Source organism: Nycticebus coucang, chromosome X, assembly GCF_027406575.1.
Source record: "Nycticebus coucang isolate mNycCou1 chromosome X, mNycCou1.pri, whole genome shotgun sequence".
NCBI lineage: Eukaryota > Metazoa > Chordata > Mammalia > Primates > Lorisidae > Nycticebus > Nycticebus coucang.
In genome coordinates this window covers 17,275,864-17,564,221 of record NC_069804.1, presented here as the reverse complement: position 1 = coordinate 17,564,221, position 288,358 = coordinate 17,275,864, and the positions used below count along the sequence as shown (strand labels likewise).

The 288,358-nt window shown below is 41.9% G+C and overlaps 2 protein-coding genes and 2 pseudogenes across 4 annotated transcripts in view; 2 read left to right on the top strand and 2 right to left on the bottom strand.

The window, feature by feature from the left end:
• The window catches only part of PHKA2 (phosphorylase kinase regulatory subunit alpha 2), an 85,828-nt gene extending 651 nt beyond the window's left edge, over positions 1–85,177 (top strand). The window contains exons 1-32 of one of the 3 annotated variants that reach the window (XM_053579800.1): positions 1–155; positions 27,611–27,769; positions 31,240–31,287; positions 32,661–32,829; positions 35,274–35,356; positions 36,993–37,073; positions 38,433–38,531; positions 40,597–40,743; positions 42,670–42,723; positions 43,325–43,447; positions 47,255–47,350; positions 51,690–51,797; positions 54,503–54,581; positions 56,891–57,025; positions 57,675–57,784; positions 59,735–59,879; positions 60,128–60,206; positions 63,547–63,722; positions 64,487–64,660; positions 69,708–69,796; positions 71,042–71,175; positions 72,221–72,377; positions 73,052–73,131; positions 73,330–73,408; positions 73,524–73,653; positions 74,253–74,354; positions 77,003–77,121; positions 78,462–78,491; positions 81,492–81,665; positions 83,640–83,693; positions 84,280–84,480; positions 84,970–85,177. The exon at positions 1–155 is cut by the window's left edge and continues 651 nt beyond it. In XM_053579800.1, the coding sequence (XP_053435775.1) occupies positions 27,707–27,769; positions 31,240–31,287; positions 32,661–32,829; positions 35,274–35,356; positions 36,993–37,073; positions 38,433–38,531; positions 40,597–40,743; positions 42,670–42,723; positions 43,325–43,447; positions 47,255–47,350; positions 51,690–51,797; positions 54,503–54,581; positions 56,891–57,025; positions 57,675–57,784; positions 59,735–59,879; positions 60,128–60,206; positions 63,547–63,722; positions 64,487–64,660; positions 69,708–69,796; positions 71,042–71,175; positions 72,221–72,377; positions 73,052–73,131; positions 73,330–73,408; positions 73,524–73,653; positions 74,253–74,354; positions 77,003–77,121; positions 78,462–78,491; positions 81,492–81,665; positions 83,640–83,693; positions 84,280–84,480; positions 84,970–85,140 (3,489 nt within the window). In that variant the 5' untranslated portion in view covers positions 1–155; positions 27,611–27,706 and the 3' untranslated portion in view covers positions 85,141–85,177. Of the gene's footprint in view, positions 196–27,610; positions 27,770–31,239; positions 31,288–32,660; positions 32,830–35,273; positions 35,357–36,992; positions 37,074–38,432; positions 38,532–40,596; positions 40,744–42,669; positions 42,724–43,324; positions 43,448–47,254; positions 47,351–51,689; positions 51,798–54,502; positions 54,582–56,890; positions 57,026–57,674; positions 57,785–59,734; positions 59,880–60,127; positions 60,207–63,546; positions 63,723–64,486; positions 64,661–69,707; positions 69,797–71,041; positions 71,176–72,220; positions 72,378–73,051; positions 73,132–73,329; positions 73,409–73,523; positions 73,654–74,252; positions 74,355–77,002; positions 77,122–78,461; positions 78,492–81,491; positions 81,666–83,639; positions 83,694–84,279; positions 84,481–84,969 lie in introns of all 3 variants that reach the window. The other 2 variants (XM_053579798.1, XM_053579799.1) reach the window with 2 other exon arrangements.
• Positions 23,067–23,628, top strand: LOC128577562 (transcription initiation factor TFIID subunit 12-like; annotated as a pseudogene).
• Positions 38,711–38,776, bottom strand: LOC128578606 (uncharacterized; annotated as a pseudogene).
• Positions 85,178–152,223: 67,046 nt separating the features above from the next.
• Positions 152,224–268,829, bottom strand: PPEF1 (protein phosphatase with EF-hand domain 1). The gene is made up of 17 exons (XM_053579777.1): positions 268,773–268,829; positions 261,195–261,351; positions 242,451–242,578; positions 238,891–238,951; positions 226,103–226,263; positions 214,496–214,610; positions 211,722–211,768; positions 195,679–195,845; positions 192,044–192,080; positions 190,588–190,737; positions 184,310–184,462; positions 173,134–173,319; positions 171,492–171,634; positions 167,939–168,045; positions 155,752–155,915; positions 154,249–154,333; positions 152,224–152,803 (listed from the first exon to the last, which is right to left on the bottom strand). Exons 2-17 carry the CDS (start codon positions 261,238–261,240, stop codon positions 152,592–152,594), a joined length of 1,962 nt encoding a protein of 653 aa, XP_053435752.1. The 5' UTR covers positions 261,241–261,351; positions 268,773–268,829; the 3' UTR covers positions 152,224–152,591.
• Between the last annotated feature and the right edge of the window lie 19,529 nt (positions 268,830–288,358).

Sequence of the window (288,358 nt, the reverse complement as noted above, 5' to 3'; positions counted from 1 at the left end):
TCTATCATTTTGAAAAATCTCGACTTCTTACCCGGCCCCATCCCGACAACTGACTGAGGCTGAGCGTCCCGCCTCCACGCAGCAAGTCCCGCTCCCGGGCTTGGTGGCATCGGAGAAATGCGGAGCAGGAGCAACTCTGGGGTCCGTCTGGACGGGTACGCGCGGCTAGTGCAGCAAACCATCCTGTGTTACCAGGTAGGGAGGACTCACCCCCCAGGGAAAGCTTACAACTGCCCTCTCGTATCACTCATTCTCCTCCCCGGGCCATTGTCCCCTCTTGTGACCTGAAACTTTAAAGTTAGGAGGTTTCCTATTTGGATATAGTCTTTACTAGCCGGTGATTACCTCCCCATTACCACCCTGTTCTCCGTAAGAGTTCAGCTAACGGTTGCTGCGCTACACTTCACAGAATTCTTCAGCCGTTGTTCAGGATCAAGGCAGAATGGAGCCTTCTCGGTGCCCTGAGTACAAAATGCGTCTTTTTGCATTGACTGTGTTTTTTGTTTGTTTGTTTGTTTTGTGCGAGAGAGGAAGTGTATGTAGGTTAGACAGAGCCCATTGAATGAGGACAACGAACTCTGGGCCACAAGGACAGGAGACAGGAGTGAAGAAGTTCTTGAGGTTTGGAAGGGCTGTCTTACCTGTGTCTTACCTTACCTTACCACACCAGAGTGTGGCCGACTGCTGCTGTCTCTCCCATGAGTTGTTAGAGACCCATCTGTGAAAGCCATAGGGCCTCCTCTGGTTGCTGTTTTACAGATAAGAAAACTGCAAGGCCAGAAAGGTACTGCATGTAGCAGGGTCAGACCCAAAGGCAGGTCTTCTGCTCCCAAGTTCAAGAGATCCTATGAAGCTACCCATGTGTTCTGAGGTATGAATATTCCTGCTGTGCTTTGTATAACTAGTCTAAAGTTATGCGTGGGTCCATCATGTAAGACCACTGAACTATTTTTATTCCTAGTGAAGACAGCAGCTATGTTATTTGTCCTCAATCAACAGCAACTATTTATAGGGCCTTCAGAGTTAAAGAAGGAAGTGGCATTCGGGGGTTTAGAGGCCTGGCCTGCAAAGTGGAAGACATGGTCACTCCCAACCCACTGACTATTTTCCCTTAGCTAATTTCTTAGCCTTGTTTTCTCATTCAGGAAATATATATTGTTCATCTGTTACATGCAAGGCACTCTACAAAGTGCTGGGCTTACAAAGAAGAATAAATGATCATAGTGCATTGACTTCTATGCTTACGGTATAGGTCCATAGTCCCTAACCTGAAAAAGCCTTTGGGGCCAGACACTGCTTGCTAGTCAGAACTCTTTGCTTTTTAGAAAGGTAATATGCACATAATGTACTATATTTACTAGAATAACCGCAGCGCAGTCTGAGCAGCACCTCTTAATCAAACACATTCTTTCCACATCCAAGTATGAGTATTCACACCAAGTGGAGTAAGTTAAAACTACAAAGAGTTTCCCATTAGTTTAAGTTATCCTTTGGCTCCAAAAAAGCTTAAGAAAACACTTTAAATGTTCAGAGTGTACTGGTTTTTGAGATTGCACATGAAGGGTTGCGGTCTGTATTTGGGGAGCTTTGAGGAAGGACCCCCTACCTAGTTTCTACAGGCAGGAGTCCTGAAAAAGGTGATGTTCAAGTGGAGAGCTGAGGAAGGAGTAGGCAGGCAAATGGAGATTTTTGCCTTCTTCTTTGGAATACATTATAATTACATCTTTAAGGTGTTTTAAAATCAGAGTTGAAAAGCCTTTCTCTTTGTTACTGTTATGGAAGGGGCTTTAAGGAGAACTGATGAAGCTTGGTTCTTTTGTCAGAGCTGGGTTTAAATCCCTAGTTCTGTCTTGAAAGAAAGACATGTATAACCTTTATTCATCCTTTCTGAGTCCATGTCCTCATGTGTAAAATGAGGGTAATAACAAGCTTTCACTGAGTATTTGTAAAGAAAAAATGAGTGCCTAGTACATTGCCTGGCACCTAGGATGTAATCAGTAAATAACGGGTGCTCTTGGCAGTATTATGACTTTGATTTAGGCCACATGTTAGTACCCAGGCCTAGTAGTCCTTCCTGACCATTCTGGCCCATAGTGCTACCTTTCCCAAAGGCCCTGATACAGCTACTACCCTGTTTCCCCGAAAATAAACAGTGTCTTTTTTTAAGGTGTACTCCCAAAGATGCGCTAGTTCTTATTTTCGGGGGACGTCTTATCTTTCCTGTAAGTAGGTCTTATTTTCGGGGAAACGGGGTATGTGCTTTTTGGTCCTTGAAGATAATTGTGTTTCTCCATTGATGCCGTGAGATCTTAAATACAGAGACCTCATCAGTTCTGTTCCTTTCATCAAGCAGTGCCTCAGGTGCACGAAAGATACCCTTTAGTCCTTGTTGATAAAATACTTCCTGCAGGGTCTGAGCCAACTATTGATCCAAGCTTGCCGTCCCTCAGGAGCAAAAGAACTGTCTTCTCATTCAAGCAATTCTGCTGGGTTGGACTTTCCTCTCCAACATTTTAATGATTAAAAAAAATGTTTTCTGAGCCTTTAGTTGTGTTTATTTTGGGGGTAGTGGTGAGAATCCCTTGTGTTTGCCCATTTTTCACTTCCTGGGTGCACTGTCAAGTTCTCTGCCTCACCAGAACACTCCAAGCACAGTTCTGGGAAGTCCCGTGAGTCTACAAGTGCAGAATTACACCCATTTTCCCCAACAACCAGTCTTCACAGCTGTAGAGCCTTAATCCATTCCTGGCTCCCTCATCTTCTCTGAATGATCTTAAGCAGTGTTTAACTCTAAAAACAAATGAGCAGGCTCGGCCCCTGTCGCTCAAGGATTAGGGCACCAACCACATACACCAAGGCGGGTTCAAACCCAGCCCAGGCCTGCTAAACAACCATGACAACTGCAACAACAACAACAAAAATATCTGGGCATTGTGGCGGGCACCTGTAGTCCCAGCTACTCAGGAGGCTGAGGCAAGAGAATCGCTTAAGCCCAAGAGTTTGAGTTTGCTGTGAGCTGTGACTCCACAGCCCCCAACCGAGGGCAACATGGTGAGAGCTATCTCAAAAAAAGAGAGCAATTTTATGTTATGTAAATTTTACCACTATGAAAAAATGAATGAGCAAGATTAATGGTTTCTAAAGTTTATGATGTATCTATCACCCCATCTTTTCCTGTAGACACGTGCAGATGTTTATGAGTATTTTCCCGTGCAAGCTCTGAACCGGTACAAGCTCTGAACTTTGTTTCTGATTTGCTTTCTAAATTGAGATCAACTTACATCGGTTTCATTTGTTAGAAATCATTCCATCTTAAATATGTCAAGCTAATCATCACTCTTCTGTTAGAAGAGTTTGTTCATATCAGCTAACATCTTCACTAATTCCTTTTCCTGTGTCTGTGAAAGAAAACTTTTCCTGTTTGTCATTCACCAATTTTATACCTACTGATAAATATCATTTGAATCTTTAAGGCAAAGAAGGAAAGAACTATGTTTATAAAAGGGTCCTTTTATAGGTGTGATTTTGTAAATGTATACCTCAGTGAATAACTTTAAAAATTTGTTGGCATGAAAAAAGAAATTTTTAGGTTGTTTTGGCTCAGATAAAAAAATACTAATTTCATATACTTGTTCACTAACAGCTCTGCTTGAGGACTCATTAATAGTAAAAGTGTTTATTATAGAGTCACGACAAGAGAATGTGAATCAGAAAGAAAAATAGTGATCAAGGCAGTGTTATAGCTGCAGATTATTTGGTATGATAAAGCAAATAATTAAGAGCCCGGGACAGTAACTAAATATTGCTATTTAATAGCAATGGAGTTTATAATGAGAAGAATGGAGTAAATATAATAAAACATGGAGTATGGAACAGATGGTAACAGTAATAAAGAGGAATTTGGGAGAGGATGAAAAAACATATAATTAAGTACTGAAAAATAATAATATGGCAGAAGAATAGGAAGAGACTGAAATTAAAGCATTCTGAGGCCTTTACCACATTAAGGAGGAGGAGAAAGGTATTGTATCTTCTAAGTCAAGAGTTCATGTTGAAGCATTCCATTAATATAAATGAATATGTAACTTGAAAAATGATAGAGGAATAAAGAAAATGTAATTTTCCAGGAGAAGGAAGGAAAAGGGTGTTTGGGAGGGTGGAAAGAGGGAGGAAAAAAGCATAGTAAATATAAAGAACAAAATAAGATGCAAGTAAGTCTAATTATTAGTGATCAGAATAAACGTCAATCCTTAAATTAGCCAGGTAATGGAAATTATTTTTAACTAAGTATAGAACATAAATGTCTTAACACACAATAACTAAGAAAATGCGGTGAAGGCTATGTTAGTCAGTTTGATATAAGTATTTTAAATTGTATACAAAACCAACACATTGTACCCCATAATTGCATTAATGTACACAGCTTTGATTTAATAAAAAAAATTTTTAAGTATATGTAGTTTATAAGAGACAAAACCTACAACATAGGATACTGAAAGATTGAAAGTAGTTTAGTGGGACAAGATACGTAAGGCAAATACTAACCCAAAAAGCTGATGTAATTATATGAATATCAGACAGAAGAAACTTTGAAATTTTTAAAAATTATATTATTAGGGACATAGAATGTTATTACTACATGACAAAAGGATAATTCACCTAGGAAATACACCAATTTTCAATCCACAGAATACCAACAACATAGCTTCAATGTTTAGAAAGCAAAACTTGACCTAATTATGGAAATAGACAAATCCATAATCATAGTGGATTTTTTTTCATAGTGGATATTTTTAACCCCCCTCCCTCACATACCAATAGATCAGCAGAGGAATAATTAGGACATAGGAAATGTGAGCACCATAAGAAACAGATTTGATTAAGGGTACATACATAGAACTGTGCACCCAACCAATAGAAAATACTTCTTTCAATCTCACGAGGTATATTTTTCAAAAATTTGGTGATGAAGTGTAAAAGAAATCTCAATAAATACTGAAGAATCAAAATTTGTGTACCCCACATTCAGACAAAATGCAAGAAAATTAGTAGTAGCAAACAACTGCTAAAGCTCCCCCAGATTTATTTGGAAACTTAGCAAGCCCACTTCTAAATATGTCTTGGACCTAAAAAGAAATTATAATGGAAATTATGAGATAATTAGAACTGAATGCCAACAAGGGCATTCCAAATAAAAATTGATGGGATCCATCTAAAGTGGGATTTGAAATGACGTTTATGTCCTTAGATGTATATATTAGGAAAGAAGAAAGATTTAAAAATTGATGAATTCATGATTGAGAAAAAGACAACAGAGTGTACCCAAGCAAATAGAAAAAAGGAAACAATGATAGGAGTAGGAATTAACACGATAAAAAAGATAATAAAGATTGTCAAAGCCAAAAGCTTATTTTTTGAGATTAGTAAGTGGGAAGACTTTTGGCAGGGTTGATGAGAGGTAGCCATCCCCTCCTTATTCGTGGGGGATATGCTCTAAGACCTTCACTAATGCCTAAAAACTACAGATAGTACCAAACCCTACATGTACTATGTTTTTTCCTATACGTACGTACCTATGATGAAGTTTAATTTATAAATTAGGCACAGTAAGACCAGGAAGAAGGTAATAACAACAATAATAAAATAGAACAATTATAATACTGTAATAAAAGTCATGTGTGGTCTCTCTCTCTCAAGATATCTTACTGTATATGATATTTTCACACCATGGCCACAGTTGACCGTGGGTAACTGAAACCCCAGAAAGTGAAGCTGCAGATAAGATTCTCCTATGTTAGGAGAATGGAAAAATACTATGAATAATATTTGCCAGTAAATTTGAAAACATACATGGACAGTTTTCTAGATAAATGTTACCAATGTTAAATGAGCCAGACACAGTGGCTCACGCCTGTAATCCTCGCACTCTGGGAGGCCAACGCAGGTGGATTCCTTGAGCTCAGGAGTTCAAGACCAGCCTGAACAAGAGTGAGACCCCATCTCTATTAAAAATAGAAAAACTAGCTGGATGTTGTGGCAGGTGCCTGTAGTGCCAGCTACTTGGGAGTCTGCGATAAGAGGATTGCTTGAGCCTAAGAGTTTGAGGTTGCTGTGAGCTATGATGCCATAGCACTCTACTCAGGACCACAGAGTGAGACTCTTGTCTCAAAAAAAAAAAAAGCCCCAGAAATGAAATGGGTCAAAAAGTCTTAAGTACAAGATGGTTTTACAGACCAGGACCAAGGAACATTTACAGGCATATTTATTCATTCATCTTTGAAGCTAAGGAATTTGACTTTTATTCTGAGTGAGAAGGGAAGTCCTGAGAGGGTTTTGAACAGAGGAGTGACGTCATCTGAGTAGTGTTTAAAAAGAATCATTCCATCAGCTATATGGAATAATGACCGTAATGGGTCAGGGAGCAAAGCAGGACCAGTTAGGAAGCTTCTGCTGTTGGAGCGTGATTACTCAGACAGGGGTGGATGAAGTGGAGATACTGTAGAATGGTGAGATTTGGCAAATTTTGAAGGTAGACAACAGGATTTGCTGGTAGAATGGGTATCAGGTGTGTGACAAAAGAAAAGTCAAGAATGATTGCCAAGATTTTAGGCTTGAGGTAGGGTGAAATTGCCATTTACTGAGAGGGGGAAGATTGTAGAGGAGCACATTTGTGGTAGAAGATGCAGAGTTTTGTTAAATTTGAGGCATCCATTAGGCATCCGAGTAGAAATGGTAAATAGGCATTTGAATATGTGAATCTAGAAGTTAGGGAGAGGTCTGGACTGGAGATAAGAATGTGAGAGGCATTGGTATATGTGTGGTGTTTCAAAGGCCGTGAGACTAGATGAGATCACATAAGTAAGTAGAGACAGAGAAGAGGAAAAGTTCAAAGAGGAGACCTCCAGAAGTGGAAAGATTCAAATGATAAGGGGGAGGAACCACCATAGGAGGCTAAGAAGAAGCATTTGGGGCAATAGGAGGAAAACCAGCTGACCATAGTGTCCTAGAAATTGCTATGGACTGAGTGTTTGTGTCCCTGAAAATTCATGTGTTGAAGCCCTAATTGTAGTGGGATGGTATTAGGTGGCAGGGCCCTCGGCAGGTAATTAAGTCATGAAAGTAGAGTTGTCATGAATAGGTTAGTGCCTTTATAAGAAGAGTCAGGATAGGGATGATCTCTCTCCACTGCCACCACGTGAGCCCAAAGCAAGGTGACTGTCTGCAAGCCAGGAAGAGGGCCCTCACTCGGACCTGGCCCTGAAACCCTACTTTCTAGCCTCTAGAATTGTGATAAATATATTTCTGTTGTTCAAGCTACCCAGTCTGTGGTATTTTGTTTAAAGCAACCCAAGCTGAGCAAGATAGAGGCCAAGTCAGGATAATGATTCAGGGAGGAGGAGTAATAAGATGGATAAAAATCTAATAATAGATCAAGGTCAAATAGAATCAGAACTAAGTAATCATTAGATTTAGAAATGTGGACATCAGTGGTGACCTTGTCAAGCATTTAATGTGGGGTGTTAGAGGCAAAAATTGGCCAAATTGAACTCAGAAGAGAAGGAAAGAGCGTAAATTGAAGATTTTGAGTTTAAACCATCCTTTTGAAGACTTCTGCAATAAATGAGAGCAGTAGTTGGGTAGAGATGTGGGGTTGAGAGGGTTTTATTGTTTATTTAATGGGAGAAATTATATGTTTGGTGGGAATGATCTACTAGGCAGGGAAAAACTGATAATGTAAGAGTGGTAATTGCTAGAGCAAAGTCTTGCATGAGTGAGGGAGATGGATTGTGGCATACATGTGGTGGGGGACCTGAGAGGCGAGCACAGGTAGTTTATCCATTGACACAAGAGGGAAGGCAGGGCATATCAGCACCATGTGCCCTTTCTGTTATGGTTTAGATGTGGTGTCTTTGGCCCCGCCAAGTCTCATGTTAACATTCGATTCCCAGTAATGGGAGGTGTTTGGATTATGAGAGCAGATCCTTCATGAATGGTTTGGTGCTGTATTCTCAGTCCTGAGTGAATTCTCACTCTATTAGTTCCCTCAAGAGTTGCCCTGGGGTGGTGCCTGTGGCTCAAAGGAGTAGGGCGCCGGCCCCATATGCCAGAGGTGGCAGGTACAAAGCCAGCCCCGGCCAGAAACTGCAAAAAAAAAGAAAAAGAGTTGCCCTGATAACTGATTATTACAAACAGCCTGGCACTTCCCCATTCTCTCGCTCTCTTGTGTCCTCTCTTACCATGTGATCTCTGTACACAGCAGCTCCCCTTCACCTTCTGCCATGAGTGGAAGCTTCTTGAGGCCCTCACTAGGTGCAGATGCTGGTGCCATGCACCTTGTCCAGCCTGCAGAATTGTGAGCCAAATAAACCTCTTCTCTTTATAAATTACGCAGTGCCAGGTACAGGTAATCTCCAGGTTACAAACCTCTGACTGGTGTACAACTTATGAATGGAGGCTATTACAGCTAATAGGTGAGTTTACCTGTTCCAACTTACATATAAATTCAACTTAAGAACAATCCTACAGAACCTATCTTGTTCATAACCCAGGGATTGCTTATATTCCTTTATAGCAAGGGATGTCTATCCTGCGGCCTGTGGGCCTCATGCTGATACTTTGAGGACTGCTTTACTTATCTGTGGTATCAGATATTCAAAAAGTATGCATGGCCTTTTTGTTTATTCATCAGCTATCCTTACTGTTTGTGTATTTAATGTGTGACCAAGGCAACTCTAATCAGATGGATAACTCTTAGTCTGGGAGAGTGCTTATCTGTGGTATCAGATATTCAAAAAGTATGCATGGCCTTTTTGTTTATTCATCAGCTATCATTACTGTTTGTGTATTTAATGTGTGGCCAAGGCAACTCTTACTCTAATCAGATGGATAACTCTCACTCTGGTAGAGTGCTGTGGCATCATAGCTCACAGCAACCTCAAAGTCTTGGGCTGAAGCGATCCTGTTGCCTCAGCCTCCCGAATAGCTGGGACTACAGGAAGCGATCCACTTGCCTCAGCCTCCCGAGTAGCTGGGACTACAGGTGCCTGTCACAACATACAGCTAGTTTTTCTTGATTTATTTATTTATTTGTTTGTTTGTTTGGAAACAGTCTCACTTTGTCACCCTTGGTAGAGTGCCATGGTGTCATAGCTCACAGCAACCTCAAACTCTTGGGCTCAAGTGATTCTGTTGCCTCAGCCTCCCAAGTAGCTGGGACTACAGGCACCTGCCACGATGCCCGGTCATTTTTAGAGACAGGGTCTCACTCTGGCTTAGGCTGGTCTTGAACCGGTGAGCTCAGACAAGCCACCTGCCTCAGCCTCCCAGAGTGCTAGGATTACAGGCATGAGCCACCATGCCCTGCTTAGATTTAGACACTTTTGATGGTTTCTGCTTCCTCAACAAAACACAAGGTACCATCATTAGCTAAAAGTAGTTGGGATAGGGAGGAGTTATTAGAGCTTCGAGGAGGGGGGAGAAGGTATGAAAGAGTCCTTTAGGAGAATGAGATACATAGATGGGCAAAAGATTCCTAGTATAGTTGTTGGACAGTACTAAGGTTCATTCATTTAAGGGAGTTCAGTCAGCATGGCCGTGTTTTTTTCTAGCCACGTTCAGCTGCACAGGTGCACCTCAGAGTAAGTAAAGAGTCCATATAACCAGAGCTGGGGTTTTGCTCAGTGAGTGGAGAGGGGCAAAGGATTACCAGATCATCCCTATCTTAAATAAACTTTCAGATAAAAGGTAAAGATGGATAGCTCCCAACTCCTTTTATATGGCCAATATCCTGATACCATAGTCAAACAAGGCACGATGAGAAATGAGACTTGTGGAGGAAATTCACTTATTAATATTGATGCAAAAATACAAAGCAAAAGATTAAGAAAGTGAATCAGTCCATGTGCACTATATAAAAATATCTTGACCGGGTATGGTTTATCCCAGAAATACAAGGAAATTTAATATGAAATTTCTTCATGTAATTTAACACATTAATAAATTAAAAAAAGAAAAACAATGTGATCGTCTCAATAGATGTAGAAAAGCACTTGATAAAATTCAGCACCCATTAATAATTTTAAAAGCACCTCTTAAAAAACTAGGAAAGGAAATTTTATTATCTTGATAAAGGGTAAGGTAAAAAAAAAACTACAAACCTTATAAAGACTATATTGGGGAAGAGTAGAAACAATATCTTAAAAGTCAGAACCATCAAGGATCCCTAATGTCACACTTTCTATTTGGCATTTTAAAATCGTGACCCATGTAGCACTCATGAAAAGGAAATAAGAAGCAAGGGTATTATTATTTGCAGATATAAGTGCCATAGAAAGACCCAAACTACTGGAGCTAGAGTTTTCCATTTTTCAAGCATATTTTCCATGTATAAGATCCATATGCAATAATCAAGGTACCCTTTACATCAGGCACAATCAATTCATAAATGTTATAATTTCTTATAAAAGCGTTCAGAGGCTGGGCCTGGTGGGTCACCCCTATAATCTCAACACTTTGGGAAGCTAAGGCAGGAGGATCACTTGAGGCCAGGGGTTTCAGACCAGCCTGGTCAATATAGCGAGACCTCATTTCTACAAAAAAATTTTAAAATTAGATTTAAATGGGGCACATGCCTATAGTCCCAGCTTGGCTGGAGGCTGAAGTGGGAGCATCTCTGGGGCCCAGGAGTTTGAGGCTACAGTGAGCTATCATCCCACCACTGCCCTCTAGCCTGGGTGAAAGAATGAGACCCTGTCTCTTAGAAACCAAAACTATAAGGTATCCTTGTACACATTTAATAGAGGGGCTAGACATACATGGAGAAAGTTGTAAAAGCCCTATTAAAGAACATAAAAGAAGGCTGAAATAAGAGGAGAGACCCACAGTTTTGGAATGGAAAGATTCGAGATAAAGATAGATTCTCCCCACATGAAAGTATATATTCAGCGGACTGCTGATCAAAACCCAAAAAGAACTTTTCCTGGAAATTGATCCCAAAATTCACTTGCTGTAGTAAGAGGCCAAGAATTACCAAGACATATTTGAAGTATTAAATAGAAAAAGGGAAGGGATGCCTTACCAGATTTCAACACATAAACCTGTGGTCCTTAAAATAGTGTGTGGCACTGCCTCAGCAACAAAGAGGCCAGGAGAAAAGAAAGACCCAGAAACCGAAAGGGTAGATCATCCAATAAAAAGTACTAGCACAATTGGCTGTCCATATGGGCAAAAAGAAATTTATCTCTCTCTTAAACCATACACAAGAATAAATTCCAGGCATAAAGACCTAAATATGAAAAACAAAGCTATAAAACTTAGAGTATTTGTATGATCTTGAGATGAGGAATGACTGCTCAAAGTAATCGTAAAAGTCATATATCGTAAAATAACAGATTGGTAAATTCAACTATATGCAAAAATAAACCTCCGATATATGACAAGAAGTTTATTTAAATAAGGGTAAAAGATAAGCTACAGAACAGAAAAGATTTTTGACTCACATCTTGGAAGCAGATCTGCTCTAGTCAAGCTCTCATGTGACTGCGGCCCCAGCCAACATCTTGACTGAAGTCTCATGAGAGGTCCTGAGCCAGCAAAAGCTGCTTCTGAATTCCTAACCCACAGAAACTGAGCTAATAGAGGTGTATTGCTTTCAAATTACCAAGTTTGGGGATTATTTGTTATTTAGCGATAAATAATCCTAAAAGAAGTTTAATCCTAAAAGAGCCTGTGGGGGAATCAACCACTTCTATAATCGATTGGATTCACGTTTCAGTCTTGGTTGAGAGCTGGCTTTAATTTGATTAGAATAGCAGGGACCATCCATTGTTCAGCTTCTGGGTTTATAAATATTCTATTACTTCTCTTTTTTTTTTGCAGTTTTTGGCTGGGGCTGGGTTTGAACCCACCACCTCCGGCATATGGGGCCGGCGCCCTACTCCTTTGAGCCACAGGCACTGCCCCTCTATTACTTCTCTTAATAGCAATGAGAAGTGATTTGCACCATAGTGCCAGAATAACCAAAAATTATTTTAAATCTAAGGGACTTAACTTCACTTTCACTCTAATTAAGATGATTCCCTTCATCATTTATAGTAATTAATTTGATTAATTAATTAATTACTTTTGGGAAGACAAGGTCTCACTCGTGCCCAGGCTGGAGTGCAGTGGCATCATCACAGCTCACTGCAGCCTCATATTCCTGGGCTCAAGTGATCCTTGGGCCTCTGCCTCCTTAGTACCTGGGACTACAGGCCTGCACTACCACAGTCTGCTAATTTTTGTTCTTTCTGTAGAGACTGGGTATAGTAATTTTATATAATACATTTCTATTATTGTGTTCTACATTATAAACAAGCAGTTTGCAGAGGAGGAAACTAATAGGTGAAAAGATGGCTCAGCCTCACTAGTGATGGGAGAAAATAAAGCAAATTCAAACAACACATTCAGACTGGAAGGTGGCAACAGTTTTAAAGCATAATTCTAAGTATTGGCAGGGTAGCGGAGGAGTGACTCTCATGAGAAGCTGTGTTAATTAAGGTAGGCTAACTGCTATAACAAACAAAACCCAAACCAGACCAGTGTGGGTTCAGGTCAGTAGGGTATTACCCAGAAACCCCAGGCTCTGCCATCTTCAGTGTATAACTTCCGAGGTCATCCTGGATGTTGTTGTACAGGTGTATCCTGGTGTATCAGGAGAGACTACAAAAGATTATTCATGGAAAAGTTTTATGGGCAAGGCATGGAAGTTGTGTACTTCACTTCCATTCATGTTCCTTTGTCTAAAACTCAAGCACATAGCCACGTGGGACTGCAAGGGATGATGGGAAATGTAGTATAGCTGAGTGCCTGGAGAGAGGAGGAAATGGGATTGGTGATTAGTACCGTAGGCTGCAAAATGTAAACTATAGACTGTTAATTGGTATGATCACCTTGGAAAGTAATTTGAGAAGGTGAAATTGAAGCTGTGTGTACTCAGTGACCCAGGGGGTCCATATCTAGATATAGACACTTGCACACTGCCCAAGGAGACATGTACAAGGACATTTGTTGGAGCATTGTTTATAAAAGGAAAAAATCAGAAATAATCCAAATTTTTATCAATTTGGAAATGAACAAATTGAGATGTAGCCCCACAATGGAATACTAGACAGCAGTTAAAAGGAATGACCCAGGTATCAACTTGGATAACCCTCAAAAATTTAAACTTGAATGATGACTATAGTTAATAACAATATATTGTATTCTTGAAAATTGCTGAGAGAGGGCTCGGCGCCTGTGGCTCAGTGGGTAAGGCGCCGGTCCCATATACCGAGGGTGGCGGGTTCAAACCCGGCCCCGGCCGAACTGCAACCAAAAAATAGCCGGGCGTTGTGGCGGGCACCTGTAGTCCCAGCTACTCGGGAGGCTGAGGCAAGAGAATTGCTTAAGCCCAGGAGTTGGAGGTTACTGTGAGCTGTGTGAGGCCATGGCACTCTACCGAGGGCCATAAAGTGAGACTCTGTCTCTACAAAAAAAAAAAAAAAGAAAGAAAATTGCTGAGAGAGTAGATTTTAAGTGTTCTTACCACAAAATATAAGTATAGGAGGCAATGCATATGTTAATTATTTTGATGTAGCCATTTTACAATGTACACATATTTCAAAACATGTTGTATATGACAAATATGTACAATTTTATTTTTCAAAAGAAAATTTTTTTTCGAGGCAGAGTCTCACTTTGTCACCCCAGTAGAGTGCTGTGGCGTCATAACTCACAGAAACCTCAAACTCTTTATTACATCTCTTAATAGCAATGAGAAGTGATTTGCAACACAGTGCCAGAATAACCAAAAATTATTTTAAATCTCAGTGACTTACTTCACTGTTTCACTCCAAATAAGATGATTCCCTTCATCATTTATAGTCATTAATTTGATTAATTAATTAATTTGGGGGAGACAAGGTCTTACTCTTGCCCAGACTGGAATGCAGCATCATCCCAGCTCACAGCAACCTCAAACTCTTGGGCTCAAGTGATCCCCTTGCCTCAGTCTCCCGAGTAGCTGGGACTACAGGCACCCACCACAATGCCTGGCTTTTTTTTTTTTTTTTTTTTTGCAGTTTTTGGCCGGGGCTGGGCTTGAACCCGCCACCTCTGGCATATGGGACCAGTGCCCTACTCCTTTGAGCCCCAGGCACCGCCCACACCTGGCTATTTTTAGAGACTGGATCTTGCTCTTTCTCAGTCTGTCTTGAACTCCTGAGCTCAAGCAATCCGTCCACCTCAGCCTCCCAGAGTGCTAGGATTACTGGCGTGAGCCAGCATGTTTGGCAAGAAATTTTTTTTAAATTTACAATGGAGTGAAAAAAAGCAAGTCATAGAAGAATAAGTACAGAGTGCTACGAGGTATGTAGAACTTTTAAAACATCCAATATATATATATTGCTAATGGACACACATATTTGTTGTAAAAAATTTTAAAACATGGACAAGAAAAATACCCTCCAGCTCTGGAGTATAGCAGTTCCCAGAGTGTGTTCCCCAGATCCCTGAGGGTCCCTGAGACCCTTTTATAGTATGAACTATTTTCATACTAATACTAAGATGTTATTTGCCTTTTTCTCTGTTTTTTTTGTTTTTTTTTTTAATTGTTTCAGGTTAATTGAGGGTACAAAGAATTAGGTTACAGTGTTTGCATCTGTTCAGTAGGGTCCTTCTTATAACTGTGTCCGCCTCCAAGAGGTGTGCCATACCCCCTAACTTGGGCCCATTCAGTGGGAGCACACCCATCCCCCACCACCTCCCCATTCCTCCGCCCTCCACCTTGAATTGATTTGACTTTTTCTCTCATGTGGGTGTGTATTAGATCGTCTCCTGCAGTGGTTCTCAACCTTCCTAATGCTGCGACCCTTCAATACAGTTCCTATGGGTTGCGACCCACAGGTTGAGAACCGCTGGTCTACTGGCTTCATATTAGATTCAAGTACATTGGATTCTTGCTTCTCCATTTTTGTGATGCTTTACTAAGAAGAATATGTTCCACCTCCATCTAGGTTAACACAAAAGATGTAAAGTCTCCATCTTTTATTTGCCTTTTTCAGTGTTGGCATTTGCAGTGATCATAGGAAGCTGTTGTCTTAGCACAAATCAAGGCAGTGACTCCAAACTATGCTAAGAGCCATATATTCACAGTTTTAAAAAATGCCAATTGCAGTTAGGAATGCCCTTATTGAAGCAATAAAATGTTTTATTTTAAAACTATGATGCTGTCTTTAAGATATACTGTGTGTTGAAGTGGGAAGTAGTTTACAGAGCACTTCTGCTACACGCCGAAGTAGAACAGCTATCCTTTGGAAAATCACTTGCACAGTTGCCTGAGTTGTGAGCGGACTAGCAGGGCTTTTTTCCCCCTTGGAACGCCATTTTTACTGGAAAGACTAACAAACAATGGTTATTCAGGGCATTTGGCAGGCATTTTCTCAGAAATGAACAAAGTGAGCCTGTTGCTTCAAGGAAAACAACTGACAATATTTGTTGCCAATGATAAAATTTGAACTTCTATTTGAAATGACATTTTGGGGAAACTTGTATCTGCTTCTGTGAGCTCAATAGCTTCCTGTTGCTTAAAAACTTTTCTGATGGGATTGGCAGTGATATTAACAAATGTGATTTTTTTTTTTTGTATTGTATAAGAAAATGTGTGCATAACTCAGTGAACTGATATTTTCTAAATGGCCAATGCTTGATTGTTGTGGAATCACATATGGGCAAATGATCCATTCAAAGGACAAGGTAGACCAATGAATTTTAAAATATCAGACTACATAAAGTTCTTTTTTTTATAGTTTGAGACTCTACATTTCAACCTTAAAAAAGCTAGCACTTGTTGAGTTTTAGTTGTATTAAAGAATGTTCTTAATCATCCAAAAAGACTTTTAGAATATTCCTCCCAAGGACAAGCACCCAAATTCTGGGCACCTCTGGGGGGTGGGGGCTGGTTAAGGGCAGAGCTCACATTTTCAGTCCTTGGTAGAGAGGGACTGTGACAAATGGTTGTCAGTTTGTGTGTGGAGTCAAGGAAAGGAGTGCTCCATGGATGGCGCGTTCTCCTTCCTAATATAATCTGCCTCTGTCCATCCTACCTCAAGTCTTTTTGAGTGCCACAAGGAGGGAAGTTTTTATTGTGCCCTTTTCAGGACAGCCTTTAAATATTTTGGTCTCAGATAAAAACATTTGAGTCATTCAAAGAAAAAAGTCCTTGAATCTGCCATTTTCAAATCAAGAACCGCAATAATCCACACAAGGAGAGATTTAGAATGGTTTCAAGCTTTACAGGGATTCACAAGAACATCTTAGATCACATAATCGCCTTTTCCAGTTAAAGAACCACAAGCAAAAGAGGGAAGGGGACTTTTTTTCAAAGTCATCCTTCTCGTGAGATGATAGCCCCTGTGGTCAACACTCTGTCTTGTTCAGGCCAGATCAAAAGAGTGGAGATAGATACTTTAGATACTACAGATTGCTGTGAATATCAAATAAAGTTGCTTTCTCTTTGCTTTGTGTGTGAAACTTTAATGGGCTATTTCTTTAAATGTTCTACTAAATTTAGTTCTGCCATATTGTTCTTTGTCACTTAGGTATCACACTATTAGTCCAATAAATATCATACCTGTCTCACAATGGGTAGGAGAAACATAATTAATCCTCGTAAAATATATCTAGAGAAATGGTTCTTAATCAACATGGATTACAGATCCATTTGAGATTTTTTTTTTATTAAATCATAGCTGTGTACATTGATATGATCATGGGGCATCATACACTCGATTCATAGACCATTTGACACATTTTCATCACAATGGTTAACATAGCCTTCCTGGCATTTTCTTAGTTATTTTGATGAAGGCTGCATATCCTGTCCTCTCTCAAGAAGAGTGCTCGCACAAAAATTTCAGGAGTCTCTTGCCCCCCACTCCCCACTTCTACCCATCCCAAGCCCATCCATGGACTTTTAGCAGATCCTCTGGAGACATACAGAGCCCAGATGTGGAGTGATATGTGATGTCTCCATTCTCCAAACCTGAACCGGAAACTTCCAAAGTAGAAATCAGTCTTACAATTGAGCACAGCAAACAGTGACATCTGCAATACCCCCGTTCAGGTGAAAGCTTACTAATGCAGCACCCAGCCATCCATTGACACCTAAAATTTCAGGTATTGACCGGAAGGGAACTGACAGCCCCTCTCCACCGAGTTGAATATGTTCTGTAAGTTTGCACATCACCAGGCAGAGGCCTAACAGCTCAGTAATCCCCCCCTCCTTACCACGGGAATTGCAAGAGAGGCAAAGAATTAAAGTCTCCTAGGAGAGTGGTAAAGTCATTTGCACATTTGATTGTAGCTAAGGAGCCCAGAGCAGTTTCTGCCAGGAAAGTTTTAAGAAGAGCATTGGGATTTGGAGGGAAGAGAATGCAGCCTGCAATGTTTGGCTCCCGCCCAGTTGATTTCCCTGTTAGCCATCGTTCAGTCCTATCAGATGGTGCAAATACCTAGGCCCAGGACAGCTTGCAGCTTGTGTGTTATTTGTAAACCCAGAGGGGTAAATCTAATAAGCAGCAATTTAGAGAATGACATCATTTGAAAGTGAGAATCACACACCTGTGATCCCCTCAGGTAAAACATGAGGCATATTAGAACTCGAAGTTTCAAGATTATTTTCTGAACCACCTGAGGTTTACTTACCAAACTGTACAAAATCTATCATTTAAACTAATGTAAAAAGGAAGTGCTATCTGCGCAACTATAGAGGCAGTCATTTAAAAATAAATGCTGTTATAATTCTCCCTTCAAAACATGTCTCAAGTCTAAAACATTGACCTTCCCCACATCCTGTAATATTTTACAAGGTAGTTGCTAGAACAAAATTCTGGTACAACAAGTGAACCCATTTTTGGAGTTTTTATAATAGGGTATTTTACTTCCTATTCTTTGCCTTACCATCATGGGGGGGAGTAGTGAGTAATCATGTATTTTCAGCATTTATCCTGATCTCTTCTGTGTATTTCATTTGAATAATTGAACTGTAATTTCCTTCTTTGGAACAGAGCAAGACAGGGACATATACTTAGTGATTCTTACTCCCAAGGAAAAAAGACTGAGCATAGGAGTTGGCCTGAGGCTTCTGACCTCTGACCCTGGGGTGTTTGGGAACTGAAGGCCCAGGGCTGGGGAGGGCTTCCCAGAGGAGGGGGTGTGTAAAGGAGAATAAGTGGTGGGAGGGAGGAGGAGTGAGTGTGCGCAGGCCGGGAACTGTGAGCGTAGAATGTGCGCAGGAAACACTCTTGGGGTCTAAGGAGAGAGTGTCAGGTGATTAGGCTGGATGTGAGAAGAGCTGGCACGGGACTCTCAGATGGCAATCTAGAGGATTTAGGGTCTTTTAGGAGCTGGAGAATTCTGAGCAGGGCCGCGGAGTCTTCTGTGACCACCCTTTATGGAAGATGGATTAGAAGGAACCAGTTCTAGAGGGAAGGAGATCCATAAGGAGCAATTGCAATTTTCTTGTGGGACAAATCAGGGAATTTGTACTCTGTGCCATTTCTGGTTGGTAGATGACAACATTCGCCTGTGTGCCCTCCAGCTAGAAATTGAACTGCAAACTGTTAAACATAAGTAGTTTGGTGCTACCATCAAGTCTGTGGTTGGCCTTAGGATGGCCTCAATCTTGCCAGTCTTTAGTATAGCACCAAATAAATGTTTTCAGCGTCTAGTCCACCATGGCCATATCAGCATTCGCGGTTGTATTTGTCAGGATTCTTTCAGTTGTAAATGGTGGTCACTTCCAATAGCCCTTAAGCACAAAAGAGAATTTATTACATAAATAACTGAAAAGTCCAGGGAATTGTTCCAGATTCAGCCATGGCTGGATTCAGGAGCTCAAATCATCAAATACTGTGCATCTCTTTGTATTGTTTGGCCTGTTTGACCTGAGTGGCTTTACTGGCTGACAGGCTCATCCCTTGTGGCGGGGACTTTTTCTAAGTGGCTCCAGTGCAAGTCCTGACTGGCCAGATTGGCCAGGCCTGGATCACATATCCTTCCCTGTACCCGGGGCCAGGGCCAGAGCCAAGAGGCAGGCAGCAATGAGGTCAGTCTCACCTGAACCACACTTGAGTCAGAACAGGAGGAATTATAGGCCATCACCAGACAAAGAGGGGACAGGTGCTGGACAGGCAGAGGCAACAGTATTTCCATCAGGGCAGGGGAGGAAGTGAAGGGCCCAAGGGAATACTTGGTCTTCTGATTTGAACTCTCTTTTTTATAGAAAGGGAGATTGAAGCCCAAAGCATTTAAGTAAGTTGCCCAAGATAACATGGCGAGTAAGTAGCAGAGCAGAGATTTGAACCCACAGGTGTCTTAGACAAAGCAGGGTCCACGCTCTTAATCACGATGCCTCCTGGGTGACATGGATCTCAGGGTCCTTCTGCCCACATAATGCAGAGAGTAAGCCTGCATTACTTCTGATCCTCTCCATTCTGTTTGGATGGTTCTAAATGTTAGAAAGTTCTTACACTAAGTTGAAATCTGAAGAGTTTAGTGGAAAAAAAATCCCTCTTTGAGAGGACAACCTTTTAGCTTTTTGTTTGTTTGTTTGTTTTTGAGGTTTTTGGCTGGGGCTGGGTTTGAACCCACCACCTCTGGCATATGGGGCCAGCGCCCTACTCCTTTGAGCCACAGGCACCACCCCAACCTTTTAGCTTTTGGAAGCAGCTGCCTTGCTCTCCCTGCCTTCCTCTCCCTTAAGACTCCTAGAAATACCTCCTTTCTTCTCTTGTTCCCATGAGACATGGCTTTTAGCTTTTTCATCACTCTGATCACCCTCCTCTGGGCACCCACTAGGTAGTGAATGTCCCTTTTAAAACATGGTGATTAGGGGCCGGGTGCGGTGGCTCATGCCTATAATCCTAGCACTCTGGGAAGCCGAGGCAGGTGGATTACCTGAGCTCCCAGGTTCAAGACCAGCCTGAGCCACAGCGACACCTCGTCTCTAAAATCAGCCTGGCATTGTGGCGGGCACCTGTAGTCCCAGCTACTTGGGAGGCTAAGGCAAAAGAATCGCTTGAGCCCAAGAGTTTGAGGTTGCTGTGAGCTATGACATTATGGTACTCTACTGAGGGTGACAAAGTGAGACCTCTGTCTCAAAAATAAAATAAAATAAAAAACATGGTGATAGCGAGGGAGGATATCTGGGAAAAGTAAAGTCTAAAAAAAAAAAAAAAGAAAGGCTTCTCAGAGAAGCCCAAGGACACTCCTGCAAGGTCCTCCCCACGGTAACCCAGCCCTTAAGAATTTGTAAAACTAGGGCAGTGCCTGTGGCTCAGTGGGTAGGGCACCAGCCTCATATACCGAGGGTGGCGAGTTCGAACCTGGCCTCAGCTAAACTCCAACAAAAAAAATAGCCAGGCCTTATGGCAGGCGCCTGTAGTCCCAGCTACTCGGGAGGCTGAAGCAATAGAATCGCCTAAGCCCAGGAGTTGGAGGTTACTGTGAGCTGTGACGCCACAGCACTCTACTGAGGGCCATAAAGTAAGACTCTTGTTTCTACCAAAAAAAAAAAAGAAGAAAGAAAGAAAACAAACAAACAAACAAGAATTTGTAAAACTTAGCTTCCTGGGTCCTTGAAACTACCGCTGCTTACTTCTGCTTCTGTAAACCCTACACATGATTTGACAACTCCAATGAGAAAGAATATGGCAATTCCTTTGTCTGTCTACTTGTGAGTCCAATAAAAGGACAGGGACAGAGCTCATCAGGGGGCTCATTACTTGAAGATTGATGGCCTGCTGAGTTCCCCACTGGCAAATAAAATTCCTTCCCCTATAATGTTTGGTGAGAGTCTGTTGGTTTCAGTTCGCCAGTCCTGCAACAACAGAATATACCAGATGTGCTCTGCCAGGCTGGCGGTTCAGTAGGACTCTCCTTTCTCCTGTTCTGGAAATTCTACTTCTGTTAACACAGCATCAGCTTACTGGTAAACGGTACTCACACGCAGTTGGTAGGTTGTGTTGAAACTTTGAGTCGTATAGTTGAATCTTCTTGTACCTAAGTGTTGGGCAGGCTATAGCTGGGTCACAGGGTGGCTGCTGGGGTGGGGACGACTTAGCAAAGAGAGGAGAGGCTCTGTTTAAAGATTTGTCGGGGTCCCAGGGGTGGGGTGTATGGGTAAAGGGAGCCAACTCAGCTCAGTGTGGGAGATGGCTAATAAAATTAGTTCAGCAAACATTTATGAAACACGTAGGTCTAATAAATGAATCCTTGTTGAATTCCATCTAGTTTGTTTTGACCTAAGTATTGGCTCAGCATTCACTGCGCATCCCTCACCCGGCCCTCCCCTCACATGGACGCCTTCACTAACGAGCAGCGCGTACCATCATTTCAACATCTCTGCTCTCTTCTGCTGTTAAAATTCTACTCTGTCCCCTGATTGCTTTGGGAATCATCTCTGTATCACCACCAGTTCAGGAACATTGTGTAAGTGCTGTTTCCTCAAGCTTGTATGCTGGAGGCTTTAGCTTTTTGTTTTCACTTTAGAAATAGAAAATTATAATGGTGAAGATATGTTTTTAAACTACACGCGCACACCACCCTAGGAAGTCGTGTACCCTATCTTCCCTGGTCACCCACCACCACTGTACCCCCACGCCCAACTTCTGCCTCCTTAAACTTCATCTCTGCCCTGTGAGGTTACTGTTCTCAATTTCACCCATCTCATCTCTGAATTTAGCAATAAACTATTTCCTGTGCTTGAAGCAGCTCTCTTGGTTTGTCCACTCTTCTACTTTTAAAGTAAAAACGAGGCTTTATTTCTGTCCTTGAACCATTTGCAAGGTTCACGCTATGCGGGTCTGATTTGCTTCTTTAGGGCTTCTGAAAGACTGAACAGGAGAATGTGCATAATAATAAAGTGAGCATTCTTAAATGTCAAATTACTTGCATTAGCTATGCATAATGCAAATAGATAGATTGATAGATGATGTCTATACTTTTAGGTGTCTTTGAAAAGATATTTCCAACTATATAAATTAGTAAAAACATAACCTTTATTATACATTTGCTTATTTATTTATTCAGCACCTAACTAGGTCAGGACTTTGGGTGAGAGGGGTAAACAAAAAAGACAAACTTTGCCTTTAGGAAGCTTATAGCATAGGGACAATGCTTCAGATTATTTCAGAAAGATAACCCATGTTCATGGATCAGAAGACTCATCATGGTTGAGATGGCAGTATTCTCCATACTGGTCTAAGGTGTAGAGGATTAAAAATCATACTTCCTACAACAGCCACCAATCTCATAACTCATCTGAGGACTCGCCGAGAACAAGACAATTTCCTGGCAAGCCTGGAAATCTAGGTGTAGAGTTTAAATTGGTTTGTTTCCCTGCGTGTGTATGTCTAGCTGTCCCAACACTATTTGTTTGAAAGGCTGTTCTTTCTCCCTTGGCTTGTCTTTAAGTCTTCATCAGAAAGTGGTTTGTCCTTTTTGTGTGGCTCTATTTTTGTACTCTCTATTCTGTTCTGTTCACGTGTGTCTGTTCCTTTACCTCTTGTTAGGTTGATACACATTTTGGATTGTTCCATCTTGATGGTGAACAGACTTTTGTGGTTTGCTGTGTCTTTCTTCCCTGGACAAGATGACAGTGTTTTACATATAAGTTGCCCCAGTAGCCGGGTTCCTAGAGGGAAGATAACAGAGAGCAGAACCACAGCCAACCAGGGACAGACAGAAGGCATGGATGAAAAACAAATATTTGTTGTAATAAGCCACTGAAATTTTAGGGATATTTGTTAGCAGAGCAGAGCATAGGGATCAAGCCCTGGGCCTTCGGGGCTTGCCTTTTTTCCTCATCAACAGAAGCTAACAAGGGCACTTTCCCTAGATTAGCAACTAGAAGAGGTGGAGAAGGAAAGAGGGGCAAGTAAATGGCTGACGTGAGGGAGGGCTGTGCAGTGCGACCAGCTGCTGAGACAAAGTCTTCACTGGGGCAGTCTCCACATATCATGGGGAGACAGACGCTATGGCCTTTGATTGGCCTTGGTGCTCACAGCTCCAAAAAGAAGCAGGATCTGGAAAAGCTCTATGAGCTGAAGTCCAAAGCTTGGCAGATTATGAACCAGTTTGGTCCCTCTGCCCTAATCAACCTCTCCAACTTCTCATCCATAAAACCGAACCAGCCAGCACCCCTCCACAAGGCTCCACAGCCAACAGCACTACAGTAGTAAAGATATCAGGCACGCCAGAGACAGGAGTACGTCTTAGCTCTGAAAACAATCAGGTATTGACCAAGAAGAAATTACAGGACTCAGTAAGGGAAGTGGATCCTGAGAGCAGTTGGATGAAGTTGTGGAGGAGATGCTGCTGCAGATTGCTGATGATTTTATCAAGAGCGTGGTGACAGCAGCCTGCCAGCTTGCTCCACATCACAAGTCCAGCACCTTGGAGGTAAAAGATGTCTAGCTGCATTTAGAGTGCCAGAGGAACATGTGGGTTCCAGGATTTGGCTCTGAAGAAATCTGACCCTACAAAAAAGCTTGCATCACAGAAGCTCATAAACAGAAAATGGCATTGATCTGAAAAACAACAAAGAAATAACAGAGGGAAAGGTCAGGGGATGGACAACAGTGTCTTTGGAGATACTTGAACTGAGACCTCAGCCATCTCCTTGGAATTTTTTTTTTAATGCTTTACAGAGAAGCATATTTTTTTTTTATTAACAGTGTAGCACTGTCTATAATGACTGAGAGGATCTGCCAAAAGAATAAAGCCTCCAATAAATAAACAAACAAATAAATAAATAGCTAAAGAACAATCTGGGCAGCTGCTGGCCCCTTGCCCTCGATGAAATACAGTTTGTATCAGGCTCATCTGTCTTGGGCCTCTTCGTGTGGAGTTGAAGGATATCAATGTCAAGTTTGCCTGAAGCACAGGTGCTCAGTATCAGTGTGGGTTCATGCTGTCTCCACTAAGCCTGTCTCGTGATGCCTACTGCTCATTATAAATGGCCCTGTCCTTCGTGACCCCACATCTGGTCACTGCAGGAAATAGCTGTTGAGTGGAAGAGTGGATATCATTACAGAATTTTCCAATGATAGTAATTTAGTCATTATTTTTTTCGGGCACAGCACACAGAAAGCTTGGTAAAGTAAAACAGAAGGAGAGATTTACATGAATGAACAAAATTCAGGGCTAAACGTGAAGGGGAAAGGCAAGACCTGAGTGTGGAGAGGGTGCAGAGTTGCCAGGGGAATGTAAAATATCTCCACTAGCAATATTTACAGTAAAGATAAAAAGGCACACCTTCTTTTTTCTTTGCTTTTTTCCCTAACAAAAATGATGGTTATATCAAGCTCACCTGCAGATTCCTCCCCTAGCCATGTATCTTTATCTGATTTCCTGAAATTATTATAATTATATGAAAAAGAAAGAATGTGAATGAAAGCTGTTCAAATAGGTCAATAATATTAAACATAGCAGTTGTTGGGCCCTTGTGTGTGCCAGACACAGTCCAAAAATCTTGATAAAAATTAATTGATTTAATCTTCACTAATAACCCTATGAGGTATAGGCACTGTTAGCCCCATTTTACAGGTGGAGATGCCAGAGTTATTTGCTCACAGTCACACAGCTGGATTGTGGTGGAGCTTTGAACTTAACCACAGTCTGATTCCAGAGCCTGTGCTCTTAAACATGGTACATGGAAACTTGTCTTTCTTTGTAGGTAGACATAGTGAGATAGTACCTGGTTAAAAAGAAACCCAAAACTAGCTCACAGAAGAGCAAATTCAATGCCACACTCACACGAAAAAAGAATGGCTAGATTCTTAAATTCACTGTTAGTCAGGGAAATAAAAATTACAAACATAAAACTAGTGTTGAGATACCATTTTGCACAACTTAAACTGACAAAAAATTGAAAACATTGATAAGTTGGCTGGCAGGGATGAGGAATACTTATTCAAATGAAAAGTGTATGTGCATATAACTTGTCAACCCAGCAATCTCATTTTGGGGATGATTTTTTATAGAAATAAAAGCACTATTGACAAGAAGAGATGTTATAAGGATATTTATTGCAGTATTTTGTAGTGGCAAATTAAAATAAAAACCTTGGAAAACAAATGAATACCCATCAAAAGGGTAAATGGACACATCATGAACAGGAGTTTGTGCATATCCTATATACATATGTAAAATCTGATTTTAGAAGCATAGAGAAAAATCTGATTTTAGAAGCATAGAGAAAAAACATGGAAAAATATTTACAAGGTTGTTACATGGGCTGTGTTTATGGGATGGCTCACGTGAGAGGAGGAGGGATCCAAGCAAAAGAGAAACGAAAAAAGACAACTGACAAAGGGATACGTAAATGATTATGGTTGTCCATTTCTACTGAGTTATTTGTGGGCATGGATATGACTAAAAACCATATTTATAAAAGATCGGAAAGCAGCATATGGTTAAAATGATCACATCTGAAACCACAGACTTAGCCTGGACAAATCCCCCTACTTACCTCCTATGGTTTGCGTTTGCCCATGTGTAGCTTGCAAGATGGCATCAGGTAAGGTAGCCTTTTGTTATTATTATTTTTTATAGACTTAAAGAGAGAAGCAAGTCATAAATATTCCTTGTGCCAAATGAAGTAACATCCTAATTTTACATGACGTGTGTATGTGTAGTGTCGAATGTGGGGAGCCCCCGAAACAGACTGCATCCCTGTCATTGAATGAAGGGGACAGACTGTCTAGCTTTGGGTGGGCACAAACTGTCCACTCCAACAGTTAAGCCCAAACTAAAGAATAAAAGAGATGACTTTCGGTTAACAGGATGGTGATATTTTGTAATCCAAACTACACTTGGCGCTATGAGAAAGAGCTACTTCTGTATCATTGGAAGGTTGTTTATCTCGGTGGACTCATGCTTGGTGGGGATGTCAGGAAGAGGCTGAGTTCTTACTCTGGATCTCCTGAGATTTCCTGTCCCGGGCTTACCCAACAGGCCTCAGAACAGATAAAGATGCTTATGTTGTGCATTGTTGGTGAAGGGTGATTTTTTTAAAGAAACATCAGTAGTCCACTATTGAATAAAGACTTGTACTTTGCTTAAGCCGTTCCTACACTTCAGTTCTGGCTGACTTTAATATTCATAGTTGCTGGCTGTAGAACTATGTCAGTACATTGGATGCTGTTGTCCCTGAGGGTAATATCAGTGGAGTTTGAGATGTTTTGTGGAGGGCGTAAAGGTGAAAGGTGAAAGTCACACATTTAATTCCCTAGGTGGGAACGGGTGAAATGATGCCAATATTTTTTACCTAATAACCTTGGCATTATCACTGAAAGTATACAGTGAAGTTTTTTCATGAGCCCTCTTGTAAATAATATGGTACCCTTTTGAGTAATGTTTTTTGTTTTATTTTGTTAGAGACAAGGTGTCACTCTGTCACCTAGTCTGAGTAATATACTTTTATACGCTGCCAAGGTTCTTATTTTATGATGCATTTTATTAGATAAATATTTCTTTGTATATTTTTAGGAAAAGTCAACAGAGGCTTTATCTTTCTGTGATTCTTTTTCTCTTATCCATTTTATTTCTAGGCACAGAGTTTATTAGGACTGGCTTTATTAAAAACTTAATAGCTGTGTTGGGGTATAATTTATTTACCACACAATTCACCTTCTTTTTTTTTTTTTTTTTTTTCATTTCTGGCCTGGGCTGGGCTTGAACCCGCCGCCTCCAGCATATGGGGCCAGCGCCCTACTCCTTTGAGTCACAGGTGCCGCCCACAATTCACTTTATTGATATGTACAATTGAATGGATTTTAGTATATTCACAGAGCTGTGCCTTCATCACCATGATCAATTTTAGACCATTCTCATCACCTCCAGAAGAAAGAAAAGCCTACTGGCAGCCAGTCCCACCCCACTCTGCCTCGGCTGCCAGCCCAGGCAGCCACTAATCTGCTTTCTGTCTCCATGGATTTGCCCATTCTGGCCATTTCATGCAAATAGAATCACATAATCTGGGGCCTTTTGCAATTGGCTTCTTAAACTTAGCAGAATGTTCTCAAGGTTCACCATGTTGTCATGTAGGAATGCTTCCTTTTTCTGCCAAATAATGTGGCATTGTTTGTGTAGACCACATTTTGTTTATCCCTTCATCAGCTGATGGACATCTGGCTTGTTTCCACTTTTTGGCTGTTATGAATAATGCTGCTATGAACATGTGTGACAGTTTTGTTTTCTGTTTTTCCCCCCCCGCCCCATGGGAAGGTCTGACTTTTGAGTGACTCAGGGGACCTTTTAAACACCAGTGACACTGTAGCTAAATCGGCTCCCAGATGTGCTCTTGCTGGGTGCCTTCTGTTCAGACACATAAAATATCTGGATGACCCAGATCAGGGATGTGGCTTCCCTGGGCACACAGATCTAGAAAGTAGGGTGGGACGCTGCATCCAGGTTTCTTGCTCCCAGGTTCAATGCTTTACCAACTGACACACCCCTTTAGGGCGAGTCTCTGTGCCCAGGCGCTATGTGAAGAGTGGTGCCAAGCCATTTTGTGTCTCTTCTCTGATAGAATCCGGTCACGGGACTGCTGTCAGCCAGCCATGAGCAGAAGGACGCCTGGGTGCGGGACAACATCTACAGCATCCTGGCCGTGTGGGGCCTGGGCATGGCCTACCGCAAGAATGCTGATCGCGATGAAGACAAGGCCAAGGCCTACGAACTGGAACAGGTGATGGCCACCGCCGGCCGTGTCTTGGCTGCTTAGCTCCTTTTCCTCAAACTAAAAAACCCATGAGGAAGTCGCTGTGTGTGCAGAACAGTCTGGGGCAGCCCCCTCTTCCATTTCTGTTGTAGAGTATTTGGGGGAGGCACTTAGATGTTCTCAATATCACACTTGTCTTTCTGAGCTTTTTCCCTTCATAAAACAATAATTAAAAAGTCACACCAAATAAAGGCCAGCTGCGGTGGCTCACGCCTGCAATCCTAGCACGCTGGGAGGCCGAGGCAGGTGGATTGTTTGACCTCATGAGTTCAAGACCAGCTGAGCAAGAGTAAGACCCCATCTCTAAAAAACTAACTGGGCATTATGGCAGGTTCCTGTATCTCAGCTACTCAGGAGGGTGAGGCAAGAGGATCACTTGAGCCCAAGAGTTTGAGGTTGCTGTGAGCTATGATAACACAGCACTCTACCCAGGGAAACAGAGTAAGACTCTGTTTCAAAAAAAAAAACACATCAAATAAGAAATGAAAGAACCCAAATTCCTAACCCCTAAGTATCAATTTGCCTGACTAGACTACATTACACTCACACATGCTCTGTCTTTTTTTTTTTTTTGAGACAAGAGTCTCAGGCTAGAGTGCTATGGCATCAGCCTACCTCACAGCAACCTCAAACTCCTGGGTTTGAGCCATCTCTTTGCCTTTGCCTCCTGAGTAGCTGGGACTACAGGTACCTTGTCTTATGTACAAGACATCATTATACACTACTATGATTGTTTTTCAAAAATCACCTCACCAGGGCGGCGCCTGTGGCTCAGTGAGTAGGGCGCCGGCCCCATATGCCGAGGGTGGCGGGTTCAAACCCAGCCCCGGCCAAACTGCAACAAAAAAATAGCCGGGTGTTGTGGTGGGCGCCTGTAGTCCCAGCTGCTCGGGAGGCTGAGGCAAGAGAATTGCATAAGCCCAAGAGTTAGAGGTTGCTGTGAGCTGTGACGCCACAGCACTCTACCCGAGGGCGATACAGTGAGACTCTGTCTCTACAAAAAAAAAAAAAAATCACCTCACCAAAGCTACACATTCCAAATTCAGAGTAGTCACATCGAAAGAATATTTATCCAAACATTAGTGCCACTGCTTAAAATATTTTTGAAACTTCCCTTACAAATAACCTTTTTATTTGAGCCATTCCAGGAAAGAAGTCTTATTAATTTTACGCTCACCCTTTAATTTTGAACCAAATTTGTGCTGTCTAGTTTTTGTGCCCATGTTATTCATCCTACTGCATAACAAAGTCCTTTTATTTTTTTCCAAAAATCAGAAACCAAGATACCCACCAAAGCAAAGATTTGTCATGATTGAGTTTATAAGAAAATAATCTATCCCTGAACACAGGAGGCATTTTCTGAGTATTCTGAATGATGACATCGAAATATACAAGTATAATTCTGTTGGTATGGGAGACCTTGGGATCCATCTGTGATTCAGACATTTCCCATTCACTGGGTCGCTGAGTCCCGGAAGAGTTTTTACAGCCCAGTCGGCGCTTGTCTATAGGGAACAAAGTGAGCCTGAGTGATGGGCAGCGTGAGGGAAGCTTGACAGCCGGGGGGAGGCTATGAAAAGGAGCTTGACAGTGGAAAGAGGGTTTGGATTTGACCAGATGTGCTGAGTGTAAGGTGACAAAATCACCCGGACTTGAGGGGAAGAAGGCAAGTAGAGGTAATTTTTAAAATTAGCAAAGCAAGCATCATATGCAAGCATCAAATGCTCCTCCAAGAAGTTGTATGACTTTTAAGTAAGTGAATCATTTATGTAATAGTATAATTTGACACTAATGTCCTACCAATCTCCCATCCTCATTAAGACAAAATCAAAATAAAGCAGTGCCCATTTACACACCACACATACACACGCACACACACACACACACACACACACTCCTATGTGGCTTGGGTTAAGGTTGACTCAGTTTGCTGCCCCTTGACTAACAATAGTGATAACGAGCCGCCCACATTGTCGGCTAATGCCTTTTGCTGTATAGTGAGTGGAAAATAACACAGGAACCATCCAGTGATCCTCAGCAAGGATGCTATTGCATTTTAAAAGGGCTTGGGAGGTTCAGTCCTTCATTGTGTGAGACTGTCTCATACACTACAGGACATTTAGGGTCCCTGGCCCCTACTCACTAAAAGACAGCAGCTCCCGCCTCCATCATCATCATCGATGAAAATGTCTCCACCCCTGGGGAGGTAATATCATCCCCAGTTGGGAATCTCTGTACTACTTCTAATGGAAAACAACTTTATTTCAGGGAACGTTTATTAACAAGTGTTTTTGCTGTGCAGTGTAAGAAATGTTAATTATAACATCTAACACTGTTAATTTTGCCCTGTAATTATGAGGGAACATTTTCTGCCCCAGCAGAGTTTATGACATAAGGTGAGATTATGTCCTAGAATCCTGGGATTTTAGAGTTAGAAGGATCTGAAGGACAATCCCTTTCAGGCTTTTCACCAGCAATCAATTTTCAGGGCCCATCACTTTGCCGTCCCCTGCCCACCGTGTGCATCATGTGAGAGAGATGTTCGTGCCCTGGGGTGGGAACTTCTTTCAGCCAGACTTCTTGGACCTACAAAATATCCCATGCTTTAGCCACTCATGAAGTCGTGTTTTATAGTATTAAGACCAGTCTTTAAGCGGGCCTGAATTGTGGAAGAAGTGGCAGGCAACATAACATATTGGTTAAGAGCTCGAACTCTGGTGTCTTCCTGCCTGGCTCTGTTCTTGCTGCGCCCCTTGCCAACTGGGAGACTTTAGCAACCCTACTTCATCTCTCTCGGCTTCAGCTTCCTCTTCTAGAAAGTGGGGTAATAATACAACCCCCCTCATCAGGCTGGTGCAAGAATTAGAGATAATCCAAGCAATTAAAATGTTTTGTACAATGCCTGGATATAGTGTCTGATTGATTCATATAACATTATTGTTGTTGTTATTGATAATGATGACAATAATAATAGTACTTGTTTGGACTACATCATATTATTAAGAAACCTTGGCAGCCATTTGTGTTTTGTAAGAATTTTACTCAACAGCCCAGTAATGTTGTCACAAATGGCTATTTTGGCAAAACATCATTACTTTTGGGCAAGCATGGTGGACTTAATTCATCCTTGGTGTAACAAAAATAAATGACTAAGAAATGTGACAAAAAGCACTAGAGTACTAGGCTTCAAAAAATTGTGTTGTTAAAATGTCAGCAAGGAATCACTGAATTTCAGAGCCAGAAGATGCCATTTGAGCCAGCCCCTTAAGAATTTTCTTTCTTTGTCATCGAGTGGAGAGGTAGAGGTAACGTGCACTGTCAGAACTCTCGTGTGTGCTTGGGACCTGCCATCTAGGGAAGTCGCCAGGCAAGGAAGGAGGTGGTTTTCCTAGAGCAAGGACCCTGGGCTTATTTTGGATTCTGCTTTATTTCCACAGAACGTGGTGAAGCTGATGCGAGGCCTTCTCCAATGCATGATGAGACAGGTAGGCAGAGCATCTGAGTGTGCATGTCATGTCATTTTCATTATGACAATTAACTTGCTCAACACGTTTTGAACTTTTCTTTTCAAGAAGAGAAATTGAAAATATTGTTACTTACTTTTTAAAGACATTATCTTCAAGAATTGTATTATGCTATAGAACCACTGTCAGAGGACACTTTCTGAGAAGCTTTTGAAGAATTAACATGTGTAAAAGGAGAACATGCCTTTTTTTTTTTTTAATGGTAAAGAAAACATCCTTTTTAGAAAGCCACGTACAGGGCAGTGCCTGTGGCTCAAAGGAGTAGGGTGCCGGCTCCATATGCCAGAGGTGGTGGGTTCAAGCCCAGCCCTGGCCAAAAAAAAAAAACATTGCCTTTAAAAAAAAAAAGAAAGAAAGAAAGCCACATACAATTGTTTATTCTGTCAATTTTATCAAAGGGTATATTTTCTTTTTCTTTTCTTTTTTTTTTTTCTTTGAGACAGAGTCTCAAACTGTTGCCCTGGGTAAAGTGCTGTGGCATCACAGCTCACAGCAACCTCAAACTCTTGGGCTTAAGCGATTCTCTTGCCTCAGCCTCCCAAGGAGCTGGGAACAAAGGCGCCCACCACAACACCTGGCTATTTTCTTGTTGTAGTTGTCATTGTTGCTTAGCTGGCCAGGGCTGGGCTCAAACCCACCAGCCTTGGTGCATGTGGCTGGCACCATAACCACTGTGCTACGGGCACCGAGCCACAAAGTATATTTTCATTTGAGACGAAATGCTTGCGGTTTTAAAACTTGACATTACCATTTACTGGCATATTCAGTGAGGGGTACAGAAAACAATGCATTGAGCACGTACTGTATACAGAACATTATGCTGGGATCTGCACAAATCCAAAAATGAATACAATATAGTCCTGCAAAGACATAGTTGCTCTTTTCCTTTCAACAATTAGGAAATAAAAAGTTGAAATTTAAACAGGTCCTTTTCCTCCCCGCTTTCTTCTCCCTCTCCCCTCCCTTTCTCCTTGAGTACCTGCCATGTGTCACAGCTGGGGATATGCAGACAAGGACACCTTTTGGCATGAACTATCACTCCTACAGAGTGGGACATTGTAAAATCCTAGAGTGGGACATCTCTGGGGATGGGTGAGCTGAGTCCCCTGCCCAGCCCCTCTGTGCTGTGCTCACTAGCAGCTGCCTTCTGGCCCTCTGGCTCCCAGAAGTAGTCGATATGAGTCTAGATCAGTGGTTCTCAACCTTCCTAATGCTGCGGCCCCTTAATACAGTTCCAGGGGGTCATGACCCACAGGTTGAGAACCGCTGGTCTAGATCCTCTGGCAGCCATGAACCCCTGTAACTATGTGAAGCTTGCTCACCTTCCCCCTCAGGTGGACAAAGTGGAGAAGTTCAAGCACACTCAGAGTACCAAGGACAGCCTGCATGCCAAGTACAACAGCGCCACCTGCAGCACGGTGGTGGGAGATGACCAGTGGGGTCACCTCCAGGTGGATGCCACCTCTCTCTTCCTACTGTTCCTGGCCCAGATGACTGCCTCGGGTGAGCTAGGGCTGCTTGAGCGTGTTGTACAGGGAGTGACAATCCAGAAAATGGGTGGAGAGGAGGGCAGACAGCAGCCAGTGTCTTAGTCTGTTTGTGTTGCTATGAGAAAATACCCAAGACTGGGCAGGCTATGAAGAATAGAAATGCATTTTCTCACCATTCTAGAGGCTGGGAAGTCCAAGATCAAGGCAGCAACAGGTTTGGTTGGTCTGATGGGGGTTGCATCTTCCAGAGTAGAGGAACATTGTGTCTTCATGGCAGAAGACAAAAGGCAAGGAGCCAAACGCTCTGTGGAGCCTTAATCCTACTCATGAGGGTAGGAATCATCATGGCCTAATCATTTCTTAAGCCTCCACCCCTTAATACCAGCACATCGGCAGCACCTGGATTTTGGAGGGGACACATTCAAGGTGTGATAGTCAGTATTCTGAGTGAGCAGTTTCTGCAAAGGAAAAGCACACTTCTCTACCATATGACACATTTGGCTCCGTGACAGGGCAGGGACCAAGCCCAGGGACCCTATCTGTGACCTACAGACAGGACAGTCAGCCCCCACCTGGCACTTGCAGCATGAGGGCTGTTGAGCTGGCTGTTAGCTTCTTTCTGTTGAGCACAGAGCTTCTTCACTGTCACTCTCACCTAGTTCCTGGAGCAACGTAGGTCAAGTCCAACATCAGGTCCAATTCAGCTATCTGCAGGCAGTCTCATCTCTGCTTTTAGAGGGATTAGCAGCCTTGTCCCTTTGGCTCTCCCACCACTACCCTTGTAACCGTCTTCTAGACACACCCTCATTTATCCAAATTACATTCAAACAGCATCATTTCCACCACTCAGCATCACCCACAGCTCACAGATGGCGTGCCTTGTTCTGTTGAAGCCAGAGCTGCCGGCTTCTACAGCAGCCTGGACTCCAAGTCTCCTGAGCTCTGCACTGTGGCCATCTGTGCACACCAAGTGGTCTCACTGTCCCATGATGGCTCTGGACACTTCCCCGGGTTAGGGCACTTAGCAACTGTGTCTCAGAGTCCTCATCACTCAGCAACTCAGTCAACTGACTTGCCTGAGGCCGGCCATTTATTTCAGACTGCAAATGTGAAACTCTAAAAGTGATATCATTATGACTTAGTGAACAAACCACACATTTATCAAAATACTTTGGGGTTATGAAAGTTAATATGAGCTCATTGTAGACATTTTGGAAAATATGCCAAAATAGAAAGAAAAAATTCCACTGCTGATTTTCATTTGGATGTGTCTCCTCTAAGTCTTTCTTCTATACTTTTCTTACATATTTAAGGACACATTATACATGCAAACGTAGTCTTCTTACGACATAGCATTGTAACTTAAGCATTTTCCCAGTGATCTTGCAAGTTCTTCATAAACATCATTTTAATGACTCTAGCAGTGGCTACATCATAATCAACTATTCCTTTATTTTTTTTATTTTTTGATGTTATAAGTAATGTTGCAATGCCAACTTTAACCCTATCTCTGTTTACCTCTTTCTGATGGTTACATGTCATTCAAAGGCTATTCATACATATTGCCAAATTGTTTTCCGTTTCTAGTTAAACTTCTAATCTAGCTTACTAAAACTTCCCTCATTGATGTAAGCGTGCATATCCTATCATACTCATACCAGCATCAACAATTCATATTTTTAAAAATACATATACTGTTGCCATCCCTGATTGTCATTTCAAGGGCCCAAGCAACAAATCAGTTTTCTTGGACTCACCTACCTCAGTGAGTTGATGCAACCCCCTCCCCCGAGGCAAGTTCTGGGATCTGGGGTTTCTACAGGGGTGGGGTGGGGGTTGGAGGGCCAGCTTCTGAATCTGGGGGCTCTATTTCCCTATATATCCTTGGGGGATCCCTTCTTGGCTTTTTGGCTAAGGTCAAGTATAGTACCTATATATCCCTGGGGAAAAGTACCCACCCTTCCCTTGGGCTCATTCAAGGATCAGGACAATGTCTCTGGTTCTTCTGGGCTTAAATCCTTGCTTTGTTGGAACTCTCTCTGCGCCAATCCAACATGTAGAAGAGACCCCATACCTTCTGTTTCAACCCTTTCTACTCTCAGGGACACACAGGGAAGCAGAGCCCGCCCTCTCTTCTTCCCTTCCTTTCCTCCTTCCTTCCTGCTGTCCCTCCTCCTTTCCTTCCTTCCCTCTTCTCCTTTCCTCTCTTTTCTTTTCCACTACCTCCCCCATCCATCTCTCCCTCCCTCCCTCATTCCCTCCTTCTCTCCCTTCCTTACTTCCTTAGATTAGATGTTAACTGTTATGACTTCCTTTAAACTTAATTTTTGATGCCTTATGGAGAAAAACAAAAATAAGGGGAAAAGGACTTATTTCTTAGTGTGGTATTTAGAATTTATAATTGGCAGCTCTCTCTTCACAACCTGACTTAATAACCTCAGTGTTTTTCTTTACTAGGCTTACGTATTGTTTTTACCCTCGACGAGGTGGCCTTCATCCAGAATCTCGTCTTTTACATCGAAGCTGCATATAAAGTTGCCGTAAGTATCCACCCTGGTAGTCTGTCCAGACATGCTAGTCACCAAAAAGAACAAAAATCATACAGTTCCTTGAGGCCCAGGCTCTTTGGGGCTAACTTGAGGAGTCCTTGTGGAAAGGGTGGGCCTTTAGTTGTTCTTTGGAGGTTGAGCAAGGTCTAGGGAAGCCGAGGGGCATTTGGGGTTGTGAATAGCTTGAGCATTCTGGGAGCTTGAGCTATTGAGCTTGAGCCTCTGTGTGTGTGTGCAGCGGGGAGCTTGGGGAGAAGGGTGCAGATTAAAGCAGTAGATTTAAGTGAAAGTTGACATTGGAAAATAACAGAAAATAAAGTCAGCTTGTAGGCACGCAGTGGGGAGGCCAGGTCACAGAGGGTGTGCCATTCAGAGAGAGCCGTGAATGTGTTCCACTAGGGAATAAACCCTTTGTCATTTTAGACTCTGAAGCAGGAAGTGAAGTGATGAAAGCAGAGTTTGAGGATGAGTCTCCTGGCACTGGGGTGTGAGTAAGGATGGGCTGGCATGCAGGAGAGCAGGACTCAGGAGTACTGGAGGAGGGAGTCCCGAGCTCACCTGCTAGGCTCACTCGGCAGGAAAGCGTCTAAAGTGGCCCCAGGATGTCCCAGTCTTAATTTTCACATCTTGAAAATGTTCATCTTTGGAGATAAACATCAGTCCTGTTTTTGTTGGGTTGTAAGCTTTCACTAGCGCACATAGCATTAGTTCAAACCAGCATCCAATACGTGTTTAAATGAAAATAGGAACTATCAAAATTAGGTAGACATATCTCAGTCTTCTGTGTGACAGCGTTCTGAGCCAATTCATATTAATTGGTTTACAAATGCCACACAGATTCAGCGCTCTGTGCCTCAGTGCGGACTTCGGCTCCTCTTACTTCCTTAAGCATTCTTTTGTCCCCGTGAAGTAATGCTAAAAATAGATATTAAATTCTTTTAGATGGCTTTCTTGGCTTTAAGTAGATACAAGCCACGTGTTAACGTTTCTGTATTCCACCTAACAATTTCATATAAGGTCAAAGGCACTGGTTAAATAGAAGGGCAGCATATTATTTGATTTTGAGATAAATATAATATTTTTGTTCTCATATATCAAGAGCTTCTTACAAATTAATACCTTTTAGAAAAGGAAATTGGAGAGTACTTTTGCATGCGCTTTTGTTCCACTTGAGTATTTTCTTCTACAAGTCTTCACAGAGGTCACATGAACCGCAGCTGAGCGGAACGCAGTGGGAGTGCACGGGGTCCTGGAGACGAGGCCCTCACCTTCCATTACGCCTGCGGCACTGTAAACATTTAGCCTTAGCGCTTCTCATGAGCCTCTTTCTCCTCTGGCAGAGTGCCGTGGCATCACAGCTCACAGCAACCTCAAACTCCTGGGCTTAAGCTATTCTCTTGCCTCAGCCTCCCAAGTAGCTGGGACTACAGGCACCCGCCACAACGCCTGGCCCTTTTTTGGTTGCAGTTGTCATTGTTGTTCAGCAGACCCGGGCTGGGCTCAAACCTGCCAGCCTTGGTGTATGTGGCCGACACCCTAACCACTGAGGGACGGGTGCCGAGCCTTAGCCTTAGCACTTCTCATGCGCCTCTTTCTCCCCTTCCGATCGCTACCTCTCTCCCCCCAGGATTACGGAATGTGGGAGCGTGGCGATAAGACCAACCAGGGCATCCCGGAACTGAATGCGAGCTCTGTGGGAATGGCGAAGGTGACAGTCCTCCTGTTTGTTCTTCCTCTGTGTGTTTTTGCTGCTTTAATTTGGTTCATGAGGAATTTGGATTTAATCTGATTATCACATTTTTCAAAAATCAACAGCAAGAATGTGAAGTTCAAGTGGCATATGTACACACTCCCGTCACCCCCGCCAACTAAAATGATAAGTAAAGAAAGGAGGTTTCCCATGCCAAGGTCTGCATGTGGCGCAAACACAGAGCACTCTGTCCTTGTTAGCCAGTATTGTCACCCATGGGTCCAAGCCAGTGATTTTCAACTGGTGTGCCATGAGAGGATCTAAGTGTGCTGTGAAACATTTTTAAAGATCATTAATTAAACTATTTTCAAAAGAAGTTCAAAGCACAAGTATATTCTTTTTTTAACTCTTTTTTTTTTTTTTTGATCAGCATACTTTAAGTGTGCCGTGGAAGTTTAAATATAGATCCAAGTGTTCCCTGAAATAAAAAAAAAAAAAAAGGATAAAAAACACTGGTCTGAGCTCTGGTTGTTGAAGGAGTTGCATGTGTGACGTCCCAACCTCTTTTCTGGGTCATAGACAGGGCTGAAGAATATGACCACTTTTTGGGTCGGGCTGACGAGTTCAAAAGTCTGCAAGGTCAGGTGAGTAACAATAGGAATGAAGTTGGCCAGATAGCAAGCTATCCAGGGGCGAGTATCTGGGCTCTAGGAGCTTGTCCTCAGGGCATTCCAGTGCAGACTCATTTCAGAAATGCTCTGCCAGACAAACAAAGCACAGCTGCAGGGGCAGATTCCATATACAGCCCGAGGTCCTGCTGTTGCCACAGACATTCACCCTGCCTTCTTCCCTCCCTCTTGCTCAAGACTGACGTGTATTTTTTGGACAGAGTACAGGCTCCAGTGCCAGAATTTTTAAACCAACAATATATATGCTCTGTTAAGGTAAATGGGCAGAAAATGTGCTTATTACTAAAAGAATGAACTTTCTGAAGTCCCAGATACACCACGTTCAAAGTTAACTGCTAAAACAGGTGAGGGGAAAGTCGACCGTGAATGTAGCGCCGTACATACACACCCATGATACTGTGGCCTTGTTACTGTTTCAGTTTTTTGGTTGAATGCTAACTTCATTTTGGGCAATGTCTTTCTGTTTTCTCTTTCTTGTTCCTGTATTGAGAAGCAGCATACAGGAAAGCTCTGACCCACTGCAAATAGGGATAGAACGTGACTCTAGGACTCGGTGGCTGGATTTGAAGGATATGATTCATCGCCTTTGGGAGAACGTGTATGCTGGGTTGCTTAGTGAAAAAGGAGTGCCGGATGTTGGAGTGGATGTGTATTAGAAAGAAAAAGTAATTCCTGCCTGTGTTTGTAGGCTGCTCTTGAGGCAATTGATGAACTGGATCTGTTCGGAGCCCACGGAGGACGCAAGTCAGTGATCCACGTCCTGCCCGATGAAGTTGAGCATTGCCAGGTAACAGCCAGTCTCTTGCATTGAGAGTAGGGAAGGAGAGAGAGTCCCAGAGTGGAACCTGGACCCCACTTCTCCACCTTCTAGCTGGGCGGTACTTGGTTTCTTTGAGCTAGTTTCCTCATGTGTAAAATGAGGGGCATCCTGGGACCCCCTTCCTGTTTCACAGGGTGGTTGTAAGGATCAATTAGCAATAATTGTGCCTCGGATAAACCTCATTGGCTCTGATACTGCCACTGCGCAAAGCTTAGGATCAAAGTACATCAACTGAGTTTGTCCAAGCACTTTGTAAGGTACTGCGTAAATGGAAGACACGATGATGCCATGTGTATGGAGTCAGCAGTCGAAGCAGCCTGCGATAGAGGCAAAATCTGTTTTATGTTTTTTGAGCACATAGGTGGTTTTCTCTCAGGTTTATTTTCACAGAGCCCCCAAATTGAATGGCCAGCAAGCACTAGTGAACTTGGTGATGGTGGCAAGGTTGAGGATGCACGAGATGGGTAGTAGAGAAGAGATGAGATGAGAGAGATGGGAAATCAGTAGAACCTCCATGAAATACAGATCAGAAAAAGGAATGTTTGGGGGTTTGTTTTTTTTTTTTGAGACAGAGTCTCACTTTGTCATTCTCGGTAGAGTGCCATGGTGTCACAGCTCACAGCAACCTCAAACTCTTGGGCTCAAGTGATTCTCTTGCCTCAGCTTCCCATGTAACTGGGAAGGTGCCAGTACAGGCGTCCACCACAACGCCCAGCTATTTTTAGAGACGAGGTCTCGCTCTGGCTCAGGCTGGTCTCGAACTTGTGAGCTCAGCCAATCCACCTGCCTCAGTCTCCCAGAGTGCTAGGATTATAGGCGTGAGCCACCTCAGAGAAAGGACTGATTTGATACAGGTTGGGGGACTTAGTAAGCAGACAGAAAATCATCAATTGCTGGCCAGTCAGCAAAGTCTTACTTAGTGAGGGCCCACTGTGTACCAGCCACTGTGCCAGGGCTAAAGTGAGTCAGATACATGAAAACTTGTGAATGGAGAGTTTCCAGTGGGAGTTAGTATTTCAGGCAGAGAAAGCCTAGGGCAGAGTGACTAGTTACAGAGCAGGGCCCAGGGTCATTTGGCTCTGGAAAATAAAACTTTATTCTGAAGCTGACATGTACTATATACATCTCATGACCCCACCTTCCAGCTTACTCCATTTCACCCCATTAAGTAATCCTTAAGGGGAAATCTGATCTTTCTTGGGGTAACAGAGTCAGGCTGGTGTGCATCTTAATGGACAAATAGTCTAGCAGAAGTGTGTGAGCTTTACAGCCAGCTGGGCTTGTCACTTACTAGCTGCGTGCCCTTATGCACAAGTCTCTGTATCTCAGAGTCTCAGAGTCCTCATATGTGAATTGGACATAATACTCTAAGTCCATCCTATATGGAAGATTTAATGAGCTTGTATTTGCAGAGGTCCGGCTCCATGTCTGTTCATGTGAGACCCTTCCCCAATTTTTCCTTATAATTTGAACTTCTTTCCAAGTTTACAGTGTCTAATACACCTTACAATTGAAACCATATTATGATGCTTCTAAGCATCATAAGTGGTCTAGGACCACTTAGCCTGTGCATTCACGAGATCTTCTGGATTTGACTCCTTCTTTAAGGGGTTTCTGGGTCACCTAATCCAACTGGTCATATTCCACTGAAGCCAGACATTTCTCCATGCTGGCCCCATATATGTGTTTTTTGGTCTGTCGTCCTTAGCCTGCTGACACTGGTATCCCTGTAGTTCCTACATGACCTAAAGGTGCAGCGGAGTCAACAGAGGGCACAGAAGGATGGGACACAGGAAGCTCCCAGCACAGGCTCCAGGCAGACCATGCTTTCTCTGCTCTCAGAGCCTCCACAAAGAACAGGAATTATTAGCTAGGTGGGCAAGATGGCCAGCAGGAACTATGCTGATAGGACAGAGTTCTATCAAAATTGGCCACCTCATTTGAATGTCCCCTTAGAAGTAAGGTCATAGCCTTTAGATACTCCATCTAACTCTCAGTGCTTCTCTAAACTGCCTCTTTGTTTCCCATTCAGTCCATTCTGTTCTCCATGCTGCCCAGAGCATCGACATCTAAAGAAATTGATGCCGGACTTCTTTCCATCATTTCCTTCCCAGCCTTTGCAGTGGAAGATGGAAACCTGGTGAATGTGACCAAAAATGAAATTATTTCCAAGCTCCAGGTAAGCACTCGTCAGGCTGCTGTGTTAAGTGCTCCTTTCACATGAGCAGCGCACTCACACCTCGCTTCTCCACGAGGTAATGACTTGGTTTGGCTAAGTGGTCTCCTAAAGTACCAAAGCCAAGTTGACAGGTGTGAAAACCAAGCCTCAGAGTGATGAAGTGGCTTGGCTCTTCTCCTGAACCTGCCCTCCAGCAGGCACCTCTGAATTCACACTGCTGCGGAATTCTGTGAGCTACTTAACCCTGTAGAGGTCACGGTCTCCTTGGAGAGTCTCTTGAAAGCTAGAAACAAAAATGCATATGGCCCAATATCCCCAAACTTCATGCACAATTTCAGGGAACTTGGTGATCCCAAAGTTATAGTAAGTTTTTAAAAATCCCTGTTCTGGCTGGGCGTAGTAACTCACACCTCTAATCGTAGCACTTCAGGAGGCTGAGGCAGATGGATTGCTTGAGCTGGGGAGTTCAAGACCAGTGTGAGCAAGAGCGAGACCCTGTCTCTACTAAAAATAGAAAAACTAGCGAGGTGTTGTGGTGGGCACCTGTAGTCCTAGCTACTTGGGAGGCTGAGGCAGGAGGGTCGCTTGAGTCCAGGAGTTTGAGGTTGCTGTGAGCTGTGACACTATGGCACTCTATCAAGGGCCACAAAGTGAGACTGTCTCAAAAAAAGAAAATAAAAAAAAAATCCCTGTTCTGAGGTGAAATGTAGTAAGTATGACACAGTACTCTAAACTGAGAATGTTATTAAGTACTCCAGCCAATGGCAGTTATCAAGGAAATTATCAAAGAATGTAAGTTTCCTAGGCTGAACTCTGCATGAGCATTGTTCTACTTAGATTTGGTGGCAAATTGTTTTTTGTCCTTGGAGCCCCTTGGTCTCCAATCATATTTCCAAAAGAAGGCAGCTGTATCAGTCCAGGTTCAGTGGAGAGAAAGGAACCTTTTCGGGTAGTTGAAGTGGGAAGGGAGTTAGTGCAGGGAATGTTTAGAACCAGAGCAGGTTCTGGGCTGAGCCTCTGGGGAGGACCCTCAGGACAGCACGGAGCTGCCTCCAGGCCAAGGTAGAGCAGCGTCTGCGGCAGCAGCCTCCCCCCGCACGCAAGAAATTGGAGAACGGACACCCAGAGCTGCGATCCAAGGGTTAGGTGGTCAGATTAGGAGATTGCTGCCCATTCCCTCCTCTCTTGGCACGCAAGAAGCTGGAGAGGAACACAAGTGCCTGCAGCAGGAAAGCTAGCAGTGATGGGCCTAAGCCCAGGAAGGTCCCTCCCTAACGCCTTGCTGAGCCTTGTGCGTGTGTGTGGGTGCACCGAGAGCCTCACTGCGCCTAGTCTGGGGAATATCCTTTTAGCTTCTCAGTCTTTCCAGTAGGAGTAAACCAGGCTAAGCATCTGCCCTGGAGGCTTCCCTAAATAGTGAGGGTCCCTTTGTGTCTTTGTGTGATATACAGTAAATCAAAACGAAAGAGGCATCCTTCATTGAAGTATTAGGAATTATTCTTTTTTTTTTTTTTTTGGAAAGTTTTCATCTTTTCTTTCTTTTTTATTTTCACTTATTTTTATTTTATTTTTCTTATTGTTGTTGCAGTTTGGCCGGGGCTGGGGCTTGAACCTGCCACCCTCAGTATATGGGGCCGGTGCCCTACTCCCTGAGCCACAGGCACCGCCCATTAGGAATTATTCTTGCAGCCCCACTACTTCAATGGACTTTTTGGCATTCCCTTCCGAGTACTCATCAAACCTGAATTTACTTTGCTTATTACTTAAAAAATAACCGTACTGATAAGCAAAGAACACTTGATTGAACACAAAATTCATCACTAAGAGATTATGGGAAAGAGGGTAAAGGGCTGACATGAATTAACAACGAGGCAAGAGAAATTCCTCTGATCTCATCAAATGTCCTTTCTTTCTTTATCTTATTAGGGCCGTTACGGATGCTGTCGCTTTCTCCGAGATGGTTACAAAACCCCGAGAGAGGTTGTATTTATGCGCTGTTTCTTACGATTCCATAACTGCTTCATATCTGAGTTGCCACTGTGTTATTCTCCCTCTATTGATTATAATTATATGTTGGAATATTGGAAAAAGAAGTATTAATTTTGGAGTCAGCAAGCCTGCAGTTAGGCAGTAGAATAGTAAGAGCCTCAGGGAGACGGTAAGCCTAGTAGTCGCAAACCAGCTTGCAGACAAGGACAAACAGTTTTGTGGCCCACACATTTTTCATAAAGACGGTGGCTTCTCCTTGGCTTTCTTTGCCACAGTGACTAATATAATGATATAAATAAAACAGATCGTCTGCAAAGCACTGTGACGAGCAAATTGCTATTTATTTGTTAGAGATATAGGACGTTTTAGTGTAATAAACTATCAAGGAGTCTTGTATGTGTTTTTACTTTCTGAAAATTTATCATGGAAGGCTGCCCAAAATAGCATCTCCCCATTATAGCAAAATTGTAGTCCTCCCACCTCAGAGCTGCATTAAACCAGGCGAGCAAGGAAAACCCAGGGAGGCACAGGGGTGTTCTGTATGTAATGTGACATCACCCTTAGTTTAAAAGATTGACATATGTGATTCCAGGACCCAAGCAGATTGCATTATGACCCAGCTGAACTCAAGCTCTTTGAAAACATCGAATGTGAGTGGCCTGTGTTCTGGACATATTTTATAATAGATGGAGTCTTCAACGGTGACGCTGTTCAGGTGAGAAAATGCTGGGCATTATGTTGGTAGTAAGCATTTTCATCCCACTGGTGTGCTGACTATTAGAATGCAGGTCATGCGAGACTTTAGGTCACTGTTTTGGATATCTGTTGCCATTTAACAAATTTCCCCCAAATTCAGTGAAATTGAGGCAATAGCTCTTTTACTTATTTGCTCCTGATTCTTCAATTTGGGCAGGACCCAGCAGGGACAGGTTGTCTCACTTGGTGTCAGCTGGGATGGTTCTATAGAGCTAGAGGATCTACTTCCAAGATGGCCGCCACTCACTGGTATATGCCTGCTGGAGGCTGATGCTGAGAGCTCGGCTGTGCTGGTGGCTGGGGCCTTGGCTCTCCTCTAAGTGACTAGCTTGGGCGACCCACAGCATTGTAGTCTCTGGGCCATTAGACCATTTTATGTGGTAGTTGTCTTCCTCTCATCTCCCAGAAGGCAAAAGCAGAACTGCCAACCTTTCTTAAGATTTAGGTCAGAAACTGGCAAAGTGTTACTTTCATCACATTCTTTTGGGTAAAGAGCCATCCCACGTTCAAGGGGGAGGGGACTAGACAAGGGCATGAGTACTAGGAGGCATGGGTTATTGGGGACCACCCATGAACAGTCTGTCATGGACAGTTCTATTGTTGCTGTTGTTCTTTCGGGATCAGCCAGTGGTTTTGCTGTCTTCAGCTATAGTTTAATGCACTCTCGGATAACTTTGTATTTAATAGAACAGCCTCCTAATTGGTCTCCCAGCCTTGCCCCAGCTCCCTGCTGTTTCTGTTCTCACCCAGGGAAGAATTACATTATGCTACTGCAGCGGCTTTCTTATTGCTTTTGGGGTGAAGTCCAAGTGCTTCATGTGTTTGTAGGGTTCCATAGCATCTGGTCTGCGTTTTCACCACTTTAGCCTAACTTCTTACTGCTTATTCCCTCTCTTGAGTTCTGTGATCCAAGCACACTGAACTCCTTTCAATCCTTTGAACAGGTCATACTCTCCTCTCATCTCAAAGGCCTAGAACATTCTTTTCTTGCTCAGTTCCCCTCCCTCCTTCACTTGGTTCCTTCTGAAAGCCTTCTCTGACCCTAGAATCTGGGTCAGGTACCCCTATGCCCCACAGTACCTGTAACAGATGGGTCACACAGAGGGAGTATTTCATCTCCCACTTACGTGTCAAAGGGCTCTGGTAGAGGTCACCTCTATCCAGTTCACAGATATATTCCCTGTGCCTAGTACATGGTAACACTCATTTGTTCAAGACAAATTTCCTTAGCTTCTACTTGGTACCGTGCCCTGCGCTGAGCCCTGAGCATACCTTGTGGAGTAGAGCCGGGAAGCTTATGTGAATGACTGGCACTCAAATGCTTTGCCATCTTTTCAGCAGGTTGCGTCTCATGTTTAGGGGAAGGGCTGATGAGCAATCAGAGATTCTTTTTAGCTTTTGAAAGCTCCCAGCTTAGGACTGCCCAGGAGCTTCAGAACTGGCAGTAAGCTTGAAATGTCAGTATTCCTTGTTGATTCTTACTCTTAAGGTTTACTGAGTATCTTGGGTTTTCTGTCTTTTTTATCTCAGAATTAAAAGATCTTAAAAGGATTGATTTTGAATTCCAATTGTGAACAGCCTTAACAATGATTAGGGGGGAAAAGAAAAAGCTGAGGAGAGGAAAATGCTGAGCATCTTGTTTTCAAGTCTCTGGGAATCAACTACCCTACACCAGTGTGGGCCCTCTCACTTGTCGCTCAGTGACATTTAAAAAATGATACACTTGTGGTTGTGCTTTGCCATGCATAAATTGAAAATGAAAAGAAAATGAGATCTGGAAGGCACTTGACTGGGCTCCCTAAAGAAGAAATACGTTAAATAGTTGGGTGACTGGTTAAGGGTTCCTCTCCTTCTTTCTTTTCTCTTTTCATAGATTAGTTTTTATTACTGCTTTTTTAATTTAATGGAAATGTTTGCTTCAACAACTTTTATTATATTGGGTGATGCATCCTAAGAATCAGTGTACATGAATCATAGTATGTACATTTCATTTTTCTCACATCAGGGAATACTACCTGAGCAATAAATGTTTCAATGGGGGCCTTTAAAGTTTTTTTTATTGATACATATTATTTATACCTATTTATGAGGTATATGTGATATTCTGATACATGCATATAATGTGTAATGATCAAATCAGGGTATTTAAGATATCCATCACCTCAAACATGCATCATTTCTTTGCATTGGGAACTGAGAAGGAACACAGAGAAAGGGTCTTCAAGAGGAGTGGGAGGAAAACCTAGCCTGCTGAACCAGGAAGTCTCAGAGGCCAATAAGAATGTGGGTATGAGGTAACCTAGGTAACCAATGACCAATAGAAAGAGACAATCAGTGACCAATAGGAAAGGGCAATACTGCCTGGAGGCAAAGAGAGGCCAATGAAAGACTTGCGCCCAATTTCAAAAGGATAGAGTATTTATACCCCTACAGGCTTTTTTTTTTCTCTCTCTCATCTCTTTCATGAGAGGGACCCACTTCCAGCTTCTTTGAAAGTACTCTAAACTTTCTCTTTGTTCTTCCTAAATAAAATCTTTCTTTGTTACCCTGAAAACTTGTGCAGGTTACTTTGCTCTGTATTCACACTGCCTGTGCCACTCCATTTCCAGTTTCCACTCACTTTTGCTTTCAGTTACCACCATGCCTCAGTTGAACTTTGTACCTCAGCCCAGTAATCAAACCAGGTCAACTGGGTTCAGGGAGCTGGGCTCCCTTGGCCCCCAACAGGAACATTTCAGATCTTCTAGCTGTTTTGAAATATATGAAGTTGGACAGTTAAGTTTGGCAACTCATCCTAGAAAAAGTGCTACATACCGTATTGTTCACTATAGTCACCTTCAAAGTACTCCCCTGGGCCATCTGGTGACTGTAGTGATATTCAGTGATGAAGTATGTAGCACTTTTTCTAGGATGAGTTTGTGAACATAATTGCCCAACCTTGTATAATACAGTTGTTAAATATAGTCACGCTACTCTGCCAGCAAATATTGGAACTTATTCCTTCTGTCTAACTGTATGCTTGTACCCATAAACCCACCTCTCTTCATCCCCCACCTCACCCCCTACCTTTTCCAGCCTCTGGTAACCACCATTCCACTCTCTACTTCCATGAAATCAACGTTTTTAGCTCCAACATATGAGTGAGAACATACAATATTTGTCTTTCTGTGCCTGGCTTATTTCACTTAACAATGTCTCCCAGTTCCATCCGTCTTGCTGCAAATAACAGGCTTTCATTCTTTTTTGTGGTTGAATAGTAATAAGTGCCTCTTAAGCAGAAAATTACCAACAGGTGGAAATTGGAGACACTATTTACGATTTGGCTCACTCCACCCCAAATTTTATAATCTGGTTGGTAAGACAAAATTTAAATATATCAGAAGTTAAGAGTGAAATATTTAAATTACGAGTTCAAGACAGCGTAGGAGAGATGTGTGACCCCCACTGTGGACATGAGTGCTGTAAGAATGCCGAGGAAGAAGCAATTACTGCATGATGGGGTACTTTGTCCCTTTGCCCTGAAGTTTGACAGGCAGGGCTGAGCATATACACAGCGAGGGAGGAACAACTGTGTTTAGCACCGCTAACATTTGCTGTCAGCAGGTGGCTCTCCCGCACTACAGGAGATGAGGTGTTTGAAGGTTTCTTTGCCTTGTGTCCAACTTCTAATCTGTTGCCAAGAGAGCTGTTTTTCTATGATGTGCTAGTGGTACCGCATTCACGACTAGCCCTTTTTCTGACCGTGGGTGATGGGGCTATTTTCCAGGTCCAAGAGTACCGAGAGGCCCTAGAGGGAATATTAATCAGAGGCAAGAACGGAATCCACCTGGTGCCAGAACTCTATGCCATCCCACCGCATGAGGTAACCATGTGGCTGGACCCTTTGTGCCACTTTTCTAGAACAAAGTGAATTGGTGCTTAGCCTGTTGATAGTCTTTATCCCCTTTTTAGACCTAACGAACACTTCTCTTTTTCTTTTCTTTTTGATTTTTAGACATAGTCTTGCTTTATCACCCAGGCTAGAGTGCAGTGTTGTGATCACAGCTCACTGCAAACCTCAAACTCTTGGGCTCAAGGGATCCTCCTGCCTCAGCCTCCCATGTAGCTGGGACTACAGCCACACCACCACATGTGGCCAATTTTTCTATCTTTTGTCTCACTAGCTTGCCCAGGCTGGTCTCAAATTCTTGGCCTCAGGTGATCATCCCACCTTGACCTCCCAAAGTGTTAGGAATATAGGGGCCCAGCCTTAAGGAACATTTTTCTCCTTAAGTGGTTTCTAAGGGCTTTGGTCGTGCTTCTGTCTATAACAAGGAGTTATGGCTTTGGAAAAACATGTGGGACATGCTTGACTGTGAGTGTCCTAGGTAGGTGGCAGTTGAAGACCTTCATGGGACACCTGTTCCTTCCCCAACCCCAGGCAGAAGGAATTCTAAAAAAGCACAGAACACCGTTGTGCTCCATGTTCTTACACATTTCCACAGACAAACCATTCCTGACCTAGATTGTGGGCTATCACTTGGAAGCCTTTCTATGTCAGGGACAGAAAAATGTCCATTTCCAATAAGATGCCCAAAGATAGTTTGGTTCTATCCAGTTTCCTAAATCTGGTCGTGATGGGCCAATGTATCTTGGTGGGAAGAGTTCCCTGTCAGCGTCTCATGGTTGAAGGAAAGAATTCCCAATTCTAGTCTATTTGTCCCTTAGATGCTTCTGATGCTTTGAAGCGTCCTTATTGTGGTTGTGGGATGAAAAGGCCTTTGGACAACCACGTCTTCCCTGAACCAACAGGGCCCGGGGCAGATTGTAACCCAGCAGAAGCCTGCCATGCCGTGACCTGGGTGTGGATGTTCTATGGTTGAATCAGGCCTCTGTGGACATGACCAAATGACTGGCAGAGGCCTTTGAAAGCATCTGCCTCAGCTCTGAGGCTATAGCCCCATCAGAGCTCAGACAGCACCCCTCCCCCAGCCCCAGGCCGCCTCCTAATGGGAGGTACATTTCCGGGTCATAGAAATATCTACTCAGTAGATGCCCTCGCTGGGCTTCCTTCTGAAAGCAGTGATACAGTAGACTTCCCTTTACTTTTGCATGGAAAATACATTTGAAAGGAGCCTGATACTTGATTCTTAAGAAAAAAAGAGGCCTGGCACAGTGGATCACACCTGGAATCCTAGCATTCTGGGAGACCAAGGTGGAAAGATTGCCTGACCTCAGAACTTAGGGACCAGCCTGAGTAAGAGTCCCATCTCTACTAAAAATAGAAAAACTAGCCAGGCATTGTGGCGGGCACCTATAGTCCCAGCTACTTAGGAGGCTGAGGCAGGAGGATCGCTTGAACCCAGGAGTTTGAGGTTGCTCTGAGCTATGATAATGCTATGGCACTTAATTCCAGGGCCACAGAGTGATACTCTCTCTCTCTCTCAAAAAAAAAGCCAGGCATGGTGGCTGTCACCTGTAATCCTAGCACTCTGGGAGGCCCAAGGTGGGTGGATTGCTTGAGCTCAGGAGTTCAAGACCAGCCTGAGCAAGAGTAAGACCCCCGTCTCTAAAAAATAGCCAGGCCTTGTGGCAGGTGCCTGTAGTCCCAGCTACTTGGGAAGCTGAGGCAGAAGAATAGCTTTGAGCCCAAGAGTTTGAGATTTCTGTGAGCCCTGATGCCAGGGCATTCTACCGAGGGCGAAAAAGTGAGACCATCTCAAAAAAAAAGATACCACTGTGTACTGCTTTGGGCCTCAAATTAATTACATGTTAGATCATTGAACTGTTAAACCAACCAGAAAATCAAAGAAAGGAGTCGAGTTGCTATGAGAACGGAAATTTTCCATTGCTAGGAGTTCTGCATTCTTTCTCATCCCCCCCAGCTGGCTCCCTGGCAGATTCACCGCGTAGCCCCTGGAGGTGGCTGTCTCTTTCTGGGCCCTGAGCCCCACCAGCCTGGACCCTTATCCCTGAGCTCCAAATATTGGTGGCCGCTCATCCCAGCATGGAGAGACAGCTCACATTATCTTAGCTCACTCAGGACTCACTTTGTTTCAGAGTTAAGAGCCAGACTTCAGACAAGAATTATTTTTCCCTCATCACACAAGTCAGGCTCTGGCACCTGCCAGGGCTGTCTTCTAAGTGTCCTAAACCCGAATCTCCTGTAAATGTATTCATTTTACTCAATGTCATGTGGGGGTGTGCACAGGGGCCATGGCAGGGGCTGGGTGACTTTCCAGCAACTACATATTCATGTCCCTTATGCCACTTGCTCCTTTTCCGGGGCTGAGGCAAAACAAAATTAGTAACGAGAGGTAATTTGGAACCTGGAAGCAGAGCAAGGGAAAATAAATGACTTCAGGGGCATTTTATGTATTTAATGGCAGGGAACAACCATCCCTATTCTACCGGGCACATTTTGCTGACTGCAGTAAATGCCGGTGTTACAGGCTACGCTTTCCTTTCCCGTGAACAATCCTAGCTACGCAACTTTCTCTCTTCCAAAGTCCACACTGACCTTGGGTCTCTACTTGCCATTATAACGCCCTCCTTTCTTCAGTCTGTCTGTACTTGTTTGCTACGCACCAATTTTGGTCACTATTTTACTATGACTGTATTTTGTGTGGGCAGCTGGGAAGGTTCATTAGTCACATCAATAGCATGTAGAGACCCCCGGGAAGGATTCCTGCGGACAGGGCCACCACCGGCCCATGTGGCTCCTATGTGCAAGGTAGAAAAGGGGCCTCATCCACTGAGTGGCTGCAGCCCCAGGCCAGAGGGTGGCATGTAGCTTGGATGTCGGCCTTTCTCATTTCCTCAGCCCGATGGGCTCCGCCATCCATGAGACCCTCCACAGACAGCTGGAGGCTAATGAAAGTGTGCCTGGCAAACGTGGATTGAGCAGCCACTCCTTTGCCAGGCATCAGACTGGGTCCTGGGAAGCAAAGGTGGTTACAGTCCCAGCCCTGTCTCTGTGAGCTCACGGGCTAGTGGGGGTCAGGGGAGCTAGTCCAGGAGCTGGACCACAGGAGTGGCAGCGGCAGCGGCAAAAGCATGGTGCCTTTGAGGACCTGCAAGCAGTTTGGAAGGACCCCAGTGCAGGGGAGGGTGACACCTCCACACTGAGGCAGGAGCTGACCTGTGGGTGGGAGGAGCGCAGAGCCAGGCTGTCCTGTGACATGGACATCTCATCTGCTTTCTATTCTTTGCATTAAAAAGTTCTCATTCTAGATCATTGTGGTCTTTCTTAACACTACTTATATTTTAAACAGCTTTAATGAACTGATTATTGGAAAAGTAATCTTGCGCATTACAAAACAGCCAGATTCTGTAGAAAGAAGAAAATACTTATCACTAATCCTACTACACAAAGCTCCTTTCACACTATTATCCTATTTAATTATTTTGATTACTAACAACATTTAATCCTGTTCATTTCATGCACGTAAGGTTTTCTTAATGTTTACTACTACTGAAAAAATTAAAATCTTACTAAATATATTAATAATACTGCTGATTAATCCACAAGCAGGGAATGGCTTGCTCAAGGTGTGATTGTGCTCCTTGGAGGAGGATAAGTGTCATATATTTCTTTTGATTGACTTATATTTCCTGGAGGAAAAAAGTGGTTGCTGACACTACCGGCAACCAATGTTGTGATGAGTGAAAACTCAAAGGCCAGCACGGAGTTTAAAAGAGAGATAGTTGCAGACTAACTCACAGTGTGCAGCCAGCACTGCCCAGCACAAAGGGCACTGGAGCTTATTTTGATGAGACAGAAGCCCCCACTGGATTCAGCTTTTTGAGGCCCTGAAGGGAGGCGGAGCAGGCTAGGAGAGCCCTTGGCTTTCCTAGTGGAGAGCGCCACCTACTGGTCATTCTCTTGCACAGACACACACTTTGTAAATGGGATGGAAGAAACCCGACGGGGTGGTAGGCCATTTGGGTTCAGTACTGTAAGCATGAGCTGTGACACTGCTGGTCACCTAGAGCTGTGCACAAAGAAGGCAGGTCAGGCCTCCAGCACCTGTCGCCTTGAGTGTGCTTGCAGGAAGAGCACTGCCCTGGAGCCAGGCCAGTCCCACCTCTGCCACTCGCAGCCATGTATCCCTGTGGAGGACGAGCACCATTTTGCAAATCTGCACACACTCCCCAGGGGAAGGTGCCATTGGCCTTCGGTCGTCTGACATTCTGACTTTGGGTTTTTCTTTCTTTGCCAGGTGGATGAAGAGTACAAGAACCCTCACACAGTGGACAGAGTTCCTCTGGGCAAGCTGCCCCATCTATGGGGCCAGTCCTTATACATCCTCAGCTCGCTTTTGGCAGAGGTAGGGTCTTATGACTTCACAGGCTGGAAATTGTCTGAATGGAGGTGTAAGGGGCCCCTGGAAGAGCACAGGGCTCTCTGCCAGGTGTGAGTGTGGATGTCTTCTGCAGCTTCATGCCTTTAAGGTCAACTGCACTGCGTTGGCTCTCAGGCTTGACTCCTGGCCTTGTGTGTCCACATTTATATTAAACTGCTTCCGGGTCAGCTGCATGCCAAGCCCCCCAGTCCCCTCCTACCAGCGTTCCTGGTCTTTGGCTAGAACCTGTGTGAGTTGATGGTCAGCAGCAGCTGGAGGCTGCTCAGCCAGGATTAGCACAGCTGATGCTGGAAGATACCAGATTGGCTTCTAGCCACCCCGCCTCAGTGCTAGGCACAGCAAGCAGGATTATGGGGCTCTCTTCAGGAAGAGGCAACAGGCTGCATTTTGTTTGTTTGTTGTTTTGTTTTTTTGAGACAGTCTTGCTCTTGGCCCTGGGTAGAGTGCTGTGGCATCATCATAGCTCACAGCAACCTCAAACTCTTGGGCTCCAGTGATCTTCCTGCCTCAGCACCCTGAGTAGCTGGGACTACAGGTGCCCACCACAATGCCTGGCTAGTTTCTCTATTTTTAGTAGAGACAGGGTCTTGCTCTTGCTCAGGCTGGTCTCCAACTCCTGAGCTCAAGCAATCCACCTGCCTCAGCCTCCCAGAGTAGTTTTGTTTTGTTTTGTTTTGTTTTCTGAGATAGGGTTTTTCTCTGTTACCAGCGCTAGAGTGCAGTGGCGTCATAGCTCACAACAACCCTCAAACTCCTGGGCTCAAGTGATTCTCACACCTCAGCCTCCCAAGTAGCTGGGACTACAGGCATGCAATACCATGCTTAGTTAATTTTTCTGTTTTTTGTAGAGGCAGGGTTTTGCTATGTTGCTCATGCTGGTCTCAAACTCCCACCTCAAAAGATCCTCCCCTCTTGGCCTCCCAGAGTGCTGGGATTACTTCCTGGCTGAGCTACCTTGTCTGCCAGACATTGCCCCAGGGAAGATTTTCTGTGGTGGATTTTGCAGCAGGTGTTATTTGTTCCCAGCCTTTATTTTTAAAATGCAAATGCTTTTGAGCTGCCTCAAAATGAATCCCCCAGTCCTAAGTGTGAGTAACTATCAGATGGAGTCATCCTTCCTCCTGGGGAGAGGCAGGGCTGCCCACCTCTAAGGCCAGCCCTCTCTGTGTGCTCTGCCAGGCTCTAGAAATGGGAGAGGGAGCAGCAGGTAGGGGATACCAGGTTGAAGCTGTCACAGTGGAAGCTGCCTCAGGAGCTGCGGTAGCTGAGAAGAGTTATTTCATGGGTACCCCGCATCTCCCCAGTTTCTTGATCATGTCCTTGGGGTAGGGACTGTGTTTTATGCTTCTGTCTTTATTGGTAGGGAAAATGAATATATCTCCTTTGGAAAGCTGGGCCTGTCCCTGACTACTGTGTAACTTCAGGGTAGGCCTCTTAACCTCTCTGGGCCTCAGTTTCCTCATCTGTAAAATGAGGAGGTTGGTCATTTTATACCTTTGCAATGCACATGCTCTTTCTTCTGCTGGCATGTCCTTTTAGATTCTCTTCTCCTTCCCAGGAGAATCCTTCAGTACCGTAGTATTTTATTATACCGTAGTTCTTGTTAGTGCTACAGCTTCAGGGGTAGCAACTCATAGCAATACTGTCCCTTTGCAGGCAGATATTAGACTCTCTCAGTATAGTCATAAATGATTAATGTCTGAGGGAGGCTCCCAGGAGGCTGTCCTAAAACCCAGTGATCAGAATGCTTGAGTCACCTTCTCTTTAAATAACATGGTACCATTGGAAGAATTTTCTGTCAGAGGACTAATAAGTCTATGATCCAAAACAGAAATATAATCTGAAGCATGGGTATGAGATATTTCACTTAAGCTCTGGGAAAATGCAGTGTAATATGCCTGCTTTACCACAAAATACACAACCTCATAGTCATCTGATAGCGTATACCTGTCAGATCTAGGATCTTAAAAAAAAAAATGAAGAGGTTGGACTTGGTCATCTCAGTGATACCTCCCAGCTCTGGTTTCAGTATCAGAGAGATTGGAAATGAGTAACTGCACTCCTCTGCATCCTCCTCTCCGATGTACAGGCTTTCTCTGGGCCTCGCATTAGGTCCAGTGCCTCCTCTGAACTCCCAGAACACCTCGATCCCCTGGCTTAGAAGTGGGATTGTTACAATGTGAGGCTATGCTGATTCAAAGAGCACCCTTTTGGGGGGGCTTTATGTTTCAGGAATGTCAGCCCCTGGCCAAGTCCTCACTCTGCACTTCCCCTAAGGGTGTTGCCTCAGTTTCCCCACCTGATAAATGGTGACAATGGTGGTGCCTGCCTTTTAGAAGGCCTACATGTGACAGTGTCTATACGGGAGCTCAGCCCGGCGCCCAGCACGTGGTAAGAGCTCAGGATGTATCAGTGACCACTCTTTTTGCTCATACAAGATGATGGCAGATTTGACTAGCCCTGGAGACCTAGGTGCCCAAAATACAGTACATTAGTGGCAATTTGAAGGGTACACTCTGTTTCAGGGAAAAATAAGACATTGACTCAGAAAATGTAAAGAAAAAAATACTGAATATTTTGAATCCTAAAATATTTTATTTTCCAACTTAGTTTGGAGATGAAATTTTAGTTAATCACTATTTCATAGTGTCAATATCCCTCTTTCATAGGGATTTCTTGCTGCTGGTGAAATTGATCCCTTAAATAGAAGATTTTCCACTTCCGTCAAACCTGATGTTGTGGTGCAAGGTTTGTGAGCGTGTTTACTATTCAAATTTAACTTTGTAAAACCAATGTTATTTTTAATTCCAAGTATTTCCTCGTTTCTTACTTAATTAAAAAATATGTCTGTGCTTGTGCTCTGGCATACAGCAATTCTGTGAGGTACCTTATCTAACGCAACAGCTCCCAAAGACGAGTGTCTTTTTCCTAAGCACAGACTGACTTTCTACAAAGCAATTGTTTTCTTGAATCTAACCCTTGATTGCAACTGGAGCACAAATTATTCATTGAACATCATTTTCCATAACTGTTATTCTTTGAAAAATGGAACCTGAACCTGGTAAAAAACTCAGAACCCAAACAAGGGTGGTTTATTCCTCCCTCGGAGTTCTGCGCTCTTCCCGCCTTTCAGCTCTGTCCACCTCCCTGGCCCTTCTGTCTGGCCTGCTCCTCCTCCAGAGAGGTGGGAGGCCAGCCTGCCTCTGCTTCTCTGTGCCTGGGGGCCTTAGACTTTGTGCTGTCTCACCAAGTCTTCTCGAAATGAACTGAGATTGCAATCTGGGGACCTCTCTGTGCAGCGGCTGGCCTGTGGGGTGTGCTGGGTACAGCAAATCCTCCTCCCTCGTCCCCTCTGAGGGAGGACCTCCTAGCAACTCACGGAGCACTCACGTACCATCTAATGTCATAGCACACTGTGTAGGCACCGTATTGCCCAGAGATGAGACCACACACTTCTTTTTTTTTTTTTTTTTTTTTTTTATTTGGCCGGGGCTGGGTTTGAACCCACCACCTCCAGCATATGGGACCGGCGCCCTACTCCTTGAGCCACAGGGGCCGCCCGAGACCACACACTTCTTAAAGACAAGGCCCACATCATTCTTGTGGCTTCTATGTTGATTGCCACATACGCCCGCATGTGTTGAAAGGGGTGATTGGACAGATGAGCATTCCTTGCTGTGGCTGCTGGCTCATTCCGCTGCACGTGCCCATGATACAGTGAGATGAGCTGCAGGTTGTCACACAATCGATGCTGTGAGGCAGGCCCGCCACAGACACACCTGTCACAACATTCTGATAAGGTCACATGTGTGATGACAATGATGATCATCTCCACCTTACCCCCAAGGCTTAGAGGTTACCCTACTCACTCAAGGCCGCTCCACCGGCTTCTGGGGATACAAGAGCCCATTTCTGACATCTAGATGGGCTGATCCAGTTGCCTGTGTCATCCCAGCACTGAGCCAGTGCATGTCCTGCTAAGTAGTCTCTTCTGTTTTTGTTTTTGTTTTTTTTTTTGTTGTTGTTGTTGTTTTAAGGCAGAGTCTCATTTTGTCACCATTGGTAGAGTGCTGTGCATCATCATAGCTCACAGCAAGCTCCAACTCTTGGGCTCAAGCAATCCTCTTGCCTCAACTTCCCAAGCAGCTGGGACTACAGGTGCCTGCCACAATGCTGGGCTAGTTTTTTAGAGACAGGGTCTCACTCTTGCTCGGGCTGGTCTCGAGCTCCTGAGCTCAAGCAGTCCACCTTCCTTGACCTCCCAGAGTGCTAGGATTACAGGTGTGAGCCATTGCTCCGGGCCTCAGTAGTCTGTTCAATCTCCAAGCCTGCTTTCTAGCTGCAGGCTGGGACCTGTTGGTGGATCCTAACCAGCATCTTTTTAATGTAATAGGACAGAAAAAAGGAGAAATTTTCAGTGGATCTGGCATGGAGTAAGGGAAGTGCAGTCTTAGCAACTTATCCACATGGCTCCCAGATGTCCATCAAAATCAATGCCCTAAAAGAGTTCCCCCCACAGAGAGAGAGGCCACTGTGTGATTTTGATAAACGTGAAGTTCTATGGAGTTCTGCAGGCCACGGAAGCTTCAGAAGACTGAGGTGTTAAGGGAAGCCTCAGCAGAAGCGCCCCTGCCAGCAGATTCTGCCACATCGTTCTTCTTGTCCCTGTCTTGTAGAAGCAGGGGCACAAGCTTCTCCTGGCATCCCCTGAGCAGAGCTGTTTCCACGTCTATGGAAAAGACACAAGACACTTTCAGAATAAATGCAGACCCGGGGGAAGCAAGGCATTATTTGATGTGGGGTGACTTGGCTTGGGACCTCTTGTCAGACTGTCTTGCACCTTGAAGGCACTTGATAAATATGCATCGTGGGTGTTGGGGGTGGCAAGGACAGAGAGATTAGGAAGAGCTGCAGGTTGCTCGCTGTCATTTCCAAGGCCGACCCATGTGTGGGAGAGCATGCAAATGTGAGTATCATCAGGCAGGAGAGAGCGTAGCAGCGAGACCCCTATGCAGAGTCACGATCTAAAGCACATTCTCTGGTCTTCTCTTTCACAGTTACTGTTTTGGCAGAAAACAGTCACATTAAGGAGTTGTTGAAGAAACACGGGGTAAATGTGCAGAGCATTGCAGACATTCATCCGATTCGTGTCCAGCCAGGCCGGATTCTTAGTCACATATATGCCAAGCTTGGTAGGTTGGAGGAAGTATCATGGTGTTTTGGGCAAGGGGACATCTTGGTTCTAGGTTTGGGGTCCGAGGGAGACTGATGCATGCATGCATGCATGTTCTAAAGAATCGGGAAAAACACTAAAGCAGGTGGTTCCTTCCGCTGTTTCCATGTGAAGAGAAAGAGGCAAACAAGCATTCAGTAGATGCCACCATGGGTTGGCCGTACAACTCGCCGGGTCCGCTGTACAATAAGGGGTCGCCTTTGAAAATACACAGTTGGAAGAGTCATGTGTGTCTGGATAATGCTTCCAATTTTTATCTGTGGTATCAGAACAGGAGAATGTTCTCTTTACTTTCTCTAGAATCTGACTTCTTCATATTATGGTTCAGTACTAAATAATTTAAAAGTAAGCATTAACATAGTTCTTTTAGTAGTTTTGTCCCATATAGATTGAGTTGGGTGTATTCATATACATGCATGAAGAGAAAGGGGTGTGGAATTTGGTTTTGTTTTCAGCTTTGTCCCATTTTAAAGAAGGATGATGGTAATAGAAAAAGCAAATGCCAAAGTGGGTTGTCTAATGTAAAAATAAGCCCGACCTTAGCCTAAGTCCCCCAGAGTAGCTGTTAATCCATTTCCTCTAACTCTGATTTCTCATTTTCAAAATAGGACGGAATAAGAATATGAAACTGAGCGGGCGACCGTATCGGCACATTGGCGTCCTTGGAACCTCTAAACTCTATGTGATTAGGAACCAAATCTTTACTTTTACACCCCAGGTGGGAAGAGCAACCTTTCAGTACCTCCCCTTTGCTGCCCTGCAAAGCTTTTCTCCTTTGAGTGTGGCAGAATTCTGCATGCACAGACTCAGATAGACACCTAAAGTGACACCCAGTACCTGGTGGGATTCTTTCTTTTTTTGAGGTAATATTTATTCTTATTTTTTTTATTGTTGGTTTATTTTTTACTTTTTTTTAATTTCAGGTTAATGTGAGGGTATAAACAACCAAGTCATAATATTAGAATTTGTTAGGTAGACTCCATCTTGAGTTATGTCCCACACCCAAAAGGTGTGCCATATACTCCTACATTGTGCCCATTCAGTTGGGAGCACCCCAAACCCTTCTTCTCCTCTCCCCCTTCCCTGGTTCCCTCTCCCCCCAACTTGAATTGAAATGAATTTTTCTCCTATGTGGGCATGTATTCAGGGGTCCTCAAACTGCAGCCCGCGGGCCACATGAGGCTGTGTGATTGTATTTGTACCAGTTTTGTTTTTTTACTTCAAAATAAGATATGTGCGGTGTGCATAGGAATTTGTTCATAGTTGTTTTTTTTTTTTTTAAACCATAGTCCAGCCCTCCAACAGTCTGAGGGACAGTGAATTGGCCCCCTGTTTAAAAAGTTTGAGGACCCCTGGCATCTACTGGCTTCATATTAGTATTGAGTACATTGGATTTTGCTTTTCCATTCCTGTGATACTTTATTGAGAAGAATGTGTTTTGGCTCAATCCAGGTTAATACAAAAGATGTGAAGTCACCATCTTTTTTATGGCTGAATAGTATTCCATGATATACATATACCACAGTTGGTTAATCCATTCCTGAGTTGATGAGCATTTAGGTTGTTTCCATATCTTGGCCATTGTAAATTGAGCTGTGATAAACAATCTAGTGCACATGTCTTCATTATAAAACAATTTTTTTTCTTCTGGATACATGCCTAGTAGTGGGACTGCAGAGTCAAATGGGAGGTCTAGTAGGTGCTCAATAAATGTAGATTGAATGGAATTCCATGTGCCATCACTTCTAACCATGAAGTTTAGTGAAATTCACACTGCTTTGGAAATTTGCTGGTGACATGTTACTTAACTCATAACCCTTGTGCCCCATAGCAATAGTCCCCAACCCTTGTGTAGGCTGTCATTGGACCCTATGCATTAATACACGGCCAGTCTGATTTTCAGGCCCCATCCTCGTTACTGAGATATTAAATATACTGATTATAGAACTTATCTCTGCAGGTTTTATTTCTGAAGAAAACTAGCCCCGAAGAAGCACATACCAAACATTTCCCACCCATTTGGGCAATTAGAAAGACCAGCAGTGGTGTTACTTTGACAGTATGGGCACAGCCCTCACTTACCTGGGCACACAGCTGGTCGTGGATCAGTAGCCCCAATCTGGCTCACTGAAATCTTGTGAGTTATTTCCTTTAGTAACAAATTTCAGTCCAGAGTTGAGCACGCACTATTCTAGAGGCCAGGAGAACAATTTGATTTTCATCGATGTCAGGCAGCAGTGCCTTTACTTGACATTAACCAGGCCATCAATCAGGCCACCAGAGTCTCCACATCTCATCTGCTCTCAGCACCCTGCTTGGAAAGCATCTTCAAACCCGGTAGCCCTGGAAGGAGTAGGAATTAAGGAATTATTGATTTGCTTTCAGAGACAGCAGTGTTGGGCAAGATGCTTAAATCCCCATTTGCAGAGCTGAATATAGATTTAACAGGACACCTTTCCCTTCTGCAGTAAGAGAGTGATGGCTTCTGGGCAGGCGACAGACTAATTTATCTGATCTCGAGGAGAGCAGTCCCATGACCGGGCGGTTAAAGGCAGCGCTGAGCCTCTTCCCTGGCAATAAAACCCCAGGCTTAGTGCTGCCCTGAGTGACAGCTGGCATTGCAGGTAAACAAAGTGCAGGCTCTTACCTGGCCTCTCCTGCCTTTCAGTTCACCGACCAGCATCACTTCTACCTGGCCCTGGACAATGAGATGATCGTGGAGATGCTGAGGATTGAGCTGGCCTACCTGTGCACCTGCTGGCGGATGACGGGCAGACCCACGCTCACCTTCCCCATCACTCACACCATGCTCAGTAACTACAGGGATTTGATCAGGCTGATTACTGCCCAGTGGGGAGTTTGGGCCCTTTTCCAAATTCTTCAAATGGCTCCTGACCAAGGGGGGTGGTGTTCTTAGCACTTTGGTTTCTTATCTCAGGAATCTTCTTTGCCAAAAGTCTTTTCATTAGATGTGTTGATGAACGCATTTCAGTGCATACCAGGGGAAAACAAAGTATTCCCAGTCCAAGTAAACTAATCCATCTTTTCTTTTTTTTCGTAGCAAATGATGGCTCAGACATTCATCCTGCAGTTCTTTCCACAATTAGAAAACTAGAGGATGGATATTTTGGAGGAGCTAGGTAATTTGTGATTTAAAAAAAGAGTAGCATTGACCCTTCTTAAAATCTTTTGCTGCCCATCTCCCATTTTTCATATCAGTTGCTGAGCACGGAACCAGGGACTTTTAGAGTACAGGGAAGTTAAAACTTGTGTAATCCAGTCTCCCTTGTGAAACTTGACTTAGCTCTAAAATAGCATTTGGTTGATATCTTTTAAGTGTTTACCAACCCCAGCAGGCCTCGAACCCAGGAAGGTGAACATACCAGGCCCTATTCTTGGAATGCATGCAGGGAACACAGTGTGTGTTTCTGTTAAAAGGTGTGGAAGAAAACACCTAGCGCCTAGGACCCAGAAGGTGCCCAGGAAACACTCCTCACACTGATCCAGTGTGCTGTCACCTTAAGAATAGTTCACAGAACCTGGCAAATTCCTTCGTGGCCCTCATAGCAAAAGCAACTGAATGGGCCTGCATATATCACTGTCCCCTCACTACAAGCAGAACAAGCCCTGTTCCTGTTTACAGGCCCAAAGTATGACAGTGCGCCCAGTTATTATGCTGAAGTACCTTGAATGATGGGGGCTGACCTGCTAGGAAAGTCCCTTCCATTTTTGGAGCCTCCGATTTGTCACGAGGCCGAGAGAGGATTTCTCTGTGGCATCTCCCCAGATCCTCTGGGATATGCCAGAAGGACCCTGTGGGGCCTGGCCCTGATGTGCCCTTGCTGGGGCTCGGGGAAGCTTGCATGTGCTCCCTGACAGAATGCCAGTTGCTAACAGTGTTTGGGGGTTGAAACAGCTGCCCTTTCTTCTCATATCCTCCTACCCCAGGGACCCTGCTACCAAGGGAAAGTCACTGTCATTTCTTAAAATTGAAGTAAAATACAGATAACATTACCATCCTGGCCACTTGGAAGTGTACAGTTCCGTAGTGTGAGGGACATCGACATCCCAATGCACCCAATCTCCAGAACTCTTCATCTTGCAAAAGTAAAACTGTACCATTTCACAGCTCTCCCTGTCCCCCTCTCCCCAGCCCCTGGCCACCACCATCCTTTCCGTCTCTATGGGCGCAACTCCACGCAGCTCATCTGAGTGGAATCACAGTAGTAATCAATCTGTGACTAGCTCATCTCACCTAGCGTGAGGCTTCCGGTTAAGTGGCTAGATTTCTCGCTCTGGCCTCAGTCATTTGGGTGCCTGCTGAGGTCGCTGCCTCCGCCCACAGAGCTTGCTGCGGGTTTTGCTGCAGATTTGACGTGGCCCTTGATCCAGGCTTCTCCTGGGCTTTCTGTTGGGAACATCAGCCAAGTTGCTGCCAGCGTTTTGCCATGTACACTTCCGAGGCTAGTGCCGCTACCGCAGCCTGCATCCACTTTAGTACATTTGCCCTCCGGTTTGGATAAGTTACCACCTGGTGTGTGGCATCGTAATGGAGAGAAAATACCATAGGCCTATAATTAACCATTTTGCTTTCACTGCGATCTAATCTTTGTTAAAAGGCTAGCGTCTGCAGTTAATCGAGCACTCGCAGCGAGTTCTGCTTGCCGTCTCATTTAGCCTCCGCATTATGACATGGGCCGTATTCCCATTTGGTGGACAAGGAACTGCAGGCTCAGAGAGCCAGGGCCACCAGGGGAGTGGGTGCAGAGCTCTGTGACTGCCAGAGGCAGCCCCTAACCTTGCATGCTGAGCTGGATGAGGGCTCCAGGGCGGAAGGGGGCCCTCCTATAGACAGAGCATGGCAGGAAATTCAGGGAGCTACAGTTCTTAATCATTAAGATTTTTATAATTCATAAATTATATTATAAAATTGACATAGTTATAATTTACTGAAACATACATATTATAACCACATTAATATAATAAATTATTAAAAATTCTATGGCAGGCTGGGTGCGGTGGCTCACACCTGTAATCTCAGCACTCTGGGAGGCCGAGGCAGGAGGATCCCTTGAGCTCAGGATTTTAAGATCAGCCTGAGCAAGAGCCAGACCCTGTCTCTACTAAAAATACAAAAACTAGCTGGGCGTTATGGTGGGCACCTATAGTCCCAGCTACTGGGGAGGCTGAGGCAGGAGGATCACTTGAGCCTGAAACTCCAGCCCCTGTGGATTCCTTTGCTTTGAGGAGTTTGAGGTTGCTGTGTGCTATGACGCCACAGCACTCTAACCTGAGCAGCAGAGTGAGACTCTGTCTCAAAAAAAAGTTCTTGTTAATTAACCTTGCATCCCATTTTTACTTTTCCTCTAGTTCTAAAGATTTTTTAAAGCTGAACTCAGCGGACTCTACCCCTTGGATCCACGTGGGGTAGTTTGTTATTCATTAAAAGCCTCTTTAAGGGCCCGCCTTCCTGCCTTGGAGCAGTCTTTAGCCTCATAAACCTGACTCCTTTCACCTCCATCACAGAAAAACTTTCCATGGCCTTTACTCACTGCAGCCTGTTTTTCCTCCTCCACAACCCCAGGGCAAAACTAAACAATCCTTAGAACTGGCCCAGGGGTGAGGGCAGGGGGGTTACTCAATGGAGGGAAGGTTTTTCTGTCCCTCAGGCCATCTGCCGGTTTGCCTGAAACTCCAGCCCCTGTGGATTCCTTTGCTTTGCTACCTCAGGCTTCTCAGCTGTTTTTCTCAGCCTTTAAATCTATGTCACAATCTGATGCAGGTAGCTCTGAGGGAGGGATCCTGTTGTTTTCCGCTTCCCTATGTAACATTTTGAGAATGTTTCTTTCTGTAGGATGGAAATCCCCCCTACACCTGCGGAACTTGGAGCTGTGCTGCCAAACCCAGCTTCCAGTTTTTAGTGGAACTGTGCCCACCGCGATGTCATAGGGCCACTCAGGGCCTCTGCCCCAGGCCAGGGAGGGCCTGCCCCTCGAATTCCTTCTAGAGAACTTGCTCTTTCATTCTAAGACGCTTGCGCCTGTGTGGACTACATTTTATGCAAGGAACTCATAAAGAATTGCTGCTTCTGTTCCAGCCACTGTAGGGCCAAAAACAAACAAAAAGCAAAACAAAAAACATGGGTTGCTTCTAATTAAAAGTGGTTTGCTCGCTATATTTTGTAAAACTTTTGGTTGTTTCAGTAAAACAGATTTGTATTTGTGTTGGGTTTGGGAGGAAGAAATCAGCATGATTTATTTGACTTTTAATATGCTGAGTACTTTCACTTTGTACTCGCTATTGAATTTTTGTTTAGCTCTTGGCTGACTACTTATGTGGAGCAATCTGCAAAGTAATATATTTATTGATTCTGGCAGAAGCGTTCCCCTGGTTGGTTGTTGAAAAGTTTCTCAGTGATTCATAGCAGAAATTTGTCCACACTCCACCTGTATCCATCCTAACATGGTGTCTTCTTGGCAGAGTGAAATTGGGGAACCTCTCGGAATTCCTCACCACATCATTCTACACGTATCTCACATTCCTGGATCCAGACTGTGATGAGAAGTTGTTTGATGATCCCAGCGAAGGCAGCTTCAGTCCCGACAGTGATTCAGATCTGGGAGGCTATTTGGAAGACACGTATAATCCAAGTACAGGTCAGAATGCTTTCATGGGTGGGTCACTGAATTTCTTTGGCATTGTGATAAAATGGCCCTAAGACCTAAGCACTGAAAATGATTACTAATTCAACTACAAACAAACAGAAGAAAAGAGAGGCTTCTGTGCACATATTAAAATGAATAAGATGGCGGTTTCAAAGCCTAAACTATAAATGATGTCCTTGAAAGTGGGTTTTTTTTTTTTTCAAACTTAGCAGAGTCTCAGGAACAGGGGCATTTCTCAAAACACATTTTGAAGACAGAAACGCACTGCATGAATAGTCAAAGGAATGGCCGACCAATCCAGCTTTGGTAGGATCTGAGCGGTGCAGCCCTGTGTGTGTGGCATTTCTCAGTCTGCCGAGGTTTGGGAGTGCAGAGGCCTGTTTTGTACTTCTGGATAGTAGTTGAGATTAGGGCTGGGAGTCCCATAAGGCTTAGCTCACTCATGACAAATTAAAACAAAAGGCCAGACCTTGTCTTATATATTATTCAGTCCATCTTGGGATGATGTGATGTGAACGCTGTCTTGACTTGGATTTTCTTTTTCTGGGATGAAGTTTTTCCAAAGAGTAAATTTATATACACATATATTATCTCACTAAATCTCTTTATTCTTGGGGGTGGTGGAGGTGCAAACGTGGATGTCCAGCTGTCTTCTGCTAAGTCTCTGCAGTGACACCTGTGACACGCAGCACTGTATACAGTGAGGATATTTCTGCAGCTTGTTTTCATTGGCTCTTTTTCTTGTCCGATTACAGAAAGCCAAGACGAACTTGACCAGTATATCAACCACCTCCTGCAAAGCACATCCTTGAGGTGCTATCTGCCCCCTCTTTGCAAGAAGACAGAAGAAAGCCACATCTTCAGTGCCGTCCACTCCACTCGAGAAATACTTTCTGTGATGGCAAAAGCAAAGGGTCTGAACATTCCATGTATGTTGGTAACTCTTCTCCGCCTATTAAAATACCTTCTTTTAAGGCAGGGCACCTTGGCTCACACCTGTAATCCTAGCACTTTGGGAGACTGAGGTGGGTGGATCCCTTCAACTTAAGGATTGAAGGCCAGCCTGAGAAAGAGTGAGACCCTGTCTGTGGTGGCGCCTGTAGTCCCAGCTATTCGGGAGGCTGAGGCAAGAGGATCGCTTGAGCCCAAGAGTCTGAGGTTGCTGTGAGCACCTCAGCACTCTACCCAGGGTGACAGAGTGAGACTCTATCTCCAAAAATAAAGAATAAAATAAAATAAAAAATACCGTGTTTTATCAAAGTAATGTATGGACATAATTTCAAAGCCAAAGAAATCCTAGGAGACAACAAAATGGACCCTGCTCCCTTCTACTGAGAGGCAGCCACTTTTAACTCTTGTAGCTATTTCTTGTGGCATTTGCACGCCATTCTCTACAGTAATGTATCTGTCCTGCTGTCTTCGGGTGCATCAACTTTGCACCCTTTGACTTTCTATTTTGTGGGTCAACATTTATCTGTCTTATATTACCTCTCTTCTGCTTAACTTCCCTAACCCACCAAGGGAGTTGTGTTAAACTTTAGTGAAATCAACATTCACCCTTTGTATTATTGTATGTATGACAATATTATTTCCAACTCAGCATTATAGTATACTACGATTAGATTATATTACCATCTTTTTATTCTCTGTTTTCTATTTTTTCTTTTCTTTCTTTTTTTTTTTTTTGAGACAGAGTCTCCCTCTGCACCCTTGGTAGAGAGTCCTGGTGTCATAGCTCACAGCAACCTCAGACTCCTAGGTTCAAGCCATCCTCTTGCCTCAGCTTCCCAAATAGCTGGGACTACAGGTGTATGCCACCATGCCCAGCTAATTTTTGTATTTTTTAGAGAGATGGGTTCTCATTCTTGTTCAGGCTGGTCTCGAACCCCTGAGCTCAAGCGATCTACCCACCTTGGCCTCCCAAAGTGCTAGGATTCTAGGCATAAGCCACCATGCCTGGCCCACTCTCTATTTTCTAAAGTTAAAGTTGCCCTCGCTTTTCATTTGCTTTACTTCTTTTCTACATCTTCAAGTGGCCTCACACTACAAATTTCCACAAGGTCAGTCATATCAGCGAATCCTTCCACTACTTTTAGTCCACAAGTCTACTTCTGTCTGGGCTGGTTGTATTCTCAGCCTGTCACATACCTGTTGTCCTGGGAATTTCTTTGGCACATCTTTAGTTGGACTTTCCCTTTCTTGGTCTATTTCTTTGTTTGGGTAGAGCACATTCTAGAATAGTTTCAATAGGTTAAATAAAACCAGTATAATGGGAAAGAGGTCATGGTGGTGACAGCCCTCAACTTGCATGCTTCTGAAGTTCTCTGCGCCTTGGCCTTGGGCGCCCTCCAGGCTGGGATGCAGTGTTTAACCTGAGTTCTTCCTTTGCCATCCTTCTGTGTTGTTTCCTGACTTGTCTCCTGGGTGGATTTCCTGTTTTCTGTATCTCACCTCTTCCTCTTTCTTATTCCACTCTCTTATTTTAATGGCAGACATCCAGTAGTTTCTTGAGAAACAGTACATGGTGGGTAAAAATTGTTAAAACCTTGCAAGTCTGAAAACACCTCCAAATATTCTATACCCATCTGAGAGTTTAGCTGGCTATGGAATTCTAGACTGAAAATATATTTTTTTTCAGATTTTCCAAAGGATCACTTCATCATCTTCTTATTATCAGTATTGCTATTGAGAAGCTAAACCTATAAGGATTTTTGATCCTTGAAAAATAAAAATAAACTCTTTTTCTCTTTGGAAGTATTAGGATCTTCTCTACTCTCAGGTTCTGATATTTGAGTGATGTGCCTTGATCTGGGCATGTTTTCTTTCATTCTGTTCGGTAATCAGTGGGCCTTTCCAATGTGGAAAATTATGGTTTTCAGTCCTGTAGTTTTCCTGAAAATTTTCTTGACTCATTTCCTTCCCTACATTTCCTCTGCTCTCTCCTTGTGGTATTTCTTTTCTTTTCTTTTCTTTTCTTTTCTTTTCTTTTCTTTTCTTTTCTTTTCTTTTTGAGACAGAGTCTCACTATATGTCGCCCTCAGTAGAGTGCAGTGGCGTCACAGCTCACAGCAACCTCAAACTCTTGGGCTTAAGCAATTCTCTTGCCTCAGCCCCCCAAGTAGCTGGGATTACAGCGCCCACCACAATGCCCAGCTATTTTTTTGTTATTGTTGTCATTGTTGTTTAGCTGGCTGGGGCCAGATTTGAACCCGCCAGCCCTGGTGCATGTGGCCAGCGCCCTGACCACTGAGCTCCGTACGGGCACCGAGCCTCCTCCTGGTATTTCTGTGACTTCAAAATTGACGTCCTAGAGAAGTATTTGTCGTTTCTCTTATTTTCCATTTCTCTACCTGTTCTGAAGCCAGTTGCTTTAACTTTTGTTCCATACCCTTGAGTTTTTTCACTTTTGCTATCATGTTTTAAATCTGTATTCCCCAAATTGCATGTGTTCTTGTTTCGTGCATACAATGTAATTTATTATTCTAAGAACATTATGGCAGAGCTTTTTGTTTTTGTTTGGATTTACATTTTCTTCTCTCTGAATGGTTTCCAATTCCCCCAAATCACTTTTTCACATTTGCTTAGGATTTTATCTTGCCCTTGACAGTCCTTCCTCCAATGCCTGGTGCTCCCTGGTCATCTGATCATGCACAAGCCTCTCCAAGCCTATGGGATGGGGAGGGCTTACTGACTTGGGGGATATAGCGTGTAGACTGGTCAGATTTCCCAGAGATACTCTACAGTCTCCTACTGGAAGGGTAAGGGTCTGCTTGCCTAGAGCCAGATAGTTACTAAATTCCCCTAAGGAATGTATCCAGGCCTTCAGATATGCTGGTCAGTGCCCCATCCCTCCTGACACCCTCCCTCTTTTGTGCTTTTCAAAGAGACCCTCTGTCTTCTGTCAGAGCAAGCAAGGGAGTGCCATGCTGTATACAGCTAAACATGGCATCTGGGGGCTCTCTGCTTCTCCAGCAACTTCTTCCCAGTCTTCCTTACTTTGGACACCTGCCTTAGACCCTCAGGCCCAGAAAATTCCTGAGACTTTTTGGGGATTCTCTGATGTAAATCTGACTGGTTCTTGGATTTCTCCTCTACAGACCTGAAACTTGGTTGTATCTGCTAAATCAGAATATTTCAGTCAATGACAGACCATGTACACAGCAATGAGTTTCTAGGATTATAATGGAGCTGAAAAGTTCCTATCACCTGGTGACATCATAGCTGCCATGACATGCACAACACATTTATTACTTACACTTTTGTGGGTGTAAATCAGTATAAACAAACCTAGTGTGCTGCCAATTGGATAAAAGTCTAGCACGCACAATTATGTGAGTGCATAAAACTTTAATGATAATAAATGACTATATTATTGGTTTATGGATTTACTGTGCTATACTTTTAATCATTCTTTTAGAGTATGCTCATTCTAATTATATAAAAAAAATAAGTTATCTGTAAAATAGCAGGCCATTGAGGAGGTATTCCAGAAGAAGGCATTGGCCTTGGGTACTCTCTACAGCCCCATGCATGTTATTGCCCCCGAAGACCTTCCGGTGGGACAAGGGAGGTGGAGGGCAGTGATATAGATGATCCTGACCCTGTGGAGACCTAGGCTACTGTGCGCGTTTGTGCCTTTATTTTTAACAAAGACTTTGAAAAGTAAAAAAAAAAAAAAAAATCAGAAAGCTTATAAAATAAGGATGATAGAAAAATTGTCTGAGTCCAGTGGCTCACACGTGTAATCCTAGCACGATGGGAGGCTGAGGCAGGTGGATTGCTTGAGCTCAGGAGTTTGAGACCAGCCTGAACAAGAGTGAGACCCTATCTCTAAAAAATAGGCAGGCATTGTGGTGAGTGCTTGTAGTCCCAGCTACTTGGGACGCTGAGGCAGAAGAATCACTTGAGCTCAAGAGTTTGAGGTTGTTGTGAACTATGACGCCATGGTACTCTACTGAGGACAACAAAATGAGACTGTCTCAAAAAAAAAAAAAAGACAAAGGATAGAAAGAAAGAAAATATTTTGTACAGCTGTACAGTGTTTGTGTTTTAAGCTCAGTGTTATTACAAAAGAGTCAAAACATTTTTTAAAAGTTAGAGTAAAAAAGGTATAATAAGCTAAGATTAATTTATTATGAAGAGAGAAAACAAATTTTTTTATAAATTTGATAAAGGCTAAGTGTCCAGTGTTTCTAAAGTCTACAGTAGCACACAGTAGTGTCCTTGACCTTCACATTCACTCACCACTCACTCACTGACCCACCCAGAGCAACTTCCAGTCCTGCAAGCTCCCTTCATAGTAAGCGCCCTATACAGATGCACCATTATTTCATCTTTCACACTGTATTTTTACTGTACCTTTTCTATGTTTAAGTATGTTCAGATACACAAATGCTGGTATAACCTGGACGTTTATAAATGCTTTTTAAATATATATCATCTTTATCTGAAAAACTTCTTATTCTCCTGAGATGATATGATACAGCCTGGAAGACAGAGATGGCTTAATGAATAAAGATTTATATTGATAATATCCAAAGGCGGTTAAAAAACAAGCCCTAAAACCTGGCAGTGGCCGAGAGAAATGTTCACTGGACAGGAAGCCCAGATACCTCTGTTATGGGAACCCCAGGAAACTTAGACAACTGGTCTACCCTCTCTGTCTCTCAATTTCCTCATCTGAAAGAAAGAGTGGTTGAGTTCAATCACTTCTAAGGCTCATTCTAATCCTAAAATGCTGTATAATTTTCTCTGAATTCCAGGAGGGAAAAATGAAGTTCAGTTCTCAAAGCACAATCCATTTCCTGTTCATTTCTTCTTTTCCATTGTAGCACATGATGTTGCTATTCAGTAAGTTCTTGCTGAAATAACTAAATAAGTTATCATTCCTTCAGCTGATTCATGTTAAATGAGAAATAGCCACCATACTTCTCAGCAGGAGTGTTTTATTGTCCCATCCTCTTTATTCTTTTGCAGTTGTCCCCATGACTCTGCCAACTCATGTTCTAAGTGCCCACCGTAAATCACTGAATCTTGTTGATTCTCCTCAGCCACTCCTAAAAAAGGTAAAGTATTTGGAATAGCTTTTTTTTTTTTTTAAGCGTAATGTTATACAAGTCTGGGTTAGTCCCAAGAACTCTTATTTAAATGTTGGAACTCAAAAGAAAGAGAATATTCCTTGATACCCAGGACCATTAGGGTTAGAAGCTTTGGGTTTGGATGTGAACCTGCTCGCTTAGTTGTCTGGGATCTGATGTGCATGAGTATGTCTGGGAGTCACTGGGGAAGTTTTGAGGCAGACTGTGTTACGGTCCGTTATTTCACTTCCAAGAAACCCAGTGGACGGCAACGTCCTTTCTGATTCACTGGCGCAAGTTTCTCCTTTCTCGGGTGCTCAGTGTTGCTAGGAGGGCTTGATTTGTTTCCGTCCACGCAGATTTTGTTTCTCGATTTTTGTGTATCTCAGAACTTTCATAATGACCCACGTACACTGAATTTGATGCAAACCTTTATATTCTGCCTGTAGGCAAACCTTTCTGCCTACTCATCAGAATCTATGTAGCACTAGAGGAAATAAACCAGCTCACTCCCTACCTGTTCCCTCCATCAGCCAGCCAAGGTGGAACTACTTACAGAAGAGAGTACAGGACTCTTTGTTCCTAATGCCTTAATGAAATTTTAAAACCCCATAAAAGCTTCCTCAGGAGAATAGAATCTCACGGTGTTCCTCATTGATTTCCAGAAGTCTTTTCTGACTTTATCTCACATGAACAGAAAGATTCAGTGCCTGATAGAGACTATTTTAACCTAACTTCAATTTTAGGTTATTTAAAACATACTTTCTGTGTTTGTTTTGCTTTCAAAAAATATTTTATTAAAGTCAAACCTACTTACAGCAAAGTACATAAAGCATAGAGCCCAATGAATTGTCAGTGAGCCAATATACCCGGTAAATGGCCACCCTCTGCGTCCCTTCCCCATCACTTCCTCACCGTCCAGTCCAAAGATAACTGCTGTCCTGATTCCTAACACCAGGGGTTAGTTTGGTCTGTTTTTGAACTTTGCATAAATAAAACTGACAAATCTTTTAACCTGTTCACTCTGGTTTCTTGTAAATGTTGACCAGCACAGTGATTCACTGATCAAAAATAAGTCAAAGCCTATAAATAAAAAGGGACAAAAGATCACTGAGAAATGGGAGCACAGCATGGCCACAGAGTTCCAAGACCAGGTTGCTGTTTTACTTCCTGATCTTCTGAAAGTTCCCACACTCAGTCCCTCTCCCTGCTGCTTGCCTTTTCTGTGGCCAGCCTTCTGAAGGTGACTTCCAGTGGCCCAGAGATGACCATGGTGAAGTGGACTGTGAGAAGCTGGTTGAGCAGCTGAAAGATTGTTCGAACTTGCAGGATCAAGCAGACATTCTGTACATTCTTTATGTCATAAAGTGAGTATCTTCATCCATTCAGGCAGCTATGACAAAATGCTGTAAACTGGGTATCTTATAAACCACAGAAATTTTGGCTGGGTGCGGTGGCTAACGCCTACAATCCTGGCATTCTGAGAGGCTAAGGCAGGAGGATTGCTTTTGAGCTCAGGAGTTTGAGACCAGCCTGAGCAACAGTGAGACCCTATCTCTACTAAAAATAGAAAACATTAGCTGGGCATTGTAGTGGGTACCTGTAGTCCCATCTACTTGGGAGGCTGAGGCAGGAGGATTGCTTGAGCCCAGCAGTTTGAGGTTGCTGTGAGCTGTGATGCTACAGCACTCTATCCTGGGGCAATTGAGTGAGACTTGATTGCAAAATAAGTAAATAACCCACAGAAATTCATTTCTCTGAGTTTTGGAAGCTGGAAAGTTGAAAATCAAGGCGAATACAGTGTCTGGGGATGGCAGGCCCACTTTCTCATAGTGGTACCTTCTCACTGTGCCCTCACATGGTGGAAGAAGTGAGGAAACTCTCTGGGTCCCTTTTATACGGTCACTACTCATTCAGGAGGGCTCCACCCCCACAACCTGATCACCTCCCAAGACCCCACCTTCTAATATCCTAACCTTAGGGATTCAGATTTCAATATATGAACTGGGGGGAATCAAACAAGGAGGCCATAATATTCAGTTTCTGGTTTCTTCACTCAACCAGGTTAAGTTTTCTCAGTTTTCCTTCCTTCTTTTTCCTAGTCCTTTTGCCCTTCTGGCCAGCCCTGATCATTACCCAAATTATCCAGGATCACCATGAATGAAACTTCCTTTCCACTGATGCTTGTCTTTCAGGACCAGAAGTCTGGGTGAGGCCAGATCCCACAATGTCCTGATGTTAGGCTTCTCTTTCAAAGACATAGGGATGCTTTGGTAGGAGATTACCCTGTCAGAGAAACTGAGGCACCCAAGAGGAGTGCCCAAGCACTTGGCAGAATGTTCAATGATTCATTCTTCTCCCAGCCTTTAAACATTCCAGATCAGATTTCTGGCTTTTTCTACCTCTTGACAGGGGTCCTAGCTGGGACACCAATCTCTCCGGACAGCATGGAGTCACCGTTCACAGCCTTCTGAGTGAGCTCTACGGAAAAGCCGGCTTGAACCAGGAGTGGGGATTGATTCGTTATATCTCGGGCCTACTCAGGAAGAAAGTGGAGGTCCTGGCCGAGGTCAGAGCAACTGTCCCCGTTTGTCCTCTCTAGCCCCAGGCCCTCTTCCTCTTCCTGTTCTAATCTAGAGAGGGAGCAGGCCCTCCTCTTCTGACCGCCTGCTGCTCTGGGAAGGCAAGCGGAGGGAGGGACATTCGAGTGGATTAGTTTTGTTCTTTCTTAGCTGCAGAAAAAGCCTTGCCAAGAAACCGAATGAAAATGCCCGTGGCCTGGCATCCTCTTAACAGAGTTCACTTTTTCCTGTACATCCACAGTACAGTAATCATTAATATTTCTAGCCCTGCAGCCTTGCAAAACCCAGAACCACTTTGTAGGACATTCAAGTTCAGTGTTAATGGTAAGGGGATGGTATTAATTACAGGGGCGTAATGGGGAATCCTCACCTCTTCCTATGGCTGTCTCAGGCCTCACTCGCACCTTGTTGAGTATCAGGCAATCCAGTGCACTCGCTGTAGTGGACGGGCACTAATTACCTGTTCGGGGGCCCTGGAGGACCAGCCTGGGGCCACACAGTGGAGACACCGAGACACAGGGACCTAGTCTGGCATCTTCAGTATGAATTTTTCACACAAAGGGCAGCATGGGTCATAAAGTTTATAAAGGTAAACTTATGGTCTTATAGGCAACGCCCCTCCAGGCCTCCCTCACGCTCACCCCTTCTCTTAAATGTGTAGGCCTGCACGGACCTGTTGTCACATCAAAAGCAGCTGACGGTGGGCCTGCCACCCGAGCCCCGGGAGAAGACCATCTCTGCGTAAGTCCTCGGCCCTGGGGACCTCAGGTTTATGGGGCTGTGAGGAAACCATCAGTGCTGTCCACCAGTCAGGAGGAGGGGCTTTGTAAAGACACTGTCACATGGGTGCTTCTGACACAGTAAATGGGGATCGTCCATGGAGGGTAAGGAGGCACCGCCATGGCACTTCTCGGTGTTTGTGACTATGCTCCTTTCTAGGCCCCTCCCCCCCGAGGAGCTCACCAAACTCATCTACGAGGCCAGCGGGCAAGACATCAGCATTGCTGTCCTCACGCAGGTCAATGGCTGGTGCGGGGTGGGGCAGGCCAGACGCGGCCTTCCTGGGAGGTAGCAGCAGCCTCTCGGCCACCCCTGGGTCTCTGAAACTATGTCTCGGTGTGTGTCCACATCAGGAGATTGTGGTTTACCTGGCCATGTACGTCAGGGCCCAGCCAAGCCTCTTCTTGGAGATGCTCAGACTGAGGATCGGCCTGATCATTCAGGTGATGGCTACCGAGCTGGCTCGGAGTCTGAATTGCTCAGGTGAGACACAGGTGGCTCCGGCCCACCCGGCTGGGGCCTCTCAGAGGGGAAGCCCTGCTCAGGTATTCTCGAACTGGCCTTCTGAGCCTTTGGGCAAGCTCAGATTTGCCCAGCTTCTCTGGTTGGGATGTAACTCCCATCGAGCCCCTAAGTTCCTAAGCTGGGGGGTGGGATGAAGCACTAGCGATGTTTCCATCAGCTCCTCAGAAGTAACGCAGAATCTTCCGTCCTGCACCTGATGTCTAAGCTCCTTTCTGGGTCTCCTTGCCATGAGATGTTATCCCCATTTACTAACACCTTCACTGGGAGAAATTCTGGCACTCGAAATAGAAAAATCAATTGCCCAGCACATCCCAACACCAGGGATCAGTACGATGTGTAAAAAATTGTGTGTCTAAGGATTAAGTAAATACATGATTTAACAGCAGCATTTCGAGTCACTGCGGATCAGACCCAATGGCGAGGTTCTCCTGAGTCGGTGGGGGGGTTCCCTGCCACAGCATCCTTGGTCACCCCCTCAACACCCAGGTCCACTTAACCCTACTTTTATCTGCCATCCTCCCTGTGTCTGGGGCACTTAATAAGGTATTTGTTTTTAGGAGAAGAAGCTTCTGAAAGTTTAATGAACCTCAGCCCTTTTGATATGAAGAATCTCCTACACCATATTCTGAGTGGAAAGGAGTTTGGCGTTGAGAGAAGTGGTGAGTAGCTGCTCCTGGTAGCTCTCCGGGGGCTGCTCTTTCTTTGCTAGTCACCAGGGCTAGAGGTCTATAAGGAGAGGGACGGAGTCCCGGGCTCCAGCTTCCTGCTTCTCCGGCTGGAGGGGATTGCAGGGAGAGCATAGCACATGCACCATAAGAACCAGGTGCCACCATCTGTGCACAAGTGTTGGAAGTCAGGGGGAGACCCCAAGCATCAGGATAAAAGGGCTATTCTTTCAGATCACCTGAGCATCCAGCCTTCGGTTTGGTAAACATTTCTCACCCATTTCTCATGCCTCCCGCCACCTTCCACTGGGCAGGGAGAAGACCGTTGTGTAAACTCACAGCACGTCCCGGCCGGGTTAGTTTGCTTTGTGCTGTCTTCCATCTGTGCTGGAACCCTGTTTGTGGTGCTAGGAAATATCATCACCCAAGTCCTGGTGTCATTCTCATTCTCAAATGCTCCCTAATTATAATTGAAGCAATTATCATTTCTCCTCATAAAAAAGCTAAATGATTTGCAGACTCATCGGTGAATTTATTTCATCAAGCCAAAGCAATGCACTGTGGGTTCTCAGTCTTTTTATTTAATAAAAGGGACATTGGGTACTTTTTATGTGTCCTCGGCCTGTGCTGGCAGTGGACGTGTATTGGTGGCTTCTCTCCTTTGCTGAAGGAGTGCTCGAGATCCTCTTCCAAAAGCACTTTCCAGTTTTCCCAGTGCACAATCCCTGAATGTAAATGTATGAGATAAATATTTAACGTGTTCTGCTCGTCATTACAGTATTCAACACAGATAATTACTAAAATTTGTCGTTAGCTGTAAAGCTCTAGATGCTATGAACTTACGAACCGAGCGATATCATTTGAAAGCTATGAATATGTTTAATTGCAAGTAAGGACTGAAAACATACTGTCTTTTAAAAACATAACATCATTTGTTGTTAATTGTCCTTTGTAATTGTTCAATTTTTGTACATTTGGAAGCTCAGATAGGCTTAGAATTTTGATTAAATCCTGAGCGTCTGTGATAAATATTTCCAGGGAACACTCCCTCCACCCAGGCCCTCCTGTGGCTTCCCAGACCCCTTTTGGCTTCTGCTCTCCACTTCTCTGGTATCCCTCCTCCTTCTCTGGCCGGTCACTGTGACTCCTTTGTGGGCTCCTCCCTCTCTGCTGTCCTTTAATATTGGTGTCCCTGGTTCCTATTTGTTACTACCCCCCCTGACAGTGTCCTCTACTCCCCTGGCCTCGGTGGGGTGGGTTGGGGGGGGCGTGCAGGGGATGCTGCCTGAGGATGTGACCTTTGAGCTGGGCCTGCTTTGCCAGCATGTGCCAGTGCCCAGTGCAGTGTGGCTGGCCTGGAGGAGAGGGCAGGGTGGGGCCCAGTCGGTAGGGCTTTGGGTGGAGCTGGGAGGATTGTTTGGGCTTCATGGTGAAAACAGCTAGGCGTGGGAAATTTGGAGTGGGCAGTGAGTGATCACACATGCCTTTTAGAATGAGCACTGGGACCGTAGCACAGAGGCAGGGCTCATGGATGGGCAGGGCTGGGGACAGGTGTGAGTCCCAAGGCCGTTGTAGTAGGTAGGAAGTGAGGGATAGTCACCTGACCCAGTGGGAAGAGCCTCCTTGCCCTGCCCCTTGGAGCTCTACCTCTAGCCCCTGGCCACCTGGCTGTCCCAGCACTTCCCACTCCAGCCTGAGGCCCTCCAGAGACACTGCCACTGTCCCACCTCCATTTCATCTGGTGCCTCACTACTCAGCCCAGAGCGTGGACTCCCCTCTGTACACCATGGCAGCACTGGCTTCTGCCCCTGAACTCTGCCGGCCCTGGGCACTGCTGGCCCTGGGCAGTGCTCATTCCACCTGCACTCGGTGCCCTGGCAGGGACGGCCACTCTGCATCATCTAGCCCACGGCCACGGGGGCCTGAGCTGCAAGCCCTTCGGGAACCCATAGCAGTTTTATCATTTCCCTGGGGCATTCCAAGGGTCACGTGTGACAGGGGACAGAACCTAGGTCAGGCTGAGTCCTATATGTTATTCCTGACAAAATACAAATGGGACTAGGTATATATCATTCACCACCCATCACTCACAAAATCAAATGACTTCATTCAACTTGATGTGATGGAGTACGTAAAGCTATGGAAAGACATTCACGACATACTAAGTGCAAAAAGGCAGGTCACAGAACCATACATAGCCCATATCATATATGTATCTACCCCGTGTGTTTATAGATCTATGCAAATATATGTGATGATTCTATTTGGTAAGATAAAAGCAACTAGAAAAAAATTGAGAAAGATAACAACTAAAATGTCGATAGCTGTTAGTTCCAGCTTCCTTAATTGGGTGGTTTCAGTTTTCTGCAAGGAAAATGTGCTTTTAGATAAGTAAAACGTTATTTTAAAAATATATATCTGACAAAGTAAAGGGCCTTCTGGCCACTGTTTTGTGGGTGCTGCTGAAGTGCCCTCTGTACTTCTCTCCAGCCCTCTAAGAGCGCCGGTGCCAAGCCTGTCCTGCTGCCCATCAAGTGGGGGACACAGGCACAGATCCAAATCTACCCCAAATTTCCTCCCTTGGGGTAGATGCTGGGTAGTGCCTAAGAACCACGTGTTTGTGTGTGTGTTTCGCTCCACAGTGCGCCCTATCCATTCCTCCACGTCCAGCCCTGCTATCTCCATCCATGAGGTGGGACATACTGGAGTCACCAAAACTGAGAGGAGTGGCATTAACAGACTGAGGACTGAGATGAAACAGGTAAGAACACTTCAGTGCCAGTGAGGGATGAGCAGTGGCTTCCCTGGCTGGACTCAACCCAGAAAGCACTAGAAACCCAGGACCTGAAGCTGCAGTGTGTTCTTTGTAGAGGATGGAAGGTCTCTTCTGTCCTGGGATCTGAACATACCCCTGTCCCCAGATAGATAGCCCAGAGCCACTCATGTGCACCCATACCGGCTCATCCTCAATGTGATGGTCACATGAACATTTTAGAAAACACCCTAGTCCATGTTTACCTCTGTTCCCGGGAACCACTCTTTTTTTTTTTTGAGACAGAGTCTCACTTTGTTGCCCTCCGTAGAGTGATGTGGCGTCACAGCTCATAGCAACCTCAAACTCTTGGGCTTAAGCGATTCTCTCACCTCAGTCTCCCAAGTAGTTGGGACCACAGGTGCCCACCACAACATCGGCTATTTTTTTTGTTGTAATTGTCATTGTTGTTTGATAGGCCCGGGCTAGATTTGAACCTGCCAGCTCTGGTGTATGTGGCTGGTGCCCTAGCCGCTGAGCTATAGGTGCCAAGGCCTGAGAACTACTCTTTTGAGTAGGCCACAGCCATTTAGAAAGTAGAGTCATGGGCCAGGTGCAGTGGCTCATGCCTATAATCCCAGCACTCTGGGAGGTTTAGGCAGGTGGATTGCTTCAGCTCATGAGCTCCAGACCAGCCTGAGCAAGAGCAAAACCCTGTCTCTAAAAATGGCCAGGTGTTGTCTTAGGCGACTATAGTCCCAGCTACTTGGGAGGCTGAGGTAAGGGGATCTCTTGAGCCCAAGAGTTTGAGGTTGCTGTGAGCTATGACGCCACAACACTCCACTCAGAGTGACAAAGTGACACTCTGTCTCAAAAAAATTAAAAAGAAATGAAAAGTAGAGTCATGCAAAAAGTGACGAATCACCTCTATCAAAAGTTCCCTTTGAATGAAACAGCGAGAGGGCCCCGGAAATACACTGGAACACTCGTGACACCTAGAGTGTCCACCAGACACAGGAGTCTCTTTTCTTTGCTTACCTTTATGTACAGTAAAAATTCTTTTGAACTGAGCCCCCCAGGGCTAAAACTCAACATCTTTTCAGTTCTAATGTGCCAGGTACTGTGCTAGGGCTTGACCATGATCCACAGCGGGAAATAAAGTCTCCTTCTGACCATGACCTGCAGTGAGAAATGCGCTCAGATACATGACCCACTAGTTGAATTGTTGATGCACTAATGGGTGACCCCTTGCAGTCTGACCTACGTGACCCCAGATCATCAGAGGGGGATAGAAGTAGCAAGGTGTTCTACTTCCTCGTTTTTACTTCCTGACATATTTTTACTTTCAGATGACTAGGCGATTTAGTGCTGATGACCAGGTGACACATTTTTGCCTTGTTTTGTCCTTTATTGTGTGTACTTCATGTTCTTTCTGGCTTGAATGTGGAAAGCAAGGTGGTGACCCTGCAGAGTGTGAATGTGTGGAGAACAGCTCTGCTCAGCAGGCCAGCTCAGTGGAGGTGGCTCTCTGGGTATAGCAGGCAGCCCCCAGGGGACAGGCAGAGAGCAGGACTCAAAAGCAGGGGAGAAATGACCTGGCCCCCGCCTTTAAAAAATCCATTTATCAGATTCTTGAGCTTTGTGGCATACTTTGTGAAAGAGATGGTCCAGGCTGTGCCTCAGTGGGAGTTTGCATTCAAAACGAGGACAGTAAATAGGAGGAAACCTGGTCATGAATTTTATCAGCAAAAAGAATACTGCTGTCCTTGTCCCCAGAGCTCCAGGAGGGATTTAAGCCTGGAAAGGAGGAAAAAATGTAAGGGTGCTATTCTTTTATGTCACCTTGGTGACATACTTCCTCCTGTCGCCTCCAGAAAACATTTCTAATGCTCCAATGTCTGTTCCTGGGAGAGCCTAGAGGAGACAGGTTAATGACACAGACAGATTCCACATGTTGTCCAAGGGTAAAACATGCCTAATCTCTCCCTCCAATTCATGCTGTTTGCAAGGATGGAACTGACTTTCCAAACATCTTCCTTTGCCTGCCACTCGGTGGCACCGTCCGTCTGGTTCCACATCTCGGTGGCCTGACCATGGGCAAATGTGGGTGGTTCCTTCCGCCTCCATTTCACACTGCCCTTGCGTGTTATGGGGACAAAGTGATCATCTCTCTTCTTAGAGGGGTCTGGATTCAACTAGCCAGTACCAGTTTTCTATTTGGCTAGCTTACATCAAAGAAATATATTATTCTCTGTTCAAAATTTAATGGGTGTCCTGGCATTTAAAATTTCAGTTCACTTTTGCAAGAACACCGTGTCCACGTGAACAAAGGGGACAGTCTAAATTTTTATATGAGGACATATCTGTTCGGCCAAAGGTTGTCAGCCTGATCGTATTTGTTCATTTAACAAATATTGAGTGAAGACCCTTTAGGTGTAGATATTAGTGTCAGTTGTAGGTATTTTGTTGATCTCTGTAGATTTTCACAGCTCTTGCCATAAGATAATAGCATTTTATGGCTGCAAGTTTAAAAAAGAAATTGTGTCTTAACTCCATTAGGCACCCTCCATATTCGGCTCTAACCAGGTAACATTTAATATTTAAAGAAAGACCAGGGAGCAAGTTTCCGGTGGAGGGAAGCCCTGAGCTGGGCTGGCCTGTGTTCTGAGTAGAACTGCCCCAGGCCCGTTCTCTGCACCTTCTCTCCGTGGGCCTTCTGGATGCTGTTCCGCATACCTCCTCTCTGCTTGTGTCTCCTGGTGTCATGGCACGTGACTGAGTTGACTCTCTTTGTTTTGTTCTTTTCTATGGGCATTCGTCCAATCTGTGGTAAAGCGGGCATGGGGCCCTTGTCCTTCCCTGCCTACTCTTGCTGAATCAGTCCTCTTGTCTCCTCCCTCGTGTCCCCTCCTCATCCCTGGCTTCTGTAGATTGGTGCAGGTTGAAGCGATTTCATTTGCCATGACAGGCTCCTCCCAGTGGGAATTCTGAGGTGAGTCTAGAAAGCAGGCCGAGAAGTTCATCATCTTCCTTTGCCATCCTGAGCTCTCAGTTCTCCACTTGAGCTCCTCCACGTGGTGTGGGTGAGGAGTGTTCTCCTCACCAATGCCAGGGGCTTCTGGAACCTTCGGAGCATTGGTTCCACGCCTTTTTCTTAAGCCATGGCAGTGAACCGTTGCAGACTAACACTCTGTATTCCTGATGCCCCGGGCGGGGGTGAGGACCCCGATCCAGGGGAGACCTAGGAAAGGTGCTCATTGCAGAGGAGAGTCCCAATCTTCCTCCCAAAACTAGAAGGACAAAATCTGAGTCACTGATGAGTGCCACTGTAATTACTTTTATTTGTATCTAACTGTTGCCTTATTTAAATGGTAGTAATAAGCCCAATGGACTAACTCAACCTAATTGACTTTTCAAACTAAAATCTGTTGAAGTCCAAATGAGGGCAGCGGGAAGGGCCCTGCCTCCTGCCCTGCTGAGAGGGAATATTAAGCGCGCATAATATTCAGATTTCATTTTTAACCTTTTAAATTTGGTGTTGCACATAGAGAAACGAAAGTGCCAAGAGCAGGAAATATAGAAAGCAGATTGGAAAGGTGACTAGACCATGATCTCTGGGGTCCCCATCTCTAAGTGCGACTCTCAGCCTTTACTGTTGTCTTTGCCTACAAATCTCCCACCCCACCCTGTGTTATGTGTCACGTTCTCTGTGGCACCAGCCCTATGGGTAGGTGGCTGTCCTTCCTGTGTGGCACTGCAGCAAGCTCACCTGCTCTAGGGCCAGCGGCGCCCTGAATTCTCTCCCATTGTGATGGGACGGGCTCCACGTGCCAGGCCTGCACCCTCTTGGGGAGCAGCCCTGGTGGTGACAGCTGCCCTCATGAGCACTCGGCAAAAGCCAGGCTTGCCCCTAGGGGTTTCTGTGTCTTCATTCAGTGAGTGCTCGCAGGCAGCTCTCTGGATGAGGCCCACGGCATCCCCATGTACAGATGAGACTGAGGCCTGGAGTTAGCAGCAGGGATGGCCTGCCTGGGCTGGGTTCTGGACACAACTAGTGTTGAGGGGGCTCAGCACCCCTGCAGCCTGCACCTGGGCCTGGGCGCCTACCTGCTTGGCCTCCTCCCTGCGAGTTCAGGATCCTTTAGATGCCGTACCACCTTTTGGGACTGGGTGGGGTACACAGAGGGAGTTAAGTAACCAAACCAGAATGCAGAGATCAAGCCGGAGTCAAGCAGACAAGGGGGAATCAAGGAACCATGTTCCCCTGTGGGCAGGCGGGGTTCTGGGTTTCTGACTCGTTCCCTGAGTGACCTTCATGCTAGCCAGCTTCCCCTGGGTACCATCCCTGAGGCTCCTGAAGGCCACATGCTGTCTTGCAGAGGTCCAGCACTCCGTCCTCGCCCACTGGAACATCATCAACAGACTCAGGAGGACATCACATTGTGGGATGGGGGGAGCGGCAGGGCCAATGGCTGCGCAGGAGAAGACTGGATGGGGCCATCAACAGGGTCCCTGTGGGATTCTACCAGAAGGTGTGGAAGATTCTTCAGAAGGTGAGTTTGGCCACCCTGCTGCAGGCCACAGGCATCAGTGCTGGGAGATGTCCACTGTCAGGGAAATGAGCTGCCCCCCGATGGCCTTGGTGAGGCACAGTGGTCCCTCCAGGTACCAGGTGGCATATGGCTACAGGACAAGCAAACACGGCCCAACTGCAGGGTTTCTCCACCTCGGCACATTCAGGCCAAGCCATTCTCAGTTACGGGGACTGGCCCATGCCTCAGAGGAGAGTGAACAGCATCCCTGCTCTCCCCACTGGATGCCAGCAGCGCCTTCTCCCCCAGCTGTGACAAACAGGCATCTCCAGATACTGCCAAGTGTCCACTACGAGGCAAATCCGCCCTGGTTGAGAACCAGTAGCTGGAGCCGCAGCAAGTCATACAGGACAGCAGCCCCGGCTCTGTGTGGGACACGCAGACGTAGTTGAGACCGTAGACAAGTCAGAAGGTGGGCAAGAACTGAAGCAGGAAGGGAGGCTGTGGATGAAAGCACTGGAACCCAGATGACCCAGAACAGCCCCACAGAGCTTAATGACAGCTCCCAGCTTCCTACATGTTCAGGCAGGCGTAGTATCCTGTTGTTCAGAGACAGGAGGGGTCCTGTGGACATACAGAAATGGAGAGCTTCCAGTCTGGCCCCAGGTCCCGTGTGCCCTGATGGCACAGTCTCCCTCACACGCTGGACCACCCCTGCCTCCTCCACGGGAGCCCCCGTGCCCCACTCCCATCAGCAGCTGCCCGCTGTGTTTCCCATCTGCCTGGGGATGTGTCCACGCACCTGAGTGCAAGGGACCCTGCCTGAGCACCTGTTACCGGGGGGAGCATTATGGGAAGACAGGCCCCCTTGTTCTCTGCCCCCCCACATTCTGTCTCCTGCCCACATTGGCCTCACAGCATTTGTGCGTCTCTCCACGGCCCACAGGGGGACAGCTTAAAAGCTTCTGTGCAAACCAAGGCAGATTTTTTTTTCCCCCTAAACTATTTCATTTTAGCTCATTTCACAGTAGAAGAGAGAAAAATAATCCCAAATGAGAGCACATTACAAGTCTCTCCTGCAGCCTTGGCACCATTCCATCCGCACTCCTGCGGCAGGGGCCCCTGGCCCATCGGGGAGCTTTTGGGTTCTGTGCTTTGTGGGACCCAAGGTGTTCATCACAGCCACCACAGAGGGGGTGTGAGGACATCAGAGCAGACTCTGCCTGTGAACAGGAGGACTCTTGGTACCCAGGGACCCATGGTGGAGCCAGCAGAGGCCGCTGGTCCTCTCTTCTCAGCCTCTCTTCTGGGGGTGAGAATGTTTGGTGTGGCCGAGGGCAGGGCCTTGGGATTTAGATGGTGCCCAACTGGACCAGAGCAAACTGTACCTAGAAAATCTCCCCACTGTTCCTGGGGCATCACCTGCTTCTATCCAGACTTCCACTGGCCCAATGCCAAGATGGTTTTATTATGAAAAAGCAGCATTTTGTGTTGAGCTGGTATTTATATACATGGGTGTGCGTGTGCGTGTCTGTGCATGTGCTGGAGTCTTTTGTGATTGGTGCTTATTATAGAAATCTCAAAAATAGATGCCTGCAAAGGCACAGAAGCATTACTGCGCCAGCAGGAACCATGAAAACCTCCCTTTATTATGGCACCAAAGGGGGCCTCGCGGCCGCCAGGGTCGAGTTGCCAAGCTAAAGACAGAGCCTCTGGGGAGGACTGTGCGGCTCCCCGGGGCATTGTTAGTGCAAGATCTGAAAGACGCCTGCTGGTTTCCCTAGAATTATTCCATCGAAAACACAGCCTGTGGGCAGTAAGAACAAGCTCTCTAAAAATAACTCTGACAGTCTGGCTGCTCCAGCCCTCGTGCGGGTTTCCAGGCCAGAGAGTGCTACGTGTGTGCATGTGTGTGTGCGCGTGTGCACACGTGTGTGTGCATGCTTCTCCTCATGTTGTGCAGTCTCACTGAAATGTGCTATGTTCTGCCCCCAGTGCCACGGACTCTCCATCGATGGTTATGTGCTCCCATCCTCCACGACCCGAGAGGTATGGTGAGAAAAGGCCAGGCGCCAGCCCCTCCCTGGGCTCCACCAAGCGCCTCATTTCACAGACTCTGGCCGCTGGCGCTTCTTTCAAACTTGTCACATATACATAGGCCATTTGTAGATCTGAGCTTTTTACCACTTAACCCCAAAATTTTGCAAAGCTTCCTTCCCACATTTGTTAGCAACACCTTTTCTCTCTTCTGCACCTCACAAATAGCATTTCTGGGCTATCGAGCTCCTTAGATTTGCCCCAAGACCCCTTAAGACTCTCCTGAGAGAAAAGAGCCAAGCTCCATGCCACACTCACTGGTCCCTGTCTCCAGCTGAAAGCCATCATCTTCCCTGGCTGATTTGTCCGAAGCCATAGTCCACAGTTCATGGGGTAGAGAAATCAGGCTAGGACAAGGCTGACCTACCCCCAGGTGAGAGCTCCAGCCTCCTGCTGCAGTACAGGACAGTGGGCAGAAAGGGGGTCAGCTGAGCTGAGCCCCCACCCCAGACAGTACTGTGGTCAGCCGTGGTGGCTTGGTTATCGGGCTGTGCCTGTGCCGTCTCTCACTGCTGGTCTCTTGCCTGTGCTCTGACAGATGACCTCACATGAGATCAAGTTCGCTGTCCATGTTGAGTCGGTGCTGAACCGTGTGCCCCAGCCCGAGTACCGGCAGCTGCTAGTGGAAGCCATCATGGTGCTGACGCTGCTCTCGGACACGGATATGAACAGCATCGGGGGCATCATCCACGTGGACCAGATGGTGCAGACGGCCAACCAGCTGTTCCTGCAGGACCAGGTGGGCGCCCAGGGTGGCCAGCTTGGCTGGCATTTGTCTCTGTTGGGGCTGAAGAGTCTGCATCCGTAGGAAAGAATAGACTTGAACAAGGAAAATATCATCACAGATGGTGAAAAAATGTCACCCATTTGGTTAGAAAATGGCACAGAAGCCACTTGAGAAATCTAAAGCCCTTTGGAGGTGGACAGCCCTGTCTCTGTGTAGGTTTTAGTCCGGACACCACCACTTGCTACACATGTGGCTGTGGGCGAACCACTTACCCTGTACACAAGCCAGGTGAAGCTGTCCTCTCCTTGTCAGTCATGAGCTATAAGCTAAGGTCTGTGAAAACACAGGGCAGCGCCCAGAGGAGCTTTACTGTCTGCTTCTCCACTGGCCTTGGGCCTCTAGCGACCTGGCCCCTCACCCCCGTTCACCTGCCTCCAACATGCAAAGTATGACAGGGGACTGTGGACTCTGCTTATTTGTTCCTTCTGCTTTCTGCTGCAGGTGTCAGTCGGAGCCATGGACACCCTGGAGAAAGATCAAGCCACAGGAATTTGCCACTACTTTTACGACAGTGCTCCGAGTGGGGCTTATGGAACAATGACCTACCTAACAAAGGCGGTAGCTTCTCATTTGCAGGAATTGCTGCCCAGTTCAGGCTGCCAGATGCAATAGGGTCTCACTGGTAAATGTGACCACACTCTGAACCTGTCACACGCCCCCTGGCCTCATTGGAAACTTTCTTTTGTTCCCCCGCCCAAAGATCCCCTATGCCATCACAACAGCATGTCCCACCAGACACCCTCACAGAGAGGATATGCCAGCTGAAAGCCATAGATAGAGCTGACGAATCCTGTGTCCCCCAAGGAGCCTCCTGGGATCATCTTCGAGGTTCATTTCACTGCAACATTTGTCACAGCATCTGGTCTCATGGACTCTGAGGAGGAATTGGAAATTGGTATCTTTGGAGTGCAGAGTGAACTGAGAAGCCAGCTTAAATTGGCTCTTGCAGAGAGTTACAGAAATAGGTTCCATGAGCTAGTGACACATCTTAAAGACGCAAAGATCTTCCAGCAGCAGAAGCTAGACGACGGACCTTGACAAGGAGAACATCTTAACAGGATGCAGTCTGTCTGTCTTTGCCCCAAACTGCTTACAAATAGAACAATTCTTTCTGTGGGAATTTGGTTTTCTCGTGCCTTACTTTCTTTCTTAGCCTCTCATTTTACTGGCATGGCTGCCATCACGTAACATAATTCTCTATTGCCAAGATTTAGAAAATTGTACCTACTTAACTTTGGCTCATGGTCTTAAAGGATTTTAACCTGCTGCCCATGAACTAGGGTTTTTTCCTGCCTTATGAAAAATCCCATATCTCTGGAATCTAGCAGGGGGCAAAAATGGAAGGTGAGGATCCAACTCCTCTCGCAGCCAGGAAAACTGTTGCTTTAGGGCTGGAGCAAGGAGGGAGTCTCCTGCAAAGGCCCGTGCCCACCCTCACCTCCAGCATGGATGAGCATGATGAGTGTTAGTCAGCAGAAGCATGGAAATTAGTGGTGTGTTCCCAGAGAAACAATGCTTCCCTTTATAAAAATAGGCTGGAGATTTGAACCCTCTTCACAGAAGCACTGACATCTGAAAGCTGTCAGGTATGTGTAGTCAGAGGCACTGATTTCAGAGGAGCAAGGATAGGTCCTGCCAGGGTCTGGCCCATCTTTTGCCAATGTCCTGATGAGTGGGGTGTCTCTCCAGACAGTGTCTTACCTTCGGGGAAATAAACAACAGGGAAAGGAGTTTCTATAAATAATAATAAGCCAGGAAGGACAAATAGTCACCTGGTGGCCAGATGGCACTGGGCCTGGTTGAGAGTGATGTGTTAGATTTGTGGTACCTCTTTGCCTCCTAAATGGAAATGAGGCTATGGGATTGTTCCTCGGATGTGGACATGAAGAGACGACTACACTCTAGCTGCTCTGAGGGTGCACTAGCCCAGCACCCCTAAGAGCCAAGAGGCAGAGCTGATGGTTATTCTGGAAACATAGGATAGGCAGGAGCCTGGGATGCCTGGCAGCGTCAGGCCAAGCCAAAGCCTTGGCAGCTGCCCTTGGGGAGGCCATGTGGAAGAAGTCTCACTGCACTGATCTGGGTTCATGTGGGACTCCAACACCTTGGTTTCTGCTTCTTCCTGACCCCAACACTCTCCTTACAGAGGGGCAGAGTAGTTACATAAAGAAAAATCCCCCAAGGCCAGGTGCGGTGGCTCACGCCTGTAATCCTAGCACTCTGGGAGGCCGAGGCGGGTGGATTGCCTGAGCTCAGGAGTTGGAGACCAGCCTGAACAAGAGCAAGACCCTGTCTCTAAAAATGAGCCAGGCGTTGTGGCAGCGCCTGTAGTCCCAGCTACTTGGGAAGCTGAGGCAAGAGGATAGCTTGAGCCCAAGAGTTTGAGGTTGCTGTGAGCTGACACAATGGTACTCTACCTAGGGCGACAAAATAAGACTCTGTCTCAAAGAAAAATCCCCCAGCGTCTCAATTTCTGCCACAGTGGACTCATGCTTTCCTGGCATTTAGGGACAGCCTGCAGACACTGAGCCCGTGGCACTGTGCAGTGCCCTTGCCCCACCCTGCACCTTCCCATTGGCTTCCAGCCAGGGCCCTTGGTGGCAGTGGGGCTGGAAGGAGATGCTGGACAACAGCTGCTGACCAGAGCTGCTCTCCCCTCGAAAGCCCCTTTGCTATAGTCACATCCGAGGCTCCATGGGCTCACAGATTCCCAGGTTTCATAGTAGCATTTTTATAGCCTTTGCTTTTGTTTGGGGGGGTGGTCTTTAAGACATGCCTGACATAAACAAGAGCCATAGTCAGTAATTCCTTGCCTCTCTGGGGGATCATTTCCTCCCTGGGGGATCCTTTCAAACACAGATAATGTAGGAAAAGTATAAGAAGACATGAATGTTCCCATCGCTTCTTGGGAGAAGCTCTGGAAGACGTAGAGCCCTCCCAAATGAGCCAGGTGCTAATTTAGAACAATCACCTGCCCGCTGGTGACGTGCAAAGCCACAGCTGCCGCGTCAGCCGGGAGAGGAGCCATAACCAGCGATTCAGCCGAGCCTCCGGGCCACTCTTTTGAAACCTCTTCAAAATGAAATCCTGAAATAGGACTGCATTTCCACAGGCATCAAGCTGTCAGCTTCAAAGAAGGAGAACAGGCTTCTGAGGCTCGATCCCTTTTGTGAGCAGCTGAGGCTCTCGCTGAGGAGAGGAGCAAATGTTTGAGGTGCTGACACCAAGTGCACCGGGGGATCCGCTTTCCACGCCAGTTGGGAGTGGGTACGCAGCCCCTCAGGCCTCTGGTCTGGGCTGGCTCCTTCTGAACACCCCTCAGAGCTGAGAAGCCAATTTTGGCCTTTGCTGGGGGTGGGGGTTAGTATGCTCTGTCTGGGGGGACAAGGCCGTGGAGGTGGGACACACATTTCTTTTCACATCTTTGGTTGACAAGCAGCTGGCGCCTCACCTGCTGCTGTCCCTGGCCCTGCCTGGGTGAGCTCAGCATCCCGGACGACACTAGTGGGTCTGTGATCTTGGATGAGTGAGGAAACCCCTGTGTGCCTCAGTTTGCCCATGCGCAAAAAGTGCAGGAGGCCTACAGACTGGCACAGGACCAAGCGTGGGGGGATGGCACAAGGTCCCCTAACTTCCCATCCTCTGGCAGTTGAGGGGGTAGAGGCTTTCTGATTACAGGAAACCAGATATGCCAGGAAGAGGAGGCCCCGCTTGCCATGGCCAGGTCTCATGGGGTGGGGGTCGGTCAGGAGGTCAGTAAGGGCTACAGCTCTTCTGCAGCATGGTAAAGGGGAGGAGACATTGTCAGGCCTCGCTGCCTGGACAGACAGGACTGAAATGCTCCCTGTGTGAAAAAAGAAAAAGAAAAAACACCGGAAGATCAGGAGGCAAGCAAAGCAGTCTGGCAGTTGATTGATGCCATTTATTTCTGGACAGGAAGACAGGAGGCTTGGCCTCCCCTGATGTAAATTGCAGCCCAGCCATCTCTTAGTTCTATTGACTGACAAATAGCTTTTGTCTTTTCTGCTTCCTTGTTGTCAAAGGGTACAAGAGCCTCTCACCCAGTCTCTTTGTGTCATTATCTTTCAAGGTGACTCTTACGCTTTTGAAGTCCCTGCTATCTGCTCTGTGGCTCTTCATTTTGCAGAAGGTGAGAGCACCATGTTCCCAGAATGCCTTCTGTTCTCCAGGACGTGGCCACTGATAGCTCTGCCTGTGAGGGGAAGAGAAAGCAGCATTGTCACTGTCTCGGAGCCAAGTGCTCTTGTCTCGCTCAGAAAGCCACTCAGGAAAGCCATGGCTTTGCGTTAGCAAGAGAGTTCTCTGAAGAATGAGAAGACCCGAAATGCAGGAGAGACTATTCTTTAGCCTAATGTTTGGCTTGACTGACTGATGCTTTGGGAGAGGGAAAAATTCCTTCAGAAAACTACTGTGGTTTTTTTTAAAGGAACATATGTGCAATTTTGGCAAAAATGCCTTCTTAGAAGGGCTGGAATAATTGGAACCAATGAACTCTAGAGTCACGTGATTTGTCCCTCCGCCTCACTGCAATATGTAAACTATTCTGAGAAATGAACGAATCTAACAGCATTTCTTCGTGTGCACTGTGGGACAGGCAGACATACGGCCTGCTGTGATGGGGGATGAAAGCGTCTGTTTAGCTTTTGAAGGCCTCCGAGGAAGGGCGATCCTTAGGCTCCCGTGGTGAGTGCTCCCGGCACTGGCCTGGCAGGACATTTGCATCTTGAACTCAAATTCTGTGCAGCACTGGCCTGTCTCTCAACGGATGGCTGCCAGACCCTTCCACCTCCAGCTGGTGCGGCTGCGATGCCAGCTCTGCAGAGGGCATGGCTTCATGCTGTCCGCACGGGCCCAAGCTGCATCCCAACTGGGCACAAGAGGATGGTTAAGCCTTCTGTGCCTCCTCTTTTGAAAGACCTTTCCAGATACAAACCCAGGGTAGGCTTTTGTCTTGGTCCATTTGTGATCTGACTCCATGACCCGAGCACCTCTCACTGGGCCCCACCTCCAACACTGGGGCTCAAATTTCAACATGAAGTTTGCTGGGACAAATATCCAAATTTCAGCAACTTGTCAAAGAGCTATCTCACTCAGTAACTGGCCCTATTCTCTGTGCCACCTATTGTCACTGTGTCCAAGTGCTTATTTGCAAATAACAGAAACCAACTGTGACTGAGTCAAGTAGGAAATATGTTCACCAGGTAGAGGTTCCCTGGCCAAGGCTGAGAGCCATGTCACTCCCCGGTGCTCCTGGGCTCACATCCAGGGGCTCAAACCACAGATGCCCCCAGTGCTGGACACTGTCACTGGGGCCCTTGCCTCTGCTCTTTTGGAAACTAAATGTAGAGGTTGTTACCCGGCACCAGAATGGATTTCAAATAGCCACTACCTGCCAGTTGAAGGTCATGGGCAGGTGTGCTGCCTCCTAGCGTGGAAATGGGGCTGGCCTCATGATGTTGGGGTCCCCTGAACACCCAAAATTGTCTGCTCCAGCCAAGATTCTTGGTTTTTATTCCTCTGTTCAGAAAGGAAGGATCTGCGCCCCCCCAGGACATCTGCCCCCCAGAGCTGACAGAAAGAGGCACATCTGCCCTTTGGGGAAGGATGTGCATCAGGACCAAAGAGGGGCATGCAGGGACTCCGCAGGTGGCTAGAAGTTGTCCCAGTGGCCACCTCAGGGTTCCAGGCAGGACAGCTGTTCTCTCTCCAGGCAGAAGAGCTACCAAGCGATAGGGGCTGGACCACCCAGCAGACCCCCTCCCACTACCCAGCGTCCAAGGAGCGGGCATAAAACAGCCCAGCAAAGCCCTGGGGAATTGCCAGTGTGCCTTGCTTTTTTCGTGATCGCCAGCCCAGCCCCATTAGAGTTTTCGTGGACCTTGAGTGACAGCCCATCTGGGACAAGACGCAAATGATTGTCACATCTTTTCTTCTAAGTCTTTAGCCAGCCGGGGGATTTAAAAATAAAGAATTGGAACCACTCATGGTATAAGCCTCTCTCCTGACAGTGTGAATAATTTCCCCCAGCTGTCACCAGGGAGCGATCCCTGAGTTCCTGTAAAGCATTCCAGTTGCTCTCCTCAGCTCAAGGGAGACACAGCCACCTAAGTGAGGCAGCCCTTTCTGCCTCTCGCCCCCTCTCCCTGCCGGAGAGGCAGGCAAGAGCTCACCTCTCCAGTTCTCTTTCCCTCATTAGCCACAAGAGATCTGGAGCAAAAGTGGCCCAGCAGGCTCCCAGGAGGCTTGGACAGGGCAGTGCACACACAGCCAGTGAAGGCAGCTCTCTGTGCCAGCTTAGCCCAGACTCATTTACGCTAGGGTGGTGACCGCTCCTGCCCCCGGCAGAGTAAGTGCCTCTGTCCCTGGGTCCCCTGATGGAGTCTGGACAGCAGCTCAGTGCTGTAGGCACACACTGACGCGGTGGCTACTGGGTGTGGCTGGCTGTGCCACAAATGGCTCAGCATATAGCAGGGAAAGAGACAAAAATAAGCAGGTCAACAGATCTAGAGGGGCCGCATTCCAGCCCGAAGAGGGAAAGGGGTCACTCCAAGCAAGGTGCCAGCAGGGGCCCGGCAGAGTAAACTGTGCTGGAGCTGGGGATGCAGGGCTGGTGAAGGGCCTCTGAGTGGCAGGGAACAGGGCCAGAGGACACATAGGCCCAGCACCTGGGGACTGCCAGCTCTTGGGCAAAGAAACGCAGGGCCTCCTGGCTCAGGCGGGGATGGAGTGACCAGAGCAGAGATGCCATCTTCTGCCCCTAGCTGCCAGGTGCCCTGCCACCAGACTGGCCCAGCTTGGACAGCCATGCAAGAGGGGAGAGGAATGCATGGGGCACATTGACCTCTAAGCCCCCTCCTGGGTCTGATGGGCTCCCTGAAGGTCAAGGATGAACCAAACACTCACCTGCAAAAGGTGGTAGGGCCTGGGCACAGGCTTCTCTATGAGATCCTTCAGTACTAGACCATGTTCTGCAGGTGGCAAAGCACCACGCTGGGTGGGGACAGGATAGCTCGGAAAGGCTGAGGGGGCTGAGAAACCAACCCTCGACCCTTCCTTCCTCTCTCTGCCCCAGATAATGAACAGTGAACAATGACATGCAGAGTGTGTCTGGGGACGCGAACAAGAATAAAGCAGATAAGGGTGGGGGTCTGGGCCGGGAAGGAGCCACCTCTCTGAGTGCCTGGAGAAGCTCTTTCATAGGCAGGATTTGATCAGAGACCTAAAGGAGGTGAGGGCCAGAGCCAGGCAGTGCACGGGGCAGCCAGTGCAAAGAGCCTGAGGCGGGAGTGCACCCCACATGTCTGGGGACCCCAAGGAGGCCAGGGGATGGGAGTGGAGGCTTTGGATTTTGTCACAAGTGGCTGAGATGTTTTGAACAGAGGAATGATGCAATCAATCATTGCCAACCCTTCCCAGGGAGATTCGCTCTCAGCAGGGCGGGCTGGGGCAGAGGAGGGAACGGTCTCGTCCCATCCCACGGCAGGTGCGGAGGGACTGTGTCTGTGAGGGAGACGTGGAGGGGACCAGAGTCTAGGCAACTGAGCTTCCTTCCACACCTTTCCAGCAACCTCCTGGTGCAGCCCTTGCTTTGCTCCTGCTCAGAGGACAGAATCTGGTAGCTTGTGTGGTCCCTCGCTGTTGTCAGGCAGACATACCAACAGCAGGCCACGGCCCTCACACACTGGGCTGCTCTACTGACGGGGGCTCCCCCCTCAGCCTCAGCACCTCCTGCTCTCACCTGCCTCTCAGATGTTTCCCCGTCTGAACCTGGCCGACGTCAGTCCTCTTCTCTGACGTCCACCTGCCCTTCAAGGCGGGACCTTAGAAAGCAAGAGTGTGGGGCTGAGGCCTTCACAGGCTCTAAAGGCTTCACATTCTGCAAGTCGCTCAAAGGCTGCTTCCTCTGCACTTTAAATAGATGTGCTGTGCTGAGTTTTAAATTTGACACATTTCCATTTTTAAACTTAAAAAAAGCACAATCGAAAAAAAAGAAAGCAAGAAAGAAATGTAGTGAGTCATCCACCAGAGAAAGGAGGGGTGCTCCTTGCTGGGAGGTGGGGTCAGGGGCCATTCCAGGAGGAGGGCGAGGGTGTGCTCTGAGCACAGGGAGAGTAGGAATATGGGTGGGAAGAGCTGAGGCCAAAGGGACTGGCACTGAGGAGTCCCTGGAATAAGTGACTGTCCCCTGCAGTCCTTCCATCTGGCAAACCTCAGGCCTGTTGGAAAAAGAGAGGAAGGTAGAGAGTCAGGCTGGATATCTGGCTGGGCAGGACACCCCTCAAGTGTTGGGAAAGGGCACACTGTGATCAACTCCATCTGCTGGCTCAGATGACCACTGTTATCATCTTACAGATAGGGAAACTGAGGCTCAAGAGCAGTGGGGGTGGTTCTGCAGGTGGCAAGAGCAGTGGTTCTCAACCTTCCTAATGCTGCGATGTATTTTCATTATGATAAAGGAGTCACGACCCACAGGTTGAGAACCACTGCTCAAGAGGGTTCATGAATTCCATAAATTTGCACACATTAGCAGTAGATCAAGACACAAGCTTGGGGGCCAGGCACAGTGGCTCATGCCTGGAATCCTAGAACTCTAAGAGGCCAAGACAGGTGGATTGCTTGAGCTTATGAGTTGGAGACCAGCCTGAGTAAGAGCTAGACCCCATCTCTACTAAAAATGAAAAACTGAGATAAGAGGATTGCTTGAGACCAAGTTTGAGGCTGCTGTGAGCTATGAGGCCACGGCACTCTACCAAGGGCAACAGTTTGAGACTCTGTCTCCAAAAAAAAAACCAACAAAAAAAAGATACAGGCTTTTTTCTTGACTCCATACTTACCTAGATCTGGGCAAAGAGTACCACATTTCTTGAACAAAGTTAACTCAGAAGACACTCATTTTTGCCGGGCGCGGTGGCTCACACCTGTAATCCTAGCACTTGGGAGACCAAGGCAGGTGGATTGCCTGAGCTCACAGGTTTGAGACCAGCCTGAGCAAGAACAAGACCTCATCTCTAAAAATAGCTGGGCATTGTGGTGGGCACCTGTAGTCACAGTTACTTAGGAGGCTGAGGCAAGAGAATTGCTTGAGCCTGAGTGTAAGTTTGTTGTGAACTATGACGCCACAGCACTCTACTGAGGGTGAAAGTGAGACTCTGTCTCAAAAAAAAAAAAAAAGAAAGAAGAAGACACTCATTTTGTTGGTGTCTCATTTTGCATCCCAGTTGGGGTGGTAGCTATGAAGAGAGATATTGAAGGAAAAGGGAATGCCCAGCTCAGCATGCAGGGACTAGAAAGGATGATCTAAATCATGTTGGCAAATGGGTGCACCCACCCCAGACCCAACATGCCAGAGCAGCAGGGGAGTGGGGGCCGCTGAGTCCCTTAGCTCCTTCTGAGCCCACTTCTCCAGCTGTGAGGTGGGAACACTGGCCCCACCTCATCTCTATCAAAGGACCCAGTTCCAGGTCAGAAGAAATGTGGCTCATCTTGGAAACTGCCAAGCCCTTAAAACGTCTCTGCTGTCAGGTGGACACAGGCCTCCCAGAGACCTTGAGCAGATGGTCAGCCTTTGGCAAAATTGAAACACAAGCAGCATTTGGCTTAAGCCTTGCACCTCACTTTGGCTACCTCCTGCATCCCCCTGGCCCTGTCACCCCCTGGCCCTGCCACCACCAGTCACTGGAAGCCAGATGGGCCAGAATTCAGCCCACCATGCCGCTGCCTAGAGCTGGGCACTCTTTGATTAGACATAGTATCTTAGTGCCTCAGTTTCCTCTTCTGTGAAATGGGATGATGATTATACAAAGTGCCTTCATTTAGTGGTTCCAGAGATCAACAAGGTAATGTCATGTGAATGTTCATAAACCCTGGGCACAAGGCAGAGGCTCCGTAGACAGTGGCTACAGCCACTCCCCCTCTACAGTGGCACCCAGCTAGATCTGTAGGCTCCTGATCAGGCCAGTGCAGTTCTAAAAGTGGCCACATGGCCATAGCTAACAAGTCACCCTTGGAGACTCATTCCTCACAGGTCAAATGGGGGTAACAGTGCTCATATGGAAGGTTTGGGAGGACCTTAAGGACATATATGTTTTAAATACACAGCGAGAAAGGTCTGGGAGGCCTGGCACACCCAGGAAGAGCCCAAGTGTCTGCTGAAACCAACTAGAGAGGCTGAGGGTGCTGCCCTGAGCTGCTCCCTCCACCAAGCAGGGCTGTGTGATACAGACCAAGAACAAAAAGCAAGATGGACAGAGGCAGTTGGTAGCACTTTGGGGAAAAGAAGCTAAGAACTTAAAAGCCTCACCTTCATCTTTAACCTTGCAATGCCTTCTCCCTCTTGGCACTTGCCCCCCAAATACTTGGTGTTGCAAAGGGGTCCAGAGCCATCTTCCTCACTTCGGAGCAGCCACCCAGAACCCTCAGGGTACATAAGTGGCCTAGACTAAGCCCAGGGTGGGCAACCGCAGAGAGCTCGGGGAGGTGGTAGTAAAGTGTGCCGCTCTGCTGCACAGCAGCCTGGGACTGTGACAGGGCCTGGCACCAGCACTGGCATTGACCTGCTCAGTCCTGGTCTGCTGTCTCCCTGCTCCTCCATAATTGAGCACAGTGATTACTCCCATACCTTGCACAGCTGTTACAAGGATGGAGTGTGTTAATATTTCCAAAGTGCTTGGATACCACTTGGCACATAATAAGTGCTAAATAAATGTTTAATTAAAAAATAGACAGTGGGGATAAAGCTTCTGAAACCTAGCAAACATTTAATGAATTCTTCTTTAAAAATAGCCCCGAATGCCTTGTCACCCCTCTGTCCTCTCGCCAGCCAGCCTCCCATTGTTCAGGAAGCTGACATGTTACAGGAAAGTAGCCAGAGGGCCTGGTCACTGCTGGCCCTTCCAGGAGGACTTGTACTTCACCCGTCACATGTGAATCTTAGTGAAAACTCTAGTTTATGGAATTCTCAGCCTCTGAGCTGGACAACATGAGGGGCAGATAACAGGGAGCGAGGCAGGAGGGTGACACGCCCTTAACTACGTGCCTGTCATCTTTTTGGCCTAAGTGCAGGGTGGCACCACTCAAGACCTGTCTGCTCCCAGGACTACAAAAGGCAGGATCTCACAAGTGGACAAATTCCTCAGTAATCTCTCAGGACCCTTTTGGCTGTACACCATCGGCCACCCAGCACATCAGTGGCTCCAACAATGAAGACGCGTCATTCCATGGAAGACGTCTGGAGCTGGGAGGTGGCAGGGTTGCTTCCGTGGCTCAACCATGTCGGGAGGACCCAGGCCCTTCCCATCTTTCTTCTCCATCATCCTCAGAGAGTGATGTTTTCTCCTCTCGTGGCTGCAAGATGGCCGCTACAGCTCTAAGCACCACATCCTTGAAAAACAACATCCCAACCAGGAAGGGAGGGGTGGGTCTTTCTTGAGCTCTTCTCTCTCTGTCTCTCCCCTCAGCACCGCCCCCCCAGTCCATTCCAGGTAGGGAAGTCTTTCCCAGAAGCCCCCAGCAGACTTGTCCTTAATTTTAACTGTCCAGGACTCAGTCCCATGCCTATTTTAGACTAGTCACTGGCAAAGGCTGTAAGATTAACAGGGTCAATTTAGAACTATTGCATTTTTACATCTAGAACTATGTGGGCCTGGGGGAAAGAGTCACCTCCTGAGACCACCTGTTAAGTACCTGTAGCAAACTCAGTGTCCTGTCTGTGAGAAGGGAGGAGGACAGCTAGGCAACCTCCAGTCTGCTGGGAGCACTTAGCCTCCTCGGTCATCATCTGACCTCTTCTGGAAGCTTCTTGTGCCTTGTTGAGGGCTCTTCACATCAGTCCTGGGCTGGGAGAAGGCAGTCTGGGGTGCCTGGCAGCATGGGCAGGTCTAAGTGCCAACAAAGATACTCCAACACTGAAGCCAGATGACGTGGGGAGCTAGGAGGTGGGCCGGGGTGGTTGGGGTTGATGGAAATGACCTAGAAGAGGCCAGAGCGTTGCTAAGGGGAAGGGCCTCAGGTCCTAAAGGACCAGGAGGCTTTGCTGCTTTCCTTGCTTCTTGCTGGGCTGTGCAAAAGCCTGTTGAGGGGATGGCATGCTACAAGTGCTATAGGGAATGTCACCAGTGAGATTTCCCCGGAACTGCCCCCACCCCTATAACACAGCTCCATGGACTTTGGAGGGGCCTGGGCTCCGTCCCTTTGGGAGACTGCAGCACCTTCCCACCTCTGTCTGTTCATTTTCTGGCCATGGGGATGTGCGTGTCCTTGGCAGTTCTCACAAATGGCAAGGCAGAGTCTTGGGTTGAGGGCAGGAGGCCTGGAGAAACCTCTGCGGGAGCATCCCTTAGTTGCTATAGGGCCACCTTGCTGTGGCTGGGGGCCACAGTCTCTCTCACAGACAGCCCCCTGCAGGCCCAGGGCAAGACCCTGAGCAGGCTCTGGGCACATGGTAAGCCGTATTCCCTGCTTGGCAATAAGGCCCAGATGGAGGGTTGGTTATCTAAGTTACAGTCATGAAGTCTTAGGGTTGGAACAGAGCTCCTCGGCCCTCTAGCTCACCACCCGTTTGATGCTTCTGACCCCCTTCCATATTGGAAAAGCTCTGCCAGTTAGAACGCCTTTTATTCGTATATCCCCAATTTGGGATGAAGTTCTTAAATAAAAGAGATATGCAAATGAAAGGTGGTCCATTGCCTGGGTAAAATTTTTTATTGTCTTCAAAGAGTAGCCAAGACTAAAGAGAAAGAACAAATACACTAATAATTACCCAGAAAGAATGAAAAGTCTAGATAAAATCAGCAGGGTAGGATTCGAGGTGAGGGGTAGACGTCAGGGGACGTGAAAGCATGTAGAAGGAGTGAGAAAGCGATCAAATCAAATAAAAAAAAAAAGGTAAAACAAGAAACACAAAACCACAGAGTCTCCATCCTGGAGCCAAGATAGAGTGTGTGTCTATTTGTCACACAAGACAATGTGCGACAACTTAAAATAACCTAAGTCTATAATATAATGCAGAAAGGTGCATATCATAGAAACACAGACTGGGAGGACAGGAGACAACATATGTGGGAGGCCAGGGCAGGGGGATTGCTTGAGCTCATGAGTTCGAGACCAGCCTGGGCAAGAACAAGACCCCGTCTCTACTAAAAATGAAAAACTGAGGCAAAAGGATCATTTGAGCCCAGGAGTTCAAGGCTGCTGTGACCTATGATGCCACAGCACTCTACCCAGGTGACAAAGTGAGACTCTGTCTCAAAAAAAAAAAAAAAAAAAACAGTTCCATGATTACAGTAATGAAAATGGACCAAGCTCACTTGCAGAAAGATGAACCTTGACAGATTGAGTTAATATAGAAAGATATATGCTGTTTAGAAGCATACAGGCATGAAAGGTTGAAACTAAAAACATGAAAAAAGACCCATCAAGTAAATGCTAACCAAAGACAGCCGGTATCACTGGGTCACTGTCACGTAAAATAGACTTCAGGACTAAAAGAGGTACTATGGGCTCCGAATAGATAAGGATGAAAAAGGTAACAACGTGTTGATCAAAGATTAAATTCACCAAGAAGAATTTCCATTTTAAACACGCATATGCCCAATAAATACCTTCAAAATAAATGAAGGAAATACCCATAAGACTACAAAGGAGAAGTAGGGGACTCCATCATCATAGTGGGAGATTTCAGCACGTTTCTCTTGGCTACTTATAGATCAAGCTGACTAAAATAGTATCAAGGACCTAGGAGATGTTACTGACACGGTTAACAACCTTGATCTAATGGGCACACAGACAGAACCGCACAACCTGAGAATACACATTTGGAGTACTAATTTTTTTTTTAAATAAATATCTTAGACCATGATCGCTGCTCTTTAAAAAGGTAAATAATCCGGGCGGCGCCTGTGGCTCAAGGAGTAGGGCGCCGGTCCCATATGCCGGAGGTGGCGGGTTCAAACCCAGCCCCGGCCAAAAAATCACAAAAAAAAAAGTATTAAAAAAAAGGTAAATAATCCAAATATATTTGAAAAAAATTTAAATTGCTAAATAATTCATAGAGGTAAGGATAAAATCATATGAAACGTTAAAAATATCTGGAAGTGAATGAAAATGCTCCATATCAACACTTGCAAGATACAGATGAAACAGTGCTTGGAGGGAAATTAGAGCCTCAAATAATCATATTAGACAAGAAGACAGCCTTAAAATTAATGGGCTCAGTTTGCATTTTAAGAAATTAGGGGCCAGGCAGGGTGGCTCACACCTGTCATCCCCTCACTTTGGAAGGCTGCGGCAGGGGGATCACTTGAGGTCAGCCTGGGTAATATAACAAGACCTTGTCGCTCCAAAAAATGTAAAAGTTAGCTCTGCGTGGTGGTTGTGTGCCTGTAGTCCCACTACACTGGAGGCTGGGGTGGGAGGATTGTTTGAGCCTAGAAGTTGGAGGTTATAGTGAGCTGTGATTATACCACTGCGCTCTAGCCAGGGTGACAGAGACTTGGTTTTTTAGAGAGAGAGATCAGGGAAAGGGTAACAGAGATAATAAAAATGAGGGTAGAAGTGTGTGGGAAGAGGGGAGGAGGGTGAGGGATGGGGGGTCACAGTGTAGGGCACACCTCTTGGGGACGGGACACAACTATAAGAGGGACTTTCCCTAACAAATGCAAACAGTGTAACCTAATTCTTTGTACCCTCAATGAATCTGAAACAACAACAACAAAAAAATGAAGGTAGATTGTTGAAAACAGAAAACTAAGATACAGGAGAGATAGACTAAGTTAGTTCTAGGGGGAAAATAACAAAATAGATAAACCTCTGGGAAGATGGCTTAAGAGAACAGAGAGGAGACAAAATACTGACAAAAGGGGAACGTGACTACAGAAAAACTAGATGTTGGGCGGCGCCTGTGGCTCAAAGGGGTAGGGCACCGGCCCCATATGCCAGAGATGGCAGGTTCAAACCCAGCCCTGGCCAAAAACCACAAAAAAAAAAAAGAAAAAGAAAAACTAGATGTTTTAAAAAGATAAACGAACACTAGCAATAATTCGACATGCCAGCAGTTTTCAAAATGTAGATGAGAGGCATCGGCAATAGCCACAGCACAGCATTCACAAAGGGGGAAGTGTGGAAAGTCTCCGCCTGTCTGTAGGGGAGGGCCTTCACTCGGTGGGATTTTCTGAAGAATTCAGTGATTGAACCACTGTGAGATGCCGCAATGTGGAGTTATCTTAGCAAGGCAGCAGCAAGTCCCAAAAGATTATAAATGGCATGACATTCTTTTTATAAAACAAAACCATGTCCATGCTTTCTAGGAACACACATGATGCAATAAAACTACATCAAAGCAAGGGGGAGAAGAACACAACACATGGGCCTCAGGATGGAGATTAGAGATTGTCACCCAGGCTAGGGTGCGGTGGGATCATCATAGCTCACTGCAGCCTCAAATTCCTGGGCTCAAACAATCCTCCCACCTCAGCCTCCAGCATAGCTGGCCGCAAACCACCATGCCTGGCTTGCATGTGCTTGTTATTAAAACTAGCTCACTAAATCACTCATGAGATAGACACTGGGCAAGCTGGGCAGATGATGAGAATAGGTTGACTAGAAAAAAATGAAAGAGGCAGAAAGGCATCAAGAAATATTACTCCTTGGGATTACACCAGCGGTGCAACTTACAAGGGTATATGTGAAACTTGGTAAACGGTCTGTGAAGCTAGTGAATGATGCCCCATGATCATATCAATGTACACAGCTATGATTTAATAATAAAAAAAAGAAATATTACTCCCCCACAAACTCTAGGAGAACTACAGAGCTAATGCAGTTGGCCTTGGGTCTTTGGCTGAGCTATTTCTGTAAGTCAGTCCCTTTGCTTCCCCCAACTCAACTCATGCAACTGGCACCTCTCCTGCAGCGTGGAAGACACTGGGAAAGTGAGCGGCTGCTGCAGGAGAGGCTTAGTGGCTGTTGAGATCAGCTCTTCCTTCTTACTGGGAGCAGCAGCAGCTCAGGATTATGCCCCGCCCCTCCCTGATACAGAAATATCTGACAGATGTGGATTTCTCAGATGGCGGGATTAGCCTGAAGGTAAAAGGACCAGGGGAAAGGCCAGAGAACTGTCAAAACATCATTCCAGTGTCTCTCAAAGTCTAGGGCCACTCTATTAGCTGCTGGCCACCAGCTAGGCCAGGCCAAGTTTGGAATGAGTTCACCGCCTCGTGATGGGTGGAAAGCAGGGTGACAGGCAGTGAGGGAACAGTTGTGGTGACCACATAATCTAGTCCACTTCCTGGAGCCCCAAGGAGAATCCAGATACCAGCCTGGGTGGAAACTGAAGGGGGTACAGGGTGCGGGCCTAGCCTGGTGAGGACTGAACAAGAGGTGCCGAGGTCACCGAAGGACACAGGTGTCACTGTGCAAGAGTAGAGTTCATTGGTTAAGATCTCAAATCCTGGGGTCAGAGTCTAGGCTTGAATCATTGCCCCTTCCTCAATGCACAGGGTGGCCATGGGAGGTCAACCACATTGGGTCCTAGTTTCCTCAGTCAGTCCCTTTGACACAAATTCAGCAAGCACCTACTACTGGCAGGCACTCATGTAGACACATGGGAGAATGTGTGAACAAAATAAGGATTCCTCCCCCAATGAGAGCCTTCCTTCTGGCAGGGATAGGCCATAGGGGTACATTGTACAGGCAGTTACGCAGTGAGGCTGGCGTTGGGTCAAAAGTCAAAGAAAGATTAGAGTAAAGGGGTCAGGTATCAAGTAGGGAACTGAAGCTAGGTCTCCTCAGAAGGGAAGATTTGAGCAAAGACTAAAAAAGGTCACAGGAGAAAGCCAAGTGGCCACTGGGGGGGTCACCCTTAGCAGAGGCAAGAGCCAGGCCAGGCCCACAGGCAAGCGATCCATTGGGGGGTCTGTTGCAAAGAGAAGTGGGGAGAGAAAGAGGAGGACATGAGAAGAGAGAGGTCACATGGCTCAGATCACACAGGCCTTGGAGGCCACTAGATGGACTTTGACTTTGACTCTGGAATTGGAAACCATCATCACAGAGCTCTGAGCAGAGATGTGACCTAATACAATATGTCTTCCAAAGGGTAGACTACCCTGGGTGACTCACGAGTCCGATGCAGGGCATGTGAAATGTGACAGACATCTAGATCATCTCAGTACCTGTCCAGAGGACAGCTGTGAAGATTAAATGCAGTCACACGCACAAGGGATTTAGACCAATGCCAGGTATGTTGGAAACCCAAAGTTAGAATTACCTAACGTCATCATCACCATCCTCATTGCGGTGGTCTTCATCATCATCATCCTGAGGATGGGACTGTCAGACAATCATAAGGGCTCGGGAGAAGGTGCTTTTGCTATGATTTGGGCCCTTGGCATTAAGCTCCTTCTCCACTCCTAAAGGAAGGAGCAGTCTAGGCTGCCAACCAGGACTCGGACCCATGTCAAGGCCCAGCATCCCAGTGGGGAGCCTAATGTGGATCCCGCTGCATCTCCCACCTGTCCCTCAGTGCTAAACCCCTGTCAACACAGTTTGGAAGTGGTAGCCAGGGGTCTGCTCACCCAGTCTGGTGCAAACAGCAAAGAAATGAAGGACAGTCATCCTGCATTTTTAATAAAAAATAGAATATGCTCCCCTGTGAAGCAGCCACAACATGGAGTTTTGGTTTTCCCTGGTTTATGGAAGTATGACTGACAAGTAAAAATTGTAAATATTTAGGGTGTACAACGTGATGTTTTGGTATATGTATGTGCTGCAAACTGATTACCACAATCAAGCTAATTAACACATCCATCACCTCACATTATTCTGTGCGTGTATGTGTGTGCTGAGAACACTTGAAATCTTTCCTAGCATTATTTTTCTCCCTAGTATTACTGTTCTTTTAATATTATTCACAGTAGCCAAGGTATGAAAGCCTGCACGTCCCACGTCCATCAACAGATGAATGGAGAAGGAAAATGTGTATACACAATGGAATATTATTCAGCCTTAAAAAAGAGGGAAATCCTGCCACAACATGGATGGGCCTAGAGGATATCACGCTAAGTGAAACAAGCCAGACATAGAAAAAGGAACCCTGCGTGCTCTCACTTCTTTGTGGAATCCAAAAATGTCAAACTCACAGTAGAAGGATGATTACCAGGGGCTAGGGGTTAGGGGCTGGGGGCAATAAGGACATGCAGGTCAGCTGGTGCAGACCTTCACTTGTCAGCCGAGCAAATTCTGCAGACCCTATAGCACTGTGACCGCAGGTAACAATGCACTGTGCACTCAGTGCAGCATGAACTGAGCACAGAGTCTGCAGTCTGGACTACACAAGCCAAAGCAACAAGACAAGCTAAATGGTAACTGCTGGGCATGCCAGGCCAGCAACTCCAAATCCAAACGCATACTGGGCAGGCTCCGGGTCAGGAAGCCAGGGGCCACTACGGTCCAGAGCTCTGTCAGGGCAGGACAGTCTTTGTGACCAGGAGTGCCTCTTAGCCTGTGCAGAGGCACTGTTCCACCAACCACGGCATCGGTGGCTCGGGCTGATGGCCCATGATGATCTGTGGTTGTTTCCCTCCATGTGGACCCTGGAAGAGAAAAGAACCACAGGCAGCAACTCCCTGGAAGGACCAAGAGAGCAAACAGGCTGCAAGCCCCTCACAGGGGGACCCCGCCTCCTCCCTGCCTCAGGGACCTCCCACACCTCCTGGTGGGGCTGGCCACGCCTCCACTCAGAGCGCTCTCTCTGCAGCAGAAAGTGGCAGCATCTGGATCCAATGGTCACCACTCCCCAAAACGTTCACTCAGAATCCCAAATCTTTCAGCAGTCGGTTAAGCTCTGTAATTTTTACGAACGTTTCAGAAGTTCAAGAACATCTCTTTGACCATTAAAATGTAAGCAACTGCACTGTGAACAGCAGAACAGTTAACTTTCAAGTATCAAAATTCAATTTCACTTTCAAGTGGTCTTAGGTGTCTGGCAATGTTCTTAGCTTTCAAAATCCAGGTAGAAATAGAATGACTTTTTTTTATAAGACAGAGTCTCACTTTGTTGCCCTCGGTAGAGTGCTATGGCATCATAGCTCACAGAAATCTCCAATTCTTGGGCTTAAGCGATTTTCTTGCCTCAGCCTCCCAAGTAGCTGGGACTACAGGTGCTCCACAACGCCCAGCTATTTTGTTTTTTTCCAGAGATGAGATCTCGGTCTGGCTCAAGCTGGTCTTGAACCCGTGAGCTCAGGCAATCCACCCACCTTGGCCTCCCAGAGTGCTAGGATTACAGGTGCAAGCTACTGTGCCCAGCTAGAATGACTTTTACACAAAAGAAAATAAGCAGTTATGGAGCACCCATTCCACATATCCTAGGCACTCTCATTGCTGGTGTCTCATTTATTCTTCACACTATTTTTTTCTTCTTCACACTATTCTGAGGAGAGACATTATTGCCCTCTGTGGGCAGGAGATCTGAAGCTTGGAGAGGTTCAGAAGCTGGTCCAGATTCCGGGGCTCTCATAGATGGGGCAGAGCTGCCACTCAAAGTTGGGCCTTGCTTCTTAAAACTGTAAACCTGGTGGAGAGAAGGGAACACTTTTACCCCACTGGTGGGACTGCAAACTAATACAACCTCTTGGGAAGGAAGTATGGAGAATCCTCAAAGAACTCAAGCTAGACCTCCCATTCGATCCTGCAATCTCATTACTAGGCATCTACCCAGAAGAAAAAACTCATTTTATCATAAGGACATTGGCACTAGATTGTTTATGGCAATTAATTTACAATCACCAAAATGTGGAAACAACCTCAATGCCCCTCAACTCAGGAATGGATTAACAAAGTGTGGTATATATATACCATGGAATACTATTAAGCCATAAAAAAGATGGTGACATCACATCTTTTGTATCAACTTGGATGAAGTTGAAACACATTCTTAGCAAAGTATCACGAGTATGGAGAAGCAAAAATCCAATGTACTCAATACTAATATGAAGCCAGTAGACCACCTAATTCATGCCCACATAAAAGAAAAACTCAGAGGGTAGGGCGCCGGCCCCATATACTGAGGGTGGTGGGTTCAAACCTGGCCCTGGCCAAACTGCAACAAAAAATAGCCGGGCCTTGTGGCAGGCACCTGTAGTCCCAGCAAAAGAATCACCTAAGCCCAGGAGTTGGAGCTTGCTGTGAGCTGTGATGCCACAGCGCTCTGCTGGGGGCAATAAAGTATGACTCTGTCTCAAAAAAAAAGAAAGAAAGAAAGAAAGAAAAACTCAAATCAATTCAGGGTGGAGGGCAGGGGAATGAGGGGATGGGAAGAGGGGAGGAGGAAGGGGATGGGTGTGCTCCCACTGAATGGGCACAATGTTAAGAGGTAGGGCACACCTCTTAGGGGTGGGACACATAAGAGAGACTCTACCTAACAAATGCAAACGTTGTAACCTACTTCTTTGTACCCACAAATTAACATAAAACAATAATTAAATAATAACAATAATAAAAATAAAACTGTACACATCCCAGAGCTGGAAGCCAAAGGAGTCATTGTTCTCACTACTTTTTTCAGCACCGTGTTAACAGTGCGCAGAAGCACACAGGCAAGGTGGAGAGACAAGGAGGGAGTCGATGTAGCACTCAGTTGAGCCCTCCAGTTGATTGTTTTTCTGAATGTAATTCAGAAGATTTCCCCAACCACTGCCCAACTGAGGCTGAGCCTCCCAGGCCCACATGGTCCCCAGCCTGGCTCTGGGAGAAGGGAGCTGAGTGGCACCCATCCACCTGCTAAGTGCCATGCTCAGCAGAGGGGACTCTAGGTCTGAAGCTGTTCTGGCTGTTCTCCTCCATACGCACACCCCACACACCATTTCCTAAATTCCCAAGAGGCAACAAGTCCCTGTCTACTCCCTGGCAACATACCCCAGTGCCAGGTCCCACCTTCCCCTGACATGCCCCCATTCTCAGGGCACAAGTGTCCTCGAGCTTCAGCACTGTGTGCCCACACACTCCTGCGGCTACCTGTGACTGTCATTGTGCACACCAGCAATTCCAGTGTGTCAGGTTAAGGGGTGCTGTGCAAGCAATAGACTGCCTGCTTTGGGGAGAAGCCTGCAAGTGCACCCAGCTCATTGAGCAAATTGCAGTGACCCCTGTATGTTTTTTATAGTCCTTTCCCTTTCATGTTTTAGATCCTCAGGCCAGTAGGGCATGATGAGCAGAACCTTGAAACTTTTAACTAACTACTATTCGATAGTTCTGAGTTATTTCCCAGAAATGGCAAAATTCCTCCAAAACAAGAAGCTGAGATTCTGAAGGCCCCTGGGCAGGCTTCCTGAGACCAAGACTCACTATCCCCTACACCCTGCCCCATCCATATGAGAGAGCCAGACCACAGCCATCTTAGGCCAGATCGCCACCATTTTAAAAGTTAAATTTCACTTTCACAGCCATTTTGCTGTATAAGTTTCACTTTCCTGTAAGAGCAGGCAATTCCCTGAAACGATGTGAGTGCGACCTCCCAATCAGAGACCACCCTCTGCATCAGACCATTTGGCAGCCAATCCTGAGATGCCCCCTGTCCTGAAGCCTAGCACACCCCTCCCACTACCCCATATTATAAAAACCCTATGCCCCAGAGCTCAGGGCTCCTGGCTTGGATCCGTTGCAGCGTAGCCCCGGGAGCCCAGGCTCGAGCTTGTTACAATAAAGGTTCTTTTGCTTTTGCATGGGAATGGGCTCCCTGGTGGTCTTTGGGGACTTCCTGATCTGGGCATAACACATACAGCCCCTTGTTAATGAGGCCACTGCTGGCCCCAGTGAACGTACCTCCTTAAAAAGCCCACACCCTCTGCTAGTACTAGAGAGGTATTTGAGGCTGATTCCTCCCGCACTCTTTAGTCAGGGCTCTTTGTGCTGGGAACAGCTGGACCTAGCCAAACCCCCTTGGTTTGATAAGATAAGGGAGTGAGAGCCAACAGGGGAAAGTGAGCAGGCTGTGGATTCTGGTGCAGCCTCCACAAGGCACACTGCATGACGATGGGGACACAGTGGCTGGGGTTCTGTGGACCGCCCCTGTCAGCCAGTTATGGTGGGCACCTCTGCAGCAGGAGCCATGCGTCAGGGAGGGAAGCTGTGCCCTGCTGGCACCCAGCACCGCTAGGCGTTGAGAACGAGTGCGGCAGCCTGCAACGCAGGCACCCTGCCGAGCCACTGCGTCCCATGCTGCATGCATCACACACATTCTCTCTCGGCTTTGCTGTGTTTCCAGGACATGGTGGCCATTATGCTCATTTTGCTGGGGAAGAAAGAGGCCCCGAATGCTCAAGTCATTTATCTGGAGTTTCATAGCCTCTCGGTGGCAGAGAGGGCATATGACGGTAGGCTGTGTGACTTCCAAGTCCATGTATGGTTACCAGAGTTAACACATACAAATGTGGGACACTCAATTAAATCTGGATTTCATACAAACAGCAAGTACATTTTTAGTACAGCATGCTGCGGACAATATTTGGGACATGCTTATCCTACACCATTATGTGTGGTTTATGTGACATACACATTTAACTGGGCGCTCAGTATTTTATCCAGCAACCCTAAAGCCCGTGGCACCAAGCTGCCCCCTCTCATCGCTCAGTTCAAACAGAGGCTGCAGGTGGGGGCTCCACATGATGCCAGATGTTGGGGGGCACATTGCTTCAGACTGAAGTGCGCACTAGCGTTTTCATGCTTTGCAGAGGTTGGGAGCGACTGTTTTTGTCTGGTAAGGGGGCTGTAATTGTGGCCACATCTTCACATTTGTAAACTGGCCCCCTTCAGATGCAGTAACTCAAGGTGTTCTCGTCGAAAGCGCAGAGCGGATGGAAAGGGACATTTTCTGTCCGATGTTACCAGGTCCCGCGTGCCTGCACCGCCCCCGAGCTTGGCAGGCAGCCTCGGGTTTCCCTCCACCCTCGCTTGAGGGAGCTTTGACTAAATCCTGTTTCTTCCTCTCAATCGATCACTCGCAAGGCCCACGCTCGGCGCCAGCACATCCCCACTCGGCCCCAGCCTCTGCGGCAGGGGAACCCCGCACCGCGCCAACGCAGCGGTGGGCTTGAGCTCCAGCGCAAGTTGCTCTTAACTCAGTGAACCAGGCTTCCCCCAGCCGAGGGCCCCTCCAGAGCTGTCCACTGTGCCTGATGTGACAAATGGCTCCTGCAGTGCCCTCTCCCTCACTCACCCTGGAAGGCATTTCAACTGGCGCCGCAGCCTTGGGGGGAGGGAGGAGGGAGGTGTGCTTTGGAGGCTCACTGAGGCAGCAGCGAATCTGGGCTATAATTAAATCAGACTGTGAACATATTGTTCACGGAAACCTTAGCAGAACATGAGTCATGTTGGTTAAGTGAATCACACAGCCTCAGAGTTTCCATTTATATTTGCTTTATTTGGGGACTTTATACTTTGGCTCGGGATTTCTGTCCCCTCCATTTATTCTCCCTCTTGGGGATAAAGCCCAAGGCCTGGACATGGCTCAGGGTCCCCCTGGGCAGCTAGGAAGGGGGAGAGCAAGAATGGTCTCAGCCAACACCAAGGGCATCCTCCCACGGGCACCAGGGCTCCTCTGCCCTGTGTATGCCCCCTGGGCCACCAGTGGGGCAGGGGAAATAAAAGTAGGGGGAAATTGGGCCATTTCAACTAGTGCTAGTATGTGAAAAAAAATGTTAGTAAAATTTGGTGAGAGGGAGGAGGTTAAAACTCCAGTTAAAATGGAGTTTTGTGATTTCCGTGTGGCTTTTGGTTAAGTCACCTCCCAGGGCAGGTACTAGAACACACAGACTAGTGCCACCAAGACCCCGAAGCCTGATGGGGCGCAAAGCCCTGCTCTACCACCTACTAGCAGTGCCACTTGGGGCAAGTGGCTTAATCTCTCTGTGCCTCAGTTTCCTCCTCTGTAAAATAGAAGTGATAATGATGGTACTTACCAGGCTGGCACAGTGGCTCACACCTGTAATCCTGGCACTCTGGGAGGCTGAGGTGGGTGGATCCCTTGAGCTCAGGAGTTTGAGACCAGCCTGAGCAAGAGCTAAATCCCGTCTCTTCTAAAAGAAAAACTAGCTGGGTGTTGTAGCAGGCACCTATAGTCCCAGCTACTGGGAGGATGAACAACAGGATCACTTGAGCCCAGGAGTCTGAGGTTGCTGTGAGCTGTGACACTATAGCACTCTATCGAGGGCGACAAGTGAGACTCTGTCTCAGAAAAAAAAAGTAGCATTTACCGCAAACGCTGATTGTGGGTGACTATGTGTGAAGTGTTTAGAACAGTGCCTAGCTCAGGGGAAGTGCTGATGTGTTAGTTTTTATCACCACCACCACCACTGTCCTCAGCAGACCTTTGGTGGCATTGCTGAGCCATGTGGGAGCAGGGCCCCACTTGCTTTACAGACAGCCAGACAGCCGCAGGCAGGAGACCAGGCAGGGCAGAATTCCTGGTGTAGGGGGTACCAGGGCCTTCCCTGCATCCCATCACGTCACTTTTGTCTTAGGCGAGGAAACGCAAAGCCCATCTCGTGCATATCAGCAGCGAGCCCAACCAAGCTGCTGCTTCTGACACCCCGGCTGGTGCTTCTTCGTGCGTCCCCACTGACCTTCTTGGAGAGGGGAGCAGGCTTCTCCCTTTCGGAGATTTGCAGGGTGGGGTCTGTAGCACAGGGAGACAATGAGGGACTGTCTGTCACTTTGAGCCACACCAGGGCCGTGTAGGCGGAGTGCCTATAACCATGATGTGACCACGCTCATCACTCAGCACGAGCGTTCAGGGCCCAGCAAGTTTCACTGCTATCACCTCCTTTGGATCCTCACCAAGCTCTGGAGGCTAGCAGGGCTGGGCGGGGTGCCTGTCCTTGTTGTGGACCCTCTGAGAGCTATTTCATGAAGAATTATTGATCTACTCAAACCCAACAGCAAGTGGCCTCAGGGATCCCCAGTTTTTTTTCCAGCTGAGATCTTTTAATCACCCCATGTTCCCTATGCTTTGAAAGATTTTATCTACCAAGCTGCAAATGATAAGTCAATTAATTTGTTCTCCGATGATTTATTAATTGAAGATGAACATAATAGCCGATGAAGTTTCTGTTCAGCATGGGATAAATGGTGCTCCCAAGCTGAGGAGCTGGGATTCCTGCCAAAAGCAAAGAAATGCGACATTTTCATTGGCCCAAGATATCTTATTTGTAGCTCCATGTATATTCCCTGGAAGACTTCATAAATGACAATACCTAATGGCCTCCTGTTGAGATGACTGCCCACTCAGGAGGTCCAGGGACTCTGATCCCACCATGGCAGTCTAAGCTCTCGTAGGATGACTGGGTAAGGACTCAAGGAGATAGCAGTGCAGGAAAAGAAGGAACTTCAGAGCTGGTACTGGGAAAAGGCCTCTAGCCTCCACCCAAGGCAGAGATTACCCACTCTGATGATTTGGGACCCTTTTCCCTGGTGACAGCCACCAAAGCCATTGAGGCCATCAGAATGCCACCTTCTTGGACCTCTGGATACAGAGCCCAGAGCTCTGTCCCTGCACTGAGAAGGTCAGAATGAATCCAAGGCTGTGCCCCTGTACTGGTGAGCACATGCTCCTAGAAGAGCAGAAAGTCTCAGGAGCCTCCTAAAGTATATACCAAGCAGGCCTGCAATTCTGGCCACAGCAGGCTCATGGGACACTGAGACGTGGCCCTTCCCACCTAAAATGCTCAGTCTGACCCAATAGAGATCTTCACTGATGTGCCCAGAGGGACTGACAACCCTGACCCTAAGCTGTGCCGAGCACAAGCCACGTTTTTCAGTTAGAAATGCTTGGTTTTGCCCTAAATTCCTGTTACTGTGGAAAGATCAGTTGGATTTGAGTCAAACGGACATTGACTGGTTTGACTTTCAACTCTAGGATTTTTTTCTCTTATTTTATCACTTAAAATCTCATGTAAGACTTTAAAAAGCCGCTATACCTATAAGTTCCATTAAAAATCTACTTATTACAGGTGGTGCCTGTGGCTCAAAGGGGTAGGGTGCTGGCCTCATATGCCAGAGGTGGTGGGTTCAAACCCAGCCTAGGCCAAAAACTGCAAAAAAAAAAAAAATCTACTTATTACAGTTATGTTTAATAAAAATTAAGTTTAAAAAAATCTATCTACAGAAGAGTTTTTCTTTTTTCTTTTTTGTATTAAGTGTTTTGTACATAGATCATAAATACATTTATGCCCATTTCAGTGTGTTGATTATTTGTGCAAATTGGAGTGCTCACATCATACTAATCAGCATAGCTTTCATCTCATTTACCCAATTATAGCATTAGGACATTTGTGCTCTACACATGATAGAACCAACTTGTACTTGCAATGTGCTCCATAGTTGTGGTCCCCCTACTATCCCTCCCACCCCTTCCTCATCTCTCCCCCTCCCCATCCCTCCTTCATGATAGCCTAAAGTTGTGTTTCATTTTTCATATGCAAGTGTGAGTGATTATAAATTGGTTTCACAGTAGTACTGAGTACATTGGATGCTTTTTTCCATTCCTGAGATACTTTACTAAGAAGAATATTTTCCAGCTCCATCCATGTAAACATAAAGGAGGTAACGTCTCCATTCTTTTTACTGCTGCGTAGTATTCTATGGTATACATATACCACAATGGGCACTTGGGCTTCTTCCATGACTTGGCAATTATGAATTGAGCTGCAATGAACAATCTGGTGCAAATATCTTTATTGCCAAATGATTTTTGGTCCTGTGGGTATACACCTAGAAGAGGAATTGCAGGATCAAACGGCAGGTCTACATTTAGATCCCTGAGTGTTCTCCAAATTTCCTTCCAAAAGGAACATACTAGCTTGCATTCCCACCAGCAGTGCAGAAATGTTCCCTTTTCTCCACATCCACGCCAACATCTATAGTTTTGGGATTTTGTGATGTGGGCTCCTCTTACTGGAGTTAGATGGTATCTCAGAGTAGTTTTGGTTTGCATTTCTCTGATGATTAAAGATGATGAGCATTTTTTCATGTGTCTGTAGGCCATGCGCCTGTCTTCTTTAGAGAAGCTTCTTTTCATGTCTTAAAGGGGAAAATAGAGTGAATGGCAATTTATTAATAATTAAACTAGAAAAAAAAAGAAAACAAAGTAAAAGGACAGTTTAATAAATAAGTGGAGTAAGGTAAATAAAGTGTATCAGTCAATTTATCAAAAGTCATTAAACTGAATTCACCCAATAAAACACAGAGACTATCAGAGTTAAAAATAAAAATTCAGGTATACGCTACTTGGAGGAAAAATGCATAAAATAAAATGACAAAGAAAGATGGAAAATAAAATGCCATAAAGGTATAAGAAAAATGGCAATAAGAAGAAAGCAAGAATGAATAGCAGAGGTAAGGAGAAAGTTAAGGCTCAAACTCTCAACAGGATCAAGAAGAATTTGTATATAATAAAATACACAATAAGAACATACAATATACATAAACTTAGGTGCATTAAATAACATGGGTGCCCAAAACCTAAAATAAAAAGAACTATACAAATACAAGCAGAATGTGAAATAAAAAATGTGAAAGCCATTGAAACCCCCACATTAAGACTTGAGAGAGATGTGACTGTGATCTGAGTCACAGTCGCATGTTTGCAATTCTGCTTCTTAGATTACAGCTTAACTCTCTTCCTCATTGTTCTTGTTCTGTAAATGACCAGGTAAGACCAGAGACCAGACCTCTCCCTTTCTAATCAGTGATGTTGTTACAAATTAAGTGTCTCTTTCATTGTCCAATACCTAACTCAGACCAGATGGACCTGAACAGAGACCCCATGACAGTTTTATTTTCAATGTGGAATGCTAAATATACCCTTCCCAAAAGAAAAGGACCACCTTGAGTAATAAGGTCATTATAACCACGCATTAAGCCATACACAGAAAGATGTTAAAATTCTGTTAAGCTTCCATGAATTTTGTATATAAAACTGATCCCCAACTTCTACACTTTGGAACACTGACTTTCATTCTTGGAATATGTGCTTCCAGGATGGGCTGTCTTCAACCTGTGTGCTTGAATAAACTCTATTTTATTTTTTGTGAGATAGAGTCTCACTTTGTTGCCCTTGGTAGAGAGCTGTGGCGTCACAGCTCACAGGAACCTCCAACTCTTGGGCTCAAGTGATTCTCTTGCCTCAGCCTCCCAAGTAGCTGGTACCACAGATGCCCACCATGACGCCCCGTAGTTTTTAGAGACAGGGGTCTCCCTCTTGCTCAGGTTGGTCTCGAACTTGTGAACTCAAGCAATCCACCCGTCTCCGCCTCCCAGAGTGCTAGGATTATAGGCATGAGCCACAGCGCCCAACCTAATAAACTCTCTTTAAACTAGATTCTGACCTTTTGACTATTTTAGGTTGACATGAATATAATTAAAATACAGTTTCAGTGGGGTGCTTCCGTTCACTTTTTTCAGGACCGGATATCCCTAATTAGCAAAAAAGTCAACAAAGGTGATATAACTAATAATTTGTTGGAACAAATATATAGAGATCTTTATATTCTTCAATTATTTAATAGCTTTTTTGTATGTCTATGAAACATTTACAGAAATGGATCAGATACATGGCCAGAAAGAAAATCTTATAAAATTTTTAAGGAATAATAAAAGGATGAAATTTTAAAATATGAAATATTTTAAATATGGAAACTAAGAAATACTCCTAGAAACCCCTTAAAGACAAAATTAAAAGGGAAATGACTGCCTAAAAACTAATGACAAAGACAATACTTACCACTGAAAACAACAGCACGCAGTGAAAGCAGGGCTTAAAAGAAAATTTATAGCCTTAAATGTCTTCATTATTTTAAAAAAGTCTAAAACTTAAGAACCTATGCCAATCTTAAGAAATTAGAAAAAGAATATCAACTAACATAAACTAACTGAAATCAGAAGAGAGAATTAGTACAGATAAAAGCTGAAACAAATGAAATGGAAAACACATACCCTCTTAGCACTCTGGGAGGTCAAGGCAGGTGGATTGCTTGAGCTCATGAGTTCAAGACCAGCCTGAACAAAAAGCAAGACCCCCGTCTCTACTAAAAATAGAAAAACTGACACAAGAGGATCGCGTGAGCTCAAGAGTTGGAGGTTGCTGTGAGCTATGACGCACGGTACTCTACCCAAGGGTGACAGCTTGAGATTCTGTCTCAAAAAAAAAAAAAAAAGAAAGAAAACACATACCCTCCCTTCAAAGAGCTCAAAGCATAAATAAATGCAAAAACTGCGACTTAGAAAAGACTAACAGTGGATAACAGTAACTACCAGTAACTCTTGCAAGTCAGATTAAGGGACAAAGAAAGGAAGCCGACGTTTACAAAAGGAGGAGTAAGAAAGGTGACGTAACTACGGATTTAACAGAAATTTAAAAAGTCATAAAAAACAGTTGGGCAGTGCCTGTACTTCAGTGGGTAGGGCGCTGGGCCACATACCCCGAGGGTGGCGGGTTTGAGCCTGGCCGGGCCCTGTTAAACAACAATGACAACTGCAACAAAAAAATAGCCGGGTGTTGTGGTGGGTGCCTGTAGTCCCAGCTACGGGGGAGGCTGAGGCAAGAGAATCGCTGAGGCAAGAGAATCGCTGAGGCCTGAGGATCTGAAGTTGCTGCGAGCTGAGACACCATGGCACTCTACCGAGGGTGACATAGTGAGATTCTGTCTCAAAAAAAAAAATAAATAAATAAATGAAAAGTCATAAAAAAAAGTAATAAGTAAATTTGAACAATTTAGAGGAAATAGATTATTTCTTTGCAAATTGAAGCTTCCAAAATAGACCAATGATTTAAATAATTGGAAAGGGGAGTAGCAATCCACCAGGAGAAAGGCACCAGGACCACATGGGCTCACAGCTGAGTTTTATCTAACCTTTAGTGGACAAATGAGTTCAACGTTGTCTGTAGTTGCTTCTCTCAAGCTGAATGTGTACACAAATAACCTGCAGCACGTGCAGATTTGAATTCAACAGAGCTGGGATGAGGCCTTAGAGCAGTGATTTTCAACTGGTGTGCCAAGAGAGGAGCTCAGGTGTGCCGCAAAAATTTTTAAAAATCATTAATTAAATTATGTTTGTAAGTAAGATGTTCAAAACACAGTACTATATATATATTTTTTACTCATTTTTTTGGTCAACATAATTTAAGTGCAGCTCAGAAGTTTAACTATAGGTTCAAGTGTGCCATGAGATAACAAAAAGGCTGAAAAATGCTGGTCTAGAAACTCTACAGTTCTGACGAGCTCCCAGGTGAGGCAGACACCTTTGGTTCAGAGGCCACACTTTGAGCGGCAATGATACTACTTCAAGCAATAGAAGAAAAAAAAAAGACATAAAGTCCCCCAAGTTCATTTTACAAAAGCAGCATTACTTAAATACAAAAATCAGACAAAGGTAATTCCAATAATGAGAGCAGATCCCCATGTTAATTTTTTATATAGATGTAAAAACTAAATAAATTATTAGCAGATAGACTCTGGAATGGGACAAAAACATCAGAAAGCTCTTCAAGATGAAGAAATCTTGGCTGGGTGCAGTGACTCACACCTGTACTCCTAGCACTCTGGCAGGCCGAGGCAAGTGGATTGCTTGAGCTCATGAGCTCGAGACCAGCCTGAGCAAGAGCGAGACCCCCATCTCTCCTAAAAATGAAAAACTGAGGCAAGAGGATCACTTGAGCCCAGGAGTTCAAGGTTGCTGTGAGCTGTGATGCCATAGCACTCTACCCACAGCCACAAAGTAAAACTCCGTCTCAAAAAAAAAAAAGATGAAGAAATCTTATGATATGATTCATTACATTGATAAACTAAAGGAGAAAAATTATACAATCGTATTAATAGAGGGTAAAAACAACTATTTCTAAGTAAAATGGTACTAAATGAAAAGCTATGCAAATAAAACTAAGAGTATTTAATAAAAACCAACAACAAATATTATTTGAAATGTCAAAACACTGAAAATATTTCATTAGAATCAAGAACAAGATTCCTGATCCACACTTACATCATTATTATTTAACATTGTTTTAAAGCAGTGGTTCTAAACCCAAGATGCCCATTAGAATCATCTGGGAAGCTCTTAAATCTCTGAGCATAAGGGGCAGCACCTGTGGCTGTGGGAGTAGGGTGCCTGCCCCATATACTAGGGGTGGTGGGTTCAAGCCCAGCCCCAGTAAAAACTGCAAAAAGAAAAAAGATCTCTGAGCCTAGAGGCCTGCCACTGAAAAAAAAAAAATTTTTTTTTAAGAGCTTCCTGGTGGGTGCTAATATGCAGCCTGGGGTGAGAACCACAGTCTTAAACTCTTCAGCAAATGCAACATTAAAATGAAAATAAAACAGGAAGCATCTTCACTAGGAAAGAAGTAGGATTGCTAGATAAAATACAGAACAGCCAGTTCAATTTGAATTTCAAATGAACAATGAACAATCTTTTAATATAAGTATGTCTCATGCAATATTTGGAACATACTTATACTAAAAAAGTATTCATTGTTTATCTGAAATGCCTATTTAACTGGGCATTTGGTATTTTTGTTTGCTAAAGCTGGCAACCATAAGAAATATAAATAAACTATTTGCTGATAATGTAATAATCTACCTTAAAAGCCCAAGAAACCCTATTAAAAAACTTTTAGAAACAGTAAGAATAGTTGGTAAGGAGACTGGATACCAGATACATTACAATAGTAAATAGTCCTTAAAATTTTACTTTAAGAATAAGTACCTAGAAATGAAAATGGGAGTAATTTTCCATTTATAGTAGTGGTCAAAAATATAAGATATTTAGCAATAAATTTAATAAGAGAGCTAAGACCCATAAATGGAAAACTGTAATACATCATTAAAAGAAGACAGTTTATGAACACATGGAAAGTTACAACATATTCTCAGGTAGGAACACTTAATATTATGAAAATGTAAAATTTTCCAAATGTTATATATAAATTTGATTCAATTCTAATTATAATCACCAGGGCTTTTCTTGAAATTATATACAATTATCTTAAAGTTCCTACAAAGAAATAAATATCTGAGAATAGCTAAGAAATTTTTCATAGCTATGAAAAATTTTCATAGGTTCAGTGGGGTGAGACTTGCCTTACTAGATATCAAGGAATTCTAAAAGCCCAGAAAAATCAAATCAGTGTAATACTGGCATAAAAATAGATAAAAATTGGCCAGGCGCAGTGGCTCATGCCTGTAATCCTAGCACTCTGGGAGGCTGAAGTGGGCAGATCCCTTGACTTTAGGAATTTGAGACAAGCCTGAGCAATAACAAGACCTCATATTTACTATAAATAGAAAAATTAGTTGGGTATTGTGGTGGGTACCTGTAGTCCCAAATATGTGGGAGGCTGAGGCAAGAGATCACTTGAGCCTAAGAGTTTGAGGTTGCTGTGAGTTATGATAATGCCACGGCACTCTACCCAGGGCAACAGAGTGAGACTCTGTCCAAAAATAAATAAATAAATAAAAGATAAAAATTAACAAAAGCATTTAGAAAATCTAAAATTAAGTGCCAGTATATTTGAGAAATTAGTATATGACAAGTGTAATCATTCAACTCAGGGGGAAAAGCATACAACATTCAATAAATGAGACTGGCATGATATGGCTGGTATCTATACGGGATAATATATAAATAAAGTATATATTGTACTATGTAAAAATAAATTCCTGGATGTGAAGACTTAAATGCAAAACATTGAAATCTTGCAAAATAATCCAAGAGAGTAAATATGTCTTCTAGATAAGTTAAAAAGACTTCTGTAAGTCCAGAAGTTATAAAAGTAAATATGGATAATATTTACTATTTGAAATATAAAAAATTCTGGATGGCAAAAGGTAACACAAACAAAGTCAACAGGCAAACAACAGATGTAGACAAAAATTTTAAATGCAAATATAATAAAGGGTTAATTTCTACAGTATACAAAAATATCTTACAAGTTGATAAGAAAATGATGTATAGCCTAAACTAAAAATACGAGCAAAAGTATCACTACACAGTTCACAGAAGAGCAAGTTCAAATGCATGAAAAGGTGCTCAAATTCACTAGTAGTCAGGAAATACACTAATGAGATATCATTTTATACTCCTCAGATTAACTAAACATAGCAAGAACTGTAACATTTAATGCTGGTAGAGATGAGGGAAACGGGAATGTTCAGACATTGCAGATAGTAATGGCATTGCCACAGAATTTTTTGGAAGAAAATCATGCAACAGCTATAGATTTTAAAAGGCAATGACTATACTAACCAGCAATTTTACTTCTGGCAATCTATCCCATTAGCAGGGATAGATCAGTACTTCTGGGTGGGGACATATATACAATATTTATTGCAGCTTTGCCTTAGTGGTCAAGAACAGGAAACAAAGTCAATCCTTAATAAAAGTAGGATGGCTGAATAAAGGGTGGTCCTCCATAACAATGAATATTATATAGCCATTAAAAAAGAATAAATGAACAAAATGTTCATGGTGGCATACTGTTCATAACAAACCCAATGCCTATTAGCAGAAGAATGGGTAAATTAATTTTGGTATATTCACACAATGTGATAATATACAGCAATCAGAATGAGCAACTATAACTACATGCAACATTATGAATTTATATATATAACACACAAGCATATGTACTAAATGTTTCCTTTTATAGTATAGCACACAAAATAGGCTAAAGAAGTCTATGCTGTTACAAGTCAGGATGATGTCCCTTGGTCATGTGGGAGGCAAATGGAAGGAGGTATGGGTGGAGGAGGTGGACTGATAATCTATTTCTTTTTTATTGTTTCAAATTAATTAAGGGTACAACGAATTAGATTACAATGTTTGCATTGGTGAAGTAAAGTGCCTCTTATAATTATGTCCAGCCCCTAAGATGTGTGCCATACACCCTAACATTGTGCCCATTAAGTGGAAACACACCCATCCCCCACCTCCCCCTAACCCCCACCTTGAATTGATTTGCGTTTTCCTCTTGTGTGGGTATTTATTAGACTGTCTACTGGCTTCATATTAGAATTGAGAACATTGGATTCTTGCTTCTCCATTCCTATGATACTTTACTAAGAAGAATGTGTTCCAGCTCTATCCAGGTTAATACTAAAGACGTAAAGTCTCCATCTTTTTTAATGGCTGAATAGTATTCCATGGTACACATATACCATAGCTTGTTAATCCATTCCTGGGTTGGTGGGCATTTAGGTTGTTTCCATATTTTAGGGATCGTCAGTCGAGCTGCAGTCTAGTCCACATGTCCTTATGATAAAATGATCTTTTTTTCTTCTGAGTAGATGCCTAGTAGTGGGATTGTGGGGTCAAATGGGAGATCTAATTTGAGTTCTTTGAGGATTCTCCACACTTCTTTCCAAAGAGGCCATATTAGTTTGCAGTCCCACTAACAGTGTAAAGTTACACTGCCACATCCGTGCCAGTATCTGCAACTTGGAGACTTTGAGATGTGTATTAATCTTACCGGGATTAGGTGATATCTCGGGGTGGTTTTGATTTGCCCCATTCCTCTGATGATCAGGGATGATGAGCATTTTCTCATATATTTCTTAGCCATTTGTCTATCTTCCTCAGAAAAAGTTCTGTTCACGTCTCTTGCCCAGTGATAGACAGGATTGTTAACTCTTTTTTGTTGATTAATTTGAGTTTGCTTTAGATCCTAGTTATCAAGCCTTTGTCAGATACATAATATGCAAGTATCTTTTTCCAGTCTGAAGGTTGTCTATTTGCTTTGATTGTTGTGTCCTTGGCTGTGCAGAAGCATTTTTTTTTTTTTTTTGAGAAAGAGTCTCACTTTCTTGCCCCCAGGAGCGATCCTCTTGCATCAGCTTCCCAAGTAGCTTTGAGTACAGGTGCCCACAAAAATGCCTGGATATTTTTTTAGAGATGGTGTCTCACTCTTGCTCAGGCTGGTCTCGAACTCCTGAGCTCAAGTGATCCCCTCACCTGGGATAACAGGAATGAGCCATGTGCCTGGCCTTGTGCAGAAGCTTTTAAATTTAATAAAGTTCCATTTATTTATTTTTGTGGTAGTTGCAATAGTCACGGAAGTCTTCTTCATAATCTCTTTCCCTGGTCTGACATCTTCAAGAGTTTATCCCACACTTTCTTCTAGGATTTTTATCATTTCATGCCTTAGATTTAAATCTTTTATCAATCTTGAATCAATTTTTGTAAGTGGTGAAAGGTGTGGGTCCAGTTTGTCTTTTACATGTGGTTATCCAGTTCTCCCAGCACCATTTATTGAATAGGGAAGTCTTTCCCTGGTGTATGCTCTTTTTTCTGGTTTATCAAAGGTCAGGTGACTGTAAGATGTTAGTTTCATCTCTTTGTTTTCTATTCAATTTCAGATGTCTATGTCTCAATTTTTGTGCCAATACCATGTTGTTTTGATCACTATGGACTTGTAATATAGCCGAAGGTCTGGTAAGGGTGATGCCCCGGCTTTGTTTTTATTACTTAGAATTGCCTTGGCTATATGGGTTTTTTTCTAGTTCTATACAAAATGAAGAAATATTTTTTCCAAATCTTCAAAGTATAATGATGGCATTTTAATGAGGGCTGCATCGAATCTGTAGATTGCTTTGGGAAGTATAGACATCTTAATATTTTTTCTTTTGGGCCATTGTGGAAGCTAAGTTTTGATCTTTTGTTTCTGTGTGTTTACTTTGCTGGTGGTCTGTTGTGATAAACAATGTTGATAACAGGTCTAAGGATTTCCTGTAGAGCTGGTCTTATTGTGGAAATTTCCTCAATGTTTGCATATCAGCAAAACATTTAATTTCTCCATCAGTTTGGAAGCTTAGTTTAGCAGGATACAGAATTCTGGGCTGAAAAAAAATTTTTTTAAACAAGGTTAAAAGAAGATAACCATTCTTTTCTAGCTTGGAAAGTTTCAGCTGAAAAGTCTGCTGTCACTTTAATGGCTCTGGCCCTGGCTGCTTGCAGAATTTTCTCTTTTAAGTTGACTTTAGACAGGTTCATTCCAATGTGTCTTGGAGAGGCTCTGTTTGAGCTGAGATGACCCAGGGTTCAATATCCCTCTAAAAGTAGTGTGTTGGAATCTTAGCGGAACTTGGGAAGTTTTCATTTATGATATTGTCCAGTAGGACTTCCATTCCTTTGGGATGATCTCCTTCTCCTTAAGGGATCCCTACTGTTTGAATGCTTCATGAAGTCCAGTAGTTCTCCAGGCAACTGTTCTGCTTTCTCTCTCTTCTTTTCTACCTCTTTAACTATCTGGGTTAACTCAAGAACTTTATCCTCTAGCTCTAAAATTCTTTCTTCTCCATATTCTAATCTATTTTTAATACCTTCTACTGCATCTTTACATTCCCTGATTATTTCCTTCATTTCCTTAAGCTCTGCCATTTCCTTTTTATATTCTTTGTCTCTCATCCATCTTTGTTTCTGTTTTTCTACTTTCTCATCCATTCCCTTTATTGTCTTTATCATCCATATCCTAAATTCCCTTTCTGTCAATTTCATCAATTCTTTATAGGTGGTGTCCTCTGCAGTAGCTGCCTCATAGTCCTTAGGGGAGTTGCTCTGTTTTGGTTTTTCATGTTGCCAGAATTTTTCTGTTGGTTCCTCCTCATGTGTGTTTTCTTCCTCTTCACCTCCTTGCCCTACTTTGTCCTTCTCACTTCCTCCTTTGCTTTAAATTACCTTGTCCCAGAGCTTAGGTGTTGAAGTGGCCTCTTGGTATAAGGCCAAAAGGAAGAGAAGGGTAAAGAGCAAGCAGGGAGGAAGAAAAGAAGGAAAGAAGAAAAAAGGGAAAGAAAATTTTTTAAAAGGGAGGGGTATGAAAGAAAAGAATTGAAGAACAGGAAAGAAGGAGGACAGAAAAGAGACATTGAGAGTGACAAGAGAAATGGAGATGTTTGACAGAGTGCAATGGTCATACCTGCTACTCAAGGATTAAGGAGGTTTGGGCTTGGCTGGTTCCTCCCCATCAGGAGCTCCTTATCAGCCTGAGGAAAGCAAGATCCTACCTCTGCCAAATATAGTAAGATAATGAAAAGAAAGAAAAAATAATGAAAAAATATATAAAAAGAGAAAAGATGGAAAAAAAGAAAACTTCAGGAGTGTAGATTTGCCAATGCTGTCTTTTTAGAGGCCAAAGATAGGTCTCCCCTAGACCATGATCTTGTAACCTCCTTGAGCCAGACCTCTGCCATGACTTCTCATCCAGATCAATGCCAAGACCACCCACCTCTTGCAGAAAAGAGGGAAAGACAAAGAAGAGAAAAAAATTAAAAAGTAAGAATACATAAGGAAAGCTAAAAGTATAGTTATTTCAGGTAAAGAACGAAGAAACCAGAAAGAAAGAAACAACAGAACAGGGGGATATCTTAGGAGTTGTATGAGAAGTTTATGTGGGAAAGGTAAGATAAGTAAAAAAGTCTCTACTCAAAGAGAGAGAAAAAGAGGGAGAAGTAAAACAGAGAGAGAGAGAGAAAAAATAGGGTTGAGATACCTTAAAATATGGGAGCCCTAGTTCTTGAAGAAAGTAAAAATGGAGGTTAAGAATACAACCAACCAACCAATCTAGCATAAAACAAAACAAAACAAGACCCAAAAAGTCAAATAACCATAACAATTATCATTTCAACAACCAAAAAGAAAAAAGAAAAAATACTAAAAAGGAGAAAAAGAAATAAAAAGTAATATTAAAAAACATAAAAAATAAAAACATTGTAGAAGGGAGCAAAATTAACAAAAACATGTGTATTGCAATATATGGCAGAGACCACTAGGCGGTGCTGTGATTTTTAGGAGCTGGAGAACACACACCAGAAGCCACTCTCTAGTTGCCAAGGAGAACTGTTCTTGTTATCCTTACTTAGTTGCCCTCAGTGGGTGCCTGATTATTTATTCAGCTTTCACACACACACACACACACACACACACACACACACACACACACACACACACACACACACACACACACACACACACACACACACACACACACACACACACACACATATCCCGCCCCCCGTCCCCACCCCAGGGTTGGGGTCTTAACACTCTCCAGAGTCCTTGAGTGGCAAGTCTCACAGTGCCCCCGACAACAATTCCTGGGATGTTCACGAGCCACTCAACTTGCCACAGGAGTGGACGCCCAGTCTGGACAGGCACGCCAGGCCAGCTGTGTACTAGGCCCCTGCCAACAGACCTTCCCACCATGACAACCCCACTAGCTGTTCCGACCTTCCCAAGATGGTGGCCCCAACAGCCAATAAGCTGATGGGCAATCCCCTTCACAAGGTATTCAAACCGGGTGGCTGTAGGCTGTTTTCATCCCACCGCTAGTCCAATCTTTCTACAGCATTCCATTGTGCAGCTTCACCCCCAAACCCACAAACTACAGAATGGCTCCCTCCTAACCCAACTTCAGTGGGAGGGCCGACCTAGCTGGTCCCCACCTGCTCCCGCCCGTGCACTCGCCTTTTGTGTCAGACCTCCACAGCTCCTGGCTTCCCACTATTTCTTGCAGAGTCTGCCACCGGCTCGGTGTGCCGAGGAGGGACTAATCCAGGTCAGCTCCTCCCACCAAATACTGTTGGGTTATTGCTCTTAACCCTGTCTTGTTGAGAGGCCAGTCTGGAGATCCTTCCAGTTCCCCATTTTGCTTCACCCCCCCCCCCCCAGTATTCTATTTATTGATCTGGATGCTGGTTACATGGGAGTATTCACTGTAAAAATTCATCAAGCAGTACACTAATGATTTGTGTATTCCAAAAAAAAAAAAAAAAGAAAAATTACGGGCTCGGCACCTGTCGCACAGTGGTTGCGGCGTCAGCCACATACACTGAGGCTAGTGGGTTCGATCCCAGCCTGGGCTTGCTAAACAACAATGACAACTGCAACCAAAAATAGCCAGGGCTCGGTGCCTGTGGCTCAAGCAGCTAAGGCACTGGCCACATACACCTGAGCTGGTGGGTTCGAATCCAGCCCAGGCCTGCCAAACAACAATGATGGCTGCAACCAAAAAATAGCAGGGCATTGTGGCAGGCACCGGTAATCCCAGCTACTTGGGACAGGCTGAGGCAGGAGAATCGCTTGAGCCCAGGAGTTGGAGATTGCTGTGAGCTGTGAGATCACAGCACTCTACCCAGGGTGACAGTTTGAGGCTCTGTCTCAAAAAAAAAAAAATATATATATATATATATATAGCCAGGAACTGTGGCGGGCGCCTGTAGTCCCAGCTACTTGGGAGGCTGAGGCAAGAGAATTGCTTAAGCCCAAGAGTTTGAAGTTGCTGTGAGCTGTGACTCCACAGCACTCTACTGAGGGCAACATAGTGAGACTGTCTCAAAAAAAAAAATTACAATCACAGCAGCTTGTAGGGATTTGAACTAGATATTATTGGTTGAGAAAAGTAAAATGGAGAAAATCTTATCTATCACGTTTTTACACAGCATACAACAGTGAAACCACTCAGATTATGTATTACTGTGTGTAAATATATGCACATGTTAGGACATACGTGAGTCTGTATAGGTTTATATGCAGACATAAAAATATGGAAGCCCATATAGCAAATTATCGTGGCTTTCCTAGGTATGGGAGAAAGGATGAGGAGGGCTATGCTGATGTTGGAAGAAATAATATGCCCCTTTTTTTTTTGAAGTATATGATCCTTTTTAAAAAAAATTATAGAAATTCAGTAATAAATCTTACTAAGGTTTAAAAATTAAGACCCAATAAATGATACATGTTGTCTAATTCAAGCACATAGAGTATTATGAACATTCAATCATTGTCTGGGTAAAAATATGAAACCTAAACATTATTAACAAATAGCAAGGACTATAAAAAGTCCACTTTTCAGCTGCTAGCAATATGGTGGAATCAAACAACCTAAAAATCCTTTTACTATAATCACCCTAGAAATACTGGGTAAAATATAACAAAATTATTTTAAATGTACGGCTAGGCTTACAAATAATAAAGACCAATCCCTGGGTGCCAGAAACAAAGAGGGAAATGAAAAAGCAAAGGGGTGAGCCCCTGAACTAATGGGAGGTATTTGTCTACAGAGCCTAGGGATTTGGGATTTAATGCTCACATGGGCAGGAAATGAGGCTCTGGGGCTCTGGGAGGTAGGGAATTGAACTGAGAACTTCACATAAAGCCAAAACCTTCAAATAATTATTATATTTATGAAAAGATTTAAAAGCAAGAGAGGCCACAGGAAACAGGGTTTTGGTACGAAGGAAAGAATAAAAGGTCTCTGAGAAGTAAAAAACCACATGGCCACAATTCACATTGCTTTTTCCTCTACCCACATAGTTCAGAGACTCCAGACTAAAAACTAACAGGAGAATTATTTCTCAAGCAGTGATACTCCTGGGGCACAAGGCAGACACAAACAAAAACTTTCTTTGAAAAGAAGCTCCCACACTCCAGATACCATAGGATATTCACGCACAAAAAATACAAGCCCTGCTAAATAATGAGTCCACAAGAAAAATTACAAAGCCTAGTTATGTGTCAGGCAGAAGTTTTACATGAAATAATAATAATAAAATTGAAATGCATTTTTAGGTAAAATTTCCCACAAAGGCATTTAATTAATTCTGGAGATTAGAAGCCCTAAGGAAAAAATGAGTTTCTGAAAGAACTCTGGGAATAAGTAACCAAGTGACGTTCAGGAAGCAACAGAAAGGACTCTGTCGGTGTTGCCAGAGGAAGAATTAGACATTTCTCAAAACCACTATCCCAGGGTCATCAGTAGGTTTTCACGTGAGATAATGAAGTTAGAGCTCTGTACACATTAGGTGGAAGACTCCATTTCTTTCACTGCTGCTTTAACAAAGCATGGAGTTTGAGCTTTAAGCAGAGACTGACTTGAGGAGTCACTGCCTCCCCTTGCGTTCCCTGCACGTGATATAACAGCAATGATATACTACAATTCTGTTTTCCATGCTTTGGACAAGGGCTTCGGCAGCCATTAAGCAACTGAAGTCCACTTCCTAATTCTCATTCATTCTGTTCTAGACTGTGATCATAATCCTAAAGGAAAACTAGTGGTATTCTTTTTCCAGTTACTCTCATCAATGCCTGCTGCTGTTCACCAGAATTAATTTAAATTAAATATTTAATGAACATTAGGTCCCTACTGTGCTTTGGGCACCATCCAAAATGGCCATTTAGTTAGTATATCAAAGCAAGAATACTTTATTGTTATTTCAGATTATCCTAATATGGGTGGATTGGCAATCAGTAACATTAGGACTTTACCTGAGAAATATTTCGTTTTCTAGATTTTGTGTCTCGATATCTCTTCATTCTGTGATATATCTTTTCTATTCAAAAAGAGAGTGGCAAGGGATAAGGTTGAACAGGGAAGAAGGCACCTTCTCTGACCACACTAAAGGGAGTTTTATGCTGAAGACATTGGGAAGCCAGTGAAGGAGCTGAAGAAAGGAAGGATAATCTTAAAATCAGGAAATATAGAATAAGCACACTTAAAACAAATTGATATTGAAGAGAGAGGGTAGGACAAGAGAGTGAAAACATATAGACTTGCACTTGAATGTTCTTAGCAACATTATTTGTTATAATAGCCAAAATTGGAAACTTAATGCTGATCGACCAATGAGTAGATAAACAAAATATGGTACGTCCATACAATGGAGTACTTGAAAAGGAATGAGCTATGGACACATGCTGTGACATGGATGAACATCAGAAATGTCATGCTCAGTGAAAAAAGTCAGGCACAAGAGGCCACACGTTGTATGGTTCCCTTTATGTGAAATAACCAGAAAAGGCAAATCTATAGATAGAAAGTAGGTTCATGGTTGCCTGGGGAGTGGATGGAGTGGGTAGGGGTGGGAGAGGCATGAGAGTTAACCATAAATGTGCATGAAGGATCGTACTGATCTGATGAAAGTGTTCTAAAATCGATTTATGGTGATGGCTGCATAACTTGGTGAGTTTACTAAAATATCATTGAGTTGTACACTTGAAAAGATGAATTATATGATCCAAAATATGCCTCAATAAAGTTATTTTGAGAAAGAGAGAAAGAGGAGCAGGAAAAAGCACTAATCAGCATAAGGGAGCTTTAGGGGTCAGCTGAGATGAATAACATGCCTGGGTATGAGGCCCTGCCTAGCTTCTGGTCTCCAGGCCTTCTCTGTTCCCATACTCAGGCCACTGAGCTACGAGCGCCACACCCCTGGACTCTATTTGGTTATACTGACCTGTTTATTTATCTTTACACCAATACCACACTATCTTAATTACTGGAGGTTTATAATGTGAAATCAGGTGGTGTTAGTTCTCCACATTTGTTCTGTTCCTTCCTTCCTTCCGCCCTCCTTCCCTCCCTCCTTCCATCTTTCCCTTTTAGAAAGAGTCTCGCTCTGTCACTCTAGGTAGAGTGCGGTAGCATCATAGCTTACAGCAACCTCAAATTCTTGGGCTGAAGCGATCCTCTTGTCTCAGCCTCCTTAATAGCTGGGCCTACAGTCACCTACCACCACACTAGTTTTTCTATTTTTTAGTAGAGATGGGAGTCTGTTTCTTGCTCAGGCTAGTCTCAAACTCGTGAGTTCAAGCAATCCATCCACCTTGGCCTCCCAGACTGTTAGGATTATAGGCCTGAGCCACCTCAACAGGCCTTGTCTTGCCTTTTTGATGTTGTTTTGCCTATTCTAGGTCCCATGCATTTTTATATCAATTTTAGGGCTGGGCACGGTGGCTCACGCCTGTAATCCTAGCACTCTGGGAGGCTGAGACAGGTGGACTGTCTGAGCTCAGGAGTTTGAGTCCAGCCTGAGCTAGAGCAAAACCTATCTCTAAAAATAGCCAGGCATGGCTTGGCACCCATAGCACAGTGGTTACAGCGCCAGCCACATGCACCGAGGCTAGTGGGTTTGAGCCTGGCCCAGGCCAGCTAAACAACAATGACAACTACAACAAGAAAATAGCTGGACGTTGTGGCAGGCACCTGTAGTCCTGGCTACTTGGGTGGCTGAGGCAAGAGAATTGCTTAAGCCCAAGAGTTTGAGGTTGCTGTGAGCTGTGACATCACAGCACTCTACCCAGGGCAACAGCTTGAGGCTCTGTCTCAAAAAAAAAAAAATAGCTGGGCATTGTGATGGGGGTCTGTAGTCCCAGCTACTTGGGAGGTTGAGGCAAGAGAATCGCTTAAGCCCAAGAGTTTGAGGTTGCTGTGAGCTGTGACATCACAGCACTCTACTGAGGGCAACATAGTAAAACTCTGTCTCAAAAAAAAAAAATAGCTGGGTGTTGTAGGGTGCATGTAGTCCCAGCTACTCAGGAGGTTGACACAAGGGAATTGCTTGAGCTCAAGAATTTGAGGTTGCTGTGAGCTGTGACACTACAGCACTTCACAGTGGCAAGAAAATGAGACTGTGTCTCAAAAAAAAAAGGACTCAAATCTGCATGAATTTTAGATTTAGTTTGTCAATTTCTATTTAAAAACAAAAAGACTGCTGAGATTTTGATTGGGATCATGTTGAATCTATATATCAGTGAATAGGGGATAACTGAGAATCAACATTGAATCTTTGAACCCACTAGTATAGTATATCTCAAGGTTTATTTAAATCTTCTTTAATTTCCCTCAGCAATATTTTGGAGCTTCTAGTGTACAGAATTGGCAAATCCTTTGTCACATTATCAATAAATATTTCATTTTTTGAAGCTATTTCAAATAGTATTCATTTTCAGATTTTAATTTCTTTTTTAAATTAAATCATAGCTGTGTAAATTAATGCAATCATGGGGTACAATGTCCTGGTTTTATATACAATTTGAAATATTTTCATCCAACTGGTTAACAAAGCCTTCACAGCATTTTCTTAGTTATTGTGTTAAGACATTTATATTCTACATTTAGTAAATTTCACATGTACCCTTGTAAGATGCACCGTAGGTGTGGTCCCACCAAAATTTTAATATCTGATTGTTTATTGTTAGTATATTGAAATAAAACTGATTTTTACACATTGCTTTTGTATCTTGCAAATTTGCTAAACTCACTTATTAGTTCTAGTAGCTCTTTTGTAGTCTCCACCAGATTTCCTACATAGATGATCAAATTTTCCTTCTATTTCTAGTTTGCTGAGAAGTTTTATCAAAAATGGATGTTGGAATCTACTGAGATAATCACTTCTCTTTTGTTAATAAAGTGAATTACATGGAGTGATTTTCGTATATTAAGCCAAATGTAAATTCCTTAGCCAAACCTCACTTGGTCATGATTATTTTTTAAAATGTATTACTGGGCCAGGCTTGGTGGCTCACACCTGTAATCCTAGCACTCTGGGAGGCCACAGCCGATAGATTGCTTGAGCTCTGTAGTTTAAGACCAGCCGGAGTAACAGCAATACCCCATCTCTACTAAAAATAGAAAAATTAGCTGGATGTTATGGTGGGTGCCTGTAGTCCCAGCTACTAAGGAGGCTGAGAAAAGAGAATTGCTTGAATGGCCAGGCATGGGGTTGCTCACGCCTGTAATCCCAGTACTCTGGGAGGTCGAGGCTGGTGGATTGCCCTGAGCTCACAGGTTCAAGATCAGCCTGAGCAAGTGCAAGACCCGTCTCTAAAAATAGACAGGTGTTTTGGCACTCTACAGAGGGCCACAAAAAAAGCGGGGGGGGGGGGAATTGCTTGAGCCCAAGAGTTTGAGGTTGCTATTGTGAGCTATGATAATGCCATGGCACTCTACACAGGGCAACAGAGTGAGACTCTGTCTCAAAATACATACATACAAAAAAAATATGTTACCGTGTATAATTTGCTAAAATTTTGTTTGACATTTTTGCATCTGTGTTCATAAGGGATATTGGTCTGTAGGATTTTTCTTGTAATTTATTTGTCTGGTTTTGATATCAGGGTAATGCTGGCCTCATAGAATGTGTTGGGAATTACTGCATTCTCATAAATTTCCTGGAAGAGTTAATAGAATTAATATTATTCTTCCCTTAAATGTTTAGTAGATTTCATCAATGAAACTCAGTGGGCCCAGAGTTTTCTTTGCACAAAGGTTTTAATTACAAATTCAGTTTTTTAAATAGATATAGGAATATTCAGATTTTCCATTTCTTCTTGGGTGAGCTTTTGTAGCTTTCCTTTTTTTTTTTTTTTTTGAGACAGAGTCCCACTGTTGCCCTGGGTAGAGTGCCGTAGCATCATAGCTCACAGCAACCTCAAACTCTTGGGCTTAAGTGATTCTCTTTCCTCAGCCTCCCAAGTAGCTGGGACTACAGGTGCCGCCACAACGCCCGGCTATTTTTTGGCTGTAGTTGTCATTGTTGTTTGGCAGGCCCGGGCTGGGTTTGAACCCACCAGCCCCAGTGTACGTGGCTAGTGCCCCAACTGCTGAGGTACATCTGTGTTAGTTTTGAGGCCATTTCAGTTGATTGATTTTTCTTCTCATTATGGTATTTTCTTGCTCCTTTTTCTGCCTGGCAATTTTTGTTTGGAAAATTTTACTTTCTGGGTGCTAGGTATTTTTATAGTCCTATAAATATTCTTGGGCCTTGTTTTGGGACACCGTTGAACTACTAGCAGACAGCTGAACCCTTTCAGGCCTTGCTTTTAAGATTTGTAAGGCAGGATCAGAGTAGTGTTTAGTCTAAGGCTAATTATTCCCCACTATTGAGGCAAGGCCCTTTGGAGTACTTTACCCAATGCCCCATAAATTATGAGATTTTCCACACTAGTTAGGGGGATAAAGCTTTATTCCAGGCCCTAAGTGAGCACCAGCTGGGTCTTTCCCTGGCCTCAGGGGGTTTCCTGATGTACTCGCTTTGCTCAGCCTTCTGCTGAATTCTTGAGGGGGCGTGGCTACAAACTCTAGCCACCTCTGTCTTCAGTTTAGGGATTCTCCCAGGGTTTGCTTGAGTTTCCTCTCCCTGTGCCAGTCTATAAACTCTCTTAAGGCAGTGAGCTGGGGCAACTGCAGGGCTTACCTCATTCATTTCTTGTCTCTTCATGATGACTATCCTTTATGCCCTGATGTCTAGTGTTTTGAAAACCATTGTTTGATGTATTTTGTCTTTTTGTTTTTGTTATTTCAGGCAGGAGACTAAATCTAGTACCTGTTAATCCATCTTGGCCAGAAGCAGAAGTTACCTTCAGGTTTTACTTTGAAAATCTTCTGCTAGCTGGATGACAGATACAAAAAATACTCTTATTTTTCCAACCCAGCCTGTCCTGGCCCCTTTATGTTCTATATTCCTCCTAAATCCTGCTTGCAAACTGAACAGTTTTTGCTTCGGCTCATTTCCCTTTCCTTCCCTTCCCTTCCCTTCCCTCCCCTCCCCTCCCCTCCCCTCCCTTCCCCTTCCCTTCTTCCCCTCTCTCTCTCTTTCTTTTCTTTTTGAGACAGTCTCAAGCTATCACCCTGGGTAGAGTGCCATGGCATCACAGCTCACAGCAACCTCCAATTCCTGGGCTCAAGCGATTCTCTTGCCTCGGCCTCCCACGTAGTTGGGACTATAGATGCCCGCCACAACACCCGGCTATTTTTTGGCTATAGTTGTCATTGTCGTTTGGCGGGCCCAGGCTGGATTCAAACCCACCAGCTCTGGTGTATGTGGCTGGCGCCTTAGCTGCTTGAGCTACAAGCGCCAAGCCTTTTTTTTTTGAGACACGATCTTACTCTGTCACTCAGGCTGGAGTGCAAAGGCGGCATCATAGCTCACAGCAACCTTAAACTCCTGGACTCAAGCAATCCTCCAGCCTTGGCCTCCTAAATTGCAAGGATTACAGGAATGAGCCATCACACCCAGCTCAACTCTCTTTTCTTATACTTTGTTATACATAGCTGGGAGCAACCAGCTGTCACTTTCAATATTTTGTCTAGAAATCTCCTTAGTCAAATCCAAAGTTCGTTAAGAATCTTTTCCATGTTCCATGTTATCATAGAAGTTTGGAAATTGTTTCAAAACCATGTAACATGTATAACCATTTTTTTGTAACCTATAGCAGATTCTTAGCTAATATTCTAGACTTTGCTGTTTCCTCACTGCTAGTTTAGTCTCTGCCGTAAAGCCTTGTTCCAAAGCCAGTGAAGCATATTACGGTTTTTGTCAGGACAGCACTGCACTTATATCAATTTCCTTATGGTGTAGTTTTTGCTACATTATAAGCTACCCTAAAATTGAATGTGCAAAGCATCACAGCTGATTTTTCCCCATTCAAAGCAATTGATACATTATACTGAATAATTATTATATGGGGGCTTAAATCTACCGTGTTACTGTTTGGCTTATCTCTTCTATGTTCCTTTTCCCCTTTTATTGACTTCTTTTAAAATTACTATTATTCTGTGGGGGCACCTGTAGTTCTAGCAACTTGGGAGGCTGAGGCAATAGGCTCTATTGAGCCCAGGAATTGGAGGGTACAGTGAGCTATGACCACATTATGCACTACCACACTCCATCTTGGGCCACAGAGAGAGATCTCCACTGTCAGAGCTGGGACGCTCGGTCGCCGGCCTCAGCCCATGAAACTACCAGGAAGTGGACCACTGTACAAGCTCTCTCAGGGTATGGCTCCCCATAAGTGCCGGGGAGCCCATTGTCTCAGTCAGGTAAGGCTCCCCATCAGGAGGAGCCAGCTGTCTCAGTCAGGTCAGAGGTGCTGGAGCGCCTCCAAGGTGCAGTGGTCAGTCTTAGTAGGAATCCCGGCTAACTTCGCCCATGGCTATTTATAGAAGTGATCCCCTGGCCATCTACACCACAGGTGTGGAGACTGCCACGCAATGAGGTACGTGCTCTCCTGCTTTTTAACGAGAGACCAATGACCAATGCCTTCCCCATTCCCTTATTACCAAGGTGTTTTTTTTTTTCAGGTGTCTCCTACACCATACCTTTTAAAAGAATATACATATTATTATTCCATTTTTCCTCTATAGATTGGAATTATATGCCTTTGCTATTTTTGAATCAGTTTTCCTAGAGATTACAACATGCATTCTTGACTTATGAAAATGCGGTCTGAATTGTTCTTTCTACCCTGTTTCTGAACAATAAAATGGCCTTAGAACGCTTTAACTCCATTTCTTCTCTCCTCAACTTATGTACCGTTGTTATCATCTAATCTCTGTATATTTTAACTTTCATAAGAGGTTATCATTCATTTAGATTTTACCCACACATTTACCATTTTAATGTTCTTCATTCCATCAAGCACTTCTGATCTTCCATATAGGCTCAGATTAGCACACCCAAACAGAAGTTGCCGGGGCAGGTCCTGAGAATGATCAGTAGTGCTTTGCAAAGTGAGTACCTCAGGGGAGGCCATTACAGGTCCTTCAGGCCTAAAGGGGGAAGACTAACCTCCTCAGGCAGGGGCGGAAGGGCTGCTGCTCCTGACAAAGAAGATGTGAATCAGAATTTGCTGGTAGGTCCCCATTCCAATTTTCAGGATGCCTTCCCAATCAATGTCCTCACTTGAACAAGATACTCTATGAGTTGGCTTGGTGCCCGTAGCTCAATGGTTTGGGCGCCTGCCACATATACCACGGCTGGCAGGTTCAAACCCGGCCCAAGCCTGCTAAACAACAATGACGACTGCAACAAAAAAATAGCCAGGCATTGTGGCAGGGATCTGTAGTCCCAGCTACTCTCTAGGCTGAGGCAAGGGAATCACTCAAGCCCAAGAGTTTAAGGTTGCTGTGAGCTGTGACGCCACAGCACTCTACCGAGGGTGACATAAAGAGACTGTCTCAAAAAAAAAGTGTCAGGTTGAGGGTTCAATTTGTGTTCTCACTGAACCATTCACAGGATTAGACTTTGAGTTTGACTTTCAGAAATCTCAGCCTTGTGGAGATAAGTTTCTTTCAGGGTAGTCATAGAAACATTCAGGTCCTTTAAGTAGGCCTTGAGTTTGGAATTTAAGTCCTGAGATGATCATTTTCTTTGCCCAAGTTCTTCACCAACCAACCAACCCACCCTATTATATTCATGATTTTGATGAAAATGTTCTAAGATAGCAAATAATTAGTCTCCTAGAGTCTTCCCTGCCATAGGTACTTAATTCCAATCATCTAAAGGTGATAATTTTGCCAATTCATGCCACAGACTACAAGCACCCTCGTTATCACTGGAAATAGGGTTATTAGTGCCTTTAAATATATCAGGTTAGGGTACTGAGTTCAGAAAACCCAGAACCAATTTGAAACATTCATCCTTAAGATTCTGTTCTTCTGGAACCACTCTACGGCTCAGTCCCTCTACGGCTGAGATCTCCATATCTGATGCTAGATCTCAAAGTCTACTGGGCAGACAGCCGGGAAGGAAGATCACAGGCAGGCTGAAACCCACAAGCACAAGGTGACAGCCCCCCAAAATGAATTAGAGCCTGTGTCCATTCTTATTGTCTCTGACCTTGGTGATGAAGTTGTCTTGCAGAAGCAAATGCCCTTGCCATTGAGCCATGTACATAACCTGGACATCAGAGAAGCTGACAAGATCCAGGAAAGGAAGACTAATTGCAAGCCTAGCCGCTGCTTCAAGCCAACAAGGTAAATCAGCGAATCAGCAACATGTGTAATCTACAAAATAGCTACTACTTTCCTTTTTCTTCCAAATCGCTCAAGAATCTCCCTTGTGCCCCATCCGGAAACATGTAAGAAAGGGAGTTCTGAGAAAGGTAGTTCAGCCTAGCTTAATTGACAAAATTACAAAGCCATTACATTCTTCAGTGGTAATACGTCTTTTCAGATGCTTCTTTTGTTCTTGAGTTAGCTTTAGAAAATTATATTTTTCTACACCAAATAGTCCATTCACTTAGTTTTAAAAATTATTGGCATAAAAGTTATTCACAGTATTTTTGTGAACTTTCCCCAGCATTTTTTTTTTTTTTTTTTTTTTTGCAGTTTTTGGCCGGGACTGGGTTTGAACCCACCACCTCCGGCATATGGGGCCAGCACCTTACTCCTTTGAGCCACAGGCGCCACCCCCCCACCAGCATTTTTGATAGCCCTATAGCTGTACCCATTTTGATCAATTCATTAATACAGTTATCTTTTTATACTTGTTTCTAATTTATTTGCATTATGATCAGATAATGTAGTATTCTTTTTTTTTTTTTTTATAGAGACAGAGTCTCACTTTATGGCCCTCTGTAGAGTGCCGTGGCCTCACACAGCTCACAGCAACCTCCAACTCCTGGGCTTAAGCGATTCTCTTGCCTCAGCCTCCCGAGTAGCTGGGACCACAGGCGCCCGCCACAACGCCCAGCTATTTTTTTTTTTTTTTGGTTGCAGTTTGGCCGGGGCCAGGTTTGAACCTGCCACCCTCGGTATATGGGGCCGGCTCGGTATATGGGGCCGGATCCTTACCGACTGAGCCACAGGCGCCGCCCTCTTTTTTTTTTTTTTTGAGACAGTCTCAAGCTGTAGCCCTGGGTAGAGTGCTGCAGCGTCACAGCTCACAGCAACCTCAGACTCTTGGGTTTAAGCAATTCTCTTGCCTCATCCTCCCATGTAGCTGGGACTACAAGCGCCCACCACAATGCCCGGCTATTTTGTTGTTGTTGTTGTTGTTGTTGTTGCAGTTGTCATTATTGTTTTAGCTGGTCCGGGCTGGGTTCAAACCTGCAGCCTCCTCGGTGTGTGTGGCCGGCGCCCTACCCACTGAGCTACATGCACGGCCCAGAGAATGTAGTATTCTTTGTGGTCTAATATGTAATCAAATTTTTTAAATAAATGATCTATGTGAGCTTAAAAATGTGTATTCTCTAAAACTGATTGCAGAGTTGTGTGTATACATATGTGTATACACACATACACAATGTAAGCATATATATATATTTACACATACAAACACACATCATTTGAATTAAGTGGGTTATCTAATCGTGTATACACTATTTTTTCTTTGTTTAAGAATATTATGGGGGTACACATATTTTGGTTACATAATTTGCTGTTGTACATTTCAAGTCTAAGTTTTCAGTGTGCCCTTCACCCAGGATGTGTACATTGGACCCATTAGATGTGTATTTATCCATCCTCCCCTCTCCCCGCCACCTACTTAATTTTGGTTGAGTTTTACTTCCACATGTGGAAGTGTTAATGGACAAGTTCCAATTTAGTATTGACTGCACGTGGTGTTTGTTTTCCCATTTTTGCAATACTTCACTTAGAAGAATGGTCTCCAACCATCCTGGTTGTCACAAAAGATACTAGATCACCAGACACTGATTTTTTTATATACATGATCAATTGCTGACAAGTATATTGGAAATCTCCCTCTGACAATTTATCCTGATAGTTATGTCAAGTTTTACACTATAAATGTTAAAGTTCTCTTATTTGGTACATGTAAGTTTATAATTATTATACCTTGCTGATGAATTATGCCTTTTAGCATTTAGTAATGACCGTTTTTTAGCCCTAATGATATACTTTGTCTTAAGGTCTGTCCTGTCTGGCGTTAATATTGCTGTGGTTTTAATTATGTTTTTTTCTGTCTCTAGGAGTTTCTTTTACTTTCCTGCAAGCTCACCTATGCACTTGAAAAAAGATGTGTTATATTTTATCCATTACCACCGGTGCGTGCAGCAGACAGGGTTATAGGACAGCAAATCTGGCACATGGCTGGATCTTCAATTTCTCAAGCTTTAAAGAAAAGAAACATACAATTGCCTTTAAACAGGCATCTCTTATTATGTTCTATATACAGTCATAATAGCAGAATAAACTGCACAATGTATTGTCAAAAGACAAAATTACAACAATTTAGTTTAAAGATCTTAATTGACTTGATTTGCAATTCTAGAATCAGGCAACACTTCATTCCATAAAAATAGTATAAGTGTTTCGATGTGCTGAGCAAAGAAGTTGGTTTTATAGACAGAGAGAAGATAAAGCAGAAACAAAAACCAAAAAGAACATTGGTCATTTCAAAGTTACTTTCCTTATAAGGCAGAAATAGGGAAACATATTGATGGAGAAATAATTGATTGGTTAACACCCGGTTACTTCAGCTTACTTTTTGTTGTAAGGATTAAAGGCAGAGGGAACTTCATTATTATGCCAAATGAAACTGGTTTGGTTACAATGAAACCTCAACATGAGTGACTTCATTTGGAGTTTTAGTCTACTCTATTCAGGCCCAGTACAGGAACTTAGCTTAAAGCAATGGCCTCTCGCAATTTTTATTTAAAAATTCCCCCCCTTTTGGTCAGGCTCTCTGAGTGAAAGGGCAGCCTTGCAAAAAAAATCACAGGAAAATATTTAATCCCACAATTCCCCCTATAAGAGTTAAAGACCAACCCTAAGAGTTCTCTTGCTAGCAGGCACCCTATGGGGTTCTGTTCTGCACAACTTCTGAAAAGGGCTGAACAGCCAGAAAAGAGATGTAAACCTTTATCTTTTAAAACCGCTTTTGAGGCTGGGTGGAGGCCATGGCTCACACCTGTATTCCTAGCACCCTGGGAGGCCAAGGCTGGTGGATCCTCTGAGCTCAGGAGTTCCAGACCAGCTTGAGCAAAGAGAGAGACCCTGTCTCTACTAAAAATAGAAAAAAAGCAAACTAGCCAGGTGTTGTGGTGGGTGCCGGTAGTCCCAGCTACTTGGGAGGCTGAGCCAAGAGGATCCCTTGAGCCCAAGAGTTGGAGGTTGCTGTGAGCTATGACATCATGGGACTCTACTGAGGGGGACAAAGTGAGACTCTTTGTCAACCCCCCCAAAATGGCTTTCGAGATGTCCAGGTCACCCCTTCCCCTCCCTTACATAGCCACCTCTCCCTCTACCTTGTCCTCCCCAGTCATCCACTCCTGGAAAAAGAAATCGCTTTTGAGAATCTTCTCCTTACAGTTTTGAGACGTCCCTGAGCTTCAGGCCTCAGCCATATCTTGCAGGCAGAATCACATCTACCATGATAAAGCCTGTTTTCAAGAAAAGGCAGGGGAGCCAACTCTTGGATTTTGACACCTTGCTGCCACCTGTGTTAGCAGCCTGCCACTAGGAAGCAGTGGCTCGGATGCAGCAGTACCTGTTAATTTGGCTACAGCCTTCAATCTTCTTCACTCCCTTTACAGGTTCGAAGTAAAACTCCAGAGACCTGATTCTCTCTGCCAACAATATCTCCCTCTCTTTAACCATATTGGCCCTTTTTCCCATCTGTAAAAAGTGAAATAAACTTTTTCTTCTTTCTTCCTTTTTTTTTTTTTGAGACAGAGTCTCACTATGTCGCCCTCAGTAGAGTGCTGTGGCATCACAGCTCACAGCAACCTCAAATTCTTTGGCTTAAGCGATTCTCTTGCCTCAGCCTCCCAAGTAGCTGGGACTACAGGCGCCTGCCACACGCCTGGCTTTTTTTTTTTTTATCGTCAGTGTTTAGCAGGCCCTGGCCAGGTTCAAACCCATCAGCCCTGGTTCATGTGGCCGGTGCTCTAGCCACTGAGCTATGGGCACCGAGCCAACATTTTCTTCTTTCTAACATAATCTTCATCTAGAGAATTTTCTCAAACCCACCTTCACTAGACCAGACCCTGACATTTGGGGCTTCAGTGCCACTCTCAGTTACCATCATTTTGGGTTTCTGGTCTCAACACGTCACTCAGAGGTTATGGTCGTCTTAGGGTCATGCATTTCTTTGAGTTTTTGCCATTCCAGCAAGTGAAAGACCATTTGATGTTGACAGAAGGCTGTGCGCAAACATTTAAAAATTTTTGATTTTTAAATCCTACAACACACCTAGGAGATTATTTTGACTCTCAGAAGGATCCTCCAAGAGTTTTGGGTATGCTCCTTAGCCAGGGACTCCATAAACCAACCCAACCAAAATTGAATAAAGAATTGGCCAGACAAGGAGTCTGCCCATTCTTAACCAAGTGGTCTGTTTATTAATTTTTCCAACTGAGTCTCTACACTACCCTGTATTAATCCCTGTGCGATAAGCACCGTTTGCAACTGCACAGACTTCTCCCTGTTCATCTAGTAGGCAGCAATTCTATTATCTAGCATCCCATGACTGCCTTAAATTAAAGCAGGGAGCAACAATTTGCAAGTTACCCAAGTTACCCACAAAAACAACTGATTGTGAAATTCTAAATACAGCATTTACCATGCCAAGTGAAAAAGAATAATTGGCAAGGAAAAATTAAGAGGAGTAAAAGCCTTCTTGTAATAGAGAATCTTGTTCCAGTGGTCTTGGGAAAGCTGTCTAAAGCATGAAGTTGTCGATTTCTCATCCTGGTTTGTAGTTTGAATGTCTTTGGTTGTGGCATTGGGCATTCTGGTGAACTCTGTGTGGCCCACATACCAGGCATGAGACTTGTCCTTGGAAATTAACATCAAGTTTTTCAACTTCAGCTTATATGGCTTTAGGAGCAGAGGAGCTTTTGTTCTTAAAGTGTTGTAGCCAAATATAGGAGGAAACTAGAAGAATTTAGGATCCACTCCAGTCTACAAGTAGATCATAAAAACTCGACAACAATGGACATGGCTACAATCTAATAACAGGTGTACTATAGTTTTTCTTCTAAAACACAGTTTTTCTCTTTGCAGTCACTTCGATTTCTATCAAAGACAATCAATAAGGCTAATATGTTTGCAAAATAAGTTTTCTCTCATTAAACTTGGCGTGATTATTTTATGTAAATGCAGCAAGAATAACCACTCAGGTTATTTTAAAATTTGCCTTGCTGTGTATTTTGATAAGGAATCTCAGAGTGGACTTTTAAAAATTTCTCAAAGCTAGGAAGTCAAACCAAGTCAGACATCGGACTTTGCCTATAGTATCTAGTATCTTGAGGTTCCTGTTGGATACTACAGGCAAAGTCTGAAGTCTGATTTGGTTTGGCATCCTAGCATTCAGAGATTTTACTCATTCACTTATTCACTGTAAATCTGGGAACCTTTTTTACTCATTTGCTTTATGGCTGGAAACCTTTGAAGCCAGGTATTTATGCATATTCTCAAATATGACATTGCAGTCAAAGCCTTGGTAATATAAGTAATCTTTCCAATTGTATCCTGTTACAAAGATAGCAAATTATTCTTGACTTATATTAATAATCAGATTACCACAAAAATAAGAATACCACAAGAATAAGAATACTCATGAATAGTTTCTGAATTCTGGAAGGATCAAGTATGGAGAAAAAGCAAAACGTTTCCATTTTTGTTTACAAAAGCATGCTTTACCAAATTGCTATAAACTGTAGATAGCCTAAAAGAAAAATAGTTTTGTTAAATCTAGAAAACACAATGTAAAAAAAGCAATGTTTCAAATTTTAAAAGCTGTGACAACCCATAATTCTTCATCAATTCAGTCTCATGTAATTGATTCTCATTCTACTTGATCTTGGTTAGCAGTTTCATGAACCCATCAGTTTCTTCATTAGAGGGTCTGGAAATTCTTCTTCAGTCCAATGACTCTCAGGAGGATCTCCAAGAGTTATCAAAAACCTATCCATGTATCACGTTGAAGATAAAGCAGTTTTGGACTATAGCTGATTGCAAATGCTTTTAGAGAAGAACCAAAACCACCGTCTGGCTGGACATGGTGGTTCATGCCTATAATCTTAGCACTCTGGGAGGACAAGGCGGGAGGATTGCTTGAGCTCAGGAGTTCAAGACCAGGTTGAGCAAGAGCAAGACACTGTCTCTACTAAAAATATAGGGAGTCCCAAAAGTTGCCATGCACAGGAAAAACTATGGCAACAGATATCTTGGAATGTGTTTGCCATGAGTGGAAAAGAAGACCTCGTGTGTGTAGAAAGAGGTGACCAACACATAAAAAATATTTATAAAATTTTGTAGCGAATATTTTGTAAATAAAGGCACATTTAATTACAATTTCTCATTTCCCTATTTCCCTATGTATGATGATTTTTGGGGTACCCTATAGAAAAATTAGCTGGGTGTCGTGGCATGCTCCTGAAGTCTCAGCTACTTAGGAGGCTGAGGCAGGAGTGCTTGACCCTGGAAGTTTGAGGTTGCAGTGAGCTATGATGACCACCACTATATTTTATCTGGGTGACAGAGTAAGACTCTGTCTCAAAAAGAAAACCCACGGGCGGCGCCTGTGGCTCAAGGAGTAGGGCGTTGGTCCCATATGCCGGAGGTGGCGTGTTCAAACCTAGGCCTGGCCAAAAAAAAAAAGAAAAAGAAAACCCACCCATCCCCCACAAAAAAAAAAAACAAAAACCACCAGGGATGACAAAGAGTTGGAATGGCCATAATAAAAAAAAGGAAAATAAATAAAGAATGGCCATGATTAAAATCTGATGAGAATTCATTGTGACTAGGAATTGACAAAGAAATTTCATTATTTCTGTGTCATATGATATTTCATCATAATAACCAAAATTATGACTAAAAATATATTAGATTTCTAGAATTCCATAAAATATTGTCACATTATTAATGTTAATTAATTATTAACATTATTATGTTAATATTAATAACATATCCATATGTGAGTCACATACAAATTAACTCAAGGTTAAATATCATTTCTTATTTGATAATGTTTCCCATACAATTTAACATGTCAAATAAGCCTAAGTGGTTTAATGTGTTTCTTTCAGACTTCTAGGGGCTCTCTGAAAATCCCAAATTTAGTCTGAGATAAAAAACATTAAATTTTAGATTGATTTTGGGAAGTTTTATAACACTTGACAAAATAGCATCACAGGTCACCATGAAATAATAGTCAATAGGGTGGCGCCCATAGCTAAGTGGGTAGGGCACCGGCCACATACACTGAGGCTGGCGGGTTTGAACCCAGCCTGGGCCTGCTAAACAACAATGGCAACAACAACAACCAAAAAATAGCTGGGCGTTATGGTGGGCTCCTGTAGTCCCAGTTACTTGGGAGGCTGAGGCAAGAGAATCACTTAAGCCCAAGAGTTTGAGGTTGCTGTGAGCTGTGACGCTATAGCACTCTACACAGGGCAACAGCATGAGACTCTGTCTCAGAAAAAAGAAAAAGAAGAAGAAGAAATAATAGTCAATAATTTAACCAGAGTGATAATTAAAAGACTTCAAAAGCAAATGCAGGAAGTTATATAATTGTGGAAAATCTTAACTTTTAATAAAGAGGTGGTTCAGTTTTTCTGAGTAATCATTCAATGCCTAATAAAGAAAACATGTGCCACAGGAAATCATTCAATAAAACACAGAATTTTTGTTTTCTAGGCCATTTACCTAAAAGGTAAAGAAAAACCTGTCATTATTTCCTATTAAGAGCAGATTAATACTCCCAAAAAACCCTGTTGTGTTAACACAGGGGACTAAATTTTAGTTTTGTATTGGTGTGCTTTTGGTATCAAAGCTTAATTTTTAGAAAAACCGATAAACAATACCCTTCTTATTGGTTTATCTCCCACAAACCTTCTATGACTTAGACCTCGTAGGACTTGTTTTCAAACCGCCTACAACTTGCTTAAAGCTAGTTTTGTCCTATACTCCCTTCTTTTTCATATTGGAGCAACCAATCATTCTACTTTATGACAAAAAATTAATTTTTTTCTCTTATTTTGACCACACTAAATTCTTTCTCATACAAAAAAAATTTTTTTACTCTTTCCTTTTTCAACTTTTTTAAACAAAAAAAAGTACACTCTCATAACTTGCTTGGCACCTTTTCCTCCTACTTACTGGTTTCTTTCTACTTTGTGCCTATTTGCCTTTTAATGTATATTTTGAAACAACCTTTACATAATCTCCAAATTGCACAAAATTACTCTCTTTAAAAAACAAAAAAACATACCTGAGAGGTTTGGGACTGGAAATGAGAGGCTATTTTAAGACGTCAATGAAAGGAAGCAGAGTCCAGGTTCTGTGTGGGCAACGTGGCCTTTACTGACTTGGGTGCAAGCGGCTGAGTTCCACAAAGAAGTCAGCACATGGGCTAAGGTGGGGTGGGAATATAAGAGATTGGGGGTGGGGGTGGGGATTGGCACACTCATTCTTTCCTGGGCAAGACAATTCTATTTGGGTGGGTCCCTACATTCCGCCGATCATCCTGGTCTTTTTAGTCTTTTTTTTTTTTTTTTTTTTGTAGAGACAGAGTCTCACTCTATTGCCCTCACTAGAGTGCAGTGGCATCACAGCTCACAGCAACCTCCAGCTCCTGGGCTTAGGCGATTCTCTTGCCTCAGCCTCCCAAGTAGCTGGGACTACAGGCGCCCGCCACAATGCCCGGATATTTTTTTGTTGCAGTTTGGCTGTGACTGGGTTTGAACTCGCCACCCTCGGTATATGGGGCCAGCGCCCTGCCCACTGAGCCACAGGCGCCGCCCTGTCTTTTTAGTCTTCTAAGGAGGCAGAGTGATGGGCGTGGTCTCTCTCTGCTTCCTGTGCCTTGAGGGTTGGCGTGGTCTACCCATAAGGAAAAAAGGGGAGGAGGAGGGGGTGATGTTTACAGGAACACTCTTGGTCTTCAGTCTGAACTGGCTGATACCGGTGTAGGGCAAGGACATGAGCGGTTGTTTTTCGGGTGACTGCCTGGTCAATAAATCGGGAGGTGGAGGACTACTGGTCCAAAACTGAGAATGAGAAAGATCATAATTAGTGGCCCTAAAATAGGAAGTAACCAAGGAGGGCAGGAATCGAATAAGGACCAAGGATTAGATGATTAAGATTTGTTTGTCTCTGTTTGATTCATTCTCAGAGTTCTTTTCCTTTGCCTGTGATTATTCCTGACTGGTTGACAAAAGACACAACATTCTTTTCCCAGAAAAATGAATGTGCCTCCTTTTTCTGCTGTAAATAAATATAGGGCTCGGTGATTTTGGAGGACTACTGCAGCTAAAGAATTAATTTAGGATTGTAGGGTGACTAAAGAGTTGGCTACCTTTTCTATATCTTCGTTGAGTTCTAGGGAGAGTTGGTGGTAAAAGTGAGATGATGGACTAATACCAGCAAGGCCTGTGCCAAGTCCAGCCACTGTGCCTGTTCCAAGGATTACAGGAGGAAGGCGGCTCTTTTTTGTCTGGAAGTAGGGGGATGCATCAGGGCCTGAGTTAGGGAGGAGTCATTCACAAAAGAGACTGGGGCGGGGTGTGGTAAGGAAAACTTGGGTGCAAGGACCGGAGTGGTTAGCATGCAGGTACATTCCTGGAGGGGCACAGAAGGAGTCAGATAAGGGAAAAGTGGAGTTGAGAGAACAGAGATCAGGTTCTATAGAGCCTACAGTCTCCTGTACAGGTGAGATTGAAGCAGGTTAAGTTGCGGGAAGGGAGGGGTGGAAAGTCTGTAGTTATGGGGCTGAACAGAGCTGTGTTATTTTCTGCCAGAATGGAAGAGTTACATGTGTTGGGTATGGGATTGAAAAGATGTTGGTATAAAGAGAGGCACATTCAGCATCCTGAGGGGAGAGGAGAGAGGACAAGTTCAGGGCGGGGAATAAGGGAGTGTGGTTGTAGGTCTTGCAGGACAGTGAGGTCTAACCCTTTATAGGGTGGAGGGGTTATACTGGAAGAGAGGAGTTGTTTTTTATGATTTGTCTTGTTTCTTGCTAACATGCTATGTCCTGAACTCCTCCTCTGTCTGATAATCCTACCTGTGTGAGGTATGTCCAGCAGCCAACAGTCCTGACTTCGCCTCCAGGTCATCCAGTGCCCTTTATTTTGCCGGTCCAGTACCTTTTTCCTCCATAAGAACATTCAGAGGCTTTGATAACATCCTAACAGTGTGCTAGCACGTAAGTGTGGCTAGTGAAAGAGGGGGGTCGGAGGAAGAATCGGGCATAGTTGACATGGGAATGGGGGTTGGTAAGGTATTTACGGAGATGTGAGGTTCAGGAGATAGGACAACCTGTGCTTTCAGTCGGGGTTGATGCGGAGGGGAGAAGGGCCAGGATTGACAGGAGGGGTAGCCAGAAGGAAAAGGAGTAGGAAGAGGAAAAGCTGGGTTTCCTCCGGGGGAAAGTCTTAGAAGGTGCCTTGTAGCCACAGATCTTTAAAGGCTTCAAAGAGGTCATCCCAGCTTTGAACGTGTAAGAGTAGCCAGGCATCTTGAGAAAGGTTATGGAGAAAAGGGAAGAAGTGGGGAGGAATGTTGCACATTTATGGGGAAGTGAACTCTTTGGGGATCCTGGTGAGTTTTAAGGTGGTGGGGATAGGACTTGTGATTTCCAATGGGAGTCTTCCTGTGTTGGAAGTTTATCTGTAGGGCACAGCTTTATTCAGGATCGGTGGATCCAGACTGGAGGGTCCAAGAGGTGAACAGCTGTGGGGGTGCTATGGAGAATGAATGTGTGAGGGCCTGTCCAGTGAGGGGATAGCATTCTGTGGGGCAAGGGAGATTTGAGGAAAACTTGTCCTGTCAATGGGTCTCTGACTTTCTCTGCTGAGGGTTGGGGTAAGAGCTGGTTTATTGCTAAGTTCTTTCCTGGTTTCCTGAAATATGGGAAAATAGGGGATCCAGGGTGTAGAATAATAGTTCTGCCATATGTTATTTCAAAAGGGCTATAAAAGAGGGATTTGTGAGGGGTAGAGCGAATGCAGAGTAAGGTGATGAGGAGTTTAATCTAATCTTGTTTGTGTTGGAGTACTAATTTGGTGAGATGTTATTTAAGGATGTGGTTCATTTATTCTATTTTCGCTGATGATTGGGGCCTGCAAGGCACATGTAAGCGCCACTGGACTCCTAGGGCTTCTGAGGTTTGGGAGGTGATCTGGCTAATGAAAGCTGGCCATTGTTGCTCTGAATGGAGCTGGGGAGGCTGAATCTAGGATTAATGTGGTGGAGGAGGGTGGAGATAACTTCATGGGTTTTCTCGCCTGTTGAGGGGAAGGCTTCGACCCACCCTGAGAAGGTACTAACCCAAAGTAGAAGTTTATGTTTTCATACAGGAGGCATGTGGGTGAAGTCAATCTGCCAGTCTTATCCAGGGGTTTGGCCCCCGGGCCTGATGTGTGGGAAAAGGGGCTGTTTTTATGGTCCCCTTGGGTGAGACCCAGGTGCAGATTGTGCAAGACTGGGTCATCTGTTTTGAAAGGAAAGATAGCCATGGGTGAGAAAGGAGTGGAGAAAGAAGGCTGTAAAGAGATTTGAAGCCAACGTGAAGTCTATTGTGGAGGGAAGAGAGGATATTTTGTGCTTGGGAAGAAGGAAAAATAAATTTTCCCTGTTGAAGGAACCATCCTCCCTGTGTGGGAAGGTGCTGTAATTGTCCTGTTCTTCGGATGTATATACTGGAGAGAATTTATTGAAGGACAAGTACTGGCCTTCTGGGGTGGGGGGCTGTAAGGGTGTTGAGCTGCCCATTTGGGTTCTATATCATCTTTGGTTATCTTTGGAAATTGGATCTGTTTCATTCTGGTGGCCTTCACAGTGGATGATGGCCACTTCCTTCAGGAGAGTGGCCACAGTCAGGAGGTTTTTAATGAGTGTGGCATTGACAGTAGAGGACCCTTGGGTGGTAATGAATCCTCTTTCTTGCCATATGGCTGCATGGTGATGGGTTATGTGGAAAGTATACTCTGAATCTGTGTATATGTTAATGGAGCAGAGTCGTGTGAATTGTAAGGCTTTAGTGAGGGCTAAGAGTTCTACCCGTTGTGAGAAGGTCCCAGGAGGCAGAACAGTAGGGTTGAAATGTAGGAAGAAGACATAATGGCAAAGCCTGCCTTGGCAATGGAGTGAGCAGTGGGCTTAGAAGAACTGCCACTGATAAACCAGGTGTCTTCAGGGTTAGGGAAGGGAAGAGGGAGATGTTGGGGAAAGGGTATAATGCTACCGTGACTAAAGGCCGGCAATCAAGGGATGAGTTCTGAAAAGTGTGAGTGTCATGTGAGTGGAGGGCAGCTCACCGAGATAAGGGGTTATATGCAGGGCCAGGGAGAAAGTGGAGGCTGGGGTTTTCTATAAAGAGGATTAGGAGTTGAAATAAACAAGGTGCAGAAAGTAAAGATAATAAGTGTTGGTGTTTTAAAAGGGATGGAATGTTATGAGGGGTAAGTAGGTACGTGGGGGTGTGGCGGGTAAAATTCTGGGCTTCCAGGAGAAGGAGGGACATGGCTGCCACAGCTCGGAGGCAAGGGAGCCAGCGTAGGGCTGTGAATTCTCTCTGTTTTGAGAGGAATGGTATTGGGAGGTGATTATTGTGAGGTTTCTGTGTTAGGACCCCTACTGCACATTCTTGGTGTTCTGACAGTGGGAGGTAAAATAGATAGCGGGGATTAGGGAAATAGAGGCAGAGTGCTCCGGACAGAGGATTGTGGGGAGAGGAAGGAACTTGACCAAAGCTGGTGCGGGTCTAGGAGGTCAGTTGGGGAACTTTTAGTGGCAGTGTAGAGAGGTTTAGCCAAGGCTGCGAAATTGGGAATCCAGACTGTAACATATCCTAGATCCCCCAGGAAGGAAAGGAAGTCATTTTTTGGTTTGGGAAAGGGGTAAGGAGGAGATGGCCTGAATGCAGTCAGGGGGAATGAATTTTTCTCATTCCTGTAAGAGGATGCCAAGGTATTGGACACAGGGAGAGGTTAACTGGGCTTTGGAAGGGGACACTGTACCCTTGGTGGCAAGGAAAGAGAGTAGGTGAATGGAGGCAGTGGGGGAGGGGCTGCATAAGAGAAGGACATCTATGTACTGAAGAACTGTGGACGTTTTTTGGTAAAGTTAACTGCTGTGGATTTTTTGGTAAAGTTAACTGCCCCTAGATAAAAGACCTATGTGGGGATTTCCCACTTGGGTCTTCCTCCCTCTGCCAGAGGCTCTGGCGCCTTTCCATCCTTCTCTATTCTTTTTTTTTTTAATTAAAATTTTAAATTAATTTTTTTTTTAATTTTATTATTTTTTTATTAAGTATACCATGGAATACTATGCAGCAGTAAAAAATGGAGACTTTACCTCCTTTATGTTTACATGGATGGAGCTGGAAAATGTTCTTAGTAAAGTATCTCAGGAATGGAAAAAAAGTATCCAATGTACTCAGCACTACTGTGAAACCAATTTATAATATCTCTATTCTTTTCTATCTTATCACTGATCTCTGTGGTCTGTGGGTTCATTCTTCGAATCTCTGAGACCGAGGAACTACTGCAGAAATTAATTCTGACATCAAGTTATTTTTCAACAAAGCAGGCAAGAATTTAAAGTATCACAGAAGCAAAAAAGGCTAATAGGTTAAATGTGGTTTTTCTCTTCTGCTTTTTTCCCCTCCCACAACTGTTATGAATCAATCAATTTATTTTCATTGCGTATTTGTTGTTTGGTTGGATTTACAGCTTCATGGTCTTCTACATCTAGGTCCTAGATTCTAGGAGATAACAAGCTTGTTTAACTAGGAAACATAGGGAAAAATATGCTTGTTTATAATTAATGACATTATTTAAACTTTTTTTTTCTTTAAGCCAATTAAATAGAGCTATTTCATATATTTTAATAGAAAGATATCACATTCACATAACACATAGACATATGGACCGGACATACAGACAAAAGATCTTACAGCTTTCATTAAGATTCTTCATTTTCCAGTTTTGAAATGTTTCTCCTTCTCCCCTTCAGACCATCAATCCTTCAATCTGTGGTTCCATCACCCCAACAATCTAATGATTGGCAACCCTAAATTTGCACTTCCAAAAGGAGGCTTCTATAGTGAAACAAAGTAGAAAATTTACATCTCAATTTACATCTAAACACCATTATTTGCTTGGGTAAATGCCCAGTTAAGATAAGATGGCTGGGAAAAGCACACCTTAAACATGAATAAGGTTTGTTATGCAAACTTTTAGGCTCATGTCTTTCCCATAGTAAAAGTTAGGAGTGGTTTTAGGTGCAGAGAAGGAGACACCTTTACGAAAGGTCATTTTCTTTATAGACATAAATTTTGTGAAGAGTTTCAAAATCTTGCTCTTCAGTTAGATCATTCATGTAAGTGCTTTTTTAACAAACGGGGAAAAAAAGAAAAGAAAAAATAACTGGTAGAAACTTACCACAGCTTTCTTTAGAGGCCTCTCAGTCCTTGATCAGTCTCTTTTTAGGGACTTCTATCAGAATTTTAAGGGATAGTCCCTTTTCCAATGTCCTAGTCATTTGCACAAATGACAACAATTTTTTTGAAGGCTAGGCACCTGTACTCAGTGGTTAGGGCGCTGGCCGTATACACGGAGGCCGGCGGGTTCAAACTCGCCCGGGGCCTGCTAAACAACAAAGACAACTGCCAAAAAAAAAAAAAATAGCTGGGCATTGTGGTGGGCACCTGTAGTCCAGCTACTTGGGAGGCTAAGGTATGAGAATCGCTTAAGCCCAAGAATTTGAGGTTGCTGTGAGCTGTGACACCACATCACCTACTGAGGGCAACATAGTGAGACGCTCTCAAAAAAATTTTTACTTGGGAGGCTGAGGCAAGAGAATCGCTTAAGCCCGAGAGTTGGAGGTTGCTGTGAGCTATGAGGCCACAGCACTCTACCAAGGGCGACATAGTGAGACTCTGCCTCAAAAAAAAAAAAAATTTTTTTTTTGAAACTTGTTTTAGGGGTGGTGCTTGTGGCTCAAAGGGGTGGGGCACCCACCAGTCCCATATGCCGCAGGTTCAAACCCAGCCCCGGCCAAAAGCTGCAAAAAAAAAAAAAAAGAAACTTCTGTTTTAAGGGTGATTTATTGGGGTGCTCTGGGGCAAGACTAGAAGTCGTTCTAGGTTGTTTGTTGCCATAGAGCTGGAACACTTTGGAAATGTCTTTCAAACGGTCATTTGCAATCTTCCAGGGTTTGCCTGGCCCATAAACTGGACCAGGAGGGGTTACTGATATCATCATTCGGATAGTATTTTTCCCCTTTCATCATTGTTGGTTTTTTTCTGAGAAAAAAGGCAATTCAGAGTGTCAGTAGACTGAATACTCAAGCAAGGTAGGAAAGAAAGGAGCAGTAGGAATGACATCAGTTTTACTGTCCTTGGTGTGGGGGATATCTTGGATTTCTAGTTTTTCATTAGCTCTTTAAAATGAACCTTTTAGAAAGGCTATTTTGGAATCCTGGGCAGGTAACCAAGCAAAAAAGTCAACAGATTCTAATTAGGCAGGGGAGGATAGAGAGAAAGAGAACATAGAAGCCTCTACATGTCAATCAAAAAATATGCATCCCATTTAAACTTTAACTTTATAGCTGTGTTCTTCTAATGTAGTTCTAAGAATAAAAGCAAGCTTGGGAAGTTCCAACAGTCCACCTACAGGTCACTAGAGCTCCAAATTGTCCTGGGTATAATTTGTGTATTGGCTTAAAAATGTACGTTCAGAATGGACCACGTTGGAACATATAAGCTAGCTGGAGTCCCTGAAAGGGACCCTTGCATCCCTTAGAATTTGTGGATCCCATTATGTTTCTCATTAATCGTTCTAGAGCAAAATCCAGAGATACTCCCAAAGACAGCCACAAGAAAGGAAGGTTTAGACACAACAGTTGTGTCTAGTTGCAAATATGGGCGGCAACCCACATTTCTGTTGCAAATATGGGCGGCAACCCACATTTCTGTCCAGCCATATTCTCAGCAACTCCCAACTTTTTGGTTGGTTGACCAAGTTCTCAGGACACAAAAACAAGACAAACAGGAAAGCAATAGTTGTCCACGGGGGTGAAAGGATCACTAATGGAGGATACCCTAAAACCAAGGGTTTTTTAAAAATCAAGGATCTCATTTTTATGTTGGCTCTTGGGTCTCTTAGAGCCAAGACAGTTTTAGTTCTGGAATCTCCTTAAACAGCTGAACCAATGATTTCCCCTCCCTCAGCAAGCAAGAAGAAACAAAGAGGATAGATAGCTGTGAATTTCAAAAGCCAATGTTCACCCCTGAAGTAATAACCACTTATAGAAACCACTGTCAGTTACCTTTCAAACTGCAGCCCTTGCTGGTGACTCATCAGCCACTGAAATCCCAAAAGTAATGTGACCCATCATGGCACACACTAACCCTTGGCACTTGTTTTAGTCTGTTCTGTGGTACTATAACAGAGTACCTGAGACTGGGTAATTTATAAAGAGTGGAGGTTATTTAGTTCATGGTTGTGGAGGCTGGAAAGCCCAACACTGGGCAGCTGCATCTGGTAAGGGCCTCATGCCGCTTTTATAACAGTGATTTTCAATAAGTGTGGAGTGAGATCTGAGGTGTGCCACAAAAATTTTAAATATCATTAATTATTTTTGAAAAGTTCAAAGCACAGTAAGTATATTCTTTTTTTTACCTTTTTTTTTGATGAACATAAGTGTGCTGCAGAAGTTTAACTGTACGTTCAAGTGTGCTGTGAGATAAAAAAGGTTGAAAAATACCATTTTACAGCATAGCTGAGAGAGTAGATAGAAGGAAGGGTAGAGAGAGCACTTGCACTCAAGAGAAAAGGGGGCCAAACTCCCTTAATGAAGAATTCATTCCTATGAGAAAGGTATGAATCCCTCTTAACTACCCAATTCCCTCTCAAAGGCCCTACCTCCCAACATGGTCATAATGGCAATCAAATTTCAACATGAGTTTCATAGGGGATAAACCATATTCTACAGCAGTACTCCAAGGTCAAATGCTCTCACACAGCATTAACCTGGGATTTGAAAGCCAAAAAGTTTGGGGAAGGCTCAATGGAAAAAAAGCAGTCTAGCCCAAGACTGGAGGAATTTATGACACCTCAGGCTCCATGAGGAAGACAGAAGACCTCAAAAGGGGTCAGCAGCATGTCCGAATACCTCAAGGGGTCTGGGAGTTAATAGCAGTCTCCTTAGGGTCTCTTTGTTGCTTGCCAGGCCTGTCAAAAAATAAATAAATTTTAGTTTATAGCTGGGTGCTGTGGCAGGTGCTTGTAGTCCCAGCTACTTGGGAGGCTGAGGCAAGAGGATCCCTTTAGCCCAAGAGTTTGAGGTTGCTCTGAGCTGTGACACCACAGCACTCTACCAAGGGCAACATAGTGAGACTGTCTCAAAAAAAATGATAAATTTTAGTTTAAATATCTTAATTGGCTTTATTGGTGACTTCATTCCATAAAAATGGAATAAATGTTCTGATAGGCTGTGCAACAGAGGTGTTTTCATAGACAAAGAAAAGCTAAAGAAAGCAGAAACGAACTAAAAACAGATTGGTCATTTCAAAGTTACTTTCTTTATAAGATGGAAACAGGGAAATAGAACAATTTGGAAATAACTGGTTGATATCAGGTTACTTCGGTGACCTTTTGTTGTAAGGACAAAAGGCAGAGGGAACTTCATTATCACGTCAATTGAAACTGGCCTGTTTGGGAAATTATTAGGCTGTTATCTCTCTCTGATTTCTCAGAAAGTCAGATAACAACTCAGTTTCAGGTTGGTGATGTGGAACCTCAGCCTGAGTGATTTCATTTTGAATTTCAGCCTGGTCTACTGGGGCCTGGTATAGCAGCTTAGTCCAAACCAAGAGCTTCCTATAAATTTCATAGCCAGGACCCCATCTTACCAATAAAGGTGTCAAACTATATTAATTTTAGGACTCAATCCACATGTATTCATTTTGTATCTTCAACAGACATGAAAAATATTCTTTTTAAACATACATTCCCATAGCTTCCCCCAAGAATCTGATATGGCCCTCATCCCTGAAGGGTGGGTTCTGTAACTGAGGATCACTGGTTTATAAAATCTCAAAAAAAGGATTACAGTTTAATGATGGAAAGATTTTATTCCATTAATAATTCGGTATCCCTTCACCCATCCCTCAGTTGCTCACAGATGTTGCATTTAATAGTTTTCTCCGGTGTTCTGTGGGTTCATTTCAGATGTTTTCAAACCGCTCTGGTTTCTTGGTTAGGTGGTATCCAAGAAACCAACACTGTATTCAAACCCAGTTTGTCACAGGCAATGTGTGGGTCCTCATGCTGGAGCCAAATCCTATCAGCTGACATTTAGCCTAGTCTTACCAGTAACAGCTTGCTAGGAACTTCCAAAGCCTATACTATGCATTTGCTTGTGTTGTGTGAATTTAGGTGCACTTTTCTCGACTGATTATGAATTTCAAGAGTCCTGGAAAGGATTATGTCCGTGATTTGGGCCCAGCTGTTTATAAGGAACCTGAAGGATGCTGTCATATCTGCTTAGTAAGGCTGTTGTCTGATTTCGTCTCGTATTTATGCACTACATAGAAAGCCTTCAAAAACTCATTAAAGTCAATGCTTCCATCTTTGTTCAAGTCCATTGTGTTGGCCAGCTTATCAACTTGAGACTCATCAATAGGAACATTGTAGTGAGAACTAAAAAGTTTCCACATGGCCCGAAATTCTTCCATGGAGATCAGGCCTAAAAGAATATAGGAGAAGGTTATTAAGTGTTCATTTTAAGACTCACCTAAGGCAGGGGTGGGAAAGTTGCAGTGATAGAATAGTCCCAATTAGAAGCTCACTAATGTGCCTGACCATCACGATACTGAAGGAAATGGAAGAATAAGATCATAAATGTAAGAAATAATACATCACTTTCAACTACCAAGTAATCCTGAGATTATTTTAAAAGTAGCATGAGTGACAGTTGAGAAATGGGGAGAAGACTGAGGACTGTGGAACTAAAAATGGCATAGAAATTATAAGATCTGGGGCAGAGAGGATAGCAACAACAAAGTAGAAGGAGAAGATACCTGGGAGTCAATGAGAGAATGGCAAACAATGGCGCTGCCTTTTTATAGGCATGTGTTGGTTATTGATGTTTTTGTGTTTATGGGTATCTGTAGTAGGGGATTAGCTGATGATTTCTTTTTTATTTTTATTTTATTTTATTTTTTTGAGACAGAGTCTCATTTTGCTGCCCTCTGTAGAGTACTATGGCATCATAGCTCACAGCAACCTCAAACTCTTGGGCTCAAGCGATTCTCTCATTTCAGCCTCCCTAGTAGCTGGCGCTACAGGTGCCTGCCATGACACCCAGTTATTTTTTTGTTTGTTTGTTTAGCAGGCCCAGGCCGGATTCGAACCCACCAGCCCCAGTGCATGCGGCCAGTGCCCTAACCACTGAGATACAGGTGCCCAGCCTAGCTGATGATTTTAAGTTTGAAAGTAAGTAATTGTGTGTCAAAGTTAGGTAGAAAATAGCTTTCATAACCCTTAATCTCCAAAACAGAATTAGAACTCTTAAGAATGACTTTTATTGCCAGGAATAACTAAAGATATTAAAATAGACAGTGAATTATCTTTTCATTTGTGCTGGTGCTGGTGTTTTGTAAAAGGAGTCCAGTTTCACCAATGGCTCCATAGACTTCTGTAGGACCCTGTGGTCTTTTTTTGTTTTTAAACAGAGTCTCACTTTGTCACCCTCAATAGAGTACCATGGTGTCATAGCTCACAGCAACCTCAAAGTCTTGGGTGCAAGTGATCCTCTTGCCTTAGCCTCCCAAGTAGCTGAGACTACAGGTACCCACCATAATGTCCAGCTAGTTTTTACATTTTTAATAGAGACAGGGTCTCATTCTTGCTCAGGCTGGTCTCAAACTCCTGAGCTCAGGCAATCCACCCACCTCAGCCTCCCAGAGTGCTAGGACTACAGGTGTGAGCCACTGTGCCTGGTCTCCCTATGGTCTTGAATACAGAATTTGTGGCCAAACTAATGTGACAATAATATTAAACATGAGTTTATTATTCCCCTTGAGGTTCACCAAGTTTTGACAAAGAATAGATAAAAACAGAGTTCTGATTTCAGAGAAACAGACTAGCTATTGCTTTCTACTACTATTGAACTAATCAAAATCCATTTACCTGAGTGATCAGAGTCGATCATATTAAATATGATTTCCAGGTCAGATCGGTATCTGTATACGGTTTCAACAATAGTAGATTGAACCTAAAGTAAAGATTTTCTAAATGTTAAAACATATAGAATTAATGACACAAATCAACTTTAGCAACTAAACATCATCGCCAATTCAAATTATGTTTATTAGATAGAAATTTGAGAAGGCTCAGCCCAGCCCTCTTCAATCAGAGAAAAGACCTTGCTCTCCTCGTTCTAAGGTTCTGCACTTTGTGTTCTCAGAGAAGAGAGCCAAGTGAACAAGGCAGCAGTAAATAACATTAGCTGCCATTTACTGAGAGTTTCTGTGATCATTTCATTCAGTTCTCTACAACTACCCTAGGGAATCAGAACAGAACTATTGTGTCCATTTTACAGAGGTAGCAAACAGAGACATAGAAGAACTTCCCAGTCGCATGGCTAGTAAAGCAGGATTTAAACATCAACTCTCTGAAGCCAAAGCCTCGGATTTTAATCGCCGTGGTAACTACCTGTGACGTGAAGTCAAAAGCCTCCTTCCTGGGGATATTTTAGTCTCCCACCTGCACTTTACTTCCCTTCTCGCTGCTCTTCACATCTTCCCCGTAAAGGATCTCCCAAGTCCTACCTCCAAACAGAGTGCTTTCAGCTCAATGAGACAACTAATCGCTGATGAGTTGTTAACTGATAAGTACTGGGATCTGAACTCCCCCAGGGTATCTGCTTTTAATTAACAAGGGATTCTACCTTTTAAAAATCTTTAAGGCATTCTTTGGGTCCTCTCAGCGAGTCTGCATACTCAGTTTCAGAAAGACTACCTGGAGTATTCCAAATCAGCAGACCCCAATCTTTTTGGCCCCAGGGACCGGTTTCATCGAAGACAATTTTTCCACAGACTAGGGGTGGGTGTGGGGAGGTAGATGAAGTTCAGGGGGTGATGCAAGCATGGGGAGCCGGCTGGCCACTCCCTGTAAATACAGAAGAGGGTGCTTTGCTTGGCCAGCCACTTCCCTCCTGCTGTGTGGCCTGGTTCATAAGTTTCACAGAAGACAATTTTTCTGTGGACCAGGGATGGTGGTGCAGTAGGAGGGTGGGGTAGGGAGCTTTGTGGTCTGCTCCTAAAAGGTTGTGGACTGGTTCCCTGGGGTTTGGGGATAGCAGTTCTAAACGGTATGTGGTAAGAAAGAATGGATGGTACATATGCCTTTCTGCGGGACAATACTTAAAAAAAAAAAAAAAACAACCTATATTTGATGTGGATTCGCTTGCTGAAGCTTTTTTTTTTTTTTTTCTTTTTGCCTCTCCTGAGAACATGCAAATTTCTGCAACAGATCACAATGTACCTGGGAGATTCCCCTCCTGCCTTTCCTAAGACTATAGCTCTCATCCATGATTCCACCCCGAACTTTTCAAAGGTTTAAGTTACTCTTATAGGTTGTCTAAAGAGTGTTTTAGCCCAGCCAGGTTTTAGCTGGAGCTGTGTTACTTGCCTGTTGTACAGGTTTTTCAATGTGGATATCCTGGAAGCTGGACATGTAGATAACATTTCCATCTTTGTCCGTTGTTACCAGATGTGAACTCAGGGTTCTCCATGGTAACTTCAGCCCCAAAATGTTCTCCATGGATAAAGCCCACTGGCCCAGAGAAACTTTTCCTAACAACAACAACAACAAAGCCCATATAATTTATTTATAATTTGGTTTGAAAAAAATACAACCTCCTTGGTAGAGCCAGTGGGAGGCTTAGGGTTTTGAAGCTTAGGGGAATTGCTGATCTCCTTTCTGATTTGGGCAACCAGGACCCCACCCTGAGGGAAGAATAACTAAGGAAAGTCTTTAATATTGCACACATCTCAACAGGAACTACTATCACCTGTAAGAAATCAGATTTTGGGTATTAGATTCTTTTTTTCCTTTTTCCAGTTAACAAAGTAAGATATGCTTATTACAGAAGATTTAAAAACACAAAAGAATGTAAAAGTACAAGATTCACTAAAATATTTTGGCATATTACTCGCCTGTCGTTTTCCCACCTAATATCCTTTTACCTCCTAATATTATATGCAGTTTTTCTTTTTCCTTTCGAGACAGAGTCTCAAGCTGTGGCCCTGGGTAGAGTGCCTTGCTGTCACAGCTCACGGCAACCTCCAACTCTTGGGCTCAAGTGAGCCTCTTGCCTCAGTTTTTCTATTTTTAGTAGAGACAGGGTCTTGCTTTTGCTTAGGCTGGTCTCGAACTTGTGAGCCTAGGCAATCCACCGCCTTGGTCTCCCAGAGTGCTAGGATTACAGGCATGAGCCACCATAGCCAGCTATATGCAGTTTTTCAAAACATAAACATCTTTATTTTTTCTGATTAAAGATATGCTTATCTTAAATGATTTTTGAATAAATAGAAAAAAGTTATTTCTAGTCTGTTTTATGTGTATAAACATGTGTATACATAAATGTTCTATTTTCTTTCTTAAAATAAATACATGTATACATTATACTCTAGCATATGTTTTATATACACATATTGCATATGGAAAAAACACACACACATTTACTCTAACCTGTGTTTTTACTTACAATAAATCATGGACATGCATCTACCTTAATAAACATATATATGTATATCATCATTTTAATGGCTGTGAAACTATTCCATTATTTCCTTACGATCATTCCTAGAAGTGGAATTGCAAGATTAAAAATTATGCAGATTTTTGGGTGGCGCCTGTGGCTCAGTGAGTAGGGCGCTGGCCCCATATGCCGAGGGTGGCGGGTTCAAACCCAACCCTGGCCAAACTGCAACAACAACAAAAAAATAGCCGGATGTTGTGGTGGGCGCCTGTAGTCCCAGCTGTTCGGGAGGCTGAGGGAAGAGAATCGCGTAAGCCCAAGAGTTAGAGCTTGCTGTGAGCCGTGTGATGCCACAGCACTCTACCCGAGGGTGGTAGAGTGAGACTCTGTCTCTACAAAAAAAAAAAAAATTATGCAGATTTTTAAGGTTTTTTTTTTTTTTTTTAATTGTTGGGGATTCATTGAGGGTACAATAGATTTTTAAGGGTTTTGATTAAGGGGTAGGGAATCTGCAGGCTTCTTCTGACTTCAAGATTGTTCTTTTTTAAGCACCAAAGGAGGCAAGAAAAGCTTCATCTTTCTGTGTTGCAATAAAAGGATTTGTTCTCAGGTGGCACCCATAGCCCAGTGGGTAGGGCGCCAGCCACATACACGGAGGCTGGTGGGTTCGAACCCAGCCCGGGCCAGCTAAAACACCAATGACAACTGCAACAACAACAACAACAACCATAAACAGCTGGGCGTTGTGGCGGGCGCAGTAGTCCCAGTTACTTGGGAGGCTGAGGCAAGAGAATCGCTTAAGCCCAAGAGTTTGAGGTTGCTGTGAGCTATGATGCCACAGCACTCTACCCAGGGCAACAGCTTGAGACTCTGTCTGGAAAACAAAAAAGGACTTGTTCTTTAAAATTTGAATTTAGTCGAAACACTACAGTAAAAAACCCAGAAGGCCACATGTGGCCCCAAGGCCATAGGTTTCCCACCTCTTTTCCCACACATAATTCTTAATTTTTCAAATTAGTGTTTTACACATACAGAAAAGTTCATGAAATACAGAACTTAATGAATTATGACAAGGGTTACTCTTGTGTAACCAACACTAAAGATAAGAAATAGGGTGTTGCCAGTATCCAAAAACGTCCCAGAATGCTAGGATTATAGGCGTCAGCCACTGCCCCCAGCCTCTTTCATTTCTTTATTGATTAGTAGGAGTTATTTATATTTTCTAGATATGAACCTTTAGCCAATTACATGTGTTGCAAATATCTTCTCTTATTCTCTGGCTTACCTTTTTTCCTCCTTTAATAGTGTAGTCTGATATAAAGAAATTCTTGATTTTAATATAATTACAATTACCACTCTTTTCTTTATGGTTAGTGGTTTTCCGTTCTGTTTATGAAATCTTTACCAGGTCCAATGGCAAAAATTCCATATCATATTCTAGATGCTCTGTTGTTTGTTTCTTACATTTAGATCTACAATCCCCCCAAAGTTGATTCTCATGTATATTGTGAGCTATAGGCTGTTCTATGTTTATATGGAGATCCATTTCACCCAGCATCCTTTATTAAAGACTATCCTTTGCCCACTGCTCAGCAGTGGCACCTTCAAATGTCTGCATACACGTGCATCTGTTTCAGGATTCTCTATTCACTTCCATTTGTCTGTATGGGTATCCTTGTGCCAATTCCATACCACTATATTACTGTACCTTTACAATAAATCTTGATATCTAATAGGAAAGTTCCTCTCACCTTATTCTCTTTCTTAAAGAAAGCCTTGGCTGTTTTTGGCCTTTTGTGCTTCTACATGAATTTTAGATGCAGATTCTCAAGATCTATGAAAAAATCCCTACCTTGGGATTTTGATTTAGATTGCACTGGATCTATAGCTCAATTTGAGAACAATTTTATATCTTGACACCATTAACCCATACAGTCCTTGCACACGGTAATTAATATCCACCAATTTATTTTAGTCCCTTTGATTTCTCTTAACAATATTTTAGAAATCTCATACATTATTCATCAGGTTTCTCCCTTAGCACTTGATTATAAATTATAAATGGTATCTTAAGATTTTCATTATCTAAAAGTTCATTGCTGGCTACCCCAGTATCAATTTATTTCCACTCAGCTCCAAAACTACTTTTTTTGCCCTATTTTGTGGTACTGGAACTGGACCCTATAAGCTGTTATAATATTAGGCTTTGTTAGTAGAAGGTGCAGAAGAGCACTGCAAGGCAGAAGAAATAGCTTTTCTTTCTGGTTCCAGTGTGCTTTGCTTCTTGTTTCTATAGCACGGCATGGTATGTGGAAAGTGCAGTGGCACTCACCCTCTAATAAAGTTCACTGACACCACAGTGAGTGCTTCATTGCCAGCATTGTGTAGGAGTCACAGTGTGGTGTACAGCCGAAAGAGAGTTTTGCTGGCACCCAGTAGGTCACTCCATCCTCTCCAGTCCTGGCCCACTAGCTGGAAACCAACACTGACTTGAGGCACTGAAGTAAACTTCTGCCCTATTGAGTGGGCCACAGCCATACCCACTCCAATGAGATGTGAATCTCAGTTGTGGTTAAGAATAGGGGACACTTCCCTTGTGTACTCTCTCTCTCAGTCTTAGACATTACAGCTCCTCCCTATACTTGCCATTTCTGTATTATTTTTTTTTTTTTTGCAGTTTTTGGCCAGATTTGGCTTTGAACTCGCCACCTCCGGGACACTTCCCTTGGGTACTCTCTCTCTCAGTCTTAGACATTACAGCTCCTCCCTATACTTGCCATTTCTGTATTTTTTTTTTTTTTTTTTTGCAGTTTTTGGCCAGATCTGGCTTTGAACCCGCCACCTCCGGCATATGGGGCCGGCTCTCTACTCCTTTGAGCCACAGGCGCTGCCCCATTTCTGTATTCTTTAGTGCTTTTATTCCTTTTAGTAATCACCTTTTACTAGTTGGTAATTCTTTATATAGTTTCCCTGTTGAAATTATTGATGTAGTTTCTGTATCCTGAATAGACTCTGACTGATACACTAGTAAATGGACATGCAATCAATTTCGATGTATTGACCTTGTGGTCAACAACTAGCTAAATTCATTTATACTTTCTAAATGTTAAATTTCAGATTAATATGAGGGTATACATGATTAGGTTACATTTTTTGCATTTATTAGGTAAAGTTGGAGTTGGCATTGAGCCCTTCACCCGGGGGTGTGCTATATACCCTTACATTGTGCCCATTAAGTGAGAGCTTACTGAACACTCTTCCCTCCTCCCCTCTCACCTTTCCTTCCCTCACCCTCCATCCCCCTTGAATTTAATTGTGTTTTCCTCTCCTGTGGGCTTATAGTTATTTATCATTTATCAGTTCTAATAGTTTTCTTTTCTTTTCTTTTTTTTTTTTGGCTGGGGCTGGGTTTGAACCCGCCACCTCTGGTATATGGGGCCAGCACCCTACTCCTTGAGCCACAGGCGCTGCCCCGATAGATTTTTCTATAAATTCATTTGGATTTTCTATACTCAACCATGTTGTCTATACATAGTAATGGTTTTATTTCTTCTTTTTTTTAATCTTCTTTTATTTCTTTAACTTACATCATTACACTGGTTAATATCCCTACTATAATACTGAATACATGTCTTGATAGTGGGCATCTGTATGAGTTTCCAATTGCTCCTGTAACAAATTATCACAAGCTTAGTGGCTTAAAATAACCTAAATTTATTCTCTTCTAGTTCTGAAAGTCAGAAGTCTGAAATTAGTGTTATTGGGCAAGACGTCAGCAAGGCTGGTTCCCTCTGGAGGATCTGAGGGATGATCCATTTTCTTGCCTTTTCTAGTTTCTAGTGGTCACCTGTAGTCCTTGGCATGTGGCCCCTTCCTCCACCTTCAAAATATGTAATTTCAATATTTGCTTCCATCATTATATCACCTTTTCCTCTGACTCTTGTCTCTTCCTGTGTCCTTATAAGGACAATTATGACATCAGGCCCACTTGGCTAATACTGGATAATTTCTCCAGATAAAGATCCTTAAATTAATCACATGTGCAAAGACTTTTTTTGCCACATAAGAGAACAGTCACAGATTCTGGGGATTAGTAAAGCTTTTACCATTTCTCCATTAAATATGTTATTTGCTATAGGCTTTGACAGATATATTTTATGAGATTAAGGACATTTACTACTTAGTTTTCTAAATGCTTTTTAAAATCATGAAACTGAGCTGGGCATGGTAGATCACGTCTATAATCCTAGCACTTTCAGAGGCCAAAGAGGGTGGATTGCCTGAGCTCAGTAGTTCAAGACCAGCCTGAGCCAGAGTGAGACCCCATCTCTAAAGACTAGCTGGGCATGGTAGCGAGTGCATGTAGTCTCAGCTACTTGGGAGGCTGAGACAAAAGTTTGAGGTTGCCGTGAGCTATGATGCCATGGCAGTCTACTCAGAACTACTGAGACTGTCTCAAAAAACTAAAAAATCCATGAAACTGGAATACAATATTTCATGGAAATGGAAACCAAAAGAAAGCAAGAAGGGCCGGGTACAGTGGCTCATGTCTGTAATCCCAGCACTTTAGGAGACCAAGGTGGGTGGATCGCCTGAGCTCACGAGTTCGAGACCAGCCTGAGCTAGAGTGAGACCCCCATCTCTAAAAATAGCTGAGTGTTATGGAGGGTACCTGTAGTCCCAGCTACTCGGGAGGCTGAACAAGAGAATTGCTTGAGCCCAAGAGTTAAAGGTTGCTATGAGCTATGAACAACAGGGTACTCTACCGGGGGCAAGAAAGTGAGACTCTATCTCAAAATAATAAAAATAAAAAACAAAAAACAAAAGAAAGCAAGAGTTGCTATTCTTATCACAGATACAATTGACTTTAAAGTAACAAATGTAAAGAAAGAACACTATATATTGGTCAAGGGAATCATTATGATGAACACTATATATTGGTCAAGGGAATCATTCAACAAGAAGACATATCAGGCTCGGTGCCTGTAGCTTAGCAGCTAGGGTGCCAGCCACATACTCCAGAGCTGGCAGGTTTGAATCCAGTCCAGGCCTGCCAAACAATGACAATTACAACCAAAAAATAGCCGGGTGTTGTGGCGGGTGCCTGTAGTCCCAGCTACTTGGGAGGCTGAGGCAAGAGAATCACTTAAGCCCAAGAGTTTGAGGTTGCTGTGAGCTGTGATGCTACAGCACTCTACCCAGGGCGACAGCTTGAGACTCTCGTCTCAAAAAAAAAAAAAAAAAAAAGACCTATCAATTCTGAATACTTATGTACCCAACTTAAGTGCTCCCTATTTATAAAGTAAACTCTACTTGATCTAAACATATGATAAACAACACTACCATAATAGCCAGGGAATTCAACACCCAACTGACCGAACTGGACAGATTCTCCAAGAAGAAACTAAACAAAGAAATTACGGACTTAAACACGACTCTAGTACAAATGGGCTTACAAGACATCTACAGAACATTTCACCCCAATACTCATTCTTATCATTAGCTCACAGATCATTCTCTAAGATTGAGCACATCCTAGGTCACAAATCAAGCCTCCACATATTTAAAAAATAGAAATTTTATCCTGTATCCTTATAGACCACAATAGAATAAAAGTAGAAATCAATTCCAATAGAAATATTCATCCCCACACAAACTAATGGAAACTAAACAACTTAATGCTGAGTGATAGCTAGGTCAAGGAGGAGATAAAGAAGTAAATCAATAGATTACTTGAACAAAATGACAATGAGTCCACAAGCTACCAATATCTGTGGGATACTGCAAAAGCAGTCCTGAGAGGAAAATTCGTTACTTTAAATGTTTACATCCAGAAATTGGAAAGAGCACAAATCAACAATCTAATGAATCATCTCAAGGAACTGGAAGAAGAGAAAAATCTAATCCCAAACCCAGCAGAAGAAATAACCAAAATCAGATCAGAAATAAATGAAATCAAGAACAAAAGAACCATTCAGAAGATTAACAAAAGAAAAAGGTTCAAATCGGTTCTTTGAAAAGATAAACAAAATTAACAAGCCATTGGCCAGATTAACCAGAACCAAAAAATACATCTCTAATAAGCTCAGTCAGAAATGAAAAAGGGGAAATAAAAACAGATACCACAGAAATACAAAATAGCATTACTATTTTGTATCAGTGATGATACAAAAATCTCTATGCCCAGAAATTTGAAAATGTGGAGGAAATGAACCAATTCCTGGAATCTTACTATCTCCCTATATTCAACCAGGAAGAAACAGAACTCTTGAACAGACCAGTATCAGCTCTGAAACTGAAACCACAATAAAAAAAAAAATCTTCCAATAAAAAAAGTCCTGGACCAGATGGTTTTACACCAGAAGTCTACCAAACCTTCAAAGAGCTGGTACCTATATTCCAGAATATATTCCATAACACTGAGAAGGAAGGAACCCTCTCTATCTCCTTCTGTGAAGCAAACATCACTCTGATATGCAAACCAGGGAAGGACATGATGAAAAAAGAAAATTATAGACCAATATCTTTGGTGAATATAGATGCAAAATTAATCAATAAAGTCTTAGCAACCAGAACTTAGCTACACATCAGAAAAAGAAAACATCACAATCAAGTGGGCTTCATCCCAGGGATGCAAGGCCTGTGCAACATATGCAAATTTATAAATATAATCACCATATAAAAAGAAGTAAAAACAAAAACCGTATGATCTCTCAATAGATGCAGAAAAAGCATTTGAAAAAATTGAATACTTTTTCTTGATATCTACACTTAAGAAAATTGGCATAGTTGGGACATTCCTCAAATTGATGTGTAGTAGAAGCCATCTATAACAACCCCACAGCCAGCATCATACTGAATGGAGAAAAACTGAAAACGTTTGTGGCAGGCAGACATTCCAGAGGACTTATGCTAGAATGCCTGGGGCCTCATGCCCCCCACCCCACCCCACTGCTACTCAGCACACCTATGGAGGCAGTGGTGAGGGGGGTTAAGAATGTTCACCAGAATAGACAGAAAACTAGTTTGGGGACATCTGAGTAAAATTCAGCAGTTTAGCAGAGGCAGGATATCAGCAAAATTAGAAGGGGATTAAAAATTACCCTTGAGGGCGGCACCTGTGGCTCAGTGGGTAGGGTACCAGCCCCATATGCTGAGGGTGGTGGGTTCAAACCCAGCCCTGGCCAAACTGCAACAACAACAAAAAATAGCTGGGCATTGTGGCAGGTGCCTGTAGTCCCAGCTACTGGGGAGGCTGAGGCAAGAGAATTGCCTAAGCCAGGAGCTGGAGGTTGCTGTAAGCCGTGTGATGCCATGGCACTCTACCAGGGTGATAAAGTGATATTCTGTCTCTACAAAAAAAAAAAAAAAATTACCCTTCAGCCAGAGATAATCTAGCCTGAAGGCTGTTACCATAACTGGTCCTCTTCCACCCCTAAGGCAACTTGGTTTGTTAGCTACTTAGTTCTGCCCTTGAGAATTTTTCTAGGATTTAATGCCTTCACCCTGAGGACCTTTTTCATAATCAAAAGACCACTGGCATTGGCATGATTGAATCATGAGACTATTAACTCTTCTTCCTTCTGTAAACATATGCCTTAAAATCTTACATAAAAACCTCCTGAGAATTCAAATCAGGGCAGCACCTATCTGCTTCTCTATAGGCTGAAACAGTGTCCATATCTCTAGGACTCAGCAGACTTTTAAATAGAAACTCTGCATGTTGATATCTTGGCGCCATTTCTCCCTCTACCTCCAGAACCATGTGGTCTGCAAAGTCCTCTTTGGGGAATTCTCAGTCGCCCTTGCACTCCTTCCTGCACCACAACAAGCATTTCCACTCAGAACAGGGACCACAAAAGGATGTCCTCTATCACTACTACTATACATACTAGCCTAGTGCTCAAAGTCCTATTCAAAGCAATCAGACAAGAGAAGGATATCAAAGGGATCCAAATGAGGAAGAGGAGGTCAAACTATCACTTTTTGTGGATGACACAATCTTATACCTAGAAAACCACAAAGACTCAACAAAATGACTCTTGGAATTGAAAACAAAATACAGCAATGCCTTTGGATATAAAATTAATGTACACAAATCAGTAGCCTTCATATATGACAACAGCAGGCAAGCCAAGAATCAAAGGCATAATACCCTTCACCATAGCATCAAAGAAAACTAAATACCGTGGAATATATTTAATAAAGGATGTGAAAATTTCTATAGAGAGAACTACAAAACACTGAGAAACGAAAGTGCAGAGGATGTTAACTGAAGAATATCCTGGTTTGGAAGAATCAATATTATTAAAATGTCTATACTACTGAGGCAGGACATGGTTGTTCACACCTGTAATCCTAGCACTCTGGGAGACCAACATGGGTGGACTCCTTGAGCTCAGGAGTTCGAGACAAGCCTGAGCAATAGTGAGACCCCATCTCTAGTAAAAATAGAAAAACTCAGGCAAGAGGGTAGGGTGCCGGTCTCATACACCCAGGCTGGCGGGTTTGAACCTGGCGCAGGCCAGCTAAACAACAATGACAACTGCAACAAAAAAAAATAGCTGGCATTGTGGCAGGCGCCTGTAATCCCAGCTACTTGGGAGGCTGAGGCAAGAGAATCGCTTAAGCCCAAGAGTTTGAGGTTGCTGTGAGCTTTGATGCCACAGGACTCTACTGAGGGAGGCATAGTGAGATTCTGTCTCAAAAAAAAAAAAAAATAGGCTTGGCACTTGTAGCTCAGTGAGTAGGGTGCCAGCCACATACACCAAGGCTGACAGGTTCGAGCCCAGCCTGGGCCTGTTAAAGAATAATAACTGCAACCAAAAAAATAGCCGGACGTTGTGGTGGGCGCCTGTAGTCCGAGCTACTCAGGAGGCTGAGCCAAGAGAATCACTTAAGCCTAAGAATTTGAGGTTGCTGTGAGCTGTGATGCTATAGCACTCTACTGAGAGTGACGTAGTGAGACTCTGTCTCAAAATAAATAAATAAATAAATAAATAAATAGGACCTGATCAAGTTAAAGAGCTTCTGTACAGCTAAGGATACAATCAACAAAGCAAAAAGACAACCTATGGAATGGAAGAATATATTTGTATGCTACCCATCCAACAAAGGGCTGATAGCCAGAATCTAAAAAGAACTCAAGTATATCAAAAAGAAGAATTCAAACAACCTCATTAAAAATTGGATAAGACATGAATAGGAACTTCTCCTAGAAAGACAGATTAATGGCCAACAAACACATGAAAAAATGCTTATCGTCTCTAACCATCAGAGAAATGCAAATCAAAACCACACTGAGATATCACCTAACCCCAGAGAGAACAGCTCACATCATAAAGTCCCAAAGCGACAGATGCTGGCATGGATGCAGAAAGGAACACTTATACACTGTTGGTGGGACTGCAAATTTGTACAACCTCCACGAAAAGCAGTATGGAGAATCCTCAAAGAACTAAAAGTAGACCTACCATTTGATCTGCAATCTCATTACGAGGTATTTACCCAAAGGAAAGAAAGGCATTCTATCATAAAGATACTTGCCCTGGAATGTTTATAGCAGTACAATTCATAATCACAAAGAAGTGGAAACAACCCAAGTGCCCTTCAACACATAATGGATTAACAAATTGTGGTGGGCGGCGCCTGTGGCTCAGTGAGTAGGGCACCAGCCCCATATGCCGAGGGTGGCAGGTTCGGACCCAGCCCCGGCCAAACTGCAACAGAAAAATAGCCGGGCGTTGTGGCGGGCGCCTGTAGTCCCAGCTGCTCGGGAGGCTGAGGCAAGAGAATCGCATAAGCCCAAGAGTTAGAGGTTGCTGTGAGCCGTGTGACGCCACGGCACTCTACCCGAGGGCGGTACAGTGAGACTCTGTCTCTACAAAAAAAAAACAAAAAACAAATTGTGGTATACATATACCACGTAATATTATTCAGCCATAAAAAAGATAGAGATTATGTATCTTTTGCAACAACCTGGATGGAACTGGAGACTATTCTCCTTAATGAAGTATCACAAGAGGGAAAGCAAACACCATATGTACCCAGTACTAAACTGGAAGTAATAGATTAACACCTACATGCTCACATGAAAGAAAAACTCAATTCAAGGGGGGAAGTAGGGAAGGAGTTGGGTAAATTCCCACCCAAAGGGTACATTGCACAGGTATATAACACACTACCTAGTACAGGGCACACCTTTTAATCAGACTTTAATTCTACAAATACAAACTATGATATAACCCCACATTAATCTGAAATTTAAAAATACCACGAGATCAAAGTGAAATACATCAATTATTCTTATTTTGATAGAACTGACTTTTTAAATTGTGTTAAAGTGGTCATGATACTGATTTTCTTTCTTTTTCTTTTTTTTGAGACAGAGTCTCACTTTGTCACCCGCACTAGGTAGAGTGCCCTGACATCATAACTCAAGCAACCTCAAACTCTTGGGCTCAAGCAATCCTCTTGCCTCAGCCTCCCCAGTAGCTGGGACTATGGGTGCCCACCATAACACCCAGCTATTTTTTAGAGACAGGGTTTCACTCTTGCTCAGAGTGGTCTTGAACTTCTGAGCTCAAGCGATCCACCCTGCCAGGGCCTCCCATAGGTGTGAGGAACTGCACCTGGCCAAATGTGGTTTTAAATTACCTTTCATGAGGAGTGGAGATGCAGCTGAGAGATTACTTTTTTGTAAAGCTCATAAATGCCTTAAAATTCTTCATCCTCCAGAATTTAGCTGTTTATTAATATGAAGGCCCCCCAGGGTGTCTAGTCTAACATACAACCAAAATAGAAGTCGAATTCAGAGGTGTTGGTGGTTGTTTAAGTTGAAAGAAGCTTGCTTAAAAGAAAAAAATATGTCTTTTTTGAGCAAATAGTGGATTATATTTCACTTTAAAATTAATTTCATTTTTACCTATATCATTCCTTTCTAATAAAAATGGAGAACTGAAACCCAAGGAATAAGAGAGGGAGAGAGAGGAGAGAGAGAGAAGGGAAGGGAAGGAGGGGAGGGAGGGAAAGAGAAGAAAAGGAGGAAGGAAAGAAAACTCATCTGTATGTAAACTGGTACGTTAAGAAACAGTAAGTGTTACATAATTTTATTACCTGATTTTCTGGGGTCTTGAAGTTGAAAAGCACGAGTGAGGTCAGTTTTTCGTGAAATCATTCTCTCTTTTAGTGCCCTGATGGCACTGATTTCCATAGTATTCACTCTATGTTAAGAAAACATTAGGTGACAATTACATAAATCATCTTGTTCTGTTTCATTTTAATGTATGATCCTATTATTTACCAGTTTTCATTTTATTTATTTTTAAGGTTAGAGGTTTACATCCAGATGGTTAGCTATGCTTGGTACTATTTTTTTTTTTTTTTTGTGGTTTTTGGCCAGGGCTGGGTTTGAACCCGCCACCTCTGGCATATGGGACCAGTGCCCTACTCCTTGAGCCACAGGCGCCGCCTGCTTGGTACTATTTTTAAAAATTGTCCTTTTCTGCTAAATTGTAATACCTCTGTGGTCATATGTACATATCTTGTTTCCATATGTAGTTGGATATATTTATGAAATTTCTACTATATTCTACTCACATATCTTGTGTCAATACCTTTTGCTTTATTTTAGTAATTTAATGTAAAGTTTCAAAATCTGGTTTGAAAATTCCTTTATTTTCCTTCTTTCTTTTGAGACAGAGTCTCAAGCTGGGGTAGAGTGCTGTGGCATCACAGCTCACAGAAACCTCCAACTTGGGCTCAGACGATTCTCTTGCCTCAGTTTTTCTATTTTCAGGGGGTCTCGCTTTTTCTCAGGCTGGTCTCAAACTCGTGAGCTCAAGCAATCTACCTGTCTTGCCCTCCTAGAGTGCTAGGATTACAGGCCTGAGCAACCGTGCCTGGCCTCCAGTTTTCATTTTAAATGAATTAAATTCAGGGCGGCACCTGTGGCTCAAGGAGTAGGGCGCCAGTCCCATATGCCAGAGGTGGCGAGTTCAAACTCAGCCCTGGCCAAAAAACAAACAAAAAAAAAATAATAATAAGAAAATAAAATAAATGAATTAAATTCACACATATCATGTTACTAGAGAGTAAATGCTTATATAAGCATACATATACATGTGTGTATCTATACATTTTGTAAAGCCTTAAATGAATTACAAATAGTCTTTTCCTTTGAATATCAAGAGTCCCAAGAACAATTATTTGAAAAGAAGGAACATAAAGGACTTTTCAACCAGATTTTGAAACTTTACATTAAATTACTAAAATAAAGCAACAGGTATTGACACAAGATATGTGAGCAGAAGTAATAGAAATTTCATAAATATATCCAACTACATATGAAAACAAGATATGTATATATGACCACAGAGGTATTACAATTCAGCAGAAAAGGACAATTTTTAAAAATAGTACCAAGTATAGCTAACCATGTGGATGTAAACCTCTACCTTAGAACATTTACAAAAATAAATTTTGAAGTAGAGGAGGAAAAGAAGAACAAAACAATCACAATAGTTCCATGCTTCCACATGTGACCTCAAATCACCTTTCATGGTAGTGAAATGGTTTCTGTGATTATTCCTTAAACAATACAGTATAACTATTTACATAACACTTACACTGTATTAGGTATTATAAGTAATCTAGAGATGATTTAAAGTATGTGGGAAGATATGCATAGATTATATGCAAATAGTATGGCATTTAATTTTATTTATTTAATTTTCATAATTTGTATAATCAATTATTTTTTTATTTCATATTAATATGAGGGTACAGACAATTAGGTTACATTGTTTGCTTCTGTTAGGTGGAGTCCAAGTTGTGCTTGTGCCCCTTACCCAGGAGGTATGCCATATACCCTTTATATTGTACCTGTTAGGTTAGAGCCCACCAATGCCCCCTTCTCTGACTTGAGTTCAATTGTGTTTTTCTCTTGTGTGGGTGTGTAGTTCATCTATTGTTTTCATATTAGTATTGAGTATACTGGAATCTTGCTTTTCTGTTCTTGTGATACTTTACTAAGTAGAATGCTCTCCGACTCCATTCAGGTTAATACAAAAGACATAAAGTCTCCCTCATTTTTTATGTACTATGCCATTTCGTAGAAGGGACTTGAACATTTGTGGATTTTGGATTTTGGTACCTGAGGGGGCTCCTGTAACCAATCCTCCACAGACAGCAAAGGATGACTAGCCAGAGACAGAGATAATAGATACAGAGGGATGTGTGAGAGATGTAGGGATTGCCAAAAGAATACACACTTTAAGAAAGTAAAAAACTGTATTAAAGTTATGATACTCAAGTCACATTTGACTTCTGCAATTACAAGAGGTGCTCAAATATGACTTGTATTCATCTTTTGTTACCTATATATTGGGTATTACAATTTAATAGTGTATGTAGAGATGACATTTTCTTTATCTGTTGATGGACATGTAGGCTGTTTACATAACTTGGCTATTGTGGATACTGATGCAATGAGATACTAATTTCTTTTCCTTTGGATATATATCATGAAGTGGGATTGCCAGATCATATGGTGGTTCAAGTTTTAAGTTTTTGAGGAAACTCTGTACAGTTTTCCATAATAGCTTACCAATTTACATTCCTACCAACAGTGCAGAAGACTTCCACACCCTTGCCAACACTTGTTCTTACTCGTCTTTTTGATAACAGCCACCCCAGCAGATGTGAGGTGATATCTCATCGTGGTTTTGATTTGTATCTCTCTGTGATTATTAGTGATGTTGAGTACCTTTTCATTTGTATGTATGTCTTCTTAGGACAAATGTTTATTCAAGTCCTTTGCCCATTTTAACTTGGATGATTTATTTTTTTGCTATTGAGTTGTATGAGTTCCATATATAGGAATGTTTGTTACAGCATTTTTTTTTTTTTTTTTTTGAGACAGAGTCTCAAGCTGTCGCCCTGGGTAGAGTGCCTTGGTGTCATAGCTCACAGAGACCTCAAACTTTTGGGCTCAAGTGTTCCTCTTGCCTCACTTAGTTTTTCTATTTTTAGTAGAGATGAGGTCTCGCTTTTGCTCAGGCTGGTCTCGAACTCCTGGGCTCAGGCTAGCTTTTTCTATTTTCAGTAGAGATGGGGTCTCGCTCTTGCTCAGGCTGGTCTTGAACTCCTGAGCCCAGGCAATCCACCTGCCTCGGCTTCCCAGAGTGCTAGGATTATAGGCACGGGCCACAATGTCCAGCCGGACACTCAACTGTTTTAGTCACATGCACTTCTGGGTAGAGAAGAGGGAGCAAGACTAGACAGAGCTGCCTGTGGGGCAGAGAAGGGTACAGGTTACGGTTAGGTGGGGAGCTACTTCTTTCACATTCAGTTATGGTTTGTAGGTGCTGATTGTTTTATTCATCTAAAAAGATGCATGAATTGAACATTGCTCTTTTGGTTTCAAATATGGGCGCATTAAAGTCACATACTAATGGGTTATTTATTTTCCCATGTCCTTGTCTCTCCCCACCTCCCATTGTTATGTGACTGTTAACCACTTAGCGTCTGGAACTATTTCCATTTTGTTTATACAAATGAGTAACCGATACGTGACTGTCTTCACTCTTGTGGATGCTCTTAGTAATTTGGAATGTTCCATTTGGTCACCAATACCAGTGCTCAGAATTCTCCTTAGAGTTATACATACCTTTGATGAAGAGGTTTCAGGCATGTAGCCTTGGTTACTTGGTACTGGAAAAATCGAGGAGTCATACCAGAACACAGTCTTATGTAAGCTCCTCGATTGCTGCCTTCTTCATAATAATTAGAAGCAGAAAATATAGTTATAACCTAATTAAAGAAAAAGAAGGTCAGGTTTGTGTAAAATTAGTTCTTAAAAAGATCATTCAATATCAGAAATAGCTCAATTCTTAAGAAGCAAAATTTAAACAAACTTCATAATCCCTGCAAATTACCCATGTCTGAAGTGATTTCCTGTGATTCCATCAGAGGAAAACGAGGCTTTTTACTCAGTTTCCCCAGGAGTACTACCTCCTAGCCACTCACCCCATATCCCCAGTGCATGACCCTGTAATCCTGTGTACAATTTTAGTGCTGACTCTTAGAATCCTCTTTTTTTTTTTTGTGGCCACTTTATGGCCCCCGGTAGAGTGCCGTGGCCTCACACAGCTCACAGCAACCTCCAACTCCTGGGCTTAAGCGATTCTCTTGCCTCAGCCTCCCGAGTAGCTGGGACTACAGGCGCCCGCCACAACGCCCGGCTATTTTTTGGTTGCAGTTTGGCTGGGGCCGGGTTTGAACCCATCACCCTCGGTATATGGGGCCGGCGCCTTACCGACTGAGCCACAGGCGCCGCCCTCTTAGAATCCTCTTTAATGTTTGGTTTTGTAAATTCTAATTTTCCAAGAGGACAAATCCTTATTTTCTTGCTTTGTGATATTTGAGCCTTCAAAGTAAAACCTGTCTAGTATCTCAGTCCTTTGCCTGAAGCTAAGTGAACTGGAGGTTCAGGGCCTCACAAAACCAGTACCTTAAGGGCAGGGAATAAAGGACCACGGCCACTCACTCTCTTGGGAAGGGTCTAGCCTCAGGGTTGTGGTGGAATATGAGAGAACAAATACTTGTTGGTGACAAGGAATCTGGCTTAGACCCAGTTCTGTCCTAATGAGCATATCACTTCAGATAAGCCACCACTGTATTCTATTTTCTTATTACAACGAAACCCTAAATAATCCTTGCCTTACTCATCATGCAACATTAGTATGAGCCAAAAATGAATTAATAGAATTTAGAAAGTAAGTACTGACACAGAAGGAAATGCCACACGTTGGTGTTCATTCTTATCAACTGATGTTCACTGTAGGAAAAGGGGTATCATAGGACAACTTGGGACAAGAAACCAGTTCCTCAGTCTTCACCTCTTCTAGCCTCATCACTACTGGAGGAACATGGCACACTCCATTTTAGTGGCTGCAGCTAAGCTGACTACAGTAGACAACTTGCTGGAGATCGCCTGCGCAGGCTGTTGCAGGGAAGTGTGTTTTTTGTTTTCACCCCTGTGTAGGGAACATGAAAAGAATAAAAGAGAGCTAACTGGGTTCACTGCTGCCTTTCATGTGCTCTGTGAGGAAAGGTACATTTTTAACCCCTGTCCAGGATAGTGGCCTTATAATTAGCAAAGAACAAAGTGTTTCCAGGTATGTACTTAGCCCTATGTATCAGAACTTCTGTTTTCTGGGATTAGGGAAGATCTGAGAAATAACTGTGAACAAAAGACTATGTTTAGGGGAACGATGTTTATGAGAACATCATCAACAACATTAGCTTACCTTCCCATCATGGCAGATCTCATACCCTTCAGGCTTACATTCATGAGACCTAATGAGCATCTTCAACTGGTATTTACCAAGAACCTTGGAGGTAATATCTGGTCCAAAATAGCAGCCCCCTCCTCGACATGTGTTTGGGTAACAGCCTTTTTTGCCTCTTGGATCACTCCACAGAATATCAATAACCTTAGAACAACAATACAGATTAAGCTATAATTTACAAGTGAGAGTTTATCTTTCTAGACTCTAACTTATTTGCCAGAAATATTAACCCAAGTTACCCCAAAAGCTAAAGGCTACTTCTTATTTCTCCTTCAAAAGTGTTCCATACTCCTTTCCTCTATGAATCCTTCCCAGAATAATTTTAATGCCCATAGCCATTCCAACCTCTTTCTATTCAATCCCAATGACCAATTTAGCAGTAACAATAACCAAAGGAGAAATAGACAGTAACCAGGAAAAATCAGCTCTTGCTCCCCCTTTTTGTTTTTAAAAATGCCATTACAATTATTTCATAACTGTTGAATCTACCAACTTCTTTTCTCTTAAAAAGTGCTTGATTTCATATTCAGAGGAAAAAGTAGCTCTTCACTACCACTACATATTAAGAGATAAGGTAGGTCTCACCACTGTGGCTTTGGCCCACATTTGTATCCAGTTGAGCACCCAGCCTAAGGAATCCCTTGCTCTTTCCCATGACAAATATAGAAATCTGTCCATCCAAGAGCATCTCTTACAGCATTCCTTCACCTTCTGTCTCCTTGGTAAGTACATTCTCAGGCTCAGCCACACACTTAGCTACTAGAGGGATTTCACAATGTGTTCTCCCAAATCCACAAGTGTTTCATTAGCATAATTTTCCTTCCGGGGCTGGTAGAGGCAAATGCAGGTTACATGACACCCAGGACTGAAGACTCACGTTTTTAAGAGTATTTCTCATAGAAAATCAGAGGCTCCCTCTTTGTGGCTCTCATCTATCTACAATGTTTTTTTATTTAAACTTCTTAAACATCTTATAGTGAGAAAAAAATCTGTCACTAAAGCTATACAACATTTTTTTTTAATAAACAGAACCTAGTACTTTATTTATTTATTGTTGTTGCAGTGTCATTGCTGTTTTTTAGGTGGCCGGGGCCAGGTTCGAACCTGCCACCCTCGGTATATGGGGCCGGTGCCCTACCCTCTGTGCCACAGGTGCCACCCACTTTGACATGTTTAAAATCAGGCATTTGGGCCAGCTGACCTATAAAGCATCTCAAAGTTCTAACAGACTGTGATTCTAAGATTCTATATTTTCTACATGTTTCTCTTTAGGGCATGAAAAGCATGGATTTGAGGTTGTGAAGTTATTCCAGTGGGTCAAAATCAGGGCGTGAGAAAGGACCAGAAATGGCTGCTCCACTAAACTGGACTGTAAATGCATGTATAGGTTTGGTATGGAAAGGAAGCTAGAAATAAGTGAGGGGAAGGGAAGAGCAGAACTGGCAGAAGAACTGGGGTGAAAAAGCACATGGTCAGAACTAGAGAAACCTGTACTAGGCACATACCAGACACTGGCAGAGTTTCATGTGTTTGTGTATGTTCTGCTGTCCTGGGTAAATAAATATACAAAACAAAGCATTGATGGGGTTAGTCCCTAACTCTTTCCCCTTTGGACTGTAACTGTTAACTAAGTTTATCCAGACTGTAGCCATAATATAACTTAATATATCATTTACTGACTTATTATTGTATTATCTAACAGTTCTCCCTAAAATGTAAGTTCTGCAAGGCAACAGATCTTTATTCGGTCACTGACATTTTCCAAGAGCCTAGAACTATGTCTGACACATAGTAGGTCCTTAATAAATAACTGTTAAATGAATGAAGAGAAGGGAATCACTCAAGTTATAAATAATTAATATTATTTCTGAAACCTCTGTGGCTTCTCCTTTTTCTTTTTTCTTTGCAGCTTTTTGGCTGGGGCTGGGTTTGAACCCGCTACCTCCTACATATGAGGCCACTGCCCTATACCCTGAGCCACAGGCACCACCCCTCTGTGGCCTCTCCTTATAAATCTGTCCTAAAGGAGAGTATCATATTCATATCTCTGTACAATAACTTAACTCTTAGTAAATATATCCTCCACATCTCAGTGAACATAAGATAAAATTTAAACTATAGCACTCTGCCAAGAATTATGCATTTCCATGACTACAAAACAAAATAATCAGTATATGATCTTTATTATAACATAGCTCATAGATATTAAGAAATAAAATAATTGTGAGCTGTCTTTATCTGGAAATTGCAACTCTGGCTAAATGATGCATGCATCTCCACTACGTACCAGAAACTGAGGAAAGAAAATTAGGGGTACAACAAAAATTATTAAAATATCAGAATGATATTCTGGTCCACTTTACCCTAGGTCAGCTCCAGTCCTGCGTGTGGAGTCTGCAAGATGCCACATCTATATTGTTGTGGTGGGGGAAGGTGCCACTGCAGAATAATGACCCCTAATCTCCTCCCTCCTATTCTAACTCATCTAAGCTTCCAGAGGCCATGATTTTCTTTTTGTGCAACTCCAATTTCTTCCTAATTATCCTTTTTATTCACATAACATTAGAAGAGCTTTTTCTAACCTTCAGTCTTTGGAATTTAAATGTCATAATTTAAGGAGGCATCCTTTCCTACTTGTCATGAGATGTTTCTTATACTTACTTGATTGTTAAATATTTTAGATGCACAAGCCAGTGATGAATTCTGTTTCTCCCTCCATTTCTCTCCCCTCACCTCTCTCTTTTTCCCTCATTGATTAGAGTATATTTTACATCAGAAACCACATTTTAGTCAGCATTTTCAGCAATCAAGGTATAAGAGTATCAAATCGAGAAATAGATGCTTCTTCAACAATTATCTAATGGACACAAATAGCTTAAACACTGTTTGGTAACATGTTCAATTATTTTTCCTAGCTACAGATGTTACCCAATGTCATGTGGGTGTGTGTTTATGTGCACTTGTAAACACACATGTGCACACGAATATATGAATGTGTGTTTATATATGAATAAGAAAACTGTCTTATGGTTACGATCCAACCCACAGGAAGAATGCTCTTATAATTAAGCATTCATCCATATGAAATAATTTTATTTCAACTCTTTCAGAACAGGAAACCTGAAGAAAAGTCTACAAAAAGCCCTCTAAGAGGTCATGAAATTTTTATCTAAAAAGTTGAAAAGCAGTGTCCTGTAATACCACTTCCTACTATGAGAGAAATGGTATGACCTAGCAATTAAAAGTAGAAAGTTTAGAGTTCAACAAATCTGGATTCAAATCCAGACCCATCATTGAGCACATTATTCAACTCATGCGAGCTTCAGTGTTCTCTTTTGTCGAGTGAGAATAATTCTACCTGTGTGATTAGGTTGGTTTAAGGATCGAATGAGATAATATATGTAGTTGTTCTTAAGTACTCGTCCCTGCCATATGGGGTAAAAACCGGCAGGAAGGCAGTTAGAATGTAGGATAGGAAATTTAGCAAGATAAATGAGCAAGGGTGCTCAAGAGTGATTGATACATTCTTGCTGAATGGAGGAATACATAGGAGGAGTATTTATAGCTCTTACTATATGCCAGGAGCTTCAGCGACTCTAGAGAGGCAGCTCTAGAGTGCGCATGCTGCCACAAACGTGAGTACATGTCCTACTACCTTTACGTCCCTGTTTACAGAAATGCTCACGAAAAGTCTCAAAATTAAAACATAATGACGGGAACGGCAGTGTTAGGAGGTTGGCAGACCCTCTCCACAGTGAAATAGTCATTTAACTTGTGACAATTATTTTTAAAATTTTCGCTACTTGGGAGGCTGAGGCAAGAGAATCACTTAAGCCCAAGAGTTTGAGGTTGCTGTGAGCTGTGACACCATAGCACTCTACCGGGGGCAACACAGTGAGACTCTGTCTCAAAAAATAAATTCTTAAAAACGTAAATGAGATAAAGTATATGTTAACCAGTGTGATGTAAGCATTCCTAATTCTATATGAAATAAGCACATTGTACCCCATAAATGCATTCATGTATCCATGATCTATGTGTTTATGATCTATGTGTTTGCCATGTCCTTGCTAAAGAACAATAAAATAAAACATAAGAAAATAAAAAAAATTCTTTTAAACAAGCTGGTCTCAATTATTTACAGTCAGTCACAGCTCGAGCTCCTTGTTCTACTCTTTCCCCTCTTCTTACTACTGTATTTGATTTGTTTAAAAAATACATTAAAGGGCGGCGCCTGTGGCTCAGTGAGTAGGGCGCCGGCCCCATATGCCGAGGGTGGCGGGTTCAAACCCAGCCCCGGCCAAACTGCAACAAAAAAAATAGCCGGGCGTTGTGGCGGGCGCCTGTAGTCCCAGCTGCTCGGGAGGCTGAGGCAAGAGAATCACTCTAAGCCCAAGAGTTAGAGGTTGCTGTGAGCCGTGTGACGCCACAGCACTCTACCGAGGGTGGTACAGTGAGACTGTCTCTACAAAAAAAAAAAAAATACATTAAAAATATTTTTGTTTAAAACCAATTAAAGTCTCTAGAAATTGTCCTAATGGCATACAGCAAATGGACAAACATTTATTTAAGAAAATGTACTAAATTTTAGTATCAACAGAGAGTTTCTGGCATTTAAGTTATGATCTACCGTAATCCCTACCCCTAGATCACCGTATATGGGAACTCTACTCCAGGTGAGTATATCCAAGAAGACAGGACTCCACCTTCTTCTAGCTCCCAGTAGGGGGCTCTCATTTTGCCGCAGAAGGGGCAAGCAGATGGGCCTCCCTCTCACCCTCTAGCTCTGTTACACAAGCTGAGGCAGAGAGAACAAGGGCTCATTTTCCTCCCTCACTGGGTAGAAGTTCTACCCCAGGCATGGTAGGCTGCACATGCTTGATCTCAATAGTGCCCACCCTTACTCATAGGGAAGAAGTATCATGCCAGGAGGGGCAAGCCAAGAAGGCCAGGGCTATCATCCCTGCCTACCACCCACTTTTAGAACTGGGTTGTCACTCCAAGAGAAGCTGCTATGTCTGCTCCAAGCTCCAGTGCAATGGCACAGAGGTTTGGCCAGGGGAAGACATGGGTTGAGAAAGGAGACCTCTGCTACTCTGCCTAAGGGGACTGGACTTATTTGGTGCAAAGCACGGGGAAGTTCATGCCTAAGGGCACTGTTGAAAACAATAGGGATCTTGGGAGTAAGCTCTCAGAGGATGGGTGTTAGTTTCATAATACTAGTAATAACAATAGACTAGCTAGAGCTTTACCAAAAAAAGATTTTTTATTTATTTAGTTTGTTTGAGACTTTAACGGACAGAGTCAGCCAAAGAGACAGATGAGAAGAGCCTTCCTAGGGTCAGAGTAAGCCTCAAAGAGGCTCAACATCCTGCCCCCTCCCCAGCTTCAACCGAATCAGACTATAGAGGGTTTGTGGTCTAGAGCCTTGTTAAAAACAATGGAGCAATTAGCTAGCAATTTGTGAAAGCTAATTTTGTGAAATAGTTGGGTTTGATATAAATAGAGGCAGATGGACCAGAAGCTTAAAGGCGAGTCAAAGAGAGTCAGCTAAAACCACAAGCATCCCTGGTGGTTAGGGAAGCTGCATGCACGCCCAAGGCAGCACTCTGTGAGGAATCACCTCAGGAACTGCACACTGAAGGGTGTACTAAATTGTCCAGACAAGTCACTAGAAATGAATAAACAAACAAAAAAGCAAATAACAACAACAAGCCTCAGAAAGGGGTGTATGTGTATGTGTAGAAATAACTATCTAGAGTTACTACACTATATTATCCAAAATATCCAGTCTTCAACAAAAAATTATAAGACATGCAAAAAAAAAAAACTGTATGACCCATACATGGGGAAAAAGAAGCAGGTAAGAGAAACTGCTTTTAAAGTGGCTAGATGTTGACTTAGCAAAGATTTCAAAGCAACTATTATAAATATGTTCAAAGAGACAAATATAAAACACTCCACCAAAAAGAGTGAAATATATAGTCTTCTCAAGTGCACATGGAGCATTCTCCAGGATAGACCATATGTTAGGCCGCAGAAAATAGTCTCAGTAAGTTTTAAAAGGATTTACCAAAGAAAGAAGAAAACAAGTTTTAAAGGGGTTTAATCATGCAAAGTATGTGTTTTCTGTCTATAATCAATTTAAACTAGAAACCATTAAAATGAAATATGGGTACTTGGGAGGCTGAGGCAAGAGAATCGCTTAAGCCCAGGAGTTGGAGGTTGCTGTGAGCTGTGTGAGGCCACGGCACTCTACCGAGGGCCATAAAGTGAGACTCTGTCTCTACAAAAAAAAAAAAAAAAAGAAAAGAAATATGGGAAATTTACAAATATGTAGACATTCAACAACATACTCCTAAATAACACATGGGGCAAAGAAGAAATCACAAGGGAATTTAGAAAATACTTTGATATGAAAGAATAAAGAATACAACAAAGGCTGGGTGCTGTGGCTTGAGCCTATAATCCTAACACTCTGTGGGGCTGAGGTGGATGGATCACTTGAGCTCAGGAGTTCAAGATCAGCCTGAGCCAGAGTGAGACCCCATCTCAAACACTAGCTGGGCATTGTGGCTGGCTCCTATAGTCCCAACTACTCAGGAGGCTGAGGCAAGAGGATCACTTGAGCCCAGGAGTTTGAGGTTGCTGTGAGCTATGACACCATGGCACTTTACCCAGGGTGACAGAGTGTGTCACCCTGGGTAAAGTCCCTGTCTCCAAAAAAAGAAAAAACAAGAAAGAATACAACAGTAAAACTTACGAGATAGAACTAAACCAGTACTTACTGATAAATATATAACTTTATTAATAGATTAAAAAGATCTCAAATCAACATTACTTCCAGGGTGGCGCCTGTGGCTCAGGGAGTAGGGCGCCGGTCCCATATGCTGGAGGTGGCGAGTTCAAACCTAGCCCCAGCCAAAAAAAAAAACAACATTACTTCCAACTAAGAAACTAGAAAAAGAAGAGCAAACTAAGCCTAAAATAAACAGAAGAAAGAAAATAATAAAAATAAGAGCAAAAGTAAAATAGAGAATAAACAATAGAGAAAATTGATGGACCAAAAACTGGTTCCTTGAAAGATCAAGAAAATTAACAAACCTTAGTGAGACTGGCCAAGACAAAAAAGAGAAGACTCAAATTACTCATATCAGGAACGAAGGAGGGAATATTATTACCAGACTTACAGGAGAAAACAATTGTAAAGAAATATTACAAACAAATTTAGGCAAAAAAATTAGATAAATCAGATGAAATGTACAAATTCTAAGAAAAACACAACTACCAAGACACAAACTACTACTAAAGTATAAATTAAAAATCTGAATACAATTATAGCAAGAAAAAAGATTGAATTAGTAATTTTAAAACTTCCTACAAGGAAAATCCCAGAAGGCTTCATTGACAAACTCAACCAAACATTTGAAAAATTAATATCAATCCTTCACAAATTCTCCCAAAGCATAAAAAAGGAGATAATACTTCCCAACCTATCTTATGATGCCAATCTTATTCTAATAACAAAACTAGACAATGATATAACAGGAAAACTACAGACCAGTATCTCTTATGAATATAGATACAAAAATAGGGCCAGGCACCTGTAGTCCCAATGCATTTGGGGAGGCCAAGAAGGGAGGATTTCTTGAAGCCAGGAGTTAAAGACCAGCCTGAGCAGCTCAATGAGACCCCTTCTCCACAAAATATAGAAAAAAATTAGCCAGGCATGGCGGCATGTGTCTATAGTACTAGCTACTTGGGAGGGTGAGGTGGGAGGATCACCTGAGCCCAGGAGTTCAGGGTTACAATGAGCTATAATTGTGCCACTGCACTGTAACCTGGATGACAGAGCAAGACATTAGCTCTAGAAAAGAAATATAAATAGATAGATAGATATAGGTAGATAGATGCAAAACCCCTCAAATACTAGCAAAATGAATTCAGCAATATATAAAGATTATATACCATGACCAACTAGGATTTATTCTAGGAATGTAAGTTTGGTTTAAAAATCTGAAATCAATCAATGTAATACCTCATATTAATAAAGGACAAAAACCACATGATCATTTGAAAATATTCAGAAAAAGCATTTGACAAAACCCAACACTCTTTCATGATAAAAACACTCAAACTAGGCAAACTCAATATCATGAACAAGACAAGGATGTCTACCTTTACCACTTTTATTCAACACTGTACTGGAGGTTCTAGACAAGGCAATTAAGGAAAGAAAAGAGAAAAGAAAAGGCATCAAGATTAGAAGATGTTATCTCTATTCATGGGTAACATTATCTTGCATATGGGAAATCTCAAGGAATCCAACAAAAACTATTATAACTAATAAACATATGTGTGTGTGTGTATATATATATATATATTTTTTTTTTAAGGCAGAATCTCACTCTGTTGTCCAGGCTAGAGTACTGTGGCATCAGTCTAGCTTACTGCAACCTCAAACTCCTGGGCTCCGGCCATCTTCTTGCCTCAGTTTCTCTAGTAGCTGGACTATAGGCATTCACCACAACACCCAGCTAACTTTTCCATTTTATTCTATTTTGACAGAGTCTCACTCTGTCACCTAGGTAGAGTGCCATGGCATCATCATAACTCACAGCAACCTCAAACTCTTGGGCTCAAGTGATCTTCCTGCCTCAGCCTCCTAAGTAGCTGAGACTACAGGCGCCCGCCACAATGCCTGGCTAGTTTTTCTATGTTTAGCAGAGACAAGGTCTCAGTCTTGCTCACGCTGGTCTCAGACTCCCTAACTCAAGGGATCCACCCACCTCAGTCTCCCAGAGTGCTAGGATTATAGGCGCCCAGCCATAAACGAATATATCCGAGTTCATAGCACGAGGTAGCTATACAAAAGTCAGTTGTTATTTCTATCTACTAGCAATAAACAATCAAAAATGTAATTAACAAAACAATTCTATTTACAATAGTATCAAAAACACTTAGGAATAAATTTAACAAAACAAATTGCAAGAAGTCTGTGCTGAAAAGTACAAAACACTGCTAAAATTAAAGAATAAATGGAAAAACATCCCATGCTCACAGGATTGAAGACATAACATTGTTAAGATAGCCATAGTACTTGAATTGAACTATAGATTTCAGGCAATCCCTACCAATGCCCCAGCTGTTTTTTGATAGAAATTGATTCTAAAATTCATATGGAAATTTAAGGGACCCAGAATAGCCAGAACGATCTTGAAAAAGAACAAGTTGGAAACTTACACTTTCCACTTTTAAAATTTCCTACAAAGCTATAGTAATCCAAATTGTATAGTATTGACATAAGGATAAAAATATATAAGTGAAACAGAGTTAAGAGTCAAGAAATAAGCCCTCATAGTTATGGTCAATTGATTTTTGGTAAGAGTGTCAAGAAAATTCAATGAGGAAAGAATAATCTTGTGAAGAAATAGTGCTGGAATAACTGAACAGCCACATGAAATAGAATGAATTTGGAATTCTACTTCAGACTATACACAAAAATTAACTACAAATAGATCAGACACCTAAATATAAGAGCTAAATCTCTAAAACTTTAGAAGAAAACAAAGTAATAGGCTTGGCGCCTGTAGCTCAGTGGTTAGGGCACTGGCCACATACATCGTTGCTGGAGGGTAACCCAGCCAGGGCCTGCTAGACAACAATGATAACTACAATGAAAAAAATAGCCAGGTGTTGTCGGCGGGCACCTGTAGTCCCAGCTACGTGGGAGGCTGAGGCAAGAGAATTGCTTGAGCCCAAGAGTTTGAGGTTGCTGTGAGCTGTGATGCCATAGCACTCTACTGAGGCTGACATAGTGAGACTCTGTCTCAAGAAAAAAAAGAAAAAGTAATTAATCTTTGTGACTTAGAGTTGGACAACAGCTTAGATACAACACCAAAAACATGAGCAACTGGAGAAAAACACATAATGTTGGTTGAGTATCACCAAAATTAAAAACTGTTGTGCTGCAAAGGTCACCATCAAGAAAGGGAAAAGACAACCCACAGAATGGGGAGAATATTTAAAAAATATATATCTCATAAGGGGTTTGTATTTAGAATTATAAAAAAAACTCAATAATCCAGTAATAAAAAGGTAAATAATTTTTTAAATGGGCAAAGGAGCTGAATAGACTTTCTCCAAAGAAGATCTCCAAATATCCAAGAAATACACAAAAAGATGCTCAACATCTTTAGTCATTAGGGAAATGCAAATCAAAACCACATGAGATTCTACCTCATGCCCTCCATGATGGCTACAATTAAAAGGATATACAATAGCCAAGTGTTACTGAGAAGGTAGGGAAAGTAAAACCTTCATACTTTGCTGGTGGAAATGTAAAATGGGATAGCCACTTGGGAAAACAGTTTGGAACGTTCTCAAAATGTTAAGCTTTCTTCAGAGTTACTTTACTATATATAATAATGTATATATATTACTTTATGGGCCAGTACTTCTAGGCACACACCCAAGAGAAATGAAAACATACATGCACATAAAAACTTGTATGTGAATGTCTGCAGCAGCATTGTTTATAACAGCCAAGAAGCGAAAAAATAACCCAAATTGTCCATCCACTTACGAATAACTACAAGGTATCTATCCATATAACAGAATATTATCCAGCAATGAAGAAATAAGTACTGAGACATGCTAGCGCATGGGTAGACCTCAAGAACACTGTGCTGAGTGAGAGAAGCCAGACACAGAAGACTACGTATGGTACCTGCCCGTTTCTGTAACATGTTCAAAATAGGAAAATCTATAAAAAGTATATTAGTGGTCACCTAAGGCTGGAGTTTGTGGAGAGAGTTGGGGGTAATAGGAGTGACTGCTAATAGGAATACGGGTTTCTTTATGGGATGATGAAAATATTCTAAAATTCTAAACTTAGATTGTGGCAATAGGTTTACAACACAATGAATTTACTAAAAACTACTGAATTTTGTATTTTAAGCAGGTGAGGTATATAGTATGTACATCACATCTCAATAAAGCTTTTAAAATACTGTGATAAATTCAGAGAGTGATATGGTCTGCATAGAAAGTAAACGTCAGTTTTTAACCTATATATTGTAATGTGTATGGTGGTGTCTTTGTTTTCAGGCCAGTGAACACGCTGAGTACCTACCTGTTCCCACTCATGCTTTGATAAATGTTCAGAAGAAGTTTCGCCTGCTTTGAATGTCTCAGATGTAGAAACAGATACACCTATTTTATTTTGCTTAAATTCCATGGCATGGTCTCTATTTACTTCCATTGGTGGTATCAGCACAGATTTCATCTATAAAACAAATTCATGTTTTAGTCAAGCCCTCTGCTTATTGTGTGGCATGCAGAGATTTTAGCACCAGTTGGGATTCTGTCTACGTTGTTGTGCCTCAACCCATTGAAAAACACACAGTCACCTTTTCTTTTCTTTTCTTTTCTCTTTTTTGAGACAGTCTCACTGTGTCGCCCTTGGTAGAGTGCTATGGCATCACAGCTCACAGCAACCTCAAACTCTTGGGCTTAAGCGATTCTCTTGCCTTAGCCTCCCAAGTAGCTGGGACTACAGGCGCCTGCCATAATGCTCGGCCAGCTATTTCTTTGTTGTAGTTGTCATTGTTGTGTAGCAGGCCCGAGCTGGGTTCGAACATGCCAGCCCCGGTGTATGTGGCTGGTGCCCTAACAAACGAGCTACAGGGGCCAAGTCACGATCACCTCTTCTATCTTACCACCTCCTGTACCTGCTAATCCAAGGATGTCTGTAAAATGGGCCTGTTAAATTCTGTTTGTACATGTTTCATCTAGAGACACTGCCCTACAGGGAAAGCTTCCCAGTAGAGTTTTGAAGCTGTTAGACATGTTCAGGCATCAATACAGGAAATGGAAGATGCTAGTATAGGAAAAACTAGCCTCCCTTTGAGGTTTATCTACACCTGGAGTCGAGTCTTTATTTATTTTTTTTGAGACTGAGTCTCTTTATGTCTCCCTGGGTAGACTGCCATGGTGTCATAGCTCACAGCAACCTCAAACTCTGGACTCAAGTGATTTTCTTGCCTCAGCCTCCTGAGTAGCCCGGACCACGGGCGTCCACCACAACACCCAGCCATTTTTTTTGGGGGGGGGGGCGGGGTTGCAGTTGTTATTGTTGTTTAGCAGGCCAAACCTGCCACCTTCAGTGTATGTGGCTGGGGCCCTGCTCACTGAGCTACAGAAGCTGCGCCTGGAGTCGAGTCTCAGGAGTTCAGAAACACCTTGTCAGAGTGTGGATGCTTTTTGCTTTGTTGTGTTTTCCAGGAGAAATGAGAAAAATCACATCTCTGCCCAGGAAAATTCTCAAAGGGGACACAAATTGAAAACTTTGGAAGCCCTTCAACCTAATGCAGTGTAGTTCTCAACCTCACCCTGCCAACAAATGAATATGATCCAAATCCTAAAAATAAAGCTGCTTCATTTTTTGAAAATAAATTGTCTTTCTGATAGTATGTCAACTACTACTATACTCCCTTCTGTGTTCCCTCCCATAATCTGAGACTATAATTTTATACTTGATTCTTTGTAGCATCATATCTTTATACAAAAGAATTTTAAATAATACTTTGGTTACACTGGTGGCCATAGCTCAGTGATGGACTGAGGTAGACGCTCTGTGGTAGATGCTTAGTTTCTTCTACACACTAGGGTGTATAGGAAATCTTATTTTTCTTTTTCAAAATTAAATTGAATCTCATTCTGAGGTCCTGTCTCATTGAGCTAGTTGGAAATTCAATCTCAGCTATTATTAGCTAGTTCACAGCCTGCCTGCCTTGTCTCCTGCCAGCAAATGTCCTCAGGTTATACAGCAGAATATTCTGGGAGGATCCTCTGAACATGGGTCCACACAACTCACTTCTGATAAGCTCATTTGGCAAGGTCACATGGTCTTTAAGTATGTGCAGCTTTGTAGTTTTCAAGGCCACTTGGGAATGGGATACTTTGTTCTAACACCCCCTAGAGCACCATACCACCATATTATCCTGGGGGGGTCCTACTGGCCATATTTTCCCACATGCCCTGCTAGGCAGCTTGAAGAACACTAAACCAGAGTCTTAATCTTACAGTCTTCCTTCTCTGTCCCTCTATATTGACCTCCCAACCTGCCCACCTTACAAAATACCTTTAACGAACCTAGAATAGAGGCTGTTGCCAGGTCCTCCCATCCCTTCTGCTCCTCTATTAACAATGATCCCACAACAAGGGTAAACCCGGAATCATGTTCACCTGTACCCTGAGGAGTTGCAGTTGGGAAAAGGACCTGTACCTTTTCCCATCCTATGGGATGGGAAAGTAGGGGTTATACAATTGGACCTGAAAAGCTACTTTTGTAGCTCATCTGATAAGATGAGAACCAAAGGTGTGAACCTACCATGTTCACTACAGTTCAATCATATTTCATACAAGTATGTGCTGCTAGTTCTACCTAACTCTATGATGAGTAGAAGATGCAAACAATATACAAGTCAAAGTTCACATCTTTAAAATCAGTTTTACGAGCAGGCTCAACCGTGATCCCCGAAAGGCGTGAAATTTGAGGTATCCTGGGAAAACTGCTAGCCCCTAAACTCCCCAGCGTCTGTCTTAGTGACTGAAATTCAAACCTCAGATCCAAGTATCAGAGAAAAAGAAAAGAGAGCTATATGTTTAGTATTTACTATATGCCATTTCTTCACCAAAGTAATTATACTTAATATTCTCAACAATCTGATATAGTAGGTATTTTTATCTTCAATTTATAGATATGGAAACTGCAGATTGGAAAACTTTAGTACCTTGTCCAGTCACCCAGCCAGGAAGTGGTTCAGACAGGATGTAAACCTAGACCTAAATCTGTCTAATGTCAGAGCCTCGAAGTCTTTCCGATGTCAAGGTAGCTCTCAATTTAGGGTCTCCACAGAGCTATAAAGGGCTATTCCAGAGACATGTTCCCAGTATCTACAATGCCCTAACTAGGGCTGCCTGCTCAGGCTAACCTCAAGAAAGCAAAAGTTTTCAATGTAATCAATTGGTAGTGGCTGCCATGACTAATTAGCACTGTGGTCACAGGGTGCATGGTGGTGGTGGCCTGCAGCCTCCATGCCACATGCTGGCCAATATTTGACTGACAAAAACATGTTCCTTTGTTCTTGGCTAGAACTGTATCTACTTGTTATGCTAATACTATCTCATTTTGATCAAAATATCTTATTGGCTTGAGGATTCACTGATATCATGAAAAAGGTGACTTAAACTTAACTGCAACTGGGATATATTTGAGCGCAAAAGGAAGCACTATTAGCAATTACACCTGGATAACAGTGGCAAACCAGGAAGTGTAGGTTATCGGTGAAGTGGGGGAGGGAGCTATGTAAAATCACTATAGAATCAGGAAATGGGTGGTAAAAAAGTTTCTGTCCAGTTTTGTCTTACGTCTGTCCTACTTTTCTCTTAAATCTCTTAGGAGATAGTCAACAAATATTAATTACTTAGTACATGTCAGGTGCTGGGGTTTTATCAGTGAATTAGAGAAGCAGAGGAAGACAGTAAACAGTGCCATAATTCCTTATTTAATTTTGGTAATTATTGGGCGGCGCCTGTGGCTCAGTGAGTAGGGCGCCGGCCCCATATGCCGAGGGTGGCGGGTTCAAACCTGGCCCCGGCCAAACTGCAACAACAACAACAACAAAAATAATAGCCGGGCGTTGTGGCGGGCGCCTGTAGTCCCAGCTACTCGGGAGGCTGAGGCAAGAGAATCGCATAAGCCCAAGAGTTAGAGGTTGCTGTGAGCCGTGTGACGCCACAGCACTCTACCAAGGGCGGTACAGTGAGACTCTGTCTCTAAAAAAAAAAAAAAAAAAATTTTGGTAATTATTATGAAGGACATGTACAAGGGGCTTGACAGCATGTAAAGGGGGACCTGATCTCGTCTGGAGGTTATATTTAAGTGGAAATTAAAAGGATGAGAACGCCAGACACCATGGCTCACCCCTATAATCCTAGCACTCTGGGAGGCCAAGGCAGGAGGATCCCTTGAGCGCAGGAGTTGGAGACCAACCTGAGCAAGAGTGAGATCCTATCTCTACTAAAAAATAGAAAAACTAGCTGGGCATAGTGGCAGGAGCCTATAGTCCTAGCTACCCAGGAGGCTGAGGCAAGAGGATTGCTCAAGCCCAAGAGTTTGAGGCTGCTCTGAGCTATGATGCCATATCACTCTATCAGGGTAACAGAGTCAGACTGTGTCTCAAAAAGAATGAGAGGACATTACCACCAATATTATCATTCGTATGTGCACAAAAGTATAATGACTCTGAAAACTCAAGGTGCAACAAGGGGTCACATTTATGTCTCTATCAGATTAAATTCCAGCTTTCGACTTCACCTGCCCAGATTGGTTACAAGTTAATTATCAGTCCTGAGGGGCTAACAATCCAGGTTTCCCACTAGCACTGTATATCATTATCTGGCTCCACAGCTGCTATTGGTTCTCACGCCAACATGAAAACCCCTTACATCTTTAGCCTGGGGGCTTTGCCTTGGCTCAGATAGAGAAGAAAGATAATTCTAGAGAACTAGAATTCTAAGGCCCGCCCAAGCAGCCCTTTACTAGGTGAGGAATCTTTATAGGCACCACATGGACACTTCCCTCAGAGGTTTTACAAAGACTTCTACTCTGCTTTTATTTGTATCTAATACAATTATGTAGGGTTAAAATACTTTAAAAAATTATTCCAAACTGGCTCAGCGCTTGTGGCTCAAGTGGCTAAGGCGCCAGCCACATACACCTGAGCTGGTGGGTTCGAATCCAGCCCTGGCCCACCAAACAACAATGACGGCTGGAACCAAAAAATAGCCGGGCGTTGTGGTGGGTGCCTGTAGTCCCAGCTACTTGGGAGGCAGAGGCAGGAGAATGGCTTGAGCCCAGGAGTTGGAGGTTGCTGTGAGCTGTGATGCTACAGCACTCTACCCAGGGCAACAGCTTGAGGCTCTGTCTCAAAAAAAAAAAATTATCCCGAACCACTTGAAATATAAGGGAAAGCATATCAATTCAGAAATAAACTGCCATATGGGTTCCACCTATATAAGGTAACTAGAGTAGTCTAATTCATAGGGACAGAAAGTAGAAAGGTGGTTGCTAGAGGCTAGAGGGGAAGGAAGAATGGGGAGTTAGCATTCAATGGGTAAGGAATTTTAGTTTAAGAAGACTGAAAAGTTCTGGAGATGGATGGTGGTGATAGAGGTGATAGGTGTACAATAATGTGAATATACTTAAGACCACTAAACTACATACTTAAAAATGGTTATCAATGGTCAGCCAAGACAGTGTCTCACTTTGTCACCCTTGGTACAGTGCTATGGTATAATAGCTCACAGCAACCTCAAACTCTTGGGCTCAAGAGATCCTCTTGCTCAGTTTTTCATTTTTTTAGTAGAGATGGGGCCTTGTTCTTGCTCAGGCTGGTCTTGAACTCGTGAGCTCAAGCAATCCATCTGCCTCGGCCTCCCAGAGTGCTAGGATTACAGGCATGAGCCATCAGGCCTCAGTGGTCAATTTTATGGTATATATATTTTACTGCAATATAAATGAGTTAATTGAGATTTGAATTTTTAAAAATCAAGATTGTTCACTTTCAGTAACTACTGCATATGAAATGTTAATGTTTTCTCATTTTTCCACTTTCAACATGAATTAAATAAAATATTTTCAATATACAGAAATTACCCATATAGTTTTTTTTATCATGCAATCATAGTGAGAAGGAACACTAAGAAAGGGGCTTCAGGAGGAGGAGGAAAACCTGGCCTGCTGAACCAGGAAGTCTGGAAGGCCCATAAGAATGTGAGTGTGAAATAACGTAGGTGACCAATGACCAATAGAAAGAGACAATCAATGACCAATACAAAAGGGCAATACAGCTTGGAGGTGCAGAGAGACCAAGGAAATACTTGCAGCTAATTTCAAACACAGAGTATTTATACTGTTGCAGGCCTTTGCATCTCCATCTCTCTCTTACCTTTTTTCCAACTCTCTTTGGAAGTGCTCTAAACTTTCTCTTTGTTCTTCCTGAATCAAATCTCTCTTTATTACCCTGAAACTTGTGGTTACTTTTGCTTTCTATCCACATCATCTGTGCTGCTCCAGTTTTATTTTCAGTTTCCACCCACTTTTGTTTTTGATTACCGCTGTGCCTCAGTTGAACTTTCTAGTTTAGCTGAGTAATCGAACCAGGTCACTTGGGTTTGGGGAACTGGGACCCCCCAACCCTCAACAAATAGATTTTCTTAAAATTTGTACTAATCTTTTCAGAGTTACAGCAACCACTAAAACATAAATCGATTCAATTACAAATGAAAAGAGGTATACATTTCCTTGTAAACTGAGATAAGATTCATGTCAACATTACTTCTTACTTTGTTTCTTTCTACACGATGGAGTAAATTCAAGTCTGTGGACTCTGATATCCCACCATGTGTGACCAGGACTTCATTGTCAATGATCGTACCAATCGGAAGCCAGGTATAGAGTTCCTCCAAGATTTGTAAGATTTTTTTTCCATGTAGCTGTAAGAAAGAACTTGAGTAAGTTTTATTTTTCTTACAGGTTCACTTTATTGAATAGCCCCATGTATGGACAAAAAAATAACAATTTTCATGCCACTCAAAGGAAGTCATCAAGGAGCCACTAATCAACTAGCATGCATAAATTATGTTCTTTTATTCCATGTTTTTGATACTATGACATCTTGGGGCATTGCTGGCTTTGGAGGAAAGACTGCCCCTCCCAGGGATAGCTAATTCCTAGAGACAACGAATGACTGCCCTTCACATATGCAAACCAACCAATCCAGAACCCAACCTCCAACCACCTCCTTTAAGAGCTCTCACACTCAGGGCCACTATTCCTCTGCTCTAATCACCCAGGGCCAGGTTCCAGACAACTAGGGGCAATCCTTGTGTTCCAGAGCAGGTCAAAATTATTCCTGCTAATCAATCCTAACCCCAATTTCACTGAAGTGCCTCACTCTTTCCCTCCCACGAAAACCACAATTAAAGCTCTTGCCCTTGATTTCCCCTCATCCCTGAGTCTTCTGACCAGCTCTGATACTTCCCTAAGAGCTCCTCCCAGTGTGGCATGCAGTGTCCTCTATTTCTAAGGAACTGTGAATAGAAAACTTTTCCTTCAGGCTCAGCGCCTGTACTCAGTGGGTAGGGTGCCAGCCATATACACCAAAGCTGGCAGGTTCGAACCCAGCCTGGGCCTGCTAAACAACGACAACTGCGACCAAAAAATAGCTGGGCGTTGTGGTGGGCGCCTGTAGTCCCAGCTACTTGGGAGGCTGAGGCAAGAGATTTGCTTAAGCCCAAGAGTTTGAGGTTGCTGTGAGCTGTGATGCCACAGCACTCTACCGAGGGTGACATAGTGAGACTCTCTCAAAAAAAAAAAGGAGTTGGGGGGGGGCGGCACCTGTGGCTCAAAGGAGTAGGACGCCGGCCCCATATACCAGAGGTGGCAGGTTCAAACCCGGCCCCGGCCAAAAACTGAAAAGAAAAAGAAAAGAAAACTTTTCCTTCATGACAGTCATTTCTGTGTCTGTGTGTCATACCATACAAAACCCAGGTACCTTTAAAGCAATGGAGTATGTTTGTATATCCACTAAAACTTACACAGAAGTCACAATGAAAATGCCTGATAAAAAATATAAGTCTACTATAGCCAGAGTGTCCTGCTGTGTTTTTATTTTATTGGCTTGGATTCCGACTAATTGACAGTTACCTTTCCTAAAGCATTAGTTTAATCTTCATTGACTCTTTTTTTACTTCTATGTATACATAGCAAAATGAATGCTAAAAAAAGTATGTATCTTACCTTATACTTATGCAAAATTTCTTTCGTGAAGCCATACCTGAAAAAAAATGAGATTTAAACTGTTTAATTATTGTTAATAACTCCTACTTACATGAGTCATGTAAAAAGGGGAGCCCTTGACATCTCGCTATTGTGAGTACCAAAAACTCAAAAACTAGACTTCAGTTGAAACTATTACTTACTCAAGTCTTTGCTAGACAGGAATGAGAAGAACAAAAACAACCAATAGCATCATCCCTACCTTCAAGGAGCTTACAGTAGAGTTGGGGAAAGAAGATAGATTTTCACGAAACAATTACAAGACAATTTAATAAATGTGTAATAGGTTGGGTAAATGCTGCGCGTGTTCAGAGAAATGTGCTGTGGTAACTGTGGGAAGCTTTGTGGGAGGTTTTTCATTTAGATAGAATTTCTCAGACATCCTGTATCTTATACTAAATGATTAGAAAGAAGGAAAGGCTGAAAAAAGATAAAGAAACCCCTAGAAGATAACAAGTTGGTTCTTCATGCTCTTGCTGATACAGGTCATGTAATGATATAGAGGGTTTTAGTATTATAGAAAATGTCAGGAATTTTAATGCCTGAATAGTAGCTGGTAAGGGAGATTTGATGATGGAAATGTTTTTCAATTACTTTTCCTTGATTTAGGATAATAGTATATACCCTTAATACCCAACACTATGAAGTACACACAGCACACTCACTCCAAAAATCGCGTCATGTCCGGCTTCTACAGTGTAATATTATGTTTTCTGAGATGAATTCCATCCTGTATTCACCAAAGGTATCCATGTTGCTAAATCCAATGGACACCTTGCAGTCCTCACCTTTCTCACCCTCACTATAATATACTAAATACAGTTGATTTTACCATCCTTCTGAAAATGCTTTCTTCTCTTGGATTCTGTGACAGTAAACTTTCTTGCTTTTGCACTGCCTTTCCGGCTATTCTCCATCTCCTTTGCCAGTTCTGCCTACCTAGGCTTAAACGTTGGAGTTCCTTCAGATTCTGTCCAAGACCCTCTTCTCCCTTCATGGTCTCCCTTAGCAATCTCATCCCTCCTCAGGGCTTCGGTTATTACCTAGTGTTAACACTGTAGGACCATGTTCTAGGGCACACTTCATTTCTGATCTCCGGACGTGCATAGTCAACTAGCTACTCCACAACACCTGAAAGCAGCTTACCTCAAACTGAATTCGTCATTCTCCCTCACCCCAACCACTCATCTTTCTATGTTCCCTATATCAGTGAATGATGCTGCTGTACCCACAAACTCAAACAAGGAACCTAGAAGTCATCCTTGGTTCCCTCCTCTTTTGATACCCCCATATCAAGTTTCCAAGCCTTAAATCATCATTGCCTAAAGTGCTCTCGAATCTATTTCTGTGCATCTCCAATGCCACCACCCTAGTCTAAGTGAGAACCCATTATCTATCTCTTCTGCTACTTCCTAACTGACCTCCTACATTTTATTTTATTTTATTTTTATCATTATCATTATTATTATTATTATTATTTTTAGAGACAGAGTCTTACTTTATCACCCTTGGTAGAGTGCTGTGGTGTCACAGTTCACAGCAACTTCCAACTCTTGGGCTTAGGCGATTTTCTTGCCTCAGCCTCCTGAGTAGCTGGGACTACAGGCGCCCACCACAATGCCCAGCTATTTTTTGTTGCAGTTTGGCTGGGGCCAGGTTTGAACCCACCACTTTCGGTATATGGGGCCAGCACCCTACCCACTGCGCCACAGGCACCGCCCCACCTCCTACATTTTAAAACACAAACTGTTTGGTATTCTTTAATGATATTCTGTTGTCCTTACAAGACAGGACAACATCCTGTCCCTCAGTCTATGGCCTCCTGAACTTCTTTCATGTGTAAAAAACCTTATCTTAAGGTCTGCATAAGTTGTCCCCTCACTTTGGAACACTGTTTCCCATCCCCCTGCAATGGCTCTCTCTTGATGGCCCAATTCATCCATTAGGAGTCAGACTAGCACCATACTTTTATGGGAGGAACTTCTTTTTTTTTTGGAGAGACAGAGTCTCACTTTATGGCCCTCGGTAGAGTGCCATGGCATCACACAACTCACAGCAACCTCCAACTCCTGGGCTTAAGCGATTCTCTTGCCTCAGCCTCCCGAGTAGCTGGGACTACAGGTGCCCACCACAACGCCCAGCTATTTTTGGTTGCAGTTCAGCCGGGGCTCGGGTTTGAACCCGCCACCCTCGGTACATGGGGCTGGCGCCTTACCAACTGAGCCACAGGCACCACCCTATGGGAGGAACTTCTACCATCCCTCAGACCAGGTTGGATTCCCCCCGTTCACACTCATCACACTTGAAAAACCTGCTGAACGTATGTCTTCTCTGCTAGATGTCAACTGTGAAGACAGGAGCCATGTCTCTTTAATCATTATAGGCAATAGATAAATATGAACGGCTAACTGAATAAATGAAAGGATAAATGGCATGCCCAAATAAAGTATTGAGTTATATGATATATGTGAGCCTCTGATAATAGTCCTGGGATTTTTTTCTTTTGTCCTTTATAGTCTTGGCATTTGCTTCCTCATCTCTTTTTTTGAGACAGTGTCTCACTTTGTTGCCCTCTGTAGAGTGCTGTAGCATCACAGCTCACAGCAACCTCAAACTCCTGGGCTCAAGCAATTCTCTTGCCTCAGCCTCTGGAGTAGCTGGGACTACAGGCACCCACCACAGTGCCCGGATATATAAATATATAGGATTACAAATATAAAGGATTACATATATAAATATTCTAGGATTACAGGCGTGAGCCACCATGCCCAGCCCTGTTTCTACATCTTGAGAATCAGAATTGAAATTCTGTATTCAGGCCAGGTGCCAAAACTGCCCCAAAGATAAATCTAATCAGTTGTCAAGCTTTGATGAAGGCATCCAAAAGCCCAGGACCAAAAACATGATTTTCTTAATAACATCTTAGTGCCCTAGAGCAAACTGATTTCTATTTTCCATAAAATGAGAGATTTTAAGAAGTAAAAGAAAAAGAAGAAGAAAGAAGGGAAAAGGGAACATTTGTCACCTACTGAGCCTTTCAGCAAAAATTCTTAAACCATCTCACCAAGCTTCATTTCTCAAATTTCCAGTGAGTCAGATAGGTGAAATGCTATGTTACAGCTATTCTCAAATACGTTTATGAACAACTATGCCAGAAGCAATTACCATGTCATAAAAAACACACATCAGTGAAAATCATGGTACTAGTTTCTGAGACAACATCTGAAGCAAAGCAAGAGCAACAACAGAACGATTCCATCCAAATCTGTTCACAGAACCTACTACATCTCCAAACCTGGCCTAACACAACTACCCATCACACAATTTGGCCTGTGAAGGATGGGCATGGAGCAAAAGAAAGAACATAATAGAAGGAAAAAGGAAGAACAGAATCAGAAAATGGGAAGGAAGCTTCAGAGCAACTAATACTCAGGAGAAGATTGAGGGTGGTGAATAGGGGTAAGCAGTGAGGCCTTCCTTGAGATTCCCCCCATCTCACCTTCTCTACCTCTCCCTCTAACTTTCTACTAGGAACTAAATGTGTTGGCATTTACTCGAGTAGGAAATAAAAGAAGAAATCTAAAGGTCTAGATTACCTCAGATTCATCATAAAATCTTCATGGTTCCCTCTGTTCAAGTGCAGGTCATTGGGGTAGACGAGAAAACTCACCAACAGGATCATTAGGATCTCCATGGAATTTTTTCCTCTATCTACGAAATCACCATTAAAAATGTATGGGTTGTTCTCTGAGGGGAGACCGTTCTGTGGAAGGAGAGAGGGAAAAACAAGCAATGAAAAGAATGTCCTTTTGACATAATGTACATAATGCACATAATGTCCCTGTGAATATGAAGAGAAGAGGTTGAGTTAAATTCTTCCACTGGGAAAAATCTGCCGACTTGCTTGAGCCAGTTTCACTCTTCCAGGGCAGGCTTCTTCACTTCTTCTAGAAGTGAAGAATTAGCTTGGGAAAGGAATATTCCAGGGGGAATCTTCCATGGGGGTTGTTCATTCTACTCACTACCTATTCTGAGTTCTCTCTGAAAGGAGCTGATATTTGTCCTATCAAACTTCTACCCAAGGAACAACACTAAACAAAAAGCCAGAAATCATTTATCCTAAGGGGCCCTATGCTGAACTTCTCATGGCCGCAATTTCCTCAATTTGCAAAAAAGGGATGACATTATAACCCTCCTCAATTCGTATAACTTGAGAGAATGGATATGAAAGTACGTAGGCAGTGCTATGCCCTGTGACTGTGTTCAGGCCTGATACACCGCCAGCATGCACTGATGCAACACCAGGTGTGTATAGCTGGCATGTACTCTGTGTGATCACTGACCAGGCCAGATTACTTGTTAAATATTTTTAATATCACCCTTGAGTATGAGACAATGCTTTTAAATACAGTGTTAGCACAAAAAGGAGATGAGATCAGGACAAAAGTCTGGTCTTTATAATAGCTTTTAATTTGTTTAGTCCTATATTACAAGACTTTAAGACAAAACAAATGTAACATGGTTACATTTTCTCAATGTCACGCCTGATTTCCCTATTGCATGACTTCTATTGGACTGTAAGACAAATCCAATTTTTAAAATTTATTTTTTAGAGATGGAATCTTGCTTTGTCACTTAGGCTGGAGTACAGTGGCATGATCACAGCTCACTGCAACCTTGAGCTCCTGGGCTCAGGTGATCCTCCCACCTCAGCCTCTCAAGCACCTGAACTATAGGTATGCACCACAATGCTGGTTAATTATTTTTTAATTTTTGTAAAGATGAGGCCTTGCTATATTGCCCAGGCTGGTCTCAAACTCCTGACCTCAAGCAGTCTTCCTGCCTCAGTCTCCCAAAGCACTGGGATTACACAAGCCACCACATTTGGCCAAATCCAAATGTTTTAAAAACACATCCCAAGGCCAAGCATGGTGGCTCAGGCCTGTAATCCAAGCACTCTGGGAGGCTGAGGTGGGTGGATTACCTGAGCTCAGGAGTTTGAGACCAGCTTGAGCCAGAGCAAGACCGTGTCTCTAAAAGTAGCTGGGCGTTGTGGCCAGCACTTTTAGGCCCAGCTACTTGGGAGGCTGAGGCAAGAGAATCACTTGAGCCCAAGAGTTTAAGGTTGCTGTGAGCTATGATGCCATAGCACTCTACTGAAGGCAACAAAGTAAAACTCTGCCTCCAAAAAAAAAAAAAACACACACACACATCCCAAAAAGAAAAATTTAAGTACTCATTATTCAAAATACATGTTCTCCTTGGCCCTTTCCCCGTAGTCTTGTGCTATAGTTGGGTTGTAGCCTTCATGTGAAAGCTATAATTTAGCTTAATAGTAGAGCTGAGTACATTGGATACTTTTTCTTCCATTCTTGAGATACTTTGCTAAGAAGAATATGTTCCAGCTCCATCCATGTAAACATGAAAGAGGTAAAGTCTCCATCTTTCTTTAAGGCTGCATAATATTCCATGGGGGAAGGGAGGGGGGAGGTCATGGTGGAGGGAGGGTAATGAGTGGGGCCACACCTACGGTGCATCTTAGAATGGGTACAGGCAAAACCTACTAAATGCAGAATACAAATGTCTACATACAGTAACTAAGAAAATGCCATGAAGGCTACATTGAACAGTTTGATGAGAATATTTCAGATTGTATATGAAACCAGCACATTGTACCCCTTGATTGCACTAATGTACACAGCTATGATTTAACAATAAAAATAAATTAAAAAAATACATGTTCTCCTTCAAAAAGTTATCTTCATGAAATAATATACATACTCTGCTTATATTAGTCTTTTTCAAGGTATTTCCAAATTCCTTTTTCATTATATTTCAAATTATTAAGAAAATCTTATTACTTTATACTCATCTTCCTACTATTTATCGATAGAATCAGGTGTACCTGCCCAAATAGAATTACCCTGCCCAGGCAGGGTCAGGTTCATGATCCGCCCAGGAAGGGTCAGACTCATGTTTAGACTTATTTCCTCCCAGGAAATTTCTTCCCGGTCAGACTTATTTCCTCCCGGGAAATAAGAATGCTGCCAATTGCTGGACACCCTGACAATTTTTTTTTTTGAAATAGAGTCTCATTATGTCACCTTCAGTAGAGTGCTGTGGAGTCACAGCTCCCAGCAACCTCAAACTCTTGGGCTTAAGCCATTCTCTTGCCTCAGCCTCCCAAGTAGCTGGGACTACAGACGTCTGCCACAATACCAGGCTAAGCATCCTGACCTTTTAAATCCTCATCCACCATAACCCACGTGTGGAATTCCTTTCTTGATTTCACCCCACCTGCATCCAGATGGAAATAAAGACCACATTATTTCTACAAAATGGGGATTCTGTTTTCCTTTGTTTCATGCCTTAGAATAATCTTTCTTCCTTGGGTCCAGAACCTTTCGTTTATATATATTTTAAGTTGTTCATACCAGTATAGTAGAAATAGTTATAAAATATAATACAGGTTACAACATATAACTTAGGGATTCTAGAAATCATTTATGTAATATAAAATATTCTGAAGGCAACTGATAGCAAGCAAACAAATAAGCAGTAACATAATGTAATAAGACTAATACTCTAGCCCAGCTCCACTTTTACCCAGATGTCTTTGGGCAAATTATTTAACCCCTATGAGCTATAGTTTTCTGATCTGTAAAATGGGGATAATACCACACAGGACTATTCAAGTGAGAGTATGTATGTAAAATTACATAAAACTGTAAAGCATCATATGAAACAAGAGATTCATTTTATTATGACCTCCACATTATTTCTAAGATTTCAATATTCTTTTCTTATATATTAACATTTTCTTATATATTAATTCACATAACTTTATTCACATTGGGCTTAGATAGTGTGAAACACTTGCAAAAATATAGGCTATTGCTCATCAAAACTTAAAGAAAAGAAGAAGAATTCTTTGATACTCTTCCTCCCCCAGCTTCAGCTGGCTGGGATGAGCAAGCTGGAGGAACTTGAGGGATGCCAAAAGGCTACAGACTCTTTTGGGATGTCCAGGCCTGAAGAGGGCTAGAGGAACAACAGGAGAAAGCCCTGGGGTGAGAACATGGAAGAACTAGGTCTGAGAAGGACCTATGGACGCTTGATTAAGGGGGGAGATGAAATGTTGAATCTTAATAGAAAAAGTATAAGAAAAGTTCTTCCACATCCCTGAAGCTAAAAGAACAGAAACACTTGCATTTAGGGGCATCTAAGAACACAGAGACTTCCTTTCACACTCTTGATGCAGGAGTAGAAACTATTGTGCCTCCAACTATGGAAAGGCTTAACCTAGCTTAAGCAGAAAATAGAAAATTGAAATAAGCTAGTACTTAAGAGGATACCGCAACCAGAGAGAGATAGACCAATCAGATCTGCTAAAGCAGATGGTCCCTAATGAAACAGGACTGCTGGAGAAAAAAGAGTACCACTTTATTTTTTTTAATAATAAGAAGAAACTAAAGAAGAAAAAGTTAGCAATTCTTGGCATTAAGAATATGCTATTCAAATGTAAAATGTCAATGGATTAAAGCTAACTAAAAAGAAAAAAGAATGGTTGGGAAAATAAATTATTGACCTGAAAGAGCAAGTGGATGAAAAAGTCTCTTATACAGAGCAAAAAGCAAAATGATGGAAATGATGAAGAATAAGTAAAAAACTAGAATTCAGAGCCAAGAGACCTAATATGCCAATAATAAGCATTCCAGACTCAGGAAAAAGGAACAGATGGAGGAGAGGCAACAATTACAAAAATAAGAGAGGGAATTTTCTCTGGTTAAAAAGAAACTTCAGTCTGAAGATTAAAAGAGCTCACGACTTCTATGTACAATTGATGGGGATGGAGAAATTCCTACTATCTGGTAAAAAAGTGTAAGAAGAGGGCAGTGCCTGTGGCTCAAGGGAGTAGGGCGCCAGCCCCATATGTCAGAGGTGGTGGGTTCAAACCTAGCCCCTGCGAAAAACAGCAAAAAAAAAAAAAAAAAAAAAAGTGTAAGAAGAGGCCCAACAGAAAGAACAAAGGAAAAAGAATAAGCCTAACATCAGACTTCTCATCTGCAGTAGTTGGAAGGTAAAGAGATTGTAGAATAAAATCTACAAATTAAAGAGAAAAAAGGACTATGAACCAAGAATTCTATATCAGCCAAAACACTAACTTCTCAGATTGACAGAAAAGTATTTGCACATGTGCAAGGGATTAAATATTACCAACAACATAAATGTTCAGGGTAAAAGAAAGACATGTATGTTTATGTAGTGATCTAATACCACAAAAATAGTGAACATGTAATTGATTCCTTGCTATGTACCAGGAACAGTTTTGAATACTAGGAACACAGACGTAAATAATACAAAGTTCCTGCATTCAAGGAGCTTGTATTTGGAGAAGATAGCATCCACATGTCCCATAGAGGAAAACAAACACTCAAGAAAATATTCTAACTAAATAACAGCAATAACAATAAAAGGTCCTCAAGCCAGGGGAAGACCAAGAGGAAAGAATACAAAGGTGAACCAGCAACCTTGCAATATAAATGTATAATTAAATATAAATCGATATGATAATATGGAACTTGCATTTAAGTACCAACCAAGGATTCTACAAATAGAAGGGACATACTAAAGAAAACCCAATAATAGTCAAGAAGTAAAAATATGGCATGAGCAATAGCTAGGATTTGCCAGAAAGGTGAAAGGAGAAAAATAAAATGTGCTAACAAATCTTATCTGAATGGGGAAGATGGAAGGTGTGAAAACAGTTATTTTATTGGGAGAAACAGAGGAACATGGTGAAAGAATGAAGTTATAGGTATTTGAGAAATACACATACCCATTATTTATTAGAAATGTCAGGAATGAGAAGGTAACCATTAGTGAATGGAAAAGCACACTAAAAATTCTAAATAAAACAACAAAGAAAACTACCAAAATAGCAAAAAGAAAAGGAAAAGGATGAAACAAAGTGAAAGCAAAGTAGAAGGAAAATTTTTCAAATATGTTTGTTGTTAAACTAAGTGTAAATGGGTTAAATTCTCCCATTAAAATACCAAGATCACCAGCTACATTAAAACACAAAACACAGGTATATATTGTTTGTGAGAAATACGTATCACAAAAAGTAGATAAGAGGAGAAAGTAAGAATGGAAATTCTACTAGACAAAGTAGAATTTAAGATTAAAGTAATAAAAAGGATCGCAAAACAATTATTATGGCATAATAAATGTACTTTATGAAAAAGACACAATTCATGAACCTGTAGTCAATAAAAAAAGAACAAGGTTTTGCTTCATATATTTAACTACTATAAGTGCAAGAAGAAATTGTTTAAAAATACATAGCACATTATTCTGATTTAATTATTGGTTTAAAAATAATGTCTATAAATTCCTTGACACTCCCTTTAAAAGGTAAAGTCTAATTTGATTCTCCTTGAGGGCAGACTAAATTTAGTGACTTGCTTCTAATGAATAGGAAAAAAAGCAAAAGTGATGATGTGCAACTTTAGAAACTAAGTCATAGGCCAGATGCAGTGGCTCATGCCTGTAATTCTAACACTTCAGGAGGCCGAGAGGAGTGGACTGCCTGAGCTCACAGGTTTAAGACCAGCCTGAACCAGAGTGAGAGCTCGTCTCTAAAAAAAAAAAAAAAAAAAAAAAATAGCCAGGCATTGTGGCAGGCACCTGTAGTCCCAGCTACTTGGGAGGCTGAGGCAAGAGAATCTCTTGAGCCCAAGAGGTTGAGGTTGCTGTGAGCTATGACGCCATGGTACTCTACCAAGGGTGACAAAGTAAGACTCTGTCTCCAAAAAATAAAAAAAGAAACTAAGTCAGAAAAGACAATGCCTACTTTCTCTCAGGTCAGTCACTTCAGGGAAAGCCAGCTGCTATGTCATGATAATATTTAGGCAACCTTGTGGAGAAGCCCAGGTGGCTGTTTTGCCAAAGCCAGTGAAGAACTAAAATGCTGTGCCTCGATAGCCGTGTGAGTTAGTCATCTTGGAAATGGGTTCTCCAGCCCCAATCAATCTTTCAGATGACTGAAGTCCTAGCCAACAGTTTGACTGCCACCCCATGAGAGACTCTGGACCAGAATCACCTAGCTAAGTTGCATTTAAATTTCTGACCCATAGAAACTTTGAAATACTAAATATTTATAGTTTTAGCCACTAAGTACTTGGGTAATTTGTTACACAGCAATACATAACACACATATTTAGACATATATAATAGAAAAAATATGGAAAAATTGAATACACAACCAATCAACTTGATTTAATAGAGAGATATGTGAAGAACTTTGTATACTACAAATAGAGAATATAGTTGAACCTTGAACAACATGAGTTTGAACTGCTCAGGTCCACTCATATGTCAATTTTCTTCTGTCTCTGCCACTTCTAAGACAACAAGATCAATACCTCCTCTTACTCCTTCTCAGCCCACTCAATATGAAAACAACAAGAATGCAACCTTTATGATGATCCACTTCCACTTAATTACTAGTAAATATATTTTCTCTTTCTTATAGCTTTCTTTATAACATTTTCTTTTCCCTAGCTTGCTTTATTGTAAGAATACGGTATATAATGAGTATAACATACAAAATATGTTAATTGATTGTTTGTGTTATCAGTAAGGCTTCTAGTGAGCAGTAGGCTATTAGTACTTAAGTTTTAGGGAAGTCGAAAGTTATACATAGATTTTTGACAGCATGGGGGTGTTGGTGTCCCTAATCCCCACATTGTTCAAGAGTCAATTATACAATTAAGTTTTCGTATGTCCATGAAGCCTTTATGAGAATCAATCTTACACTCGGCTTCAAAGAAATCTTAACACATTCAAAATAAGAAGCATTTTATAGGATACATTCTCATAAAAATGTGATTAGAAAAAATTCTAGCTCCTTGAATTAAGATGCTTAGAAATTAAAAATTGTAGTATTAATAAGCATTGGAACAAAGAGAAAATCAAAAGCAAAATTACGACTAAATAGAAGGCTCAGTCAAAACTAAAATTAGAAAAGATATGTAGCCTTAAATGCCTTCATTATTTTTAAAAAAGTGCATAAAAAGTGTATTTATCTTAGGAAATTAGAAAAAGGACAGGAAAACCAATCAAATAAAAAGAAAAGCTAAAATTAAGGAGATAGAAAACAAAAAAGAAAAGATATATAAACCTAAAGGCTGGTTCTTTGAAAGAAAAGGTAACCTTTTTTTTTTTTTTTTTTGAGACAGTCTCACTTTGTCACCTTCAATAGAGTGCCGTGGTGTCAAAGATCACAGTAATCTCAAATTCTTGAGCTCAAGTGATTCTCTTGCCTCAGCCTCCCAAGTCGCTGGGACTACAGGCACCGACCACAACACCCAGATATTTTTAGAGATAGAGGTCTTGCTTTGGCTCAGGCTGGTCTCCAACTCCTGAGCTCAAACAATCTGCCCACCTCAGCCTCCCAGAGTGCTAGGATTATAGGGGTGAGCCACCATGTCTGACCCCAAGAACAGGTAACACTGATAAACTCACCATGAACCTGATTGAGGATTAAGCTAAAAAAAAAAAAAAGAAAAATATATAAGATGAAAGAATTTGAAAAAGACAAAGATACAGAGAAATTAATTAATTAATAAATAAAAGAATTACATACTGATGTCTATGGCAATGTATTTTTACAATCTGGAGAAAGGATGATTTTCTTTAAAATTAAAAATTACCAAAACTGATTCAAAAGAAGGAAAAAACTTGAATAGTGCATTGACCCTATTTGGCTTTATGGTGGAACTCTATCTCAATTTTCAAGAGCAAACAGTTTTAATCTTATTTAAACTCATGATTCACAACCTTGGCTGCACATTAGAATCATTTGGGTGATTGCAGTATATAGCCAAGTTTAACTCTGAGACCCAAGGATTTAATTATTCCAAACAACAGAAAAAGATGGAAATCTCTCCAATCAATTTTATGAAACCAGCATAATCTTAATTTCAAAATTTGGGGAAAGCATTCAACAGTCTAAAATTATATTTATTATATTTGGATGATAAACATCTTTTCCATTGTGATGACAGATTTTTTTCTTGTACTAAAATTTCTTATCTCCAGGTAATCCGAACTTTGTTGTAGGTAAATTCTTTGTTATGTCTTACTTCACCTCAATTACGAGCAAAAAATAATGAATTTCTTTAGTTAAAACTCATTTTAAGCCAAAAATAGTAATGGTCAGCTAGGCCATCTACCTTATGTAGCACACTTCACACCCAATGAGTTTTAATCTTTTTAAAAAATCACACATCTTCAAAAGTCTAAGATTTGTGATAATGAAGCATGTTCAACAGAATATGCCAAAATCTGTGCAAGTGCTTGTAAAAGGAATCTTGAATGTATACTGATCTCCTCTAAGTGTTAAGCCACTCAAGGCAACCACTTCAAATGGAAAGATACTTATTTGGATGTGTAAGATCTGTCCTATTGGTTTGTGATTAGTCACATCACTTTATATAGTCAGGGTGCAAATCTGTTTTAGTCTTAGAATAATAAAAGTACTAAAAACAGGATGATAAAGGAACTAGTGTCCTGGGACATGAGTCTCCAGGATATTTAGGCTTCTGGCTACTGAGATTTCTATGAGTTTCCAAAGAAGCCAAAGCTCATGCCATAACTCAGCCTTTACTCAGTTCTGATGAACCCTTTTGTAGCTAATATTCAGACATGGAGATTAAGTTGACAAATACAGAAAACCCAGAGTAACTACAACTCTGAACAGCATTCAGATGACCTGCAGGAGGTGGGGTGGGGGGAAGCAGACCACATTAATCAACTTGAATAGACAGAAACAAGACATTTCCCTATCTTCTCACCTATTTCCTACTGAAGCATTTTACAGCAGACATCGGGAAGTTATCCCAGTGTATTTGGACATTTACCCAAGGCATATCAAACAGTAACATCTGAACCTTGACTCTATGTTACTTTGATTTTTATTCCTTTTGCAAACCAAATTTCAAAGGTCTGTTCTTGTGATTGTAACATACTGCTTTAATTTGAAAAGGAAAAAAATGAACCACTGTGACAGCATGAAGCATGTCAGTGATAGAGAATGAGGAACATGTTTGCTCGCCTTCACAGCTGGGAAATTATGGCTGTGGAGGTGGTGGATGGTGAAGAGAGGGAAAAAAAGGAAAACAAAGTGGCTTGGCTTCCCCTGGACCAGTAGCAGTATGGCACCCACAGGGTTAAAAGTGAATTAGCTTCTCTCTAATTCTGTCCATGTGTATCTCTCTTTCAGCTTTAGGAGGCTACCACTCGTGGCACTCATGGCATCAATTTAACAAGCTAATTTGCCAATATTTGATGTAAAATTTCAAGCTTTCTATTCAGTGAGGGAAAATGTCTTGTAATTTTAGCAAGGCTGAGGGCCTGAATGAAGTATTTCAAAATTGGTCACTCTAATTAAGTGAAAGTGGCTGATTAAAATTAACCTTTTCAGAAAATAAAATCTAAAAATATGACCTAACTAATGATATGTAAATTGCTTCACATGATGATAAAATTATATTTGAAGCCATATAAAGTTGAGATGCCCTTTTAGCAAAGGTTTGTCATGCTTAAGAGTGTGGTACCCAAGAGGGAAGAATCCTTTTCAAACCCAGATGGGAGACACAGCTGAAAATGTGTCATGTAGTATGAAAGTGCTAACTGATAAAATCTTTAAGGACAACAAATATTAAAGAAACCAAAATATTACAACAACCAATCAAACTGATCACTGATACAAATCCCATCATTTATTGTAGTGTACCACAGAAAGCAAATGAGAATAAAATCCTTACTGATATCCTCTACAACATTCTTTCAAGATTTAAGCACGTAACTAAATTACTAAAATTCTTTGAAGGGATTGTCAGAAATGTCACCTCTTCTAGGAAGTCTTTTGAAAGGTTAGGTGTTGTGCCAGTGTGCTCTCTTGGAATTCCAGGCTTATGCCATACATAACATGTCCTACCCTAAACCATCCTGTCTTTTTATCAGTCAACCTTCTCCATTGAACTGTGATGTCTTTGGGGCCAACACTGTGTCTTAGTCACACTATATTGCCAACCTTTAGTAGAGTATCTAGTTCATAATAGGTGTTTAATAAATACCTGTCATATGCCTGTAATCCTAGCACTCTGGGAGGCTGAGGTGGGTGGATTGCTTGAGCTTAGGAGTTCGAGACCAGCCTGAGCAAAAGCAAGACTCTGCCTCTACTAAAAAAGAAAAACTAGCTGGGCATTGTGGCAGGCACCCATAGACCCAGCTTCTCAGGAGGCTAGGGCAAGAAGATTGCTTAAGCCCAAGAGTTTGAGGTTGCTGTGAGCTATGATGCCATAGTACTCTACCCAGGGTGACAGAGTGAGACTCTGTCTCAAAATAAATAAATGAATAAATAAAATAAAAAATAAACACATGTGAAATGAATAAACTTTGTATTCATCTTTATATGTTTCTACAGTTTTTACATAATACCTTAAACACTATGTAGGGACCAGACCAGATAAAAGTTTATTGAATGGATAAATTAGTGGACAGATTCACTTTTGCAAATGATCACTTATAATGAGAATCTTGAACCAAATCAACCACTTGGATGAAAAGAGTGATATGGTGAGGCTTCTCGGTGACCCTACATAACATGTGTATAACTTTTCAGGCAACGCCTTTGGTTAGCCTTGGGCCAGCCCCAGCCCTACAGCCTACTCATGCTATACTGTTTAAAAGAACTGATGAGGAAGAAAGTATCTAGCAAAACACCAATTGAAGGATGAATTAAAATTATGCCTTAATTCAAAGCCTGAGGTTTTCCTCGTTTCTCTTTTGAGCTGATAGAGAAAAATCAGTCATAGTATAATATAAACTGCTCACTTATATTATGGCTCCAAAATTCCCCAACAGAATGTAGTTTCCCAAACTATTCCCCACAATTCAACTTCTGTTTCCCTTAAAAATAACAAAATAAAGGTAAGTTAAAGCATGGCCACTAGCTACTTCTAAACAGAAAATTGGGAGTCTATGGGTACACTGATGTGACTCAACTCATGGCTCCTATCAATGAACCAGACTTAAGCATTACATGTTATTGGGATTCCATAAGTTGATGATACATTGAGTACAAAGAATTGCAGTGAGAATCAAAGACCATCACAGAAATTCTACCATTTCCTGAAGTAATTAAGTGATTACTTAGGTCATGTTATGTAGGCAAACTTTGCATCTGTAACCACAAAGAGATATCTACACTCCTCACCTTCTCCTCATCTACTTTCCTGGCCCATCACTCATTTCTCAACTAATTTTACAATTTTTTTCATGTTCTCTCATCCTCCTAATACCCTGAGACCCAATAATGATACTCACTTAGACTGTCAGCACCACTTAAATGAATTTTCCAGATCACTGAAGCTTACTTTTTTTGAAGGCTAAGATACTTCTAAAACTACTTTAATCATTTCGGTTGGGAGTTTTAAAAATGTGCTTTGTTCTCTTTACTTCTTAACAGAGTGTATACCTACGGCTTAACTTGAAACTTTCTTGATCATGCAGCCTCAGGCCCTTCTGAGAAGTCTAGGACTCTTCCCTATAATACACAGTCCCAGAACACTGAATATTACCACTTTGTATCCTATCCTATTTTTATAGTTCTACATCTCCTTTTACTGTCAGAAGAGCTTTTACTTTTCATCGCTATCATTACATCTGACTTTTTCCTCCTTCCCTCCTACTCCCTAATTTTCTGTGGGGTGGGGATCCAGACAAGCTTCAACTCATGTGAGAGAAGGATTTACTGGTACACATTCACTGGTCTTTGAGTAAGGGCCTAAGGCTTGTCCTGTGAGTAAAGCTCATTGGATCTGTAACAACTATTTCAAGTGCTCAGAGACCTTTTTTACTTAATTCTGGGTTTGGTACCATATGAGTGATAAATGAAGATAAGCAAAGCAGACTAAAGGTTGACATCTGGATAGGTGGGGTATCACTGTCATTTGTATGAGATCAGTTAGCTGTATTTATGCTTTTAGGCCACAGCAGCAATCTATCCTCATTCTGCATGTGAACTGTAGACAGAAAATGAAGATAGAAAAGGGCTAGTGAGTCCTTTTCTTTGGCTAGTGGGAGATCATCAGATGGCCTAAGCTTCCTCAGACATCTCTGTGTCCTGCCCTTCCATTTCATTGCCTATAGCTTAGGACACTCATTTGTCATAAACTAAGTGAGCCGGTACCATCATCACAGGCTCACCATGGCATTCTCCCTTTCCAGACACCATTAATTACAGCACCTTTGCAGTTTCCTTTTCCTTCCTTTTTAATAAGAGAAAGTGATGTCTTTATTCGTTCATCACAAATCCCTCTAAAATAAAAATACAGTTTCAGGGGTTTTTGCTTTATCACGTTTGAAAATACTAATAACACTGGTGATCAGCTTTTTTTACCCACTGCTTGATCATGGCTGCTATTTTCTTTTTTTAAAATAAATGTTATTGTATACAACATGATGTTATGGAATACCTATAGATAGTAACATGGTTACTAGAGTGAAGCAAATCAACATATCCATCATCTCACAGTTACTCGCCATTTTTTTTTTGTTTTTGTGGCAAGAGTAGCTAAAATCTACTCATTTAGCATGAATCCCAAATACAGTACAATTTTATTCCCTCTAATCCTAATGTCGTCCTTTAGATTTTTTTTTCAGTTTCTTACAGTGAGACCTCGTTGTCATCAATGGCTCTTCCCTCAGTTTCCCCACTTAAGCCAGGCAATATCGAGATCCTGGTACATGTATATGTGGTTCATTCCACATTTTAAGATGCATTTTACTTTCTTCTCGCTCGAGCCTGCCAGAATTCTAATTCACGGCTCTTGCATATTTCTGTTTTCCAAACATCCCTCTCACCTATCTACCCAAATCCATCCCAAATATAATAGTGCCCTACTCTTTCATCACTGGGCTGGCAATCTCTACTTCCTGAACGCTGCCATTGGTTGGCTCTCAAAATATTTCTTGCTTCCATTTGAATGCTATATTTTCCCCTTCAGATCTTTTTATAGTACTTCTTACCACCCACCTCCTCCTGTTCAATCTTTACATTAGCACCTTCCAGTTTTATATGCTCCATATAGTTTTGCGATGGAATTAAAGACACATGTCGGAATTCTTTCTTTTCTCATCTGTCTACTCCAGAGTCCTATCCCTGATCATACCTTTATTATCTTCAACTACCTCTAAAGAAAATTTTTTTCTAAATGCCTTGGAATTTAGTGACTACTTTCCCAATTTAATTTACTCAACTATTTTCCTGTTTATAGCTTTCCCAAAGCTTCTAGAGAAAGAATTGCCAGATTATCTGTTCCTCTCCACACACCCCTGTTTCCTTCTCCTTCCTCAGGTTGTAATTATCAACAATAGCAGGACTGAACTTTCTGAACATTTGGTGTGGAGTTATGTACTGAGTTAAACAAATCTCGTTCCCTAAATTGTACAACTCCTTGGCTTCCTCTCACCACTCCATCCAGAGCTTTTCATTGTGGCCAGCAGAATCCCTATTTCATGGTAAATGAACTCCCTACCACCTTCAACTCATTCATAAAGACTTCTCTCCACAATTCTGGGCCTCCCTTAAGGATGTTGCTGAACTCCTGACTCCTGCAGCCCTCTTGAAGGAAAGGACCCATTCCTCTCCAGGACACATACCTCAGGTTAGAAGCAGGGGAGGATCTACTTGCTCTTAGAGCCACCAACAGACCCAATGTTCTGCTACCTTCCTTTCAGGGCCATGACCTGTGACTTCCTTCCTCTGCTCTTCATTTCTCAGTCCATGTGGCCAATCCATTTACCACACCTGATTTCCAGGTCCCTGTCCACCCCCTCTCCAATGTTCTCTTTCACTTACTTCAGCCATCCATGTTCCAGAACTCACCTTGGGCCCTCTCATCCCCTAGACTACTCCTGCTACAGTTCCCACCCATCCTGGCTCCTAAGGCCCTGACGCAGGTAGCCAGGTCCATGACCTAATCAGATAGCATTCCAACCCTTTGATCCTCCTACTTCTCCCAGTTGACTGGCTCATCCTGGCCTTTTATTCTTCCCTACCCAGTTTGGATTCTGGGGCTGATACCCAGAATTGCTCTTTACTAGAACCCTCAGCTCCCTACCAGTAAACCTTTGCCTGGACTTCCTATACCAGCCTACTACCTGGGCAGCCCTCTACTTCTTGTGACCCCCTCCCCCGCTTCCTGGCTGGGATGCTCTATATCCTTGCTTAGGCTTCCTATAGTCACAATGGAATCTATTCCTAAGTGGCAGCTCTATTTATCCATGCCTGGTTTGGCCTACCCTATTCTCTGCCTAGCTTCCATTCTGAATGAATGAAATGAAAACCTTGCATTGCTATTATAATTTATTACTTTAAAAATACCTTTGGAGATTTATGTTATTTTAGCCACAAGAAAACCTCTTAAGGGGTGGAAGCTCAAGATAATATTGCAGCTGAAAAAAAATCGAGGGTCATGGATGTTATGTGGCTCCTTAAGCTTTCACCATCTCAAAGAGTAGAAATGATTAGTCATCATGATAATCAAAATCCATTTTCTTTCTATCTGACATACCTATGCTATGCCCAATTACTTGACATGCTAGTTTTAGGGTGACAGGGTGGACAATAAGCACATTAATCAAAAAGAGACATTTCAGAAGAGCAGTATAAAGGGGTACACTGTAAAGGCAGGGGACTTAGGATCAGTTTTTTATTATAGATGCAGTCAGTTGTCCCAGAAACAAACATTCAGGCAGCAACTCTTGGCTCAGGGAGAGAAAGAAATCCAATCAAGGAGACGCAGAGAAGCTTCACGCTGGCCAAGCTACTTTGCGCCCTTACTGCTGGATCTCACAACCACAAAGCAATAAATGGAGAGGAGTCATAACTTGGGAAGAACAACCAGGCCCAGAGACGGTGAATCAGGGGAGAGAAGAGAGCAATTTGGAACGTATTATGAAACTCCTTACATGCATAATTAGCGTGCATCAAAAGAGAAGACTGGTATGTGACATGCTCATTTCTGAACAAAATAAAAATAAAATAAAGCAGATTGCTTCCCTTCCCATCCTGTACCATCTAGACATTTATGATGTAAGAAGGACTACGCATAGTCAGTACAAATCCTGATGAATATACAAATAACAATAATGTAGAACAAAGGCCAAAATCAATTTTTTTTTTGCAGATTTTTGGCCGGGGCTGGGTTTGAACCCATTACTTCTGGACCAGCGCCCTACTCCTTGAGCCACAGTTGCTGTCCCAATATTAAGTTTTTAAAATTTTTTTATGAGATATGTGTAAAGAAATCAAAAGATATGACTCCATAAATCTTGGAGCTTCTTGGGTAGCACCTGTGGCTCAAAGGAGTAGGGTGCTGGTCCCATATGCCAGAGGTGGCAGTTCATACCCAGCCCTGGACAAAAAAAATCTTGGAGCTTCTTGGAAAAAATCATCTATATTTTATCTATTTATGAATAGCTCTAATAAAATTAATACTATTATCTGCCCTAAGACTAGCTTCCCCCAACCAAAACGCAAATATTTAGCAAAATAATCATTTACCTTATAGAAGATCAAAAAAAGATCATCCAGTTTCCCATGCAAATCACCTAGAGTGCAAATGAAAAATCACTATTCAGTAGGAAACAAGATGTAATGCTCACTTTGTTACAGAATTTTGTTTTATTTTATTTATTTATTTATTTATTTATGTATGTATGTATTGAGACAGAGTCTTACTTTGTTGACTTTGGTAGAGTGCTGTGGTGTCATAGTTCACTCAAACTCTTGGGCTTAAGCGATTCTCTTGCCTTAGTCTCCCAACTAGCTAGGACTACAGGTGCCCGCCACAATGCCTGGCTATTTTTAGAGACGGGGTGTAGCTCTTGCTCAGGCTGGTCTTGAACCTATGAGCTCAGGCAATCCACCCACCTTGGCCTCCCAAGTGCTCAGATTACAGGCATGAGCCACTGTACCTGGCCTATTACAGAATTTTAAAAGTGAAATATTGCTGATCTACTCCACGTGTTCTCAGGGCATTGGGTTTTTTACCTATGATAATGTTAATTTGACAGGCAATCTGTTTCCATAGCACTCTTTCCTTCCCCTGCTATTATAGCAGAATAGCATCTAAGAATGCAATTAGTTGCTCACTCTGGACATTCACACAGGGGTTGGCTCACTCTGGGCCAAGCATTGTGCTAAGGGTTTTACATGAATTATCTTCTTAAATCCTCACAACCACTTTGTGAGATGGGTATTACTTTCATCATTCTCATTTTACAAATAAGGCTCAAAGTAGTTAAGTTACTCACATAAAGTTACCTACCCACCAAGTATCAGAGCTGGAATTAAAACCCAACTTATATCACTTCAGAACTCAAGTTACTAGGGATTACTTTGTACTCCCTATACGGTAATCCCTAGTATCTGTTTCATTCAGCATTGAATCTCCGAGTGAGAAAACCTACTGGCCTTGTCTGTTTCCTCTACTAACAGTGCTACATGGAAAAAAAGTCTGGATATAAATGCCTAAGATGTGAAATCTTTAAATGAATGAACTGTCCAATCAAGCCATTTCTAGTCTTTGATGACAGAAAATGAACCATCAGATGTATGATAGGAGTTAGGATAGTACATGTGGGGCTACCTCTAACCTGGGATACAGAAGACCCAATTTTTAATTCTGACCCTGCCAATTGCTAGCTGCTAAATGAGCTTTCAAGAGGTGGGGGAAGGGAATTACTACGTAAAATTCATAGAAGGCAATATACTTTTCTTTCCGGGCCTCAATGTCAACCATAAGAGCAAGGAATAGACTAGACTATCTGTATGAACTCTTTAGTTCTTATACTGTAGGATTCCAGGGCTTCCATGCCCTCTAATTAATTCTGGTCTTTTTCTGGATCCTTTTATTTATGTATTTTTTATTTTAATTTTTTTTTGAGACAGAGTCTCATTTTGTCACCCTTGGTAGAGTGCCATAGCATCTTAGCTCACAGCAGCCTCAAACTCCTAGGCTTCAGTTCTTTTGCCTCAGCTTCACAAGCAGCTAGGCACCAGCCACAATGCAATGCTCAGCTATTTTTAGAGATGCTCTGACTCAGGCTGGTAAGGAACCTGTGAGCTCAGGAAGTCCACCTGCCTCAGCCGCCCAAGTGCTGGGATTATAGGCGTGAACCACTGCACCCAGCCCTTCTGGATCCTTTTAGCCAAGGATAAGTTTGCAATGGCAACAGGAAGTCCACTGGAAACACATGGGTGCAGATCACACTCTCTTTGGATATATATTCTGATAGCAACTTAGCCCTGGCCTCATAGGTGTCACAAGTTGCATGGCTTCCTGGGCCTCATGACCAAACGTTCTTTATTTCTATGAAAAGTAAGGTTAGGAGGTCTTGAATAAAAGACCTTCACTGCTGAGATGCATTATCTGCTAGTCAGAGATGTGATGGCCTGATTAGATGGAATTGAACCATTAGGGACTCCTCAAAAACCTAAGTTGGGGAATGTCTTGAGGCCTGTACTGTTACATCAAGTCTTTGTCACCACTATCAGATGCTAGAAAGGGAAATAGTTTAATTAGATTGTCAAATCCACTTCACCTCTACCTGCCAGAGTAAGAGAAACACAGGCTAAAAATTGATTTGGAAAATAACAATCACTGTTTTATAACCCAAAGGCTTAATTAGAAGTTAAGGGAATTGCTGTCCCTTCCACGCACACCACTCTCAAAACAGTTGCAAGCATGCTGAGCACCAACTGCGATGAATTTCAATGTGTACTGTTTCTTGAAGCAATATCCTGCCAGGCTGGCCTATATGATAGCAAAATCTCAAATTTTGTTATTTAGAAGAACAAGAAACAGATTTCTGGGACATTCCCACTCTTCTAAAAGCTGCAGAGACCAGTTGGAAAATTTTAAAACAGCAGCCAAGGGCAGAAAAGAATTTAATCTCTACCCTGCCTTGGGCTTTTCTCTTCCCTGCGTAAGTGGCATGCAGAGGCCCACCTAGAAAAAGCAACACGGAACAAAGATAATGAGAGCTAGATGGAGGGCAAAGAATGTTTATTCCACCCATGGGTGGTTTTCCATATTAAAATGCTGTCTGCTTTTATAAAAAGCTATGAGTTCTTTAATTTCTCACATAATTAATTCCTGCCAGCTGGTATGTAAAACAAAGACAAGATGGGGAACAGTATTATCATGATAGATAATTCTATATTAACATTTTTCCCTTAACACGGTCCAATTTACACAGTTTTCAATTTAGACAAATGATATAGGACCAAGAGGCTCCTAAATATTAATTTGACAATTCTGTTCTGAAACTTACCGCAGATTGTAATCTCTCTAGAGGGAGAAGTTTTGATGTGAGTGAAATTCGGCATCTGCTTCAGGACTTTCTTGGTTTCAAATAGCACCTCTAAGACATAATGAGCATGAAGTATCTATGAGGGAGAAGCAGAGGAAATAGATATGGTGAACTAGAAAGACAGACATGACCGTATAGAAAACTATAATGGTGGAGCATATGAGCACGTTTCAGGTTGCTACATTTCAGGATAACTCTCAAACAGATTATCCTAACACAATGTCTAGCATTTACCAAGCCCTCAGTACATATTTATAATGGAATGAATGACTAGTTGCTAAGACATTTGTACTGTCATGTTCTTAACTGATACCATCCATTTGTAGAACATTTCTGATCATTCTTGGTCCTTAAAGCTCAAGAGAAGTTGGAGGTGGGGTAGTGACAGGAAAGGATATTCCCTTGCCCTAAGAAAATGTGCAAATTAAAAAAATCCCAGTAACAATAATAATAATAAAAGAGAAGGAGAGTAAGAATGAAAAAAAAAAAAAGTAGAGAGGGTATGTTGAAGAGATGTTGCTTTGCATTTGTTGGGACATCCTGCTACTTGGAATGGAAACTTAGTGTTGCCAGGATCAGACAGACTAGCTCCCAAGAAACTCCTGAGTCAGGTTTCCCAGGTATGGGTTCCAATATTTGGTGTACAGTCTTAAGAATTTTAAGAACAGCAAGCACATTTATATAAGAGTCCAAGCATAAAACATATTCCAAACCCAGATAAAACATTTGGATTATCTCCTATTTGTGATTATTCATCTCACTGCTCTCCTCCAGTTATAGTGTTGATGAGATCATTGTTTTGTACAGACTTACTCTGTTTTCTCCCTGGGCTGTTTTTTTTTAATCTAGTGTGTCATTCTCCCTTTTTTAAATTATAAAATATTCCAAATACATACTCCAAAATATAATATAGCAGAGATATGACTACCACACAAATTTAACAGATGCTAATGCAACTGTAAAGTTCAGGACTATTTAGACCTGTCCTGTCCAAAATGGCAGCCACTATCCACATGGGGCTATTGAGCACCTGAAATGGAGCTAGTCTGAACTGAGATGCACTCTAAGAATAAAATTCACATTGGATTTCAAAGACTTAGTATCAAGAAAAAAAGTAAAATGTCTCATTAATAATTTTAATGATTACATATTAAAATTATAACATTTTGGCTCAGGGCCTGTAGCTTAGTGGGTAGGGCACCAGCCACATACACTGAAGCTGGTGGGTTCGAACTCGGCCCTGGCCTGCTAAACAACGACGACAAATGCAACAGAAAAAAATAACAGCCGGGCATTGTAGTGGGTGTCTATAGTCCCAGTTACTTGGGAGGCCGAGGCAAGAGAATTGCTTAAGCCCAAGAGTTTGCTGTGAACTGTGACACCACGGCACTCTACCAAGGGTGACAGCTTGAAACTCTGTCTCAAAAACAAAAACAAAAACAAAAAAATTATAAATGCATTGCAACAACAACAACAAAAATAACCAGGCATTGTGGTGGGCGCCTGTGATCCCAGTTACTTGGGAGGCTGAAGCAAGAGAATTGCTTGAGCCCAGGAGTTTGAGGTTGCTGTGAGCTATGATGTCACAGCACTCTACTGAGGGTGACATAATGGGACTCTGTCTCAAAAAAAATTAAAAATAAAATTATAACATTTTAATATATTGAGTTAAATAAAATGTTATTAAAATTAATTTTACCATTTTTGCTTTTTAATGTTGACTACTGGGAAATTCTAAATTATATACATGGCTCATATTTCTATTGGACAATACTGGTTTAGATTATTAAAGGCTGAGAGAGGGGTCGTATTTACATATTGCTCAGATACTGCTTTGGGTATGGGATTAAGGGCAGGTGGAACCCTTTGAACCAATCCTGTCTCATGGTGTCCTGAAAATTTCATTTTCATAGCTATTAAAATAATATAATAAAATTATTTCCTATCTCGGGCCCCAAAACATGTAATTTAAGTTTTGAGAGTTTTGAGAATTTTCATCATTAACTTAAAGAGACTAGAAACAGGATTTGAAGCAATGACAGAATTAAGAAGAGGTAAGTCCCTCAATATTAGTAGAAAGAGACCCATATTTTCTGTCTATCCAACACCAAATACACTGCTCCATATATTCTGCCCCAAAGCATTCTAAATTCATTTAATCCACAACTTAAATCAAAATCTGAATGTGAACTTTCCTTTAGCCGCGTTTTAAAGGAATGAACAAAAATATTTCTGTATAAGGGCTTATATCAGTTTGTACATCTTATCTATTAATTCCCAACACTGGCTTCAGTGTTAACTTTTCATTGTAGTTTTTCTGGTTCCTTTGTAGTACTAAACAGAGTAACTGCTGTTTGAAGAGGCAGTTTTTTTAATTAATTAAAATTTTTTTTGAGACAGAGTTTCACTATGTCGCCCTTGGTAGAGTGCTGTGGTGTTACAGCTCACAGCAACCTCAAACTCTTGGGCTCAAGTGATTATCTTGCCTCAGCCTCTCAAGTAGCTGGGACTACAGGCGCCCGCCACAATGCCCAGCTATTTTTTATTGCAGTTGTCATTGTTGGTTAGCTGGCCTGGGCCAGGTTTGAACCTGCCACCTTCCAAGTATGTGACTGACACCGTAACCACTGTGCTATGGGCACCAAGCCTTAATTTTTTTTTTTTTTTTTGAGACAGAGTTTCATTCTGTCACCCTGGGTGGACTGTGGTGTTGTAGCTCACAGCAACCTATAACTCCTGGGCTATAACTCTTGCCTCAGCCTCCTGAGTAGCTGGGACTACAGGCCTGCACCACCACACCTGGCTAATTTTTTCTATTTTTAGTAGAGACACAGTCTCATTCATGTTCAGGCTGGTCTCAAACTCCTGAGCTCAAGCAATCCACCCACCTCAGCCTCCCAGAGTGCAAGGATTACAGGCCTTGAGCCACTATGCCTTGACCAGTTTTTTTTTTAAAGTATAATTTACAAATATTCACTGAGAATATATTACAACAACAAAAAGTTCTTATATGGAAATAGTTTTTGTATTTTAGATTGGCAAAATCACTTTGATAATATTAGGACTTGCTTATAAAGCTATCTTTCAATCGCAATCTAACTTGTATTTATAACTACAATATTAAATACTCAGGTGGTGGTTGTTCCATTTATAAATATATTTAGATTAAATAACTACCTAAATAAAATATTCGTTTTCTTTTAAAAACATTGCAGGAGGAAAGTACTACCTTTAAAGAATATTTCTTTTCTAAAAAAATAATGAGTTTTAGATAAACAATTCATTTCTCTAGTTTAATAAAAATGTAAACAGTTAGAAGGGTAGAACAATGAAAACTAATTTTTCCTCTTCCCCGGACCTCAGGCCTCAAATCTCTGTTCTCAGAAGCAACCACTGTTAAAAGTGTCTTGAATATCTTTCCCCAAAATATTTTTTGCACTTGCAAGCAAATAGAAATAAGTGTAACCACATATGAATATGCAAATGCAAGTACAAATATATAATCCCTTAAACAATGTGGTATATCCATATAAAGTTAATATCATTTAGCTGAAAATAGGAATGAAATACTGGTACATGCTACAACATGGATGAACCTTGAAAACATTATGCCAAGAAAAAGAAGCCAGATATAAAAGGCAGCACATATTTGTAGGATTCCCTTTATACAAAATGTTCAGATTAGACAACTTCATAGAGACAGAAAGTAAATTAGTGGTCACTAAAAGCTTGGGGAGGGAGGAAATGGAAATGACTGCTAATGGATACAGGGTTTTGTTTTAGAGTAATGGTTAGAATTAGATAGTGGTTATGGGTGCATAACATTTTGAAGATACTAAAAACAGCTGAATTATGCACTTTAAAATGGTTAAGTGATCAATTTTATTACTTATATAAATTTTACCTCAATTTTTAAAAATCAAAATTTACATGATCCTTAATTTTGTTTTACAAAAGGGAACACACCGTGTTGAACCTTTCACTCTTCCTTTAAGAATATAATTTCCTCATTTTTATGAAGTCAAAATTATCAGTCTTTTCTATTATGGCTCCTGGGGTTAATATATCTTTTATCTCCTTGAACATATTAAGCATATTTATTTTAAACTCTTAGTTTGATAATGCCATTAACTAAAAGACCTTCTCTATTTTCCCCTCCCTCAGGTTTCTTTCATGTGTCATATGACCTCCTGTGCCTGGTTATATTTATATCAAGTTCTGGAAATTGTATCTGAAAAACTGGAGAAATAATTTCAGGACTATTTTCTTCCAGAGAGAATTTTAATTTGCTATTGGTAGGTGGCTAGGAGTACTAATTATCTAAGGTGATCTCAATTCAATCCCAGGAATCATATGATTCATTCAAAGTTGCTCTTCAATCCCTGAAGAGCCAGTCAAATTCTCTAATTCATTCTTAGTCCGAGGTGTGCCTTTTAGGGTTCTAATCTAAAAATAAGGGTGAGATGTCAGAAAAAAATGATGGAGTTGGTAGCCCCAAGGTCTCAATCCTCCACAGGGTTTGCTTGAAGCAAAAAAACTGTCAGGATCAACTTTGTCAGAATTCTGGAAAATATTCAAAGTATACAGCATCTAAACAAACACTGAATCAAGAAAAAAGGAAACTTAACAATGGTTTAGCACAAGCAGGAAGTAAAGACTGAGATTTGTAAATGGCCTGGCTAGGCAATGAAGGAGCAACCCAATACAAAGTCTAAAAATAGATCTGCCATTCAATCCTATAAGTCCTCTACTAGGTATATACCCGGAAGACCAAAAATCACATTATAACAAAGATATTTGTACCAGAATGTTTATTGCAGCCCAATTCATAATTGCTAAGTCATGGAAAAAGCCCAAGTGCCAATCGATCCGCAAATGGATTAATAAATTGTGGTATATGTACACCATGCAATATTATGCAGCCTTAAAGAAAGATGGAGACTTTACCTCTTTCATGTTTACACGGATGGAGCTGGAACATGTTCTTAGTAAAGTATCTCAAGAATGGAAAAAAAAGTATCCAATGTACTCAGCCCTATTATGAAACTAATTTTTGGCTTTCATATGAAAGCCATAACCCAGTTATAACCTAAGAATATGGGGAAGGGGAAGGGGAGGGAGGGAGGAGGATGGACGGAGGGAGGGTGATTGGTGGGATTACACCTGCGGTGCATCTTACAAGGGTACATGTGAAACTTAGTAAATGTAGAATATAATTGTCTTAACACAATAACTAAGAAAATGCCAGGAAGGCTATGTTAACCAGTGTGATGAAAATGTGTTAAACTGTTTATAAAACCAGTGTATGATGCCCCATGATCGCATTAATGTACACAGCTATGATTTAATATTAATTAAAAAATTTTAAAAAATTAAAAAAAAAACAAAGCCAATCTGAGAAGACTAGGAGAGGTTTGTTTCTTTTTCTTTTTCTTCTATTTTTTTTGTTATGGCTCCTAAGATTAACAGAAATCTCTTTCAAAACACTAACTGAACACAAGCTAAAGAAATAGAGATTTCAGGACCACACACGCCACTAGATCTAACAGATATCTATAGACTGCTCCACCCACCAACAGCAGACTATTCATTGCTCTCAAGGATACATGGAAAATTCTCCAAGACAGACCAGATGTTAGGCCACAAATTAAACCTCAATAAATTTTAAAAAATTGAAATCATGCAAAATATCTTCTCTGATCGCAGTGGAATGAAACTAGAAATCAATAACAGAAGCAAAACCGGAAAATTCACAAATATGTGGAAATTACACAACATACTCTTAAACAACCAATAGGTTAAAGAAAAATCAGAAGGGAAATTAGAAAATACTTTGAGATGAATGAAAACGCAACATACCAAAACTTATGGGATACACAGCAAAAGCAGTGCTCAGCTGTAAATGCCTATACTTAAAATAAGAAGGCTCTCAAATCAATAATCTTGACATTTTAACAGGGTAGAAAAAGAAGAGCAAACTAAACTGAAAGCTAACATAAGGAAGAAAATAAGGATTAGAATAGAGATAAGTGAAATAGAGAATAGAAAAAAAAATAGAGAAAAATTAACAAAACCCTAAGTTACTTCTTTGAAAAGAAAATAAACCTTTAACTAGACTAAGAAAAAAAGAGAGAAAATGCAAATAACTAAAATCAGAAACTAAAGTGGGGATATTACCATCAACCTTAAAGAAATAAAAAAGGATTATAAGAGAATACTATGAACAACAAATTGAATGACTTAGATGAAATGGACAAATTCCTAGAAACACACGAATTACCAAAACAGCCTCAAGAAGAAATAGAAAATCTGAACTGACCTAGAACAAGTAAAGAGATTAAATCAGTAATCAAAAACCACCTAACCAAAAAAAAAAGTCCAAGATAAAATGGCTTCACTGGTGAACTCTTTTAAACATCTCAAGAATTAATAGCAATCCTTCTCAAACTCTTCTAAAGAATAGAATAAGAGGAAATAATTCCCAACTCATTCTATAAGACCAGTATTACCCTGATAAGAGGATATTGTGTAATTTTCCAATTTTGCTTCTGGTACTGATTTCTAGTTTCATTCCACTGTGATCAGGAAAGATATTTTGTATGATTTCAATCTTTTTAAATTTATTGAGGTTTAATTTGTGGCCTAACATCTGATCTACCTTGCAGAAAGACATTACGAGAAAAAAAAATCAGGCCAATGTCTCTTTTATGAATGTAGGTGTAAAAATTCTCAAAAAAAAAAAAATACCAGCAAACCAAATCCAATATCATTTTGTCTTGTTTTATTTTGAGACAGAGTCTCACTCCATTCCCTGGGCTAGAGTGCAATGACATCATCATAGCTTACTGCAACCTCAAATTCCTGGGTTCAACTGCCTTGGCCTCCCACATAGCTGGGACTACACATGAGTGATGCCACATCTAGCTAAATTTTTCTATTTTTTTGTAGAGATGAGCGTCTTGCTGTATTGCCCAGGCTGGTCTCAAATTCCTGAGCTCAAGCAATCTTCTTGCCTTGGTCTCCCAAAGTGTTAGGATTACATGTGTGAGTGAACCCCCATTCCCAGCCCCAACAGCATTTCAAAGGGATACACACTGTGATCAAGTGAGATTTATTCCAGAAATATACAAGGGTAGTTCAACATAAGAAAATTAATCAATGTATTACATCATACTAGTAGAGCTAAAAGGAAAACACACGCGATCATCGCAACTGTTGCAGAAAAAGCATTTGATAAAATCCAATACCCATTCATGATAAAACCACTCAGAAGACTAAAAATAAAAATAAACTTCCTCACCATGATAAAGGGCATTTATGAAAAATCCATAATGAACCATCAAATTTAACAATGAAAAGCTTTCCTTCTAAGATCAGGAATAAAATAAACATGCCCACTTTCACCACTGCTATACATTCAGCGTTGTAGTAGGAAGTTCTAGCCAGAACAATTAGGCAAGAAAAAGAAATAAAAAGTGTCTAAATTAGAAAGGAGCAAACAAAACTATCTCTATTCACAGATGAGTATCTCAAAGAAAACACATAACATGAACTACTGGTGCTAATAAGCACACGCAGCAAAGTTATGGAATACAAAATCAATACTATCCAAAAATGAATTAAGAAAACAATTCCTCTTATATCATCAACCAAAAGAATAAAATATGTAAGAATCCAAAGTGGTGAAAGGTTTGACCACTGAAAACTATAAAACCTTGCTGAAAGAAGTGAGAAATAAATAAATGGAAAGACACTACAGATTGGATGGCTTAATATTGTAAAAGTACCCAATGTACTCACCCTTATTATGAAACTAATGTAGGACCTTCACATGAAAGCTATAACCCAGTTACAACCTAAGAATAGGGAGAAAGGGGAAAGGGAGGGGAGGGAGGGGGGAAGGAGGGGGATTAATGGGATTATACCTGCGGTGCATCTTACAAGCGTATATGTGAATCCTAGTAAATGTGGAATGTAAAGGTCTTAGCAACATAACTAAGAAAATGCTACAAAAGCTATGTTAACTAATGTGATGAAAATGTGTCAAACGATCTATGAACCAAGTGTATGGTGCCCCACAATCATACTAATGTACACAGCTATGGTTTAATAAAAATAAAAAATAAATAAAAAAAAATAAAAAGATGGCAATACTACCCAAAGTGCTCTAAAGATTCAGTGTAATCTCTATCAAAATCCCAACAGGCTTTTTTCTGGAAATGGAAAATGTGATCCTTGAATTCATTACAAAGGCCCCAAATAGTCAAAACCATAATAATAATAAAAAAAACATACTTAAGGACTAAAAATTCCCTATTTTAAAACTAACTATAAAGCTACAGTAATCAAGACAGTGTGGTAGTAGCATAAAGAGAGACACATAGACCAATGGAATAGAACTGAGAGTCTAGAAACAAACCCATACATCTATGGCCTGATTTTGAACATGGGTGCCAAGACCACTCAATGGGGAAAGAACAGTCTCTTCAACAAATAGTGCTGGGAATCACAAAGTCCAAAAGCTGCAGATGCTGGCATGGTTGTGGAGAGCAGGGAACACTGTTGGTGGGATTGCAAACTAATACAGCCTCTTTGGAAAGACATATGGAGAATACTCAAAGAGCTAAAAGTAGACCTTCCATTTGATCCCACAATCCCATCACTAGGTATCTACCCAGAAGAAAATAAATCATTTTACCATAAGAACATTTGCACCAGAATGCTTATCACAGCTCAATTCACAATCACCAAGATGTAGAATCAATCCATGAATGAATTAATAAACTGTGGTATACGTACACCATGGAATACTATACAGCCATAAAAGATGGAGACTTTACGTCTTTCTTTTTTTTTTTTTTAAGACTGAGTCTCAAGCTGTCGCCCTGGGTAGAGTGCCGTGGCTTCATAGTTCAAAGCAACCTCTAACTCAGACTCAAGCAATCCTCTTGCCTCAGTTTTTCTATTTTTTAGTACAGACAGGGTCTTGCTTTTGCTCAGGCTGGTCTCAAACTCGTGAGCTCAAGCAATCCACCTGCCTCAGCCTCCCAGAGTGGTAGGATTACAGGCATGAGTCACCACGCCTGACCAAGTCTTTACATCTTTTGTATTAGCCTGGAATGAGGTGAAGAACATTCTCCTTAGTAAAGTATCACAACAATGGAAAAGCAAGTATCCAATGTACTCAATACTGATATGAAACCAATGGATGAACAACTACATGCCCACATAAGAGAAAAACACAATTAAATTTAAGATGCAGGGGGAGTGGAGAGAAGGGAGGGAAGAGAGAAGGGGGAAAAAGGGGGGAGGACTGGTGTACTGACACAATGTAAGAGTATACGGCACACCTCCTGGGTGAAGGGCTCAACTACAACTTGAACTTTACCTAACAAATGCAAACAATGTAATCTAATCATTTATACTCTCATATTAATCTGAAATTTAACTTGTAATCCTAGCACTTTGGCAGACTGAAGCAAGAAGATTGCTTGAGCCCAGGAATTTGAGACCAGCCTGAGCAACACGGCAAGACCGTCGTCTCTACAAAAAATAGAAAAATTTAGCTAGATGTGGTATCACGCATGTGTAGTCCCAGCTACTTGGGAGGCCAAGGCAGGAGACTCACTTGAGCCCAGGAATTTGAGGTTACAGTGAGCTATGATGACGCCACTGCACTCTATCCCAGGGAATGGAGGGAGACTCTGTCTCAAAATAAAACAAGACAAAATGATGTTGGATTTGGTTTGCTGGTATTTTCTGGAGAATTTCTTGAGGACAAATGCAAACAATGTATCTAATCATTTGCACTCTCATATTAATCTAAAATTTTTAAAAATGGTGCTGGGACAACTGCATATTCTTATGCAAAAAAATGAATTTTGATACCTCCCTAATACCATATATAGAAATGGACTTAAGATGGTTCACAAATCTAAATGCAAAAGCTAAAACTATAAAATTCTTGGGAAAAAGCATAGAGGTAGGGCAGCGCCCATAGCTCAGTGGATAGGGCGCCAGCCACATACACCAGGGCTGGCAGGTTTGAACCCAGCCCTGGCCAGCTAAACAACAATGACAACTGCAAAAAAAAAAATAGCCAGGCACTGTGGTAGGCATCTGTAGTCCCAGCTACTTGGGTGGCTGAGGCAAGAGAATCGCTTGAGCCCAAGAGTTTGAGGTTACTGTGAGCTGTGACACCACAGCACTCTACCAAGGGCAACAGCTTGAGACTCTGTCTAAAAAAAAAAAAAAAAATAGGGGTAAATCTTCATGACCTTGGATTTGGCAATGGCTTCTCAGATATGACACCAAAAGCACAAGCAACCAAAGAAAAACTAGATAAACTGGACTTCATCAAAATTTAAAGCTTTTGAACATCAAAGTGCATTATTAAGAAATTACAAAGACAACCTACAGAATGGAAAAAAATTTTCCAAATCTTATATTTGATAAAGAAATTCATATCCAGAAGGAATGCTTATAATTCAATAATAAAAAGACAAATAAGCTGATTTTAAATGGGCAAATAATCTGCACAGACATTTCTACAAAGAAGGTATACAAACAGCCAACAAATATGTGAAAACCATGATTGCATTAATGTACACAGCTATGATTTAATTAAAAAAAAAACTAATACGTGAAAAGATGCTCAACATCATCAGTCATTAGGGAAATGCAAATCAAAACCACCATGAAATACCACTTCACACACTCTACAATGGTGATAATAAAAATAAAAATAGAAACAAAATAAAAACTGTTGGTAAAGACATGGAGAAACTGGAACTCTCATACATTGCTGGTGGGAATATGAAATGGTACATATAGTTATTGTGGAAAACATTTTAACAGTTACTGGAAATTTTAAATATAGAATTACCATATGACACAGCAGAGAGTTAATATATGACCCAGTGGTATACTCAGAGAATTGAGAATACATGTTCATATAAAAATTTGTATATGAATATCATAGCAGCATTATTTACCATAAAATCTAGAAACAATCCAAATATCCATTCATTGATAAATGGATAAACAAAATGTGGTATACTACGGACTATTACCTGCCATAAAAAGGAGTGAAGTAATGCTATGAATGAACCTTAAAAACACTATGTTAAGAAAAAGAAGCCAAACATTAACAGCCACATATTATGATTTCATTTATATGAAATATCCAGAGTAGGCAAATCCATAAAGACAGAAAGAATGGTGGTTGCCAGGGCTGGGAAGGAGGGAACAGTAATGGCCTTTGCTTTGGGGGTGACAAAAATGCTCTGGAATTAGATATTGGTGATGGTTGAACAATCGTATAAATGTACTAAAATTCACTATATTATACACTTTAAAATCATGAAATTTATGGTATGTGAATCAAGAGGAGCTTTCTATTTACCTAGAGGACTTCTATTTAATGGGCAGAAGGAAGTTCTCATTTAATGTGAACTGCTTTTCAAAAAAAAAGAATGCATTTCTGCCGTAGTATTTCCATTCATTCATTCAACTGTCATTGAGTACCTGTTATATACAAGAATCAAGGCAACATCTGCTTCTACTTGCCTGTTGTTGCTTGAAGGCCTCAAGAAGTAAATCAATATCAGCAAAAGTGAGAGGAAATTGCAGCCGAGGACCTGAATAGGAATCTGGGACATCTATCAACTCCACATAGTCCTGTCTATCCTTGATTTCCTGTTGACTTGCAATAAATCGATGAACTAATTCTGAAAGAGGGAAGACAGAAAGCAGGAGGTGGGAACCAACATTCCAATGCTTAAATTTAATAAATATCTTCTGGAATATCTAGCCCACATAAGGCACTGTGCTAAATGTTATGAATACCAATATATCCCACATATAACCATGAGGATTGACTGATTCTGAGAACAGCAGGTACATTCACATGGATTACCATCATCCCTCCAGGACAAATATTTTACCACAGTAGTGAGCCCATAATCAGGGGGAAGGGAAGGAGAGAGAAGCACAGAGAAAACTGGTCAATCAAGGTATCTTGCTGAAAACATAAAAATGCATTGAATCGGGTTCAAACATCTGCTACTATTCAGTATCCACCGAAAATTAGACTGCAATATTCAATTTTTCCTGTAAAATACTTCAGAGGATTTTACTTAGCTGTAATTGATTTCTCTCTTTACATAAAAATAAATTTTCTGGCATGATTTTTTTTTTTTAAAAAGTTAAATGACAAACCATAGGCAGAAATACTCAAAGAACCTCTCTCTCAGGGAGACATTTCTATGTAACAGATTGCTTGCATTGCCCATTTTAGTTGGTGCTAAGAACCAGGGTCTTTGTTGCTAGATTGCTCACGCAACAGTCAGCCCAAGAACAGAAATCCAGACAATTAAGTGGGGAGAAAGATGAAAGACATGTGGTAGATTGATTGCAAAAGTGAGCCTGAGTCTCTATCCTAACTTCTATGACCTTTTAATGTGATTTTGACTCCTAGGAAGAGACTATCTCTCCATCCCTTCAAACCGGGCAAGGTTTAAGCTTAGGTTTACTGGTGTAAAGAATGTGATGAAAGTGATGTGTACCAGTTCCAAGGCCAAGTCTCAGGAGGCTTTGTATGCTTCCATGCTCTCTTTTGGAATGGTGCCACTACCATAAAGCCCAGTCTAGCCTACCGACAGATCCAAGATCATGTGGAGCAGAGCTGAGTCATCTTAGTCAAAGCTGTCCTAGATCAGCCACCAGCCAGCAGACCTCCAGACAGATGAGTGAACTCCAGCCAAGACCCAAAAAACTGCCAAATCAAGCCTGCCAAGATCAGCAGAAGTTCTCAGCTAATCTGTAGACTTGTCAGCAAAAAGAAATGTTTATTACATGCCACTGAGGTATTATGGTTGTTTAATACACAATGTTATTGCAGTAACAGATAAATGACCCAGAGGATGATGACATACTCTTCAACACATTAATGCTGAATTGCTACAAAGACCATTCATCAGAAGTTCTCTGCAATTGGTTTCTATCTTTTTAAATATCTGGAGTGGTCAAGTTTGGAAAGCATGATGTTAACAAATGTAGACAGAATACATTTTTTTTTATGATCCAGGTATGCTCAGAGATTACAGTTAAGAACTAAACTTGAAAAAAGTTCTAGAGTAAAGTTATATTTGGTAATTTTTAAAAATTACTTTCTAAATTATTATATACCCTAATTTTTTGCTGGTAGTTTAATGATGTTTTATAAGAAGTTGAATTTAGCAGTTATAACGTGGTCCAATAGAGGTTATTTTTCTTATTTGGATTTGGTTTGAGACTTAAGAATGACTTAATTATTTCAACTTATATATAGAAATTATAAATGCAGATAATCTTGAGAAACTTTATCTCAGATTTATTATTAGGCAGTATAGCCTAAATACTTAACTTTCTTAAGGTTCAAACCATCCATTTCAATTTGGTAGTCATTCTTGGAAATGAATCTTGCCCTAAAGGAAATCTTTCCTTTCCCTGACTCCACACTGAAATATCAAGCAACTTTTAGGAAAATAAAACAAAACTAACTAACTGTAGCGGTTTCACTTCATTATCCAAACAGAGCTGTAAAGATTGTTTTCTGTTAAAGACTCTAAAAAATAATTTGAATGTGGAAAGCACGTGGTCAGAACCAGGAGATTCTGTTTTTTAGAAGGAGGAAGAAATTATGACACTATTGCAGCATTCATGAGGAAGGCACCAAAGCTTTTGAAGCATGCCTGGTTTAGAAATCCAGACACTAAAGCAGTGATTTTTGTTTTTTTTTTTTGAGACAGAGTTTCACTATGTCATCCTCGGTAGAGTGCTGTGGCGTCACAACTCACAGCAAGCTCAAACTCTTGGGCTTAAGCGATTGTCTTGCCTTACCCTCCCAAGTAGCTGGAACTACAAGTGCCCACCACAACACCCGGCTACTTTTTTGTAGTTGTCATTGTTGTTTGGCAGGCCCGGGCTGGATTTGAACCCGCCAACTCTGGTGTATATGGCTGGTGCCCTAGCCACTGAGCTATAGGCACCGAGCCTAAAGCAGTGATTTTTCGAGCTGTGTGCCATGAAAAATTTATTTATTTTTATTTATTTTTTATTTTTTTGAAAAATTTTTAAAGATCATTAATTAGAGGGATTTTGCCTAACAATTGCAATCAGTGTAACCTGGCTTATTGTACTCTCAATGAATCCCCAACAATAAAAAAAAAGATCATTAATTAAATTATTTTCAAAGGAAGTTCAAAGCACAGTAAGTACATTCTTATTTCTACTCTTTTTTTTGATCTACATAATTTAAGTGTGCCATGGAAGTTTAACTCTAGGTTCAAGTGTGCCATGAGATAAGAAAGGTTGAAAAACACTGCACTACAGGGAAAGAAGAAGAGAAGTTGAAGACTCAGATATGCATGTGGGGACCCTATGGGGGTGTCCCACCCAGCTCCCTTCCAGAGGCGTGGTGCCTTCTCTCGCCTATCTATGTACTCCAGTATGAGTCTCTCTTCAGACTCTGGAACACAATGAAACATACTTGAAGACTCCTCCAATCTAAAGTGTCACCTCTGGACCTCACATCTGCCCCACATAGAGGAAGAGTTCCTCTTTCACCCCAGTACTCTATTGTTTGCCATTTCTATCTTCATTGCTCCCACTGTTCCCTCTCTCTAGCCCTTCCTTTCTCCTCTTTGAATAATTTCTCATCCTTCAAAATGCAGCAATCCCTGTCCAAGTTGAGCCCTAAACCACAGCTTTTACATGGCATCATGTTGATAATGCCAATGATGAGAGCTCCCAGTTAACTGAATGCTTACTATGTCCAGGCACTGTTCTAATGTCTTTTCACATATATATTCATGGAATCATCACAACTACCCTATGGGGTCAATATGGTTATTATACCCATTTGACACATGAGGAAAATGGGGCAAATCTCTCCCATGTAAGTGGGAGAGATGGAATTCAATCTAGACAAGCTTACTCTGAGCACAAACTCTTAACCACTATACTTTTTATTACATATGAAAACATAACTATGTTATACAATATATATAGTATTATTTCTATACTTATAACTGATTTTACTGGGTAATCCTAACTCTATCAGGTATCAGCAGGAAATCGTTTTGTTTTTCCAATCCTTGCCTTCACCCATATCTGTCATATCTTTCTTTCCTATCAGCTAACTGACACACCAAATCAATTCCATCACTTCCAGTTATTAAAGCTCAGTCTTGCAGGGGTGCCCATAGCTCAGTTGTTAGGGTACTGGCCACATGCTCCCGGGCTGGTGGATTCAAACCCAGCCCAGGCCTGCTAAACAAACAAACAAACAAAAATAACTGGGCATTGTGGCATCCGCCTGTAGTCCCCCCACCAAAAAAATAAACAAATAAATAAAAAATAAAACTCAGTCTTGGTAACCTAATTGTATGTACCCTCATATTAACCTGAAATTTAAATAAACCTCAGTCTTGTTAAGAACAAAATTAAAATATTGTTTTTCTTCTTTTAAAAATTAAGCTTAGTCTGGCTTTTTCTTCTATAGATTTGATAACCTTCATTCCTTAAAAGTTCAGTGACAAATACATGAAGAAGTACCATTTCCCTAAACCAATTCTCAGTTAAAACTATTCAGTATGAAATACTAGTGAACATCAAACCATAATCCTTCTGCTGATTTTTAGTAACATAAAAAAAAATAACAGATTCTCTTCTGGTAGTCAATATGTGTCATGTATGAAAACAATCAAAAGTTTTAACATTTCTAATCTATATATCTCTATCTATCTATCTATCTATCTATATATATATACTATCCTTGTGGGCCATAACTATTACAAATAATAATAATAATTTAATGAATGCCAAGAATATATAAAGATTTGGGCACCATGTAATTAGAGTTAATCCTTACCTGTTTAGTTTACAATTTATCAACATGAATCTAAACTAATTAAGTATAATAAAATCTTGGACTATAACCAAATGATACCTTTTACAAGTTGTTCTAAAGAAAACACTTCAAAAATACCCCCTACACATAATCTTTTCTTTTACCTAGTACAGACACAAAATCTGGACAGGGAAAAATTTAAAGCCCATAATTTTTTTAAAAAACAGTTTCTGCTTCTACCACCCACATGTCACTTTGAAAACAAGTTCCAGATATTGCTGGAAAAAGAAAAGCACCAACTGAGTCACATTTACAGTTATTTCATTTCTCAATTATGTATCTGGATCAAAACCATTAGTCTCCATATAATGAATTTAATAGATGCCAAAATGACATTTTGAAATTCAACACCTGTCCCTGATTTTCTTTTTCTTTTCTTTTTTTTTTTTTTATCACAATTTCTTTTTTTTTTGTTTTTTTTGTTTTTTTTTGGATTTTGGCCGGGGCTAGGTTTGAACCCAACACCTCTGGCATATGGGACCGGCGCCCTACTCCTTGAGCCACAGGTGCCACCCTGTCCCTGATTTTCTTAAAGACTAAGAAAGCTAGGAATGGAAGGATACTTCCTTAACATAATCTTGTAAGTTTCAATCAACAACGATTTTTCCATTAAGTCATTAGCAAAACAAGGATGTCTACTTTCATGTTCTGCTATTCTGGCCAATGTAATAAGACATGAACCTGAAATAAGAGCAGTGACTTAGATAGAAAGATATAAAAATAGAATTACTTGTGGCCAATGTGAGTAAATACTTATATTTAAGAAAATCTATTGACGGCTTGGCGCCTGTTGCTCAGCAGTTAGGGTGCTGGCCATGTACACTGGAGCTGGCAGATTCGAACCTGGCCTGGGCCTGCTAAACAACAATGACAACTACAACAAAAAAAATAGCCAGGCATTGTGGCAGATACCTGTAGTCCCAGCTACTTAGGAGACTGAGGCAAGAGAATCACTTAAGCCCAACAGTTTGAGGTTGAGGTGAGCTGTGACGCCATAGCACTCTACTGAGGGCAACATAGTGAGACTCCGTCTCAAAATAAATAAATAAATAAATAAATAAACCATTGAAAAACTCCCAGAATTGATAAGAGAAATATAATATAGAGGTTAATCATACTGGTTAGAATCACAGCTTCGTTTCACCAGTGGTGAAACGAATAACCTTGGGAAATTATCCTCTAAGCCTCAGATCCCACATCTACAAAAAGAGGATGATAATAATGCTAATCTCACTAGTTGGTCATGAAGACTAAATGAAATGATGTATTTAAAGCATTTAAATACATGGCACATAAGTAAACATTTAAAAATACCGACAACAACAATAATTTCATTATTGCTATTTAAAAGTAGCACAGTATATGGTACTGTATAATTTTGTCAACTTGAATCTAAACTAAGTATAAGAAAATCTTCAACTATAATTAAATGATATCTTTTACAAGTTGTGCTAAAGAAAACACTTCAAAAATACCCCCTACACATAATCTTTTCTTTTACCTAAACTAGGTAAAAGAAATAGGGCTAGGGTTAGGGTTAAATAAAGATAGTTATAAAATAGATATAAACACTTCACTAAATGCTATCAAGAATCTATGGAAGATATAATGGGAAATATATCCTATTCACCATAGGCAACAAAAAATATAAAGTATCTTGTCTGCTAGGACATTTTGGCTAATCTGGAGAGCAGAGAGAAAAGTCAAAACAACATTTCTACCTACTTCATCCCATTCCCCACTTCCACCAGTCTCTGCTAAAACCTATCACTGTATATGCGAGCTTTGGCTCTCTGCCTGTGGGAGGAGGAAGCTGATGTGAAAAGTTGTCCAGGATTGTTTGTGTGGAGTCTCTATTCCCCATTGAGTCCTATGCACTGGTTTTGAGCTCCTAAGTATTAGGACAGGGAGATAAACTGTCATTATTGATTTTCACGAAAGAGGTGGGGAGAGTACAAGGATAAGTACTGTTGCTTCCAGGTTACCTGTCATGTTTGGAATACCCAAAATATCTCTGTACTTCAGAGTTAAAACCATTAATATGGCTCTGATATCTGGAAATGTTAAATAAACTTCTGGCCCCTAAAAATACCCCGCTTAGGAATCACAGCACTTCAGTTAAACAGGCTGAGGTGGAGGATGTCTGGAATCCTCATGTAAGCACACTCCAAGGGCCATTCAGAATGTAACATTAAGCTAGCTAAAGAGACTCCATTTTGCTTCCAATAGGCTTTCAGTTTGTTCTGTCTTAAAAGTTTAGAATTAACCTGCTGTTTTCTTACACAGCTGCCAGGGCACATGATTAGAAAAAAACCTTAAGGAAAAGCTGATCAAGAGTCTACAATAGGCCAAGTGCAGACTACTGATAACAAGATCCACCAGATGACCTATTATTAGCTGATAATCATTAAGCAAGTCATGATGATTTGCACAAAGCTTGCTTTCTGCCACCAACTGCCTTTACCCCTTCCATTTATAAACTGCTTGGTAAGCAGAAGGGATGAGATGGTCTTGGAGGCAACATCTCAGTCTGCCAGCACTTGAATAAACCACCTTTTCTTCACCAACACTCGCCTCTCATACCTGGTTCTTGGGTGGCGGGCAAAAGAACCTGCTTCTGGCAACTCTCCTACCAAAAAGAGCCATTAGAAATCAACCTACAACAATAATCTATAAATTTCCTTTTCTGCAACACTTATAGCTTGTGAGTCAAGGCTATAAGTGTGCCCATGATTAGTGTTCATTGTTAGGTAGGTTTTTGCTCCTCCCTGCCTCCTCTCTCCCCACTGCTTGATTTCCACTGAGTTTTATATCCCTCTGTGCACGTGTGTTCTCTCATTCTGTAGGCTATTTGCTCTGTTGATTATTTCCTTAGCTGTGCAGAAGCTTTTTAGTTTAATCAAATCCCATTTATTTATTTTTGTTGTTGCTATAATTGCTACTGGGGTCTTAGTCATAAATTCTTTGCCTACGCCAATATCTGTAAGTGTTTTTCCTACATTTTCTTGCAGAATTATTATGGTTTCATGGCTTTCATCCATCTTGAATTTTTTTTTTTTTTTTTTGTAGAGACAGAGTCTCACTTTATTGCCTTCAGTAGAGTGCCATGATGTCACAGGACTCACAGCAATCTCCAGCTCTTGGGCTTCAGCGATTCTCCTGCCTCAGCCTCCTGAGCAGCTGGGACTACAGGCACCCGCCACAACGCCCAGCTATTTTTTGGTTTCAGCTCAGGCGGGGCTGGGTTTGAACCCACCACCCTCGGTATATGGGACCGGTGCCCTACTCACTGAGCCACAGGCGCCACCCCATCTTGAATTTTTTTGAGTGGTGAGAGACAGGGGTCTTATTTCATTCTTTTACATGTGGCTATCCAATTTTCCGAGCACCATGTATTGAATAAGGCTTCTTTCCCCCCATGTGTATTGTTGTCTACTTTGTCAACGATTAGCTGGCAATAGGTTGATGGTTTTATATCTGGGTTCTCTATTCTGTTCCATTGGTCTACGTCTCTATTTTTGTACCAATACCATGCTGTTTTGGTTACTACAGCCTTGAAGTATAGTTTGAAGTCTGGAAAATTTTTTAAGTCAAACCACAAAAAAAATCTGGAAATACAGGCATAGTGATGCATATTTTAAATATTTTAGGGCCTTCTAAGTTTAAAAGCAGAAAGATTCACCCAAAAAAGATGTTTAGGCTTTAAGAAAAGATATTTAAAGATATAAAAATTTCCTGAGCCTGATTTTTTAAAAAAAAAATCTCCATTTCGGTATCACAGAAGCTTAGCAAACCCCAAGTAGTATAAATACAAATGAAATTTCATCAAGGCACCTGAGGGTTAAAATACTATTTTCCAAAATTACTCAGGTTAATATATTGCTTACTCACTTCCTTCAGGCAGCTGTGTGTTATTCATTTGTAACACAGTTAGGTTCTTTTGTCACAGTATGTGTTCTTTCTGGATTACGTGCACACACACACATTCTTTTCCTGCTTTTAATAAATTTTTAAGGGAGGGGATGTAAAACACAATCATAGTTCTAAGAGTAAGAACTACAAAAAGTACTCAGAAAAGTATCACTCCCCCCATCCCTTCTATTCAATGTCTATTCTCTTATATTTTTCTGCCCTGTACCCAGTCATCCTCTGTAGGTAAACAATGTCATTAGTTTCTGGTTTACTCCATGGGTTTGTCCTATATTTATTTTTATACAAATGAATACAGAGGGTGCAAAAAAATATATATACATGTTTTAAGAAAGGAAAAACTGTATTAAATTTATAATACTCAAGTCATGTTTGGTGCCTTTTTTTTTTTTTTTTTTTGAGACAGAGTCTCACTATGTCGCCCTTGGTAGAGTGCTGTGGTGTCACAGCTCACAGCAACCTCTAACTCTTGGGCTTAAGTGATTCTCTTGCCTCCGCTCCCAAGTAGCTGGGACTAAAGGCACCTGCCACAACGCCCAGCTATTTTTTGTTGTTGTAGTTGTCATTGTTGTTTAGCAGGCTGGGCCAGGTTCAAACCCGCCAGCCGGGTGTATGTGGCTGGCGCACTAACCACTGAGGTACGGGCACTGAGCCCCAAGTCATGTTTGACTTCTGCAATTACAAGAGGTACACAATGAGACTTGTATTCATATTTTGTTAATGGTATAAATAATTACAATTTTAATAGTTTTTTCCTTTCTTAAAATGTGTATGCAATTTTTTACACCCTGTGTGTGTGTGTGTGTGTGTGTATACACACATACATAAAATCTCTTAACAGGGCAAGATTTGTTTTTTTTTTTTTTGAGACAGAGTTTCACTCTGTTGCCCGGGCTAGAGTGCCGTGGCATTAGCTTCACTCATGGCAACCTCAAACTCCTAGTTTCAATGATCCTCCTGCCTTAGCCTTCCAAGTACCTGGGACTACAGATGATCACAACAATACCCGACTAATTTTTCTATTTTTAATAGAGACAGGGGCTCACTATGTTGCTCAGGCTGGTCTTGAACTCCTGAGCTCAAGTGATCCTCTTGCCTCGGCTTCTCAGAGTGCTAGGATTACAGGCATGAGCCACCATGCCTGGCCAGAGCAAGATTTCTTAAACAGAATACAGAAAGAATTAACCATAAAGGAAAAAGGTTATACTATATTAAAATTAAGAGAATTCCTCTTCCTCAAGACATCCTTTAAAAATTAGGGGTATAAAAGCCAAAGACTGGGAGAAGATATTTTCAGTACATTTATCTAACAAAGATTCATATTTAGAACACTTTAAGAACTCTTACAGGCCAGGCGCAGTGGCTCACACCTGGGAGGCTGAGGTGTGTTGATTGTTTGAGCTGAGGAGTTTGAGACCCGTCTGGGCAAGAGTGAGACCCTGTCTCTAAAAATAACTGGGCATTGTGGTGGCTGCCTGTAGTCCCAGCTACTCATGAGGCTGAGGCAAAAGAACCACTTGAGCCAAGAGTCTGAGGTTGCTCTAAGCTATGACACCACAGCCCTCTAGCAAGGGCGATAAAGTAAGACTCTGTCTTAAAAAAAAAAAGAACTCTTACAAATTAATAAGAAAAAGATAGATAACCCATTAGAAAAATGAGCAAAAGACTAGAACAGGCATTTCACCAAATGAGATGTCCACATGACTAATAAACATACAAAAAAAGTAAGCAACTTCACTGCTCACCAGGGAAATTAAATTAAAGCAAATTAAAGCAGAAATATGAGGCCAGACGCAGTGGCTCATGCCTGTAATTGTTAACACTCCAGGAGGCTGAGGCAGGTGGATTGCTTGAGCTCAGAACTTTGAGACTAGCCTGAGCAAGAGTGAGACCCTCTTTCTACTAAGAATAGAAAAATCAGCTGGGCATGGTGGTGCACAACTGTAGTCCTAGCTCCTCAGGAGGCTGAGGCAGGAGGATCTCTTGAACCTAGGAGTTTGAGGTTGCCGTGAGCTATAACACCACAGCACTCTAGCCTGGGGCAACAGAGTGAGACTCCAGCTCAAGAAAAAGCAAAAATATGATATTACTACATACTCACGAGAAGAGCTAAAATGAAAAGAATGCACAATTCCAAGTATTTATGAGGATATGAAACAGATGGAACTGGTTGGAATATGGTTAATACAACCATCTTGAAAAATTGTCAGTATTGAAAAAAGCTGAACATATATCTACCCTATAACCCAAAACCTCCATCTTCAGGTTGTGGTACCTCTTTATAATGATGGCTCTGAATGAACCATGCGTCCTTGGGTCCATATCCATTTACGCTGTAATGCTGCCATTCCTCTCGGCAAAAGAATGATAATTCTCAATCCTTTTGATTCTATGGTTGGCCTTGAGACTTGCTTTGACCAATAGAATATGGCAAAACTGATTTCCCAGAATTCCAGGACACAGGCCTTAAGAGGTTTGCAGCTTCTACCTTTGCCTTCTTAGACCCAACCACCATATAAAGAAATCTAGAATATGCTGGTGGACAGAGAGGCTGCATGAGAAGAAGAGAGGGAACCAGGTTACTGGCTAATACCAAAGACCCAGATAGACGAATGAGCCCAACTGATGCCATATGCAACAGAGACAAGCAATCACTAGTAAGCTCTATTCAAATGACTGACCTACAAAATCACAGGCAATAAAATGCCTGTTGTTTTTAAGCTACTCAATTTTGGGGGTGGTTTGTTATGTAGCAATAGATAACTGAAAATGAGTATACAGCAAAAGAAATGAATACATATGTTTACCAAAATGTACAAGAATATGCATAGCAGCACCATTTAAATTGCCAAATCTGAAAATAACTCAAATGCCCATGAACAACAGAATGGATAAATTACGGTATATTAGTAAAATGGAAAATTATTCAGCAACAAGAATGACCAAATTACAATAGCAAGGATGACTCTTACAAATATAATATTGCACAAAAGACACCAGACTCAAAAGAGGATATATTGTATGCTTCCATTTATATAAAGAAGTTCAAAAACAAGCAAAACTAATCTGGGGTAGAAAAGTTAAGAAAATAGTTGGGGAGTAGGTTGGATAGCAACTAGAAGAGGGCAGAAAGGGGCTTCTGTGACTCTGATCACGTTTAATTTCTTGTTCTGGGTGCCTATTACATGAGTGTGTTTAAGAAAATTTGTTGAATCATATAATTTGTATACTTTCCTTTGATACATGTTATACTTGAAAAAAAGTTTACAGAGAAAGATTAAACTACTGTCTCCCTTCTTTGAAAAAATAATTTGTTATATTTTAAAATTACCTATAGAATTTTTTATAATGCATATTTACAAAAACAGAGAGTCTGAGTAAATATCTCTAGACTGGAACCTAGCCATCTGTAGCTCTGAAATACCCTAAGTGATTTTGATGAAGTGAGCCCGGACTGAAATATTAGGTCATTAGCAGAAAGAGTGCTGTTTCATTTCATCATTATATTTCCTCTCAAAAACATTTTTGCCAAAGAACATGAAGCAAAAACAACTGTCTTCAAATTGCAATTATCTAAAAGAAAGAAAATGGCAATGTACCCACTTCCACCCACTCCCCACTCCAGGTTTGGCTATTTCACCATTCGGAAAGCTTCTACAGATCATTAAATGCTTTAATTAGTTTCATACATATGTACTTAGCTCGAATCATGCCATTAAAACACTATTCTTTCACCACTTTGAAGGGTGTTTACCAGATTATTTAAAAAATGCTCCTAGATGCCATATACATTTTAATTAGAGCAAAAAAATAGCCCAAATTAAAGAAAAATGAGTTTTTAAGTCTGGCATCCACCTTGGAGATAGTAACAGGAAGATCTTAATTTGCAGGAGAAATAGACGTACATGCCCTGTGAATAATTATAATTTTTACATCATTTTTGAACCACATCTATATTGTCTATCTGCTTCAGAAAGACTATGATAGATAATAGAAATGATAGACACAGATACATAGATAGAGGTATCTACATGGGACAGCAAACAGTGACATAATGGAGCCAACTGTGTTTAATCCATCATTTTTCCCTAGATCCGCTGCATGAAATAAATATTTAAGATATTTTGATCTCTCAGCATAAAAGTTTTTTGGATGAAAAATAAGATCCTCTTTACTAAGCTACTGTTCTGCATCAATAGACTGTAGTTTAGAGAAAGTATTCAACAAGTGAATGATGAATGAACTCTAATTCATTTTTTGAAAAGTGAAAAGATTAAATGGTTGATTTAGTCAACATCATCCAGAGAAGGGAAAAAGCCAGTTGAACTGATTTCACCAGTTGTTGAGAGTCACATAAACAAAAGAGGTGGGCATCTTTTAATTTCTTAGGGTTCCCCATCTTCATAATTTACATCTCTTGATGAGGGCAATTCAATAATTGGCTACTTTTCAAAAGACTGAATTTTTCACTTACCTGGATCCTCCTCACATATATTTGTATAATTATCCAACATAAAGGAGAAGAAGTTGGACAGCTGCAAAATAAAAATACATTCATCAGTTAATGAACCCGAAACAGCTACTAAAGCTAATGCTATCCCCTTACTTTTCTGGGCACTCAGAAAAGGTGTTAAGAAGGGCCAGGCGTGGTGGCTCACGCCTATAATCCTAGCACTATGGGAGGCGGGTGGATCACCTGAGCTCACCAGTTCAAGACTAGCCATATCAAGAAAGAGATCCCTGTCTCTAAAAATAACTGGGCATTGTGCCAGGGGCCTGTAGTCCCAGCTACACAGGAGGCTGAGGCAAGCAAATCACTTGAGCCCGGGAGTTTGAGGTTGCTGTAGGCTATGATGCCATGGCACTCTACCCAGGGAGACAAAGTGAAACTCTGTCTCAAAAAAAAGGTGTTAAGTGTCATACCTATACCTGCCTCCAAATGTTGCCCTCCCAGATGGGCAGCACCTCACACAAAGTTGCAGAGGATATCACATACACACCCTTCCCAGGGGGCTGCCCAGAGCCAACGACTGGCTGAAGCAAGGGTGTAACAGCCCAGTCCCCCATCACCCTTGCCCCTGCCAGGGACAAACTATGATACGTTTCACACTTTGGAGTATCCAGTGGGATCAGGTTAAGGTCAGACTTCTCCAGAAAGCACATTTTTGCCAAGCTTCTTCACCTGTCCTATCTCATGCTCCTCACTCCCTTCCAGATTTTCCCTGAGAATACTCCTTGAGTAAGGTACTTGTGCTAGAATCTCTGTCTCAAGACTGTGCTTCTAAGAAATCCAATCTAAGACAGCTACTATATTTTGCTCATTATAATATTGTCTTGTCTTTTTGGTGGTGAAATTCAGAGTTAAGGGATACACTTACATATCAAATATATTTCACAAATAAAAGAAGAGAAAAGTAGAAATCCACCAGCATTCCAAGGATTACCTGGGTGCTGCCTCTATGCCTATCAATTATCTGCAAAGACTTGCATTTGTATTGCACAAATAATTTCTTCTTCAATCCCTTCCTCCCATGGAAAGTGAATACTAAGGAACTTTATCAATCTGGGAGTTAAGGGAAGGAAGACTTTCCATATAAACATTAAAATGTATGATTTAAATATCGTTAATGGATTTGTCAATTAAGAGCCAATAGAGGCTGGGTGAGGTGGCTCAAGCCTGTAATCCTAGCACTCTGGGAATCCAAGGCCGGTGGATTGCCTGAGCTCACAGGTTTGAGACCAGCCTGAGCCAGAGTGAGACTCCATCTTTAAAAATAGCTGAGCATTGTGGCAGATGCCTGTAGTCCCAGCTACTCATGAGGCTGAGGCAAGAAAATTGCTTGAGCCCAAGAGTCTGAGGTCGCTGTGAGCTATGATGCCACAGCACTCTACTGAGGGTGACAAAGTAAGACTCTGTCTCAAAAAAAAAAAAAGAGCCAATAGAAACTACAATGAGATATCAATTCACACCTATAATGAAAAAGACAGATAATAACAAGTGTTGGCAAAAATGTGAAAAGGCTGGGTATGATGGCTCATGCCTGTAATCCTAGCACTTTGGGGGGTGGGGTGGGGCTGAGGCAAGGGGATCACTTGAGGCCAGGAATTGAAGACCAGAAAAGGTGTTAAGAAGGACCAGGCATGGTAACATAGCAAAAACCCATCTTTAGAAAAATCAGCTGGGTATGAAGGCATACGCCTATAGTCCCAGCTACTTGGGAGACTGAGGAGGAGGATCACTTAAGTCTAGGCACTGGAGGTTGCAGTGAGCTATGATGATGCCACTGCACTCTAGTCCAGGCAACAGAGTAAGACCCTGTTTCGATCAATCAATAAATAAAAAATTTGAATATACTGGAGTCCACACTGCTGGCAGAAGTGTAAAATGGTACAGCTGCTTTGGAAAACAGTTTATCAGTTACTCAAAAAGTTAAACACAAAGTTACCATATTAGCCAACAATTCTATTCCCAGGTATATACCCAAGAGAACTGAAAACGTGTTCACACAAAAACTTGTACATAAATGTTCACAGCAGCATTATTCACAATAGTCAAAAGATGGAAACCACCCAAATAATCCATTGCCTGAGGAATGGATTAATAAAAATAAATAAATAAATAAAAATAATAATAAATTTTAAAAGAGGTAAAAAAAAATATGGTCTGTCCATATAATGGAATATAACTCAGCTGTATAAAGGAATGAAGTCCTGATACGTACTACAACATAGGTGAACCCTGAAGACATTATGCTAAGTAAAGGAAGCCAAATACAAAAGACCACATATTGTTATGAAATGGTCAGAAGAAGCAAATCCATAGAAACAGAAAACAGATTAGTGGTTGCCAGGGTCTAGGGTAAGTGAATGGGGGAGTGACTATTAAAGGGTATGGGGTTTTGAGGAAGTGATGAAAAGGTCCTAAACTTGATTGTACTGATGGTTGTACAACTCAGGGAGTATACTAAAAACTACTGAAGTGTATGCTTTTAACGTGTAAATTGTATAGTTATGTGAATCATGTCTTAATAAGTGTGTTATTAAAAACATCAGTAGGAAAGAATGTATTGATGCTAGAATGTTTGTGTATAAAACATACTAAGAGAGTTCATTCTACCTTTATATTCATCACTATGTTCTACAGTGCTTAAAAAGACAGCCAATGCCATGAGCTCCTAATGTGAGCAAAGGAAGTATTTGATTGAATCACAGTAGATCATTTTTACAGCTGCCAATAATAAATCTGGCAATTTAATTCTTTTTGGAATTTTCTTAGTTATCTTCAAAGATTATAACATGATACATAAATATAGGATTGTTAAAAACTATAAACAATACTAAATAAAAATAAGAAATCCCTCTTAACACATCCCTACCCACCCACCAATACTATTCCTGTCCCTAGAACTAACCACTATAAACAATTTCCTGTGTATCTTTTTCCAGACTTTTGCAGTATGCTTGATTTTCTTTCACATATATGGGATAAAATCAATATATTGTTCTATAAGTTGGTTTTTTTCATTAACAGCTATTTTGGAGAGTTTTTCTGAGACGTTTTCATTGTTAGAAGTACTTTTTCGGGTTAATGAACTTCATAAAGTTGGATTTACAAATTCTTTTTTGTAAGCTTTAAAAAGGCCTTTCTCACCCATATTTTCTTATAGAACTTTCATGGGTTTGTTCTTAAGAGATTCTTCCATTTTTTAACTCTTTAAATTATTTTTCCTTCAAAATAAAATAAGCTATAAAAAATAATAATAAATAAAAAATAATTTAAAAATAACCTATTTTTATTGGTTAACTAGACATTGGGCAGCCCTCTTAAAAATGTGAACTTCAGAACTGAAAACACCATTCTTTTCCTAAATTGCATTCTCTCTAAATAGTTCCAAGACAATGTTGCTATATCCTCTATTAAAGCCCTTCCCCCCAAGGTTCCTTAGCTTAAAATGGCCCCAAACTTATATTCTTTCAATAAAAAATGACAAAGAGATATCTTTACCTAAAGAAGACACAAGCTTGAAAACAGACCTGCATTTGGCCCTGTTCATCAGCATATTCGATAGACTGGAAGATAGTGAGGGCATAGTGTTGTCTGGCCCTCAGCCGAGCTCTGTAACCTCGGTACCAGTTCTGGATGATCAACACGGCTCTTAGCACTGCAGATGCACAGGATATGAAAGTCAGAGGAAAACAGTTACTATGCAGCTATTAGAGGGAAGTAGATACTTCAGGGACAAAAAAATCAGTCCTTTTGGATTCTTAGGTTCTAAGAATATAAAAACTCCAAACAATGAGATTGACCTTTATGTGTTTTATAAAATGCTCTTGAGTCGCAACCACTCAGAGAATAATGATGGCATAGCTGTTAGGAGCAGAAGTTTTGGTGTAAGATTGCCTGAATTTGAATCTCGGGTCTGCTAAGATTCATAGATAGTATGAGACTTTGGGGGGAAGGTATTAAAACTCTCAAACCCTCAGTTTAAGACAGCGCCTGCCTTTGGTACTACTTAGGCATATTAAATCTATGTGTACCGATGAAGTAACAATGGCATTCTTTACTACATACCCCAAAGCAATTCTCACACAGTCCATAAAGGAGACATATAGGGATGTAATTGCTTCTTTGTGGCAGTAGGGAATTTGATGTCAGTGCAGACTGGCTGTCCATTGCTAGAAAAGGGAATGTGTACCTGTGGTGGGTGCATGCTATGGAATATCACACTACTCCTGGAGGCAAAAGATTAAATAAATCCATGGATAAACACGAATAGGTCTTAAAACCATGGTGGTTCCATTAGAACAATTATTAAAAAGTCAGAGGCAGAATGAAATACAACACAATACTATTTAAATCAATTAAAAGTACACATATACAAAATCACGATGTACATTTCATAAGAATATACAAAGGCATAGATACACAATACATATTTGGTTGGTTATTTATAGGAGAGGTGAATGAGTGTTGCATATGTGGATAAAAGAAGAAGTGAATTAATTAACATAAGAATAGGTCTTGCCCACAATTGTGACAATGTACAATGAATTGAGAATTATGATTCACTCCATCTTCTACATCTGAGATTCAATTGATATAAGACAGATGAATAAATAAACATCCCCCCTCTCTCAGAGAGTTATTATGGGGACAAAAGGAGATACCACTGGTGAAGCGTTCAGGCCAATGACTGGTGTAGAGTACATGCTGAGTCAATGGCAACTGTTTAAGTACTGTCTTCTTTGTGGACCAGCAAGGCACACTGTCTCTCTTCTGGGAGACAATAACCTTTGGACCTTTGAACCATCCTGCAGCTTCATAGTATTGAAGAAAGAGATCAGGTGAGAGATAATGAGATTTAAAATATAGTCTCTTGTGCCTCTTCAAGTATGAGAGTGAAAAGCAATCAACACCAGCTGGTTCCTTTTATTCACACAAACATTTTTCCCAGTTGGCGCATAAAAATTAAGAGTTGACAATAATAAGAACAATTTGAGTCTGAAAGCAAGGATCCAGCCTCCAGTCCCAGCATCCCTTGGTTTAGTACTGCTGTGGTAAACCAAGTATATGCCAGGACCTAGTCATCCGAGGTTTATTTATGAGCTTCCCTAAAGCTTTTGGGTTCCAGGACTCTTGCTTCATTATTCAGCTTCCAGAAAACCCTGGGAAATAGACCTAAGGTCAAGTATTACAATCTTTAAAGGAAAAAACCACAGAGAGAAGAAAGAGTTACTTGCTCAATATTGCAAAGCAAATAATTGGTAGTGCCACGGCTGAAATCTCAAGTGCTTTTGCAAAATCATTACGGAGAGCCTAGGCTCACCCGAAAGGCCTGTTCTATGTGAAAGTCACTGTCATGATGATTCAACTCACTCAGGGGTTCTCATATTCACCAAGCACAACAGTGCTATTCCAGGGCTATTTACTAAGGGCCAGGCAATATGTTAATTCCTGCAATCTTCCCAACACTGTGAAGCTGAGAGAGACTAAGGGACTTACTTAAGCTCACTTAGCCAGTAAGTAGAAATGACCAGTGAGGATTTGAATCCAGATCTGACTGACTCCACAGCCTAAGTCCTTAATGTGCATAGAACTATCAACCTTTTTCTGTGCCTCAGTTTCATTATCTGCACAATGATGTAATGGAATAAGTCATCTTTAAAGTCTCTTCTATTTAGTATTAGCAACATCAATAATAAATAAGTTTATCATTTCTTTAACTAATAATAGAACGAAATAACTACCACATGTTAAGGGTCGACTACAAGGGATTCAATCCCACAAGTATTATCATCTCCATGTTAGGAGACTTTGAGTTCAGAGCTTAAAGTCACTTACCTAGTATAGACTAAGGTCCTCTGGCTCCCTCCACTATAGCCAGTTATTTATCTATCTGTATCTTTCCTTCCTTCTAATGATAACAGCCACCATTTACTGAATGCCTCGTATGTGCTTGGCAGTAGCCAACATTTTACATATGCTACCACTTGTATTTCCCCTCACATGGGGAGAGAGGTGAGCTAAGCCTCCTCTCCCATTTCCACCCTGCTTTTGTGGAGTCTCTTGCTGGAATCCCCACCCAACTCTCCAAGGGAGAAGTTGCCATGTTGTTTGGTGAGCACACAGTGCATTCATTATGCTCTATTCTACTAGTGTGCATGGATATCGTGCCTCAGGAGGTATATGGCCACGCTCAGTTCCCTGCCTTACACTTCCTCTTCTACTCAAAGTCAGGAAGCTGAACTGCCCCCACCCCAACCCCACTTGGGAATCAACCATCTCTATGCTTGCATGTCCGTACCAGAGCACCCATGCCACTAATTAAGCCATCATGCTCAACTCTACCACCACCCTTCTCTAGTCACTCAGTGGTGCTGAGGCTGGGGCTTTCCAGATCCCATTTCAGTTTTGCCAGTTGCTCCCTGTTAGGCTCTGCCAATAGGGTTGGGAGAGGACAAGGGACATACTCCTTCCTGTTCCTGACAGTACAACCTAGCAACTGCTCTTCACCCTCTGCTGCAGCAGCTGGATGCAGCTTGCAGCTCATTCCTTTGCAAAACCAGCCTCTGGCCACCTCTGAAACACTAATGCCAGCTGAGCAGCACCACTTCTCAAAGATCTGAGTTTGAATTCTGCGGGACCCTCCTCAATATTTCTAAATTGGAATAAATCTAATCTTTTTCTTTTGATTCCTCAGATCTAGAAGTGGTAACTTTCCTGTAGCTGCTACGTCTATAAAACTTGGAATTTCCATTCAGTTACCTAGTAACACCTAGATATCTACTTGACAATTCTTTACATTCAATTCTCTTCTGTTCAAATCACTCTGTGGTTTCTGCCTCCTGACTAGACCCCCGCCTGATGAGCTAGTCTCAGGCAGGTGGGAAAAATAGATCCCACTCAGACCTCAAGCCTCTGACTTCCTGGGTACTCCAACTGAGGCTCTCACTAGAGTTCTACATTAGGATTTTGATTATTTGTGTGCTGGTTGATAAGATGGACTATGACCCACATCTTGCTGTTGTTCCTTGGGCATACAGTTCCTGAAGAAAACTCTCCAGGAGAGGGAAGGAAGCTGGCAGGCCAGGGCTGGGAATACTAACATCAGACTTGTAAAACCTCACCTAATTCCAGTGAGCCCACCCACCCACCATGAGACAGTAACCAGCTGAGGACCCTCCTCCAAAATGGCAAAGGGAAGAGCCTAGATATGAAAGACCCTACCCCAAAGGGTTACTGACTCCAAACCCCCTCAAACCTGCCTGGAGAGCTGAATATCATTAATTCCATGCAGAAAAAAATAAATAACAGTTATTGCCGTACGTGCCCCCTTTTATTTTTGTTTCTAGAAGGAAGCAACAGCACAGGCTCAATAAGTTACCCTGGCCAATTTTCTGTGCACAGGTGTTTTCTCTATGGCCAAGCTATTTTTCTGTTTTGTTTTATTTTGATTTTCAATAGGTTCTTTTCTCTGCTGGAGATCATTATCAAGGTTTTTTTTTTTTTTCAAAAAATTAAATATCCGTGTAGGGAGTTAGTGAGGCAAATAATAAATTCAGAGTATCTGCTTTGTGCCAGGCATTGTGCTTGGTGCCTTATGTGGATCATCTAATTTGATCTGATTTGATTGAATCCTCCTAACAGTCCTATGAAGTGTCATTATCCCTATTTTACAGAAAAGGAAACTAGGGCTGAGAAATAATTCATTTGGGGTCAAATGATTTGTCAATGGGAAAATGTAGAGTCAAACCTAGATTTCTATAATTCTAGAACCTGGGCTCATAAACATTATGCTATACCTAAACCTAGCATGGCATTTGGAATCAGCCATAAAAAATGAGCCAGTTTATAGAACAGTAGCTCCCTCCCACACCTTCCAGCACTTCACATCCCCTGTTCCTTTACCTGTTCTTTTGTTCTCCATAGGACTTTTTACCATATGACATTCTGTACAGTCATACTTTTATGCATTTATTGTCTATCTGCCCCTGTTAGCTGAGCTGCATGAGAACAGGAACTTTGTTTTGTTTGCTGCTGCATAACCAGCACTGGGGGCAAGGCTTGGCAATGGATATTTGTTGAGTGAGTGAATGACTACCATCTAGGGATGCTGTAATAATACATAATAATGTGTCAGTAGTGTGTTGACATAGGTATTAGTAATATATTAATATAAAACACTTAGCACAGTGCCTGGAATATAGGAAGCAATCAATCAATGATAGATACTTTTAAAAAAATTATCTCTCTCCAGACTAAAAAATTCTATTATGGTGTCCCAAAGACTTCCTAATTACACATAATATTTCATTAGACATTTCACAAACTACTGGGGACAAAAAGGCTACTATCTCAGAACCCAAAAGCTGAGAGCAGCAATTTTCAACTGGTCTGCCATGAGAGGATCTTAGGTGTGCTATGAAAATTTTTAAAGATTATTAATTAAATTATTTTCAAAAGAAGTTCAAAGCATAGTAACTATATTCTTTTTTTTACTCATTGTTTTGATCAACATAATTTAAGTGTGCCACAGAAGTTTAACTATAGGTTCAAGTGTGCCGTGAGATAAAAAAAGGTTGAAAAACACTGGCTTAGAGCAGAAGAGACAGGATGTACCGGGTTCACTCCCTAAGCATCTGCAGACTTTGCTCAGATCTGGGCAAAGGTGAGGCTTTTCTTGATCACCATTTTGTACATGGCACCCCACACACACACTTCTAAAGCCACACCCCCCATTGGTTATCTCTTTCCTTATTTTTTCTCCATAGTATATATCATCATCTGATATATAGCATATATTAATATTTCACTTGTCATTGTCTGTATCCTACCACTAGACAGTAATCTCCATAAAAGCTGCGATTTTGGTCTGTTGGGTTAGCTGCTATATCCCCTGAGTTTGGAAAAGTCCCTGGAACACGGTAGGTGGCCAATAAATACTTGTTGAACGAATGAATGAATGAATGAAATTACTGTGTAATTAAGACTTTGTGTCTCCTGTTTCTTTTCATGCCAGCTGGTAGTTTTTATGTTTGGTTTGTTTTTATTTTTTAAATAAGTGTTTCTTTGACAAATAGTTTTTTGTTGTTGTTTCATTGACACAAGGTCTTTCCATGTTGCCTAGGCTAGTCTTGAACGCCTGGGTGTAAGTGATCTTCCCACCTCAGCCTCCCAAGTATCTGGGATTACAGGCACATGCTACTGTACCCAGTGACAGCTCTCTAAACACAAAGTTTCATATTCAGAAGAATAAGGCATTTAAAGATGTTCTGCTTTTGAAACTCTGCTGGCAGAGGCCTCCCAAAGAAGCACCGGGATGAGTGAATATTTAATGTACCTTTAAGGGGCCTGGAATCCAGTTAGGAAGAGACAGAGGAACAAGTATGATAGAGCTGATTAAAATGAATTCAAATGAACTGGAAACAGAACAAATCCCTTAGTAGCAAAAGGCTTTAAGTGAGAAGTATCTATTACCTCAGCTGTTCAAAGCTTGATGAGAATAGGGTATGGCTGAACTCCGGCCTGGGACTACGGTTTTCATTATTGTTATTTTTGTTTGCAGATAGTCTGTATCTGCCATCTGCTAGAGTGTTCGGCTGTCCCAGGGAGACTTCCAACCTTCCTGGAAAAATAGCTCAAAGCACAAGCTCAGTGGACATGAGATGGTCACAAAGTTTGCTTTTAGGGCTGCAGATAAGGCAAAGACTTTATGAGCCTCGCTCATTCACAAACTCTGGCATCCCTGCAGAGTAAGGCCACAACACAGAGTCCTTGTGTCCCTGAAAAGCATTTTTCTTAAACAAGAGGAAAACAAGGGTAAATAATGAAGCCCAGTCTCCAACAATGACAGACACCTTAAACAAAACTATCCCTTTCCTCAAGTGATAGAAAAGATTGATGTGTTCCCACTTAATGGGCACAATGTAAGGGTAGCAGGCATATCTCCTGGGTACAAGACACAACTACAATAGGGACTCTACCTAACAAATGCAAACATTGTAACCTAGCTGTTTGTACCTTCACATTAATCTAAAATTTAAAAAGTGATAGAAGAGATCATAATTTTATCATTCAGAGAAGAATAAGAATTCCAGATCGTTTCTATGACTTTTATTTACTCACTCTCCCACCCACCAACCCCATCCACAGTAACTAATAAAAATAAGTTCTGAATTTGTAATCAGGAGACTTCCATTTTGGTTCTGACTCAACCAGGTGCCAGCTGTGTAACCTTCAGCAAATCATTAACCTCTCAGGTTCTTAGTTTCTCATCTACACAATGAGATTTTTTTAAATAAGGGTTTAAGGATCTCTAAGATCCTTTCCAGTTATCAAATACTCTAATTCATCCATCTATTTTTTTTAATATCACAGCTGCAGCCCACCAATTATTGCACATAGCAAAACTGAAAATAACCATTCAAGGACAGAATATGATATGTAAAACTGAACACTGAAACCAGAAGCTTCTGGACAAAGAAGACAAATTCTGAAGCCTACTCAAAAATAATAAATAAGCCAGAATCATCCCTGTAGAAAAATACAAGTTGAGTCATTAGTAATATTGTTGGCTTTCCTATCAAGGATTGTAGGCTGTTAGCAATTGGCTTAGGAACATTTAACATTTCACCTATTACTTCTTTAAATAGCCAAAAATATGATTACTATGGATGATCTGTTAACTAGTTCAAGTGATAGCCAGTAGAAGATGAGCAAAGATGGATGAGGAAGAAAGTGAAGACAAGAGGGGCTGGGAGGTAGACACATGAGAAGGATCTAAGGCTTGGAGGTTTCAATGAGACCAGAGAGCAGGATGAGAATCATGAAGATTTCAGAGGTGGAGCTGTTCCAGAAGACCACAGGGGCCGGAAAATGGCAGTAAGCAGCTAAAGTTGAGTAGAGGAAGGTTTTGTTGGAGTTTAAGAGATCAAGGTCCTGAGACACCAAGGCTTTTTGGAGGCTGGGTACACGCCTGTAATCCCAACACTCTGGGAGGACAAGGTGGGTGGATTGCCTGAGCTCACGAGTTCAAGACCAGCCTGAGCCAGAGAGAGCCCTTGTCTCTAAAAATAGCCCAGCGCTGTCCCAGCTACTCAGGAGGCTGAGGCAAGAGAATCACTTAATCCCAAGAGTTTGAGTTTGCTGTGATGCCACAGCACTCTACCAAGAGACTCTGTCTCAAAAAAAAAGCATTTTGGGGTTATTCATGTGTACAGTGAAGATGCTCAGGATGATGCTGAAACTTGGTGGAGAGTCTTTAAAGAATGAAGTCAGTAGACAGCAAAAACATGGAAGGGATAAAAAAATGGTATCAACAAAGGACATAAGCCTGGATTGCAACCACCACAAACTTGATAAACTCACCTCAGGTGGTATAGGATTAGGATTTTATTTTTTTGCTTTTTATTTTGAAAGATGTTCAAATGCATGGAAAAGCGGTAAGAATATTGTAATTATTGATATTCTGTCACATATGCATTCTCTCTACACACATCATCATTTCTTCAGTCTCCTTAATTCCAGAACAGTTCCTCAGCCTTTCTTTCTCTTTAGTGACACTGAAATTTTCAAAGAGTACAGGCCAGTTGTTTATAAAGGATCCCTCAACACAAGGAAGGATTCTCCTACCTGTTTCAGATGGAACATGGCCCTGCTGACACCTTTGATTTTGAGTTTCTGGCCTCTAGAATTGTGAGACAATAAATTTCTTTTGTCTTTGGTCACCCAGTTGTGGAACTATGTTGCAGCAGACCTAAAAAACTAATAGTTTCCTCTGCAATAAAAAAAGTTTTTAATTTTGAAAAAAATAAAAGATCCCTCAATTTGTGGGCAGTGCCTGTGGCTCAATGGGTAGGGCACCAGCCCCATATACCGAGGGTGGCGGGTTCAAACCTGGCCCCAGCCAACTTCAACAACAACAAAAAAATAGCTGGGCGTTGTGGTGGGCTCCTGTAGACCCAGCTGCTCGGGAGGACAAGGCAAGAGAATCGCCTAAGCCCAGGAGTCGGAGGTTGCTATGAGCTGTGACACCATAGCACTCTATAGAGGACAACAAAGTGAGACTCTGTCTCTAAAAAAAAAAAAAACAGATCCCTCAATTTAGATCTGTCTGCTCTTTCCTAATGATTAGGTTTAAGTTATATATTTCGGCAGGATAAGTGATGTGTCTTTCTCAGTGCATTCTATACATCAAGAGGCACATAATGTTAACTCATCTCATTACTGGTGCTGTTAACTCGGATGGCTCCCTTAAGGTGGTGTCCGTATGAAATTCTCTTTTGTAAAAGTGCTTTTTTCTCTTTATAATTTTTATAATAAACAATTTGCAGAAACATGCTTTGAGATTGTGTACACGTTCCATTCTCCAAAACAGCCTCTGATGATTTTTGCTTAAATCAATTATTTCTACAGTAGTTACAAAACAGTGATTTTCTAATGCACCCCTTCTATACTGATTAGGATTAGGATTTTAAAATACATCATTTAAAGCCCTATTTTATTCAACAGGACAATGGAACAACATGAAGATTACGTAAGGCCACTTTATGAAGGGTTCCATAACAGTTATAATCCTTGACTATACCACTAATTCAGGAAAATGTGAAGCTTTACCTATACAATACCAAAATAACAGGCCAAATAAATAAAGCACTCAGACCAACAGAACAATAATTTATAAGTAACTGTGACCTCTGTACCATATTACTGTTTTGCCAAATTTCTAAAAGAATTACTATGAAGATACCAATTTTAAAAAATATTATATTCTTAAGTATATAGAAATTTTGCTATATGAAAGTATTACTTTCATATTAAAATATTTTCTCATAGGAAATATGTTCTATTTAATAATTTAGTAATGACCTTTAGTCCTCACTTAGGGAAAAAATTAAATATCTTGACTGCATTTCTGTTTTATGTCTCCCTTGTTACCAATTACTAATCTGAGTTATATTGCCAAATTCAGTCATCCAAAGTCAAATACAATCAGCATTTAATTTTTGTCTTTTGCAGCTACTTAAAAAACCAATGCAATATAAAGCCATAATCATATAAGAAAATTGTTCTGATTATGGGAAATAACTGACAACTGAGCTGAATTATTACTTTTCCTTACACTGAGCTGAAATATCCTGTCTCTCTGTAACAGGATTTTTTTTTTTTTTTTGAGACAGAGTCTCACTATGTCATCCTCGGTAGAGTGCCATGGTGTCACAGCTCACAGCAACCTTTACCCTTGGGCTTATGTGATTCTCTTGCCTCAGCCTCCCAAGTAGCTGGGACTACAGGTGCCCGCCACAACACCCGGCTATTTTTTTTTTTTAATTATAGTTGTCATTGTTGTTTGGCAGGCCCTGGCTGGATTTGAACCCACCAGCTCTGGCGTATGTGGCTGGCACCCTAGCCGATGAGCTACAGGCGCTGAGCCTGTAATAGGATTTTCTTACATTTAACATGATCCAACTATAAAGCTTGCTTCTTTGTGAATTGCCTAGGATAGGCTAGAAGCTGGTAAGAAATCATTTAAATAAAGAGGTGGAACTCCTTATCCTTTAAGCAATATTTTCTACTTTATAAAGGCTCATGATTCTAGAGTGGCTATCTAAATAGCCCCTGTCAGAGACTCAAAATACTTGCAAGTTTTAAAGCAAAGGTAGATTAATCACACAGCAAATAAAGAAAAAGATGAGGATACATTTAGTTGATAAAGAATAAAAAGGTTGCTGAAATGGGTTTTTTCCTGTCTCACACAGGCAATAAATGTGTTAGTAGTACCAATTCTGTACAAACCTCAAGGCCAACACATTATCATATCGAAAGATAAATACAGGCTCGGCGCCCACATGCACCGAGGCCGGTGGGTTCAAACCCAGCCCAGGCCAGCTAAACAACAATGACAACTACAACAAAAAAGCAAAAAACAGCCGGGCATTGTGGTGGGTACCTGAAATCCTAGCTACTTGGGAGGCTGAGGCAAGAGAATCACTTAAGCCCAAGAGTTTGAGTTACTGTGATCTGTGACACCACGGCACTCTACTGAGGGCAACACAGTCAGACTCTGTCTCAAAGAAAAGAAAAGAGAGAAGCAAATATATAACTAAGAATTGTTATTGAGAGGGCTCATAATTTCAGATGAAGAAAGTCATCTCCTTTTACAAAGAAAAGTACTTGTTTAAAATGACACCCAGTAAAGCAGAAACTACAGTATATAATGTGGGCTGAGAATAAAGATTTGGCAGTCTTGACATGCTGATGTCAAAGCCATGCCAAGGAGAACATTAGTAACAAAATAAGAGGGTCAAGGGGGAACCCAGAGGGGCCTCAACATTTAAAGCTGAGAGAAAGCGGAGTCCACATAAACGGTTCAAGCAGCGAGACCCATAAGGAAAACCAGAAGAATGTGTTGTCACTGAAGCCAAGGGCCACGAGTATTTCAAGAAGTGAGTGTGCAGGAGTGCCAAGTACTGCCAGGAAGGTGAGTGAAATCAGTACTGAAAATCCTCGTCATTCAAGAACCTGTCAGACCATTTTCCCAGGGCCGGAATAGAGGAGGAGGTAGGGACAGTGGTGTGAATGTCCCCCTTTAGAAGCAAGCTTGAAGGTGAGGAGCAAGAGGAAAGGAACTTGAGGGGACAGGAGGGTCAACGAAGGCTTTTTTGTTTGTTTGTTGGAGACAGGAGTCTCTTTTTGTCATCTTTGGTAGAATGCCACGGTGTGACAGCTCACAGCAACCTCAAACTCTTAGGTTCAAGTGATTCTCTTGCCTTAGCTTCCTGAGTAGCTGGGACTACAGGCGCCCACCACAACGCCCGGCTGTTTTTAGAGATGGGGTCTTGCTCTGGCTGGTGCTGGTCTGGAACTCCTGAGCTCAAGCAATCCACCCACCTTGGCCTCCCAGAGTGCTAGAATTACAGTCGTGAGCCACTGCACCCAACCCTAGAAGGCTTATTTTAAAGGGAAGGAAAAAAACCAGTTACAAAGGGCAATTCTGAACATGGACTCTATGTCATTGAGAAATTCTGAATATGGACTCTATGTCATATAATATTACTCTATCAGTGTTAAATTTCTTCAATGTGATTTAATATTGCAGTTGTAAAAGAGAATATCCCTCTTTTTAGAAAATGCATGTTGAAATACATAGAGGTTAATGTCATAATGCTTACAACTTATTTTCGAATGTGGGGAAAGAGATAAAGGATAATAAAATGTTAACAGCTGGTGAATCTAGGTAAAGGGCATATGGGCATTCATTGTACTATTCTTTCATTGTCTCTGTGGGTTTGCAATTTTTCAAAAATAAGTTGGGGGAAACAAAAGCAAAAGGAAACAAAATGGCTTGAGAAAAACATATATATCCAAATTTTTAAAAAAGGAAATAAAGAGGAAAGGCACTTGTGCATGGGTGACAGCTAGAGTACCATGCAGGACAAGGAGAAGGAAAATCAATGTCCCCCACCCCACAGCTATAGAGCAAACAGATAATCTTTGAGTGACAACGAACTTTAAAGAGCATCTGATATCTGCATTTTGGAAGGAAAATTAAGGAAGTTCTAGCTCACAGTGATTTCTGCTATACCCCACAGTGCCAGTGAAGACTGCTTGATGGCAATTATAACTGAGAACCCTCCACAAACCAATAACAAGAAGAATGGCAAGGGGCCCTCCAAATGTTGAGAAAATTCTTTAGGGAACACTAAAGATGGAGGAAGCAATGTCATTCATTATTTTCCATGAAGGTCCCAAATTGAAATATACATTTCTATAAAGGACTTAAAATTGGGGGGGGGGTGAGGGACAAGGGGCAGGGAGTGTGGGAGGGGGTCTATTATACAGTTATGAATTTTGTTAAGATTTTTTTAACAACTAAATTAACTAGATGTTTTAGAAAAAGAAGAATTAAAGAAATACTTGGTTTGCTACTTAGTATTTTTTTATTTTTAAATAAAAATAGAGAACAAGTACTTTTGAAAGGAATAATCCCCATTAGAGAAATTTTCTATTTGTCATAGCTTAAGCCAAAAAAGTAGTCTTTGTCAGCTCCTTAGCACTTAGAGAAATTGAGTAAATGCATTCTAAGTGGTATCAAGGGAAGAAATAAAAGAAAACATATTAGTGTCCTCAAAGTGCTCCATGAGCAAACAAGGCAATAGGTTATTAATTATTACTAACATTGATAGAGAAAACCCATCAATGTAAAATTTAAAGTATAAAGTGAAATTCAAGAGAATGAAATTGCAATGCTAACTTCTGTTAACATGGATAAATTCTAATTCTCCAAGGCAGGTTAGCATGTCAGAGGGGCACGAACTTTGGAATCTATCAGATCTGGTTCCAATTCAGGCTCAGCCATAACCAATGTGTAATTTGGGGCAGGCTTTTAAGTCTCAGTTTCCTCATCTATGAAAGAAGACTAATCAAAGCTTCCTCCAAGAGTTTTAGTGAAAAATAATGACTGTTGTAGGCACTCAATAAATGATACCTGCTGCATATCACAAAAGAGGTAAAATAACAATAACAATATTAATACAAAATCAATGCTACTTCTCTACATGGAAGGTGGATGGCCCATAAGAAGGGAGACAGCTTCAATTTTAGATGTAGGATACTCTTTCTCAAAACTGCCATGACTCAGAGGCAGTGTACTGTGGGGCTGAATGACTAAGCAGGAAAAAAAAAAATAACCCTTAGTCAAACCACTAGAAATAAGAATCAAACGCTAACCTTGGCTTTGCCACTTACTAGGTGTGTTCCCTTAAGCAAATCACTTTGCTTCTCAAAGCCTCCCTTTCCGTTTCTGCAAACTGAGAATAACCCTTAACAAGGCTATGAAGATCAAATGTATGTGAAAGGGCCTGGCCAACTATCAAAGCATTATGCAAATAAAAGGTACTTTATATAAGTAAATTTAATTAAAGCTAATTTCCAAAGGCAGTAAAATTAGGAGGCAGCACAAAAGGGTGTAATTAATGGTTGACAGCAAACAAAACCAAAACCAAAAAAGCACGGTAGTTAGAACTGCTTGGGCTCAAATCCCAACTCTGGCAGTTGTAAGCTATATAACCTTAAAAGTACTTACGTCACGGAGTGTGAGCTGCTTCAACTATACACATGGGAATAATAATACTTTACTCGGGTTTATTGAAAGGATTAAATAAAATATAGGTAGACTGTGTTGAACATTCTTTGGAATATAGCTAGTAATCAGGAAATAATAGCTATTATTTCCTATCAAGAGTTTTTAAAATATTCGTAGTCCTTGACACAGTAATTTCATATTTAATCACTCACATATAGGAACAATCCAAAATAAGGAAAAAGCTTTACACAAAGAAATTCTTCAAGGTGTTATTTATATTAGTATAAAAACTCTGATAGTAGAAGGATAATTAAGTACATTATTGCCTATCCACCAAAATGGTATTTACAAAGCATTCATAACAACTTGAGAAATGTTTATATAATAATATTTTAGTGCTAAAAGTGAGGCTACAAAAAACTAATATTGAGGATGATCAAAATCTATACTGTACTAAAACAAAAAAGAAACCTTGAAGGAAATTATCCAAATGTTAACATTATCTTTGGGTAGTGGAATGGAGTATTAGTTAGTTTCGACTGCTTTTCGATATTTCCCCAAATTTCTGAATGAGAGAAAAATGTTATGAATAAAATATTTTTCTATAGATAAATGTAAATAAACACCATTACATCAGCTTTCAGCAGATTATGAAATCATAATAAACCTGATTGATATATTCAGTGAACAATTAATAGAAGAATAAAAAGAATATAAGGGAATACACTGAATAAGTATATGCTAAAAAATTAGATTACTAAGATGAAATGGAAAAATTCCTTGAAGGACACAAACTATCAAAAACGACTCAAGAAGAAATAGAAAATCTGAACAGATCTATAAGTAAAGAGAATAGGTAATCAAAAACTACCCACAAAGTAAATCTCACACCCCAGATAGCTTCGCTGATGAATTCTACCAGACATTAAAAGAATATTAATGTTTCCAAACTCTTCCAAATAGTGGAAGAGAAGAGAACACTTTCCAGCCTGTATTACTCTATCAAAATCAAAGACATCATAAGAAAACTATACAGACCAATATCCTTACAATATACATGCAAGATTCCTCTACAAAATACTACCAAACTGGCTTGGCAGGTAGGGCACCAGCCACATACACCGGAGCTGGTGGGTTCGAACCCAGCCCAGGCCTGCCAAACAACAATGACAACTGCAACCAAAAAATAGCCAGGCGTTGTGGCGGACACCTGTCATCCCAGCTACTTGGGAGGCTGAGGCAAGAGAATCACTTAAGCCCAAGAGTTTGAGGTTGCTGTGAGCTGTGATGCCACAGCACTCTACCGAGGGCGACATAGTAAGACTCTGTCTCAAAAAAAAAACAGCACCAAACTGAATCCAGCAATACATAAAGAGCATTATATACCACAACCAAGTGGGATTTATCCTAGGAATGAAAAGTTGGTTTAACATCTGAAATTCAATCAACATAACAGGCCATATCATAGCACAAAGGACAAAAACCACATATCATCTCAGTACATGCAGAAAAAGCATTTGACAAAATTAAACACCATTTTGTAATTTTAAAAAAGGCAACAAGGTAGGAATAGGAGTAAACTTCCTCAATCTGATAAAGACCTAAAGAGCATCTACAAAAAAGCCAAAGATAATAGAATACTTACTGAAGAAAAAGACTGATTGCTTTCCCTCTAACATCAGGGACAAAACAAGGATGTCCACTCACACATTTCCATTTAACATTGTAAAGGAAGCAAGAAAATGAAATAAAAGGCATTGGCAAGGAAGAAGTAAAACTATCTCTATTTATAGATGGCATGATTTGTAAATAAAAATTCCTAAGGAATCCACTAATTATTATCACTAATAAATGAGTTCAGAAAGGTTTTGGGATTCAAGACTAATGTATAAAAACCAATTTTTTATACACTTGCAATGAACAATCATTTAACAAAAGAAGTATAAAATTTATACTAAAAATACTACAAAACACTGGTAAAAGAAATTAAAGATCTATATAAATGGAAAGATAATCCTGTGTTCGTGGATAATGTAATTTAATTGTTAAGATAGCAATACTCTCCAAATTTATCTATGGTCTCAACATAATCCCTGTCAACATTGTAGCTGGCTTCTTTCAAGAAACTGACAAATTCATTCTAAAATTCACATATGAAAATGTAAGGGACCCAGAATAGCCAAAACAATCTTGAAAATGAGAAACAAAGTTGAAGGACTCAGACTTCTCAATTTCAAAACTTCCTACAGAAGCTATTATAATCCATACACTGTGTACTAGCATAAGAAAGACCTATAGATCAATGGAATAGAATACACAGTCCAGAAATAAACCCTCACATTTATGTCAATTGAATTTTGACAAAAGTGCCAAGCCTATTCAATGGGGGAAAGAATAGTGTTTTCAACAAAAGGTGCTGGGACAACTAGATATCTACATGCAAAAATGAATCTGTACCTCTTCCTCATGTCGAATATGAAAATTAACTCAAAATGGATTAAAACCCCCTAAATGTAAGAAATAAAACTACAAAACTCTTAAACATGAGCATAAATCTTTTTGGATTAGGGAATGGATTCTTAGATCTGATATCAAAAGCACAAGTGACCAAAGAAAAAATAAATGGGACTTCATCAATAATAAAAATATTGTGAATTAAAGTATATCATCAAGAAAATGTGAAGACAATGTACTGAATGGGAGAAAACATTTGCAAATCATATATTTAATAAGGAAGTTGCACCTAGATATATAAAGAACTCACAACAAATAATATAAAAATAAGTAATAATTAAAAATGGGTGAATGATCTGAATAGACATTTCTCCAAAGTATATGGACAACCAACCAATAAACACATGAAAAGATGTTCAACATCATTAGTCATTAGGGAAATACAAATTAAAACCACAATAAGATACCCCTTCCTATCCACTAGGATGACAATAATCAAAAGGACAGATAATAACAAGTGTTGCTAAAGATATGGAGAAATTGGAATCCTGTACACGTTGCTGGAATGTAGAAAGGTGAAGCCACTTGCGACAACACTTTCGAAATGTCTTAAAATACTTAACACGGAGCTACCATATAACCCAGAAATTTTACTCCTAGGCATATATACCCAAGAGAACTAAAAACATATATTCATGGCAGCATTATTCATAAAAGTCAAAGAGTTGAAACAACCCAAATGTCCATTATTTGGTGAGTGGATAAATACAATGTTGCATTTTCATACAATGGAATATTACTTCGCAATAAAAAGGAATGAGGTCCTGGGCAGCGCCTGTAGCTCAAAGGAGTAGGGCACCGGCCCATATACCAGAGGTACCCAGCCCCAGTCAAAAATTGCAAAAAAAAAAAGGAATGAGGTACTAATACATGCTACAACATGGACAAAGCCAGATGCAAAAGGTCACCATGCATGATTCCACCTAAATGTCCAGAATAGATAAATCTGCAGAGACAGAATGCAGATTGGTGGTTTCTGGGGACTGAGGAGAGAGGAAAATAGGGAGAAACTGCTTAATAGATAAGGAGTTTTACTTTGGAGTAATGGCAATATTTTGGAAGAAGATAAAGGATGTAGTTGCACAATATTGTGATTGTACCAAATGCTACTGAATTGTTCTCTTTATGATGGTTAATTTTATGTTATGGCAATTTCACATCACTAAATTAGAGGTATTTAAAATTAAAAGCAATCCAAAAATCTAAGGTAATATTTCCACTTACATGCAACATTTAAAAAGTTGAGGAGTATTTCAAAAAGAGAGAATTTGCGGGTGGCACCTGTAGCTCAGTGAGTAGGCCGCCGGCCCCAAAACCCAGCCCCGGCCAAACTGCAACAAAAAATAGCCAGCCGTTGCGGTGGGCACCTGTGGTCCCAGCTACTTGGGAGGCTGAGGCAGGAGAATAGCCTAAGCCCAAAAGCTGGAGGTTGCTGTGAGCTGCGACACTACAGCACTCTACCAAGGGCAACAAAGTGAGACTCTGTCTCTAAAAAAAAATAAATAAATAAAATAAAAGAGAGACAATTTGCTTTTACAAATTGGACTTGACCTTTTTATTTTTAAGCTAAGAAATATGGCTAAATTTAAAGAACTGTGGATAATCCTAGATATAAAATAGATAATTACTCTCTTTACTCTCTGCTAATGAATTACTATGGATTTAGTTCAGTTGGAGCTTTTGAAAGATTTATTTCATGACATGCTTAAAGATTTGAAAGAGTGCATCACCCATATCCCTTCCTACTTTCAGAGATTAGTTTGCTAAATCATCAGCACAGGTCAGCTAAGAGAGAGAACAAGAAAATATCCAACATTAAGTAGTATAGAATACTCTGCATCCTAAATTTTCCACCTCATGCCTGAGTAAACTTCCAAAACCAAGATGTGGAATAGAAATTGGGAAAATTATCTATCACCCAGGTAACAAAGTAATGGAGTTTAAGAGAAAATTGATCATATAATTGCCCCAACTCATTTACTTGTTTTTATTTTACTTTGCTTATTTGAGGCTATGTCCCTTAAACACTAAAGTTTGTTTCAATAGATTACAGTAGCCATGAGAAGAACTTCAGTGCAGAATAAACAACAGAAATATTTAAACTCCTAATTCTATGGTAGTAGAGGGAGATATATCTACTTAGAAACAAAACACTTTGGGCGGAATAGATATTATAGCACTCCCCCAAATCTCCCTAGAACATTTTAAAAATATGAGGTAAATCTCATGAAGTTCTGTATTGAATAAATATAAAAAACAATGTGATTGCTGAATTATAAAATCTAATAAAAATTCAATGATGCTACTAAATGTCACACAGGTATAGATAACAGATACTTATAAGAGTGTTGAAGTAACAGATATAAATTACAGTGTCTTTCTTGTTCCTTGCCACGGAGTTTTAAATTGAGATTTTATATTGGTACATTTTTAACTGAAATTAAATCAAACATAAAATATCTTTTAGATAATACTTTATGAGACACCATAAATTCAAAGGTACATCTTCCTAAAGGAAGTTTCCCAGGCTCCCCCAGTATTTCGCCTTCAGTTCAAGTGATGATGCCTTGTGCAAAATCACACAGGGCAGCTCGAGAACCGTAGGAGTAAATGAGAAAGGGTGAAACTGGCTCACTCATCCCTTTTCATTCATGAACATGGGCGCATTCCCAGTACTCACCGATCTCAGATTTCTTGTCTTTCGTTGTAGAACTACCGCATCCCATGATGTCCCTCTAGGTTGTATATGTTTATGATTCCAAGATAGAGTGTGGAAAGTCCTTCTCTGTTATGCGGCGCAGGAACCACTGGTAGCCGATCCCCTTCAGTGACAGATACTAATGAGGAACACACAGGAGGGAGGGGAAGGAGACCGCCAGTTAACAACATGATAGCCAAGGGGCTGCTCAGCAGGATTCATTTTATGCTTCTTCTGAATTGCTGTTCATCATGTGATATGGAAAGTGATCAGACATAATCTAATCCCAGTTTATTATCCAAAACACAGCAGCAGCTACAGAGAAGCTATAGATTGTTTTTCTGCTAGACATAAATTATACTTTCCTCAGATCTTGGTCAGATCAAATTCTATATAAAATAAAACATTAAAACCGAAAAGAAAAATTGAAATTTAAGAGTATATGATTTTCTCATTAAAATACAGGGAATGGGATATGGAGGAGCTAACATAATTAACTGTTTTGGTTTTAGGCACGAAGTAATTCAACCTATCTGGGCTTTTGAAAACAGAAATTGGAGGCTGACTAGAAATAAAAACAACATATTTAAACAACTATGCCAAAATTCAAAGTAAGTCCTCTGACAATACTTCTCAGAATCAGTTGGGGGCATCTGTCTAAAAAAAAAAAGTAGGTCTGCTAGGTGCCCATAGCTCAGTGGTTAGGGGGCTGGCCACATGCACTGGGGCTGGTGGGTTCAAACCAGGCCAGGGCCTGCTAAATAACAATGATAACAACAACAACAAATAGCTGGGCGTTGTGGCGGGCGCCTGTAGTCCCAGCTACTTGGGAGGCTGAGGCAAGAGAATCGCTTAAGCCCAAGAGTTTGAGGTTGCTGTGAGCTGTGACACCACAGCACTCTACTGAGGGTGAGATAATGAGACTCTGTCTCAAAACATAAATAAATAAATAAAAGAAGGAGGTCAAAGACCTCCCCCCCAATTTAGGAATCATAATCTGTGACCTTTTTAAACAAGCTCTCCAGGGCTGTGGCCCCTCCGAAGTCTACCCTTGTGCTTAGTAGGCCTTCTGATGAGTTTGCTAACTTCCAAAATCTCTTGATGGGAGTTTTCAACAAAATTCCTTTCTGTACCATACTATCTCAATGCTTTTTGAAGTGATGGTTCCTGTATTTTGTGATGTTCCAAACCAGTCTGACATATTTATGTTTTTTAATGGAAACAAAGTCAGAGAACTGGTACGTCTATTTTCCTGTTAGTACTAACCGAAGGTTTCAAAATTTCACCTCAACTAAGGAAAGGGAAAACTAAAATGAGACAAATATTTGAACTATGGGAGTATTTTTAAAACCAGTAACAACCCTAATAAACAGATTCTTTGATCAGAGCTGGGCCTGATTCTTTTATGTATTGAATTAATTAACCCCCCTTAACTCTGGTTTATTTCCAACTTTGATAGGCATTTCTTTCATGTCTTTCTTTTCTACATAATGGATAAAGAATGTTAACAAGGTTAGGTCCAAGGGCTGAATAAGCCTTGTGGCGTTTCACTCCAAACCATTCTCCAGGGTCACCACAGATCCATTACATTCAGACTCTGAGCATATTTGTTCATTTAGGTGGTAATTCACCTGTAACTATCACCTTATTTATCTGTGAGACATTCAGGGAAATTTCACTAAAAATGTTAATAAAATTATGATGTATACTTTGGTACCTTGAAATTCTAGCCTATTCCAGCCAAAGATGAAAAAGAGGAACAGGAATAGGAGGGGAAGAAGAAAGAGAGGAAGGGAGGGAGGAAGGAAATCAGTTTGGCATGAGATTTTATGACAGAATCATAGAAATAAAGATGGGAAAGATCTTTAACATTACCTAGTACTTACACAAAGTATAAGGAAGTTAAACAACTTGCCTAATATTATATAGATCTGTTCTTGTCAAACTTTGTTGCATGTTAAGAGTCCACTGGGAAGCTTTTAAAATTCCTAATGCTAAGCCTGAGCCTCATTAAGTCAGAATCTCTGGGAGTTTAAAAGATACTCATGGGCTGGGTATGCTGGCTCACTCCTGTAATCCCAGCACTCTAGGAGGCCGAGGTGGATGGACTGCCTGAGCTCACAGGTTCAAGACCAGCCTGAGTCACAGGGAGACCTTGTCTCTAAAGATAGCCAGGCGTTGTGCTGTGGTGGGCGCTTGTAGTACCAGCTACTTAGGAGGCTGAGGCAAGAGAATCACTTAAGCCCAGGAGTTTGAGGTTGGTGTGAACTATGATTCCATAGCACTCTACCAAAAGCGACAAAGTGAGACTCTGTCTCAAAAAAAAAAAGATACTCATGCCCAGATCCACACCCAGAGATTTTGATATAATTGGTATTGGGTGGAGGTTAGGCATCAAGACTTTTTTTTAAGGCTTCCCAGATTCTAATATACAGTGAAGTCTGACAATCTCTAAGAGTCAATGTTTTAGCAAAGCCATGATGACGCCTAGCAATGATCACATTTTCCTAGAAATGCTTTACTCCATCTACCTCAAGTTGAATTTTTCCAGAAGCCAAGTGAGGCCTACAAGTCTGTGGCTTCTAGTATATATTATTTTCTTGCTTTTTGAAATCAAGGCACTACTGATCCATCTCCATACTCAGGAATTTCTCAAAGGTCATTCGCAATGCCTATGTATGAGAACATATCTGCTGGCTCCTTCATCACCCTTTGAAGTAATTCATCTAGTCCTGGTGACATTCTCCCAGTGCCTAGATCAGTGCTCTCTAACTTGAGCACTCATGTAACTTATTAGGGGAATGCAGATTCCCAGGCTTTCACCAATAGTACACAGATTCCAAAGGTCTGGAGGCCTGGGAATCCGTATTTAAAGTGCACCCTTCTTAGGGCTGGGAGCAGTGGCTCACGCCTGTAATCCTATCACTCTGGGAGGCTGAGACGGGTGGATTGCCTGAGCAAGAGCAAGACCTCATCTCTAAAAAATAGCCCAGCATTGGGGCTGACACCTGTAGTCCCAGCTACTTGGGAGGCTGAGGCAAGAGAATCACTTGAGCCCAAAAGTTTGAGGTTGCTGTGAGCTATGATGCCACAGCACTCTATCAAGTGTAACAAAGTGAGACTCTGACTCAAGAAAAATAAAATAAAATAAAATAAAAATGAAGTGCACCCTTCTGGGAAGTTTGACCCAGGCAGGTCCCACGTCTCGGTCTGAGAAACACTGCTGTCTAATAGTATCCATATCTCCCTTGGGCTTCGCTCTATCCTTTTGCTAATTTTTCTACCCCTTTTTATGAATACATAAGAATTAGGCATTGAGTAGGCCACAAAAACTGACTGGACTGATAGGTATACTTCAATCTCAATTTTCTTCTTCTAGAAAGCAAAAAAAGCAATGTCTCTCTAAAGGCATTTGGTTCTCATCCACCTCTCAGATAATTAGTTACACAAAAAACAAAACAACATCTAAAAGATTCGCTAAGAACTGAAAGCCATCAAACTTGCATATATTTCTGTTAGACTGTTAGCTCCGATGGTAACATTCTAAATACCCCCTTGAATCTCTGGTATCTACACCATGCTTTTCATATAGCAGGAGTTTGATACCGCTAAGTGAATGAGTAAATAAAAGAAAGAATACTTCTAAGCCATAGTTCTTTAAAAAATTAATTGCTAAAAGTCATAAGTCCATCATTTTGTGCAGAGATATGTTATTTGATTATACAAAAGCCTTTTATTAAACCGGAAAATGAGTAATGTTTATAAATCCCTTTTTAAAGAAAATTTTAAAATTATAATGGAAAGAAATGATAATTGTTACAGAATTCTTTGGTTATCCCTTTTAAAAATGACTACTGGCATTTTTACAATATTAAAGAATTATTCTGAAGCTGTTTTTCTTAGGCAATAGGTCAAAAAAAAAAAAAACCCACTTCATTTCTTTTTAATTCTCACCAAAACATGAGCTCCCTCCCACATGCTATCCCAGCTGGACTTCAAGGCACAGGGGGAAGCGAGTTTTGTAAGCAGTACATAGACCTTCGAGGACACCTCTGACTGACCGTAAAGCTGATAAAAATGATTTGGGGATTTTCCATTACTTAGTACAATCTAAGCTTCTTCCATTTCCTGCCCTCTGCCGGCATTAGAAAAGCACTTAGTGCACTAAAGAAGTCTCTCAAGTAGCAATTCCCTGGGGCCTCACAGAGGTTCTCAGCTGAAGAGATGGGGGCTTCTGCAGGGTCCACAAAGGCCACAGGTACTCTAGTCAGTGACGGGAACCACTAGGGTGGACCTTGGCAAAAAACAGCTTGAAATTCATGCAGGGCGTCTGCCCCTTCTGATATATATGAAAGATGGTTTTAAAGAGTAAACAAAATAATGACTCATCATTGGCATTTATAATCTGCAAAAGGAGTCTTTTGCTAAAAGGTTTATATTCTGTGTGGGGGGGATGAGAGGGGAGAACTTAGATTTTTCAGTTATTTTCATCCTAACTACTCTTCATCTCCAATGCTGAAAATACAAGCAAAGAACAAAAGCCCAGCCCTGGGAGCCAACCTAACCTCTGCTACCATATATCCTCCAAGTGCTAGTCCAGCATCCCACATTGTTCTTATTTATTTATTTATTTATTTTGAGATAGAGTCTCACTCTATACCCTGGGTAGACTGCCATGGCATCACAGCTCACAGCCACCTCAAACTCTTTAGGCTCAAGCAATCCACTTGCCTCAGCCTCCCAAGTAGCTGGGACTACAGGCACCCACCACAATGCCCAGCTAGTTTTTTCTATTTTCTTTTTTTAAGTAGAGACAGGGTCTTGCTCTTGCTCAGGCTGGTTTCAAACTCCTGAGCTCAAACAATCCGCCCATCTCAGCCTCCCAGAATGGTTCTTATTCATTGTTAACATTATTTCAAAGTACATCTCTATCCAACTTCCACACCTCAGCTCCGTCACCCTGAACACAATTCTCCCTCTGGCATTCTAGATGTCAGTTGCATAGCTCCCCATGCTAGAAACTCTGCTTTTCCTAGAGATGATGGCTTTTGTGAGAAATTTCTAATCTAGCTCCAGCCCTGAAGAATTCAAATCTGGAACCCATAGTCATTTGATGGACACCAACCCCTCCGCCCTGCCGCCACCACTGCTACAGTGGAAGTTAAATTGGCAGCTTTCCCCTTGGACTGTGTAGACACTGGCATGGAGGACAGATACCTTACCAGACTCATCCTATTGCATTCTCTTTGGTATTCACTGAAACTGAAGCAGAGGTGATAAGCCTGATATCTGTGGCCTATATAATTAGGCAGTGGGGTAAAGGAGTCTGGTAGACCACACTAGTGAGGTCTCTCCTACTACCTACCTTTCCAGTAGAACACTGTAGCATCTGCTTGCCTCTGGGGTATTAAGTAAGGGAAGGTCTGTAAGCACGAGCTGGTGATTTTTCCTAGATCTTATCAGATGAAGGATAAGAAAAAGGAGGAAACTCTACTGACTACCGGAAGATATCTGAAGGTATCTGTTGGTACATCAGACAGAACTGTAATCAGGATGCAGCTTAGCCTGTTGCCAGGCTGTTAAAGTATGTTTGTGTATGGCTTATGAGTCTAGGAATAAGGCAAGGAATAAAAAAGTCTCACCATCAGACAAATTCAAGAGACACAGGGTTTTGGAGACAGAGTCTCTGTTGCTGTGGGTAGAGTGCTGTGGTGTCATCATAGTTCACAGCAACCTCAAACTCTTGGGCTCAAGAGATCCTCTTGCCTCAGTCTCCCAAGTAGCTGGGACTACAGCCACCCACCATGATACTCAGCTAGTTTTTTCTATTTTTAGTAGAGTCAGGGTCTCACTATTGCTCAGGCTGCTCTCAAACTCCAGCAGAGACACAGGGTCTCAATAGGTTTCTTTACTGCAGGACTTCTCAGAGCCTTTAATATGTTAATGTGCATTGTGAATCCATAGAAAGATGCCTAGCAAGGGACCATTTTGAGGTAAAGCATCTCAAGAACAACTATTAGTCCTGACTGCCTAATGCTGGCCCAGCAGGGCTTTGGCTTCATAAGTCAGACAGCTGGGGTCTAGAGCTCAGCTAGTTATGAACTCTTCTTCCCTTAGTTTCCCCATAGGAAAACATGAATAATAATATATACCTTACTGACTTGTACTGAGGAATGAATGAGTGATAGGGGAAGGAACTGGCTCAGTGATAGGGGAAGGAACTGGCTTGAACAAAGATCAACTATTCTTAGCTGACAAGTCAGGAGGAGCCTTGTAAGGCTAAATACCCACAGTGTTTGCTCAAATCTCTTTCTTTAGAATGCTTTGACTGGGGCCTACCAGAAACTAAACCCCTTAGGTGCCTAAAGATGCTGGAATAACATGCCAGATGCAGTGGCTCACACCTTTAATCCTAGCACTCTGGGAGGCCAATGTGGGTGGATTGCCTGAGCTCCAGAGTTCAATACCAGCCTGAGCCAGAGCGAGACCTCATCTCTAAAAATAGCCGGGCATTGTGGCAGGTGCCTGTAGTTCCAGCTCCTTGGGAGGCTGAAGCAAGAGAATCTCTTGAGCCCAGGAGTTTGAGGTTGCTGTGAGCTATGATGCCATAGCACTCTACTGAGGATGACAAAGTGAGACTCTGTCTCAAAAAAATAAAATAAAATAAAATAAAGATTCTGGAATAACTGAAGACACACAAAGAAATGGGCTCTTTTCCCCCACCTCCCAAGAACGCTAAGATCTGAAAGAAGGCTATACCAGTAGTAATAATAATAATAATAGCTAAAATTACTACTATTTATTAAGGAATGACTATTTACTCAGTACAGTAGGTATTTTATATTTCTATTATTTCAGTTAATCATCACAGCAAACTCTCAAGGTAGTATTACATAGTATTATCACCCCCTATGAAAAACTTGCGGTTCCAAAATTAAATATCATACTCCCTGGCACAGTTGATCAGTGGGAGAACTGAAGACTCACTCTGTGTAATCATTAAAGAACAAACATGTTTGTCCACTAAAAGGCTAATTATGCCTTGGTTTCAGGATTTACCAGTCTATGTAAAAACTAAATCACTAAAGAAAATTCTCCCTTGAACATTACAAGGACTTCGACTTCCATTTCTTACAGATAGATGGAAATTCCGTGGTCCTCTAAGATTACAAGAGGCCAAGGGAGCTATCATTTCTAAATAAGAAATCATGCAGTAGAATTTTGGGACTAACCCATGAGAGACCTAGAAGAGTTTCTCAAAGTATCACTTCCATCATTTTCTAACTTTCATCCAAGTGGCCATTGAATTTTTCTAAACATCAAGTTTATATGAAGCAGGCCTTGACCTTTCAGATTGCCAAGTCATCTGTACACACCTTTTCAAACTGATGACAAGTGATTTACAATCGGCATACCTGGGAAAAAATCATTCCTAGAAATTGCAAAGCAATTAAATATACTCTAAGGAGTACATGCCCCATGTTCCATCATCACATGATATTTGTTTATAAGGTAGAATTCTGTTTGCCCAAAATGCCTAAGAATAAAAAAACATATTACCTGTTTCTTCTGCTTGGCCAATGCAGAGATTTTTCCTCACCTCAGGTGTTTCAAAAGAAACAAAGATGAAAAACCCTTCTCTGTGAGAGAATGCTGAAGTCTGAAATAAAAGAGGTAAAATTTCAGCTTTCTCTAGTGCATCCCTCACACACACACACACAGACAGAAAGAGGGCAGGGGGAGAGAGAGCTCATATCTCTGCAGGGAGAGCTCTTGCTTAAATAAGTAAATAAACAACATATGCACTCACATTCACAAAAAAATAACTGTATAAAACAGAGCCAGGCTGCTGTGCCTTTCAGTCTGGAAGGGCAGCCCAGAGCCACCGAAGGGGAGAGGCTGCACTGGCCCTGTGAGACGCAGCTGTCTGCCCAACCCCGCTCTGCTCCTGGCCTGGAGATAGAGGGATGTGCTCAAGTACTGGGCTGCAAAGTCAGCGGCCACGTGACTGCTTCCAAGGGGACCAGGCTCTGTACAGGCAGGACCAAGCTGCTATTTGCATAAATAATTTGCCTTCAGTACCAAGCAGAAAAGAGAATTTCAGTAAATAAGGGCAGAAAAGTATTCTTTAGGTAAACTGAGGATGATTTTTAGAAAACACCACAGTAACTTGGGTATAATTAAGAGAAGCAAGTGGAAAAACTAAACATTCTTCCTTAGAACTAGAAAGGCATGGGTTTAAGGGAACATCCATTGGGTGCAGTGCTGCAAACTAATTCACACGACATTTGTATTCCATCAGCTGTTCAATGAGCTCTTTGTTGAAGAACCTATCTGTGAATGGGAGATTCACATCCCTTCAACAGCAGAAAGGAAAAGGAAAATTGACCTGTAATTTTGATGAGTTTGGAGGAGGAGGAAGACTTACTTAAAAACTCAAAGTGCAGGTGTTGGTAGCAGAATGCACAGTTCTGCTATCTTTCAGGGCAATCCAGGGGTGGTCTTATTCCCAGGGTCTCATGCTGACTGCAGCTGCACCACCAGCAATTTCACCTCAAACTCTTCCTAGCTGGTTCCACAGCACAGGTGTTTTCAAGGTTACTGTCCTTAAGCATCACTAACTAGGATATAACTATTTCATAACCCCTTTCAGGCTGCTCTTTAGCCCAATTCCTTTCTGCATTTGAGAGCCACAGGAGATCTAGTAAAGTGGTTATCTACTTTGCTATTCAGTCTGATAGAGTCACTTTAAAAATAACTGGAAAGGCAGCTTCGGGCTCCTGTACTATCAGTATATGAAATATGTATTATCAGAGGGCCTCATTATAAGGCAATACAAGTGTTTAAGTGTCCATGGTGGGTACACCAAGACTAAGACCTGATGAGGCTGCCACACACATTGTAAATGATGGCACAATTACCCGGGCTCCTGAAAAAATAGCGGACAATGGAGCTATATGGCTGGCTTTCCCCACCAAATGCCTATTCAGTCCACACTGATTAAATGATGGCTATGTCTACATGCAGTTGTTCCAATGTCACCTCCCCTGGGCGAAGCCTTTCCTGAATCACCAAAGGGTAATTAGTCATTCTGTCTTCTGGCTCTCCAAGCCAAGTATGTGTCCAATTGTAGAGCTTTCCAAAGTATGCTGTAATTTCCCCTTTTACATGTGAATTCCTAAAGGGAAAGGACCTATTTCTTTAGTTTTGGCATTCCCAGCACCAGATGCAAAAGAGGTAACCAGCAAATATTTAATTACAGAAAGAAAGGAGAAGAGGGAAAGAACTCCCGAATTAGGTGGTTACTTTAATGGCCAGCCCCCAGACCATGACTGGCTGTGCCCTTTATATGATTTGTTTAAAACTTAGAATCTGCTTTAAAGGAACAGCTTCATTATATTTTCTGTTGTAGAAAGAACACTGAAATGTTATGTACTTTGAGCACCACAAGGAGTCCTACAGCCAGCTTCCAATTGTTAAATGAAACAACAATGATGTAAGTAAATAAATCACAATAATAATAACACTTATTGAGCACTTACCATGTTCTAAGCACTTATTAATTTTATGTGTTAATCTTATTTAATCTCCCCACACCATCCTATGAGGTATGTGCTATTATTATCCCTATTCACATGTTAGAAACTATAGCCCAAAATCAAATGGCAAATGAGGGGCAGAACTAGGATTTGAATCCAGGCACTTTGGCTCTAGAACTCCTACTTAAAGTCATTCACTCCACAGCCTTGTGTGTTTGCAAAATTCACGTTTCATCCTCTTCTTGGATGTTCTCTGGCTTTCCTACAGCTGAGCTGGGATGTATTCTCCCAGCCTGAAAAAAGACAAAACAATAGCCAAAGTAATGTTAACAGTTGAAACCCACTCGTTATTAGATGTATACCCATAACAGTCAAGGTGGGCCAATTTATCTCTCAGTGGGCACATCATATAAAAACAGCCAATAGGAAAGGTGGGGGGGGGTCAACTGTCCCCTGGAAAAGGCCATAGCAACACCACATCATCCTTAACTAAAGTACCTGTGCTCTTCTACTCAGTTCATCAAACTGAGCACCTCCCATGTGGCAAGCACTGTGCTGAGGGATAGGGACACAGTGAACAAAACACACATGGTTGGGTAGGGCAGACACATAGATAAATAAGGAATTACAAGTTCAAATCTGCCTCCCCTATTGGAATATACACTTCAAGTACCTGTAACAGTGCCAGGCACATAATAAATATTACATGAATAAATAAAAGCAATATGGTATGACACAACCTCCAATAAAATAGGTGGAGGACATTATGGGAGCACAGAGAAAGAGCCCATCCCAGAAAGGGGGAAGAGAGAGGGCTTTCTGGAAGAAGTGATGCACAGGCTGAGACCTAACCACTGAGCCAGAAGAAAAGAGGTAGGGCGAGAAGATGGTGCTCTCACAGGTATGCATATTCTACGGTACTTAACAAGGCTGTGAAATGGGAGAAAGGAACTAAAAATCTGAATGAACTGCCTTCCTAATGACAATGCTGCAATTAGACTTGGAGCAGGTAGAGAAAGGTATTCAGCTGTTAAGAGTGAAAAATGGCGGCCCTCTCCACCTCTACAGGCTGGACTTACTCTTTCTTGGCTGCCTCCTCTTCCTTTCTCACTTCCCCACGCTCCCACTGCCTTTGCCTTTACTTTCCAAATAAACTTTTTGCTCCCAAATACTTAACTCAGACTCTGCTTCTGAGGGAACCCAAACCAGGACCCTTGGTTAGCTCGGGGTAGTAGCCAACCATGGAAGACAGAGAACAGAGAAGGCTGGCTACCTCACAAGGGAGAGGGCATTGCAGGCAACCTCTCCTGTTTCCCAAGCTTCCTGAAGCTGGCCATAGTTCCAATTTCTGCCAAGGCAAAGTAATTCTAACAGGCAGCTCTCATTACTGATCATGACACACCCTGAAGAGTATGCTGGAATATAGGCGAAGTGGCTAGATTGGGAGGAGACTGAGAAAACAGAAATATGGGCAGATCTGTTTGGTGGGGGATACCTGTGGTGTCTGTCCACTCTGGCCTCTGATACCTCAATGCCCCATAGCACTGAAGGGGAGACACTCAGCCAGGGTTGGCCTTCCAGCTCTGGCAACTTTGAGTGAGCCTTCTGACGCTAGAGCCAGTGGTAGGCAACCACATCTAATCACCACTTAATCCCTAGTAGTCTCCAAAATTGGGGTACCTGTCCCAGAGCAAATGCACAAAAGATGTTCAGGCAACAAATAAAACATTCGAACCTGGATTTTTATCTATTTTCTTATTCTTGTTAACTTTTCTATTTCCACGTATATCAAATGATCATGTACACAATAACAGATGAGCTCAGTAGCATTAGTTGTGAATAAATAAATATGTCTGGTCTGTTCTCAAAAAAACATTTACTATGAGGGTTTTGTGATCCAAAAAATTCAAAGAACTCTGATTTAAAGAGCCTGTTCTATTTTGAAGAAAGGAAAGGAATGCCAAATATTAATAATTCTACATTTAAATAAAGAGAAAGAATCAAGCATTATTTTCAAGGCTAAGTTCTGGGTGTTGAAAAATCACACGAAGTAGGAAAAAAGAGAGGCCAGATTTGGCAAGTCATTAGGAAGTCATTAGAAGAAAACAAAGGTGCACTATGAGTCACTATCAGATGGGAGAAATTCATAAAGGCCAGTGCTTGCCAGCTGTGTCTGTTTGGGTCACCTGGTCAGCAGCCACAATAACAGGATGAAACAGCTGTCAGGTGTGGAAGTTCAGCTTTGAAAAAGCTCTATCCTAGATACAAATTTGAGCTTTTCTTGGTGGTAACTTAATAAACAGATAAATAGATGTAAGAATTTTAATTTGGGGCCTCAGCACCCGTAGCTCAGTTAGGGCGCCAGCCACATACACCAGGGCTGGCAAGTTCAAACCCAGCCCGGGCCTGCTAAACAACAATGACAACTGCAACAACAACAACAAAAAAATAGTGTTATGGCGGATGCCTGTAGTCCGAGCTACCTGGGAGGCTGACACAAGAGAACTGCTTAAGACCAAGAGTTTGAGGTTGCTGTGAGTTGTGATGCCACAGCACTCTACCAAGAGTGACATAGTGAGACTCTGTCTCAAAAAAAAAGAATTTTAATTTTGGGCCAGGTGCAGTGGCTCATGCATGTAATCCTAGCACTCTGGGAGGCCAAGGCAGGTGAATTGCCTGAGCTCACAGGTTTGAGACTAGCCTGAGCCAGACTGAGACCTTGCCTCTAAACATCACTGGGTGTTGTGGCTGGCACCTGTAGTCCCAGCTACTTGGGAGGCTGAGGCAAGAGAATTGCTTGAGCCCAAGAGTTCGAGATTGCTGTGAGCTATGATGCCACAGCACTCTACCAAGGGTGACAAAGTGAGATTCTGTCTCAAAAAAAATTGTTTTTAATTTTGAGGCCAGGCATGGTGGCTTATGCCTGTAATCCTAGCCACTCTGGGAGGGCAAGGCAGGAAGATCACTTGAGTTCAGAAGTTCAAGACCAGCCTGAGCAAGAGCAAGATCCTGTCTCTACAAAAAAAAAAAAAAAAAAACAAGCCAGGCACTATAGTGGGCCCCTGTAGTCCTAACTACTTGAGAGGCTGAGGCAAGAGGATCTCATGAGCCCAAGATTTTGACGTTGCCGTGAGCTATGATGCCATAGCACTCAACCCCAGGGCAACTGAGTGAGACTCTGTCTCAAAAAAAATAATAATAATCCTTAACCCTGAATGTTCATAAATCAAATCGAAAAGCTTCATAGAGGGATCTGGTCTGGGTAAGACAGTAAAGACATCATACCCACTCCACCCTGTCTCACCCATGGGAAAGAGAAGATAGGATACATGAAGTAGCTGTTTGAGGACTGTGGCAAGCAGATTCTAAGATACCCTAGATGATCCTCCTGGGCAGTTTATACCCTTGTGTAATCCCCTCCCCGGCAGAGAGTTTTGTGGTATCACAGTTCACAGAAACCTCAAATTCTTGGGCTCAAGCGATTCTCTTGCCTCAGCCTCTCAAGTAGTTAGGACTACAGGTATCTGCCACAATGCCCATGTATTTTTAGAGACGGGTTCTTGCTCTTGCTCAGGCTGGTCTCAAACTTGTGAGCTCAGGCAATTCATCCACCTCAGCCTCCCAGAGTGCTATGATTACAGGAGTGAGCCACTGCACCCAGTGTGGTGACTTGCTTCTAATCAATAACATATGGCAATGATATTAGGATGCCACTTGTATGACCAGATTGTGACCTTCTATCTTGTTATCAGACTCTCTCCATTGCCTTCAAAGCATGCATGCTTCTAACGAAGTAAACTGCCATATCAGAGAGTCCCATGTGGCAAAGGAATAGGGAAAGTCTCTGGTCAAAAGCCAGCAAGGAACTAAGCCCTTGGTCAAACAAACACAAGGAACTGACTCCTGCCAACAACCTTATGAGCTGGGAAGCTGATACCTTCCCAGGCAAGCCTTCAGATGACTGCAGCCCAGCCAACACTCTGACTGCAGCAGCTCATGACAGAATCCTGAAATAGAGGGCCTGGGTAAGTCATGCCCAGGTTCCTGTCCTGTCCCACAGAAACTGTAAGATTATAAGATTTTAAGCTGCTAACTTTTTGGTAATCTGTTAAACAGCAATAAAAAAAGTAACAGAGAACTCAGAAAAGCAAATAGAAGGGAGATTGGGGAAACAGATCAGTGCCTGAAGTATTGCTGAACTGGCATTGGGTTTACCTTTTTCTTCTCTCCAGTTATCCCAGACTGGATTCAAGAAAGTAGAAACTCAAATTCAAACCACAGTGAGATACCACTATACACCTATTACTATAGTTAAATTTTTAAAAAAATAATACCCAGTGCTGGCTAGAATATGAAGTAATTAGAACTCTAATACTTTGCTGATAGAAATGCAAAGTGGTACAGCCACTCTGAAAAAGAGTTTGGTAGTTTCTTATAAAGTTAAACGTACACTTACCATATGACTGCAATTCTGCTCCTAGGCAGTTAGTTTAGAGAAATGAAATGTTTCTATTCACACAAAAACCTGTATACAGATTCATATGGTCAAATATTGAAAATAGCCCAAATGCCCTTCAGTGAATGAATAGATATACAAACTCTGAAACATCCATACAGTGAAATACTACTTAGCAATAAAAAAGAATGAGCTATTAACATACACACCCTGGATGGGTCTCAAAGGCATTATGCTGAGCGAAAGAAGCCAGGCTTAAAAGATTATGAAAATTTACATGGCATTCTCAAAAAGACAAAACTATAGTGACAGAGAATTGACTGGTGGTTGGCAGGGGTTTATGGTTAGGGGTGGGGAGTGACTACAAAGGGCTAGCAAGAGGATTTGGGGGGCATTTTCTGTGTTCTGATTATAGTGGTGGTTTTACTAATCTACTCGTGTATTAAAATTCATATGTAGCAAACATTGCAATCCCACTACTAGGCATCTACTCAAAAGAAAAAAAAATCATTTTATCATAAGGACATTGGCACTAGATTGTGTATCACAGTTCAATTTACAATCACCAAAATTTGGGAACAACCTACATGCCCACCAACCCAGGAATGGATTAACAAACTGTGGTATATGTACATCATGGAATACCATTCACCATAAAAAAGATGGTGACATCACATCTTGTGTATCAACCTGGATGAAGTTGAAACACATTCTTCTTAGTAAAGTATCACAAGAATGGAGAAGCAAAAAACAATGTACTCAAACCTAATATAAAGCCAGTAGATGATCTAATTCATGCCCACATAAAAGAAAAACTCAAATCAATTCAAGGTAAGAGGCACGGGAATGAGGGAGTGGGGAGAGAGGAAGAGGGAGGGGATGGGTGTTCTCCCACAGAATGGGCACAATGTTAAGGGGTATGGCAAACCTCTTGGGAGTGGGACACAATTATAACAAGGACTCTACCTAACAAACACAAACATTGTAACCTAATTCTTTGTACCCTCAAATTAACCTGAAACTATAATTAGAATGGATTAATAAATTGTGGTATATGTATACCATGGAATACTATGCAGCCTTAAAGAAAGATGGAGACTTTACCTCTTTCATGTTTACATGGATGGAGCTGGAACATATTCTTCTTAGTAAAGTATCCCAAGAATGGAAGAAAAAATACCCAATGTACACAGCCCTACTATGAAACTAATTTGGGACTCTCACATGAAAGCTATAACCCAGCTACAACTTAACAATAGGGGGAAGTGGGAAAGGGGGGTGGGTGGGTAGAGGGAGGGGGATGGTGGGATCACACCTGTGGTGCATATTACAGGGGTATTTGCGAAACTTGGTAAATGTAGAATGTAAATGTTTTGGCACAGTAACTGAGATAACGCCGGAAAGGCTATGTTAACCACTGTGATAAAAATGTGTCAAATGGGGAGGGGCGGAGCAAGATGGCAGCCGAGTAACAGCTTCCTTGCATCTGGGCACCGTGAGTCTGGGGAGATAGGACTCCAGGCATCTCTGGCTGGTGGGAACTGCCTATCATCACTCCTATGAGGATACAGGGAGTCAGCGAGAGACTTCTGGACCCCAAGAGGAGGACTAAAACAGTGGAAAACCGGCAAGTGGTCGCGTGTGTTCAACCCGTCTAAACCCGCCCACAACTTCCACAGGCACGAGAACTTAAAGAGCAAGAGGAAGTGAAAGGAAAATTAGGGCAAGGAAACAGATAAAAGAAATCACTCATGAGGAAGAATCAGCAGAAAACTCCAGGCAACATGAAGAACCAGTCCAGAACAACCCCGCCAAGGGACCATGAGGTAGCTACTGCAGAGGATTCCACCTATACAGAAATGTTAGGAATGACAGAAAGGGAATTTAGAATACACATGTTGAAAACAATGAAAGAAATGATGGAAACAATGAAGGAAACTGCTAATAAAGTGGAAAATAACCAAAAGGAAATCCAAAAACAGAATCAAATCAGAGATGAACGATATGAAGAATATAAAAAGGATATAACAGAGCTGAAGGAAATGAAACAGTCAATCAGGGAACTTAAAGATGCAATGGAAAGTATCAGCAACAGGTTAGACCATGCAGAAGAAAGAATTTCAGAGGTAGAAGACAAAGTTTTTGAGATAACTCAGATAGTAAAAGAGGCAGAAAAGAAGAGAGAGAAAGCAGAACGTTCACTGTCAGAATTATGGGACTTTATGAAACGTTCCAACATACGAGTTATAGGAATTCCAGAAGGGGAAGAAGAATGCCCCAGAGGAATGGAAGCCATACTAGAGAATATTATAAAAGAAAATTTCCCAAACATCACCAAAGATTCTGACACACTGCTTTCAGAGGGATATCGGACCCCAGGTCGCCTCAACTCTAACCGAGCTTCTCCAAGACACATTGTGATGAACCTGTCCAAAGTCAAGACAAAAGAAAAGATTCTGCAAGCTGCCAGGAGTAAGCACCAGTTGACCTACAGGGGCAAATCCATCAGAGTGACCTCAGACTTCTCTAATGAAACTTTCCAAGCAAGAAGACAATGGTCATCTACCTTTAATCTACTTAAACAGAACAATTTTCAGCCCAGAATTCTGTACCCTGCTAAGCTAAGCTTCAAAATTGATGGAGAAATCAAATCATTTACGGATATACAAACATTGAGGAAATTCACCACAACAAGACCAGCTCTACAGGGAATACTTCAACCTGTTCTGCACACTGACCACCACAATGGATCAGCAGCAAAGTAAGAACTCAGAAATCAAAGGACAGAACCTAACCTCCACACTGATGCAAAAGATAAAACTAAGCAATGGACTCTCACCAAATAAGACGAATAGAATACTACCACACTTATCAATTATCTCCATAAATGTTAATGGCTTGAATTCCCCACTGAAGAGACATAGATTGGCTGACTGGATTAAAAAACACAAGCCATCCATTTGCTGTCTGCAAGAAACACACCTGGCTTCAAAAGACAAATTAAAGCTCCGAGTCAAGGGTTGGAAGACAATTTTTCAGGCAAATGGAATTCAGAAGAAAAGAGGAGTTGCAATCTTATTTTCAGATACATGTGGATTTAAAGCAACTAAAGTCAAAAAAGACAAAGATGGTCACTTTATATTGGTCAAGGGAAAACTACAACAAGAAGACATTTCAATTCTAAATATCTATGCACCAAATTTAAATGCTCCCAGATTCTTGAAACAGACCTTACTCAGTCTGAGCAATATGATATCTGATAATACCATCATAACAGGGGACTTTAACACACCTCTTACAGAGCTGGACAGATCCTCTAAACAGAAATTAAACAAAGATATAAGAGATTTAAATGAGACCCTAGAACAATTATGCTTGATAGACGCATATAGAACACTCCACCCCAAAGATAAAGAATATACATTCTTCTCATCACCCCATGGAACATTCTCCAAAATTGATCATATCCTGGGACACAAAACAAATATCAACAGAATCAAAAGAATTGAAATTTTACCTTGTATCTTTTCAGACCATAAGGCACTAAAGGTGGAACTCAACTCTAACAAAAATGCTCGACCCTATCCAAAGGCATGGAAATTAAACAATCTTCTGTTGAATAACAGATGGGTGCAGGAAGAAATCAAACAGGAAATCACTAACTTCCTTAAGCATAACAACAATGAAGACACAAGCTACCAAAACCTGTGGGATACTGCAAAAGCAGTTTTGAGAGGAAAATTCATCGCTTTAGATGCCTACATTCGAAAAACAGACAGAGAGCACATCAACAATCTCACAAGAGACCTTATGGAATTGGAAAAAGAAGAACAATCTAAGCCTAAACTCAGTAGAAGAAAAGAAATCTCCAAAATCAAATCAGAGATCAATGAAATTGAAAACAAAAGAATCATTCAGAAAATTAATGAAACAAGGAGTTGGTTTTTTGAAAAAATAAATAAAATAGATAAACCATTGGCCAGACTAACTAGAAATAGAAAAGTAAAATCTCTAGTAACCTCAATCAGAAATGATAAAGGGGAAATAACAACTGATCCCACAGAGATACAAGAGATCATCTCTGAATACTACCAGAAACTCTATGCCCAGAAATTTGACAATGTGAAGGAAATGGATCAATATTTGGAATCACACCCTCTCCCTAGACTTGGCCAGGAAGAAATAGACCTCCTGAACAGACCAATTTCAAGCACTGAGATCAAAGAAACAATAAAAAAGCTTCCAACTAAAAAATGCCCTGGTCCAGATGGCTTCACTCCAGAATTCTATCAAACCTTCAAGGAAGAGCTTATTCCTGTACTGCAGAAATTATTCCAAAAAATTGAGGAAGAAGGAATCTTCCCCAACACATTCTATGAAGCAAACATCACCCTGATACCAAAACCAGGAAAAGACCCAAACAAAAAGGAGAATTTCAGACCAATCTCACTCATGAATATAGATGCAAAAATTCTCAACAAAATCCTAGCCAATAGATTACAGCTTATCATCAAAAAAGTCATTCATCATGATCAAGCAGGCTTCATCCCAGGGATGCAAGGCTGGTTCAACATACGCAAGTCCATAAACGTTATCCACCATATTAACAGAGGCAAAAATAAAGATCACATGATCCTCTCAATAGATGCAGAAAAAGCATTTGATAAAATCCAGCATCCTTTTCTAATTAGAACACTGAAGAGTATAGGCATAGGTGGCACATTTCTAAAACTGATTGAAGCTATCTATGACAAACCCACAGCCAATATTTTACTGAATGGAGTAAAACTGAAAGCTTTTCCTCTTAGAACTGGAACCAGACAAGGTTGTCCTCTGTCACCTTTACTATTCAACATAGTGCTGGAAGTTCTAGCCAATACAATTAGGCAAGACAAGGAAATAAAGGGAATCCAAATGGGAGCAGAGGAGGTCAAACTCTCCCTCTTTGCTGACGACATGATCTTATACTTAGAGAAACCCAAAGACTCAACCACAAGACTCCTAGAAGTCATCAAAAAATACAGTAATGTTTCAGGATATAAAATCAATGTCCACAAGTCAGTAGCCTTTGTATACACCAATAACAGTCAAGATGAGAAGCTAATTAAGGACACAACTCCCTTCACCATAGTTTCAAAGAAAATGAAATACCTAGGAATATACCTAACGAAGGAGGTGAAGGACCTCTATAAAGAAAACTATGAAATCCTCAGAAAGGAAACAGCAGAGGATATTAACAAATGGAAGAACATACCATGCTCATGGATGGGAAGAATCAACATTGTTAAAATGTCTATACTTCCCAAAGCAATCTACCTATTCAATGCCATTCCTATCAAAGTACCTACATCGTACTTTCAAGATTTGGAAAAAATGATTCTGCGTTTTGTATGGAACCGGAAAAAACCCCGTATAGCTAAGGCAGTTCTTAGTAACAAAAATAAAGCTGGGGGCATCAGCATACCAGATTTTAGTCTGTACTACAAAGCCATAGTGCTCAAGACAGCATGGTACTGGCACAAAAACAGAGACATAGACACTTGGAATCGAATTGAACACCAAGAAATGAAACTAACATCTTACAACCACCTAATCTTCGATAAACCAAACAAGAACTTACCTTGGGGGAAAGACTCCCTATTCAATAAATGGTGTTGGGAGAACTGGATGTCTGCGTGTAAAAGACTGAAACTGGACCCACACCTTTCCCCACTCACAAAAATTGATTCAAGATGGATAAAGGACTTAAATTTAAGGCACGAAACAATAAAAATCCTCAAAGAAAGCATAGGAAAAACACTGGAAGATATTGGCCTGGGGGAAGACTTCATGAAGAAGACTGCCATGGCAATTGCAACAACAACAAAAATAAACAAATGGGACTTCATTAAACTGAAAAGCTTCTGTACAGCTAAGGTGACGATAACCAAAGCAAAGAGACAACCCACACAATGGGAAAGGATATTTGCATATTTTCAATCAGACAAAAGCTTGATAACCAGGATCTATAGAGAACTCAAATTAATCCACATGAAAAAAGCCAACAATCCCTTATATCAATGGGCAAGAGACATGAATAGAACTTTCTCTAAAGACGACAGACGAATGGCTAACAAACACATGAAAAAATGTTCATCATCTCTATATATTAGAGAAATGCAAATCAAAACATCCCTGAGATACCATCTAACCCCAGAGAGAATGGCCCACATCACAAAATCTCAAAACTGCAGATGCTGGCGTGGATGTGGAGAGAAGGGAACACTTTTACACTGCTGGTGGGACTGCAAACTAGTACAACCTTTCTGGAAGGAAGTATGGAGAAACCTCAAAGCACTCAACCTAGACCTCCCATTCGATCCTGCAATCCCATTACTGGGCATCTACCCAGAAGGAAAAAAATCCTTTTATCATAAGGACACTTGTACTAGACTGTTTATTGCAGCTCAATTTACAATCGCCAAAATGTGGAAACAGCCTAAATGCCCACCAACCCAGGAATGGATTAACAAGCTGTGGTATATGTATACCATGGAATACTATTCAGCCATTAAAAAAAATGGAGACTTTACATCCTTCGTATTAACCTGGATGGAAGTGGAAGACATTATTCTTAGTAAAGCATCACAAGAATGGAGAAGCATGAATCCTATGTACTCAATCTTGATATGAGGACAATTAATGACAATTAAGGTTATGGGGGGGTGCAGAAAGAGGGATGGAGGGAGGGGGGTGGGGCCTTAGTGTGTGTCACACTTTATGGGGGCAAGACATGATTGCAAGAGGGACTTTACCTAACAATTGCAATCAGTGTAACTGGCTTATTGTACCCTCAATGAATCCCCAACAATAAAAAAAAAAAAAAAAAAAAAAAAAAAAAAATGTGTCAAATGGTTTATGAAGTGAGTGTATGATGCCCCATAATCATATCATTGTATACAGTTATGATTTAATAAAAAAATTAAAAAAAAAAAGAAAAAAAAATTAAATTAAATTAAATTAAGCATTACTCAGCATAAAAATAAAATAAAACAAAATTCACATGTACTATAACAACAAGTCAATTGCATTGTAGGCTAATTTAAAAACGCACTTAAAAAAAAGCTTCACACAGCTGGTTCAGTGCCTTTGGGTCTATAGATATATAGTTCCCATAGCTGACCTTGATAGCCAAGGGCCTTCCTAAATCACAGCCAGAAGCATTATCTCCTACTGTAAACTCGGAGCACTAAGAATACTTGACCTTCCCTCTGACTTACCTGTTCATTTTCTATCCATAGACAAACTCAAAAACACAGAGATCTCAGTGAGAAGCTATAGCCCATACATTCTTTACTCAATAGATACTTACTGAGCATGTTCCAGCTGCAAGGCAGGGAGACAATGGTGAGTAAAGTAAGATGCATTCCCCTACCAGGCTCAGTGTGATGAGGGACATGGGGATACACACAAGTAATTTCTAGATAGGAGGTGTAGTCACAGAGATATGCCCATGTTCTATTGCGTCCAGAAAGAAATTAGCTCTACCTAGGAAAAGCAGGAAATGTTTCGTAGAGCATCAAAGGTGGAGAAAGGCATTCCAAGGTGCATGGAAACATTTTATATTTCAGTAACACTTCCTGAGATTAGGGGACAGGATGTCCCTAATAGAGAGAAGATTGGGGACATTAACCTGGGGTAAGCAGGTTAGTATCAAATGTGAGTGTTCTTATAAATCACAACAAAGAATTTGGATGTCAACCCATCAGTCAGAGATTGTGCTTTCAAATGCTTAATGATCTGAACTATGAGACACTGTAGAGAGTTTTTTCCCAAATGCAGCAGCTACTACTTACCAGTAGCTCCATCTTAGGCTGCCATACAGAGATCCTGGCCCAGTGTTGTCGGATGTCCTTTTCCAAGAGAAGCTGAACATACTTTTATGTACAACTGCCTTATTTTTAAATGTTAGCATGAGTGTATATTTCAGCAGATTTAAGAAGCTATGGATAAAAAATGCATCATTATGTATCACTAAGAAAGAAAACTACCACCAAACTATGATACTCTGAATTCTGAGATACATCCTGATATCAGAGGTGATAAAATGTGAAAAAATGTGCATCTTAGAATCAATAAAATGCAGTAAATTCTTGTTTTCTCAAAATACTGTATAGACTGCATGGATTCAGTCTGAGGCTGCCAGATTGCAAATTCTATTCAAATCAAGGGGAACCTGAGGGTCATCTGATTAGATTCAAACTGTAGATCACTCTGGGGGTCAGACAGTGAGGACTTGGGGAAAAGCCAGCAACAGGAAGAGCAATGAGAAGGCTCCTATAATAATCCAGAAGATAGATGATAAGGGCTGAATTAAAGCCACAGCAGTGGAGAGAGGAGGGAGGGGCCAAATGTAAAAGAGTTTTATGTAATAAAACCCACAGGTCTCAGACTGAACATGGGGAGGCGAAGAGACAAAAGCATCAAGGAGGATTCCAAGGTTTCTAGTTTGGAAGATGATTCATCATTTATTCAAAAATACTTACTGACCGTGGGCCGGGCACTATGCTAGGTAGACAAGACAGACACTGTCCCTGCCTTATTGTAATTCACAGTCTGGAGGTGATGCCATTAATTGCAGTAGGGTATTAAGGGGTACAAGAATCGACATGAGGGGGGACAAGTATGTTTACAGTGGAGAAAAATAGCAAGTTCAGTTGGGGTAATGCTAAATGTGAGTGCCTACAAAACGTCCCTGTTGAAATGTCCCATGGCAGAGAAGCCTGGGTTTAGAGCCCAGGAAATAAATCAGGTCTGGAAAGGCAGATTAAGGAGGTCATCAGGTTACCAACAATGGCTGAAGTGATTAGAGAAGATAAAATAGCCAGGGAGAGCTTGTAGGGTAAGAAGGATATAATGGCAAAAAAAGACACTAGGCAACAGAGACAGTCAAGAGAATGAGAAGAGGAAGGGGCAAACAAGGAGGCTAACAAAGAAGCAATCTTCAAAGTAGGAGGTGAGCAGAGAGGGGTATCTGTAAACAAGGGAGACTCAGATTACCATACAATCCACCTATACCTTTACCTAGAATTACTGCGCAGACGTAATTTACCTTAGCAATGTATAATTCAGATTTTCAGAGTTAGGGGTATTTTGCATGAATTCCAAATAGGCTTATCAGAACTGCTTCTTATTCAGAGAGCTGTGATATTTTTAAATATTGCCACAATCTGTTCCTTTATTTTGTATGTGCTAGGGTTTTATATGTATCTCAATTTGACATCTAGCACTGGAGTCAATGGTAGAGCAATGGTAATTCCATATTTCTTCTTCTTCTTTTTGTTTTTTTTTGAGACAGAGTCTCAATTTGTCACTCTTGCTAGAGTGCCCTGCGTAGCATCACGGCTCACAGCAACCTCAAACTCTTGGGTTCAAGTGATTCTCTTGCCTCAGCCTCCCAAGTAGCTGGGACTACAGGCGCCTGCCACAACGCCCAGCTATTTTAAGAGTCGAGGTCTTACTCTGGCTCTGGCTGGTCTTGAACCTGTGAGCTCAGGCAATCCATCCACCTTGGCCTCCCAGAGTTGTGTTTTGTTTTGCTTTTGAGACAGAGTCTCAAGCTATCATCCTGGGTGGAGTGCTGTGGTATCATAGCTCACAGCAACCTCCAACTCTTGGGCTGAAGCAATCCTCTTGCCCTAGTTTTTCTATTTTTTTTTTTTTTTTGTAGAGACAGAGTCTCACTGTACCGCCCTCGGATAGAGTGCCGTGGCGTCACACGGCTCACAGCAACCTCCAGCTCTTGGGCTTACGCGATTCTCCTGCCTCAGCCTCCCGAGCAGCTGGGACTACAGGCGCCCGCCACAACGCCCGGCTATTTTTTTTTGTTGTTGCAGTTCGGCCGGGGCTGGGTTTGAACCCGCCACCCTCGGCATATGGGGCCGGCGCCCTACTCACTGAGCCACAGGCGCCGCCCTAGTTTTTCTATTTTTAGTAGAGACGGGGGTTCTCACTTTTTGCTCAGACTGGTCTCAAACTTGTGAACTCAAGCTATCCACCCAGCTTGGCCTCCCAGAGTGATAGGATTACAGGCATGAGCCACCGTGCCCGGCCCCTTATTTCCTCTTATTTTTCTCCTGTAGGACTATAATCTGCCATTCTAAGACAAAAGTTAAACAATGCATCTACATTTATGCAACTCCCTTTCATGTCAAAGCAGTAGGAATCAGAGCCCTGTAACAAGTGAGCCTGTGATGTGGTCAAATACTCTGTTCTTGGGTACTTCTTCAGAAAGGCCATTTTAAAGAAGAGGAAACAAGGCCCACAAAAGTCAGGTGGCCTCCCCAAAGTCACAATCTCGTGACTCAGTGGCTAGTACTATTTCCATTACATCAAAGTGACCTAATTCTACCCTATAAACATATTAAATAATATATATTAAAGCATGACAAACATACATAAAACATAAAGGCCACAAAGGTTGGGCCAAACAACTAAACAAACCTAGGAAGCAGATCAACTTTCAAAGCATATGTCCACCTCTAGCCAGATCTCACCCCATTTATCTGGTCTGTTAAATGCTCTTACCCTTCCCTCAAAGTTTTATCAGATCCGCACAGACACAAGGAAAACAGACTCCTAGATCTTCGCTTTGCTAGCTGTTGAATCTTTCAGCCTGACCTGCAGGCTCAGACACAATCTATCGTCACACTTACAGGTCTTACTTAAAGATGATTCCTCAGCCTCATCTGGAGTCTTTCAGAGGTGTATTCAAGAATGATTCTTTAAATAGTTGCCTTGGCAACCCCACAACAGAAGCAGACGTGGCAATACCTGCCAGTGGAATATGGACAATACAACATGCATGAGAGGACCAGTTCTTGCTTATGGAAAGGCAGATTCCAATTTCTCTAAGCTTTCTTTTTGCCACCATTGCCTCCCTGTCAACCATTATTGTGTTCATGAATATGGAAAACAAAGAAGTTTGTTTCTTGGAAGAATGTCAAAACTGTTAGCTACTCACGCCTGTAATCCTGGCACTCTGGGAGGCGGAGGTGGGTGGACTCCCTGAGCTCACAAGTTTGAGACCAGCCTGAGCAAAAGCAAGACCCTGTCTGCACTAAAAATAAAAAAATTGAGGCAAGAGGATCGCTTGAGCCCAAGAGTTGGAGGTTGCTGTGAGCTATAATGCCACGGCACTCTACCCAGGGCAACAGCTTGAGACTCTGTCTCAAAAAAAAAGAAAAAAACAGTTAGCTAAAACAGTGTTTCTCAATAGTTTTTATCTAGTGCCACACTTGAACTTACAGTTAAACTCCACAGCATAAATAATAGTGATCAAAAAAAAAGAGTAAAAAAACACATTTACTGTGCTTTGAACTTCTTTCAAAAATAATGATCTTTAAAATTTTTTGCAACACACTTAAAATCCTCATGGCACACCAGTATTGAACATCACTGAGTGAAAACAGGTCTGGGACCAATCCATGGCTTTTGTTTCAAAACCCTCCCTGCTACTGCTTCAGATGACTAAGAGTTTATGGTGAAACCTTTTAAAAATGTTTTAGAGCAGGCTGGGTGAGATGGCTCACACCTGTAATCCTAGCAATTTGGGAGGCCAAGGAGGGTGAATTGCTTGAGCTTAGGGATTTGAGACCAGCCTGCACAAGAGCAACACTCTGTCTCTATGAAAAAGAAAAAGAAAAACAAACAAACAAAAAAACTATCCGGGCATAGTGATGGGTGCCTGTAATCCCAGCTGCTTGGGAGGCTGAGTCAAGAGGACTGCTTGAGCCCAAGCGTTTAAGATTGCTGCGAGCTATGATGCCACAGCCCTCTACCGAGGGTGCAAAGTGAGACTGTCTAAAAAAAGAAAAAAAAGTTTAGAGCATTTTCTTTTAGAGCATTTATGCTTGCCTTCGTTTCACTCCTATATTAATTCAATAAAGTATTTACTGAGCATCTATTGTGTGCTAAGTGCTATTCTACACCCTGGGGATATACCAGTTAACAAAACCGATAAGGTCCCTTCCCTCTCAAAGCTTGTAGCCTAGTGGGAGAAGTAACTTTTATCAAATAATCATAAAAATCAATGTTGAACTGCAAAGGATGGGGGTGTTATGAGAGTGAGTCAGGAGATCAAGCAAAGGCTTCTCTGAGGAAGTCGTCTTTATTGGTGGCTGAGAGGTGAACTCAGATTAGGTGACGATGTTGACAGGGGGATAGTGTCAAGCATACACTTGAGCTAAGGCTCCTGACCTGAGGAAGATACCTAGAGTCTATGATTGGAGGACTTTCAAAGGAGAATCTAGGCTTTAATTCAGGTCTTAGTTTGCTGAAGTTTTTATTTTTACCAAAATTCAAAGAGTGTACAATCTGAGTCTCTTACAACTCACTTACATAAAACTCTAAAACACTGTTTCTAAAACTTTAATGCACTTACAAATCACCAGGGGAGCTTGTCAAAGATCCCTGGGCCCAATCCCTAGAGGTACTCATTTAGTAGGTCTGGAGTGGGGCCCATGAATTTGTATTTCTAATAAGCCCCCAGGGGAAAGGGAAGCATACTTTGAGTGGCATTGCTTTACAACACAGAACAGTTTTTATGTTTTTATTTATCTATTTCTTTTTCAATACACTCTTTCACAACTTCTGAAGTCAAACTATATTTGCCTATGCTTTTAGGATTTTTATGGTCTACTCAATAGTGTCACCAAAACAAAAGAATGCTGTGATACATAAATAAGGCATTGCTATAAGCTAAAGATTTCAAATATTTGGAAAGAATGTAAGAAATTAAAAGAAAACTGAGCTATCAGTTCAGTGAAACTAATTTACCCCAGTGAGGTGGACTGTCATTCTTACTCAGCAAAAAGGCCTATTTACAAAGCAAGGTCTTTGTTGTTGTTTTTGAGATAGTCTTGGTCTGTTACCCAGGCTAAAGTGCCATGGCCTCAGCCTAGCTCACAAAGCTCAAGCAATCCTCCTGCCTCAGCCTCTCAAGTAGCTGGGCCTATAGGCACCTGCCACAACACCTGGCTATTTTTAGAGAGTGGGTCTCACTGTGGCTCAGGCTGGTCTGGAACTCCTGAGCTCAGGTAATCTGCCTGCCTCCGCCTGCCAGAGTGCTAGGATTACAGGTGTGAGCCATCGTGCCCAGCCTACAAAGCAGT

Coding starts and splice junctions, on each gene's coding strand:
- PPEF1 (XM_053579777.1), bottom strand. CDS start 261,240: ATGGGATGCGGTAGTTCTACAACGAAAGACAAGAAATCTGAGATCG. Junction 238,952..242,450: donor ATGAACAGGGCCAAATGCAG/GTCTGTTTTCAA, acceptor TTTATTTTGCAG/CTGTCCAACTTCTTCTCCTT. Junction 195,846..211,721: donor TTTTTTTGATCTTCTATAAG/GTAAATGATTAT, acceptor CTCCTTCCACAG/AACGGTCTCCCCTCAGAGAA.